Source organism: Macaca nemestrina, chromosome 17 (genome assembly GCF_043159975.1).
Source record: "Macaca nemestrina isolate mMacNem1 chromosome 17, mMacNem.hap1, whole genome shotgun sequence".
Classification (NCBI taxonomy): Eukaryota; Metazoa; Chordata; class Mammalia; order Primates; family Cercopithecidae; genus Macaca; species Macaca nemestrina.
In genome coordinates, this window is record NC_092141.1 from 6902635 (window position 1) to 7129142 (window position 226508).

The 226508-nt window shown below is 42.5% G+C and overlaps 4 protein-coding genes, 3 long non-coding RNA genes and 2 pseudogenes across 32 annotated transcripts; 5 read left to right on the plus strand and 4 right to left on the minus strand.

Annotated features, from left to right (window-relative positions):
- The first annotated feature begins 1481 nt into the window (after window positions 1-1481).
- Window positions 1482-1971, plus strand: LOC139359405 (large ribosomal subunit protein uL23 pseudogene; annotated as a pseudogene).
- A 5067-nt stretch (window positions 1972-7038) lies between these two features.
- On the plus strand, window positions 7039-26447 carry LOC105472910 (XIAP associated factor 1). 5 transcript variants are annotated; one of them, XM_011726510.2, is made up of 7 exons: window positions 7060-7543; window positions 9854-9989; window positions 10741-10797; window positions 11289-11484; window positions 13023-13108; window positions 20999-21340; window positions 24060-26447. In XM_011726510.2, exons 1-7 carry the CDS (start codon window positions 7512-7514, stop codon window positions 24114-24116), a joined length of 906 nt encoding a protein of 301 aa, XP_011724812.2. In that variant the 5' UTR covers window positions 7060-7511; the 3' UTR covers window positions 24117-26447. The 5 variants fall into 5 exon arrangements, with proteins under 5 accessions (XP_024645955.2, XP_024645954.2, XP_011724820.2 ...); XM_024790187.2 differs by lacking the exon at window positions 24060-26447 and having other exon boundaries at window positions 7039-7543; window positions 21079-21221; XM_011726518.3 differs by lacking the exon at window positions 10741-10797 and having other exon boundaries at window positions 7053-7543.
- Window positions 12904-27958, minus strand: LOC105472905 (uncharacterized). 4 transcript variants are annotated; one of them, XR_011615346.1, is made up of 6 exons: window positions 27827-27932; window positions 27482-27622; window positions 26708-26809; window positions 19597-19660; window positions 19034-19165; window positions 12904-13040 (listed from the first exon to the last, which is right to left on the minus strand). It is a non-coding gene; the product is annotated as an uncharacterized lncRNA (long non-coding RNA). The 4 variants fall into 4 exon arrangements; XR_011615345.1 differs by lacking the exon at window positions 26708-26809; XR_011615344.1 differs by lacking the exons at window positions 19597-19660; window positions 26708-26809.
- A 28-nt stretch (window positions 27959-27986) lies between these two features.
- LOC105472899 (F-box protein 39) lies at window positions 27987-44799 on the plus strand. 2 transcript variants are annotated; one of them, XM_011726483.2, is made up of 4 exons: window positions 27987-28141; window positions 37037-38139; window positions 43938-44114; window positions 44442-44799. In XM_011726483.2, the coding sequence occupies exons 2-4, from the start codon at window positions 37117-37119 to the stop codon at window positions 44568-44570; spliced, it is 1329 nt and encodes a 442-aa protein (XP_011724785.2). In that variant the 5' UTR covers window positions 27987-28141; window positions 37037-37116; the 3' UTR covers window positions 44571-44799. The 2 variants fall into 2 exon arrangements, with proteins under 2 accessions (XP_011724785.2, XP_070938340.1); XM_071082239.1 differs by having other exon boundaries at window positions 28011-28141; window positions 37007-38139.
- Window positions 44800-57319: 12520 nt separating this feature from the next.
- On the minus strand, window positions 57320-83163 carry LOC105472919 (tektin 1). 2 transcript variants are annotated; one of them, XM_011726525.2, is made up of 8 exons: window positions 83041-83163; window positions 81568-81791; window positions 70605-70770; window positions 67274-67402; window positions 66596-66739; window positions 64275-64497; window positions 58094-58290; window positions 57320-57573 (listed from the first exon to the last, which is right to left on the minus strand). In XM_011726525.2, exons 2-8 carry the CDS (start codon window positions 81755-81757, stop codon window positions 57366-57368), a joined length of 1257 nt encoding a protein of 418 aa, XP_011724827.2. In that variant the 5' UTR covers window positions 81758-81791; window positions 83041-83163; the 3' UTR covers window positions 57320-57365. The 2 variants fall into 2 exon arrangements, with proteins under 2 accessions (XP_011724827.2, XP_011724837.2); XM_011726535.3 differs by having other exon boundaries at window positions 81568-81727; window positions 83041-83132.
- LOC105473037 (polyunsaturated fatty acid (12S)/(13S)-lipoxygenase, epidermal-type-like) lies at window positions 63592-148775 on the plus strand. 17 transcript variants are annotated; one of them, XM_071082246.1, is made up of 20 exons: window positions 83194-83280; window positions 100767-100832; window positions 105833-105965; window positions 106300-106523; window positions 107330-107496; window positions 126958-127103; window positions 140566-140625; window positions 142848-143049; window positions 143249-143330; window positions 143421-143543; window positions 143633-143736; window positions 143877-144037; window positions 144775-144918; window positions 145013-145222; window positions 146602-146688; window positions 146927-147096; window positions 147206-147328; window positions 147692-147857; window positions 147960-148127; window positions 148235-148775. In XM_071082246.1, the coding sequence occupies exons 7-20, from the start codon at window positions 140608-140610 to the stop codon at window positions 148412-148414; spliced, it is 1938 nt and encodes a 645-aa protein (XP_070938347.1). In that variant the 5' UTR covers window positions 83194-83280; window positions 100767-100832; window positions 105833-105965; window positions 106300-106523; window positions 107330-107496; window positions 126958-127103; window positions 140566-140607; the 3' UTR covers window positions 148415-148775. The 17 variants fall into 17 exon arrangements, with proteins under 17 accessions (XP_070938350.1, XP_070938353.1, XP_070938348.1 ...); XM_071082242.1 differs by lacking the exon at window positions 83194-83280 and adding an exon at window positions 90863-90975; XM_071082250.1 differs by lacking the exon at window positions 83194-83280 and adding an exon at window positions 90863-90975 and having other exon boundaries at window positions 105833-105887.
- LOC139359433 (uncharacterized) lies at window positions 142964-222930 on the minus strand. Its single transcript, XR_011615350.1, has 5 exons — window positions 219042-222930; window positions 217030-217139; window positions 214034-216078; window positions 143402-144403; window positions 142964-143086 (listed from the first exon to the last, which is right to left on the minus strand). It is a non-coding gene; the product is annotated as an uncharacterized lncRNA (long non-coding RNA).
- Window positions 183860-189121, minus strand: LOC105474420 (transcription factor Spi-C pseudogene; annotated as a pseudogene).
- LOC139359434 (uncharacterized) lies at window positions 197649-214389 on the plus strand. The gene is made up of 3 exons (XR_011615351.1): window positions 197649-197706; window positions 213936-214150; window positions 214306-214389. It is a non-coding gene; the product is annotated as an uncharacterized lncRNA (long non-coding RNA).
- Window positions 222931-226508: the final 3578 nt, after the last annotated feature.

Here is a 226508-nt window from a genome sequence, read left to right on the forward strand (position 1 = left end):
AGCTGAACCAGAAAGTCCCTGGACTCAGAACACCGGGTACTGTGCAGGGCTGGATGCAAACATGGAGGTTAGGTGAAAGTCTACATATTGAACAGTGAGGTCTGCAGCTCCTCATCCCCATGCATTTCTCAGGTTTATATTAACCAGGCAAGCATTTGTAAGATCCTTCTCTGAATGGCCCAAGAGAATAGACCTGCAGATACTGACATCTGGGGGTCAGTTAGATGAGTGAAGGAAGTCAAGTACCCAATCCTCTATAATAAGCTACGGTTTCACCATATTGGCCAGGCTGGTCTCGAACTCCTGACCCTGTGATCCACCTGCCTTGGCCTCCCAAAGTGCTGGGATTGCAGGCGTGAGCCACTGTGCCTGGCCAATAAATTGTATATTGATCTTGGAAAGAAACAAAAAAAGCCCAAACTGAGATTTGAGAATCAAAGTTTGCCTTTGCATCCAGGCAGTTAACTGCCTGCAACAAACAAAAAAAATCTCAATGGTTTCAGAGAGAGCTAAAAGAAACCAGCATCTATACAACATAATATTTACAATGTCTAGAATTCAATCCCAAATTACTTGACAAGCAAAGAAACAGATAAATGTGATCCCTTATCAAGAGAAAATACAATCAAAAGCCCAATCCAAGATGACCCATATGTTGTAATTATTAAATAAGGATTTTAAAGCATCTATTGTAACCATGCATAATGATGTAAAGAAAAATATATATTTGTAATAAATAAACAAATGGAAAATCTCAGCAGATAAATAAAAACTGCAAATAAACCAGGTGGAAGTTCTAAAATTGATTAAAATATCTAAAATTAAAAATTAACAGCAGCAGATAGAAGATAACAGAAGAGTCAGTGAATTTGAAGATAGATCAACAGAAATTATCTAATCTGAAGAAAAAAATTAAAATAGAAGAGATCCTCAACATCAAAATCTCTGAGATACTTTTAATGAGTCCCAGAGAAAGAGACAAAGAATGGGGCAGAAAAAAATCTTGCAAAACAATAGCTGAAATTTCCCCCAATTTGGTGAAAGACATTAATTTACAGGCACAAGAAATTCAGCAAACCCCAATCAGGATAAAGATGAAGAAAACTATGCGTAGACAAATCGTTATCAAACTGCTGACAACCAAAGACAAAAAGAAAACCTGATACCTTTCAGAGAAAAATGACAGATTACATACAGGGAATGACAACTCAAATGACCATGTACTTCTCACCAGATACTATGGAAGCCAAATAATTATGCTTGATGCATCCCCAAGCATAAACTAAAAGGCAATTCGAAAAAATATTCAAAGAATTCAAAAGGCGGCAAGAAAGGAGGAACGCGGGAACAAAAAATCAAGGGGTATACAGGAAAAATGACAATAATGTTGCAGACCTAAATTCAACTGTATCAACAATTATATTAAATGCTAATATACTAAGCACTCCAATTAAAATATGGAATTGGACCCTGTTCACAAGATGACGCCAAAAGCCAAGAAGGAAGCTCCTGCCCCTCCTAAAGCTGAAGCCAAAGCAAAGGCTTTAAAGGCCAAGGAAGCAGTGTTGAAAGGTGTCCACGGCCACATAAAAAAGAAGATCCACCAAAAAATCAAGATCCACCCACCTTCTGGCAGCCCAAGACACTGTAACTCTGGAGGCAGCCCAGATAGTCTCAGGAGAGTGCCCCCAGGAGAAACAAGCTTGACCACTATGCTGTCATCAAGTTTCTGCTGACCACTGAGTCTGCCATGAAGGAGACAGAAGACAACAACACACTTATGTTCATCGTGGATGTTAAAACCAACAAACGCCAGATCAAACAGGCTGTGAAGAAGCTCTGTGACATGGATGTGGCCACGGTCAACACCCTGATCAGCCTGTTGGAGAGAAGAAGGCATATGTTCAACTGCCTCCTGATTATGGTGCTTTGGATGTTGCCAACAAAATTGTGTTGAGTCCAGTTGGCTAAATCTAAATATATGTATGTCTTTTTCACCATAAAAAAATATGGAATTGGAAGTAGCTCCCCAACTTACTGCTTGCTGAGGAAAAGGCATAGATCATCCATTCCCATTGCTTCCATACTCATTTGATATGTATCTACCCAAAAGTAATATGCTGTTTCACTCCCCTGTACTCTGCCTTCTGCCTCAAATGCCCTTCCTATCTCACACCATCCTCACCCCCAGCATTCAACACACACACACACACACACACAAACACACACACACTCCCTCATGTCTTGCCTTTCCATGAAAGTGATATGATCTGACCACTCCACTTACTGCAATAAAAATAGATCATATTTACGCATGGGTGAAATTATATCTTGCTATGCAAGCTCACTAAGAGCTGAGACTTCATTTTGTTTGTGATTGTAGCCCCTGAGCTAGGTGTATTTAGCTATTATGTCTAGGTGTATTAGGCTATTTAGCTATCAAAAACATTAATCAGTAATCAAAATTAAGTAGTGAATATGGTAGGCTGTTCCCCACTAATAAAATTTATAATAACAAACTTAAAGAGTAATTCAAGCCAGACTATGTCCTCTGCTTTATAAAATAATATCCTGCCAACTTGGCATGACATAGTATTTTTTTTCCTGACAAATACTCACATATTTGCTCAAACAAATTAATATTCTTCCTTTGATTCACTTTTTTTTGGAGGAAATAAGTTCACATGTCAATGTAAAAGCTGATCCTTACAACCTCTCCTCCAAATGAATTTTTATATCTTCATGATAACAAGATAATTAAGGAACAATAAACTTTTCTTTAACTTTGTCTTTTTTTTTTTTTTTTAGACCTAACCCTGGCCTTCCAAATGGAGCCCTCGTTACTGAGATAGAAAAACAATGATATGCTGCTAAATATTTAACAACCAGATCTTGGGGATGGGGAGATACTCTGATTTGCAGCATTTGCCCGTTTCCATGGTTTAAATACTCTCATTATTGCCAATTTTAAGATATCGACATGATCTTACAAATGGAACATTAAGAAGAGCTGCACAAGTCGGGCGCAGTGGCTCATGCCTGTAATCCCAGCACTTTGGGAGGCCGAGGCGGAAGGATCATGAGGTCAGGAGTTCAAGACCAGCCTTGCCAAGATGGTGAAACCTCATTTCTACTAAAAATACAAAAATTAGCCTGGTGTGGTGGTGGGCACCTGTAATCCTAGCTACTCGGGAGGCTGAGGCAGAGAATTGCTTGAACTCGGGAGGCAGAGGTTGCAGTGAGCCGAGATGGCACCACTGCACTCCAGCCTGGGTGACAGAGCGAGACTCCATCTCAAAAAAAAAAAGAAGAAGAAGAAATGGACACAATATCTCGGAGCCAGTGTGAATCATTGTAAGAAAGACTACGTGATGTCAAGGTCAGGGTAGGAAGAAATACTTGTAAGTTTCCATTTTTAAAAATTAAAACACTAGTTATTCTCTAAAATGAGAGTCTGAGTGATTGTTCATTACCACAACTTAACCATATGAGTAAGTTCACCCCAAATTCTGAATGAAAAGACTCTGAGTCTCTAAACTTTTTCTCTTTCACGTCCCCCACTCCACCATAAAAAGCAACAACAAAAAATTGACATATATGGTCATTTGTCCTGAGTTCCATGAGATTTGCTGCAACCAAGGTGACTATACCATGATCAAGATATTAAAAAATTGGTTGCATGCAGTGGCACATTTCCGTAATCTCAGGACCTTGGAAGGCCGAGGTGGGAGGATCACTTGAGGCCAGGAGTTCAAGACCAGCCTGGGTAACATAGTGGGACCCCGTTTCTATATTTTTTTTTAAGTTAGCTGGGTATGGTAGCGTGTGCCTGCAGTCTGTGTGAAGGCAGAGGGATTGCTTGAACCTGGGAGTTCGAGGCTGCAGTGAGCTATGATCACTACTGCACTCCAGCCTGAGTGACAGAGACGGACTTTATCTCTTTACCATATATATATAATCTGGGAAAAGGAGAAGGCTCATAACACTGACCCTCGTAAACGTCAGGGAAGAGACCTGGACATCTGGGCTGTGATTGCTGATTGGATGGGAATGGGTTGGTGGCAAAAGTGGGTGAGATGTTTTAACCCGGGGCGGGGCACAGGGGAAATGTGAATGTGTGAAAAGAGATTTCTCACAGAAAGAAAGGAAGAGAAAAGTACTGGTCACTCCCCACAGAGAATGCCATGGAGTTGCTGTTTCTTGCCCATGAGTTTAATGACAAGCTTCCTTCCCCTTCACATGCCAACTAAGCAGCAGCCAGCAGGCCATTCCCCGTCTTTGCTGCCCAACCAAGCGTACAGTCTTCCCCAAACACAGTCACAGATATTCACAGGCTTGAATGCCATCCAGAGACTAGTCATTTGATGCAATTGCCTGTGGTCTGACAAACAAACTCCCACCCACACACGTTTTGCTTGAGGAGTCTGAAATCTACACATCTCCCGGGACTCGGGGCCCACTCTGACCACAGGATTCTTCTAAAGACACCACCGACAGAAGTGTGTGCAATTGCACCATATAATTTTTGTCTGGGAAGTGAAATGTCTCTGTTGTTACATCATCTTCCTTAGCGTAGTGATCCCTCAAAAGAAGAAAGCCGAAATAAGATCCCTTCTCAAAGTCAACTATTAAAACAATCCTTTTTAAATATTCTCTCCTGTCTTCCATATTGTACAAGTAGAGCTCTCACACAATTTCTCTTCTGATCTTCAAAACGATTCATGGAGGGGTGTATTATTCCTGTGTCCTAGTCCAGCCAGGACTTCCTGCTCCCCCTTTCCCCCATTCCTGCAAAGGTGACATGGCCAGCCGGGCCAATTCACGTCTGAGAGACCAGCTTCCTGTGACAACCTTCGCCCGCCTCCCCTGACCCATGGGCCCTGACACAATGAGACCGCCGGAAACTCCCAACAACGGCCAAGCGGGTAGCCACAGTGTCCTGGAAAGGAATTCTAAGCCCACAACAGAGCATTTCTCATCTAGTTTTTTGTTTTTTTTTTTTTTTAATGGGATTGGGGTTGGCAACCAGCCAAAGACGGGTGGCAGAATGATGAAATCATGCAAGTCCACGGCACCGATTGATGTTGTAGTGGAAATGGGGACAGGCTTTTGTGCTAACCAGAATGTTCCTCATACACTGTCTGATTAATAATAGTGATGGCCCAGGAACAGCCATGGTAGTCAAAGAGAAACATTGCTTTATCTGTAATATTCTATTTTTTTTAAAGAGCATATATTCATATATTCGTTATGTAATATAAGTTATCTTGAGAAATGAAAAGAAAATGGCCATTGCTGCCGCTTGCAGAGCCCTCAGACTCGGGGCTGTTGTGTGAGTGGGGGAAGATTTCTAACTCCTGCTTAATTATCTCAAAACACCCGATCCATTCCGGTCAGTCAGCATTTGACTGCCTGCTACTGCAAAGCCCAGTACTGCACTGCCTAATAAGCGCAAAGCCCACAGGTCCCTCCAGGAAGGCAGGGGTGGTTGGTCAGAAAGAGCTGGCTCTCAAATCGCCCATGCCTGGGACTGGATGGGGAGGAGTTGAGACAACAGACACACAGCCAACTAACCATAACCAGAGACGAAGGAGGTAGGTTCTAGATCAGTGTTGCCATAGGAGTTGGTCCTGAAGAACTGCTGGGATTTTGATGGGGAAGGGAAGGGGTGGTGTGGGTGGGACAGTCTGCAGGAGGAAACATCTTGGAAGAAAATTAGGATGTAGATGAAAAGCAACCTATGGTCACTTCTAATTCCACCCCCATACCCTGGCCACACCTTCCATTCCTCTAAGATGTCCAATCTATACACCCCTGCCACCACCCCTATCCCATCTCAGCAGGAGACAATGTGTGAAAAGAAAGCTCTTCGTTTTTATTTCTTTTTTCCTTCCTTCCTTCCTTCCTTCCTTCCTTCCTTCCTTCCTTCCTTCCTTCCTCCCTCCCTCCCTCCCTCCCTCTTTCTTTCTTTTGACAGAGTCTCGTTCTGTTGTGCAGGCTGGAGTGCAGTAGTGCAATCTCGGCTCACTGCAACCTCCACTTCCTGGGTTCAAGCGATTCTCCTGCCTCAGCCTCCTGAGTAGCTGGGGTTATAGGCACACACTACCACACCCGGCTAATTTTTGTATTTTTAGTAGAGACGGGGTTTCACCATGTTGGTCAGGCTGGTCTCCTGACCTCGCGATCCACCCACCTCAGCCTCCCAAAGTGCTGGGATTATAGGCATGAGTCACTGCGCCCGACCTGCTTATTTTTCATTCTTAATATTCACAGACTGCCCAGAGACAGACAGGAATGGGCAGTGAGGGTCAGAACGATTAAGGAGCTTGCCTAGCCAGTGAGGAAGGGAACAAGATAAGATGCAAACCTCAGTCTCTGACTCTTGGTTAAGTGCTCCCTACCCCAACCAGCTGTCAAATGAGGTGGACGGGGTCTTGATTAGGTACATAGACACCTGAATAAGATCAACCTGGTGTGAATCCCAGCTCTGATGTTGAGTGATTGACCTAGTCTCTCTCTGCCTCCATTTTCTCTTTTTTTCTTTTCATTTTTCTTTTTTGAGGCAGAGTCTCACTCTGTCACTGCCTCTGTTTTCCACAGGAAAATGGAATCAACCATGCTTACCTGAGGGATTAAAACGAAGACAATGCCTACCTAATGCTTAGAATGGTGCCTGGAACCTAGACGATGCCGAAGCAGTCCTTCATGCTTCCCTCCTATCGCTGTGATCATCAGTACCACCACGCACTGCTTCTCATTTAGTGCCTGAGTTTTAGAGCCTGCCTGGAAGCTGGAGCCCTGCCTGGACATTTCCCTTAATTTTGTTACCCTCCTCAGAGAGGCGGCACCCACCCCACTGGCAGACTCCTCGGGAATTCTCTGGGCCTGCTTGTCATCACTCCAGACGTTGTTTAGAGTCCTTCTGTAAGCACAGCTGTTTCTAGTATCTGCAAAAACTCTAAGGGCCCCGGGGAGGATACACACCAGACTGGGTCTGGGCTCACACTACCCTGCATCCCCAGAGCCTCCCTGGACGCTGTTTGCGAAGTCCTCACCGCCTCAAGACCAGGAGCCATTTTTAGGGAACAGCATTCAAGCTCAACACGGCAAGTTCCCTCTTTCCTGCAGAGGGAGGAGCAGAAGGGAGCCGGAGATGGGGGAGAAGGGTGGGAGGTGGATGGTTTGGAAAAGGGATGGAGACCCAGACAGAGCGAAGCCAGTCAGCCAGGGTAAGCGAACAAGCTGCTGCCCAGGAGAAGCCTGGCCTCAGGCTCCCTGTGATAGCAGCAAAGAATGACCGCAGAGAGCGGCAGCAGGTGCTGGCCATGCTGTAGAGGGGCTTCCTGGGAGGGTCCAGCCACAGGAATCAACGGGGAATCCTGAGCCGAGAATTCTGAGGGTAGGATCTCCTCCCTCCCTGAAGCTGTGGGCTGGGCCGTCGGAAGACTTTCAGTTTTGTTTCCTTGCCTGCAAGAAACGAAACTCAACTGAAAGACTCCAGAGAGCAGAACATGGAAGGAGACTTCTCGGTGTGCAAGAACTGGTAAGAAAGCGCTTTCTCCAGCAGCAGACCCCGGCTGGTGAGGGAGAAACGCCGAGGAGATAGGGCTGTTTCTGAAGGGAGGAGAAAGTAGTTCCGGCATAAAAACACTTAGGAGGACAAGCAGCTGGAGACCGTGGGCCCCGAGGGTAGGAGGGTCTAAACGTGATAATCTCTGGGCGAGGGTGGACAGCATTACCTCCACTTCACTGCAGCCCCTTCCCCCCAAATTTTAGGCTTCCTGGGACTGTTCTGAAGACAAATAGCCCGGCCAGTGGTCCCAGCTGGGCTACTCATACTTGTGAGACCTTGGGTCCTAATCTGGGGTTCTGATACTCTGACCTTCACACCAGTCTGTGAAAGAAAGGGTCCCACGGAGATTCTCCAGGACTACTCTCACCCTCCTTGAAAGGGAGCCGTGGGGCAGAGCAGGGAGGACAGAGCAGGGGGCTGGGACCACACCTCTAACGGGGCGGGGCGGGGGCGGGGGCGGAATCTGACCCGTGGAAAAGCCCCATTCTCAGAGCTCCCTACCTGTGGCAGGGACTTGAGTGGGACCCTCCCCGGAGAGCTTTGCTCCAGCCAGACCCTTCAACTACTCTGGTTTCTCAACCAGCCTAGGAGGAGCAGGGGGAGAAGGGACCAGGCCAGGCAGAGGAGAGAGAACAGAGGAAGGCAAAATGCTGCCGCCTGTGTGCCCGCTGCCTGGGCAGAGCAGAAGCAAAGAGCTTGTTCACATCAAGAGGAGTGAGGCTTTGACAGTCCCTCTCGGGGCACGCCCCATGTGCCAGGGACATGGGCATGCAACTGTTCTCGTCCTCTGGGCCTTTATGGCTACCGCAGTTTATCTGTAGGTCAGATATACTTCTATAAGGCTGTTTTTAAAATGAAACATTTCACTTTAAATAATGTAAATAATTAAATTATTTCAATTTCAACAATTCGAGAGAAGTGCCAACTTCTCTTGAATCTTTTTTCTTGTTTTCTGGTGCCCCTCTTTGGTCCACAGTGTTAGGAACGCAGCCCTGCTAGGGCAGCCTTGGTCCCCATTTCCCTTCTCCCGAACTGCCACGAGCAAGAGTTGATGGAAGTGAAAAGGGTCATTTATTTCTTTCTTCGTTTTTTTTTGTTTTTTTTTTTAAGATGGAGTTTCGCTTCCTTTTGCCCCGGCTGTAGTGCAATGGTGCGATCTCAGCTCACTGCAACCTCCATTTCCCGGGTTCAAGTGATTCTCCTGCCTCAGCCTCCCGAGTAGCTGGAATTACAGGCGTGCGCCACCACGTCCGGCTAATTTTGTATTTTTTTAGTAGAGATGAGGTTTCACCATGTTGGCCAGGCTGGTCTCTAACTCCTGACCTCAGGTGATCCACCCGCCTCGGTTTCCCAAAGTGCTGGGATTACAGGCGTGAGCCACCACACTTGGCTAATTTTGTATTTTTAGTAGAGATGGGATTTCTCCATGTTGGTCAGGCTGGTCTTGGATTCCCAACCTCAGGTGATCCACCCGCCTTGGCCTCCCAAAGTGCTGGGATTACAGGCGTGAGCCACGGCGCCCAGCCGAAAGGGGGCGCTTCTTGGTGAAGAGGATGGTTGGAGAAAAACGCCCTGCCCAGGAAGTGGGAGGCTCAGAACCCTTCCTGCATTGTGGTCTCTGGGAAGAACCTCGGAGTCTCTGTGAGTTAGCGCAGGTGAACCTGGAGGCAGGAGAGACGGGAAGCTCTCGCTTTGGAGATTCTGGAAGTTGACATGGCCCTGGCAGGAAGCATGAGCCTAGCAGGGCTGTGTTCCTAACACTGTGGACCAAACAGGGGCACCAGAAAATAAGAAAAAAAGATTCAAGAGAATTTGGCACTTCTCTCGAATTGTTTAAATTGAAATAATTTCATTGTTTACATTATTTAAAGTGAAATGTTTCATTTTAAAAACAGCCTTATAGAGGTATAATTGACCTACAAATAAACTGCACATTTTAAAGGGTAATAATTGGTAAGTGTTGGCCTATGTTATACACATCCATAAAACACCATCACCCCCAAACCTCCCCCGTGCCCCTTGGTAATTCCTCCCTCCTGCTCCTTCCCATGCCCCGCCCCAGCAATGTAATAGCTCTGCAGAACGTCCTTATTCTTATTCGATGCTGCCCCACTGTTCTGGTTTTGGACCCACACAGGGAGTGTGGGGCAGGAGGTCATCATCATCACATGTTCAGTGCTTAAGGCCTCTGGAGATCTAGCCCTGGGTATGAAATACAGCTCCATGTTTTATAATTTGAAAATAAGTCTGCTTTCCCATCCCCCCACCTTGACCCTGTAGCAAAAGACACGTAGCCTCTGCCCACTTCGCCCTCCATGAGGCTCACTGCCTGCGGTTCCTGGTCTTGTGCCCGGAGTGTGAGGAGCCTGTCTCCAGGAAAAACATGGAGGAGCACTGCAAGGTTGAGCACCAGCAGGTGAGGAAGTGGCAAGGATGGGGTCTGGGAATCGGGGCAAGGGTGCAGTCCTGCCTGCAGGAGAGATGGGGTCTGAGAGTCGGGGGACGAGGGCCCAGTCCTCCCTGCAGGTGAGATGGGGTCCGGGAGTCAAGGTGAGTGTTCAGTCCTCCCTGCAGGAGAGATGGGGTCTGGGAGTTGGAGCGAGGGCTGGGGACTTAAGGCAAGGGTCCAGTCCCCCAGGCAGAGACTCACTTGAGGGTCATGGGAAGTCATTCAGCCCCTCCACACGAAGCCCCGTGGAAAGGAAATGTTAATCCTGCCTTTTCATGCTAATCTGAGTCTACCTCCAGTTTTCCCATTTCCAATCCTTTCCCTATAGGCTTATGGATCTGGCACAGGCAAGAGGTTCTGGTTTCAGGAAAGGTTGGCTGTTCTCTTGAGATCTCTAAAGAGAGGACGTGAAAAAGGAAGGCCCTGGAAGGCAGTCAGGTTGAGCTTCATTTCCCGCCTTTCCATGTCCATTCCTCCTGGGGCCCCTGATCTGTCTCTCTGGAGATACTCAAGCTCAGGCAGCCATTGCAACTCAGACTGGTCTGACAAACCACTTCTTGAACACTGGGCTGGGTGCTAGAGAGAGACTGAGGTAGGCACACCGGATCCCTGCCCTGTAGGAGTTCACAGACCGAAACCCAGAACTGTGAGCCAAAGTGGATGTGGGGCAGGCCCTGGGTGCTGGGTGGACCCACATCTGGTGTGTGTGTGTGTTTAGGTTGGGTGTACGATGTGTCAGCAGAGTATGCAGAAGTCCTCGCTGGAGTTTCATGAGGTAAGAGCCCCATGTGGTCCATGAGTCCAACAGAGCTCAGATCTCCCGAGGGCAGTCCCCCACTCTGGCCCTTCTCATCTGCTTTCTCGTATTGGCCGCAATTCCCTAGGGAGATGGGCACAAGTCCTTGATCTGCCTACAGTCAAAGAGGCCAGTGATCGTCCAGGTGCAGTGACTCGTGCCTATAATCCCAACACTTTGGGAGGCCGAGGTGGGCAGATCACGAGGTCAGGAGTTCAAGGCCAGCCTGACCAACATGGTGAAACCTCGTCTCTACTAACAATACAAAAATTAGCTGGGCATGGTGGCGCATGCCTGTAGTCCCACCCACTCAGGAGGCTGAGGCAGGAGAATCGCTTGAACCCGGGAGGCAGAGGTTGCAGTGAGCCAAGATCAAGCCACTGCTCTCCAGACTGGGTGACACAGTGAGACTCTGTCTCAAAAAAAAAAAAAAAGGCCAGTGATCATGCCCTTCCTGCTCCCTCCCACAGGCCAATGAGTGCCAGGAGCGCCCTGTTGAGTGTAAGTTCTGCGAACTGGACATGCAACTCAGCAAGCTGGAGCTCCACGAGTCCTTCTGCGGCAGCCGGACAGAGCTCTGCCCAGGCTGTGGCCAGTTCATCATGCGCCGAATGCTCGCGCAGCACACAGATGTCTGTCGGAGTGAACAGGCCCAGCTCAAGAAAGGTGAGCACACGACTGGGGTGGAAGAGAGACGTTCCAAGGGCCAGAGCCTTTCCTGGATGGGATGCAAGGAAAGGAAGCTCTCAACAGGACGGATGACAGTGTATTTGCTGTATAGATCTCAATTCATCTGACTATTCTAATTCTAAACCATGCCTCAGGGTGGCCTTCCTGTGTATCTGCTGTGGTCTTCAAATGACTGGTCCAGGGAGACCAGGAGGCCGGGGCTAGAGCCTGGCTGCCACAGAGTTGAGTAAAGAGGCCACGGAGAAGCTGGGCGGGGTGGCTCATGCCTGTAATCGCAGCACTTTGGGAGGCCGAGGCGGGCAGATCACCTGAGGTCGGGAGTTTGAGATCACCTTGACCAACATGGAGAAACCCTGTCTCTACTAAAAATACAAAATTAGCCAGACGTGGTAGCGGGCGCCCATAGTCCCAGCTACTTGGGAGACTGAGGCAGGAGAATTGCTTGGACCCAGGAGGCGGAGGTTGCAGTGAGCCGAGATCACACCATTGCACTCCAGCCTGGGCAACAAGAGCAAAACTCTGTCTCAAAAAAAAAAAAAAAAAAGAAAAGAAAAGAAAAGAGAGACCATGGGGAATCCTAGGAAACAGGGGGCTTTCTTTAAGTGCCTCCAGCACAATCCTAGCCTGGCAGAGATCCATTGCATCCTTTTATAGATGAGAAACCTACACACAGAATAAAGCAGGGGCTTGCTAGAGGCAGAAATAAGACTGGACTCCCACATTTCCTGGCACCGAATCTAAGGCTTTTTCCATTATCAGCAATGGCCAGAAGGGAGCTAGCGAGAGCTCCTGGCCTGGGGGCCTATGTATTGGCTCCCTGGTACCATTTTATGTTCACTTGACTCACTCACCTCTTTATGAGGGTATATTTACTGTCACACAACCATCAGTGTGATAGATCCTTTGGTGCATTTGCTGGTTGTTTTGGTAACATGGGAGAGAGTCTAAAACTCCCCAGTCCATAACCCTCTCCTGATAAACAATCAATCCAAGGGCAAAACTGGCCAATGCAAACCTGAAAAGTGTGAGAGTCATGTCCATTTCCTTCATCCCAGCATGGCTGGACTTCAACAGAATCAAACACAATCTTCACAACTTCAGTGCAACACAACACAACACAACACAGCTTCAACACCATCAACAAAGATGTGTTCAACCAACACCTGGTCTGATCACAGAGGCTGGAAACTGGTGGAATGAAAGAGCAGTCAGGTTGGAGTGGGTTGGCATCCGCAGCTACAGCTTCATTCATCGCCTCAGAAACCAGTCCTGCTCCAGGAAAATGTCTATCCATTAGGGTTGCTGCTGCCCTGAGTGCACATCTGCGGCCGTAAAGGAAATGATGTGGATGACTCGGCCACGAGTTGTGTGGTCAAGGATGCCGGCAGCGCAGAAAAGTCGAGGCCAGGCAGGCCCGGGGGTCAGTTCACGCTCATGAGTACAGGCCATGTAGGCAGGTGTGGGAGAGCTGGGCTAGCCATTGACAAGGTGGTGTTGTTTCTCTGCTTATTCAGGCGAAAGAATTTCAGCTCCTGAAAGGGAAATCTACTGTCATTATTGCAACCAAATGAGTCCAGAAAATAAGTATTTCCACCATATGGTGAGTAGCAGTTAGTAATGTTCTGGTGGTGCCAATAGTTCATCCACATTCTGAAAAGTATCACAGGAAAGGCAGACTCTGGGCCCAATTTTACATAGCACGAGTATTAAAGGGTCCTATATTTATTTTTTGCTTTGTTCAAAAAGATATTTTAGTGACTCGTTTAGGCTAATAAAGCACACACAATTGGTCTTCATTTGTGCCCAGCCCTTCAAAGGGGCCTCCCTTACCACTCTCAACACCCCCCGATCACCTCTGACCATCTCCAACCTTCACGGCCTGGACATTGCAATTTGGTCCTCAATAGGGCCTGTCCTACTGCTTTCTGTCCCATGTGGGAGTCTTCTCTGTCAGACTGTGAGTTTCCTACAAAACTGAATGACTTTTTCCATTTTCCTGATTTCAGGGCTTGGTGCAAAAAGAGGACTTTGTAGAGATGCAGTTATGTGATTGACTGACTGACTGATTTTGCCTGGGAACACTCACAGGCTCTTCCCTCCATAGCCCTAAGTGCCTTTTAGTGCACTGCTGTGCCAAGTTGCTCCCTTCTTTTGCACAGAATGAAGCATTTCCCCTTTGGGAAACTTACCAAGACTTCTCTCCAAAGAACTCTTCTCCTTGGGCAGAAAGTTGTTTACCTTTCTGAACACTTCAGTTCCTAAAACTACAGAATATCAAAACTAAACAAACCACAGAGATGATCCAGCTTTTTGCTCTTTTTTGTTTGTTTTTGCTGTTGTGGTAAACCACATATGATGTAAAATTTGCCATCGCTGTAGAGACATTTGGTACGTTCACAGTGTTGTGCAATCTGGTTCTAGAATATTTTCATCATTCCAAAAAGAAATCCTGTACCCATTACCAGATACCATCCATTCCCTCATCTTCCCAGTTCCTGGCAACCACTAGTCTGCTTTCTATCTTTATGGATTAGTCTATTCTGGACATTTCACATCAATGGAGTCATATACTATGTGGTCATATATAACCATCTTCTTTCACTTAGCATAATATTTTCAAGGTTTACCCGTGTTGTAGTTGTGGTGTGTATTAGCACTTTATTCCTTTTAATGGCCCTTTTTTTTTTTTTTTTTTTTTTCTGAGACAGGGTCTCACTCTGTCGCCCAGGCTGGAGTGCAGTGGCTATATATATATATATATATATATATATATATATATATATATATATATTTTTTTTTTTTTTTTTTTAGTAGAGACGGGGTTTTACCATGTTGGCCAGGCTGGTCTCAAACTCCTGACCTCAGGTGATCCGCCTTCCTCGGCTTCCCAATGTTAATGGCCTTTTTCATCCCACATTTTGTTTCTCTACTTGTTGATAAAATTTGGATTGTTTTCACCTTTCAGCTCTTTGCTTTTTGAAGTGCAGTCTGTGGACCAGCTGCATCAGCATCACCTGGGATCCTGTTAGAAATGTAGACTCTCAGGCCCTCCCCCTAGAAATGCTCAATCAGAATATGCAGGGTCACATGATTTCCCAGGCATGTCAAGTCTGAGATGCGCTGCCCCAGCCACGGGATTCTCAGCCTTGGCTGAACATGGAAATCACCTACTGACTTGTTTTCCTTAGTACTGATGTTTATTCGATGCTACAAGTGGTCCATGTCTTCTATTTGAATGAGAAAATACTTGGTGAGCACCCAAACAAGAGTAAAGCTGACTACTGCCCTTCAAATGTTCAGCCTGGCAACCAAGGCCCCTACCTACATACTTATTTGAAGGCTGCCGGGAGGTGGGGAGCTCCAGTACACATGGAACTGGATTTGTGCTCAGAAACTCTGAATTTTAGTTCTGCTCTGCCCCTTACTGGCTGTGTAACCTCTCTGAGCTTCTTTCTTCTTTGGAGGAAAATGGGGATAATGGTTTATCTCCTCGTTCAGGAAAAGAAGACATCCATGACCAGCCAACACCAGATCTATCTCCTTTGCAGCATCCACACTCACTCACTTTGCCTTCCCACCTCTTAACCATAGAGGAACTTGCTTTGTGCCCATCTAAAGCCTATCTCCTCCTACTGGTATACTATATCCTCTCTTTCTGCCTACACAAGGTCACACAAGGTTTTCGCTACACTGCTCCAGCAATTCTCCCCTCTCTGTCCTGCAACAGGGCTAGGACGTCCTAACATTTCTTACAGTAAGTTTTTAAAGGGGTACCACTACTGAGTATGTATATGTCAGTGGTGAATCTTTGGCCTTGCACGAAAATAATTTTCTTTTTTAATTTTTGAAAATTAAGGATTGAAATCATGTAGACTAGGTGGTTTGTGGTTTTCAGTCTTTAACTTTTTATTAACATGACCTAAAACCAGAAAAACACGTAATACTTCTGATCCCATTTCCTACAAGCTACTATCTTGCTTCTCTGTTGCCCTCCTCAGAAAAACATTTGAACTAGTTGTCTATAGTCACTGCCTCCATGTTTTCTTCTCCCATTCTTATTCCCACTCCAGTCTTGCCCTCCAGTGTAACCAAATCTACTCTTGTCAAAATCAATGACCTCTGCATTGCTAAATCCAATGCTCAGTTCTCAGTTCTCAATTTATGGGGACCATTTACTGCTCATCACTCCCTCTTCCTTAACGTACTTTCTCGGCTTCCAGGGTACCATACTATTATGGTTTTCAATGACCTCGGTGGTCTCTCATTCTCTACCTCCCCAACCTCTTAATTTTGAGGGGCCCTGGGGCTTAGTCTCTGGTCTCTTCTCTACCTATATTCACTGCCTTATTTCATTCTACCTCCTGATTTTTAAAAATGCCATATGTAGTCAGACACTTCCAAATTTATAGCTCAGTCTAGGCTTTTCTCCCCAAACTCTAGATTTGTATATTACTATTTACTGCATCTTCACTTGAATGCTTTATAGACATCTTAAATGTAACACATCTGAAATGGAATCCTCTCTGCCACAGCTTGGCCCATCTCAGTTAATGGCAACTCTATCCTTCCAGTCGTTCAGGCCAAAATCTCAGTTTCACTCTCGATTTCTCTTTCCCTCCATGTTGCTGATATGAACCATCATCTTCTCTAGCCCAGACGCTGCAGCAGTCTCCTAAACAGTCTTCCTACTTCTCACCTTGCCCCCTGCAGTCTATTCTCATCACAGTGGTCAACGTGATCCCTGAAAAATACAAGTCAGATTGTTTGGCTCCTCTGTTCAGATATCTGCACTGATTCTTGCCCCATTTTATGCAAACTCAAAACTACAGTGACTTTAGAGATCTATGTCATCTTTGCCTCCCTTCCTATCTCATCACCTCTTTGATCTCACGTACTACTCCTGTTCAGCTTACTGGCCTCCTGATCGTTTCTTGAGCATACCATGCCTTAGAGCTTTTTCACTGGCTACTGCCTCTGGCTGGAAGCTACCTCTTCACCTTCCCCACCTTATTGCAGGAGCTAACTCTCTCACTTCTCTCAAGTGTTTACCCAGATGGCACCTGCTCAAGGAGATGTACCACAACAACCTATTTAAAACTGCAACCCCCTCTCCATCACATATTTACTACCCCCTTACCTTCTTCTATTATTTTTTTTCCATAGCATTTGCCAACTTCTAACATATTATCTAATTTACTTACTTATGATGGCCCTTGTTAATTATCTCCCACCACCTCAGTAAAACTATAAGCCCCACTGCTCCCCTTCATGCTAACTACTCCCCACACACAAATACTCTACTTTCACTTTTAGCTGTTTCTTCCAGTAATCACCTTCATATGTCTAAAGAACCTTCTTACATTTTTTCCAATTTTAGATATTACCTGTTGACTCATAAGGATTTAGTAATATAGATTTCACTTTTTTATACCACCCATCCCACACACATACCTCCAAAGTTCTTCATTTCATCCTTTCAATTTATTGATTTCACTCATTCTGGTTAAATAAATATTCAATATTACATTAGTATAACCACATAAACATTATAAATGGTTTTCCACATGAACTGTGATTATGTGTGCTTTCTCCTACAACTTTTTGTTTTCCCTGGACTTAATAATTGCTTCAGTTTTTCATTTGCTTCACTTTCTAGGTACTTATCATTAAATCATCCCTAATATTCTCTAGCAGATATGAAAATTCCCCTGAGTACAACTAAACACATCAGATAGTCTATCCATTTCATTTTGGGAGCATGTGATTCTCCAGGCTTGATGATTAGCTCTTGGTCTGGAATTTCTTCCACTCTCTCCACGGTTGGAGTTCTGATTCCCAAATCTCAGGTCTCATCTTTCTCTTTCTTAGGTTACTCCTTGTTTGATAGAACATATCCTAAATAGTTTCTTGAGAAAGAAAGCATGAGAGGCAAATTTTTAAGACCTTATATGTCTGAAAATGATAGCTCGAGTGGCTATAGAATCTATTGACCATCTTAATTAAAAAAAAAATTTATTACAATTCTGATTTGGCCACTACACATTGTATACATGTACAGAAGATCATTCTGTATTCTGTAAGCATGTATCATTATTACTTGTCCAGTAAAAATAAAAGAAATAAAGTTAATTACAAAAAAATTCAAACAAATATGAAAGTAGAAAGTTAATACAATAAACGTTCATGTATTCACTCCCAGATACAACAGTTGTTGTTCTAAACAAAGTTAATAAAAATAAATCTACTCTTAGATACATTACAGATAAAAGGCAAAGGTAAAGAAGAAGATTACAAGCAAAGGAATGGCAATTAGGCTGAAAGAAAATATATCAACAGCAATAATAGAAGTGGGTATGCAGTGGAATAATCTTCAAAGTGCTAAGAGAAAATAGCTGTTAACATGTGGAAATCAAAAGTTTTCCAGACTTGAACTATTCTGTTTTCTTTTTTCTAAAGTATGTTAAAGCAAATCCAAGATATCCTGTTATTTCACCATCATTCTTTCATATCTCAAAAATACAGTCATTTTCTTAATCACGATGCCTTTATCACTCTCAATGACATTAACAATAATTTTTCCCCAATTGTTTTGAGGCCTTGCATTTACCACTCTTGTTCATTACTACTGCTGGTGCTGCTGCTGCTTGCTTCTCCCTTGTCTTCTATTGGATTGAGCAAGATTTCTTTATTCTCTTTCTTCTTTTCTACTGATTCAGCAATTTTACATTCTGTTTCTATCATTTCAGTAGTTATCCTTAACATTTTAATATGAATACTTAATAAAGTCTAAAATTAGTCATTAGCTCTACTCTCCTTACAAACAGTATATAAATTTGAGAACATGTTAATGCTCATCCTCTACTCCTATCTTACATGAAAATGCTGCCAGAATTTTGTTTCATTTTGCTTTCATACTACCCCTCTTTAGTGATTATTGTTGTTATTTATGTAACTCATGCCTGTTTAGATATACTCACAGGTTTTTTGTTTTTGCTTTTTTTCTTTCCTTTTTTGAGACAGAGTCTCACTCTGTTGCCTGGACTGGAGTGCAGTGGCATGATCCTGGCTCACTGCAACCTTCGCCTCCAGGGTTCAAGCAGTACTCCTGCCTCAGCCGCTTGAGTAACTGATACTACAGGGGTGTGCCACCATGTCTGGCTAATTTTTGTATTTTTAGTACATATGGGGTTTTTCCATGTTGGCCAAGCTGGTCTCAAACTCCTGATCTCATGTAATCTGCCCACTTCGGCCTCCCAAAGTGCTAGGATTACAGGCACGAGCCACTGTGTCCGGCTGGATATACTCGCAAGTTTACCTTTCTCTTTGCTCACATTCTTTCTTGGATCCTAAGCTTTCCTTCTGGGTAAGATTTCTGTCTTCCTGAAACACATCTCAGCAGTTTCTTCACCAAGAACCTTGAGTAGTAAATCTTCAGTTGCCTGAAAATCTGCTTTTTGTTTTTTGCATTCATGAATGATAGTTTAGCTGAATATCAAATTCTAGATTAACAGCTATTTTCTCTTACCATTTTGTAGATTATTTCACTGCTGTCCCACTTCTGTTATTGCTGTTGATGTATTTTCTTTCAGCCTAATTGCCATTCCTTTGTATGTAATCTTTTTATTTGGTTGATTTCAAGATCCTCTTTGCCTTTTACCTGTAATGTATTTAAGAGTAGATTTATTTTTATTAATTCCGTTCAGAACAATGTACTCAAATGTGTTTGTTTTCTCCTGCTCAGGATTTCTCTTTCCTTGATATAAAGATTTATATCACTAATCACGTCTGAAAATTCTCATCTATTATCTCTTTGAATTCCCAACGTTCCCCAACTCTCCCACATTCTCTCAACTCTCCTTCTGGAACATAACACATGTGTATTAAACATTCTCATTCTAGCTTCATGTCTCTCTTTTTTTCATGTAATCTTTCCCCTTTTAATAGCCTTATGTCTCTTAACCTTTCATATTTTCTCTATTTCTATCTCCTGTATTCTGGGTAATTTCTTCAAATTATCTCCAAGTTCATTCATTCTTTCTTGGCCAAATCTAATCTGCTGTTTTTAGCCCATCCATTTAGATTCAATACCTGCATTTTTCATGTCTAGAAGTTCAGTTTATCTTTCTTTCAAATTTGCCTATTTTTGTTCTCACTACAAAAAAAAAGATAGGTATGTGAAGTAATGGATATGTTAATTAACTTGACTTAATCATCCCACAATATATACATATATTAAAATATCACATGAATATATAAAGTTATTATTTGTTAATTACAAATTAGAAAATTTCTAATTTGCCTATTCTGTTTTTCATGAGATGTTATTCTTTTCCCAGAGTTAACCATTTTTTATTAATTTATTTTACAGTCTCTATCCTATAGTTGCATAACCTGAACTTCTTGGAGGCTAATCTTACTACTTTTGTGTCTGTGATTCTTACTCAAGGTGGATTGCTTCCCTGTGTGTTTGTAATTTTGGATTGTGAGTTTTTATGTGGCGGGACTCTACCTATGAGGATCCTCTATGACCTATTTTGAGGCTCTTGTCCCTCCAGAGGAATTTTGTGATTGCTTCTGCCAGACATCTCAATGTTTGTGTTAATTCTTCTGCTCAGGGATTCCCAGACCATGAGGCTAAAGTAAATCCTAATGCCAAACACAGGAATGGCATGGACCTGTGATTTTGAGTTTTCAGGGGCATGAGTTTTCTTCTCCACACTCAAATACCGGCCCAAGAAAGAAAGGCTTCCTTGCCACTTTCCTTTTCTCATTAGGTGATACTTTTCCTCTTACCCACCACAATTTACCCTTTAAAGCTTCCAGTTTTATGCAGGGTCAATAGAGTCTTACTTCCAATTCCCCTCCTGTGTGAATGGGATTTCCTCTCATCCAAGCCCCTAGTTACAAAATTGACCCCGCGTCTCCCATAACCAGTGTCAACTCCTGTGCTTAACCAGTCCATTTGTGCTGCTATAACAGGACACCACAGACAGGGTAATAATAAAGAACAGATAATTATTTCTAACAGCTCTGAAGGCTGGGAAGTTCAAGATCAAGGCACCTACCATTTGGTGTCTGGTGAGGGCCTTCTTGCTGCCTCCTAGCATGGTAGAAGGCAAAAGAGTAGAAGGCTGGAGCCAAATGCTTCATGAAGCCTCATTTATAAGGACCCTAATCCCATTAACAAGGGAGGAGCCTTCATGATCTAATCACCCCTAAAGGCCCCACCTCTTAATACCATCACGTTGGCAACACCTGAATTTTGGAGGAGACACATTCAAACCATAGCAACCAGTCAGACCTTCATTCCTGGAATGCAAAATTTTCTTTCTTTCCCGCAAAGCCAGCTATTAAATTGAATGTCTGTCACATTTTATACAGCATATAACAGTGTTTACAGTGGGAATTTTTGTGTTATCTAGTCTACTGTATTTTCTGACCATTAAAGCTGAAGTCGTTTTAAAATTTGATATATTATTCACAATTGCAGGGTAAATGTTGTCCGGACTCAGAGTTTAAGAAATGCTTTCCTGTTGGAAAGCCAAAAATTCTTCCTTCATCTCTTCCAAGTCAAGCTGCTGAAAATCAAACCTCCACGATGAAGAAAGATGTTCGTCCGAAGACAATTAGTATAAACAGATTTCCTCCTCATTCTGAAAGTTCATCAAAGAAAGCACCAAGAGGCAACAACAAAACCTTGGATCCACTTTTGATGTCAGCGCCCAAACCCAGGACCAGCTCCCCTAGAGGAGATAGAACAGCCTATGACATTCTAAGGAGATGTTCTCAGTGTGGCATCCTGCTTCCCCTGCCGATCCTAAATCAACATCAGGTACTCAGCCTCTGTTTTCTGCTTACCGTGCTGTACACCATCTGCACAGTGTCTCTAAAAAATCCAACACCTGAAAGCCACAACAAATGTTGTGATTGAAAAGGCTCTTTTCTCTGACTCCTGCTTCTCTGGGTGCCCAAATGCACTCTCTCGTAGCACTTACCACCTGGTTTATTTGCATCACCTCTGAGAAACTGAGTCACCTTTGACTCAAGCCAGGTCTTTGAAGGTGAAGCCAGGTCCCTCATCTCTGTGTCTTTAGCTTCTAGGCCAGGGATTGACATACAGCAAGTGCCCCAAAACGGTTGAGTAAATGAATAAAGCAGTGGATACCCAGTCTATCTCTCTCATGGTGTAGACATGCCAGTGAGGCCCAGAGATGAGATGTCTTGGTCAAGATCCTAAGCCAGTCGGTGGCTTACCTCCAGCAGATCAAGGTTTGCTTCAAGAAGATCAGGGTTTGTAGGCATCTCCCTGAATATCCTGATTTTTACATCCTAGGTTATTTTCTTTTTTTGAGATGGAGTCTCGCTCTGTCGCCCAGGCTGGAGTGCAGTGGTGTGATCTCGGCTCACTGCAAGCTCCGCCTCCCGGGTTCACGCCATTCTCCTGCCTCAGCCTCCCAAGTAGCTGGGACTACAGGTGCCCACCACCTTGCCTGGCTAGTTTTTTGTATTTTTTAGTAGAGACGGGGTTTCACCGTGTTAGCCAGGATGGTCTCGATCTCCTGACCTCGTGATCCGCCTGTCTCGGCCTCCCAAAGTGCTGGGATTACAGGCTTGAGCCACCGCGCCCCGCCTGTCCTAGGTTATTTTCTAGTAATAATAACAATTGACATTAGACGTTGTTAACCATGGTGTGCCAGTTACAATGCAGAGCTCTTTATAATCTTCATCATAAACAATAGGCATGTATTTCATCCCCATTTTAGTGATAAGGTAAAGTAGCTCCCCAAGGGCTATACAATTAGAGGGTGGCAGGATCCAGCCTGAGTCGCCATGTATATAGCTCCAAAGTTTATGCTCTTAAGCTCCAGACTAAATGCCTCACTTTAAAAAAATTATTTTTTTTCAAAATACAAAAGTACTAGATTTTGTTGGAGCTAGTTAACATAATATCATATAAAGAAGTATAAAAGCAAAGCTAACCCTACTTCTCCAACCCCGTACCCTGAGATACCAATTTGGACAGTCTTATGGGCATCTTTTCAAAGCTCTTTGTGTATACAAACCTAAACAAGGTTTTACTCGTTTCTTTTCCTGCACATACTATCTTACTATACCTATTACTCTGCCACTTGCCTTTTTCACCGCCGGGCGCGGTGGCTCAAGCCTGTAATCCCAGCACTTTGGGAGGCCGAGACGGGCGGATCACGAGGTCAGGAGTTCGAGACCATCCTGGCTAACACGGTGAAACCCTGTCTCTACTAAATAATACAAAAAACTAGCCGGGCGAGGTGGCGGGCGCCTGTAGTCCCAGCTACTCAGGAGGCTGAGGCAGGAGAATGGCGTAAAAACCCGGGAGGCGGAGCTTGCAGTGAGCTGAGATCTGGCCACTGCACTCCACCCTGGGCGACACAGCGGGACTCCGTCTCAAAAAAATAAATAAATTAAAAAAAAAAAAAAAAGTATATGATGCATGCTCCTTACAAAAGACTTAGTAGGCCAAAACCTTTTTTTTTAACTTCCTTATGCATCTATGTATGCACATAAGCATATAATTTTACAAAAATGCGTTGATTTCATATTTGCTGGGGGTGTTACTAGTGCCTTTTTTCCTGGCCTCCCACAATTTGGTATATTTCCTTTCACAATTTTCTCCATCCTTATATAACAGAGTTGCCAGATTTGGCAAATAAAAATACAGGACAGTCAGTCAAATTTGAATTTCAGAGAAACAAAGAATTGCTTTTAGTATAAGTATGTTCCATGCAATGATTGTTTTGCTGAAATTAAAATTTAACTGGGGCACCCTGTATTTTATTTAGCAATTTCTTACATGACCACATACAAACATACACATTTGGAGTCCTGTTATATACATTTTTTTTTACTTTTTTTTTCTTTTTTTTTTTTTTTTTTTTTTTTTTTGAGACAGAGCCTTGCTCTGTCCACCCAGGCTGGAATGCAGTGATAGGATCTTGGCTCACTGCAATCTCTGCCTCCCAGGTTCAAGCGATTCTCCTGCCTTAGCCTCCTGAGTAGCTGGGATTACAGGCATCTGTCACCAAGCCCAGCTAATTTTGCATTTCAGTAGAGACGGGATTTCACCATGTTGTCCAAGCTGGTCTTGAACTCCTGATCTCAGGTGATCTACCCACTTCGGCCTCCCAAAGTGCTGGAATTACAGGCGTGAGCCACCACGCCTGGCCAACATTTCTTTACATCCTAATGTAAATTCAGCAATACCCAAGGAAATCCCTACAAGCCAAACAATATGGCTTATTTTTATTTTTATTAATGGCTGCCTAGGATTCCATGGTGTGAGTGTTCTCCCATCTGTCCCTCCACCCAGTGATAGCAACAGGCCCCTGTTAAACTTTGTTGCAAGCCTCCTGTACTCCTGGCTCAGTGGGCTCCTGACCATTTCTGTGCCATTACACTCCAGTCTTTGGGCAGGGCTCATGCTCTGTAACAAGGGACAGCAATATCCAGAGATATTCTAGGAGCTAGCACTTCCTACTTTAACCATATCAAACTTTTTTATATCTATTTCTTAGGAGAAATGCCGGTGGTTAGCTTCATCGAAAGGAAAACAAGTGAGAAATTTCAGCTAGATTTGGAAAAGAAAAGGTACTACAAATTCAAAAGATTTCACTTTTAATACTAGCTCTCCTGCCTGCTTGCTGGGGTGGTCTTGTGAAACGTGATGGGTTTTATTCGTTGGGCTTTAAAAGAAAAGGTTTGGCAGAACTAAAAACAAAACCCACATATCATCTCAATAGATACAGAAAAGGCTTTTGATAAAATTCAGCTTGACTTCATGTTAAAAACCCTCAACAAACCAGGCGTTGAAGGAACATACCTCAAAATAATAAGAGCCACCTATAACAAAACCACAGCCAACATCATACTGAATGAGCAAAAGCTGGAAGCATTACCCTTGAGAACTAGAACAAGGCACTTCAGTCCTGTTCAACATAGTACTGGAAGTCCTTGCCAGAGCAATCAGGCAAGAGAAAGAAATAAAAGGCAACCATATAGGAAGAGAGGAAGTCGAAGCATCTCGGTCTGCAAATGATATGATTCCATACCTAGAAAACCCCATGGTCTTGGCCCAAAAGCTCCTAGATCTGATAAACAACTTCAGCTAACTTTCAGGAGACAAAATCAATGTACAAAAATCAGTAGCATTTTTATACACCAACAACATCCAAGCTGAGAGCCAAATCAAGAACGCAATCCCATTCACAATTGCCACAAAAAGAATAAAATACCTAGGAATACAGCTAACTAGGGATATGAAACATCTCTACAACAAAAATTACAAAACACTGCTGAAAGAAATCAGAGATGACACAAATGGAAAAACATTCCATGCTCATGGATAGGAAGAATCAATATTGTTAGAATGGCCATACTACTCAAAGCAATTTATAGATTCAATGCTATTTCTAACAAACTACCAATAACATTCTTCACAGAATCAGAAAAAAAAAAAAATGCTTTAAAATTTATTTGGAACCAGAAAAGCACCCAAAAAGCCAAAGCAATCCTAAGCAAAAAGAACAAAGCTGGAGGCATCATATTACCCAACTTCAAACTATACTACAGGGCTACAGTAATCAAAACTGCATGGTACTGGTACAAAAGCAGACACACAGGTCAATGGAAGAGAATAGAGAGCCCAGAAATAAAGCTACAAACCTACAATCATCTAATCTTTGACAAAGTAGAGAAAAATAAGCAATGGGGAAAGAACTCCCCATTCAATAAGTGGTACTGGGATAACTACCTAGCCATATGCAGAAGATTGAAACTGAACCCCTTCCTTACACCAGGTGCAAAAATCAAGATGGATTAAAGACTTAAACGTAAAACCCCAAACTATAAAAACTCTGGAAGATAACCTAGGCAATACCATTCTGGACATAGGAATGGACAAAGATTTCGTGACAAAGATCCCAAAAGCAATTGTAACAAAAGCAAAAATTGACAAATGGGACATGGTTAAACTAAAGGGCTCTGCACAGCAAAAGAAACTAGCAACAGAGTAAACAGACAACCTATAGAATGGGAAAAAATATTTGCAAACTCTGCATCTGACAAAGGTCTAATATCCAGAATCTATAAGGAACTTAAATAAGCTAACAAGCAAAAAACAAACAACACAATTAAAAAGTGGAAAAAGGACATGAATAGACACTTTTCAAAAGAAGACATACGCGTGGCTAACAAGCATATGAAAAAATGTTCAACATCACTTCTCATTAGAGAAATGCAAATCAAAACCACAACAAGATACTATCTCACATCAGTCAGAATAGCTATTATTAAAAAGTCAAAAAGTAACAGATGTTGGTGAGGTTGCAAACAAAGGGGAACGCTTATACACTGCTGGTAGGAATGTAAAATTAGTTCAGCCATTGTGGAAAGCAGTTTGACAATATCTCAAATAACTTAAATAAGAACTACCATTGACTCAGCCATTCCGTTATTGGTTATATACCCAAAGGAATCTAAAGCATTCTGTCATAAAGACATATATACACAAATGTTCACGGCAGCACTATTCACAATAGCAAAGTCATAGAATCAAACTAAATGCCCATCAGTGGTAGAATGGATAAAGAAAATGTGGCAGCCAGGTGCGGTGGCTCACGCCTATAATCCCAGCACTTTGGGAGGCCGAGGCGGTGGATCACCTGAGGTCAGGAGTTTGAGCCCAGCCTGGCCAACATGGTGAAATCCCGTCTCTGCTAAAAATACAAAACTTAGCTGGGCGTGGTGGCAAGCGCCTGTAATCCCAGCTACTTGGGAGGCCTAGGCAGGAGAATCGCTTGAACCTGGAAGGTGGTGGTTGCAGTGAGCAGAGATCGTGCCACTGCACTCCAGCCTGGGCAACTAAGCGAGACTCTGCCTCAAAAAAAAAAAAAAAGAAAACAAAATGTGGCACATATACACCATGGAATACTATGCAGTCATAAAAAAGAATGGGATCATGTCCTGTGCAGCAACAGGAATGGAGCTGGAAACCATTATCCTAAATGAACTCATTCAGAAACAGAAAACCAAATACCACATGTTCTCACTTATAAGTAGAAGCTAAACATTGAGTACACGTGGATACAAAGAAGGGAACCACAGACACTGGAGCCTACCTGAGGTTGGAGCATGGAAGGAGGGTGAGGATCGAAAAACTACCTACCTGGTACTATGCTTTTTATCTGAATGATGAAATAATCTGTACAACAAACCCTCGTGACATGCAGTTTACCTGTATAACAAGCCTGTACATGTGCCCCCGAACCTTAAAAAAATAAGTTAAAAGAAAAATGTTTGGACTATTTTCCTTCTTTCGAACAAAGACAATGGTTTGCCCAAGGACTACAAATAAACAAGGGGAAAAAAGAAAGGTTCCAGTTTTGTCTGAAAGTTCTGATTAAACCTCTGGGGCCTGCAGCCTGGAGAACCTGGAGAACTCTACACCCACAGAACCCGGCTTTGTCCCCAAAGAATAAAAACACCTTTCTAAAAGCTGCTTTTCCACCTTTCTTTGGGTTCTGCCCTGGTTTTCTAGGGCCAGGGATGGCAACACCCGGGACCCCAGGAAGAGGGCAGTGCTCAGGGAAAGGGGAGCACGAGGTGTTGAGGGAGGGAGAAAGAAACGAGGCTGGGACAGTGGGTAAGGGCCAGGTGAAGTGGAGAGGGGCGGCTTCGAAGGCTTCAGGCAGGGAGAGTGGCTGGGGGAAGCCTAGCGATGCAACCTATCCAGCCGCAAACGGCACACTCCCACCTTTCTGCCTGGGCTTTGAGGAGACCCAGTTAGGGCACCCGCCTCTGCTAGGGGAGGAAAATAGGTGGGTAGGACGTCTTTAGATTTCCCTCCCTGGTTGGCACCTGTGTGATATGGTGGACCAACCCTGGGTTCGAATCCCACCTCCCCACTTTCAACACGTTCTCATTGGGAAACTTTATTCACCTTCCAACACCTCCGTCTCCGTATTTGCGAAATGGATGTGTCTGTATTCCTATCTTCCTTGACGGGACGGTGGGAGCAGTTCTCTAGCTTTGTCTTGCCCAGGTAAGTCTGGTGCTTAAGGCTTTCCTTTGGGAGCCTTGTCTAAAGGGAGGAAAGTGGACCCAAGGGCTGAGCACGCTGCGGCGGCTTCGATTAAAAAAAAAAAAAAAAAAAAAAAAAAAAAAAAAAAACCCGGGGCTGGGTCAGAATGGGAAAGGCAGCGAACTGAACGGGCTTGAGCCCCAAGTTTGGGGCTGAACGTCTTCCCTGCGTGCAGAAGGAAGGGCAGGAGCATGCCATCCTCACCTGGAGCGCCGGCCGAGTCTCCCGCCTCCCAGCGCCTGGCCAGGGCCCCGTCTGGCCCTCTGCATGTGGGATCCACTGACCTGGCAACTGTAGGTTTGGGACTGAGACCTGGGGGCAGGAACAGAGTCTTGCAGGTGGCGGCGCGTCACAAAGGCGGCCCGAGCTTGGCATTTAGCCTGGGCCAGAGCAAGGTGCAGACCCCGGGCGCCCACGGAGTTGGCGTCGGAGCAGCAGCTGCGCGGGCGGAGCAGGCAGGCGTGCTCGCAGTCCCCGCAGCCCAAACTGGGCGCAGCCCGAGCAGGGCTCACCGAACGGGTAACGGGCGAGCGTGGGCGGGAGCAGGCTGGGGTGGCGGTGGGATGCCCCGAGGCCGGCGTAGGGGAGGCGAGCTGCTCTCATCACCTCCTCTGGGAAGCGTCTTTGGCTGCAGGAGTTGCCGGGCCACCTCTCCTCCCGTGGTGGGTAGGATATCTGTAGATTTCCCTCCCCGATTGGCAGCTGTGTGATATGGTGGAACAACCCTGTGTTCGAATCCCATCTCCCCACTTACTACACGTTCTCCCTGGGAAACTTTATTCACCTTCCAACACCTCCGTTTCCGTATTTGTGAAATGGATGTGTTTGTATTCCTACCTTCCTTGACGGGACATTGCAGAAGTACCTGAGCACCCACTTTCTTATTAATGGCAGCCAGCTCTTGTGCAGCGTTTACTATGGGGTAGGCACTGTTCCTGGTGCTTTCCAGGTATCAGCTCATTTAATCCTCCCAACACTAGGAGAAAGGCACTATTACTACCCCATTTACAGAGGTGAGGACTGAGACACAGAGAAATGGACTTGCCTAAGGTCATCCGACTGCAATGGGCATAGCTAGGATCCAACCCACTAAGCTACACTGCCTCTGATGGGGTCTGGGGGGATAAGGGGAGGCTCCCAGGCCTTAAATAGGACTTCGAGTCTCCTTGCAGCAACTCTTCCAGACAAACATATTCTTCTAACCCCACCCTACAGCACCAGCGTCTGATGATTTTTCTCACCTACGACCTTGCTGGCCAAAAGGTTTCATGGAGCTTTTATGTATTTATTTATTTATTTTATTATACTTTAAGTTCTGGGATACACGTGCAGAACGTGCAGGTTTGGTACAAAGGTATACATGTGCCATGGTGGTTTGCTGCAACCATCAACCCGTCATCTAGGTTTTAAGCCCCGCATGCATTAGGTATTTGTCCTAATGCTCTCCCTCCCCTTCCCCCCACCCCCCAACAGGCCCCAGTGTGTGATGTTCCCCTCCCTGTGTCCATGTGTTCTCATTGTTCAACTCCCACTTATGAGTGAGAACATGTGGTGTTCGGTTTTCTGTTCCTGCCTTAGTTTGCTGAGAATGATGGCTTCCAGCTTCATCCATGTCCCTGCAAAGGACATGAACTCATTCTTTTTTATGGCTGCATAGTATTCCATGGTGTATGTGTGCCACATTTTCTTAATCCTGTTGATCATTGATGGGCATTTGAGTTGGTTCCAAGTCTTCGCTTCGTGGAGCTTTTAAATTGGTTTATCTCTTCTGCAGCACCTTTTAGGAGCTTTGCTTGGTGGAGTGCTGTGGAGGCCCCTAGCCTTGGGCAGTTTACAAGTGGTTGAAGAGACCTATTTCTTCATTTGTTAAATGTTTAAGTAACTTCTTAAAAGCAGAAGGAGGACGTCAAGGGGTGTGTGGGTCCCTTGGGAGAAAAGGCAAGGACATAGATTATAGGTCAGACACTTTCCAGACTTCCCCACCTCTTCCTTCAACAGTTACCAAATCGTGTCTTCTAAAGAACTCGCAAACACATCCCCATTCCCACCACAATGCCGGGACTCTGCTCTTGACCACCCTTCCTCTACCCACCCTCCCCCTAGAGTGTCCTTTCCACACCTCAGAACTCACCATGTGGCTTCCAGACATGTGACCCATCAACCTTCAAAGGGCTCTCCATGACCTCAGCTGGGGTTTTCCACCCCGTTCTGCTGTTACAGCTCTTGAATGTAAACACAACTGTCCACAATGTAGCTAGATACTGGAAGGGGACAGGCCATGTCAGGATTCCAAAATCTTGGGGAAATGGGAATTGGGAATCTCTGGCCTCTAGGACATAATCTTTATCCCTTCACTCAGGACCCCTTGATCCAGCACCTCCCACTGCTCCCACGTGATCCAGTTCCTCCATTTCCAGCCCACGTAACAAGTGCCAGATGACCAAACCATTTTTAGTTCCCTGAACGGGAACATGTCACATACATTCACAGTTCTTTTTTTTTTTTTTTTTTTTTTTTGAGACGGAGTTTCACTCTTGTTGCCCAGGCTGGAGTGCAATGGCGCCATCTCAGCTCACAGCAACCTCTGCTTCCTCAGCTCAAGCGATTCTCCTGCCTCAGCCTCCCAAGTAGCTAGGATTACAGGCATGCACCACCATGCCCGGCTAATTTTGTATTTTTTTTTAAATTTATTTATTATTATTGTACTTTAAGTTGTAGGGTACATGTGCATAACGTGCAGGTTTGTTACATATGTATACTTGTGCCATGTTGGTGTGCTGCACCCATCAACTCATCATTTACATCAGGTATAACTCCCAATGCAATCCCTCCCCCCTCCCCCCTCCCCATGATAGGCCCCTGTGTGTGATGTTCCCCTTCCTGAGTCCAAGTGATCTCATTGTTCAGTTCCCACTTATGAGTGAGAACATGTGGTGTTTGGTTTTCTGTTCTTGTGATAGTTTGCTAAGAATGATGGTTTCCAGCTGCATCCATGTCCCTACAAAGGACGCAAACTCATCCTTTTTGATGGCTGCATAGTATTCCATGGTGTATATGTGCCACATTTTCTTAATCCAATCTGTCACTGATGGACATTTGGGTTGATTCCAAGTCTTTGCTATTGTGAATAGTGCTGCAATAAACATACGTGTGCATGTGTCTTTATAGCAGCATAATTTATAATCCTTTGGGTATATACCCAGTAATGGGATGGCTGGGTCATATGGTACATCTAGTTCTAGATCCTTGAGGAATCGCCATACTGTTTTCCATAATGGTTGAACTAGTTTACAATCCCACCAACAGTGTAAAAGTGTTCCTATTTCTCCACATCCTCTCCAGCACCTGTTGTTTCCTGACTTTTTAATGATCGCCATTCTAACTGGTGTGAGATGGTATCTCATTGTGGTTTTGATTTGCATTTCTCTGATGGCCAGTGATGATGAGCATTTTTTCATGTGTCTGTTGGCTGTATGAATGTCTTCTTTTGAGAAATGTCTGTTCATATCCTTTGCCCACTTTTTGATGGGGTTGTTTGTTTTTTTCTTGTAAATTTGTTTGAGTTCTTTGTAGGTTCTGGATATTAGCCCTTTGTCAGATGAGTAGATTGCAAAAATTTTCTCCCATTCTGTAGGTTGCCTGTTCACTCTGATGGTAGTTTCTTTTGCTGTGCAGAAGCTCTTTAATTTAATGAGATCCCATTTGTCAATTTTGGCTTTTGCTGCCGTTGCTTTTGGTGTTTTAGACATGAAGTCTTTGCCCATGCCTATGTCCTGAATGGTACTACCTAGGTTTTCCTCTAGGATTTTTATGGTATTAGGTCTAACATTTAAGTCTCTAATCCATCTTGAATTAATTTTCGTATAAGGAGTAAGGAAAGGATCCAGTTTCAGCTTTCTACTTATGGCTAGCCAATTTTCCCAGCACCATTTATTAAATAGGGAATCCTTTCCCCATTTCTTGTTTCTCTCAGGTTTGTCAAAGATCAGATGGCTGTAGATGTGTGGTGTTATTTCTGAGGACTCTGTTCTGTTCCATTGGTCTATATCTCTGTTTTGGTACCAGTACCATGCTGTTTTGGTTACTGTAGCCTTGTAGTATAGTTTGAAGTCAGGTAGCGTGATGCCTCCAGCTTTGTTCTTTTGACTTAGGATTGTCTTGGAGATGCGGGCTCTTTTTTGGTTCCATATGAACTTTAAAGCAGTTTTTTCCAGTTCTATGAAGAAACTCATTGGTAGCTTGATGGGGATGGCATTGAATCTATAAATTACCTTGGGCAGTATGGCCATTTTCACGATATTGATTCTTCCTATCCATGAGCATGGTATGTTCTTCCATTTGTTTGTGTCCTCTTTTATTTCACTGAGCAGTGGTTTGTAGTTCTCCTTGAAGAGGTCCTTTACATCCCTTGTAAGTTGGATTCCTAGGTATTTGATTCTCTTTGAAGCAATTGTGAATGGAAGTTCATTCCTGATTTGGCTCTCTGTTTGTCTGTTACTGGTGTATAAGAATGCTTGTGATTTTTGCACATTAATTTTGTATCCTGAGACTTTGCTGAAGTTGCTTATCAGCTTAAGGAGATTTTGGGCTGAGACAATGGGGTTTTCTAAATATACAATCATGTCATCTGCAAAGAGGGACAGTTTGACTTCTTCTTTTCCTAACTGAATACCCTTGATTTCTTTCTCTTGCCTAATTGCCCTAGCCAGAACTTCCAACACTATGTTGAATAGGAGTGGTGAGAGAGGGCATCCCTGTCTTGTGCCAGTTTTCAAAGGGAATTTTTCCAGTTTTTGCCAATTCAGTATGATATTGGCTGTCGGTTTGTCATAAATAGCTGTTATTATTTTGAGGTACGTTCCATCAATACCGAATTTATTGAGCATTTTTAGCATGAAGGGCTGTTGAATTTTGTCAAAAGCCTTTTCTGCACCTATTGAGATAATCATGTGGTTCTTGTCTTTGGTTCTGTTTATATGCTGGATTATGTTTATTGATTTGCGAATGTTGAACCAGCCTTGCATCCCAGGGATGAAGCCCACTTGATCATGGTGGATAAGCTTTTTGATGTGTTGCTGAATCCGGTTTGCCAGTATTTTATTGAGGATTTTTGCATTGATGTTCATCAGGGATATTGGTCTAAAATTCTCTTTTTTTGTTGTGTCTCTGCCAGGCTTTGGTATCAGGATGATGTTGGCCTCATAAAATGAGTTAGGGAGGATTCCCTCTTTTTCTATTGATTGGAATAGTTTCAGAAGGAATGGTACCAACTCCTCCTTGTACCTCTGGTAGAATTCAGCTGTGAATCCATCTGGTCCTGGACTTTTTTTGGTTGGTAGGCTATTAATTATTGCCTCAATTTCAGAGCCTGCTATTGGTCTATTCAGGGATTCAACTTCTTCCTGGTTTAGTCTTGGAAGAGTGTAAGTGTCCAGGAAATTATCCATTTCTTCTAGATTTTCCAGTTTATTTGCGTAGAGGTGTTTATAGTATTCTCTGATGGTAGTTTGTATTTCTGTGGGGTCGGTGGTGATATCCCCTTTGTCATTTTTAATTGCGTCGATTTGATTCTTCTCTCTTTTCTTCTTTATTAGTCTTGCTAGTGGTCTGTCAATTTTGTTGATCTTTTCAAAAAACCAACTCCTGGATTCATTGATTTTTTGGAGAGTTTTTTGTGTCTCTATCTCCTTCAGTTCTGCTCTGATCTTAGTTATTTCTAGCCTTCTGCTAGCTTTTGAATGTGTTTGCTCTTGCTTCTCTAGTTCTTTTAATTGTGATGTTAGAGTGTCAATTTTAGATCTTTCCTGCTTTCTCTTGTGGGCATTTAGTGCTATAAATTTCCCTCTACACACTGCTTTAAATGTGTCCCAGAGATTCTGGTATGTTGTATCTTTTTTCTCATTGGTTTCAAAGAACATCTTTATTTCTGCCTTCATTTCGTTATGTACCCAGTAGTCATTCAGGAGCAGGTTGTTCAGTTTCCATGTAGTTGAGCGGTTTTGATTGAGTTTCTTAGTCCTGAGTTCTAGTTTGATTGCACTGTGGTCTGAGAGACAGTTTGTTATAATTTCTGTTCTTGTACATTTGCTGAAGAGTGCTTTACTTCCAATTACGTGGTCGATTTTGGAGTAAGTACGATGTGGTGCTGAGAAGAATGTATATTCTGTTGATTTGGGGTGGAGAGTTCTATAGATGTCTATTAGGTCTGCTTGCTGCAGAGATGAGTTCAATTCCTGGATATCCTTGTTAACTTTCTGTCTCGTTGATCTGTCTAATGTTGACAGTGGAGTGTTGAAGTCTCCCATTATTATTGTATGGGAGTCTAAGTCTCTTTGTAAGTCTCTAAGGACTTGCTTTATGAATCTGGGTGCTCCTGTATTGGGTGCATATATATTTAGGATAGTTAGCTCTTCCTGTTGAATTGATCCCTTTACCATTATGTAATGGCCTTCTTTGTCTCTTTTGATCTTTGATGGTTTAAAGTCTGTTTTATCAGAGACTAGTATTGCAACCCCCGCTTTTTTTTGTTCTCCATTTGCTTGGTAAATCTTCCTCCATCCCTTTATTTTGAGCCTATGTATGTCTCTGCGTGTGAGATGGGTCTCCTGAATACCGCAGACTGATGGGTCTTGACTCTTTATCCAGTTTGCCAGTCTGTGTCTTTTCATTGGAGCATTTAGTCCATTTACATTTAAGGTTAAGATTGTTATGTGTGAACTTGATCCTGCCATTATGATATTAACTGGTTATTTTGCTCACTAGTTGATGCAGTTTCTTCCTAGCCTCGATGGTCTTTACATTTTGGCATGTTTTTGCAATGGCTGGTACCGGTTGTTCCTTTCCATGTTTAGTGCTTCCTTCAGGGTCTCTTGTAAGGCAGGCCTAGTGGTGACAAAATCTCTAAGCATTTGCTTATCTGTAAAGGATTTTATTTCTCCTTCACTTATGAAACTTAGTTTGGCTGGATATGAAATTCTGGGTTGAAAATTCTTTTCTTTAAGAATGTTGAATATTGGCCCCCACTCTCTTCTGCCTTGGAGAGTTTCTGCCGAGAGATCTGCTGTTAGTCTGATGGGCTTCCCTTTGTGGGTAACCCGACCTTTATCTCTGGCTGCCCTTAAGATTTTTTCCTTCATTTCAACTTTGGTGAATCTGGCAATTATGTGTCTTGGAGTTGCTCTTCTCGAGGAGTATCTTTGTGGCGTTCTCTGTATTTCCTGGATTTGAATGTTGGCCTGCCCTACTAGGTTGGGGAAGTTCTCCTGGATGATATCCTGAAGAGTGTTTTCCAACTTGGTTCCATTTTCCCCCTCACTTTCAGGCACCCCAATCAGACGTAGATTTGGTCTTTTTACATAATCCCATACTTCTTGCAGGCTTTGTTCATTTCTTTTTGTTCTTTTTTCTTTTGGTTTCTCTTCTCGCTTCATTTCATTCATTTGATCCTCAATCGCAGATACTCTTTCTTCCAGTTGATCGAGTCGGTTACTGAAGCTTGTGCATTTGTCACGTATTTCTCGTGTCATGGTTTTCATCTCTTTCATTTCGTTTATGACCTTCTCTGCATTAATTACTCTAGCCATCAATTCTTCCACTTTTTTTTCAAGATTTTTAGTTTCTTTGTGCTGGGTACGTAATTCCTCCTTTAGCTCTGAGAAATTTGATGGACTGAAGCCTTCTTCTCTCATCTCGTCAAAGTCATTCTCCGTCCAGCTTTGATCTGTTGCTGGCGATGAGCTGCGCTCCTTTGCCGGGGGAGATGCGCTCTTATTTTTTGAATTTCCAGCTTTTCTGCCCTGCTTTTTCCCCATCTTTGTGGTTTTATCTGCCTCTGGTCTTTGATGATGGTGATGTACTGATGGGGTTTTGGTGTAGGTGTCCTTCCTGTTTGATAGTTTTCCTTCTAACAGTCAGGACCCTCAGCTGTAGGTCTGTTGGAGATTGCTTGAGGTCCACTCCAGACCCTGTTTGCCTGGGTATCAACAGCAGAGGCAGCAGAAGATAGAATATTTCTGAACAGCGAGTGTACCTGTCTGATTCTTGCTTTGGAAGCTTCCTCTCAGGGGTGTACTCCACCCTGTGAGGTGTGGGGTGTCAGACTGCCCCTAGTGGGGGATGTCTCCCAGTTAGGCTACTCAGGGGTCAGGGACCCACTTGAGCAGGGAGTCTGTCCCTTCTCAGATCTCAACCTCCGTGTTGGGAGATCCACTGCTCTCTTCAAAGCTGTCAGACAGAGTCGTTTGCGTCTGCAGAGGTTTCGGCTGTGTTTGTTATTGCCCTGTCCCCAGAGGTGGAGTCTACAGAGACAGGCAGGTTTCCTTGAGCTGCTGTGAGCTCCACCCAGTTCGAGCTTCCCAGCAGCTTTGTTTACCTACTTAAGCCTCAGCAATGGCGGGCGCCCCTCCCCCAGCCTCGCTGCTGCCTTGCCGGTAGATCACAGACTGCTGTGCTAGCAATGAGGGAGGCTCCGTGGGTGTGGGACCCTCCCGGCCAGGTGTGGGATATGATCTCCTGGTGTGCCTGTTTGCTTAAAGCGCAGTATTGGGGTGGGAGTTACCCGATTTTCCAGGTGTTGTGTGTCTCAGTTCCCCTGGCTAGGAAAAGGGATTCCCTTCCCCCTTGCGCTTCCCAGGTGAGGCAATGCCTCGCCCTGCTTCAGCTCTCGCTGGTCGGGCTGCAGCAGCTGACCAGCACCGATCGTCCGGCACTCCCCAGTGAGATGAACCCAGTACCTCAGTTGAAAATGCAGAAATCACCGGTCTTCTGTGTCGCTCGCGCTGGGAGTTGGAGACTGGAGCTGTTCCTATTCGGCCATCTTGCTCCGCCCTCTCCTAATTTTGTATTTTTTTAGTAGAGACAGGGTTTCTCCATGTTGGTCAGGCTGGTCTCGAACTCCCGACCTCAGGTGATCCGCCCGCCTCGGCCTCCCAAAGTGCTGGGATTACAGGCATGAGCCACCACGCCCGGCTCACAGTTCTGTGGCTTTGCACGTGTTGTTCCCTCTGCCCAGAATGCATCAGTTCCTCCACCACTACCACTAGGCCCACCTGATCTGCCTCACAAATCCTACTCACCCTTCAAAACCCATCTCAGGCGTCACCTCCTCTGAGCAGCCCTCTCTACTTCCAAACACTGTATTTAGCCAAACAGAGTAAGTCACCCTCCATGTGTGCTACCCCGCACTAGAGTCTGCCTGAACCTTCCCACTCTCTCACAGGGTTATAATTGAGTACTGGTCTGTATCCCTGGATAGACTGTGAAATCCTTGCAGGTGTGGACTGTATCATGAATGTATCATTGAACCACCCACACCTAGCACAGTGCCTAATGCACTTGGGACCACAGGGAAAGCTGGTTCATTTGAGTTTCGTCTCTGTTTGACAGGTAATGGCTCTTCTTTTTTACTCCCCACAGAAAGCAAGTGATTGCTTTCCTTTCCTCATTTGTGGAAGCCCTGCCTAACATACAGCTGCACTCTACATCCCAGTTCCTGGATGGACGAAGAAAGTGAACTGATCCAGCCCCAAGACCAGAGCTGCTGGGCCGCTCTGCCCGATGTGTGTCTGTGCCGTGTTTTCTGGTGGCTAGGAGACAGGGACAGGTCCAGGGCTGCTCTTGTCTGCAGAAAGTGGAACCAGATGATGTATTCTGCTGACCTCTGGCGGTACAGGACCATCACCTTCAGCGGGAGACCTTCCAGGGTACATGCATCTGAAGTTGAGTCAGCTCTTTGGTATGTTAAGAAGTTTGGTCGTTATCTGGAGCGCCTGGAGGTCAAATTCCTGAATCCTTACAATGCTGTCTTGACCAAGAAGTTCCAGGTCACCATGCGGGGCCTCCTGTCTTGTCTGAGTAAGAGCAACAACCGTCTGAAATCTCTTTCCATCCAACACCTGGAGCTGGACCGCCTGGTGTGGAGGAACAGCATCAGGAGCTCATTCATCAGGAGCTTGAGCTTCTTCTTAAAGAAGATGGGCAAACACCTGGATTACCTCAACCTAAAAGGGGCCAGGCTGACCGTGGAGCAAGGCTGCCACATTCTCGACTCCCTCAGCCACCTGAGGAACGAGAATGTGATCTCGGAACTCAACATCGAGGACTACTTCAGTCATCATCTTGCTGTCTACAGCAGCCCCCAGTTCAAAACGACCATGTCCACATTCCACAATCTTGTGTCCCTGAACCTCAATTACAACTGTATCTCCGACGAGCTGCTTGAGAATTTGTGTGAGAACGCCAGCACCCTCTGGACCATAAACATCAAATGCCACGTTCATGACCCCCACGGACAGGTCATCTGGGGTATGTCCTGGGCCAAGCTGGCCAGGCAGGCCACCAATCTGAAGGTGAACTTCTACTTTGAACGGATCATGAAGTACGAACGCTTGGCCCGAATCCTCTTGCAGGAGATCCCAGTCAGGAGCATCAGTCTGAGAAGCTGCTATTTCAGTGACCCAGACTGGTCCATGAGACCCACTCTGATAGATCTCCTGCCCACCTTCCGGCACACTCTGCAGGTAGGTAGGACTTGTGAGGAGTGACTGCTGTTTAGGTGACTGGCTTCCCCAGAAGAAAGCCCACTGCTGCCTGCTCTTGGCTGGGCTCCCAAATGTTCACTCAATCTCAAATTGAAGTTCTAGCAAATATCACCAACTAAGCCTTCTCCCCTCCTCCCAAGACCACAGTAGGCAACAAAAGCTGCTACTCACTTCCTACATGTGGTAGACACAAGGAATTATCTGGTTAGCTGTCAGCCAGGGAAAGCCCCTAAATCCCCACTCAGAGCTATGAAGCCTGAGCCAGGAGGTACCCTGCAGGTGAAGAGCAGCTGGGCTGCCTCTTCCTACCTTTCTGTTACCAGGTCACAGAAGCATGCAGGAGACCCTGTGACTCCTATGGTCAGATCTCAGTTGGGGGATCTGTCTGGTTATAGCAGTGCCAGTGCCTGGTAACTGGGGAGATAGAATGGGGAGGACCAGTCCAGACAAAAAGTCAAATTTGATTTACACAACTGAAGAACTCAGAGTTTCGGGCTGTTCCCTAATCTAGCAGCTTTCTCATCTGTAAGATCAGGATCATTTTGTCTTTCCAAGGACCTCACAGTGGTTGTGACAATTGATATTAACAGGTTTATGTATCTCTGCAAACATGGATGGACTGCAAGGTGCTAGTACCTCATTAGGGATCCATATAACCCTAAGGTGGGGTACGGCAGACATCGTCATGGTGCTTGTATGCTGCAGAAGAACTTGAGGTTCAGCGACCAGCCCACAGTCATCCAGCCAGTCCGCTGCAGGGCTGGGACAAGCACCTTGTATACTCCAAGTACACTGCCTCCAAATTCCAAGTTTTGCAAACTTGGATGAGATCACCATCATTCTCAAATCTCTTCCTCTAAGAACTACATGTCCAATGTCCCTTATCTAAAAAGCCACCAAATTCCATTAACACCAGACCTGTCCTACAAGAAATGCTAAAGGGAGTTCTTCAATCTGAAAGAAAAGGGCATTGATGAGCAATAAGAAATCATCTGAAGGTACAAGATGTATACTTACTATTACTTACTGGTAATAGTAAGTACGCAGAAAAACACAGAATATTGTAACACCGGAATTGCGGTGAGTCAACTACTCATATCTTAAGTAGAAAGACAAACATATAAGCTGATCAAAAATAATAACAACAACAACTTTTCAAGACATTGACGGTACAATAAGATACAAATAGAAACAACAAAAAGTTAAACTGTAGGGAGACAAAGTTAAAGTAAAAAGTTTTTATTCGTTTATTTATGCAATCAGTGTTAAGTTGTCATCAGTTTAAAATAATGAGTTATAAGATATTGTTTGCAAGCCTCATGGTAATCTCAAATCTAAAAACATACAACAGATAAATAAAATAAAAAGCAAGAAATTAAACATAACTCCAGAGAAAATCACCTTCCCTAAAAGGAACACAGGAAGGAAGAAAAGAAGGAAGAGAAGACCACAAAACAACCAGAAAACAAATAACAAAATGGCCAGAGTAAGTTCCTACTTAATACTAACATTGAATATAAATGGACTAAACCCTCTAATCAAAAGATGTAGGTGGCTGAACAGATTAAAAAGAAAGACTCAGTTATCTGCTGCCTACAAGTAACATATTTCACCTATAAAGACACACGTAGATTGAAAATAAAGAGATAGAAAATGATATATAATGCCAACGGAAACCAAAAAAGAGCAGCAGTAGCTATGCTTATATCAGACAAAATAGTTTTCAATACAAAATCTATAAAAAGAGACAAAGAAAGTCATTATATAATGACAAAAGAGTCAATTCAGCAAGAGGATATAACAATTGTAAATATATATATGCACTCAACACTGGAGCACCCAGACATATAAAGCAAATATTATTAGGGCTAAAGAGAGAGATAGACCCTGATATAATAACAGCTGGAGACTTCAACACCCCCCTTTCAGTATTGGGTAGATCTTCAAGACAGAAAATCAACAAAGAAACAGCAGACTTAATCTGCATTAGGAACAAAAAGGGCCTAAAGGATATTTACAGAAAATTTTATCCAATGGCTGAAGAATACACATTCTTCTCCTTAGCACATCATTCACAAGGATAGGCCACACGTTAGGTCACAAAAAAGTCTTAAAACATTCAAAAAATTGAAATTATAACAAGCATCTTCTCTGACCACAACAGAATAAAACTAGAAATTAATAACAAGAAAAATTTTGGAAATTATATGAACACATGGAAATTAAACAATATGCTCCTGAATAACCAGTGGTTCATGAAGAGATTAAGAAGGAAATTGAAATATTTTTGAAACAAACAATAATAGAGACACAACATACCAAAACCTATAGGATACAGTGAGCAATACCTAAGAGGGAAGTTTATAGCTATAAGCGCCTACATCAAAAAAGAAGAAAAACTTCAAATAAACATTCTAATGATACACTTTAAAGGACTAAACAAACGAAGAGCAAACCCAATCCCAAAATTGGTAGAAGAAACAATAAAGATTGGAGCAGGAATGAGTGCAAGTGAAACCAATAATGCAAAAGATCAAGGAAATAAAGTTTTTGAAAAGATAAACAAAATTGACAAATCATTAGCCAAAATAAGAAAAAAATGAGAGAAGACCCAAATAAATAAAATCAGAGATGAAAAAGGAGACATTACAACCAATACTGGAGAAATACAAAGGATAATTAGAGCCTATAGGGAGCAACTATATGCCAATAAATTGGAAAACCTAGAAGACATGAATAAATTCCTAGACACTTACAACCTACCAAGATTGAACCATGAAGAAATCCAGAACCTTAACAGACCATTGACAAGTAACAAGATAGAAGCTGTAATAAAAAGTCCCAAAGCAAAGAAAAGCCCTTGACCTGATGGCTGTACTGCTGACTTTTATCAAATATTTAAAGAAGAACTAATACCAATCCTATTCAAACTACTCCAAAAACATAGAAGCAGAGGGAATACTTTTAAACTCATTCTACAAAGCTGGTATTACCCTGATACCAAAGCCAGATAAGGACACATCAAACACAAGAAAACTATAGGTGAATATTCCTAATGAACATTGATGGAAAATTTCTCAACAAATTACTAGCAAACCAAATTTGACAACACATTACAAAGATCATTCATCCTCACCAAGTGGGATTTATCACAGGGATGCAAGAATGGTTCAAAATATGCAAACAAATCAATGTGATACCTCATAACAACAGAATTAAGAACAAAAAACATATGATTATTTTAATCAATGCTGTAAAAGCATTTGATAAAATTCAACATCCCTTCATGATTAAAACTCTCAAAAAACTGGGTGTAGAAGGAACATACCTCAATACAATAAAAGCCATATATGACAGACCCACAGCTAGTATCATATTGAATAGGGAGAAACTGAAAGCCTTTTCTTTAAGATCCGGAACAAATTAAGGATGCCACTGTTACCACTGCCATTCAACATAGTACTGGAAGTCCTAGCTAGAGCAATCAGATGAGAGAAATAAAAGGCATCCAAATAGAAAACAAAGTCAAATAATTTTTGTGTGAAGATGTTATATTATATTTGGAAAAACCTAAAGACTCCACCAAAAAAAAACCTATCAGCTAAAAAAATTCAGTAAAGTTGCAAGATACAAAATCAACATACAAAAATCAGTAGCATTTCTATACGCCGACAGTGAACAATCTGAAAAATAAATCAAGAAAGTAATCCTGTTTACAATAGCTACAAATAAAATTAAATACCTAGGAGTTAACCAAAGGAATGAAAGATCTCTACAATGAAAACTATAAAATATTGATGCAAGAAATTGAAGAGGACACAAAAAATGGAAAGATATTCTATGTTCATGAGTTGGAAGAATCAATATTGTCAAAATGTTTACACTACCCAAAGCCATCTACAGATTCAGTGCAATCCTATCAAAATACCAATGACGTTCTTCACAGAAATAGAACAGAGAATCTTAAATTTATACATATATGGAACCACAAAAGATGCAGAATAGCCAAAGCTGTCCTGACCAAAAAGAACAAAACTGTAGAAACCACATTACCTGACTTCAAATTATACTGCAGAGGTATAGTCACTAAAACAGCATGAGACTAGCATAAAAACAGATTTTGAGCTCCTTATATATTCTGGTTATTTATTAATCCCATAAAGACCAACAGAACAGAATAGAGAACCCAGAAACAAATTCATTCATCTATAGTGAACTCATGTTTGACAAAGGTGTCAAAAACATACATTGGGAAAAGGACAATCTCTTCAGTAAATGGTGCTAGGAAAACTGGATATCCATATGCAGAAGAATGAAACTAGACCACTATCTCTTGCCGTATATGAAAATCAAATCAAAATGGACTGAAGACTTCAATCTAAGACCTCAAGCTATGAAACTACTACAAGAAAACGTTGCGGAAACTCTCCAGGACATTGGACTGGGCAAAGATCTCTTGAGTAATACCCCACAAGCACAGGCAACCAAAGCAAACATAGACAGATGGGATCACATCAAGTTAAAAGGTTTCTGCACAACGAAGGAAACAATCAACAAAGTGAAGAGACAACCCACAGGAAGAATGGGAGAAAATATTTGCAAGCTACCCATCTCACAAGGGATTAATAAACAACCAGAATATATAGAGCTCAAACAACTCGATAGGAAAAAAAAATAGTAATCCAATTAAAAATGGGCAAAAGACCTGAACAGGTATTTCTCAAAAGAAGACATATAAATGGCAAAATAGATATATTAAAAGGTGCTCGACATCACTGATCATCAGAGAAATGCAAATCAAAACCACAGTGAGATATTATCTTACCCCAGTTAAAACGATTTTTATTCAAAAGACAGGCAATAGCAAATGCCGGAAAGGATGTGGAGAAAAGAAAATTCTCATATACAGTTGGTGGGAATTTAAAGTAGTACAGCCACTGTAGAGAACAGTTTGGAGGTTCCTCAAAAAACTAAAAATAGAGCTTACATACGATCCAGCAATCCCACTGCTAGGTATATACCCCAAAGAAAGAAAGTCAATATATCAAAGAGATGTCTGCACTCTCATGTTTATTGCAGCACTGTTCACAATAGCCAACATTTGGAAGCAACCTAAGTGTCCATCAATGGATAAAGAAAATGTGGTACATACACACAATGGAGTACTATTCAGTCACAAAAAAGCATGAGATTCTCTCGTTTACAATAACATAGATGCAACTGAGGTCGTTATGTTAAGTGAAATACGTCAGGCACCGAAGGACAAACTTTGCATGTTCTCACTTATTTGTGGAAGCTAAAAATTAAAACAATTTAACTCATGGAGATGGAGAGTAAAAGGATGGTTACTAGAGGCAGGGAAGGGTAGTAGGGGGTGGAGAGGGAAGTGGGGATGGTTAATGGGTACAAAAAAACTTAGAAAGAACAAACAAGATCTAGTATTTGATAGCACGACAGGGTGTCTATAGTCAAGCATCATTTAATTGTACATTTTTAAATAACTAAAAGAGTATAATTGGATTGTTTGTAACACAAAGGATAAATGCTCTATTTACCCCATTGTGATTATTACACATTGTATGCCTACATCAAAATATCCCATATACCCCGTAAATATATATACCTATGTACCACAAAAATTAAAAATTAAAATTAAAAGCCCCCAAACCATCATAGCTATCAGGCCCAGAGCCAGGTCGTGGAACTGGGTTACAGGGCAACCCAGCCAGTCTCAGCGTCTCTGCCCACACACATCTTCCCTTTTGGTGCTTTTCCAGAAATTAACTTTTGAATTCAACAACAACCACGAGTCACTCGACGAGGAGCTGCACCTCCTCATCGTATCCTGCAGGAAGTTGTTTTACTTCAAAATCTGGGCTTTCCTTGATGTTAGGTTTGTGGAGCGGATCCTGAAGAGTCAGAAAGAACGGCAGTGTGCCCTGCGCACGCTCAAGGTAAGCGGTCCCCAGGCTGGTTCCACGGGGTGGAGTGGGGGCATCCGGGAATGGTACTTCCGCTCTGGAATGAAGGGCAGAGATAAGGCAATGAACAGAATCATCTGTTCATTGGAAATCAGCAGTTTCACAGAAGGGAATTTGGAGCTCTTTTTTCTAGCAGTTGGGTTTGGTCTTTTCCTGATTCTGCCAACATATTTTCCTGATTCAACAACTGTATGTGTAGATCATTTAAGTTGTTGTCAAGCCCTGAAAAGTGTAGTGACAATGTGTGTGTGTGTGTGTGTGTACATGCTCATATGTGGATGTATTTCTCTGTTGACACAGGTGAGAATTTATACAAACAGATATGAGACGAATGAAGAGGACAGGACCCTGCGGGAAATTTACAGGAAGTATAGAAAGCTGATCGACTCAGAGCTTAGCTATTTCGTCATCGCTTACCCTATGATGTAATGAACGCTCTACAGATGAAGAAAGCTAGGAGCACTTTGAACTTGAAAATCATTTCTCTTAGAACTACACTCGGGCATGGCCAGCCCTTTTGCTCCTCTCTCTTCCCCTCCTCTCATTTTTTTTTTTTTTTTTGGTCAGTTCAATACCAAGACGAGCAGCCCAGCAAAGGCTGAGACTGCTGATGACCTGAAGGCTCCAGGTGGCTTTAAAGTGCTATGTTTACCAACTATCCAGGTGTAATTTCTCTTTTTGTCAGTTTTGCTTTTTGACACCCTCACTCATCCACAGAGCTAAAAACCCAAAGCCACTCAGAGTAGCTTCCTTTTTTTTTTTTTTTTTTTTTTTTGAGATGTGTTGATGAAAAGAAACTGTGTAAAATATTTTTAGAGATTTATTCTGAGCCAAATATTTTTAGAGATTTACTCTGAGCCAAATATGAGTGACCATGGCCTGTGACACAGCCCTCAGGAGGTCCTGAGAACATGTGCCCATGGTGATTGGGGTACAGCTTGGTTTTATATATTTTAGGAGGCATGAGACATCAATCAAATAGATTTAAGAAATACATTGGTTTGATTCAGAAAGGCGGGGCAACAAAGCAGGGCCTTCCAGGCTGTAGGTAAATTTAAACATTTTCTGGTTGACAATTGGTTGAGTTTATCTGAAGACCTGGGATCAACAGAAAGGAAATGTCTGGGTTAAGATAAAGGATTGTGGAGACGAAGTTTTACTGCGCAAAAGAAGCTCTCAGACAGCTGACTTCAGAGAGAGCGAGTTGTAAAATGTTTCTTACTGGACTTAAAATGGTCCCTGGCTCTTAGTTGATTATCTCCTGGAACTGGAAAGGAAGGAAGGAAAACAAAGAGGAAAGGAGATTCTCTGTAGAATGTGGATTTTTCCCACAAGAGACTTTGCAGGGCAATTTCAAGATATGACAAGGAAATATATTTTGGGATAAAACATTTTGATTTTCTTCCTTGTTATGCCATAGTCAGATTGGAAAGTCACTATATACAGGGTTAAATAAAACCCATCTGACTAGAATTTATGGATTGTAGGGCATGACTCCTCCTCAGACCCCTTCAATAGGAATTTGGGCAAGATTTAAAAAAAAAATAAGAGCTTAGTCCTCAGACGGAGTCTCGCTCTGTTGCCCAGGCTAGAGTGCAGTGGTGCAATCTCAGCTCACTGCAACTTCTGCCTCTCAGGTTCAAGCAATTCTCCTGCCTCAGCCTCCAAGTAGCTGGGACTACAGGCATGTGCCACCATGCCCAGATAATTTTCATATTTTTTGTAGAGATGGATTTCACCACATTAGCCAGGCTGGTCTCCAACTCCTGGCCTCAAATGATCCACCTGCCTCAGCCTCCCAAAGTGCTAGGATTACAAGCGTGAGCCACCACACCTGGTCCCAGAGTAGCTTCTTACTAGAGGACCCTGACTCCTGCTGACCTGTGCACCTGAAAAGGTGTGTGTAACCATGGAGCAAATCAAATCACGTTTTCTACTGACTGACATTATCAGTTTCTAAATCCTTTGTATCTGCTGACCTTCATGTGGGAACCTCCTGACATTGACATTGTCTGGGCCCGATCTCAGATGCATAGAAATAGACTGCCCTTGGATGAAGCAGGAAAAGCCCCACTTTTAGGAGGAGTCTGCTCAGAGCTGGAACTCCCTCCCACAGAAGGAACCCAGCCCCTGACTTAATGGCATTATGGACTTGAATCTCCTGCCTCTATTTTTGCTATGTCTCCTCCATTTTTCCACAAATATGCTGGGACTGGGTCTGTGATGTTGAACATAGACATAAATGGCCAAGTTTGATGGCCCCAAACCTGGCGTTTGGAGCCAGGTGTCTGGGGTTGAGTACTGGCCTGCCATGCACTTGTCTTGTGCCTTTGGGTAAGAATTTAACCTCCCTGAGTTTCAGCTTCTCTGTGTGTAAATGAAGAAAAAAAAATAATTACATGCATTGCAACATACACACCTGGCCTGTGGACGCTTTTATCTTGTTTAGTATATGAAGGAACAGGTTCTAAGGAAGTTAATTTACCCCGAGGCATACAGCCAATTTGTGGCAGAACTAATAACAAAGTCTCCAGATTTAGAACCCAAGACTCTTTCTTCCACCTAAACAACAGAATGCGAAGAACCCATTCCCTCTCCCTTCCTCCGCCCAGCTTATCTCAGACAGATATTAAAGTGGTCACTGGTTGAGTGTTTACATGCTAGATATAAATTCACCTAGTTTCATTTAATCCTCACACAGCTCTAGAAAGTGGAGACTACTGTTATCCCTCTTTTAGAGGGATCCTGAAGGGTTGCCAAGTCTAACCTGCCCCGTCACGCATTTAGGAAGTGCTGGAAGGGAGTGTCAAGCCCAACCCAATTCCAGAGCTCTGCTCTTAATTCCTACATATTATCCCCCACAGCAAGAGGATCTGGGGTCTGTTGTACCGTAATTCTACTAAGTGAAGAGCACGGTTGGAAGAGAGGATCAATGATAATAATAAATTCCTGAGCCCATGCCATAGACATTGTATTACTTCTGGTCCTTTGAGGGTTTTGTGCATGCGATGGCATAGAGTTCTTTTTTTCAATAGATACAAATTAATAAAATCCCAGAACACTTTTAACAAGTGACATTTCAGATTTTGTTTGTCTTGCCTCTTGTGTGCTGTGCCCATACAGTTGCTTAGCTGAGGTTTTCGAAAGTGAGAAGTGTTGGTGACATTGTCAGACAAAGGATTTGCAACTGTCATAGACTCACCATCCACCACATGGCACTCACAGGTGGCATTTATTCACAGACCTCAAGGACTCCAAAATACTGAGGATTTTCCATGGTATCCAGAGATGATGAGGGAACAAAGGTCTGTACCAGCTTGAGCAACAGGCACCCGTCAGTACGGCTTGTTACTGACATGTTAATCTCCATGGCAACATAAAGCTATTCTTTCCTTAAATTTAACCATCCCAACAAATTTGAGAAATGCTAACTCCCTCCAATAAGGACTTTCTGAACCTAATTGAGATCATCCTTTTAAATGCCATTTATGATATGAGGCAGGCAACGGGAAGTATTTTATAAGTAACTTGTCTTCTTTAAGGATTTTAAGGAATATATGCCAGGGACTGACAGCCACAACTCACATAAGCCTCAAAACAAGCTATCCTGTGCTCCATAATGACTTTATTATGCAATTGGTATAAAGGAAAACCAGAAAAAAGAAAAAAAAGCTGGCTCAGGCTTTTTAGGTATTAATGAGACTTCAGTGTTTGGAATACAAGTAGGTTGATAGCATTCTGCTAATTCCATTTCTGGGCTAGACTAGATACTTTTCAAAGTCTCCATTCACAGCTGTAAGGTTTATGCCTTCAAGACACATATTTTTTAGGGCTGTAGGCCAAATTGAAAGAAGCCAACCTGCTATTTTATAATGTGGACTGTAGGCTTGCCTGTAGCAAACAGGGAGATGTTTCACTATTTCTTCTCTGTCCTATCAGCTTTTCTCAGCCCTTGAGGCAGTTGTACGTATCAGCAGATGGCAGAGGTTAGTCAATTTCTTTTCAAAGTCCAGCCAAAGATAAGCATCTTTAAGCCTCTATCACACCACTGCACTCCAGCCTGAGCAACAGAGCAAGACCCCATCTCTAATACAAATAGACAATAGGTAAAACAAACATAAGCCTCTACACTTCTTGACTTCTTCCTCCAATACTCTTTTGGAATTGCTTTTGGCAAAATGTCATTGGTGGCTGCCTAATTGCCACATCTAGAGGATGCTTTTCCTTTCTTAGCTGACTCTCTGGAGCCTTTGACCTGCTGACCCAGTGCCTCAAAAAGTGGCACCCGAGGCCGGGTGCAGTGGCTCACGCCTACAATCCCAGGATGCTGGGAGGCCGAGGCAGGCAGATCATAAGGTCAGGAGATCGAGACCATCCTGGCTAACACGGTGAAACCCCGTCTCTACTAAAAATACAAAAAATTAGCCGGGCGTGGTGGCGGGAGCCTGTAGTCCCAGCTACTCGGGAGGCTGAGGCAGGAGAATGGGGTGAACCCAGGAGGCAGAGTTTGCAGTGAGCCGAGATCGCGCCACTGCACTCCAGCCTGGACGACAGAGCGAGACTCCGTCTTAAAAAAAAAAAAAGTGGCAGCCATAACACCCATGCTCTCCTGGCTTCCTCCAGCCCCTGGGATGTTTCGCCCAACCTGAGAGTGTTGATGTTTCTCAAGACTCAGCCCCTCGGCGGCTTCTACCACCACCTGTCTGCAGATGTCTCCCAGCCCTCTTGCTACAGCCAGACCTCTCTCCACCCACGGGCTCCTCATACTCAGAGAGAGAGCTTGCCCCCTTGGCTCTCCCGCCCTCACCCTTAATTTATTTTATTTTATTTTATTTTATTTTATTTTATTTTATTTTTAGACAAGAGTCTCACTCTATCGCCCAGGCTGGAGTGCAGTGGCACTATCTCAGCTCACTGCAACCTCTGCCTCCCTGCTTCAAGCGATTCTCTTGCCTCAGCCTCCTGAGTAGCTGAGATCATAGGCACTTGCCACTACATCCGGCTAATTTTTGTGTTTTTAGTAGAGACAGGGGTTTCACCATGTTGGCCAGGCTGGTCTCGAACTCCTGACCTCAAGTGATCCACCCACTTCAGCCTCCCAAAGTGCTAGGATTACAGGCGTGAGCCACCGTGCCCGGCCTTCACCCTCGTTTTAGAAGCCCTCCTCCTCCTACGTTCCCTCTCAGCAATCCATTCACCCTGCCACTCAAGCCAGAAACCTGGGAGCCACCCTACATCCCTCCCTGTCCCTCGCCCTGTATAACAAATCAGTCTCCAAGCCACTTAGCCCCCAGACATTTCTGGACTCTGTCCCTTCTTCACTATTTCTATATTCCTGTCTTAACTCAGTCTCTCTTATGTCTACCTGGATTGCTGGGCCTCCTGCATTGCCTTCAGGCCTCCAGTTCCAATCTCTGCCCAGCCTCCAGCCCTCAGCCCCATCTACACTTGCCTAAAAGCACCCTGCTCTTTCAAGCAGCGGTTTCTTCCTTCCCGTCTTCCTGGAATGTGCTTCCTACCTTTCTCCTTGACTGCTGAATTTCTGCTCATGTTCCATAGCAGGTGTCACCAGTTGGTAATGGCTGTTTCAGACAGGCTCATCAGCGTCCTTCCTGTCTCAGTTTAGGCGACTTCTCTTCCAGGAAGCTGTTCCTGATCCCTAAGGCCGTTCTCACAGCTATCATGGTTATTGTCGCTTCGCCTCCCTCCCTACTCTGCCTGCTACATGATAGGTGCTCAATAAATGCGGGAGATATTATTTTGAAATTTGTACTTTTCTCTAGTCCCAGCTACTCAGGAGGCTGAGGCAGGAGGATCACCTGAGCCTGGGGAGGTCGAGGCTGCAGCGAGCCCTGATCACGCTGCTGTCCTCCAGATTGGGTGACAGAGCAAGATTCTGTCTCAAAAAAAAAAAAAAGAAAAGAAAAGAAAAGAAGTTTGTACTTTTTATTTTTATTTTTTTCTTTTTTTGAGACAGAGTTTCACTCTGTCACCCAGGCTAGAGTGCAGTGGCGTGATCTCGGCTCACTGCAACCTCTGCCTCCTGGGTTCAAGCGATTCTCTTGCCTCAGCCTAGCGAGTAGCTGGGATTACAGGAGCCGCCACCACGCCTGGCTAATTTTTGTAATTTTAGTAGAAACAGGGTTTCACCATGCTGTCCAGGCTGGTCTCAAACTCCTCACATCAGGTGATCCACCCGCCTCGGCCTCCCGAAGTGCTGGGATTGCAGGCATGAGCCACCGTGCCTGGACAAATTTGTACTTTTTAAAGCTCTGGTACTACTTTTCAATATTTACTGTTAGTTCACAGATGCTTTTTCTCAAAATATTGGAAACTGACTCATTTAAGAAGAAACTAGGTACCATTAGTGGGAACCCACTACATCAGGCACTATACATACCATAACTCATTTTATCTTCACAACAACCTGGCAAGAAGAATGGTCTTCATCTGATTTACAGACCAAAAAATGAAGATCAGAGAAGTTAAGTAACTTCCCTGAAGCCTCACAGCCACTTTGTGCAGAGCAGGAATTCCAATCTCACCCACTCCTTTCGCTGCCCCACACCCCACACCTAGGGCTGTTACAGAGGCAGTATCCTGGCAAGATGTTGACTCAGGCTTTTTAGGAAATGGTGATTTGGAACTTGACAATGATCTTTCAAAAACTTCAGTCTTAAATTAGGCAGTTACCTGCTGACCTGATACATAGAAACCCCTGCCTAGAAAGGCACCCTTGGGATGTATCTACACTTGTTAAGAGGAAGAAATTTCCCTGACATGCATTGGTCAATTGGAAACCACAAGAATCTCACTAGCCTCCTCTATCCCAGAGCCTGATGGCAAAGTGCTGCAGCAGAAAAGGGCTATGTGGATCACAAGGACAGCGTAGGCCTCATGACTCTGAGATAACAGAACAGAGGCACAGAGAGGCTAAGCAACTTACCCAAGGTCACACAGTAAGAGAAAGAGTGAGCCAGGATTTGAACCTTGGTCTATCTGACATAAAGGCCAGCATCCCATCTATAAAATGGAGCTAGTAATCATACCAGCTTCTTCAGGTTTTTGTAAAGATTTGATGAGAAAATATACAAGAAGTCACTTTATGAACCGTGGATCACAGCCGAGTGTGACAGGTCATCGCTGTTGTTGTCCATCAGTCAATTATCTGGGATGGCCTGAGGTTGTGTCACACCTACATAAGCCACGGAAAAATCGACTCATGGAAAAATCAGGACTGGGCATGAATGAATGAGAAACTACGTTTAAATGGAGCCCAGACTGAACGGGAGCCAAAGTTGGATTCTAATACCATCGGGGTGGTTACCTATGGCAGAAACAGCCCAAGCAAATATGTGACCAAATGCTCACATCACACCTAAATGTTTAAGTTGGTCTCTCATTTTGAACATTAATCTGTTTTCAGGGGATGATCCAGGGAGAAGAATAAATCAAGCCATTACTGTGGTATTTGGACCAGCGGCCACATGCCATTGAGATGCTGAGAACAAGGATGCAGGTTTACTTTTCATGCTCTTAGGAATGTAAGTCTAGGATCTGGACCCACTCTGAGGAATCCTTCCTCTCCACTCCCACTGGCTATTGGGAATCTTAGGAGCCAGTAAGCCAGGAATTTGACTGTTTGTACTTTCCTCTTATTTGTTACAATGGATTAAGGTACCAGATTGGTCTGTAACACCCTATGGTTTCTAACTGGCTTTCATTTAACATTGACACCATTAATGCCACCATGCAAGAATGAACTGTTTACTTGCCTGAGAAATTACATATGGGATTTAAAACTTTCTCTAATATTCATTTTTTCAACTGATGATCTCTCAGGAGTTTTTTCTGGTGGTGTTTGAGACAGTGACTGATGTCGGCATTTTCCCAGGATGTGCAGGCCCCCAAGTTTAAAGCCCAGTTGACCCTGTGTGCCAGATCTTCAAACAAGAAGGACCAGTGATGTAAGAAGTTCTCCAAATCACACCACTAGCTTTGGAAAATTAGCTGAGAAAAAATTTTATGTAGAGAAAAAAAGACTTGGAAAATTGTCTTCTGAATTAAACATATTAGTCTTCTTCAGGTAGCAGCAAATAGAACAATTGATTGTGACCAAGTCCTTGTCTTTCCTTTTCTTTCTTTCTTTCTTTCTTTCTTTCTTTCTTTCTTTCTTTCTTTCTTTCTTTCTTTCTTTCTTTCTTTCTTTCTTTCTTTCTTTCTTTCTTTTGTTTTGCTCTTTGTCACTCAGGCTGGAATGCAGTGGTGTGATCTCGGCTCACTGCAACCTCTGCCTCCTGAGTTCAAGCGATTCTCCTGTCTCAGCCTCCCGAGTAGCTGGGATTACAGGCACCCGCCACCACGCCTGGATAATTTTTGTATGTTTTCTTATTTAGTAGAGACGGAGTTTCACCATGTTGACCAGGCTGGTCTCGAACTCCTGACCTTGGGTGATCTATCCCCCACCCCCCACCATGGCCTCCCAAAGTGCTGGGATTACAGACGTTAGCCACCACACCAGGCCTCCAAGTACCTTTCTTATGGACTAAGTTCATTCCCAATATTTTAGCAGTGGCCTTAGGTAGACTGTATATGATGATTCTCCTAAATAAGGTTATTCTCTTTCTGTTAAATGTGGTTTTCCTTGATTTATGGATGCATCTGGAACTATTATTTTGGCAGGTTTTACAAGGCCTCAGAATCAGTTTGGATGCAGGAACTGTGTTTGACGTTTATGTCGAAGTTCTCATGATAGCCTGGAAAATGTGAAGCCTCTTTTGCAAGAGTGGAAATGGTTGCCTTTAAGCCAGATTTAAACACTGTTAGCTCGTTGTGAAAAACACAAGTGCCAGTGATTAACAAAGCATGTTTACCTAATTTACTTCAGATCTGGTCTCAGTTAAAGGTTAGCTCATCCTTATCAGGTGACCACAGAAACTAGCTCCCAGTAGCAGAGTGACCTTTGGAAGCTCGAATTCTAGTCAATGGACTTAAAGTGAGACCATGGGAGCCAGTTCTTCACTTCATTAAGCAGAGTTGAAAGACTGTCTTCTTTCCAGCTCCCTGTTTTCTTTCCTTGGGCTATTTTCTGTAAGTCAGACTTGGTTTGCCTCAATACTACACATGCCCTGTAAAAATAAATTAGCTACACGAGACTGTTGACTGTATGGCCACCAGCCCTGCCCTGGTGGGCAAATGACTCTAGGGAGTGTCCTTTGCAACACTAGTATCTGAGGTGCAGCCCTCCATTCCTCGTGTTTTTCATCCACTCCCCCTTTCCTTTCTCTCCCCCCAACATAGGACTCTTTGCACAAGATACCAGTGGGTTAGCCAGCAGGCCTAGGCAGCTGCGAGGATAGGTCTCTCTTTTGCCTGGGGGGAAGGAGATACCAGCTTGACTCATGATCAGATACTTTATTTCCTATGACAGGCAGCTCAGAATCCAGCATCAGTGTTCCTATTAATTTCTTGTTAGTTTTGCAGCTTTGGGTGTCTGAACTTGTTGACAGCAGGCTGTACGAACATTTGTTGGAAACCTCAAGAATCTCACTAGCCTCCTCTATCCCAGAGCCTGGGATGACAAAGTGCTACACCAGAAAAGGGCTATGTGGATCACAAGAACAGTGTAGTCCTCATAACTCTGAGATAACAGAACAGAGGCACAGAGAGGCTAAGCAACTTACCCAAGGTCACACAGTAAGAGAAAGAGTGAGCCAGGATTTGAACCTTGGTCTATCTGACATAAAGGCCAGCATCCCATCTATAAAATGGAGCTAGTAATCATACCAGCCTCTTCAGGTTTTTGTAAAGATTTGGTGAGAAAATATACGAGAAGTCACTTTATGAACCATAGATCACAGCCGAGTGTGACAGGTCATCGCTATTGTTGTCCATCAGTCAATTATCTGGGATGGCCTGAGGTTGTGTCACACCTACATAAGCCATGGAAAAATTGACTCATGGAAAAATCAGGACTGGGCATGAATGAATGAGAAACTACGCTTAAACAGAGCCCAGACTGAACGGGAACCAAAGGTGAGTTCTAATACCATTACTCACTACTGTTACCCAAATATGATCCTGCTCCCCTGGGAGGGCGGCTCTGACCTTGTCACTCCCAACCCTGGCACCCCCAGGGCATGCTAGAGTGGCGGTGGAGGGCGAAGATGACAAGACATGGGGTCTCTGGGTTAGGGTGAGTGGCAGGCAACAGAATCCACAGAACAGAGAAATACCTAGATTGGGTACCCTGGGAGAAAAACAAGCGTCTGGAGATTTTCCCAGCGTGCCAAGTCCCGTGCCACCGGGAGAATTCCCACTTATCACTGCCAAATGAACCACAGGACAGACAGAAGCTTTGCTCTGTGTTTCTTTTAATTATGTGGATGACAGACACGTTCGACTTTGGTTCTATCTTAAGAAAATTCAAGTTTAAATGACTCCCAATTTAAGCGATGGTATTTTAAAATAAATTTTGCATTATCTAAGAAGAAAGCTGTATTTTATCTTAAAAAGATATCTGGCTTCGATGGGTCAGAGCAGTATGGAACAGGGTGGCCTTCATCAGTAGCTACGAAGGCTTTTGCAACTGTGGGCTAATTGCAGGTGTCCTTCATGAAACACAGCCTAAGACCAGATTTCATTTGTGAAACACGTCGATACCCAGTAAGACCTAGGAAGTGCATGAGCAGGTTTACCAGCAAAACATTGTTTTCTTGAAATCTTAGATGTTGCTGCATTTTGTGTCTACATGTTGAGAAATGGCCTCAACCGTAATCAAAATTGCATTTCCCTTAAAATCAGCGTATTCCAGACACTGTTGAGAGTCTTCCATACGTTATCTCGCTCATCTAGGCTTTATTAGTCTTGTTTACAGATTAGGCAACTGAAGCTCGGGGAAGTTGAGTAACTTGGCGGGGATCACACCACAGGCAGACCGTAGAACTCATTCACCAGCTGATCTGAGTCACATCTCCCTGCAAAGCCTGAGATCTCAATCCACCACTGAGGCTGGCTGCCTCTGAGAGCAGTATTCAAAGAAAGGATTTAGCCCAGTGTCTTCACATCCTCTGGGACACACCTCATAACCCTGCTAAGTTAGCAGAAACTCTGAGGTCTGCCCAGTGAGCTGTGAAGGCCTATTTGGACTCTTCCAAGCCAGAGCAGAAGAGCACCCAGAGGCTTCCCAGTGAGCAGAGAGGGGCCTCCCTCCTTGATTGGGGCTTGGGAAGGGCTGCATATTTGCTGAGCACTCTGAGAGGAGATGTTCAGCACTGGAGTGGCATAGATCAGAATTAAGCCAGCGCTTTTGGCCTCAAAGGGGATTTCTCCATCCCAGATTGGGAACATCCCTTTCTGATGGCAAAGAGTCTCTGGACCAAGGAACACCTAGATTGCAAAGCTCCCAGGTATTAGGCCCACACTCTGCATTATCATTTTGCCCTACGACAGCCAGATTCAGGCAACAGCAAGGATTAGGAACAGTTCCGGACCATATAGTCCATTCCTTACTTTACAGGTGGCTCTGAGGAAGGAGAGAAACTTGCCTGGCAGTGTTGGAACTAGAAGCTAGGTCTCCTGAGCTCCACACCATCAGGTGTCCAAAAGCATCAGGGAACCAACTGTTAGCAGAGTGTAGCAGCGGCTTCACACATGGGAGGGTGCTGAGATGGTAAGCCTCGTGCTTGGAAGGTGTTCCTTCAATGTTAGCGGAATAAGAAATGAATGCACAGTCTCCCACAGCCAAGGTCTTCCTTTGACAGTAACCCACATCGATCTCCGACCTGCTGCAACTCAGCAGAAGGCAGCCTCCCATAAGTAGAACTCTTTTTGGACAAGAAACAGTAAGTATATAAAACAGTCTTGCTGAAAACTTGTAAAGAGGTACGTAACCATTAAAATAATTATAAAGACAATTTAGCAGCATGAACAAAGGCTTGCAATAATTAGCAGTGAAGGAAAAAAACAATCATGAAATTGAGTTTATGCCGTAAGTACAATTGTGCAGAAATTATGCTGGTAAAGGGTTGGACTGCTCACAATGGCTCACATTCATTACACACTTACTGCCCCATGATACAGGCTCAGTATGAAGCCCTTTAGGGAAGTGATTTCATTCAACGCCCCCATAGCCTATGAGTAGGGACTATTGGAGGTCCCGTACTGCAGACGGCGAACTCCAGAACCTCCAGTCTTACCCATTGACTTGAACCCATGGCATGAATGGAATTTTTTTCTTTTTCTTTATGTTGTTTGAGTATTTAAAAGAAAACAAAAAACCTCTCACAATATTACTAATGGTCTGGAAATCTCCACCAAACTCACACTCTGAGGATATTTACATTCAGGAAAAGAAGATACGTAAATATCTTACCGCGTGGTGGCGCTAAAGGACGCACTCTACTGGTACCCGGAAAAGCTCGAGCCTGGAGCCCGGGAATGTTTGCCTCCTCTTTTCCAAGCGGGCAATTCTGAGACTGCAGTTCCTGGGGTGGGCACACAGGCTGTGTACCCCCATCAGCTGCCTCTCCCACGCCTGCCACCCACAACTGACACGCGTGTCCACAGGTGCCCCTTAGAGCTCTCCTCCAGCCTGTGATATCCCCACCCTATGACCCCATAACCCCAGACAACAGCAACCTGGCTCACCCACTCTGCATTCCCTGCCCCCAGATCGAATTTTACTCCGGAGAAAGACCCAGAGAGGTGCCTACAGGCTCAAGACGACTCCCGATGGGGGCTGCTGCTCTTCACCTAGGTTTTGTAGGACTTGAATAAGCTTCCTATGGACCAGCCAGAGGGGTCTAAGTCAGCCATCACCACATTGTTTTCTAGAGAAAAGAAATTTTGAGAGCCAAGAGAAAGGTTAGCATCCCATCTCATGAGCAAGAGGGGCATGGTCTACATAGGTGATCCAGCCCAACTACTTTATTGAATTGAATCTGAACTGAAATATCTTGAAACCCTGTCCTGGGGCCCCAAGTCCTGTGATATTGTAAGAGTGGCCTGTGCTAAAACATGGATTTTAATTGTTAGGCAACCACCACACCAGCAGCATAGGAAAAGAAACTCGTCCCAAAATCAGCCCCCTGAGCGGGCTTGGAATGCCAGTCAAGAGGTTGCAGCAGGCTGGCTAGAGGCTCCGCCAGCCTGAAATGAGAGCTCGGTACGACTGTAACTACTGTTTACGATGTGGTTTAATGAGAATTGGAACTAGCCCTACTATTAGCAGACAGCATCAGGGCGGAGGCCCCCGGCCCAGACCCCTTGGTCTTCCCCGTCCCGAAGTGAGATGGACTTCCTCATCTGCATACACAGCACTTCATCAATATAGATGGTGTTCTCTTTGACCTGGATCTCCTCCTGCAGGGCAAGCTGTCTGCGATGCAGCCCTTTCAGCTCAGACTGAGCTTGGGCTAAAGTTTCCTTTAATCTGGGAGAAAAGGAAGAACAGAAGAGAATCATTTCTCTCTATGCATTGCTTTTTCAAGGGAAAGAATGTTCCCCAGTGTTCAGTGCAGGAGCCAAATTGACATGTGCTCTTCCCCTTCCTCTCTCCTCATGAAGACAGAGATCTCATTAATTTTAGAATAAAATGCATACTGAAAAGGCCCTGGAAAAAAAAAAAAAAAAGAGAGAGAGAGATTTCAAATTGGTGGCCACAGGCCAGATTCATGACGTTGACACCTTATGAAATGCTGATGTTTAAAACTGCAGATTTGACCTAAACATCTGGATTTGGGCTTCTGTAGAATCATTCAGTATTGGGATCCATTTTTCCCACGTCAACAATTTTGGCGGGAGGTGGTGGAGACTGCCCTGTAGCGGGGATTCCTCAAACATCACAGAGCAGGCTGGCTTCATTCAGCCCGCTGGTCACTACCTAGCCTCTACTTGAAATCCAGGTTGGGACTAAGACCCTAAGGCCCTCTGCCCATTGGCTGCTAACCTACCTTGCAATGTTGTGGGTGATCTCTTGAACCTCCTTCATTAGCCTGTACTGTGCGACATCACGACACAGCTCCACGTTCGGCCGGTGTGTCCTGGTCTCCAAGCGCGTATGAGCCACCTTGGCTGGCCCTTCTTGGTCAAGGATGGCTTTTTCGAGAGCTGTAATATTTTTCTCCTGGGAAGCAATCTCTTCCATGACCTTACAAAAAGGATTAGAGTAGGTGAGGCCAAGCTGTGCTCCTCAAAACTCAACAGCTGACAGCAGATGCGTTGTGATCATGTAAGTTAGGAAGAGGGAACCTTGAATTTCTTCTTAAGTAGCATGCCAGAGTAAGTCTGATCTCTCTTCCCTAAAGCAGTGATTGCTAGTGGGCAAGGTCACTCACCCAGACTTAGAACCTTATGGACTCAAGGGGCAGGACAGGCCATTGTCACCTCATCTACCCACAGAAGAATGCCCTCAGCAAAGTCCTGGCTGGCGTGGGGATGTCACTGCTGCTCAAAGCTGCCTGCTCGCCTTGGTACAGGGTACCTTTGTATCGTGAGCAGAAAGCTGCCTATTTCCTTACACTCCTATCCTGCTAGCATCAGCTCTGTCCTCTGGAAGCCTGGGGAAAGAAGGAGCAGTTCGGTCTGAGTATGGTTGTTATTTTTGTGAGTGACTTTATGCACAGAAAAAGACTACTTTTAGGCCGGGCGCAGTGGCTCACACCTGTAATCCCAGCACTTTGGGAGGCCGAGGCAGGCGGATCACGAGGTCAGGAGTTCGACACCAGCCTGGCCAACACGGTGAAACCCCATCTCTACTAAAAATATAAAAATTAGCTGGGCGTGATGGCACACACCTGTAATCCCAGCTACTCAGGAGGCTGAGGCAGGAGAATTGCTTGAACTCGGGAAGTGGAGGTTGCAGTGAGCCGAGATCGCGCCACTGCACTCCAGCCTGGGGGACAGAGTGAGACTCCATCTCAGAAAAGAAAAGAAAAAGACTACTTTTAAGTTACTTGGTTTTAACAAAATTAATATTTAACTGGTTTAAAATGTATTTCTTCATGAAGCATTTTTTTAAAAGCTTGTACATCTACTTTTGCAATATACACAAAAGTAGATAGATTAGGGTAGATAGACTAAAGAACCTCGTGTATCCATCATCAGTTTGAGCAATGAGCAGTATGTGGCCAATCGTGCTTCATCTATACTGCTGTCCATCAGCTTCGTTATTTTAAAACTAATCCCAGATATTATCTCCTTTTAAATATTTCACTTAAATATTTGAGTGTGTATTTCTAAGCATAAGGATCCTTTTTTTCTTTTGACATAACCACAATACCTTTATCACACTGAAAAAAGAGACAAAAGACTTATTCTTTAATATTATAATAATATTTAGTGATGAAATTTCACCAATTGTTTCATATATTTTGGTAGAGTTGGTTTGTCCAAATTATATTCCAATGAGGTCCAGAAATTGCACTTGACTTTCTTAAGCTTCTTTTTAAACACTTCTTAAGCTTTTCATAAGTCCAGTTCTATTTATTTTTAAATTTAGCAGATATTAGCAATTACTTTAAGCTGATTTTGACTAATAATTGCTCCCACTTCAAACTTACTTAAAGTCCTTTGAATATTTATTTAAAGCAGCATTTATAAATTTGATATATAACTTTTTAAAAGATTTGAATTATCTTAACAAATAAGACCTCTAGAGTTCTTAAATAGATTTGTCAATCTAACAAATTAGTAAAAAACGATGATGCTTTAAATTCTCTTAAACATTCTAATGCTGTCTTCAAATTTAAATTTTCAACTAAAATCATAAGGTTAAAACAATTATTATATATTTTAAAGAAATTTTTAAGAAACAGTCCAAATCTCTTAAATTTTATAAATACCTTAACCATCCAAAATACACAGATAACAATACACTTACAATAAAACTACTGCTGCTACGAGTGAGATCAAGAATCAGCAAACAATGCCTACGAACTAAATCCAGTCTGCAATCTGTTTTTGTACAGACTGAAATAAGAATTTATTTAAGTAATAGTCTTCATTTTTTTTAGAGCCATTTTAGGTTTAAAGAAAAATTGAGCAGAAAGTAGAGTTCCCATATGCTTTCTCCCCTCTACCTAGGTTTTCCTTATTATTAGCATCTTCCATTAGTGTGGTACATTTGTTATTAATACAATTGATGAGCCAACATTGATATATTATTATTAACTAATGTCCACAGTTTACATTAGGGTTCACTCTTTGTGTTGTACATTCTATGGGTTTTGTTTGTTTGTTTTGTTTTGTTTTGTTTTTTGAGACGGAGTCTCACACTGTCGCCCAGGCTAGATAGCAATGGCATGATCTCAGCTCACTGCAACCTCTGCCTCCTGGGTTCAAGCAATTCTCCTGCCTCAACCTCCCAAATAGCTGGGATTACAGGCATGCCCCACCACACCTGGCTAATTTTTGTATTTTTAGTAGAGACAGGGTTTTGCCATGTTGGCCAGGCTGGTCTTGAACCTCTGGCCTCAGGTGATCCACCAGCCTCAGCCTCCTAAAGTGCTGGGATTACAGGCATGAGCCACCGCACCCACCCGATTCTACGGGTTTTGACAGATGTATAACTACATGTATCTACCTTTACGATATCATACAGAATATGTTTTGCTGCCCTAAAACCCCCCGGGCTGCTCCCATTGATCCTTCCTTCCTTCCTCCACCCACCCAAACCCTGACAACTGCTGATCTTTTTCATCTCCATAGTTTTGTCTTTTCCAGAATGTCATATAGTTGGAATCATGATTCATATCCTACAGTATGAGTTTCAGATTGGCTTCTTTCACTTAGCAATATGCATTTAAAGTTCCTCTCTGTCTTTTCATGGCTTGATAGCTCACGCCTTTTAGTGCTGAATGATATTTCATTGTCTGGATGTACCACGGTTTATCCATCCATTCACCTATCTTAGCTGCTTGCAAATTTTGGCAATCATGAATAAAGCTGCTGTAGACATTCATATGCAGGTTTTTGTATGAATATAAGTTTTCAGCCCATCTGGGTAAATACCAAGAAAGGAGATCGCTGAATCCTAAGAGTATATGTTTAACCTTGTCAGAAACTGCCACATTCTCTTCCAAAGGGACTGTACCATTTTGCATTCTCATCAGTAATGAATGAGAGTTCCTGTCGCTCCACGTCCTCAACAGCATTTGGGGTTGTCAGTGTTTTGGATTTTCTGTAGGCTCAGAGGTGGTGCTTTAATTTGCAATTCCCTAATGACATAGGATGTTGAGCATCTTTTCGTATGCTTACTTGCCCTCTGTATATCTGTACTGGTGAGGTGTCTGTTTAGATCTTTTGTTCAGTTTTAGTTGGTCTGTTTTCCTATTGTTGAATTTTAAGAGTTCTTTGTATATTTTGGATAATAATCCTTTATCAGATACGTGTTTTGCAAATATTTTCTCCCAGTGAGTGGTTTGTGTTTTCATTGTCTTAAGCGTTTTTAAATGTTTAAATGGCTGGGGAGAAAAACAAAAGCAGAATATTGTCATGTGAAAATTACATAAAATTAATTTTTAATGCCCATCAATAAAGCTGTATTGAAACACAGCCATGCTTATTCATTTATTTATTATTGCTTCTGAACTGCCATGGCAGAGTTAAGTCATGGTGACACACTGTATGTGATGTTCTCATGGCTTTGCACTGTTGCCCAGAGCACTATAAATCACAGTGACATGTTTATAACTTGACAGTTTTCCAACCGTGTATCACCATACAGTGATATCTTATTTTATTTTATTTTTATGTATTTTTTTTTTTTTGAGACGGAGTTTCGCTCTTGTTGCCTAGGCTGGAGCGCAGTAGCGCAATCTCAGCTCACTGCGACCTCCGTCTCCTGGGTTCAAGTGATTCTCCTGCCTCAGCCTCCCGAGTAGCTGGGATTACAGGCGCCCACCAACATGCCCGGCTAATTTTTTGTATTTTTAGTAGAGACGGGGTTTCACCCTGTTGCCCAGACTGGTCGTGAACTCCTGACCTCTCAGGTGATCCACCCACCTCGGCCTCCCAAAGTGCTGGGATTACAGGCGTAAGCCACCACGCCCGGCCATGACATCTTATTTTATTGTTTTATTACCAGTGTGTCTTTGTTTCTGCTCCTTAGCCTCTTCTCTTCCTCTCTTCTCAGTGCTCTCCCCTCCTCGCTCCTCTCCTATCTCAGATCCGTCTTTCAAGGCCTATACTAAGTTCTTATTCCACCAGGAAGCCTCTGCAGTATTCCTTGGCTAACATCATCATCATCAATCAACTAATTTTTATTATTTATATGTATGATATTATATGTTAATCATATATGCGAATTGTGTGTGTGTGTGTGAAATGTATACATGCCAGGCACTGTTCTAAATATTTCATATGAGTTGTCTAACTTAACCCTGGCTGGAGAAAACTAGTTTCTTCCCATTTTATCAAGGAGGAAACTAAAGAACAGGGGGCTGGCCGGGTGCGGTGGCTCATGCCTGTAATCCCAGCACTTTGGGAGGCCCAGGTGGGTGGATCACGAGGTCAGGAGATCAAGACCATCCTGGCTAACATGGTGAAACCCCGTCCCTACTAAAAATACAAAAAATTAGCCGGGCGAGGTGACGGACACCATAGTCCCAGCTACTCGGGAGGCTGAGGCAGGAGAATGGTGTGAACCCGGGAGGCGGAGCTTGCAGTGAGCCAAGATCTGGCCACTGCACTCCAGCCTGGGCGACAGAGCGAGACCGTCTAAAAAAAAAAAAAAAAAGAAAAAGAAAAAAAGAAAAAAAGAAGAGCAGGGGGCTTCAGGGTCTCCCTAAGGTCCCATGGCAAGTGTTGAAGCCACAATTCAAACTCAAGATGTCTGGCTCTGACATCTACCAATTTCCACTAGGCTAGTCTACCTCTCCGTTTGCTGAATATTGCAGTTTCACCCTCGATGATATTCTGGTTTCTCCTGCACATCACAGAAATAAATCTTGTCCGCAGCTGGGCTCTGAGTTCCGGGAGGGGGTGTTCAGGATGTGGCAACAGGACAGGGATTCAGGGCCTGAGAAGGCCTGGGCTCCACTCCCACGCTGCCGCCTTGGGGCCCTTCCCCTCTCTGTTTCAGCTGCACCAGCAGTAAAGTGTAGGGTGGACTGCCAGTGACCTGCTGAAATGGGTAGCTTGAAGTCCACCAGTGTGGGAGTATTTGTACTACAGATATCGACAAATTCTACAGGAAGGACCCTAATCCGTAGAATTTGCCGACATGTGTAGTACAAATGCTCCCACATTGTATTTGCAGTACAAATACTAACCCCTCTGATATGGTTTGGCTCTGTGTCGCCACCCAAATCTCATCTTGAATTGTAATCCCCACATGTTGAGGGAGGAATCTGGTGGGAGGTGATTGGATCCTGGGGGCAGCTTCCCCCATGCTGTTCTCATGACAGTGAGGGAGTTCTCACGAGATCTGATGATTTTAAAAGTGGCAGTTTTCCCTGCACTCTTTCCGTCTCCTGCCGCCTCGTGAAGAAAGTGCTTGCTTCTCCGTCACCGTCTGCCATGACTGTAAGTTTCCTGAGGCCTCCCCAGCCATGCGGAACTGTGAGTCAATTAAACCTCTTTCCTATATAAATTACCCAGTCTTGGGGAGCTCTTTCCAGTGGTGTGAAAGTGGACTAAAACACCCTCTAAGAGACAGTTTACCAGCACAACACTGGATAACCAGGAGGAACGACTGGCTAGAGTCCTAAAGCTACAACCAGGTTTGGAGAAACTGACTTCATTGACTCCTGTAGCTTCAGAGCCCTAAAGGACACGTGAGAGCATGTCGTCCATTTCTATATTTCACATATGGAGGAATGGCAACTGGAGTGGGAAGACAGCCAGGCACAAAGCTGCAGCCAGCCCCTAAGCCTCAGGGTTCTGTCCTCTGCATTTGTGTTCTCTGCAGCAGTGAGTGAAAATGGAGGCCCAGAGTGGGGCAAAGTCCCACTCCAGTCCCCAAAAATGCAAAGCCTGCCGCTAAGCTGGAGAGATAGGAATGACCTCTACCCACGAGTTAACCCAATATCCCAAGCCCAGAATTCTAGCGGTCAGGCCCAGGGGGCATTCTTGTTTTCCATGGTGAAACCTCCTGAATCTGCTCTTCTTCCATGCTCCCTCAAGGGACCTCACCTTGGCCAAATGAACAGCCAGCTTGTCCCTGGCATCCTTGGTATCCTTCAGCCCATTCTTGAATGCCGTGTCTACCACATCACACTGCTTGCGCAGATCATTGGCTGTCTGGGACAGGATTCGATCCACCAGGGCTTTCAGCGTCAGAGAGTTGTTCCGCTGCTTGTCAGCCTTCTCCACATTGGTGCTGGAGAAGTCCAACCAGTCTTCCAGACTCACGGAGCTGAAACAGACCCCACACTTTCATTCACAGCATATTTGGGGTGGGGAAGGGGCTTGGGGAAGAGGGATGAGCTACACCTACCTCTCATCAGAAGCACTTAGAACGTTTCACTATCTCTAGGCAGAGCAAATAGTGGTCTGTCAGTATCAATAGCTGTCCCTTTGGGCAACCTCCCTACTCTGGCATTGGGCTGGCACCTTATAGACATTATCTCATTTAATCCTAATGATGGCCAAGTGAGCTAACTTTTCTAATCCCCATTTTACAGATGAGGGGAACTGAGCTCAGAAAAATGAAGTAACTTGGGTGAGATCGCTCAGCTAGAGATAATTTGAGCATCAAAATAAATACTAATGTAACAGATTATAATACACTGAAAAAAACAGAAACCATCCATCTATACAGATTGAAATAAACAAGTGAATAAATTACTAGTTTGAAGAGGAACTGTCTTCTGGAACGACACTTCACAATAATGTTAATTGGAAGAAACCAGACACACACACACACACACAACCCTAGCATATAATGCTGTTTAATGAAAAGCAGGCAAAACCACCCTATTAGAAGTCAGGAACATTATTACCTTCAGGATGGAGGGAGGAACTATTGATTGGAAGAGGATAGGATGATAGGGATGGTGATAATGTTTTCTTTCTTGACCTGGTGGTGATATGAGGCTTGTTCAGTTTGTGATTAGAGGCAGCCTCTGAGATGGCCCTTAGTGATCCCCCCTCCTGGTGTTCATGCCTTTGTGTAATCCCCTCGCCTTGAATATGGTATGAATTTATTGACTTGCCTCTCACAAATAGAAGGTTGTCACTTCTGGGATTAGGATATAAAAAGACTGTGGCTTCTGTCATCGGTTTTCTCTCTCTCTCTCTCTCTCTCTTTCTCTCTCTCTCTCTCTCTCTCTCTGATCACTCATTATGGGAGAAACCAGTTGCCATGTCATGAGACATCCCCATGGTGAAATTCACAAGGCAAGGAATCAAGGCCCACCATCACCCACAATCAGGTCAGAATTGGACCCCATCTGGGTCAAGCCTTCAGATGGACTGCAACCCTAGCAGCTGGCTTGACTACAACCTCAGAAGACATTGAGCCTGGGCCTGGCTTCCCCACCCACAGGAACCATGAAATAATACATGTTTATAGTCTTAAGCTGCAAAGTTTTGGGATAATTTATTATACAGCAAAAGATAACTAACACAACGAGAATGCTTCAAACTTGTGCACTTTTCTATATGTATGTTTTATTTCAAAAAGAAGGTTTTAAAAATTAGAGTGAGTTAGGCTGTGATATAATGTTAACTGAAAAATGCAAATTAGATGTCACAGAAAAGGTACATAGTATAATCTCATTTTTATAAACTAAACAAAGTTTACCGTATGTGTATGAGTGCATATGTACATATGTTTGTATGAACATGCAGCTAACACCAGTTATCTCAGTGGATGTAAAAATGGAAAGGGAAGGCCGGGCGCGGTGGCTCACGCCTGTAATCCCAGCACTTTGGGAGGCTGAGGTGGGCAGATCACGAGGTCAGGAGATCGAGACTATCCTGGCTAACACAGTGAAACTCCATCTCTACTAAAAAATACAAAAAATTAGCCGGGCATGGTGGCGGGCACCTGTAGTCCCACCTACTCGGGAGGCTGAGGCAGGAGAATGGCATGAACCCAGGAGGCGGAGCTTGCAGCGAGCCGAGATCGCGCCACTGCACTCCAGCCTGGGAGACAGAGCGAGACTTCATCTCAAAAAAAAAGAAAAGAAAAAAAAAATGGAAAGGAGAAAAATTCACTTGCTCTTTATACATTTTTAGATTCTTTTACTTGTTAAGATGTATAGATAAAGGAATAAATTGTTTTAGTCTTTAAAGGTTTAAAGGTTTTATCTCAGACTTTCTTAGTGGGCCTAACCTGGAGGATCGGGAGCCTCTGGGCCCAATGTCAAGGTCACCATTCAACACCGCCTTTCCCCAAGCCCACCACCTCCAAGCTCTCAGCCAGCTGCAAGGACGAGTCACTAGGTCTTGCCTGTCTGAGAAGCACTGGGACATCACCAGCAGGGAGGAAGACGGCAAGGCTCACTCACTTTGGCTCAATCCTCACGGCGTTCTCAGAATATCTGATGTTTGGTGAGTTGTTGTTGAGCGAGAAGCAGATATCATCTATGGTCAGGGCCACAAACTTGTCCTTCAAATCCTTCTCAAGATTGTACTTGGCAGAGCGGTTCATCCTGAAGGGAGAAAGTAAACTGGGTTTCTGCCTCTGGAGTGCCCAGGTGGCACCCACAGGTCCTTGGGGAGGTCCTGGAAAGTGAAGCTGCAGCTAGGTCTGATGCAGGATGATGGTACTGCCCCACCCCAACTCCCATCACCCCAACACTCACTCATACACCATTTGATGCCCGGTGACAAATCAACATGACCAAACGTGGACTTAGAGATCCCCCTTCTACTGTGGCACTTTCCACTGTCACCACTGCAGCCTCCTGTGTGTGAGGGGTCAGCCTCGCCAGTGGGCTCCAGCGCCCTCCAGTTTATAACCAGGGTGAAATCCAGCTCCAGCCCCACCCTTACCAGAGGGCGGCTGCCATGTATGAGGGATGTGGCCAGCTCTTACCCTGAGTGCTGGGGCGATCTGGGGACACAAAGTGGGAGTGGGAGTGTTGAACCCCTTTCTGTCTGTGCCATGAAGCCCAGCTTTTGTGGACACTGCCTCTTCTCAAAATTCCCAGTGGAGATGTGGAGGGCAGGCCGAAGAGTCATACCGAATCTGCTCGGAAGCCTCCTCCAAGGTGCGGGCCAGCAGAGCCATAATGCCCCGGATGATCTCAGCCTCCTTTATCAGCTCATGCTCCACTGTGTCGTGCACCAGGTCAATGCCAACGCGCTTCTCCCTGGCAGGGGGAAAGGCAGCCAGTCAGCCAACACGTGCAACACGAGGTGACTCAACACTGGCTAATGTCTGCACACTCAGAACTACCTGAACAACTGATTTGAGTGTCACCCGATCCATCTGATGAGGCAGTGGGTGACAGGTATTCGTTGGTATCTATGTGACTTCAAAATATCCAAACACAAGGAAGAAAAATTGATTGATGACTGGTCACTTGGTCTGAAACATGCCAAATGGACTTTTTCCTCTCTTTTTCTTTTCTTTGCATTTTTAAAAATTATACTTTAAGTTCTAGGGTACGTGTGCACAACGTGCAGGTTTGTTACATATGTATGCATGTGCCATGTTGGTGTGCTGCACCCATTAACTCATCATTTACATGAGGTATATCTCCTAATGCTATCCCTCCCCCCTCCCCCCACTCCATGACAGGCCCCATTGTGTGATGTTCCCCGCCCTGTGTCCAAGTGTTCTCATTGTTTAGTTCCCACCTATGAGTGAGAACATGCAGTGTTTGGTTTTCTGTCCTTGTGATAGTTTGCTCAGAATGATGGTTTCCAGCTGCATCCATGTTCCTGCAAAGGACATGAACTCATCCTTTTTTATGGCTGCATAGTATTCCATGGTGTATATGTGCCACATTTTCTTTATCCAGTCTATCATTGATGGACATTTGGGTTGGTTCCAAGTCTTTGCTATTGTGAATAGTGCTGCAATAAACAAACGTGTGCATATGTCTTTATAGTAGAATGATTTATAATCCTTTGGGCATTTACCTAGTAATGGGACTGCTGGGTCAAATGGTAATTCTAGTTCTAGATCCCTGAGGAATCGCCACACTGTCTTCCACAATGGTTGAACTCATTTACACTCCCACCAACTGTGTAAAAGTGTTCGTATTTCTCCATATCCTCTCCAGCATCTGTTGTTTCCTGACTTTTTAATGATTGCCATTCTAACCAGCATGAGATGATATCTCATTGTGATTTTGATTTGCAACCAAATGGATCTTTTTTCCCAAGAAGAAGAAAGTTTAAAATAATAATAATAAATTCAAAGACCTGTTTCCTTCCTTGATCCTCATTCAATGTTTAGACAAACAATTGAATATAGAAAGATGTTTTAGGGTGGGCACAGTGGCTCACACCTGTAATCCCAGCACTTTGAGAGGCTGAGGCAGGTGGATCACCTGAGGTCGGGAGTTCGAGACCAGCCTGACCAACATGGAGAAACCCTGAATCCACTACAAATACAAAATTAGCCGTGAGTGGTGGTGCATGCCTGTTATCCCAACTACTCAGGAGGCTGAGGCAGGAGAATCACTTGAACCCAGGAGGTGGAGGTTTCAGTGAGCCGAGATTGCGCCATTGCACTCCAGCCTGGGCAACAAGAGCGAAACTCTGTCTCAAAAAAAAAAGACATTTTATAGTAATAATAACTATTAATAGTAATAACACCAATAGTAATATTGCCTCCGCCAGTGAGCATTTACTCTGTGACAGGCATTGTGCTAAGCTTTTTATATATAAACATTCTTTCTTAGCCCTTTCAGGTACTGATGGGGAAACTGAGTTTCAGAGAGATTAAGTGACCTACCCAGTGTCACGGAACTGTGTATCACTTGTGCTTCTAGTCATGATGCCGTCCTCCTCCCAAACTGACCCTGCTGCACGACGTTTTGCTCTTTTTCAACCTTGGAAAGGAGGTTCCCCTTCTCACTAGTTGCGTGCCCTTAGCCACTATGTAACCTACCTGTGCCTTGGTTTCCTTTTCTATAAAATAGGGATCATTATTAGTACTTCATAGGATTGTGGCACAGTACGAATTAGCTGTAAAAGCATAAGCTACAGTACCTGGCACATAGTATATGCTCAGTAAACCTAGCAGCCTCTATGTTATCATTATCTTTAGGCTTAGACTTGGGCCAACTGGGTGTTGAGCTCTTTGATGAGCTGCTATTTCTCTTTGCTGCATAGACTTTCTAAATCTGGCTGGGGAGACTGCTGTCTGGTTCCTGCAAAGGGTCCTAGTTAAGCTTACGGAAGGAACAGGGCTTTCCAGGAAGACAGCGGCATGGTGCATTTGAGAAACTGCAAGGAGCTCCCCACACCTAAGCACATCCTGCTATTGGGGACGAGATACGGACCCAGAGAGGTCACTGGGGGCTCTATCGTGATGAACCTTGGTTTGCTAAGCTAAGAAGCTTAAAATTTATCTTGACATCATTGGGGTTTGAAGGATTCTAAGCATGGCGGTGACCTGAAAAAAATCTGCATTTGGAAAAGTTCACTGAACAGCCGGCGTGGAGGGTGCACTAGATTATAGGGGACTATGCTAACAGCATGAAGACGTGTTAGGACACTCCAGCTAGGGCTGCGGCAGGACCCAGGTCCGGAAACCAGCATCACCCCAGAGTAGAAAGGATCATTCTACTCACTGGATTTAGAGGAGGGAAACACTAATTAAAAGCACCTTCATATAGTGCTGTCTGGATTACAAAGTGCTTCCGTGTGGCTCAGCATGGGAGAGACATACTGTCCCCCGGGAGCTGTACTGCCTGTTCTCACCTTCTTCCTTGGCAACAGAACCCCTGGAATTTTAGCTGAGCACCTGGCTGCCCAAAGTAAAGCCAATCATTTCGCAGCTTCTGTTGGTGTGGCCATGTGATTAAGTTCTAGTCAACAGGATGCAAATAGAAATGATGAATGTCAGACCCCACTTACTCCTACTTGCTGGAATGTAGACACAATGGCTGGAGCTCCAGCTGCCATCTTAAACCATGAGGTAACATTAAGAGTGAAAGCCATGTGCAGTAGAACAACAAGATAGACAAAGCCTGGAACCCTAAAACTGTGGCCCACCACTCCAACCCTGGACTGACTATCTCTAGACTCTAAATGTAAGAGAGAAAGAAATCGTTTTCTTGAAATTCAATGTCATTTTAGAGTTTTCTGCTACCCACAGCCAAACCTAGTCCTAACATATATTTGAGTTGAGTTACTCAAGAGCAGAGTTGAGGCATGAACTAAGTCCAGTGCCCCTTGCCCTGTCCAGCACCAGGGGCATGCCGGGATAACTTCAGGCTCTAAAAGAACACCTGCTCAGTTGCCATTTCTAACTCACGATCGCGCACAGCCAGCATTTACTACCCAGCATCTCATTTGTCACAACACGTGAATCATTTGAAGGATCTTCGCTCCTACCTGTATGCCAGGCACGTCTCAGTAATGTGCAAAGGCTCTTTCAAGCACTCCAGGGCTTTTTCCAATCTGATCTTATATAGGAGTAGATCATCGGTTACATTCACAAGCTGCTCAAGTTTGTCATCTAACTCCTTCTTCCAGAACCGGACTTCCTCGAGTCTCTGTTCTGAAGCACACAGGGAAGTTACACCAGGGTTAATCTATCCCAAGGTAGCTAACATTTGAATTAGCAACTTGAGGACTGTTGTAAAACTACCTGTGATATGCTCTTTTCCTCTTAGCACTGTGCTGCTTGGGGCATCTTTTCATCTTTCTAAATGTTTATTTGCAGGAAGGAAAGGAAGATATATTTTCTTACAGTCCACATCAAATGTGTCATTCTACGCTCACTAGTTCTTTGGTGCCTACTGTTTTTAATAACTTTTAATTTTATCAAAGATATAAATGTGTGTTGTTTGAAAAGTCAAATAGTATCACAAAGAGTTGAAACTCTCTGACCTGTCCCCACCCATGCCCACCTTCTGGGGGCAGCCACTTTAAACACGCTTATCACTTCTTCTGACATTTGCTTATACTGCTATTCACTCATGATCAGTTTTGATATTATATGTTGATTTCCTAGGATGAAAGATAATGATTTGCTCTTAACCAACTCACACGACATACTTCCATCTCCCAATATAGTTGTATCACCATTTTGTTAAACAATACATAAGTAAACTTATTGTTTATTTACATTTTATAAATATGTAAATGTTATTTATACCTGAGCCCTATCATACACTGTGATACATTTCTTTTCTTATAAAATTTGCTGTTTTGGGGAGGGGTTAAAATGGCATTTTTGCTTCACTTTCTTTTTTAAATGATAATTAAAGGCAGATTTATTAGGCACTATAAGTAAAAAATGACTATACTAGGAAAACTATATGTTATATATATTTAACTGATAATGAGTAGTTCGGCATTTGGATCTTAAAAGTCATAATGTACTGCTTGTATTGTAGTGTCAGTTTCCACTTCCATAAACTGACCCTGTTTTTTAAAAAAAATGTTATTGTATATATTTGAGGTTTACAACATGACGTTATGAGATAGCAAAATGGGTAGCATAGTGGTTGCTTCACTTTCTTTATATTATTAACTTTTTCTCAATATGCCTTTAATATATTCCAACCCATCAAGTAAGCTATCAGTTTTCTTTCTTCCTTGGAGACGTCTCTCCTAGAGCATCTTCTCCTGCTGCAATCTTCTGCTGGATTGGTTCCTCTCTAGTTTGCTGTGTAGCTATCATCCTATGACTTTGCTTCCAGGAATCCCCTTCCTTCTTCTTGTGTTGCTGTCCCGTTTCCTGGATTGTTTTCTTCCTCTTCCTTGATTTACTCTCTCAGTATGCTAACGCATATCCTTCAGTAACTTCCTAAGAAATGGATGCACATGAGGTAAAGTTTTTGAAAACCTGCAAGTCTGCAAATGTCTTTATTCTACCCTCACCATTTCATTCTATTTGGCTGTGCCCTGAGTTACAGTTCGTAACTCTTTTTTATTTAGAATTGTGACTGTGTCCCTCTATTTCCTTCTAATTTCCGGAGTTTCTGTTGAGAAGTCTGATGCCATTGTGATTCCTGATTCTTTGTATGTGACCTGTTTTTTGCACTCTGAAAAATTTTAGTCATCTTTCCATTTTCCTAGTGTCCTGAAATTTCACACTGGTGTCAAACTTATTTAATTGTTGTGCCACATGCCAGACATACCCTTTGATATGGTTTGGCTCTGCGTCTGCACCCAAATCTCATCTCGAGCTGTAATCCCCACCTGTTGAGGGAGGGACCGGGTGGGAGGTAAATGAATCATTGGGGCAGTTTCCCCCATGCTGTTCTCCTGATAGTGAGTGAGCTCTCCTGAGATCTGATAGTTTTATAAGGGTCTCTTCCCCTTTCACTTTCTCTTCTCTCTCCTGCCACCATGTGAAGAAGGTCCTTGTTTTCTCTTCCCCTTCCACCATGATTGTAAGTTTCCTGAGGTCTCCCTAGCCATGTGGAACTGTGGGTCAATTAAACTTCTTTCCTTTATAAATTACCCAGTCTCCCGGTATTTCTTTATAGCAGCGTGAAAATGGAGTGATACAGAGAATTGGTACTGGAAGTGAGGCACTGCTATAAAGATAACCTGGAAATGTGGTAGTGACTTTGGAGCTGGGTAACAGGCAGAGGTTGGAACAGTGTGGAGAGCTCAGAAGAAGACAGAAAGTTGTGGGAAAGTCTGGAACTTCCTAGAGACTTGTTGAATGGTTTTAATCAAAATGTTGACAGTGATATGGAAAATGAAGTCCGGTTCAGGTAGTCTCAGATGGAGATGAGGAACTTATTGGGAACTGGAGCAAAGTTCACTCTTCTTATGCTTTAACAAAGAGACTGGCAGCATTTTGCCCCTGCCCTAGAGATCTGTGGAACTTTGAATTTGAGAGAGATAATCTGAAATTGGAACTTTAAAAGGGAAGCAGAGCATAAAGGTTTAAATAATTTGCAGCCTGATCATGTGGTAGAAAAGAAAAACCCATTTTGAGGGGAGGAATTGAAGCCAGCTGCAGAAATTTGCATAAGTAACAAGAAGCTGAATGCTAATTGCCAAGACAGTGGGCAAAATGTCTCCAGGGCATGTCAGAGATCTTCACAGCAGCCCTTCTCATCACAGACCCAGAGGCCTAGGAGAAAAAAATGGTTTCCTGGGCCAGGCCTAGGACCCTGCTTCCTCATCTTCTTCTTTTTAGATACAGGATCTCACTCCATCACCCAGGCTGGAGTCAGTGGTGCAATCATAGCTCACTGTAACTTTGAATTCCTGGGCTCAAGAGATCCTCCCACCTCAGCCTCCTGGGTAGCTGAGACTACAGGTACACACCACCACACCCACCTAGTTTTCTTATTTTTGTGGAGGCAAAGGTCTCTCTATGTTGCCAAGGCTGATCGGAAACTCCTGGTCTCAATTGATCTTCCCATCTTGGCTTCCCAAAGTGCTGGGATTCCAGGTATGAGCCACCATATCTTCTCCATTTTCTCTATGTACTCTTTCTGAAACTCCTATTAGTTATTAAGCCTCCCAGATTGAGCCTCTAATTTTCTTGTCTTTTCCTTGCTGTTTTTTTGTTGTTGTTGTTGTCCTTTTTTCCCACTTTCTGGAGATTCTCAACACTTCTTTTGATTTCTAAGATTTTCCTGCTCTTATATTCTTAATTTCTAAGAACGCTTGTTCTCCAAATGTTATCTGTTTTAAAGACTCCTCTGCACATCCCAAGGACGCAATCTCTTCTCTAAATTCTTGATGGATTTGATAGTATATTTCTTCTTTTTCTCTATGCACTGTCTGTCTGCTGAGTTTCTGTGTCTTTTATTATTTGTTTTGGTGTCTGCCATGTTAGGGGCTTTCCTCGATTATTTGGTGATCATCTGATTTAGACCGAGATGCTAAAGTGCTACCTGGAAATGCTGTCTACAGGGACAGTGCTTGTCAACCAGAATGGTTTACTGTACAGAGTGATCAGGTGAGACCCTGGCAACTTGCTGGAGAATCCTCAAATGTTAATATCTACAGATCTTTCCTTTTGGGCCGGTTACTTTCTACTTTCTCTGCAGAGAAGTCCTCCAGTCTCCTTCCTGAGGGTAGAAACCTGGCTACCAGTGTCCTAGGAACCAGCTGGAAGAATTACTATGTAGACATAGGAATGAATGAATCACTAAGTAGACGTTCATTGAACCCTTTAACCTTTAACCTTCTACTGGAGTGAGGGAGAGCCGGAGTGAAGAGGAAGTTCTTTTTAAAGACTTTCAACCAATCTTGTTTCTGGTTCTATCCTGACCCTTCAGCTTCAGAAGTAACTGGACGCATCCAGTTTTGAGCACTGCAAGATTTCTGTAGCACGAATCAACTGGCTTCTTATTGTTCTCTACCCACCCTGACTTTCTGCAGTCCCTAGGTCTGTTACCAGTTGACCTTTGCTTTCTAAAATCTTGATTTCATCGTTTGTTTACTGTTGCTTCCTCTTTAACTCTGTGTGTGTGTGCGCGTGTGTGTGTGTGTCTCAATCTCTCTCATGCTTGGGGCATAGCTTTATTATTATTTGTTAGCTTTACTGTTATTAATTCTTTACTGCTATTTTGTTGCAATTCTAAAAGGAAGAGAAGACAAATGCATGTGCTCAATCCACCACATAGATTGGCGTCCTCCCATTGACACCTTGTAACTGATTTTCACCTCCACTGTGTACCCTCCACTACTCTACTGGACATCTCTTATCTCAACGGTCACCAATCTTCAAGTCACCAGTCCAAATTTATTTTGGCTCAGCTCTCAGCCTCTTTGACATTAGACAACCACTGATACAATAGAAGACTTCCTTGCCTGTGAAACCTCATCTTTTGGCTTTCATAACCTTGGTTTCATCTTTTTGTTCTTCCACCTGAACTTCTGTTCCTCAGCTCTTCTCTTGGTCCTCTTCAACTCATGTGCCTTTTTCTTCTCTTTCAATACATTCTTTGGGTAATTTAATCTACACTTATGGCTCCCCTTACCCATCTTTATGTGATTACTTCCAGATTTCTAGCGTTACCTCTTAAATTCTAACAGGCTACCCACTGAACTGAACCTTCCAAATTCAAGGTCTTCCTCAGGCTTGGCCCTGCCTCATCTCCCTCTCATCTTCATCATGCTGCTCTTCCTCACATACTCTATACATCAACTTGGACCTCTCTACTCATTCCCCATAAATGTCACACTCATCCTGCCTTTATTATTTTGTCCAAGCTATCTCCTTGACTTCTGTTGTTAAAATTCATTCATAAATCCAACATACATATTATCCAGCACCTTTTCTCTCCATCTTTACTGTCATTGCCTTCGTCTAGGCCAGCAACTTAAAATAATTTTAGTTACTTGTCTTTTTACTTGTGTTTTGTCTCTCTTGCATAGTAGAATGTATCAGTCTTTTTCAATTTTATACTCCTAAGCATCTAGCACAGGGTCAGACCTATTTGAAGGATGAATGAATGAATGAATGAGCTCTGGTCCCATTAACCAGGATAGGGAACTACAGAAGCAGAAGCAAGTTTTGAAGGACAGTCATGAGTTCATCTTGGGATATACTTATTTTGAGGTGCCTGAAGGAATCTAGGTGGCAATATATAGCAAGTAGTTCTCTATTTCCCCAAAAAGTTCTCATGAGAAATTAGAGTTGAAGATTTCTATTTGCAAACCAATAACACAAAGAAATTAGTGATAAAATTTCTAATGAGGTCATCAAGAGAGATTGCATAGAGGGAAGAGAAGAAAAAGCTTAGAAGACCAAGAACAAAACACTAAAGAACACCAATAGGAAATGAATGGAGAAAGAAGCATCAACAACAGAGAAGAGGAATAAATGGCCAGAGAGAAAGGAAGTGAATCAGGAAAAATTTGTGCCATAGAATTCTAAAAGTAACTGGACGCATCCTGTTTTGAGCATCCAGTATTGTAGAGAGGTCAAGTTGGATGAACACTAAGTGAGTGTTAGATTGGGAAATTGAGTAGTCATTGGATGTGACCAGTTGGAAGTGATTTGCCCTCTCCTCCAATCTGAAGGTGCTTTATTGGTGCCACTTATGGGATGAATCACACCGTATCCTGGGTATCCTGTACTGGACTCATCTCTACTTTCAGACTGCAAGCTCCCCAAGGGCAAGCACCAGTCTGGTGTATCTGTATCATCAGCACCAGCACAGGTACTTGCAAGTTATTTTTAACTTTTTACTGAAATATCAAAAACCTATAGAGGAGTACACATATTATAAAATCATAAAATTCAATGCATTTTCATAGTGAACACACACGTATAACACAGACCCAACTCAAGAAACAGAATATAACTGGCATCCTAGGAGGTCTCTCATGACCCCTTCCAGTTCCTATCATGCCACACACCAAGGTAGACTTCTAACAGTATAGATTAACTTTTCCCTTTTATTTGGTTTGCTTTATTTTACATAAATAGAATAATACAGCACGTACTCATCTGTGTGTCATTTATTTCACTCAACATCTTACTAAGTTTGTAAGAGTCATCTGTAGTGTTGTGTATAGCTGTAGACCACTCATTCTCTTTACTGTAAAGTGTAGCAGATTTATCCATCCTACTGTTGATGAGCATGTGGGTAGTTTTAGTTTGGGGCCATTACAAATGGCACTCCTTTGGCCATTGCAGCATATATATTTGGTAAACATATATTCCTGTATGATAAAACTCTAAAGGTAGAATAACCAGGTGAAAAGTAGGCATATCTTCAACTATAGTCAATACTGCCAAAGCTTTCCAAAGTGATTATAGCAATTTATATTTCCACCAGCAGAGTGTGACAGTACCAGTTGTTCCACATCCTCTTCCCTCTCCTTTCTTCTTGTTCTCTTCCTTCTTTTTAATTGTAGCCATTCCATGGCTGTATAATGGCATCTCAACTTGATTTTAATTTGTATGTCCCTGATGACTCATAAAACTAGAGCACTTCTTCACATGTTCATCGGCTGTTTGAATGTCCTCACTTGTAAGGCGTCTGTTAAGGTTTTGTCCATTTGTTTATTGAGTTATCTGTCTTTTTCTTTTGTATTCTTAAAAGTTCTTTATATATTCTGGATATGGATTTGTCAGATACATATATTGCAAATATCTTCTCGTACTCTTTAGATTGCTGTTTAGCCTTTTGATGAGGTGTTTTTGTTAAACAAAAGTTCTTCATTTTAATATAGTTCAATTTATTATTTTTCTTTTCTATGAATGGCTCTTTTCAGTCCTGCTTAAGAATAAGAAATCGACCGGGCGCGGTGGCTCACGCCTGTAATCCCAGCACTTTGGGAGGCCGAGGCGGGCGGATCACAAGGTCAGGAGATCGAGACCACGGTGAAACCCCGTCTCTACTAAAAATACAAAAAAATTAGCCGGGCGCGGTTGTGGGCGCCTGTAGTCCCAGCTACTCAGGAGGCTGAGGCAGGAGAATGGCGTGAACCCGGGAGGCGGAGCTTGCAGTGAGCCGAGATCCCGCCACTGCACTCCAGCCTGGGCGACGGAGCAAGACTCCGTCTCAAAAAAAAAAAAAAAAAAAGAATAAGAAATCTTTGCCTTCTCCAAGTCATAAAGATCATAAAGATATTCTCCCCTAAGTGATGACTGTTTCACCTTTCCCGTTTAGATATGCACTCCACTTAGATTTGCAGATAGATAGATAGATGATAGATAGATAGATAGATAGATAGATAGATAGATAGATAGATAGATAGATAGAAAGAAAATACGAGGTAGGGGTTGGAATATCTTTTTTTTTTTTTTTGAGATGGAGTCTCGCTCTGTCGCCCAGGCTGGAGTGCAGTGGCGCGATCTCGGTTCACTGCAACCTCCGCCTCCCAGGTTCACGCCATTCTCCTGCCTCAGCCTCCAGAGTAGCTGGGACTACAGGCGCCTGCCACCACGCCCGGCTAATTTTTTGTATTTTTAGTAGAGACGGGGTTTCACCGTGTTAGCCAGGATGGTCTCGATCTCCTGACCTCGTGATCCTCCCGCCTTGGCCTCCCAAAGCGCTGGGATTACAGGCATGAGCCACTGCGCCCAGCCAGAATGTCATTGTTTTATATGAATATCTAATTGGCCAATTAGAAAAGGCTCTCCTTTTCCCATTACACTGTAGTGTTGCTTTGTCATACTCAGATGAATGTGTGTGGGTTTGTTTGTGGACTCTGTCATGTTTCATTGGTCAACAGGTCTCTCCCCACTTATACTTTGCTGTCTCAGTTGCCATAGCTTTGTCACAGCTCTCAGTACCTATGGTAGAAGTCTTCCAACTGTGTTCTTCTTTAAGATAGTTGTGCCTATTTTTTTATTTTCTTTCTTTTGAGATGGCTTCTTGCTCTTGTCGGCCAGGCTGGAGTGCAGTGGCACGATCTTGGCTCACTGCAACCTCCGCCTGCCTGCCGGGTTCAAGCGATTCTCCTGCCTCAGCCTCCTGAGTAGCTGGGATTACAGGTGCACGCCACCATGCCCAGCTACTTCTTTTATACTTTTAGTAGAGACAGGGTTTCGCCATGTTGGTCAGGCTGGTCTCAAACTCCTGACCTCAGGTGATCCACCTGCCTCAGCCCCCCAAAGTGCTGGGATTACAGGCATGAGCCACTGCACCCAGCCTAGTTCCTATTCTTGATGCTTTGCATTTCCATATGAATTTTAGAAGCAGTTTGCCAATTTCACCATAAAACCTGCTGAGATTTGCATTAGCACTGCATTGAATCTATAGATTAATTTTTGAAGGGAATCAACACTTTTAAATACTAGGCTTTCCAATTCATTAACTCATAAATCCCTGCATTTACTAAGAGTTTCTTTAATTTCTTGCAAAAGTGATTTTTCAGTGCAAAACACTTGCACATCTTTTGCTAGATTCATTCCTATGTATTTGATTTTTTAATGCCTAATGGCTAATTTTTAAAATGATTCAATGAATCAATGAAGGTTCACTTTTTCCCATATATACTGAAACACAGTATTGTAAAAATGAATAATGCCTTCTCTTTTTTCTTTTGAGACAGAGTCTCGCTCTGTCACCCAGGCTGGAGTGCAGTGGCGCAATCTTGGCTCACTGCAACCTCCATCTCCTGGGTTCAAACGATTCTCCTGCCTCAGCCTCCTGAGTAGCTGGGACTACAGATGCGTGCCACCACACCCGATACATTTTTTGTATTTTTAGTAGAGACAGGGTTTCACTGTGTTAGCCAGGATGGGCTCGATCTCCTGACCTCGTGATCTGCCCACCTCATCCTCCCAAAGTGCTGGAATTATAGGCCTGAGCCACCACACCCAGGTGCCTTCTCATTTTTAACACCTATCTATTTGCACAATTATTTAGAACAGGCCTATCTGCAGGGTGGTATCAATGTAAGGGTCAACCTATAAGGAGAGCCTAACATCTAACACTGCTGACCTGAATGAAAGTTTAGTTTATTGGAAATTAGAAACTACAGTCCTCAGACCAGGTTTGATCCACAAATGTGTTTGTACAGCTGGCCCAGTGTTATAAATAAATTAAATCAGTTACCAACATTGAAAACGTGAATAAATTCCAGCTTTCCAGATTTTCTTGAAAAAAAAAAAAAATCCAACAATTAGGCAACACTGGGCCCATGTTCTTTCTTGGAAGAAATGGGTTGAAATCGAGTAGTACCTTCCTCCTTAGATGGGGCACATGTTCTCCAGGTCCCCACAGTCTCTACTAAACCCTAATGCCTTACACCCAACCCCTATGCTACCTGCTTGGTCCCTGTAGATAGTTGAGTTGGTGACCCCTGGTTAATCCCTTTTTGGCATTTATGAGATATTGGTTGTTTGTTTTGTTTTATGTTTATTTTTGTTTTGATTATTTAAGGACACTATCTTTTGTTTTAATGTGCTTTCCTGAGATCTTTGCTAAAGAACATTACCTTTTAAATACTGTGTTAGGCCAGGTACAGTGGCTCGCGCCTGTAATCCCAGCACTTTGGGAGGCCGAGGCAGGTGGATCACCTGAGGTCAGGAGTTCAAGACCAGCCTGGCCAACATGGTGAAACTCCATCTGTACTGAAAATACAAAAATTAGCCAGGTGTGATGGCGTATGTCTGTAATCCCAGCTACTCGGGAGGCTGAGGCAGGAGAAGCTCTTGAACCTGGAAGGCAGAGATTGCAGTGAGCTGAGATTGTGCCACTGTACTCTGGCCTGGGTGATGCAGCGAGACTCTGTCTCAAGAAATTTAAATAAATATAAATAAGTACTGTTTTAAGTAAGGAATTGTCAAGAGGAAATGACTCTTCTTTTAAGACTCAAGTAAATGTTCTTCTCTAGAAAAACTTTTCCAGTGTTTCATGTCTACTCCACCCCTGTCTTTGTTCCCCCACCCCAGCACCTATCTGGTTATACAATTGTCCCTTGGTATCCTCGGAGGATTTGTTCCAGAGTCCCTGACAGATACCAAAATCCATGGATGCTCAAGTCTTTTATACAAAATGGTGTAGTGTTTGCATTTAACCTATGCACATCCTCCCATGTACTTTCCTTTTCTCTTTTCCTTCTTTCTTCCTTCTTTCTTTTTCTTTCTTTCTTTCTTTCTTTCTTTCTTTCTTTCTCTCTCTCTCTCTCTCTCTCTCTCTCTCTCTCCCTCCATCCCTCCCTCCCTTCCTTCCTTCCTTCCTTCCTTCCTTCCTTTCTTCCTTTCTTTCTCTCTTTCTCTCTTTCTTTCTTCTTTTCTTTTTCTATTTTTTTTAAGAAACAGGGTCTTGCTGTATCACCCAGGGTGGGCTCTAACTGCTGGACTCACGCGATCCTACTGCCTCAGCCCTCCAAGTAGCTAGGACTCCCAGCAGCTGCTACCACACCCAGCCAGTATACTTTAAATCATCTCCAGCTTACTTATAATACCTAATACAATGCAAACACTATGTAAATAGTTGTTGAACTGTATTGTTTCTATATGTATTTTTAATTGTTGTATTGTTATCTTTTATTGGTTTTTTTCCTAAGTATTTTGGACCTACAATTGGCTGAACCCATGGATACGAAGTGCTGACTGTATTCTGATGATTAATTTTTTTGTCTTTATCCTCTTCAAGCTAAAAGCCCCTACAAAGCAGAGATTCTGATCATTCCCTGTGATATGCCTCATGTGTAGTATATAGATGCCCATAGATGCTCAATAACTGTGCATCAAATCAACAAATAAATGAATGATGGGTGGCTGAAAATCAGACTGGGTTACCTTGTGTCTATCTTAGGGCAGTGAACTTAAACATAGAATCTGGGGAATACACTCGATTTTCTCTAATACTCAAGAATAATACGTTGCCACACCTGAACATGACACTATAGCTAAGCTCATCAGCCTCATCCTAGCATGTTCGCGAATATGCCAAGCATGTTTTCTTACCTAGTTTCTTGTTCACATCACTTTGAGATTTTCTTGTAGTCTTTCCAATTTCATCCACAAGCCTCTGGCTTTCTGCGACCAGGCGTTCCGATCGGGACCTTTGGGCATCTGCTCTGTGGTACTGGTTTTTGTTAGCTATGTGCCACTCTGAGGGCAGGAACTTGGGCGGAGGTTGTAATAGTTTAGCCATTTGAGGTTTCCAAAGTCCGGATCAGAGGTAGACTCTTTTAGATTAAATGAAAGCAATTTGTCCTTTTTATGTCAATTTTTATTAAAGCATGACATACATATGGAAAGTTGAATAAATCATGATCTGTACACAAAATGAATCCACCTGTGTAGCTGGCACCCAAACCAAGAAACAAGCATTACCAGCATCTCTAACCTCTTCCCAGTAACTCCACCTCAAGCCCCTCAGGGTAACCAGTATCCTGACTTTTAACACTACAAATTCGTTTTGCTGTTTTTGAATTTAACATAAATGGAATCATACTGTGTGTATTATTTTGTATCTGACTGCTTTAGCTCAACATTAGAATTGCGAGGTCGTGGAGTAATGTTCTGCCAAACAGATGAACCCAGACATGTTTTCTAGGAGAAGAAGAGGAAGAAGAAGAGGAAGAGGAAGAGGAAGAGGAAGAAGAAGAAGCAGAAGAAGAAGAAGAAGAAGAAGAAGAAGAAGAAGAAGAAGAAGAAGAAGAAGAAGAAGAAGAAGAAGAAGAAGAGGAGGAGGAGGAGGAAGAGTAGGAGGAGAAAGAGGAGGAGGAGGAGAAGGAGGAGGAGGAGAAAGAGAAGGAGGAGGAGAAAGAGAAGGAGGAGGAGGAGAAGGAGGAAGAGGAGGAGGAGGAAGAAGAAGAAGAGGAAGAGGAAGAAGAAGAAGAAATGTGACGTGTAAACTGACAACTGGGTATCGAACCTGTTCAACACGTAAAAGAATCTAAAAACTTCCAGGACAAAGGAAAGGAGAGGACAGGAAGGGGAACAACACAGGGGAAGCCAGCTGGCAGAAGCTGTCGGCAATGGAAACACTAAAATTACCCACTTCATCTCCATACAACTCTGATGGACCGTGAGAACTGTCTTCCTCAGATAGGGCTGAAATCTGCCCCCAATTCCAACTCTACCTCAAAGTCTGAGCCGCTGCTTTTAGGGGCCTCTGGATCTCTGAAGCCTTCACATATGTAAGGATGAAACTAGAGTCAGATCTTGACCAGGCTGAGAACCGCAGCCCACCCAGCCCCCTCAGACAACATGGAGTTTCTCCATTTCTTCCTAGTCCAGTCCCTTTTATGACTTCTACCAAATTTATCTGAGTGTGGAGCCCAGCATTTAACCCAAGACTCCTGGATAAGTCTGAGTAGTCCCCAGAGAGGTGGGGACCTAAATTAGGGCTCATCCCCACGCCATGAGGATTTGGTTAGGCGGGGAGGGTTGCGGGTGGGGGTCGGTGGGGTAGGGTCAAGGTTTACTTACCTCAGCGCCACACAGAACCACTTCGCAAGCTCGGGATGGGAGCCTCCTTACCCTAAATGGAGCTTCCAGCTCTTGCAGAACAGAGAGGTAAACATCGCGGTCTCCATGACAACAAGTGACGCGTTGCCAGGGCAAAGAGGGCGGGTTCCGCCCCGAGCAGCCTTGCCTCAGTGGCTTGGCGCAGGCGCAAATTCTGCGGACTCCAGAGCCAGAGACCCGGGAGTGTGGCGTGTGAGAAGGGTAAGGCCAGATGCTCCGGCCACCTCAACCTACCGCGAAGACGCGGGTCACCAAGCAGAATACAGCAGCCAAAGCCCCGAGCTGGGAGTCAGGAGACCTGCGTCCAGTCCGGGCCCTCCCGCAGGCCGAATCATCTCGGGTCGCGCTGTACCCCGGGTCTCGGACTCCCCGGGTATACAGTGGGGTTGGGCTGGGTGATGCCTCCAGGCCCTCGCAGTGGCAGGTGAAATTGAGGGTTAAAAATCAGGAAAGCAAGTTGATGGATTATGTAAGCTCCAATGAGTTTCCTCCAGCGTTTGTATAGGTCTGTTACCACCACTGGCTTATTTCTGCGTGGGACGCCCGATAGGGCACTCCCTGAGGGTAGGTGTGAGTAGGACGCCTTCAGACAAACACTCCAGAAGTCACTCTACATCCACTAGGAGATGGAAAATATGGGAGAAAAATTAAATCAGAGGGGATAGGTCCAGAAGATTTAATATTTGTCAAGTAGGACTTCCAGAAGGAAAGAAAAAAAAATGGCAAAACAATTATGAAGGTGAGAGACATAACCTGAGCTGAAGACTCAAGTCTTTAGATTAATGACCCAAGGCCGGGCGCGGTGTCTCACGCCTGTAATCCCAGTACTTTGGGAGGCCCAGGAGGGCGGATCACGAGGTCAGGAGATAGAGACCATCCTGGAAAACATGATGAAACCCTGTCTCTAATTTAAAAAATACAAAAAATTAGCCAGGCATGGTGGTGGGCAGCTGTAGTCCCAGCTACTTGGGAGGCTGAGGCAGGAGAATAGCGTGAACCTGGAAGGCGGAGCTTGCAGTGAGCTGAGATTGCGCCATTGCACCTCCAGCCTGGGCGGCAGAGCCAGAAAAAAAAAAAAAAAAAAAGATTAACGACCCACCTGAAATTAACACACACACGCCCACTCCTTACTTATAGTCCTCCCTGTGGATTATACATATAATCCATATAGTGATTAGCTCCAGGATCCCTCTCAGATACCACAATCTGCAGATTCTCAAGTCTCTTATATAAAGTGCTGTAGTATTTGTATATAACCTATGCATATCCCTAGATAGACATACTTTACATCATCTCTAGATTGCTGCAATACCAAATACAATGTCTAATACAATACTTAATACACTGCCTAATGCAATACATAATACAATACCTAAACCAATGCCTAATACCTAATACAATACCTAATAGAATGCCTACTACCTAATACAGTACCTAATACAATATCTAATACAATGTCTAATACAATACTCAATGCAATATCTAATACATTATACAACATCTAATACCTAATATAATACCTAATACAATGCCTAATACAATGTCTAATACAATACTTAATACAATGCCTAACAATGCCTACTCGTCACTTCATTCGCATGGATTCAACACAGCACTCAGAGCGCAACAAATTCAAGTTTTGCTTTTTGGAACTTTGTGGAATTTTTTTCCTGAATATTTTTGATTTGCGTGTGATTGCATCCAAGGATGTAGAATCCACGGATATGAAGGGCCAACTTTATATTTATACCTATTCTGGTGGAATTTCTTAATTCAAAGAACAGGGAGAAAAAGAAAGAATAGGTATCAAGCGTTTCATCTCTAACACAGGTTGCTAGAAATGATGGTTGCTAGAAATGATGCTAGAATAATGCCTTCAAAATTCTATAGAAAATTATTTCCAATCTGGGATTCTACAACCAGTCAAAGCATTTCATGTATGAGAGCAAAATGAGGACTTCTTTGGACATGCCAGTACTCAAAACGGTGAGCTGTACATTCTTTATGGAAAAAAAAAATAGAGCAAAAGTGAAAAATCCAGAAAGAAGAAGACATTGGATATTTGGATATAAGACATAGTGGAATCGACCCAACTGTGTGCTGAAAACAAGGCTCAGTATAATAGTTGTAGAACTAAAAAGCAATCAGTCCAAATTACAACTAAAAGTCCAAAGAAGTTTTGAAGAACATCTTTAAGAGGAGTTTTACAAACTATGATTCATAACCCAGAAGTATAACCACGTGGGGAGTTGAAATTATGTCTCTTCTGATCGATAAAAAGTAGATAAACGATGTCAGGCTCCATGCTGCATGCCTGAAGTGCCGTCACTTGGGATGCCTGGGAGGGATGGCTTGAGCTCAGGAGTTTGAGACTGCAGTGAGCTCTGATCACACCACTGTACTCCAACTTGGGTGACACAGATCCCTGTCTATTAAAATATTTTTTAATTTTTATGAGTTAAAAAATACACAAATACAAATTCTGAGAAAAGTTAAAAGCTGCACAAGGGCCGGGCATGGTGGCTCACACCTGTCATCTTGGCACTTTCGGAGGCCAAGGCGGGAGGATTGCTTGAGCTCAGAAGTTCAAGACCGGATTGGGCAACATGGTAAGACCCTGTCTCTAAAAACCTAAAAATAAATAAAAAATAAAAACCTGCAGAAGAAAGTTATAAGTATGAACATTAAATTTTGATGTCATTTTCAGAATAGTATATGAAATACAAGAGATGGTGCCAAAAGTCACCATGCCCTTCATGATCATCCCAGCTGAACTCATTCATTCTCTGAACTCATTCATTCTCTGAACTCATTCATTCTCTGAACTCATTCATCGATTTGTTCCACAAAGATTTGTTGACCACTCTCTGAACTCGTTCTCTGAAATCACTCATTCATTAATTTGTCCACATACCTATTGAACATCTATGAAGTATCAAGACCTGTGCTAGACACTAAGGATAGATGAAGATAAAACACAGTCTCTGCCTTCTGTGGAGATTACAGATGCACAGCTGTTGACACAGCTGTTCGATTCTACATCTAGGGATTTATCCTACAGATACATCTGCACATGTGCAAAATGATGTAACTGTGTGGAAAAAGTTATTCATTGCAAAGTTGTTCTTAGTAGGAAAAAATTTAAATATCCCAAATGTCCACCAAGAGGAGACTGGTTAAATACATTATGAAACAGTCATAGAGTATTTTTTACTGTAAAATATATAATTAGAAATCTTTTTTACATCTCTTTGATATGGCGTGACCAACAAGATATATTAAATGAAAAAAGCAAGGTTCCAAGGAATCATACATATAATATTTTACCATTGTGATGATAGAAAATGGTAGAATGTAATTGTTTGTGTACCCATAGAATTTCTCCAGACAGATACATAAGAAACTGGTAACACTGGTTGCTGGAAAGAGATCTGGATGGCCGGGATGTGGAGGGGAAAGGAGACTTTACTGAATAATCTTCTGCCTTTTGAGAGTTGTACAATACATTATCTCTTTTAAAAGAATATAAAAATGCAGAAACTCTATAATAAATGATTTAAGTAAACAAATGACACAAATAGGGCAGCTGCTAAAAGAGCAGGAGGTGTGAGAGCATTGAGACAGAGCTAACTAGTCATTTTGAAACCAGAAGAATTCGGAGGGAAATGAACAGAGGCAGTATGTCTAGGAGACGACACACTTAGCCAGGGGCCTGAAGACTGGCTTCCAGCTCAGATCTCACCACGGATGAGCCTCAGGTTTCCCATCCATGATAAATCTGTCATGCTCTCCTGAGCATTTTATGGATGCAAAAGTGCTACCCAAACGTCAGATCTTATTCACTTCCCAAACATCAGATCTTACTCACTTCTTGTTTAACTTTCATACAGTGGCCACTATGACCCTTGACCTCTGTTTTGCTAGCACTGCCAGTGGTATTGGAATCCATGTCAACTTCCTCACTGAACTGCACCTGGATAAGGGGGAAAAAATTCCCTCATATGAGGGTATTGGTAAGATGTGAATTGTTTTCCATCTTCAGTTTCACTGTGGAACAGTGAGTTCATTGATAACAGTGAGTTCATTGATAAGAACCAGCCTTTTATTCTCGCTACGCCTTATAATAAGTATCAATATCACAGGCCATTGTATGAATCAATATCACAGGCCAGTGTCCTGGGTCTGTAGCAGGGACTGAGTCCCCTGTTACATGATGCTATCCCCAAATTAGCAGTTAACAAACATGATAACTTAAAAGCTTTTCATTGGAATTTTAACCTACCAAATAACTGTGGTGTGCTTTTAAGAGGCCCTTAGGAGAATAAGAGGATATAAAGCATGAGCTTCCCCTTTGAAATAACAGATTTTCACTGTCAGTAAGGACGAAGAGATGTTCTCCACCATCTTTCTTTCAGATGGTCACAGCCAATCAACAAGGAAGAAAAAAATGGGAAAGATTCAAAGGACGCTGATCAATTACAGGACTGTATGGCACACACCAGGATGTCCCAGCACAGTTCACAAATGAGGCCCCATTCAGGGTCCCCATCTCTCGTTTCTAGAATGTGGTTTTTCTCTGTAATTGACACCACAGTACAAAATAAATCAAAATCCTGAGGCTAGAAACATGATAGTCAAGAATATGTGAACAGGTATTTATTTATTTCTACGAGTCTTCACGAAATGTTCAAGTAGCATGCTTGTGGTATAGAATTAAATTGTGAAATGCTTCCTGTTTCTCAAAGGATCACCATCGCCACCATTTATCAAGCACATATTATGTGCCAGGCACTGTGCTCAATACTTTGGAGATCTTATCCCGTTTAATCTACACACAGCCCTTTAGGGAAGCTATGATTAATGACCCAATTTTTTAGAAGAGAGGAGGCACAAAGAAGTTACTTATAGCTACTAAATGGGAGAACAGGGATTTTAATTACCTGACCCCAGAGTCTGTAATGTTAACCACTATTCCCATTGTCTGGGCACCGCATTGACTCAGATGCTCCTAAGAGACAGGTTAGTCCTTTTCAAGATAGTGCATAATGATCTTTTCAATGTGTAACATTGGAGGCGGGACTAGACCTTTCTGAAGTCTGGTTCCTATTTGCCTTCTGGAGTTTGAGCAAAGTGGCTATTTCCTGCCCTTCATCATACGCTGTATGGCTCTCCTTAAAGAAAAACCAGCTATGTACGTGATCCTTTGAGCGCCCCATCTGCGTCCACAGACTCTCCTGTAAGCTTCTGCTCACCCAGTCCTGAGCCAGAAGTCTTGTTACCAGGCTGTCTCCTACGTCTGGAAGTCTGGGCTCTTGATCACAGCAGGATCTTGACTGTGCTTTGGCAGTTTGAATTTGAGGACGATGAGCAGTCCCTCATCTCCAAAATTACTGGAGTAACTTTTATGAAACTCTTTTGTTTTAAGGGTTTAGGGTTTTTGCTTTGGAGACACTCAGGGAATATGTATCTACTGCATCAGGCTTAGAAGGCTTGCTTTTGGCTGCTTTCTAGGCAACCAAACCAAACGTTGAACATATTCAGGGTTTTACCACGTATTCCAAAAACAAGACCAAATATAATCAAAAGTAAGCAAGAAAGAAATGATGAGACGGCTTTAGAATGACACCTGCATGCACAATGTTATTCATTTCAGCATTGCTGATAATAGTAGAAGACTAGAAGCAACTTACATGCCCATCAGTAGGTGTCTTGCTAAACAAATTATGGTACATCCTTACCACTGGAAACTATGATGCTACAAAAGAATGAGGAAGAACCCTTTTGTAACCAAATGAAATGACCTCCAAAGGAAAATTTTCAGTGAAAAACAATAAAGAATCAGTGTGATCCTCCTGCCTCGGCCTCCTGAGTAGCTGAAGCAGAAAAGTTGATATTATCTATTTTGTCCTCAAAAATATTTCTAAAAATAAGAGGGGAGGAAGAAAACACATATACATATTTGCTTGTGAATGCATAAATATCTCTGGAAGGATACACAAGAAACTGGTGACCTTGGCTGACTCTGAAGCAAACTAGGTAGCCAGGGACAATGGTAGAAGGAGACTTTTCACTGAATACCTTTTTGTGTCTTTTACACTTTGAACCATATACATGTATTTACTACTTTTGCAAAAATAGTAATTGAATTTTATTTATATTACTATTATTAAAATTAGTTCTAGACCAGTATTGATAAGTAGGAGCAAGATAGAAAATCTTACAACAAATAAGACAAAGGGCTAGAATATTTCAGTTACAATGATGGTCTGTGAACCGGTAAGGACTAGCCAGTTAAAAGAGTAGCTACATTTGGTCATTTGCTTTAGAGAAAGCCGAAATCAAATCTCTGCTTTGGTTAAAGCCATTACATAATCTGCGTTTGGATTAATTACAGTTCCTAACCATTGTTTCTTCTTGTAATGAGGCCCCAGAAGTCATTCAGGCACAATAATGAATAGAAATTTTGTAGTTTTCCTTAATAATGGTAGTTGAGTGCGTGTATATCAGAAAGTGTTTGCATTATTTATACATCATTGAACCAGTCCCTTTTTAAGCTCCGCTCTCTACGTCGCACAGTGCTAGGTGCTTCAGGGTGGGTAGCACGGGGTCAGCCTCTGGTGTCAGACCCAAGTTCAAGTCCAGTTCAGGCTTATACTACTTGCAGGATTTGTTTCCCTTGTTTTTTGCTTGTTGGTCTGTTTGTTTGGGGGTTGTTTAGCTTAGTTTCTTTTTCTTTTCTTTTCTTTTTTTTTTTTGCCAGGATCTTGCTCTGTTTTTGCCCAGGCTGAATGCAGTGGCAGCAATCGTGGCTTACTGCAGCCTCCAACTCCTGAGCTCAAGTGATCTTCCCACCTCTGCCTCTTGGGTAGCTGGGACCACAGGCACATGCCACCACATCTCGCTAATTTTTTAATTTTTTGTAGTGACAGTGTTCTACTATGTTGCTCAGCCTGGTCTTGAACTCCTGGGTTCAAGCGATCCTCCTGCCTTGGCCTCCCAAAGTGCTGGGATTACATGCGTGAGCCGCCTCACCTAGCTTGCGTATTTTTAATTGGGAATTTTTGGCTCTCTCTCCAGTTCCTCATTATGTAAGGTACATAACTTGCAGAGCATGACCTCAGGCAACTTTCTAGTTGCCTGAACTTTCTAATAGCAACAACTAGGACACAAGAACACTTTTGCCACCTGTCCTACTGTTGCTAGAATAATGTTGGCCCTTGAGTTCATATACAAAGAGAAAGCAATTTTCTCCTGGCCACTCATTGGAGCAGAAAAAGCATCCCCGCCCCTCTGCATTAGGAGAAAACACATTTTCTATGCATGAAAGAAAAGGAAGCAGAACTTCTGCTAAAATGATGCCCAGGAAAATCATTTCTTTTAAAATTATTCTATCTTGTATTAGTCAATAAGGAAGTGTATAATATATAATCAATATATATTATATTCACTGAAAATTGCTGTAAAGATGGTGCTAGGCCAATACTGAGAAGAGTGCCTTTAACAAAATAGGCACTCAGTAATCTTTTTTAAAATTCATAAGCAAAAAATAAAAAATAAAAATATGTGGTTAAACTGGATTGTATTTCCCATACAAATACCAGAAGCTTCCAAGAAAAGTATATTTTGATAACTTTTTTTCTTGAAGGGCATTTTTTTCATATAAAGTTTGTATTGAAAAAACTTTTACAAAGAACAATTCTGTGCTATGGCAGAGTATGTCTGCCCATCGCAGTTGTCTTTGTTCTTTATGATGAAATTATCAAACACATGAATGAGATCTGAAGGTCCAGTTTCCAAAAAAGGAAGATGGTCATGGATGCTGGTGTAAGCCTTCTAGAAAATGTTCAGGCCTTTAGAAAAATTTGAACAACTGCCTGATCCCTTGAGTTGTGAAAGGTATTTTAAAATTAGTATTACATAGCAAAAATTATGTGTTAATTATTGTTAATAGTCTTCAGTGTTCATTGTGGACTTACTAATTGCATAAATCATGACTATTCCTTAATGTTTTATTTAAAAGTAGAGTTTAGGATGCTAAACATATGCTTATTGTTTGCAAATGCCTATGCGCTGGGATTTATGTAAGCCAAGCAGTCTGATTGGGCCAAACCCTGGGAAATGTAAATATATTTATTTTTATTTTACTATTTGGCACAGCCTGTGTCTCCCGATAATTATAATAATGTCTGCTATTGAATCTTGGCAGACACCATCCAGTGTTTCTCAGAACACAGGCAGCCCTCCTACACTCTGCATCAGAACCCCGCCCGCAGGGGATGCTTGTTAACGGATGGATTCGCAGGACCCGCCGCAAACCTGCTGAATCAGAACTTAAGTTTAAAAGACGCTGCACCTTCACGGGTGCTTGCTCTGTCCTGCCAGTGGGCTCCCCTTTGGTTTCGCGTTTCCACAAGAAACAGGACATAGATCTAAAATTGTCTTTGCACAGGGACTGGTTTCCTTTGCTGATCTAATACAGAATAGCTGTTTGTACTGTGAAATTGCGAGTGCGTTGAGCAGATCCTTTGTATTGTAGGAGAAGAAATTTAGTGCCTCATTGCTCACCATCACCACTGGCCCTGGCAGCTCAATGGATAAACCAGCTTGGATTTCACCTCGAGGATTAACATTGCAACATTGCATAGGCACATAAAGCCACCTGAAAGTCAAGACGAGGCAGGGAAAACCCTGCCTGGAACCCTGGGATCTTTGTGTGGTTGGTTTCTTGTCTTTTGCCATTTGTCAGGCACAGTAACTGTGGTTGCTGAAGTTGGGAGTAACTTTTCAAGAGTTGAACCAACTGCAAGAACCTCTCCTAGAGAAGGGCCTGAAGGCTGCTGACCCACGTCCTGCTCCTCTGCCGAAAAACTCCACACCTGGCATTAGAGAGGAGGAAACCTTTACCCCATACTCTCTTATGATTCAGTCCTGGGGACATTCAAATTAAGCTGATAAAACAGATTAACAAGAGAAAAACAATACAATTTTAACTGATGTTAATATTTTTATGTGCACAGGAGCTTCACAAAAAGAAGTGAAAACTCAAATAAGTGGTTAGATGTGAGAAAGTATATACCGTTTTCACAAAGGGCGATAAATTATGGATAAGTGACTGGACAAAGGAAAGAATGTTTGGGCTTCTGGGGTAATAAATTGTGAGAAATTGCTTAGGAATATATTGGAGAAAATAATGGAAGATAAAAATTCTCTCTGTAAGGTTGGTTTATGCAGATTCTTCTCGATGCAACTCCCGTCACCGGTGATAAGAGTCACTTTCCTTCTTCCGGGTACAGGGGGGCATCTTCCTCAAAGCAAAATTTAGGTCCTGCATTTAGGCAGATAAGGGTGGGCGGAGAACTTTTACTACATCTGTTGTTTCTTCATTGCCTACAGCTCGAAATGTCTTTCTTCCCAGGTAGCGTATTTTGGGGGTGGCATGTTCTGATCCTCTTTAGGATCATCGGCGCCTCCAGCTGGGGTGAGGCTGGACGGGGACTGGCACAAAGGAGGCTTTCAGGCAGTTTCCTTGAGTTTTAACCGCAACCCCCGCAGAACAATTGGCCTGTGGCCTGTGGCCTGCTCTCCCCACTGTGCCTCAATTGCTGTGGACTAATTTATGAGTCGCCTCTGAACCCAGAGGAAGCTCGAGGAGCAGGATTGACATACCCGCTGGGTAGAATCGCTGTAGGAAGATAGAATCGGTGAACATCAAGCCTCCAAGTTCAAACAACTGAAAATGAAAGAATAATTCATTTTTAAAAGAGTTTTGTGAAATATGTGGATAAAGCATACTTTCCAATGAACCTAATACTATGAATGATAAATTATAAATGGGAGTCCTATTTCAAATCTAAGCAAGGATTTTAAGTCAAGGAAATCAATGTGTTCCACAAGAGGGCAGTATAATAACTCGTTTATAAAACTAGGCTTGGAAGAGCCAAGGAAGTTTGGTGATCAGTTTTTAAATTTGTGATAAGAACTGCTTTGAACAAAAACAAAAATCAAATACCATTTTTGCCATAAAGGGCTTTTCTATATGACATGAAAACTACTCAAGAAGATTGGGGTTTTTTTAAGTCTGAATGACATACTTTTGAAAACGTAAGCTCCTGGACTTGGAATTCTACAGAATTGCTTTCATTAGCTGCTGTGTTGCTCGGCTGCTATGTGATCTAGTAGAAGCTACATACAAAATCAAGGAAATCACATTTCCTCACCTCAAGTTGTGCCTGGAGCTACAAAGTTTGCAGGAGAGTTTAAATTGGGAAAGATAGTAATCTTTATAGCTAGCTTTATTTGAACTCTGAGTACCAGGCTGGGAGCGTTACATGGATTATTTCTTTCAGCCCCATGGTAGCTCTATGAGTTAGGAACTATTATTATCTTCATTTGACAGATGAGGAAACCAGGCCCATAGAGGACTGAGGGCTTGCCTGTGGGACACGGCTCATGCAGAGTTGGGATTCAAATCGGGCAGATCAAATCTAGATCCCAAGTTTGAGCTATTTCTAGGCAATTAGTGGCAAAAACAGAACTAGAACCCATATATCTTTGTTACAAATTAAAGAGTGACTTTACTGTTGAAAAAGATGTGTATGGGCAGGACTGAGTAGAAGAAACCTTTGGAAGAGGGCTGATGGGCCAGACACAAAGAGACTGTGTTTGCAAAAAGACAGGTTCATGCCAAGAAACAAGAATATTCCTGTCTGAGCTGGGATCCCAGTTATGCCGATTATGCAGTGTCAGAGTGGCCAAGACCAGAGGGATTTCCCCACTGCCATCGCAAACTCCAAAGAGCTCTGAGATCCACAGGCTGGTGGGGTTCCCAGGAGAAGCCTGCAGAAGGTTCTTCCTCCTTCAGGGCAGAGAAGAGGACGGACAGAAGTTCCCCTAAATCCCCAGAGCCCTTAGTCAAGTTCATCCTGAAACTATCAGAATCATCATCACTGCTATCCCTTGAGAACTCAAATGCCAGGCCCCGTGCTAAGCATTTTACTTGTATTAGCTCATTTAATTCTCATAGCAACTCAGTGAGGTGGGTCCTATGTTCACCATCTGGGAATTTCATGGGCTGGACCCTATCGCAGGAGTTTCATCATGTAAGGCATGCATACATATATGCATGAGAAAGTATGTCTTGTACAAAAATTGGTTTTCCTAAACCCTCCCTCATCTTTGAGCAATGCAGCCGATTTTGTTTTTAAAATGCAGCCCCACTTCTGAGTAAGCATGGCAGATTGCTCGCTTCTCCCTTCCAAAACTCCACTGAAATGGCAATCAAGGAATCAAGAATATATCAACTCATAAGGGGATAAAATGAGGGAAGAGACGAACATGGATGAGAGAGTCCCACAAATATCTGGAAGAGGGAGAGGAGCAGGAGCTGACTTGGCAGAGCTGGAGATCACTACCTGGCTCCCTGCAGATGAGGAAACTAACAAGAAGAAAGGGGGTGGTTTTGTAGAAGTCTAGGTGCTGAGGACGGGGAGATCCAAATCTACAGAAGGTGGGCATGAGGCATGGGACTAAAAACAGGGTGGGGTAAGTGGCCTGTATAGGGGGAAGATGGACTTCCTTCCTCCTCCTACAGCAGGCGCACCCCAGCTCTCTCCACCCACCCATTGCACACCTCCCCACCCTCACTGCCAGCAGGAGGTTTGACACGTTCTCTCTGGATAACCGAATGGCTCCGGAGAAAAGACCTCCAAATTCTGACATCTTGGAGTCCTGTCCCAATTTAAAAGCCAGTTTGCTGCCCAACGACCTTGTTGTAAGTCCTTCTGTGGATAAGCCTCACCTACTCCCTCAGAGTTCCCATTCATCTTTTCAGTGAGTCACACTTAGACAGGAACAGGCAGCCCAGGATCACCAAACGTTTAAAGATAGCCTCCAACTTGGAAGAAAGAGATCCAAACAAATGGGAAAAAGGAACTTGGAGAAAGCGGAAATGATGGAAGATGTAGAAAAAAATGTGAAAATAAAAATTTGATAAGCAATTTCTTCAGAAAAATAAAATAAGGGTGATATCCATTCATCAAGAGTTAGATTTTTTTTTAATAAACTTTAAGTTCTGGGGTACATGTGCAAAATGTGCAGATTTGTTACATAGGTATACACGTGCCATTGTTGTTTGCTGCACCCATCAACCCATCATCTACATTAGGTATTTCTCCTAATGCTATCCCTCCCCTTGCTCCCCACCCTCAACAGGCCCTGGTCTATGATATTCCCCTCCCTGTGTCCATGTGTTCTTATTGTTCAACTCCCACTTATGAGTGAGAACATGCGATGTTTGGTTTTCTGTTCCTGTGTTAGTTTGCTAAGAATGATGGTTCCCAGCCTCATCCATGTCTCTGCAAAGAACATGAACTCATCCTTTTTTATGGCTGCATACTATGCCATGGTGTATATGTGCCACATTTTCTTTATCCAGTCTATCATTGATGGGCATTTAGGTGGGTCCACGTCTTTGCTATTGTGAATAGTGCTGCAATAAACATACGTGTGCATGTGTCTTTATAGTAGAATGATTTATAATCCTTTGGGTATATACCCAGTAATGGGATTGCTGGGTCAAATGGTATTTTTGGATCTAGATCCTTGAGGAATCATCACACTGTCTTCCACAATGGTTTAACTAATTTACACTCCCACCAACAGTGTAAAAGTATTCCTATTTCTCCACATCCTCTCCAGCATCTGTTGTTTCCTGGCTTTTTAATGATCGCCATTCTAACTGGCGTGAGATGGTTTCTCATTGTGGTTTTGACTTGCATTTCTCTAACGACCAGTGATGATGAGCTTTTTTTCTTGTGTCTCTTGGCTGCATAAATGTCTTCTTTTGAGAAGTGTCTGTTCATATCCTTCTCCCACTTTTTGATGGGGTTGTTTTTTTCTTATAAATTTGTTTAAGTTCCTTGTACATTCTGGATATTAGCCCTTTGTCGGATGGATAGATTGCAAAAAGTTTCTCCCATTCTATAGGTTGCCTGTTCATTCTGATGATAGTTTCTTTTGCTGAGCAGAAGCTCTTTAGTTTAATTAGATCCCATTTGTCAATTTTGGCTTCTGTTGCCATTGTTTTTGGTGTTTTAGTCATGAAGTCTTTGCCCATGCCTATGTCCTGAATGGTATTGCCTAGGTTTTCTTCTAGGGTTTCTATGGTTTTAGGTCTTACGTTAAAGTCTTTAATCCATCTTGAGTTAATTTTTGTATAACGTGTAAGGAAGCTGTCCAGTTTCAGTTTTCCGCATATAGCTAGCCAGTTTTCCCAATACCATTTATTAAATAGGGAATCCTTTCCCCATTGCTTGTTTTTGTCAGGCTTGTCAAAGATCAGATGGTTGTAGATGTGTGGTGTTATTTCTGAGGCCTCTGTTCTGTTCCATTGGTCTATATATCTGTTTTGGTATCAGTACTATGGTGTTTTGGTTACTGTAACCTTGTAGTATAGTTTGAAGTCAGGTAGCATGATGCCTCCAGCTTTGTTCTTTTTGCTTAGGATTGTCTTGGCTATGTGGGGTCTTTTTTGGTTCCATATGAAATTAAAAGTATTTTCTAATTCTGTGAAGAAAGTCAGTGGTAGCTTGATGGGGATAGCATTGAATCTATAAGCTACTTTGGGCAGTATGGCCATTTTCACGATATTGATTCTTCCTATCCATGAGCATGGTATGTTCTTCCATTTGTTTGTGTTCTCTCTTATTTCATTGAGCAGTGGTTTGTAGTTCTCCTTGAAGAGGTCCTTCACATCCCTTGTAAGTTGTATTCCTAGGTATCTTATTCCCTTTGTAGCAATTGTGAATGGGAGCACTCATGATTTGGCTCTCTGTTTTTCTATTATTGGTGAATAGGAATGCTTGTGATTTTTGCACATTGATTTTGTATCCTGAGACTTTGCTGAAGTTGCTTATCAGCTTAAGGAGATTTTGGGCTGAGACGGTGGGGTTTTCTAAATATAAAATCATGTCATCTGCAAACAGAGACAATTCGACTTCCTCTTTTCCTATTTGAATACCCTTTATTTCTTTCTCTTGCCTGATTGCCCTGGCCAGAACTTCCAATACTATGTTGAATAGGAGTGGTGAGAGAGGGCATCCTTGTCTTGTGCCAGGTTTTGCTCATTCGGTATGATATTAGCTGTGAGTTTGTCATAAATAGTTACTATTATTTTGAGATACATTCCATCAATACCTAGTTTATTGAGAGTTTTTAGCATGAAGGGGTGTTGAATTTTGTCGAAGGCCTTTTCTGCATCTATTGAGATAATCAAGTGGTTTTTGTCATTGGTTCTCTTTATGTGATGGATTACATTTATTGATTTGCATATGTTGAACCAGCCTTGCATCATAAGGATGAATCTGACTTGATTGTGGTGGATACGCTTTTTGATGTGCTGCTGGATTTTGCTTGCCAGTATTTTACTGAGGATTTTCAAATCGATGTTCATCAGGGATATTGGTCTGAAATTCTCTTTTTTTGTTGTGTCTCTGCCAGGCTTTGGTATCAGGATGATGCTGTCCTTATAAAATGGGTTAGGGAGGATTCCCTCTTTTTCTATTGATTGGAATAATTTCGGAAGGAATTATACCAGCTCCTCTTTGTACATCTGGTAGAATTTGGCTGTGAATCTGTCTGGTCCTGGACATTTTTTGGCTGGTAGGCTATTAATTACTGCCTCAATTTCAGAACTTGTTATTGGTCTATTCAGGGACTCGACTTCTTCCTGGTTTAGACTTGGCTGAGTGTATGTGTCCAGGAATTTATCCATTTCTTCTGGATCTTCTAGTTTATTTGCATAGAAGTGTTTATAATGTTCTCTGATGGTAGTTTGTATTTCTGTGGGATCATTGGTGATATTCCCTTTATCATTTTTTATTGCATCTATTTGATTCTTCTCTCTTTTCTTCTTTATTAGTCTGGCTAGCAGTCTATGTGTTTTGTTGATCTTTTCAAAAAACCAGGTCCTGGATTCATTAATCTTTTGAAGGGCTTTTTGTGTCTCTATCTCCTTCAGTTCTGCTCTGATCTTAGTTATTTCTTGTCTTCTGCTAGCTTTCGAATTTGTTTGCCTTGCTTCTCTAGTTCTTTTCATTGTGATGTTAGGATGTCAATTTTAGATCTTTCCTGCTTTCTCTTGTGGGCATTTAGTGCTATAAATTTCCCTCTAAACACTGCTTTAGCTGTGTCCCAGAGATTCTGGTAAGTTGTGTCTTTGTTCTCATTGGTTTCAAAGAACTTATTTATTTCTGCCTTAATTTCATATTTACCCAGTAGTCATTCGGGGCAGGTTGTTCAGTTTCCATGTAGTTGTGTGGTTTTGAGTGAGTTTCTTAATCCTAAATTCTAGTTTGATTGCACTGTGGTCTAAGAGACTGTTTGTTATGATGTCCATTCTTTTGCATTTGCTGAAGAATGTTTTACTTCCAATTATGTGGTCAATTTTAGAATAAGTGCAATGTGATGCTGAGAAGAATGTATATTCTGTTGATTTGGGGTGAAGAATTCTGTAGATATCTATTAGGTCTGCTTGGTCCAGCGGTGAGTTCAAGTCGTGAACATCCTTGTTAATTTTCTGTCTTGTTGATCCGTCTAATATTAACAGGGGGGTGTTAAAGTCTCCCACTACTGTGTGGGAGTCTAAGTCTCTTTGTACGTCTCTAAGAACTTGCTTTATGAGTCTGGGTGCTCCTGTATTGGGTTCATATATATTGAGGATAGTTAGCTCTTCTTGTTGCATTGATCCCCTTACCATTATGTAATGGCCTTCTTTGTCTCTTTTGATCTTTGTTGGTTTAAAGTCTGTTTTATTGGAGACTAGGATTGCAACCCCTGCTTTTTTTTTTTTTTCTTTCCATTTGCTTGGTAGATCTTCCTCCATCCCTTTATTTTGAGCCTATGTGTGTCTTTGCATGTGAGATGGGTCTCCTGAATACAGCACACTGATGGGTCTTGACTCTTTATCCAATTTGCCAGTCTATGTCTTTTAATTGGGGCATTTAGCCCATTTACATTTAAGATTAATATTGTTATGTGCAAGTTTGATCCTGTCATTGTGATGCTAGCTGGTTATTTTGCCTGTTAGTTGATGCAATTTCTTCATAGTGTTGATGGTCTTTACAATTTGGTATGTTTTTGCAGTGGCTGGTACTGGGTTGTTCCTTTCCATGTTTAGTGCTTCCTTCGGGAGCTCTTGTAAGGCAGGCCTGGTGGTGACATAATCTCTCAGCATTTGCTTGTCTGTAAAGGATTTTATTTCTCCTTCACTTATGAAACTTAGTTTGGCTGGATATGAAATTCTGGGTTGAAAATTCTTCTCTTTAAGAATGTTGAATATTGGTCCCCACTCTCTTCTGACTTGTAGGGATTCTCCAGACAGATCTGCTGTTAGTCTGATGGGCTTCCCTTTGTGGGTAACCCGACCTTTCTCTCTGGCTGCCCTTAACATTATTTCCTTCATTTCAAACTTGGTGAATCTGACAATTATGTGTCTTGGGGTTGCTCTTCTTGAGAAGTATCTTTGTGGTGTTCTCTGTATTTCCTGAATTTGAATGTTGGCCTGTCTTACTAGGTTGGGGAAGTTCTCCTGGAGTGTTTTCCAACTTGATTCTATTCTCCCTGTCACTTTCAGGTACACCAATCAAACGTAAGTTTGGTCTTTTCACAAGTCCCATATTTCTTGGAGTCTTTGTTCATTACTTTTCACTCTTTTTTCTCTAATCTTGTCTTCATACTTTATTTCATTAAGTTGATCTTCAATCTCTGATATCCTTTCTTCTGCTTGATCGATTTGGCTATTGATACTTGTGTATGCTTCACGAAGTTCTCATGCTGTGTTTTTCAGCTCCATCAGGTCATTTATGTTCTTCTCTAAACTGGTTATTCTAGTTAGCAATTCGTCTAACCTTTTTTCAAGGTTCTTAGCTTCCTTGCATTGGGTTAGAACATGCTCCTTTAGCTTGGAAGAGTTTGTTATTACCCACCTTCTGAAGGCTACTTCTGTCAATTCATCAAACTCATTCTCCATCCAGTTTTGTTCCCTTGCTGGTAAGGAGTTGTGATCCTTTGGAGGAGAAGAGGCATTCTGGTTTTTGTGATTTTCACCCTTTTTGCACTGGTTTCTCCCCATCTTCATGGATTGATCTACCTTTGGTCTTTGATGTTGGTGACCTTCAGATGGGGTTTTGGTGTGGACATTCTTTTTGTTGATGTTGATACTATTCCTTTCTGTTTGTTTTCCTTCTAACAGTCAGGCCCTTCTTCTACAGGTGTGCTGGAGTTTGCTGGAGGTCCACTCCAGACCCTGTTTGCCTGGGTATCATCAGCAGAGGCTTCAGAACAGTAAAGATTGCTGCCTGCTCCTTCCTCTGGAAGCTTAGTCCCAGAGGGGCACATGCCAGATGCCAGCCAGAGCTCTCTTATATGAGGTGTCTGTCAACCCCTCCTGGGAGATGTCTCCCAGTCAGGAGGCATGGGGGTCAGGGACCCACTTGAGGAGGCAATCTGTCCCTTAGCAGAGCTCTAGTGCTCTGCTGGGAGATCCACTGGTCTCTTCAGAGCTGGCAGGCAGGAACATTTAAGTCTGCTAAAGCTGTGCCCACAGCTGCCCCTTCCCCCAGGTGCTCTGTCCCAGGGAGATGGGAGTTTTGTCTATAAGCCCCTGACTGAGGCTGCTGCCTTTCTTTCAGAGATGCCCTGCCCAGAGAGGAGGAAGCTAGAGAGGCAGTCTGGCTACAGCAGCTTTGTTGCACTTGGTGAGCTCCGCCCAGTCCGAACTTCCAGGTGACTTTGTTCACACTGTGAGGGGAAAACCATCTACTCAAGCCTCAGTAATGGCAGATGCCCCTCCCGCCACCAAGCTCGAGCATCTCAGGTCGACTTCAGACTGCTGTGCTGGCAGCAAGAGTTTCAAGCCAGTGGATCTTAGCTTTCTGGTCTCCATGGGGGTGGGACCCGCTGAGCAAGACCACCTTGGCTCTCTTGCTTCAGTCCCCTTTCCAGGGGAGTGAACAGTTCTGTCTCACTGGGGTTCCAGGTGCCACTGGGGTACCAAAAAAAAAACTCCTGTAGCTAACTCTGTGTCTGCCCAAATGGCCACACAGTTTTATGCCTGAAACCCAGGGCCCTTGTGGTGTAGGCACCTGAGGGAATCTCCTGGTCTGCTGGTTGCAAAAACCGTGGGAAAAGCATAGTATCTGGGCTGAATAGTACCGTCCCTCATGGCACAGTCCCATGGCTTCCCTTGGCTATGGGAGGGAGTTCCTGACTCCTTGCATTTCGCAGGTGAGGCAATGCCCCACCCTGCTTCTGCTTGCCCTCTGTGGGCTGCACCCACTGTCTAACCAGTCCCAATGACATGAACCGGGTACCTCAGTTGGAAATGCAAAAATCACCCATCTTCCTCATTGGTCTCGCTGGGAGCCACAGGCCAGAGCTGTTCCTGTTAGGTTATCTTGCCGAGTTCCCCCTGCATTTTCTTGAATTATACCTTTTAGTATTTTTTCTGATCCTTTGCTTTGGTTTTTGTTCATCTTTCCATTGTGCTTTTATTTTGTGTAATGATATAATTTTGCCCTTTATTGTCTCTCTTCTTCTCTTTTTCTTTTCTTTTTTTTTTTTTTTTTTTTTTTTTTTTTTTTTTTTTTTTTTGAGACAGAGTCTTGCTCTGTCCCCCAGGCTGGAGTGCAGTGGTGCAATCTCGGCTCACCACAAGCTCCACCTCCCGGGTTCACGCCATTCTCCTGCCTCAGCCTCCCAAGTAGCTGGGACTACAGGTGCCCGCCACCATGCCCAGCTAATTTTTTGTATCGTTAGTAGAGATGGGGTTTCGTTGTATTAGCCAAGATGGTCTTGATCTCCTGACCTCATGATCTGCCCAGCCTCAGCTGGGATTACAGACGTGAGCCACCGCGCCTGGCCATCTTTTTTCTTATAGTAACTTTGTATGGGATTTGACTTCACTACTTTTCTATTGCCATTTTTATGTGCATTTTGTTTTCCATGTTAATAAAAAGAAGCTTGTTCAGATAACACATCTAACTTCTTGGATTCCCATCCATTTTTGTTCTTGTAATGTTCAAAAACACGATGGCCTGCTTTCTGAGATTTCCTGGCTTTGTTTCCCCGCCCTGTGCTTTTCTGGATCTTTTCTTTCATTTATTTCAGTTGAGTTTTTCCAAGGGTTTCTCTGAACTGTTCTGCTGCATCCTGGAAGAGAATCCTGGCTGCCCAGTTTCAAGAGTTCCCTTAGGTCCTTAGGTCTTATCACGGGGCCTGGCACTACTTGCTATTAGAGTGGTGATAGGCTTTGGATCTGTGTCCCCTCTGAATCTCATGTCAAACTGTAATCCCCACTGGTGGGAGGTGACTGGATCGTTGGGGAGATTTCTCATGAATGGTTTAGCACCATCTCCTTGGTGCTGTTCTTGTGCTAGTGGATGACTTCCCCTGACATCTGGTTGTTTAAAAGTATGTGATGCTGTTCTAGTCTGTTCTTGCATTGCTATAAAGAAATACCTGAGACTGGGTAATTTACAAAGAAAAAAGGTTTAATTGGCTCATGGTTCCACAGGCTGAACAGGAAGTATGATGCTGGCATCTACTTGGCTTCTGGGAGGCCTCAGGAAACAAAATCATAATGGAAGGTGGAGCGAGAGCCGGCACTTCACATGGCTGGAGCCAGAGGAAGAGAGAGAGAGGGGAGAAGTGCCACACACTTTAAAGCAACCAGATCTCATGAGAACTCTATCATAAGAACAGTACCAAGGGATAGTGCTAAACCATTCATGAAGGGTCCACCCCGATGATCCAATCGCCTCCAACCAGGTCCCATTTCCAACATTTGGAAATTACAATTTGACACAAGATCTAGGTGGGGACACAGATCCAAACCGTATCAGGCACCTTCTCCCTCTCTCCCTTGCTCCTGCCTTCAGGATGTGATGTGCCCGCTCCCCCTTTGCCTTTTTCCATGATTGGAAGCTTCCTGAGGCCTTCCCAGAGGCAGAAGTCACTATGTTTCCTGTACAGCCTGTAGAACCATGAGCCAATTAAACCTTTTCTTGTAAATGAGCCGGTCTCAGGTATTTCTTTACAGCAGTGCAAGAATGGCCTAAAACAAGTGGGCATGATCCCTCCTAGTTCCAGCTGTTGTTCCCAAATTGGCCTACTACAATTTTACCATTTTCAGGTTTGTCATATGTCCTGTTGTTTTCTTCCATGTTCTCTTGCACAGGTGAGATGTGGATAACACATAGGTCTTATGGCTATTGGTGGTTTGTCCCGTTTTGGAGTTTGCAGGGATTACTTGTCTGGCTTTTTGTAAAAGTGATTCATGGGTATTTGATTTTGCTACCTAGTTGTTCTGTCTGTGTTTATGCGGATATCCAGGAAGATCCAAATTCTGTGCTGCCTCCACTGAAACTATCTTCCCAGGAATGTATTACTTTTTATCATTAAAAAGGAGGTATAGGAAGATTAATCTACGCACTGAATTTGGAAAGGTGTTGTTTGTTTGTTTGTTTGTTTGTTTGTTTTTAGGTTGCAGTGATGGCAGGGAGCCAATGTTGATTTCTGATATAGGAGGATAATGATCAGAGCAGGTCATTTAAAGATTAACTTGGCAGAAGTTTGAAGATTTAAGAAAGGTAGTGGAGTGAGAAGGCTAATTCTGACACTACATCAGCAATCCAAATAGGAGATGATAACGAGGGAAAGGTAAGTGGGAAGGGCAAGGAAAAGACAGCTGTGGGGAATTCAATAAACGCTGAATCAGTGGCTTGGTGGTGAGGGAAGGGTGAAGAAGAGTTAGAAAAATCAGAATTGACTGAAAATTTGTAGGATGAACGTCTAGGGGAATAACATTACCCAAAACACCAGTGTAGATGAGGATAATGATATGGTGACAGTAATAATGAGGGGTTAGAGGGAGAGCAATGACTAATTTTTTTTTTTTTTAAACTTGCATTTGACTACCTGGAGGTACCTCAAGATAAAGATGTTGTGTATGCATGTGCAGGGCTCAGGGAAATGTCCATGCTAGACACACAGATTTGAGAATCATCTGCAGGGTATACTCCAGGAAAGATAGAACAAATGGCACTAAATATCCACAGAAAACTTAGAAACACTATTCCTGAAACGAAGATTGCCTTTGAGCATTGAAAATGTTCACGGTGTTTCAAGTTAACAATTAGTAAAGGACCAAGAGCAAGAACTATCCTCAGGAAAATACTGGCTATAAAAAGAAAGAACTGAAGCTCTACGTGTACAGGTGGTGCTTGTGAACTTTTCCGAGTAGTCTGCTGGTGATTATTGGGGCATCCCCAGATGTTGATATTTGGAGATATTTTCTCTAGGACCATTCAGAATTTTTTTTTAATAGATGCTTCTTCCAATTGCCTGAATTCAGAACAACACCTGGCTCCTGATGTTCTAGGGGCAGGCAGTGGGAAAAAGGATGGAGCTTCACTGTTCATTTTGCAGACTTTGACGTTATGCCCATTTTACCTTATCCCCCAATCCAACGGATCTCTGTACCTAATGCTGTAAGTTCAGATCCTCTTCATTTCATTTCTCCAGAGAATAAAACTCTAGGGTCTTGACAAAGGTGAATGTTCTGTGCAAGGTGGGGTATGTGGGTTGGGCATTGTTCCATATAGAGACTTTTAGCCCGTCCTGGCATTTCTCACTTTCATGTATTCTAGGAAACGGGTAACTACAAGGCTTGGATCTTTGAGGGGTTCACTGAGAGCTCTTTGGCTTGGTACTTACTGGTATTCCCCCTCAACGCATTTTAGGGTATAGCTTCTACTATGTAAAGCTGGAATCCATTTCTCCATCTGCGCTAGTCTGTTTTGTATTACTATTAATATAAAGGAACACCTGAGGCTGGGTAATTTATAAAGAAAGGAGGGGCTGGGTGCAGTGGTTCACACCTGTAATTCCAGCACTTTGGGAGGCTGAGGCAGGCAGATCACGAGGTCAAGAGATCAAGACCATTCTGGCCCACATGGTGAAACCCATCTCTACTAAAAATACAAAAATTAGCTGGGCATAGTGGCACGCACCTGTAGCCCCAGCTACTCGGTAGGCTGAGGCAGGAGAATCACCTGAACCCGGGAGGCGGAGATTGCAGTAAGCCAAGATTACACCACTGCACTCCAGCCTGGCTACCGAGCAAGACTCCGTCTCAAAAAAAAAGAAAAAAAGAAGAGAGGTTTGAGGTTTGTTTGGCTCATGATTCTGCAGACTGTACAAGAAGCATGTCACTAGCATCTATGTCTGGTAGGGGACCCAGGGAGGTTCCACTCATGTTGAAGGGTGAAGGGGGAGCAGGCGTGTCACACGGTGAGAAAGTGAGCAAGAGAGATGCCAGGCCCTTTTAAACAACCAGCCCAGCTCTCACGTGAATAGGACAAGAACTCACCACTTACCAAGGGGAAGGCACCAAACCATGGATGAGGGATTTGTCCTCATTACCCAAACACTTCCCACCGGGCCTCACCTTGAACATTGGGGATCAAATTTTAACACGGTATTTGGTGGGGACAAACCATATCACCGGCTGCTTTTAATACTTAAAAAAATATTTTGAGAGAAAGGTAGTGGAGTGAGAAGTTTAAAGGCCCCTGTCTTTAGTCTTCACAAAATTTTTCATCATGAGAAAAATACTGACTCAACTCTGGCTAGTCAAATGCAAGTTTACAAAAAAAAAAAAAATTAAAAAAAAAATATATATATATATCTCTTTCAGACCCTCTGAAAGAAGCAGACTGCTCCTGCAGGACCCGGGAGACACCCCAAATACTGTGAGTGCCCCAACTGCGGAAGTGAGAAAGGGAGACCCTCCTTTCCGGAACACACCCTCCCCTCTGGAGAAGCTGAAGGTCTGTTTCCGGGAGATGCTCCCGACTTCACCTGGAGCTGAGTCAAGTTAGCTGGGCCAAGCGAAATACAGGGGCGGAGGAGGCAGCAGGGAGGCCCTGGGAGCTCGCTGAATCCCCAAGTAGCCTGTTCCTGCCTAGAACCACTGGGATCCATCAGGAGGGAGGCCAGAGGAGCAAGGGGTAAAACCCTACCCAGGAGAAGGACTTCCCTAGCTGAACTTTGTAACAATTTGAGTGGTGCGAGAAGCCTCCTGGCCAGAACCTGGGGAAGGACGCCCATCTGGCTTGCAGACTTCACAGGTGGGGGAAGAACTAAAGCCCTTTTGTTTCACAGGTGGGAGGCAGAAAGCCTCGGACAAGTTTTCAAACCCGCCCTTTGCCTGGAAACAGACTTGGAGGTGTTGGCGGGACACGGTGGGAGTGAGACCAGCCCTTCGGTTTGTGTGAGATCTGGGTGAGGCCTGTGACTGCTGGCCTTCGCCTGCTTCTCTGACAACCTGCATGACTCAGCAGAGGCAGCCATAGTCCTCCTAGAGGGCCCCGGTTTAATATCTCCAGGTGAAGTAGATTTTTATTATAAGTAACTCCTGTACTTTTTAAGTTGTGAGACATGCATCCAAGGTCGAATTCTGAAATAATGTCTGAATTAACTTCACTGGAGTCTTCTGTTACCCACGTAGAGTAGGGAATTCTCCTAGTTGTGCTAGTGATTATTTTTTGGTAGTGGGGTGCTGGTGTAGTCTAGCAAGGAAAGGCTAGAGAGCAATTAAGACCAAGGGAAATACCTTGGGCCATGGAAGGCTGAGTTCTCTGAAGGTTTTTAAAATATAAATATGTATTTTTACCATAGAGATGTGGTCTCACTATGTTGCCCAGGCTGGTCTCAAGTGATCCTCCTGCCTTAGCCTCCCAAAGTTCTGGGATTACAGGAATGAGCCACCACACCTGGCCTCGCCTCTGAATTTTCAAAATTTTAGTTTCAATTGTCTATTTGCTTGTTCAGTCATTCTGCATGACTGGATATGGTGAGGATCATGTAATTTGGGGAACAGAGGAAGAACTCTTGGATTTTTTTGGATGACTTTACTGGTGTGAAGAGTTCCCTGGTCACTTGACAGGGCAAGTAGAATTCTTCAAGAAGGGAAAATTTGTTCTAACAGAACCAACAGTAGTAGCTGTGGGCTTCTTACATGGGAAAGCTTCTAGTCAATAAGTGAACATAAAAACAATGGCCAGGGCATATTAATAACACGGACTTAGGAAGCTGAATAAAATATCATTGCCAACGGAGAAAGAGTCCTGCTGGAGGTGGCCCTTTTCCTTGCTCTACCTTTATAACTTGTCCAGGATTCTATTTTTGGCAGATATCCCAAGTAAAGAGTGAAGTTTCCCCCACAAATGATGATGAAGGAGTTGAGTCCGTATTCTTCTCATGATGAAAAATTTTGTGAAGACTGAACGTCAGGTCAGGGACCAAGGAGAGACCAAGTAGCCTTCTTAGTGTCTTCAAAGCCTATCTTTGGACTTTTCGGTGGGTAAAACATCCACCTTGTTTTCAGTTAGCCTTTTCATCTTCAGGGGCCTTTAACTGAGATATTTTAATGTCCTCAAATAGAGGATAAATTGGCAAACTGAGTAGGTTTAATATCTGGTCTGATTACACTGGGACTGGGACAGGTTTATAAACTGCTACTTAGCATATTTGTCAGCTGAGCTTCCGCTTGTCTTAGGGGTCTTATTGCCCATATAAGCTTCTGGGTTTTTTTGTTTTTTTTGTTTGAGACGGAGTCTTGCTCTGTCACCCAGGCTGGAGTGCAGTGGCGTGATCTCGCTCACTGCAAGCTCCGCCTCCCAGGTTCACGCCATTCTCCTGCCTCAGCCTCCCGAGTAGCTGGGACTACAGGCGCCCACCACCTCGCCCGGCTAGATTTTGGATTTTTTTAGTAGAGACGGAGTTTCATCGTGTTAGCCAGGATGGTCTCCATCTCCTGACCTCGTGATCCGCCCGTCTTGGCCTCCCAAAGTGCTGGGATTACAGGCTTGAGCCACCGCACCCGACCATAAGCTTCTATCTTGAGTATGGCCAGCTCTTGTAATAATAAGGTCTCTAGAAGGTTATCCACATTTCCCATTTTTAACTAGTGTTCCAGCTGTAGTCACAAATTCCCTGACTTTCCACAACATGTCAAAGTCATGTGATACCCTAAAAACATATCTATTATCTGTGTTGATGTTAACTCTTTGATTCTCAGCTGAAGTGTAGGTTCTTGTGAGCGCCACAAATTATTCTATCTGATCTAATTTGCACTGGGTAAAGCCTCATATATTATGGGACTGTGGATATATGCAATGGCATATCCAGCCTGGAAACCTCTTTCTGAGGTCAGAGGCATGAACTATCAACAAAGAAAACGATATCTGGATCTATAAGAGGTACTTCAGCAAGATCAGGACAGGGAAAGGTTAGAGCTTAGGTGGCTGAAATACAGTCATGGTGGTTGTACTTCAGTTGGGAGAGAAATGGTAACAAGGTTAAGATTTTGGTTATGGTGAATAGTAATGTGAGAAGGAACAAACAAAAGGATCTCATAAGAGGTAAGGTTAGAGGTTGAAAAATGTTGAGGGTTTGCAGTCAGGACAAAGATGTGAACCACTTGGGCACAGAAGCGTGTGAAGTGTGACCTAGCACAAAATCAACTGTGGCTTGAATCAAATTTGCTGTTGCTATGACAACTCGGAAGCAAGGAAGGCTTGAGCCATAGGGCCTAGCATGAAGGTAAAATATCCAATGGGCCTCGGGCTCCTTTTGTATTTCTGAGACAGGACATCCAAAGTATGTTCTTCTCTCTCATGAATGAATAGGGAGAAGGGCAAGGAGTAGTTTGGAAGTCCCAAGCTGGTGGAAGAGGAAAGGGGTTTTTTTAAAAGGATCCAATACTGTGATAGTGGCTAATTCTCCTTATAGGGGTTCAGACAAGGAATCCACATTCTACAACAGCCAACCAGTCTCAGAAAGTCCAGGAGTTGTCTCATTGTTTTAGATAAAGTATAATTAGGGATGCTCTTGATACATCTGGAGACAAAGATTTTCCCTTACAGGCGATGTCATGTTTTAGGAAGTGAAACTAAAAATAGCAAAACTAAGGATAGTGAAATTATATTTTGTCTTTTGAAAATGATGTCCCTTTTAAGTCAGATCTTCCAAAAGGTACTGAGTATCTGCCAATAAATTATCAAATGTACTGGAGCAAAGAAGGAGGACATCTACATATTGCATGATGATGCAATTACAAGGGAAAACCAAATCCTTTAAATTTGCATTTTTAAAAATCTTAAACATTTATTTTAGGTTCGGGGTACATATGCAGGTTTGTTACATAGGTAAATTTTGTGTCATAGAGGTTTGGTGTACAGATTATTTTGTCACCCAGGTGATAAGCAGGTTTCTTCATAGGTGGTTTGTTTTGATCCCCACTCTCCCCCCACCCTCCACCCTCAAGTAGGCCCCATTGTCTATCGTTCCCTTCTTTGTGTCCAGTTATAAGTGAGAACATGTGGTCTTTAGTTTTCTGTTCCTGCATTAATTCGCTTAAGATAATGGCCTCCAGTCCCATCCATGTTGCTGCAAAGGACATCATCTTTTTTTAAGGGCTATGTAGTATTCCATGATGTATATGGACCACATTTTCTTTATCCAGTCTACCATGGATGGGCATTTAGGTTGATTCCATGTCTTTGCTATTGCGAATAGTTCTATGATGAAATTAAGTGTCCACGTGTCTTTAGGGCAGAACAATTTATGTTCCTTTGGGTATATACCCAATAATGGGATTGCTGGACCAAATGATAGTTCTGTTTTAAGTACTTTGAGAAAATGCCAAACTGTTTTCCATAGTGGCTGAACTAATTTACACTTGCACCAGCAGTATATAAGCATTTCCTTTTCTGTACGACTTCTCCAGTGTCTATTACTTTTGTCGTTTTATTAATAGCCATTCTAACTGGTATGAGATGGTATCTCAGTGTGGTTTTGATTTGCATTTGTCTGATGATTAGTGATGTTGAACATTTTTTTCATATGCTTTTTGGCCCTATGTATGTCTTCTTTTGAAAAGTGTCTGCTCACGTCCTTTGTCCCAATTTTTAATGGGGTTGTTTGTTTTTTGCTTGTTAATTTGTTTAAGTTCCTTATAGATTCTGGATATTAGACTTTTGCCAGATGCATAGTTTGCAAATATTTTCTCACATTGTGTTGGCTATATGTTTACTCTGTGAATAGGTTTTTTGTTTTGGTTTTTTTGTTTTGTTTTGTTTTTTGCCTTATAGAAGCTCTTTGTTTTAATTAGGTCACTTTCTCAATTTTTGTTTTTGTTGCAGTTGCTTTTGTTTTCTTCATCATGGACTCTCTCCCAGGTCGTATGCCCAGAATGGTATTTTTTAGGTTATTTTCCAGGATTTTTATGGTTTTAGGTTTTACATTGAAGTCTTTAATCCATCTTGAGTTGATTTTTGTATATGATGAAATGAAGGAGCCCAGTTTCAATCTTTGGCATATGGCTAGCCAGTTATATTAGCATCATTTATTGAATATGGGCTCCTTTCCTCATTGCTTGTTTTTGTTGACTTTCTCAAAGATCAGATGGTGCCAGTGTGTGACTTTATTTCTGGGCTCTCTATTCTGTTCCATTGGTCTGCGTATCTGTTTTTTTGCCAGTATCATGTTGTTTTGATTATTGTAGACCCATTGTATAGTTTGAAATTAAGTAGTATGATGTCTTCAGCTTTGTACTTTATTTTTTAAATTATACTTTAAGTTCTAGGGTACATGTGCACAACATGCAGGTTTGTTCCATATGTATACATGTTCCATGTTGGTGTGCTGCACCCGTTAACTCATCATTTACATTAGGTATATCTCCTAATGCTATCCCTCCCCCCTCCCCCTACCCCATAACAGGCCCCAGTGTGCGATGTTCCCACCCTGTGTCCAGGTGTTCTCATTGTTCAGTTCCCACCTATGAGTGAGAACATGTGGTGTTTGGTTTTCTGTCCTTGCAATAGTTTCCTCATAATGATGGTTTCTAGCTTCATCCATGTCCCTACAAAGGACATGAACTTTTTTATGCCTGCATAGTATTCCATAGTGTATATGTGCCACATTTTCTTAATCCAGTATATCATTGATGGACATTTGGGTTGGTTCCAAGTCTTTGCTATTGTGAATAGTGCCACAGTAAACATACGTGCGCGTGTGTCTTTATGGCAGTATGATTTATAATCCTTTGGGTATATGCCCAGTAATGGGATTGCTAGGTCAGATGGTATTTCTAGTTCTAGATCCTTGAGGAATTGCCACACTGTCTTCCACAATGGTTGAACTAGTTTACGGTCCCACCAACAGTGTAAAAACATTCCTATTTCTCCACATCCTCTCCATCACCTGTTGTTTCCCAGCTTTTTAATGATCGCCATTCTAGCTGATGTGAGATGGTATTTCATTGTGGTTTTGATTTACATTTCTCTGATGACCAGTGATGATGAGCATTTTTTCATGTGTCTGCATAAATGTCTTCTTTTGAGAAGTGTCTGTTCATATCCTTTGCCCACTTTTTGATGGGGTTGTTTGATTTTTTCTTGTAAATTTCTTTAAGTTCTTTGTAGATTCTGGATATTAGCCCTTTGGCAGATGGGTAGATTGTAAAAATTTTCTCCCATTCTGTAGGTTGCCTGTTCACTCTGATGGTAGTTTCTTTTGCTGGGCGGAAGCTCTTTAGTTAAATTAGATCCCATTTGTCAATTTTGGCTTTTGTTGCCATTGCTTTTGTTATTTTAGTCATGAAGTCCTTGCCCATGCCTATGGCCTGAATGGTATTGCCTAGGTTTTCTTCTAGGGTTTTAATGGTTTTAGGTCTAACGGTTAAGTCTTTAATCCATCTTGAATTAATTTTTGTATAAGGTGTAAGGAAGGGATCCAGTTTCAGCTTTCTACATACGACTAGCCAGTTTTCCTAGCACCATTTATTAAACAGGGAATCCTTTCCCCATTTCTTGTTTCTGTCAGATTTGTCAAAGATCAGATGGTTGTAAATGCATGCTATTATTTCCGAGGGCTCTATTCTGTTCCATTGGTCTATATCTGTTTTGGTACCAGTACTATGCTATTTTGGTTACTGTAGCCTTGTAGTATAGTTTGAAGTCAGGTAGCATGATGCCTCCAGCTTTGTTCTTTTGACTTAGGATTGTCTTGGCGATGCAGGCTCTTTTTGGTTCCATATGAACCTTAAAGTAGTTTTTTCCAATTATGTGAAAAAAGTCATTGGTGGCTTGATGGGGATGGCATTGAATCTATAAATTACCTTGGGCAGTATGGCCATTTTCACAATATTTATTCTTCTTATCCATGAGCATAGAATGTTCTTCCATTTGTTTGTGTCCTCTTTTATTTCGTTGAGCGTGATTTGTAGTTCTCCTTGAATAGGTCCTTTACATCCCTTGTAAGTTGGATTCCTAGGTATTTTATTCTCTTTGAAGCAATTGTGAATGGGAGTTCACTTATGATTTGGCTCTCTGTTATTGGTGTATAGGAATGCTTGTGATTTTTGCACATTGATTTTGTATCCTGAGATGTTGCTGAAGTTGCTTATCAGCTTAAGCAGATTTTGGACTGAGATGATGGGGTTTTCTAAAGACACAATCATGTCATCTGCAAACAGGGACAATTTGACTTCCTCTTTTCCTAATTGAATACCCTTTATTTCTTTCTCTTGCCTGATTACCCTGGCCAGAACTTCCAACACTATGTTAAATAGGAGTGGTGAGAGAGAGCATCCCTGTCTTGTGCCAGTTTTCAAAGGGTGTGCTTCCAGTTTTTGCCCATTCAGTATGATATTGGCTGTGAGTTTGTCATAAATAGTTCTTATTATTTTGAGATGCATCCCATCAATACCTAGTTTATTGGGAGTTTTTTTTTTAGCATGAAAGGCTGTTGAATTTTGTTGAAGGCCTTTTCTGCATCTATTGAGATAATCATGTGGTTTTTGTCTTTGGTTCTGTTTATATGATGGATTACATTTATTGATTTGCATATGTTGAACCAGCCTTGCATCCCAGGGACGAAGTCAACTTGATTGTGGTGGATAAGCTTTTTGATGTGCTGCTGAATTTGGTTTGCCAGTATTTTACTGAGGATTTTTTGCATCAATGTTCATCAGGGATGTTGGTCTAAAATTCTCTTTTTTTGTTGTGTCTCTGCCAGGCTTTGGTATCAGGATGACGTTGGCCTCATAAAATGAATTAGGGAGGATTCCCTCTTTTTCTATTGATTGGAATAGTTTCAGAAGGAATGGTACCAGCTCCTCTTTGCACCTCTGGTAGAATTTGGCTGTGAATCTGTCTGGTCCTGGACTTTTTTTGGTTGGTAGGCTATTAATTATTGCCTCAATTTCAGAACCTGTTATTGGTCTATTCAGGGATTCAACTTCTTCCTGGTTTAGTCTTGGGAGGGTATATGTGTCCAGGAATTTATCCATTTTTTCTAGATTTTCTAGTTTATTTGCATAGAGGTGTTTAAAGTATTCACTGATGGTAGTTTGTATTTCTGTGGGATCGGCAGTGATATCCCCTTTATCATTTTTTATTGCATCTATTTGATTCTTCTCTCTTTTATTCTTTATTACTATGGCTAGCGGTCTATCAATTTTGTTGATGTTTTCAAAAAACCAGCTCCTGGATTCACTGATTTTTTTGAAGGGCTTTTTGTGTCTCTATCTCCTTCAGTTCTGCTCTGATCTTAGTTATTTCTTTCCTTCTGCTAGCTTTTGAATGTGTTTGCTCTTGCTTCTCTAGTTCTTTTACTTGTGATGTTAGGGTGTCAATTTTAGATATTTCCTGCTTTCTCCTGTGGCCATTTAGTGCTATAAATTTCCCTCTACACACTGCTTTAAATGTGTCCCAGAGATTCTGGTATATTGTGTCTTTGTTCTCATTGGTTTCAAAGAACATCTTTATTTCTGCCTTCATTTCGTTATATACCTAGCAATCATTCAGGAGCTAGTTGTTCAGTTTCCATGTAGTTGAGCGGTTTTGAGTGAGTGTCTTAATCCTGAGTTCTAGTTTGATTGCACTGTGGTCTGAGAGACAGTTTGTTATAATTTCTGTTCTTTTACATTTGCTGAGGAGTGCTTTACTTCCAACTATGTGGTCAGTTTTGGAATAAGGGCGATGTGGTCTTGAGAAGAATGTATATTCTGTTGATTTGGGGTGGAGAGTTCTGTAGATGTCTATTAGGTCTGCTTGGTGCAGAGCTGAGTTCAATTCCTGGATATCCTTGTTAACTTCTGTCTCATTGATCTGTCTAATGTTGACAGTGGGATGTTGTTAAAGTCTCCCAGTATTCTTGTGTGGGAGTCTAAGTCTCTTTGTAGGTCTCTAAGGACTTGCTTTATGAATCTAGGTGCTCCTGTATTGGGTGCATATATATTTAGGATAGTTAGCTCTTCTTGTTGAATTGATCCCTTTACCATTATGTAATGGCCTTCTTTGTCTCTTTGGATCCTAGTTGGTTTAAAGTCTGTTTTATAAGAGACTAGGATTGCAACTCCTGCTTTTTTTTTTGTTTTGTTTTCCATTAGCTTGGTAGATCTTCCTCCATCCCTTTATTTTGAGTCTATATGTATCTCTGCTTGTGAAATGGGTCTCCTGAATACAGCACACTGTTGGGTCTTGACTCTTTATCCCAGTCTGTGTCTGTTAATTGGAGCATTTAGCCCATTTACGTTTAAGGTTAATATTGTTATATGTGACTTTGATCCTGTCATTATGATGTTAGCTGGTTATTTTGCTCGCTAGTTGATGCAGTTTCTTCCTAGCATTGATGGTCTTTACAATTTGGCATGTTTTTGCAGTGGCTGGTATTAGTTGTTCGTTTCCATGTTTAGTATGTTTAGTACTTCCTTCAGGAGCTCTTGTAAGGCAGGCCTGGTGGTGACAAAATTCCTCAGCATTTGTTTGTCTGTAAAGGATTTTATTTCTCCTTCACTTAGGAAGCTTAGTTTGGCTGGACATGAAATTCTGGGTTGAAAATTCTTTTCTTTAAGAATGTTGAATATTGGCCTCCACTCTCTTCTGGCTTGTAGAGTTTCTGCTGAGAGATCTGCTGTTAGTCTGATGGGCTTCCCTTTTTGGGTAACCCGACCTTTCTCTCTGGCTGCCCTTAACATTTTTTCCTTCATTTCACCTTTGGTGAATCTGACAATTATATGCCTTGGAGTTGCCCTTCTTGAGGAGTATCTTTGTGGTGTTCTCTGTATTTCCTGAATTTGAATGTTGGCCTGCCTTGCTAGGTTGGGGAAGTTCTCCTGGATAATATCCTGAAGAGTGTTTTCCAACTTGGTTCCATTCTCCCCATCACTTTCAGGTATACCAATCAGACGTAGATTTGGTCTTTTCACATAGTCCCATATTTCTTGGAGACTTTGTTCATTTCTTTTTACTCTTTTTTCTCTAAACTTCTTGCTTCATTTCATTCATTTGATCTTCAATCACTGATACCCTTTCTTCCACTTGATCAAATCAGCTACTGAAGCTTGTGCATGCATCATGTAGTTCTTGTACCATGGTTTTCAGCTCCATCAGGTCATTTGAGGACTTCTCTACACTGTTTATTCTAGTTAGCCATTCGTCTAATCTTTTCTCAAGGTTTTTAGCTTCTTTGGAATGGGTTCAAACATCCTCCTTTAGCTTGGAGAAGTTTGTTATTACCGATCATCTGAAACCTTCTTCTCTCGACTCGTCAAAGTCATTCTCCATCCAGCTTTGTTCCGTTGCTGGTGAGAAGCTGTGTTCCTTTGCAGGGAAAGAGGCACTCTGATTTTTAGAATTTTCAGCTTTTCTGCTCTGGTTTCTCCCCATCTTTGTGGCTTTATCTACCTTTGGTCTTTGATGATGGGGACGTACAGATGGGGTTTTGGTGTGGATGTCCTTTCTGTTTGTTAGTTTTCCTTCTAACAGTCAGGACCCTCAGCTGCTGGTTTGTTGGCATTTGCTGGAGGTCCACTCCAGACCCTGTTTGCCTGGATATCACCAGTGGAGGCTGCAGAACAGCAAATATTGCAGAATGGCAGATGCTGCTGACTGATCCTTCCTCTGGAAGCTTCATCTCAGAGGGGCACCTGGCTGTATGAGGTGTCAGTCAGCCCCTACTGGGAGGTGTCTCCCAGTTAGGCTACTCAGGGATCAGGCACCCACTTGAGGAGGCAGTCTGTCCGTTCTCAGATCTCAAACTCCATGCTGGGAGAGCCACTACTCTCTTCAAAGGTGTCAGACTGGGACGTTTAAGTCTGCAGAAGTTTCTGCTGCCTTTTGTTCAGCTATGCCCTGCCCCCAGAGGTGGAGTCTACAGAGGCAGGCAGGCCTCCTTGAGCTGCGGTGGGCTCCACCCAGTTTGAGCTTCCCAGCCGCTTTACCTACTCAAGCGTCAGCAATGGCAGACGCCCCTCCCTCAGCCTCACTGCCACCTTGCAGCTCGATCTCAGACTGCTGTGCTAGCAGTGAGCAAGACTTCGTGGGCGTGGGACCCTCCGAGCCAGGCACAGGATATAATCTCCTGGTGTGCCATTTGCTAAGGCCATTGGAAAAGCATAGTATTAGGGTCCCGGGAGTGTCCCGATTTTCCAGGTACCATCTGTCACAGCTTCCCTTTGCTAGGAAAGGGAATTCTCTGACCCCTTGCGCTCCCTGGGTGAGGCGATGCCCCACCCTGCTCCATGGGCTGCTCCCACTGTCTTACAAGCCCCAGCGAGATGAACCCAGTACCTCAGTTGGAAATGCAGAAATCACCCATCTTCTATGTCGCTCACGCTGGGAGCTGCAGACTGGAGCTGTTCCTATTTGGCCATCTTGGAACCTCCTCCACTTTGTACTTTATGATTAGGATTACTCTGGCTATTCAGGCTATTTTTTGGTTTCCTATGAATTTTAGAATAGTTTTTTGTAATTCTATGAAAAATGTCATTGGTTGTTTGATAGGAATAGCATTAAATCTGTAAACTGCTTTGGAGAATATGGTCATTTTAGCAACATTGATTTTTCCTATCCATGAGCATGGAATGTTTTTCCATTTGTTTGTGTCATCTTGGATTTCTTTCAGTAGTGTTTGTAATTCTCATTGTAGAGATCTTTCACTGCCCTGGTTAAGTATATTCCTATGAATTTATTTTTGTGTGAGGCTATTGTGAATGGGATTGCATTCTTGATTTGACTCTCAGCTTGGATGTTGTTGGTGTATAAAAATGCTTCTGATTTTCATACATTGATTTTGTATTCTGAAACTTTGCTAAAGTTGTTTATCCGATCTAGGAGCCCTGGGCAGAGACTATGGGGTTTTCTAAGTATAAAATCACATTATCTGCAAACAGGGATAGTTTGATTTCCTGCCTTCTAATTTGAATGTGTTTTATTTTTTTCTATGGCCTGATTGCCCTGACTAGGACTTCCGGAAGCATGTTGAATAAGAGTGATGACAGAGGGCATCCTTGTCTTTTTCTGGTTTTCAAAAGGAATGCTTCCAACTTTTGCGCATTCAGTATGATGTTGGCTGTAGGTTTGCATAGGTGGCTCTTATTATTTTGTGTTATGTTCCTTCAGTGCCTAGTTGGTTGAGGTTTTTAACATGAAGTGATGTTGAATTTTATTGAAAGCCTTAGATAATCATGTGGTTTTTGTCTTTAGTTCTGTTTATGTGACGAATCACATTTATTGATTTGCATATATTGAATCAACCTTGCATCTCATGAATAAAGCCTACTTGATTGTGGTGGGTTAGCTTTTTGATGTGATGATGAATTCGGATTGCCAGTAATCTGTTGAAAATTTTTGGATCTATATTCATCAAGGATGTTGGTCTGAAGTTTTCTTTCTTTGTGTGTCTCTGCCAGGTTTTTGTTTTTGTTTTTGTTTTTCAAAACAGAATCTCGCTCTGTCACTCAGGCTGGACTACAGTGGCGCAATCTCAGCTCTCTGCAAACTCCGCCTCCCGGGTTCACACCATTCTCCTGCCTCAGCCTCCCGAGTAGCTGGGACTACAGGCACCTGCCACCATGCCCAGCTAATTTTTTGTATTTTTTTTTTTTTTTAGTACAGACAGGGTTTCACCGTGTTCTTGATCTCCTGACCTCATGATCCACCTGCCTCGGCCTCCCAGAGTGCTGGGATTACAGGCATGAGCCACCAAGCCCTGCTGTCTCTGCCAGGTTTTGGTATCAGAATTAGTCTGCCTTCAAACAATAAGTGAGGGAGGAGTCCCTCCCTCTCAGCTTTTTGGAATTGTTTCAGTAGGTACTAGATCTTTACTTTAGACATCTGGTAGAATTTAGTTGTGAATCCATCTGGTCCTGGGCTTTTCCTGGTAGGTAGGGAATTTTTTTTTTTTTTTTTTTTTTTACTGATTCAATTTTGGGACCAGGATTTCAATTTCTTACTGGTTCAATCTTGGGAGGTTGTATGTTTCTAGGAACTTTATCCATTTCTTGTAGGTTTCTTAGTTTGTGTGCACTGGTGCTCATAATCATTTCTGAGGGGTTTTTTCCCCCTTTTTATTTCTTTGGAGTCAGTGGTAAAGTGATTTCTGACATTTCTGATTGTGTGTCCTTAGATCTCTCTTCTTTATTAGTCTAGCTAGTGGTCTACCAATCTTATTTATTTTTTCAAGGAAACAATTTACGATTTTGTTGATCTTTTGTATGGTTTCCCAAGTCTCAATTCAGTCCATCTCTGATTTTGGTTATTTCTCATCTTCTGCTAGCTTTGGAGTTGGTTTCCTCTTGCTTTTCTAATTCCTCTAGGTGTGATATTAGGGTGTCAATTTGAGATCTTTCTAACTTTTTGATGTGAGGATTCGACTTTCTGCTTAATACTGCTTTGGGTATGTTTCAGAGATTCTGATATGTTTTTTGTTTTTATTAGTTTCAAAGAATTTCTTGATACCTGCCTTAATTTCCTTGTTTACCCAGAAGTCATTCAGGAGCAGGTTGTTTAATTTCCATATAATTGTATGGTTTTGTGCAATCTTCTAGTATTGATTCTATTTTTATTGCCCTGTGGTCTGGGAGTGTGATTGGTCTATTCAGTTTTTCTGAATTTGCTGAAAATCATTTTTATGGCCGATTATGTAGCCAATTTTAGAGTGTGTGCCATGTACAGATAAGAAGCATGCATATTCTGTTGTTTCGGGGTGGAGAGTTCTGGAGATGTTGTTAGGTCCATTTGGTTAAGTGTTGAGTTCAGGTCCCGAATATCATTCTTAGTTTTCCGCCTCAATAATCTGTCTAACACTATCAGCAGAGGGATCAAAGTCTTCCTCTATTATTGTGTGGTTTTCTAAGTCTCTTTGTAGCTCTCTAAGACTCGTTTCATGAATCTAGGTATTCCTATGTTGGGTGCATACATATTTAGGATAGTTAATTCTTCTCGTTAAATTAAATCTTTTACCTTCTTTGTCATTTTTGACTGTTGGTTTAAAGTCTATTTTCTCTGAAATTAGAATAGCAACCCCTGCCTTTTTTGTTTTACATTTGCTTGGTAGATTTTTCTCCATCCCTTGACTTTGAACCTATGGGTGTCATTGCATGCGAGATGGGTCTCTTGAAGACAGCATATAGTTGGGTTTGGTTTTTTAACTCGCTACTCTGTGTCTTTTAAGTGGGGCATTTTGCACCTTTATATTCAAGGTTAATTGATATGTGCAGGTTTGATACTGTTATTGTGATATTAGCTGGTTATCATGCAGACTTGATTGTGTAGTTGCTTTATGGTGTCAGTGGTCTATGTACTTAATGTATTTTTTTGTGGTGGCTGGCAACAGTTTTTGCTTCCATAGTTAGCACTCCCTTAAGGACCTCTTGTAAGGCAGGTCTGGCGGTAATGAATTCCCTTGGCATTTGCTTGTCTGAAAAGGATCTTATTTCTCCTTTGCTTACAAAGCTTAGTTTGGCTGGATATGAAATTTATTGGTTGGAATGTCTTTTCCTTAAGCATGCTGTGAATATAGGCCCCCAGTGCCTTCTGGCTTGTAGGGTTTCTGCTGGAAGGACTGCCGTTAAGCTGATGTGGTTCCCTTTGTAGGTGACTTGCTCCTTCTCTCTAGCTGCCTTTAATATTTTTTATTTCATGTCGACCTTGAAAAATTTGATGACTATGTGTCTTGGGGATGGTTGTCCTATACAGTTTCTCACAGGGGTTCTCTGTATTTCCTGAATTTGAATGTCAGTCTCTCTACCATGGTTGGGGAAATTTTCATGGACAATACCCTCAAATATGTTTACCAAATCTCTCTCTTTCAGGGACACCAATAAGTCATATATTTTGTCTCTTTACATAACCCTATATTGCTCAGAGGTTTTAAAATTTTTTTTATTTAATAAAATAGAGATGGGGGTGTCTCGCTATGTTGCCTAGGCTGGCCTCGAACTCCTGGGCTCAGGTGATCCTCCTGCCTTGGACTCCCAATGTGCTGGGATTACAGGCATGCGCCACCATGCCCAGCCTTCTTGGAGATTGTGTTTATCTTTTTTATTTTATTTTTTTTATTTTTGTCTGACTGAGTTGATTCAGACAACTTGTCTTTAAGCTCTGAGATTCTTTTCTCCACTTGGTTTATTCTGCCGTAAATACTTGAAATTGAATCATGCAATTCTTATACAGAGTTTTTGGCTTTCTCAGCTCATTTTGATTCTTTTTTTAAATGGCTATTTCATCTTTCATCTCTTGTATCATTTTATTGGATTCCTTAAATTCAATTGATTGGGTTTTTTGTTTGGTGGTGGTAGTAGTGGTAGTGGTGGTTGTTTTTGGAGACAGAGTCTTGCTGTGTCACCCAGGCTGGAGTGCAGTGTTACAATCTCAGCTCACTGCAAACTCCGCCTCCCAAGTTCAGGTAATTCTCTGCCTCAGCCTCCCAAGTAGCTAGGATTACAGGCACCTGCCACCATGCCTGGCGCGCGCGCGTGTGTGTGTATGTGTGTGTGTGTGTGTGTGTGTTTTAGTAGAGACAGGGTTTCACCATCTTGGCCAGGCTGGTCTTGTGACCTTGTGATCCACCCACCTCGGCCTCCCAAAGTGCTGGGATTACAGGCGTGAGCCACCGTGCCAGGCTTGATTGGGTTTTGACTTTCTCATGAATCTCAATGATCTTCATTCCTATCCAGATTCTGAATTCTGTGTCTTTGATTTCAGTCATTTCAGCCAAGTTAAGAACCACTGCCAAAGAACTAGTGTGGTCATTTGAAGGTGAGACGACATTGTGGCTTTTTGAGTTGCCAAAGTTCTTGAGCTAGTTCTTTCTCATTTGTGTGGGCTGATGTTCCTTTGATCTTTGAAGTTGCTTTCCTTTGCATGGAGTTTTTTGATTTTTTATTCTTTGATGCCTTGAGGGTTTGACTGTGGTACACCATGGGTTCAGTCAACTGTCTTGTTTAAAATATTTCAGGGAGCCAAGGCTCAGTTCATCACTCCTGGTCTGCATGTGCTAACTCTGGGGGGCTAGTACTGGGTCCTAGCTTTGTTCTGTGGCCCCTCGAGGTTAGAAACTTGCTGCAATAAGGGGGGCTGAGGTGTTCCTGGCTCAGCGGCCACAACACTCTGCCGGTAGGGTGCTGGCCAAAGTGCTTTGTTGTGGCAGTGGCAGTGGGATCCATGCTCGCATGTGTTTGCCAGCAGCCACAGCAGCACAGTAGGGTGCCTGCACATCAGCAATGGCAGGGCACCAGTGGGGGTGGGATGGCAGCATCCGTGCATGCACTGGCGCTGGTGGTGATGACATGGTGGGATATGCATGCGTCAGTGTGAACCGGGCACTAGTTGGGGCGGGGTGGTGGTGTCTGTACGCATGCTTGTGCTGATGGTGATGGAGTAGCAGTGTGTCCACACGTGTGCTAGCGGGGGAGGGGAGGGGAGATCTGCCCGCACTCATACTGACAAAGCTGTGAGCGTTGGCTGTGGGTGAGTCTGTGCTGGCAAAGTGGTGAGAGGAGGCTGCAGTGGGGAGAGGCTGTAAAGTGGTTGATTGCACAACAGTGGAGACTGGCCTGCTGGAACCAGAGTTAGGCATGGTGAGCTGGTGAAGGAGTTATTATGACGGCCCTTGGAAGCACCCTGGTTTGGCATCTGAGGCTGTGCTGCAAGCAGATGCGGCAAGGCTGGAGCCCCAGGAGAGGCTGGTAAACAGGCACACACTCAGATCAAACTGGTCCCATGTCATGGGCAAGACCTCTCTTCTCTGTCCAGGTCTGGCAGCCACCAAAGGCTAAAGCCACCTAGAGGAGCTTTTTTCCAGCTTCAGTTCAGGGTCTGCATCTTTCCTCTGTCCACTCTCAATGCCTTCCCTCTGAAGATCTGCTAGGAGTATGGCAGTCTTCCCTGTGGTCTGGTGTCTCAGTGGGAGGTGCTCTTCCTGGCTGCATCTAGTCAGCCATCATGGCTTCTCTCTAAATTTGCAGTTAATGTCTGGGGAAAAAAAGGCTGCTAATCCATGAGGCATAATAGTCCAAGTGTACTGCTAATTTCACCAGGTGTGAAAATAAATTTAAAAGCTGTTGGACCCCCAAAGAATACTTTTAAGCCTTGATAGAGATGTGACTGTGATCTGAGTTATGCATGGTCACAACTTCTGTTCTCATATTATAATAGGCTAACTCATTTTCTTATCTTTCTTGATCTGTTCAATGACTAGAGAGAATTAAATGATGGCGGGGACAAAAGCTTTCTGCCTTCTTAATTAATGACGGTTGTTGTAGATTAATTCCCCCTTTATTGTCCTGATTTGCTTAGACAAGATGACAGAAAACCTATGATTATTGCAGCCTTTGCAAAAAAAAAAAGTGTTACATGTATCCTTACTCATAAGAAACACTGCATGTAAATAATCAAATTGCTGTAACTACGTGCCAACCCTACATGAATAATGCAATCCTGCTAAAAACTGCTCTGTCTCTGCCTATGTAAACGAAATCTTAACTTCCGTACTTCGGATGGCTGACTCTATTCCTTTGGAGTTGGGGTTTCTGGGTGAACCATCCTCACATTCTGTGTGTGAATGAACTCTCTTTAAACTAGGCTCTGACTCTTTTAATTATTTTAGGTTGGCATTTGATAACCTGCAGATGGGACCTGAAGCAAGCCTTCTGCAATCTTCACTGCTTTGCTGACATTTGGCGCTTTGGTATAGCACAAGTGGCTTTCGCTTCTTTGACTTCATTGGAGCTGGAGAGGGTCTCTGGCCTGGCTTCTCTCAGATTTCGAATCTCTCTGGTTTTGGCTGAGATGCAGACTCTGTTGAAGCGTCCTGATTCCACAGTCAACAAAAGTGAAACTGAAGCGCTACTTTTAAAAGTAGGAGTTTCATTTATTATTTCCCTAGAGATTCTGTGGCTTTCAGATTTGTAATTTCACATTCCTTTCAGGATAAGATTTTGTTTCATTTGCAAAAATTTTCAGCCTTTTATCTTGTTCAAATTTGGTGAAGGAGTGTTTCTCTTTGAAAAGAGGAAGCAAATCTTTGTGGCTTAAAATAAATTTGTGGTTTTATATTTTCTAGGTTCTGAAGCATGGTTCAGTTGACATAGCTAAACTCTTCTTGAGTGACCACATTTCCATTTCCACGGTCTTTGGTCACTTAACAAGAGAACTCAAATTATGGACAATCATCCCTCCAAAATCAAGTCTTTCTCCTTAAGGAGAGATCCACCTTTAGAAACTCCAGCTGAACTCATGTATAAAACTTAGGGTACCGCTTCTTGTCATTATTTAGAAAATGGTTGCACATAACTTGTGAAAAACTAAAATTGCAATGGCCAAAGTGGGATGCTTCAGCTAATTTACCTGTGTGCTCAGTTAGAAAAAGCTGGTTCTAGGACAAAACAGAATATTTAGGAGAGTTATTTTCAATGGTATTTAAAGCATTCAAAAGAGATTTATTCTCCTCTTTACAAAAGGAGAATAAAAAGTTATCTAGAACAATTTCCAAATGTTAAAAGACAGCTGAAATTTCTCCTCCTCCTCCCTCAGCTCCTCCTTCTATTTATCCTTTATTACCTGGTCTACTTTACCTAGAACTACCTCCTCTTTCTCCTCCCGCTGCTTCTACTGCTCTGGCTCCATCTCTGGAACAGCCAGTGTCTGGTAGAGATTAACCTGCCCTAGTTTATCAGTCATGGTCAAAGGCAGAACTTAAAGGTATAATTAAGGAATTTCCTGATCCTCACTAGGACCCTTGGAGTCCTAGTTTTCTGGTTTTGCCAGAAAATCGCAATTAAATATTTGAGCTTATGACCCTGGCTCTATTTTAAGATGAATAAAAGTTATTTTAAATGGAGAACACAAGATCTTATTAACAGACTGGAATCACCTTATCTGTAAATCCCACCTTACTACAAGGTCCCATTCCTTGAAGTAAACAAACAATTCAATCTGTAGGTGAAACAAATACTCCAAGAGACTTAGAATTATTTAATACCTACATTTCTTTCTCCTCAAAAGAGGAAAATGTATTTAGAATTAGATGATAAAACTGAGTTACTAGACATACTTTTGTCAAAATCTAATCCAATTGCAATCCGTATTGACATAGAAGACACTAAATTATTGAGTAGTAAAAAATTATACAATCTGCTAAAGGTAGTGCCTAATCAATCATGGTTAAAGTCTTCCAGTGATTTTGGGAAATTTATCTCGCCTACCCCAATCAAAGTTCAATAGATTCATCAAAACCCCTTCCAAAACTTAAACAATAGCCTCTAAGAACTGAAGCCCCAAAGGGTATAAAGCCTATAGTTTCAGATTATTTATTTATTTATTTATTTATTTAATTTTTTTGAAGCGGAGTCTCACTCTGTTGCCCAGGCTGGAGTGCAGTAGCACAATCTCAGCTCACTGCAAGCTCCGCCTCCTGGGTTCACGCCATTCTCCTGCCTCAGCCTCCCGAGTAGCTGGGACTACAGGCTCCCGCCACCATGCCCGGCTAATTTTTTGTACTTTTAGTAGAGACGGGGTTTCACCATGTTAGCCAGGATGATCTCCATTGATCTCCATCTCCTGACCTCGTGATCCGCCCGCCTGGGCCTCCCAAAGTACTGGGATTACAGGCGTGAGCCACCGCGCCCGGCCTCAGATTATTTAAAAATAGGACTTGATTATTCCCTATAACAGCCAATGTAACACTCCAGTCCTTCCTGAAGGAGAGCAAATGGTAGAGGGTGGAGGTTTGTACAGAATCTGAGAGCAATTAAAAACATAGTCACTCTTTGACACCCAGGAGGGCCAAACTTCCATCTGTTGTTGACTGACATCCCAACTGAAGCAGAGTTCTTTTCTTTTTACTTTGAGACAGGGTCTTACTCTGTCGCCCAGGCTGGAGTGCAATGTGATTACAGCTCACTGCAGCCTCAATCTCCTGGGATCAAGCAATTCTCCCACCTCAGCCTCCTGTATAGCTGGAACTACAGGTGCGCACAACAACACTTGGCTACCTTTTGTATATTTTGTAGAGATGGGGTTTTCCCCCTTGTTACCCAGGCTGGTCTGGAACTCCCGGGCTCAAGCCATCCACCTGCCTCGGCTTCCCAAATTGCTGGGACTATAGGCATGAGCCACTGCACCCGGCTGAAGCTGTTCTTTACCGTAATAGACGTATGTAGTACATTCTTTAGGATTCCCACAGATAAAAAAGAATCCATTTCTCTTCACCTTCACTTGGGAAGGCAGACAATACATGTGAACAGTCATGCCTCAGGGATGAACTGAGAGCCCAGCTTACTTTTCACGAATATTAAAAGCAGATCTCCCAGATATTGACTTCTTGAAAATTCCTTTTAATAAAATACACAGGCAATTTACTCCTCTGCTCAGAGGAGAAGCAAGTATTTCTTAAAAATGGGATTCACTTGTTACAACAATTAGCCTTAAAGGGACACAAAGCTTCTAAGGAAAAACACCAATCCTGTCAAAAACAAGTGAAGTGCTTAGGCCACCTAATATGTAAGGAAGGACTTTCTATTAGTCCATACAGACTGAAAGGAATTTTAGCTCTTCTGCCACGAAGAACCAAGAAACAGCTGCGAGAGTTTTGGGGGCTGGCGAGACATTTAAAAACTTGGATCCCAAACTTTTCTTTAAAAGCCTGCCCCTTGGCCAGGTGCAGTGGCTCAGACATGAGGCCTGTAATCCCAGCACTTTGGGAGGCCGAGGCAGGTGGATCACCTGAGGTCAGGAGTTCGAGACCAGCCTGGCCAACATGGTGAAACCCTGTCTCTACTAAAGATAAAAAAATTAGCCGGGAGTGGTGGCGGGTGCCTGTAATCCCAGCTACTCAGGAGGCTGGGGCAGGAGAATCGCTTGAACCCAGGAGGCAGAGGTTGCAGTGAGCCGAGGTTGCACCAGTGCACTCAGCCTGGGCAAAAAGAGTAAGACTCCACGTAAATAAATAGATAAAAACCTGGCCTTTACATGCTTCTTTAAAACAGAACATTCCAGACCCTCTTGATTGGACAGAAGAAAATCAAGTAATGTCAGCAATGATCAAAAATGACTTTGCTAATGCCCAAGCTTTGGTGCATCCAGATTATAACCTTCTGTTTTCAGTATTTGTACATGAAAGAGATGGAAACATTTTAAGGATCCTAACTAAAAAACATGGAGCCCAAAAGAGACCTGTGGGGTATTATAGCCAACAGTTAGACTCTGTAATAAGAGGATTTCCATCTTGCATGAGAGCTGTAACAGCCCCTGCTTTGTTAGTTGAAGCAACTGACGAAATTCTCATGGTGACAGCCCTTAGTGGTTTTGTTCCTCATTCTGTGAAAGCATTTGCTAAATTCGCGTCATACTCAACATTATTCAGTTAGTAGACTAGTTTCATATGAAGTTTTACTTCTTTCAGCTTCTCATATCAACATCTCTAGATGTAATAACCTAAATCCTGCAACTCTTCTGTCTCCATTTCCAGAGAAAACACTGCATAACCCTAAGTGATGACTGATCAACTTCTTTCTCCCACAACTGACCTCTGAGAGACCCCCCTTACTACTGCTGATGGTGTTTGGTTTACAGATAGATCTTACCTAAAGGATAAATCTGGGACTTACTGCTCAGGTTATACAATAGTATCTTTAACTGGGAAAGAAAGAAAGAAAGGGAAGGGAAGAAGGGAAGAAAGAAAAGGAAGGAAGGGAGGGGGAGGGGAGAGAGGGGGAGGGGAAGGGAGGAGGAGGGAGGGGAGGGGGAGGAAGGAGGAGTGGGGAGGAGGGGAGGGGGGGAGGAGGGAAGGGGAGGGGGAGGGAGGAGAGGAAGAAGGGGAAGAAGAGGAGGAGGAGGAAGAGGAGGAAGAGGGGAGGGAGTTTTAACCTTCTAGGCACCACCTGAGCTCAACAAGCAGAATTAATTACATTAGTCAGGACTTGTCAATTGGCAAGAGGAATAACTGCTAATATTCATATAGAGAGTAGATATGCTTTAGAGTAGCTCATGATTTTGAAGCACTATGGAAACACAGGATTTTTAACTTCTTCTGCTCAGTCCTTAAAAAGTGGGCACCTCATTTCATAATTGTTGAAAGCTATATTATTACCATAGTCACTGGTTATAATTAAAATTCCAGGCCATTTCAAATCAGATATCCCAGAAAGCAAAGAAAATTAGCTAGCTGATAAGGTAGCAAAAAGTGTGGCACTAAACAAAAGCATTCTATATTAACTCTTAAAGAAACACCTGAATTTGATATAAAATTAGCTCAAAATCAGAATACAAAGTCACACTTTGTGCTTGAATAAACTCCCTTTAAATTAGATTCTGATTCTTTTGATTATTTTGGGTTGATGCAGGTGAAGGCAAATAGATGTTGTGATTCAGGGCAGAGGAATTTACTGGAGAAAGTGGAAACATGAGTCAACGGTCAGGTAATTGGTGTCAGGGAGTATTGAAATGAGGATGGTTTTAGGGTTAGAAACTAAAGGGAATCCAGGCTTCATTAGTTTATTTATGGCTTGCAGGTATTAGACTAATTAATATTCTTCCCATTAAGCTTTTGAATAGGCTTTATTTATTTATTTATTTATCTATTTGAGATGGAGTTTCGCTCTGTCACCCACGCTGGAATGCAGTAGCGTGATCTTGGCTCACGCAACCTCCACCTCCTGGATTCAAGAGATTCTCCTGCCTCAGCCTCCCGAGTAGCTGGGATTACAGGCGTGCACCACCATGCCCTGCTAATTTTTGTATTTTTAGTAGAGATGGGGTTTCACCATGTTGGCCAGGCTGGTCTCGATCTCTTGACCTCATGATCTGCCCACCTTGGCCTCCCAAAGTGCTGGAATTACAGGTGTGAGCCACCACACCTGGCCAATAGGCTTTATTTTTTAGAACAGCATTTGATTTACAGAAAAATTGAGTATATAGTACAGAGAATTCCCACATGTCCCTGTTCCTCTTTACACAGTTTCCCCTATTATTAGCATCTTGCTTTAGTGTTATTACAGTTCACATACTTTACATTGTTAAATATAGTCTATTTAAAGACTATAGTTTATATTAGTTCACTCTCAGTATTGTATGGTTCTAAGGGTTTTGACAAACTTATAATGATTTCTCCATTACACGTTCATGCAGAATAGTTTTACTTCCTAAACACCCTCTGTGTTCTACCTATTCATTCCTCTCCAGCTCTCTCCAAGCCTCTGCCAACTGCTGCTCTTTTTACTGTCTCTCTAGTTTTGTCTTGTCTAGAATGCCATCTAGTGTGAAGTTCCTCCATGTCTTATTTTCTTAAACTCAGTGGCAGGAAGCTCCATGTCTTTTAATTGTGTGATAGCTCATTTTAAAAATTGCTGATCCATCAAATGACTGTACCACAGTTTATTCACTCACCTATTGAAGGACATCTTGGTTGCTTCCAGTTGTTGACAATGTTGAATAAAACCGCTATAAACATTTATGTGCAGGTTTTTGTGCTGAAATAAGTAGTTAAATATCTAGGAGTACAACTGCTGGATCAGATGGTAAAGCTGTATATTTAGTGTGTAGGAAACTTCCCAAGTTTTCCAAAGCGGCTCTGCCATTGTACATTCCTACCAGCAGTAAATGAAAGTTCCTGTTGCTCTTCATCCTTGTCAGCATTTGGCATTGTCAGTGATATCTCGTTGTAGTTTATTTATTTAATCTTTGGTGTTTGAGACAGGGTCTTGCTCTGTTGCTCAGGCTGGAGTGTAGTGGCACAATCATGGCTCACTGCAGCTTCCACCTCTTGAGCTCAAGCAATCCTCCTGCCTCAACCTCCAGAGTAGCTGGGCCTACAGGCACATGCCAACATACATGAGTAATTTTTAAATTTGTTTTGTAGAGATTGGGTCTTGTTGCCCAGGCTTGTCTTGAACTCCTGGTCTCGAGTAATCCTCCCACCTCAGCCTCCCACAGTGTTGTGATTACAGGCATGAGCCACTGCACTTGGCCTCATTTTCTTTAGCAGTGTCTAACCTTAGGTGTTGTACAAGGAAAACAAAGGCATTACAGGAAATGAAAACTCACTGTAGTTTTCATTTGCGATTTCCTGATGGCAGATGACTTGAGCATCTTTTCCCATACTCATTTGCCATATGTCTACCTTCTTTCACGAGATATCTGTTCAGCTCTTTTGCACACTTTTAAGTTTTCTTAATTGTGACAAAATATACATAAGATGTACCATCCTAATCATTTTTAAGTGTACAGCTCAGTAGTGTTAAGTACATTCACATCGTTGGCAGTCATTCTCCAGAACTCTTCATCTTGCAAAACCAAAACTACACCCATGAAACAGCTCCCTATTCTGCACCTTGCCCTCCTCCCCCTAGTTCCCAGCAACCACCATTTGTTACGGGAAAGAGCCAGAACAGTATAGAAGCAAGTTCCCCCATACTGGGAAGGAGCCAAGACACCAAAGAATGATTTAGAGAAGTTCAGTTTGAGGAGTAGATGAGTTTACTGGGACTTACCTGCAGGTACTCCTGGGCAGCAGCAGGGAGCAGGACAACTCTGGAGGTCTGCTCTGCCACCTGTCTGCTTTTCATTTATCTATTTATTTTTACTTTCAAATAATTTTGTATTAATTTTTGTGGGTGCATAGTAGATGTATACCTACTCGTACACCTCATAGCAGGTGTATGGAGTACATGAGATGTTTTGATACCAGCATGCAATGCATAATAAACACATCATGGAAAATGAGGTACTCATCCCCTCAAGCATTTATTCTTTGTGTTATAAACCATCCAATTATGCTCTTCGTTATTTTAAATTCATTTAAATATACATTAATGTGTAATTATTATTGACTATAGTCACCTTTCTAAGCTGCTTTTAGGCTAATTTTCTGGCTCTTCGCCTACTGTGTGTGTGCGATGGGACTGTTTTCCTTGGTGTGCTCTCAGATACACTGGGATGTTTCGATTCTCAGGAACACCTGCTCCTTGAGTGGGCCATTGACTCATTGCCTAGCTTTCAGCGTTCAGGCAGCAGACATAGCCTTAAGTAATCTGGTGGGTGACTCATCACACTACACTCAGCCATTTCATTTTCTTTAGCAGTGTCTAACCTTAGGTGTTGTACAAGGAAAACAAAGGCATTACAGGAACTGCAAATAGGGATGAGGAACCTTTTGTCAAGGAATCCTTGAATAGTAAACGGATCTGAGACTTTCACTTGCTTCAGATTTTGAAGGAAACTGGGGTAGTTCATGGAGGGGGTATCCTGGGGTCTATTTCTACTTTAAGGGCCCTGTTTCCCCAATATGTCTGTTGATCCTGTAACCAAAGAAACTGATGGATGTGAGTGAGCATGTTCTGACTGAGGGATGTCAAGGGCTTGGGGAATTATGAGGGGAGCAAGGAAACTGGGGTGATCTGTCAGAGTTTTTGGAGGATAAAGGCCAGTGGGAAGGAGTTCCAGGACTTCAGGAATTAGTACTTTGGATAAACAAAAATATTAACATTCCAAATAGAAAGTAAATCCTGCTAATAGGTTAACAGGGATTGTGAAATTTAACAAAAAACTGTGTTGGGCATGATGGAATCCAAGAGACACCAAAAGGGGCTTAGAAAGAGGCAAATCATCCACTCCCACTACTGAGGCATTATGGCAAGGAATTGTGAGGGTTAAGGGTAGAGTAGGTGGTTCTAGTATCTATTAGAAAGGTCATAGGGTGCCCATTGACTGGGATTATTATTTCACCCCGTGTGTTCAAGGGTATGTGGGGGCACACAAGAGCAGATTGCTCAAAGGGGAGTCACTGGGATGCTGACATTTTTCTTTTTGGACCTTGAGATATAAATCTCCAGGTCCTCCAGGCTACTCTAAGTTGTAGGGACGTCAACGTGACTTCAAGGCCTTGGGGTGATTTCCCATGAGTTGTTTCAGTTGAAGATCCATGAGTTTGCATGGATCAGTTGTTCAGATTACTCAGATGCCTGTACATCTTTTTGGTTTGTGCTAAAACACGGATCTTAAAGAGAGGGGCATTTTGGCAGCAGTACCTTTGACCAGTTACTTAAGTGGAATTTCATTCTCTCTTGGCTTCTTTCACAGAGGATGTATGAAAGCACGAAACTCAAAGAGAGAAACAGAAAGTGTGTCAAAAGCAGATCACCCCTCTGCTTTACTCTTATCTTCTAGGTCCACAAATAGGTGTAACTTGAATTAGAACAGGTGGAGAGGAGCAAATAATTAATATGATGTAATCAGTATGAATAAACTCTCTCAGTTTAGTATAGAGCTCATTAACAAAACTGGTAAAACAGATGCCATCTAGAGTTAAACCTGGGTAATCCTTCCAGTTATTTTCTAAGTGGTATTTATAGACAGACTAATTCATCTCTTTGTTGTCGGTACTCTTACGTCTTTGATGAGTTGACTTTAGTTGTGAAGGCTGTGGAACTACAATCTGAAAGCTTTTCTCTGATTTCTCCATCTGTGATAGGCCCCAGGTGTTTTGAGATTTAACTGTAGGTCTTCATTAATTTTGGTCTTCTCAAACCCTAAGGAGGCATCTCTGGGTCCTATAAGAAGTTAGAATAATTAGTAAAGATCTTGAAGCTCTAGAGAAGATGCCCCTAAGACTAACTTGTGTAGAAAATTTCTCCCTTCATGGCTGGGCGCGGTGGCTCATGCTTGTAATCCCAGCACTTTGGGAGGCCGAGGTGGGTGGATCACTTGAGGTCAGGAGTTTGAGACTAGCCTGGCCAACCTGGTGAAACCCTGTCTCTACTAAAAATACAAAAATTAGCCTGGCGTGGTGGTGTGCGCCTGAAATCCCAGCTACTTGGGAGTTTGAGGCACGAGAATTGCTTGAACCCGGGAGGCGGAGGTTGCAGTGAGCTGAGATCATGCCACAGCACTCCAACCTGGGCAACAGAGCAAAACTCCATCTCCAAAAAAAAAAGGAAAGAGTATCCCTTCATTATATGTAGTTTCATTTTCAAAACTACAGTTTCAAGAGGCCACAACATGACAACCATTATAATTGATGATCTCGAGGTGGTCCATTTTGTGCACTGGTCTTCTTCAGCTTTAGTTACAAGCTCGGCTTCCTCTCTTAAGTCTTGAGGTATCCTTGTATGTCATGATGATATCTGTCATTTGTTGAATGCTTATTAGATTTTATAGACTGTGTTAAGAGCAAGTTTGCACAGTAACCTTTTTAATCGTTGAGTATCTCTATGATGTAGGTATCAGTATTTTGATTTTATTGATGAGAACATAGAGGCTGAGGCTGTATCCTCAGTAATGTGTCATGGGTCACACAGCAAGTTAGGGGCATGGCTAGAATGTGACTGAAGTGTGTTCACCTCAAAACCCTATGGCCTTAAGTACTACACCAGTCTTCCTCTATTATCCCACACTCTGAAGTGCTTCCCATGAGGTAGTCTCAAACCCTTAAGTCCAACTCAAAGAAAATGACCTTATCTGAAGATAGTTTAATACTGTTTTGATTTAGAGGATTTTCCTACTGCCTAAAGGCTTTGCAGTGGTGAGAATGGGATGGGAATTCCCAAAGTAACCTGGACAAGTTTAATATTAATTTTTGTGGGTACATAGTGGATATATATACTTATGAGTTACATGAGATATTTCAATAAAGCATGCAATGCATAATAATCACATCAGAATGGAGTATCCGTCTTTGCTAAAGGATAAAGCATTTATCCTTTGTGTTACAAAAAATCATGGTGGCGGGTGCCTGTAGTCCCAGCTACTCAGGAGGCTGAGGCAGGAGAACAGCATGAACCCAGGAGGCAGAGCTTGCAGTGAGCCGAGATTGTGCCACTGCACTCCAGCCTGGGTGACAGAATGAGACTCTGTCTCAAAAAAATAAAAATAAAATTTAAAAATCCAGTTATACTCTTGTAGTTATTTTAAAATGTGTAATTAAATTATTTTTTACTATAGTCACCCTGTTGTGCTAGCAAATAAGTCTTACTCATTCTTTCTAATTTTTTTGTAACCATTAACCATCTCCATTCCCCACGCCCTACCCACTCCCCCACTGCATTACGCTTCCCAGCCTCTGGTAAGTATCCTTCTACTCTCTGTGTTTGTGACTTCAATTGTTTTCATTGTTAGCTCCCACAAATAAGTGAGAGCATTTAAAATTTGTCTGTCTGTGCCTGGCTCATTTCACTTAACATAATGACCTCCAGTTCCATCCATTGCAAATGACAGAATCTTATTTTTTTGTGGCTGAATAGTACTCCATTGTGTATATGTACTATATTTTCTTTATTGATTCAGCTGTTGATGGACATTTAGATTGCTTCGAAGTCTTGACTATCGTGAACAGCACTGCAAGAAACATGAGAGTGCAGCTATATCTTCGATATTCTGATTTCCTTTCTTTTGGGTATATACGTAGCAATGGGATTGCTGAATCATATGGTAGCTCTATTGTTAGTGTTCTGATGAACCTCCATGGTGGTTGTATTAATTTACAGTCCTACCAACAGTGTACAAGGGTTCCCTTTTCTCCACATCCTCACAAGCATTTGTTATTGCCTGTCTTTTGGATATAAGCCATTTTTAACTGGGGTAAGATGGTATCTCATTGTAGTTTTGATTTGCATTTCTCTGATGATCAGTGATGTCAAACAGGATGTCTTCTTTCAAGAAATGTCTATTCAGATCTTTTGTCTGTTTTAATCAGATTATTAGATTATTTTCCTAGAGAGTTGTTTATATATTCTGGTTATGAAACCCTTGTCAAATGGGTAGTTTGCAAATATTTTCACCCATTATGTGGATTGTCTCTTCACTTTGTTGATTGTATCCTTTGCTGTGCAAAAGTTTTTTTTTTAACTTGTTGTGATCTCATTTGTTGATTTTTGCTTTGGTTGCCTGTGCTTGTGGGATATTACTCAAGAAATTTTTGCCCAGACCAATATCCTGGAGATTTTCCCCAATATCTTCTTGTAGTAGTATCATAGTTTGAGAACATAGATTTAAACCTTTAGACTTAAGTCTTTAATCCATTTTATTTGATTTTTGTATGTGGCAAGAGATAGGGGTGTAGTTTCATTCTTCTGCATATGGATATCCAGTTTTCCCCGCACCATTTATTGAAGAGACTGTCCTTTCCCTGATGTATGTTCTTGACATCTTTCTCAAAAATGAGTTCACTGTAGATGTATGGATTTATTTATTTAGTTCTCTATTATGTTCCACTGGTCTACATGTCTGTTTTTATAACTGTACTATGCTGTTTTGGTTACTATAACTCTGTGGTATAATTTGACGTACGATAATGTGATTCCTCCAGTTTTGTTCTTTTTGCTCAGGATAGCTTTGGCTATTCTGGGTAGGGTGTGTGCGTGTGTGTGTGTGGTCCCATATAAACTTTAGGATTTTTTTTCTATTTCTGTGAAGAATGTCATTGATATTTTTATAGGGATTGCATTGTATCTGTAGATTACTTTGGGCAGTATGGATATTTAACAATATTGATTCTTCCAATCTATAAACATGGAATATCTTTCCATTTTTGTGTGTCCTCTTCAATTACTTGCATCAATGTTTTATAGTTTCTATTGTAGAGATATTTCACTTCTTTAGTTAATTCCTAGGTATTTTATTTGTAGCTGTTATAAATATGATTACTTTCTTGATTTCTTTTTCAGACTGTTCACTGTTGGCATGTAGAAATCCTACTGATTTTTGTATGTTGATTCTGTATCCTACAATTTTACTAAATTTGTTTATCAGTTTTAATAGTTCTTTGGTGGAGTCTTTAGGTTTTTCCAAATATAAGATCATACTATCTACAAATAAGGATAATTTGACTTCTTCCTTTCCAATTTGGATGCCCTTTATTTCTTTTCCTTGTCTGATTGCTCTAGCTAGGACTTCCAGTACTATGCTGAATAACAGTGATGAAAGTGGACATATTTGATCCTTGAGCATTCTTACTGAAAAAGAAAGAAAAAAATAAAAAACAAAGTGGGCTTCCTTGTCTTGTTCCATATCTTAGAGGAAAGGATTTCAGTTTTTCCCCATTCAGTGTGATACTAGCCATGAGTCTGTTGTATATAGATTTTATTATATTGAGGTTTGTTCCTTCTATATCTTGTTTATTGAGGGTTTATACCATGAAGAGGTGTTAAATTTTATCAATTGCTTTTTTAGCATCAATTGAAATAATATGTCTTTGGTCCTTCATTCTGTTATATCACATTGATTGATTTGCATATGTTAAACCATCCTTGCATCCAAGGATAAATCTCACTTGGTCATGATGAATGATCTTTTTAATGTGTTGTTGAATTTGGTTTGCTAATATTTGTTGATAATTTTTGCATCAATATTCATCAGTGATATTGGCCTGTAGTTTTCTTTTTTGGTGTGTCTTTTTCTGCTTTTGGTATCAGGGTAAATCTGGCCTCATATAATGAGTTTGCAAGTACTCCCTCCTCCTATTTTTTTTTGGTAATAGAGTAGGATTGGTATTAGTTCTTCTCTAAATGTTTGGTAGAATTCAGCAGTGAAGCCATTGGGTCCTGGGTTTTTCTTTGCTGGGAAAATTTTTATGTTTTTATTAATAGCTTCTATCTCGTAACTTGTTATTAGTCTGTTCAGGTTTTAGATTTCTTCCTGGTTCAATCTTGGTAGGTTGTACATATGTAGGAATTTATCCATTTCTTCTAGATTTTCCAATTTATTGGCATATAGTTGCTCATAATAGCCACTAATGATCTTTTGAATTTCTGTGGCATTGGTTCTAATGTCTCATTTTTCATATCTTACTTATTTGGCTCCTCTCTCTTTTTTTTCTTAGTCTGTCTAAAGGTTTGTCAATTTGTTTATCTTTTCAAAGACCAACTTTTTTTTCATTGATCTTTTGTGCTGTTTTCTTTATTTCAAAATCTTTAATTCTGGTCTGATTTTTATTATTTTCTTCTACTAATTTTGGGTTTGGTTTGCTCTTGCTTTTCTAGTTCTTTAAGATGCATTGTTAGGTTATTTGAGGGTTTTTTTTTTCTTTTTTGATGTAGATGCTTATAGTTATAAACTTCCCTCTTAGTACTTCTTTTGTTATATCCCATAGGTTTTGGAATGTTGTGTTTCCATTATCATTTGTTTCAGAAAACTTTTCAATTCCCCCTTAACCTCTTTATTGACCCACTGGTCATTCAGGAGCATATTGTTTAATTTCCATGTATTTGTATAGTTTCTAAAATTTCTCCTTTTATTGATTTCTACTTTTATTTCATTGTAGTCAGAGAAGATGCTTGATATTATTTCAGTTTTTTGAATGTTTTCAGACTTGCTTTGTGACCTAACATATGATCTATCCTTGAGAATAATTCGTGTGCTGAGAAAAATAATGTGTATTCTGCAACTGTTGGATGAAATGCTCTGTAAATATTTATGAGGTCCATTTGGTCTATAGTGTAGATTAAGTGTGATATTTCTTTATTGATTCTCTGTCCGGAAGATCTCTCCAGTGCCAAAAGTGGGATGTTGGAGTCTCCAACTATTATTGGCATGTCTCTTTAGCTCTGGTAATATTTCCTTTATATATCTGGGTATTCCAGTGTTGGATGCATATACATTTGTAATTGTTATCCTCTTGCTGAGTTGATCCCCTTATTATATAATGACCTTTGTCTCTTCTTATAGTTTTTGTCTTGAAATCTATTTGATATAAGTGTAGCTACTTCTGCTCCTTTTTAGTTTCCATTGGTATGGAATATCTTTTTGCATCCTTTGATTTTTAGTCTGTGTGTGTCTTCATAAATGAAGTGTGTTTCTTCTAAGTGATAGATCACTGGATCTTGTTTTATGTCTTTTGATTGGAGAGTTTAGTACATTTACATCCAATGTTATTACTGATAAGTAATATTCCGGCCATTTTATTATTTCTGATTGTTTTGTGGTCTTCTCTTCATTTTTTCTTCTTCCTTTTAGTAAAGGTGATTTTATCTGGTGGTATGATTTAATTTATTGCCTTTTACTTTTGTGTCTGTTTGTTGTATGTTTGTGATTTGGGGTACAATGAGATTTTCAAACACTATTTTATAAGCCATTATCTTAAGCTGATAACAACTTAACAGTGCTTGCATAAACTAACAAGCAAAAAGAAAACTAATAATAACTCTATGACTTAACTTCGTCCCCCACATTTTAACTTTTTGTTGGTTCTATTTATATCTTAATGTACTGTGTATGCCTTGAAAATTTGTTTTAGTTATTATTTTCAATTGGTTCATCTTTTGGTCTATTTAGTATAAGAGTAGTTTACAAGGCTGGGCATGGTGGCTCACGCCTGTAATCCCAGCACTTTGGGAAGCCGAGGTGGGTGGATGATGAGGTCAAGAGATCGAGACTATCCTGGCCAACATGGTGAAACCTCGTCTCTACTAAAAATACAAAAATTAGCTGGGCGTGGTGGCGCACACCTGTAGTCCCAGCTACTCAGGAGGCTGAGGCAAGAGAATCGCTTGAACCCAGGGGAAAAAAAAAAAAAAAGAATAGTAGTTTACAAATCACGGTTACAGTGTTTTAATATTCTGTGTTTGTCTGTGTGCTTACTATTACCAATGAGTTTTGGACCTTCAGATGATTTCTTATTGCTCATTAATGTCCTTTTATTTCAAATTGAAGAACTAGATCTCGTTAGCATTTCTTGTAGAACAGGTCTTGTGTTGATGAAATCATTCAGCTTTTGTCTGTCTGGGGAAGTCTTTATTTCTTCTTCACATTTGAAGGGTACTTTCACGTTATCTATTATTCTAGAGTAAATGTTTTCTTTTCCTTCAGCACTTTAAATATGTCATGCCACTCTCTCCTGGCCTGTAAGGTTTCCATTGAAAAGTCTGCTGTGAGACCTATTGGGGCTCCATTTTATGTTGTTTGTTTCTTTTCTCTTGCTGTTAGAATCCTTTCTTTATGCTTGACCATTGGTAGTTTGATTATTAAAAGCCTTGAGGCAGTTTTCTTTGGGTTAAATCTGCTTAGTGTTGTATAACCTTCTTGTATTAGGATTTTGATATCTTTCTCTAGGTTTGGGAAGTTTACTGTTATTATCCCTTTAAACTTTTTATTCCTATCTCTTTCTCTACCTCCTCTTTAAGGCCAAAAACTCTTAGATTTGCCCCTTTGGGGCTATTTTCTAGATCTCATAGATGTGCTTCATTCTTTTTATTATTTTTTCTTTTGTCTCTTCTGATTGTGTATTTTCATTTTTTATTTCTTTAATTTTATTTTTTATTCGACTATTTTCAAATAGTCTATCCTCAAGCTAATTCTTTCTTCTGCTTAGTCTATTCTTCTGTTAAGAGATTCTGATGCATTCTTCAGTGTATCAGTTATATTTTTCACCTTCAGAATTTCTGCTTGATTCTTTTGAATTATTTCAATCTCTTTGTTAAATGTATGATAGGATTCTGAATTCCTTCTCTGTGTTATCTTGTTGAGTTTCCTCAACATAGCTAGTTTGTCTCTTTAAATCTATTTTCTATCTTTATGCACTCTTCTTTCTTCCCTGGAAGGATAATATTATGGGCTTTCATACCCTCCGGCTCATTACCTCTCTCTGTCCTCTTTCCTTTGGGCCCAGGGATGGCGCCAACTACACTGCTGCCAGCCTCAGGCTCCTGCACTATCTATCCCTTTTTGGTTCTGTCACACTCTATCCACCATAAGTTGTTCCTTTGTAAATAAACCCTCCTCTAATTATTCTAATTTAATTGTGCCAACTGTTTTATATTGAGTCCTTGACTGATACAGGAAAACTGGTAGAATATGAATCTCCTAGTCCATCACTGAAGTGTAGAATACTGAAATAAAGTTATTATGGAAGAGTTCTGAGATGTTAGCAGTATACAGCATTGCACTTCCAGTCTTCTTCCGTTATGGAGAAGAGGGGGCTGTTTGGCATATATTTTCTGAATTTGGGAGCATATTTTAATATAGCAACTCATGTCTGCTACTGTTTGAATGAAGAAATTTCACTGAGCATTTTTTAATGAGACACTGGTCAAGAGTGCCAAGCCTGAAATAATCATAATGTATTGTGCCTTAGAAGAAGATAGAGGCATTTTCAACTCATTTTACTTCTCTGCAGCCCTTAAAGGGTAAACAAGAGGGTGTCAGGGATTCCTGTGGCCCCACATGCAGGGTCATGAAGACTAGTAGAAGGGCAGAAACCATCAGACTGCAGTTGTTCCAGGCTAAACAAGGGAACATCCAACCTGAAAAATGACATTGGGATAGTGTCCTGATGAAACACGGATTCCATTCTAGAAGGAGTTCTTTTGGTAGCAAAGATAGGCATGAAGCTGAACATTGCTTCAAGAAAACCAAACATTGCTTATAAGAACCATCATGTTCACCCAGGTAGCCAGTAGCAGATGGCAGAGATACCTTTGACCACTTATTTAAGTGGTTTCTTCATTCTCTTTGCTTCCTTCATAGGGGATGTATGAGAATACGAAACTCAGAAAAAAAGGGAAAGTCCATTAAAGAAAGATAATCCCTCTCCTTTACTGTAAGCCTCTAGGTTCAAAAACAGGTTTAGCTTGAGTTAGAACAGGTGGAGAGGAACACAGTTTAGGAAAGGAGGCTGGAGGCAAGGAGATGAGCCTAGAATGGACTTTAAGATGGAAGTTATAAAATAAGCAATCTTGAATATTGAAACAAGATTATACTATTAAACAAGAATGATTGGAAAAATGTGGACTCGGCCAAGAAACTGTTAGCAAACCACTAAGGAGAAAGGAAGAGTTACTAGAAAAGGAACACAGGTACATGTTTATATTTCAACTCTTGAGACTCATTGCTACTTGGTTTCATAATTTCTTTCTATGCATCTGTAACTTGAATTCACTTCTGACAGGATATTTTTGTCTTATATATGGTAGTTAATTGTTCTAGAAACCTACTTCAAGCTAACTTAAGCAACAAAGGGGGATTTATTGGAAAGCTGCTTGGGTATCTCACAGAACCCAAGGAAGATAATTGAACTGGATTTCCACAGGACCTGGAAAATCCTCAGAAACTCAAGTGCTTTCTTTCTTCTCTTTCCAGTCATGACCTTCAGGAAGGGGAGAGCGGCTCATGGGCTGAGTGGATAAACCACAAAATGGGTAATATACTGTCGGTGAGTTTTCAGTGACAAATGAAGTCTAAGCTGTGATTGCACTGGTTGGTGACTGAAACTTAAAATGGGACTTAGAGGTTAAGTGGAGGGAATATGTTGCCAAAATGTTAGAAGGATCTTCTTCAAAGAGAAGTTGAGGCTCTAGAGGATAATGGTAGGGCACAGAGTGGAGGTGAAGCTTGTCAGGGGTGGGGGTCAGTGGGGAGGATAGGAGAGTTCCTAATTTTGAGGAGGAAGGATAGAGGGTTTTATTGGTGAATGACGTGAGTAAGTGTCATGACCAGTCGCGTTCTCAGGATTCTTGAGTATTGGGAGATGTGGCTGCAGTGGACAGGGCAGTGTCAGAGACACTAGATTTTATGATCGAAGCTTTTAAATTACCTACCCATAACCAACTTATCAGGAGACTGACACTGTCCATCTCCTCCAAAAAATAAAACTGACATGTCTACAGCATGCCAAATTCATACAGCCAGTAGGCTAATTTCTGACATGCCTGGTACTTTGATATCCACCAGTTGAGCTTTCTGTTTATCAAGAATAGTTGTGTAAACTTCCAAAACTGTTTATGGATGGGCACGGTGGCTCACGCCTGTAATCCCAGCACTTTGGGAGGCCAATGTGGGCGGATCGTTTGAGGGCAGGAGTTTGAGACCAGCCTGGCCAACATGGTGAAACCCTGTCTCTACTAAAAATACAAAAAAAACCAAAAAAAAATTAGCCAGGCATGATGGCAGGCACCTGTCATCCCAGCTACTGGGGAGGCTGAGGCAGGAGAATTACTTGAACCCGGGAGGTGGAGGTTGCAGTGAGCCGAGATCATGCCACTGCCCTCCAGCCTGGAAGACAATAAAGGGCCAACGTGTTTTGGTTATTTTATGACTACATAAACAATAATCTTTTAAAAAAAGGTTTTGCGAAAACTGTAAAGATCTAAATAGAGTCTGCATTTAGTATTTTTCCCCGCAAGAACCTTTAGGTTCTAGCTGCTTTAAATGTCAACTCATCTGGATGTGGCTTATGCTAGAAAGACCTAGAAGAGCTCTTATTATGGATCCCCATTCAATGAAGACACGTTGGCCCTTTATTAAAAATTCATGAATGGCTCGACATTTATGATTTCAGTTTAAAACAAAATGTTAAGGTACATATCTGTATACTTTTTCACTTTAGCCAACTATTTTCAGTCTTTCAACATGAGGAGATGGAAGGGCTGTTCAAGCCCTTTTTTTTTTAGGCAATAGCACAGGAGGTCCAGGAGAGAGGCGAGCCGCGGGTGAGCAGGAGTGTCAACTTTCCACTGAAAAATACCCCTGCACTTCAGGCCATTCCACTTCTGTTATCTCCAAAGCTGTGGCAATCGTATTTATATATTCACCAAAACTGGGTGGGCCCTAGTGTTTAGCTGTCATCGTCTGTAGGCTGGTGTGTTCGGCTCATGGCAGAGTGTGAACCTGGCATCGGGAAGTGTTTGTCGAGTGAATAAGGGTGGGGCTGTACTTTCCAGAGCCGTTGGGAGAAACTGGATAAAGAGACCCTAGCCTGGCGGCCAGTCTCAATGTTCCTCCCAGTGGGGGAGGAATCTGTGGGTGGGAGGTGGGGAGCCTGAAACCCAAATATAACAGGCAGTCTGGACTGGGCGTGGTTCCCTGGGAGCTGGGTCTCAGATCCTCGTAGAGCTGACTTCTCCCCGGATCCCCGGGCAAGATGGGCAAGTACACGGTCCGTGTAGCCACTGGGAATTTGTTCCTGGCAGGCTCTCCCAACCTGGTGCAGCTGTGGCTGGTGGGTGAGCACGGGGAGGCAGACCTAGGGAAGCACCTGCGACCGGTGTGGGGAAAGGTGAGAGCTGGGGCCCCGGGACTCTGAGGTGTCACTGGGGGCTGGGGCCAGTCGGAGGGTGCTGGAGAAACCCCGGAAGCCAGGTAGAGGCTGAGGTCGGGTGCACTTGGTGTGCCTGATAGGAAAAGGAAAAGCAAGAGGAACAGGAGAAATGAGAGGCAATTTCCTGCTTGAGCAGAGACCACGAGATGCCCGCTGGGGTGTGCATGGCAGGTCGTGGGGGAAGCTGGCGCCCCACAGTACCAGCTGCTCCTCACCTCCACCTCTCCCCGGGTATGCTCCAGTGGGGAAACAGAGCCAGGATTCTCTGAAGGTTCACCGACCCCGCCACCCTCCCTGAAGACCCCAACCCTGCCACTGAGCTGTGTCCTGTTGCACAGGTGGAGGAGTTTGAGATCGACGTCCCCCTGCACCTGGGGCGCCTCCTGATGGTGAAGCTGCGCAAGCACAACCGGCTGTTGAGTGTCGACTGGTTCTGCAAGTGGATCTCAGTGCAGGGCCCGGGAACCCAAGGCGAGGTTTTTTTCCCCTGCTACCGCTGGGTGCAGGGCCACGGGATTATCTGCCTGCCCGAGGGCACTGGTGAGCTCGGTGGAGAAGGGGCACAGCCCCCGGCAGGCTGGAGGAAGAAGCGGGTTGGGGGAGGCTACTGTAAAAGAGGGAAAGATGAGGGAGACGGGAAGAAGTGAAGGAGGATGGAGCAGAGGAGGGTGGCTGATGGAGAGACGCGAGCGCAGGGGGGTGACCAGGGAGGCTGTGTGCTCTTGTCCCCCTCCCCCAGCCCGGACCCTGAGTGATGACCCCCAGAACCTGTTTAAGAAGTACCGGGAACAGGAGCTCGAAGAAAGAAGGAAGGTGTACCGGTGAGCCCCAGAAAGTCTTTGATCCCCGTAGCAGATCCCAAGAAACCCGCTGCCCACCCCCTTACGCCTACCTCCGTGTTCTTCCTTCAGGTGGGGCTCCTGGAAAGATGGGTTAATCCTGCCTATAGCAGGGAATAGACAACCAGACCTTCCCAGGGACGAGCGATTCCTCGAGGATAAGGATTTAGACTTTAGTGTCTCCCTAGCAAAAGCGTGAGTGACAGCTAGAGGCTGGGGACTTGCTTCCCAGGGCGCAAGGTGGGATCCTTCGTTGATCATCTTGTACTCCATTCTTTCCACAGGTTGAAGGACATGGCCATTAAGGGGACACTGGATTTCATAAATTGTGTGAAAAGGCTGGAAGATTTCAAAAAAATATTCCCACGTGGAAAGACTGCCCTGGCTGGTCAGTTTCCACAACCTCCCAAAACCAATCTACAGATTTCCAGCCCAGGGAATTTGAAAAAGGAGGGGGATAGAGGATGGAAGAGTAATAGGTCAGCGGGATTAGGAGCTCACAGGCTGCTCCCCAATTGATGTTCCTAGAGCGGGTTCATGATTCTTGGAAGAATGATGCCCTCTTTGGGTACCAGTTTCTCAATGGTGCAAACCCCATGCTCCTGAGGCGTTCTTCAAGGCTCCCCGCCCGCCTGGTGCTGCCTCCAGGGATGGAAGACTTGAAGACCCAGCTGGAGAAAGAACTCCAGGTGCTGCCATTATCCCCACCTCCCTTCTCTTTGCCTCCTTCTCCTCCTTCATCTGCACTTAAGGCTTCTCAGCTTTGGCACTAACATTCTGCGCCACATAATTCTCTGTTGGGGGGGGGCTTTCCTGTGGATCGTAGTGTATTTAGTAGCATCCTTGGCCTCATCCCCCCGGTTGTGACAACCACAAATGTCTCTAGATATTGCTGAATGTCCTGGGGTTGGGGAGTGGGGAGAGGAGGAATCGCCCCTGATTGAGAACATTGATCTACAACATCTCCTCCTGTATCTTCTTTTCTCTTCCGTCTCTACTTTCCTCTCTTCCTTCTTCACTGAACATATATCAGCCTTAGGGAAGAGCTCAAGCTCCTGGAAAGAAATAGCAAGAAAAACTAAACAAAGCCTTGGAGAGCTAAAAGCTGAATTTATTTTGGGGGGAGGTGGGTAGATAAAGGAAATATTTTTGCTACCTTGGCTAAAGCTGGCAGAAGAAGGGTTATGTGAAGAGTGCAATGGCCTTATGTGGTGGAAAACCAGAAACTTCACTGCAGGGAGCTCCAAGTCTGAAGGAAGACATCAGTCATGAAAACTTTTGTGTTTTTTGGTTCTAGGGAAAGTGATTGGTGTTTAAAGTAAAATAGACTTGGATGGGTAGAGGAAGGATCCACCCTGGAAAATGAGAGAAGGGCTCCAGAAAACGACTCCAACCCTATTTTCTATTCCTGCCTCTGGCCCTGCAGGCTGGATCTCTGTTTGAAGTGGATTTCTCCTTGCTGGATGGAGTCAAGCCTAATGTCATCATTTTTAAGCCGCAATATGTGGCCGCCCCTTTGGTCATGCTGAAGCTTCAGCCTGATGGAAGACTCTTGCCCATGGTCATCCAGGTAAGAGGGCCCAGGTGTTTTTCTACCAGACACTGATCTCCTTTAGGGACTTAGATACACAAGTCCTCAGCTCCCATTCTCTCTCCTGCTCTAGCTCCAGCCACCTCGATACGGATGTCCCCCACCTCTGCTCTTTCTGCCCTCGGATCCCCCCATGGCCTGGCTCCTGGCCAAGACCTGGGTCCGGAGCTCTGATTTCCAGCTGCACCAGTTACAGTCACATCTGCTGAGGGGACACTTGATTGCTGAGGTTATTGCTGTGGCTACAATGAGAAGCTTGCCTAGCCTCCATCCTATTTACAAGGTACTTCAGCATCTCTGTCATTCTGTATTTGACTGTCCTTCATATTTCAGACTCCTACATGGAGTCTCACCTTGTACATTTCAGTCTAGCAGCAATCAATTTATATGTGGAGACACAAACACACATACGCAGTACTATGGAAACACCCAGGCACACACTTACTATGACGTGGGGGGAAAAGTATGAATAGGTTTTGCAAAGGAGTTGAAATTTGGGCTGAGGTGGTTTCCAGGTGGGCAAGTGAGGGATGGAACATTATAGCCAGAAAGATCAATAGAGGCACGGAAAGAAAGGAACATGGATAATGGGTGAGATTAAAGTGTAGGGCATGAGTTGGGGTGAAAAGAAGAGGTGGGAGGAGATGAGTAGAAGCCATGTTACTTAGTGGGGAGAAGAATCAAGTTATTTTCTGACTATGTGAGGCTTCCAATGCCTATAAAGACCCATTTGCACATGTCAGGAGGGCAACTGGATATGTGAGTCTGGAGTTCCTAGAAGAGGTGTAGGTTACAGATACAGATTTTAGAGTCATTAGAAAACGAAAGTATTTAAAGTCATTGTACTGGATCAAGTTCTCTAGGGTTTGTAGAGACACTAGAGAATTTGATCCAGATCTAACTCTAGGGTGATCCAACATTTACAAATTGAGAGGAGGGAGCAGAGTGAGAAAAGAAAATGAGAGAAGGAACCTCATTGAGGTAGGAAGAAAACCAAAAAGTACAATGCATGGCATCCAGGAGAAGAAAGTGTTTCAAGAGGGACGCGTGATTATCTGTCTCAAATGCTGCTGAGAGATCAAGAAAGTTACAGAGAAGTGACATTTGGGTTTCTCAATATGGAAGTCGTTGGTTAATAAATGGACATGCGCTATCTCAGGAAAGTGGAAGAAGCCTGATTCATGGGGGGAGAGCAGCAAATGTGAGGTAAGTAAGCAAAGACAACACTGGGTGAAGATTTGCTGTGAAAGGGAAAGCAAGAAACAAGGTGATGGCAAGACAAGGATGTGGGGGTCAAGCACAGGTTTTCTTTAGGGTATCCAATATTGCACATGTTTGTATGACAGAGAGAAGGAATATCATTATAGGAGGGTGAAGGTCTGGGTGAAGGCAAAAAGGGATGGGCTTATCTGTGGGTACCTGCCAGGATATGAGACTGTGGAAATAAGTAAGCTAAAACTTTCACCATGGGAAGCTCTGAGAAGACACTTTCCCATCTCTATATTCCCAAATGTTACCCTGACCCCATCCAATTTAATGAGAAGGCTGTTTCATAAAGACCCATCCTCTCCCTTCTTTTCTGTCACTTCAACATCCTCTTCCCTCATGGATGCTGGGACCTCTCTTATTTGACCGTGTCCCATTTCTTTCTTCCATAATCAGCTCCTGATCCCCCACTTCCGCTACACCATGGCGATCAACACCCTGGCCCGTAGTCGTCTTGTCTCTGAAGGGGGAATTTTTGACCTGGTACGGAAATGGATGAGTGAAGGGGAGGTGGGTTCAATATTGGAAGAATCCTAGGGGTTGTTTCCCTTTCCCACTCCTCCCCCAAGCTCTCCTTCCTCCATGGAAGGCCTCTCCCAAACCTGCCTCATGCCTGAATAGCTTCCTGCTTAAAAGGGCTAGAGTAGGACCACAGGCCTAGAGTCTCCTGATGCTCGTCTTCCTCCCTCCGCAACTTGGCATGGCTATGGGTTATCCTCAGGTGGTGAGCACTGGTAGTGGGGGCCACGTGGACATTCTTCAGAGAGCCACAGCTTGTTTGACCTATCGTTCCCTCTGTCCTCCTGATGACCTGGCTGACCGTGGACTCCTGGGTGTGAAATCTTCTCTTTATGGCCAAGATGCCATCAGGCTGTGGGGAATCATCAGCCGGTAGGTGAAGGTGGCAGAGAGAGGCAGTGAATGGAGGGGCGGGGGACTGTAGGTCCAGAAGGTCCTGCATCGGCCCCTGAGACTGAGTATCTTCTTCCCTGGGGAGCAGGTACGTGGAGGGGATGGTTGGGCTTTTCTACAAGAGCGACCAAGCCGTGAAGGATGATCTAGAGCTGCAGGCCTGGTGCAGAGAGATGACTGAGACTGGACTGCAGATGGCCCAAGACCGGGGGTGAGACAGGGATCCCTCCCTACTGACCCCTGTCAACACCCACTCCTCTGCAAACAATCTGCTTCTTCTCACATCATGAGACACCCCGCCTGCCCGAGGAACCTGAGAATTCTCCAGGGTGTGTCCAGAAATGCTAACGAGCACTCCTGATCTCCCCAGCCCTCTTCCCACACAGTGTTCTCTCTCCTCATGCACTGAGAGCTTCCTTTGGAACCAGTTACAAATCTTCTCTTAGGCATTTTCCCTCACTCTTCCCTCCCCTCTCGCCATAGCGCATTAACCTTGGAGCACACACAAGGGTGGGAGTCCTAGGGTGTGCAGGCCAGGACCACAGAAAAATAACTTTTCTGTATCTCCACATAGCTCTCCCTGCCTGAGATCTGTTTCGTGTTCTGGTTTCAAGGTCTCCGATTCTCCTCATTTCACCAGGTTCCCCATCTCCTTAGAGTCCCGGGCTCAGCTCTGCCACTTTGTCACCATGTGCATCTTCACATGCACGGGTCAGCATGCTTCTAACCACCTGGGTCAGGTAACCTATGTGATCATCCCCCAAGGGCTCCTGGGATGGAGAAGTGGGGGATCAAATGCCCAAGTCATCAGCCTAGGTTTCTGTGGGCTCCCCTCCCTGCAGCTGGACTGGTACTCCTGGATCCCTAATGGCCCATGCACCATGCGGAAGCCCCCACCCATCTCCAAGGATGTGACAGAGAAGGACATAGTGGACTCACTGCCCAATCTCCACCAGGCACATATGCAAAAGACCGTCACAGACTTCCTTGGCAGACGTCAGCCTGTCATGGTGAGAAGCAAATGCCCGGGTCCTGGGAAGGAGGTAGCTCAAAGGAGGGGAAGTATTCTGGGTTGAGAGCCCCAAGGGGCTGAGCCACCTTGTTTTCCACCTCTCAGGTGGCCCTGGGGCAGCATGAGGAGAAATATTTCTCTGGCCCTGAGCCCCAAGCTGTGCTGAGACAATTCCGGGAGGAGCTGGCTGCCATGGACAAGGAGATTGAGGTCCGGAATGCAGTCCTGGACCTGCCCTATGAATACCTTCGACCCAGCATGGTAGAGAACAGCGTGACCATCTGAGAGGGCTTGCCCGCCTCTGCTCCAAAGCTCCACCATCCCTGAGTGCCTTTTAGTATTCCGTCCTCTTCACATCCTCTGGTGAACAAATTGTCCCCAAAGCTTTGTGGTCAGGGTACCCAGAGCTGCCCACCACACAACTATGGGGAATACACGGTGATGGTCCCCACTGCATTTGGAAGCGGCATCCCCCAAAGCTGCCCCACCTTAAATGTCCATCCAGTCCTGCACTTCCTCACCCCTGATCCCTGGCACACCTCCTCATTGCCAAAGGACCTGGCTTAGATACAAGTAAAAATATACGATTAAATAACAAAACTGATTATGGTGGTGGAAGGTGGGAGGGGAGACCTTGCTCTGTTTCCTGCCCCTTTACTCAGATTCCAAAGGAAGAAAGAAAATTTTTCCAGCAATCTGCTTTTTTCCAAGGGTATGTTGGAACCTCTCTGTCAGGCCTCTGAGCCCAAGCCAAGCCATCGCATCCCCTGTGACTTGCACATATATATTTGCCCAGATGGCCTGAAGTAACTAAAGAATCACAAAAGAAATGAAAATGCCCTGCCTTAACTGATGACTTTACCTTGTGAAATTCCTTTTTCTGGCTCATCCTGGCTCAGAAAGCTCCCCCACTGAGCACCGTGTGACCCCCACTCCTGCCCACCAGAGAACAACCCCCCCCCTTTGACTATAATTTTCCTTTACCTACCCAAATTCTATAAAACGGCCCCACCCTTATCTCCCTTTACTCTCTTTTTGGACTCAGCCCGCCTGCACCCAGGTGATTAAAAAGCTTTATTGCTCACACAAAGCCTGTTTGGTGGTCTCTTCACACGGACACGCATGACACTCTCTAAGTTAAATGACAAATGTTCTGGATGACCGAGCCCACTGGGGCTCAGAAACCTGGCTCTTGACAAGGGTTTTTGGCTTGAGGCCTCTGCGAATCCCCAACAAGCTGTCCCTTAGGTTACCTGCAGCAACGCCTCCGGTGCGACTCCCAGCACAGCCCTCCTGGCACGGTCCCTCCCCGGCTGCATCCCAGTCTTCCTCTCAGTCCTGTCCCAGGACTCTTGATAAACCCTCTTCTCATCAAGCTCTATCCTACCATCCTTAAAACATACCATGGATCCCAGAGTCCTAGATATTGGAGATAAACGGATAAAGAAGGAACTAGTAGGCCAGGCTCTATGTTAGAAATTTTAAATATATCATATCAATTTATCGCACCAGGCGCAGTGGCTCATGCCTGTAATCCCAGCACTTTGGGAGACCCAGGCAGGTAGATCATCTGAGGTCGGGAGTTCGAGACCAGCCTGACCGACATGGCGAAACCCCTTCTCTACTAAAAATACAAAATTAGCCGGGCATGGTGGCGGGTGCCTGTAATCCCAAATCCCAGTTACTTGGGAGGCTGAGGCAGGAGAATCACTTGAACCCGGGAGGCGGAGGTTACAGTGAGCCGAGATCGCGCCACTGCACTCCAGCCTAGACAATAAAGAGTGAAACTCGGTCTCAAAAAAAAAAAAAAAAAATTTATCCTCACAACTTCTCTGTGAGGTTGGTATCACTATCACCATCTTATAACAGGAAAATGAAGGTTGGCGAGGTAAGGGCAGAAGTGACCTGGCACCAAAATGCAGCAGAATCAGATTCCATTCGCTAGAAGGAAGCAAAGCCCAGGATTGTGGTCATAGCAATAACAGTTAAAAGACTGATTATAAAATCTAGAGGCCAATGAAAGCTTTGGATGGATCTGATGTAATGGGGGGAAAAAAGGAGAAAGATTCTTTGAGTCTTTTAAAGAATCTTACACATTCAAATTACTTATATGCCATATATTTTAAAAAGGAACATAGACAATATGGTAGAACATAGTTAATATGGTAGAAATAGACATAGACATGTGTGAGCCATCCAAATTCACCTACTGATGCCCTCAACCTTCTAATGTCCCGTCCTGTTCTATGTATTGCTTCCATCCATCATATGGCTCTTTTCAGTAGATGACAAAAGAATTTTAAGATAGCCACAGACCATAGACTCACAGAATCTTTGACTTGGTTGCTAGAAGTTTTTGTGGTTGCATGGAATGGTAGCAAGGAGACTCAGAAGAGAGGGAGGGGATGAGGAAGAGGCAGAGGTCACGCTGAGATTTTCAGTTTCGGCATGATTGGCGAGAAATACAAAGATTCAGAAGGAAGGTTGTTTTAAGTTTGATGTAATAGCGGGGTCCTTCTGGGAAGAAATTAAACAGGTAATTGGAGAGGCTGAACTGAAAAAAGAAAGGAGGTGAGTTCTACAGTTTGGATGATATTATGAACAAGGGAAAAAGAAGAGTCAGGGGCCAAGGACACCTTGAGATATACTCAAGAGTTAGGGATATAAAAGAGAACATGAGGCCAGGCACAGTGGCTCATGCCTGTAATCCCAGCACTTTGGGAAGCCAAGGTAGGTGGATCACCTGAGGTCAGGAGTTCAAGACCAGCCTGACCAACAAGGTGAAACCCATCTCTACCAAAAATTAGCTGGGCAGGGTGGCATGAGCCTCTAGTCCAAGCTACTCAGGAGGCTGAGAGGAGAATTGCTTGAACCTAGGAGTCAGAGGTTGCAGTGAGCTGAGATCGCACCACTGCACTCCAGCCTGGGTGATGGAGCGAAACTTGTCTCAAAAAAAAAAAAAAAAAAACATGAAGCCAGGAAGTGAGAATGAATGATCCTAGTTTGAAAAGTAAGAGGAGGAGCTGGATGACGCAGGTCACAGAAGCCAAGAAAAAAGAGAAGTTCAAGGCTAGAGGGGACAGGAAATTAGGTCTTCCCACACCCCCTGTCATCACTCCCTATGACTGAGTTAACTCTTTTTTTTTTTTTTTTTTTTGAGATGGAGTTTCACTCCTGTTGTCCAGGCTGGAGTGCAGTGGCGTGATCTCAGCTTACCGCAACCTCTGCCTCCCAGGTTCAAGCGATTCTCCTGCCTTAGCCTCCCGAGTAGCCAGGATTACAGACATATGCCACCACCCACAGCTAATTTTTGTGTTTTTAGTAGGGATGAGGTTTCATCATATTGGTCAGGCTGTTCTCAAACTCCTGACCTCAGGCGATCCACCTGTCTCAAAGCCTCCCACAGTGCTGGGATTACGAGTGTGAGCCACCACGCCCAGCAGCTCTCCCATTTTCTAGGTGTGTCACCTCCCATTTTCCTCCCCAGTCTGCTCCCCATCCTCCCATGTTTCCTCAGCAAGTGTCCTCATGTCTTCTGCACAGCACAGTCATATCCTCAGTCCAGCTTGCAGATTCTCCCACCTCATCTCTCAAGAGTGTCTGATATAACGACTCTTTTACTGAGGTCATCTGTTCAGGCACCTGTGCCTATGAGAGGCTTACTGTGATCTCTGAATCTTTGTTTGTGGTAATCCTACCTGGACTGCTCACCTCTAGATTTCTTATGAGATCACCTCTCATTTCTACAACAGGCGCAAATTGCCTTAAAGCTCAGTGTCCTGGCTTTGATCGATCCTTCGCTCCCTAGTCTGCCTGCACTCATGAAGGGTCACGCTATTAAAAAACTCCACGTGGTGCCATGTATGTTGTATTCCATGTGGAAGGTGCCCTCTGGAGTCTGCCAGAGACAATGAATAAACATTAGCTGTCAGAGACAATGAATAATCTTGGAAGTGTTGAAAGAAAATACCGGCCAGACTAAAGACTTTCTACAAATCAGTGAGAAGAAATAGGCAGCTCAATTAAAAAATGGACAAAAGGCCGAGCACGGTGGCTCACGCCTATAATCCCAGCACTTTGGGAGGCCGAAGCAGGCAGATCATGAGGTCAGGAGATCAATATAGCAACTGTATGTAAAAAATGATATTGAAAGTATCCTGAGTTCTGGAGTTGCACCGATTCTATTAGGCTGAGAACCCCAGTTTCAAGTTCATCTCTTCATTTTTCTCTCATCCCATTTCACAGCAGCTTAACAGCAGGTCCTTTGTGTTCGTTTCTGGCCCATAGAGGGATCTTTATTCAAAATCATGGGGTTGTCTCTAAATTTCTGCTAAGCTAATGAATGGTGTTAGTATGTTCTCTTCTCTCCAGGGCAGAGGCAGAGATTTTTTTTTTTTTTTTTTTTGATTAGCCAAAAGCAACATTACACAATAAATCACGTATCATTTTAAAAGAAGAGTTAACTATTATAACGAAAAGATAAAATGCCATGGCGTTCAGGCAATGGTGGATTAAAAGTGCTTCGCACCTATCAGTTCTGTAAAACCTAGCTTAAGTCTGTTGGTCTAACTTTTTAACTAGACTTACCTTCCTTTAGAAAATATTTGATGTGCAGAGAGCTAGATTGAGGGTCTAGCAGTCACAGATCACCTTAATCCAATCAGGAACTAAGATTATTTGATGCTGGGTTTTAATCACTTTAAGGCCTGAATTTCCACCCCACCTGTACCACTAGGGTGCAGCTCTTTGAGGTCCTAACCCAAAGTGGGTGAGAAAGAGAGAGATACAGGGATGGCCGAGAGTCCTTCAAAGACATCATCGCCACAGATTAAAGAGAAATCTTAAATGTAGAGAAAAATCTCATTACTTTCACATGGGCATCAATAATACAGATAGCATTCTCAAATGAAACATTAGCTGCCAGAGACAATGAATAATCTTGTAAGTACTGAAAGAAAATACCGGCCAGACTAAAGACTTTCTACAAATCAATAAGAAGAAATAGGCAGCTCAATTTAAAAATGGACAAAAGGCTGGGCACGGTGGCTCACGCCTATAATCCCAGCACTTTGGGAGGCCGAGGCAGGCAGATCATGAGGTCAGGAGATCGAGACCATCCTGGCCAACATGGTGAAACCCCGTCTCTACTAAAAATAATAATACAAAAATCAGCCAGGGGTGGTGGCACACGCCTGTAGTCCCAGCTGCTCGGGAGGCTGAGGCAGGAGAATCACTTGAACCCGGGAGGTAGAGGTTGCAGTGAGCTGAGATCGCGCCACTGGACTCCAGCCTGGTGACACAGCAAGACTCCATCTCAAAAAAGAAAAGGAAAAATGGACTAAAGACTTGAACATGGCCGGGCGCGGTGGCTCACGCCTGTAATCCCTGCACTTTGGGAGGCCGAGGCGGGTGGATCACGAGGTCAGGAGATCGAGACCATCCTGGCTAACACGGTGAAACCCCGTCTCTACTAAAATACAAAAAATTAGCCGGGCGTGGTGGCGGGCGCCTGTAGTCCCAGCTACTCGGGAGGCTGAGGCAGGAGAATGGCGTGAACCTGGGAGGCGGAGCTTGCAGTGAGCCGAGATGGTGCCACTGCACTCCAGCCTGGGCGACAGAGTGAAGACTCCGCCTCAAAAAAAAAAAAAAAAAAAAAAAAAGACTTGAACATACTTTTCTCATGGGGACATCCAAATCTCAGCAAATATGTGGAAAGGATTATATTTGATGATTCTATTTTGTCAGTTTAATATCACATCAACTTTTAAAGTATCTGGAGGAGTTGCCCCCATTTTGGTTAAGTCCGATGGCCGCATGGCTCAATTCATTGGTTGCATCTCTAGCTTTGGTTACTGCTCTGGAGAATTGCCTGATTCCATACTGCATGAAGTTTTAAGAGATTTGAATAGCCAGAGAAATCTCCAAACCTAACAAAAGGGTCCTATATTATATAAATCTTACAGAAATCCCCAAGGCCTCTCATCACATCTCCAGATCTTCATCTGTGTCTCTCTTATACGTGACCAAAGAGGCTGTCCTTGACTAACTCTGGGTCACTGGGATGCCCGTTTTCCCCCTCCCACCTTATTATTTGGATACTTTACCAGAATGGGTAGGAAGTCTGCTGGTCAGATATAGATCATAGTCATCACAGTCAACAGCAGTCTATGTGGATTCTTGGTAGCATTTGACACAGCCACTTTCACTTTGCTTAAATACTTTTATCTCTTACTCTCTCTGACACCACAGTCTCCTGGTTGTCCACTTTCCTCAATGGCTCTCTGCCATGCCAGTACCCATTCCAGGGAGTCCCTGGTTTCCAGTCGTCCTGATTTTCACTCACAAGCTACCATTCAAATTTAAACAAATAGGCCGGAAACTCCGTCTCTAGGCTTTTGGGAAGGGCCCATAGGGCAATGACTGGGTTTCTCAATTGATTAGAAGGTACATTGTTAAGGTAACAGCTGTGGTAACAAATCAGCCCAAATGAATAATGGTTCAAAGATAATAGACATTCTCTTTCTTCTCACTCCTGACAAATTTAAAACAATGGTTCCTGATTGGTGTGTAGTTCTCCTTCACTAATTTAGGGACTCAGGCTCCATCATGTGGCTCTGCATATTTAACATGTGGCCACCATGCTTGAGAACATCGAGGTAGCAAAATAAGAGAACATAAAAGATGACATGTATGTTGTTTTTACGGGACACACACACAGCAATCAGAATCCCTGGCAGGAAACAGTTGGCATAATCAAAGTCAGTGTTTGTAAATCTCTTATATTTTCTCTACCATAAAAATTCCTATTGCTATTTGATGCATTGATATTATTGTTATATTTTTATTGTGAATTATTCCCTCTAGTCTTCAAAAGGCTTGGCATGGAGGCTTACGCCTGTGCTCCCAGCACTTTGGAGGCCGAGGCGGGCAGATCACAAGGTCAAGAGATCGAGACCATCCTGGCCAACATGGTGAAACCCCGCCTCTACTAAAAATAAGAATACAAAAATTAGCTGGGCATGGTGGCCCGTGCCTGTAGTCCCAGCTACTCGGGAGGCTGAGCAGGATAATCACTTTGAACCCGAGAGGCAGAGGTTGCAGTGAGCCGAGATCGTGCCACTGCACTCCAGTCTGGGCAACAGAGTGAGATTCCATCTAAAAAAAAAAGAAGAAGAAGAAAAAAAAAAGTATCCTTGCTTTCTGCTCTGAATTCTATAATTTTTTTTTTTTTTTTTTTTTTTTTTTGAGATGGAGTCTTGCTCTGTCACCAGACTGGAGTGCAGTGGCGTGATCTCGGCTCACTGCAACCTCCGCCTCCCAGGTTCAAGTAATTCTCCTGCCTCAGCCTCCCGAGTAGCTAGGTCTATAGGCACACATGACCACGCCCAGCTAATTTTTGTTTTTAGTAGAGACAGGTTTTCACCATGTTGGCCAGGATGGTCTCGATCTCTTGACCTCGTGATCTGCCTGCTTTGGCCTCCCAAATTGCTGGGATTACAGGTATGAGCCATGGTGCCCGGCCTATAATATCTAATTTTAAGATTATGAATGCTTTTGTTTTCATTTGTCTGTTACACATTTACCCATCCTTTTATTTTCAACTTCCAGAATCAGTTTATTTTAAATGTACCTTTTGTGTAGAGAGTTGGGTTTTTCTTTGTAATCTAATATAAAAGTATTTTTCTTGTAATACATGCTATGTTCATTTACATCATTTACATCTATTGATATATTTTTTAGTTTTTCATGTGATTTTTTTAGATTTATAAATTATAATATTTTACTCTGTGGTTTCTTATTGCAGTTAGACTGTTCAAGCAGGTTTATGATTTTGATCTAGCAATAATCTTTATAATTTATTTGGTACAAAGACCTTAATCTCATTTAAAATACCTATTTCTTAGTATGAGCAATGATGAAATTGGCTTGTAGATATTTCCTCCCTCTCATCACCAAATTTTTGTTGATATCTTTTTAAAATTTATTCTTAAATGTATGTATACTTCCACTACTTGAATTGTCATCATTAAACAGGCAATAGTTGTGTATTAGAGTTCTCCAGAGAGACCCAATAGGATAGAGAGATATACACATACACATACACATACATATACATATACGAGGGGGTTTATTATGGGAATTGGCTTATGTGATTATGGAGGCTGAGAAGTCCCACAACAGGCCATTGGTGAACTAGAGACCCTAGGATGCTGGTAGTATGGCTCAATCCAAGTCTGAAGGCCTCAGGACCAGGGAAGCTGATTGTGTAATTCTTGGTCTGAGGCCACGGTCCTGAGAACCTGCGAAGCTGCTGGTGTAAGTCCTGGAATCCAGGCTGGGAGACCTGGAGTTCTGGTGTCTAAGGGAGCAGATGAGTGTATCCCAGCTCTAGGACACATGTCTGCCCTTGTCTTGGTTTATCATAAGTATTTTTAACTCATATGGAACTGTTTGGATACATGTTTTATTTGCTCCCTAGGAATATATTTCTGGTGAGCTTTTTGTTGTTTTTTGTTTGGTTGGTTGGTTTTTTGAGACACAGTTTCACTCTGTTGCCCAGGCTGCAGTACAGTGGTGCGATCTGGGCTCACTGCAACCTCCACCTCCTGGGTTCAGGCGATTCTTGTGCCTCAGCCTCCCAAGTAGCTGGGATTACAGGCACATGCTACCACACCCAGCTAATTTTTGTATTTTTAGTAGAGACAGGGTCTCTCCTTGTTGACCAGGATGGCCTCGATCTCCTGACCTCGTGATCCGCCCATCTTGGCCTCCCAAAGTGCTAGGATTACAGGCATGAGCCACCGCGCCCGGCGGAGATTTCTTTTTATGTAGGTGATTTTTGTGTTCTCACATGTGTCTTCTGAATGGAGGCAGGTAGAGAGAAACAAGAACCACTAACTAGTTAGGAATTTAACTTGCCGACACATAATTGATACAGCCTTAACTACTATAAAACACCTGTTGACTATATGGTCAGGTCTATAACTTTCTAGGGTAGGCACAGACCAATCATATATGAAATAATAAACATAATAATGTATTTCTTAAAAGGTCTTTTACATTTACTTTCATTTCAACCATTTCTAAAGATTTTTATTTCTTTGTGGAGATCTAAGTTATTGTCTGGTGTCATAATGTTTTTCCCTGAGGAACTTATTTTAGCAGTAGTTGTAGTACAACTTTGTTGGTAATGAAGTTTCTTAGTTATTGTTTGTCGGAAAAAGTTTTAATTTACTCTGAATTTTTTTTTCCTTTATTTTTTGAAACAGGGTCTTGCTTTGTCATCCAGGCTGGAGTGCAGTGGTGCAATCGTGGCTCACTGTCCCAGATGAGAAGTTTGAAATGGATCTCATGGGGCTAAAAATCAAGGTGTCAGCAGACCTTTATTGCTGCTGAAGTCTCTGGGGGAGAATTTGTTCCTTGCCTTTTCTCCCTTCTAGAGTCCACCTGCATTTCTTGGCCCATGGCCACATCTCCCTGACTTCTGCTTCTGTCTTCATATCTCCTTTTCTGACTCTCCTGCTTCCTTCTTTTCCTTAAAATGATCCTTATATTATTGGATTCACTCGGATAACATAGCCTCATCTCCCCATGGCAAGGTTGTTAATCATACGTGCAAAGTCCCTTCAACATGTAAGAAAACATATTCATAAATGCTGGAAACATTCATAAATGTTGGGGATTAGGACATGGACATTTTCTACCTACCGCAGTATCCATCAACTCTGAAAGTGTCCCTGTGCCCTTTTAGAGCCCCTTCCTATAGTTCCTTCCTCCCTACATTCTACACCCATGTCCCTGGGCAACCACTATCTACTTTTTGTCACTATAAATGAGTTTGCATTTCCTCAAATTTTATATAAATTGAATTATAAAATATGCAGGGTTTTTATTTGGTTTTCACTCAGCAAAATGATTTTGAGATTTATCTTTGTTGTGGCCTGTGTCCACAGTTTGCTATTCTTTTCTGTTGAGTAGTGTTCCACTACATGTATATACTGCAACTTAAGAAAAATCTGCCACTTGCTGATGGACATTTGAGTTCTTTACAGTTTTTGACTCTTGTAATAGTCGAATATTGACATATATAAAGTATAATACAGCTGCTATGGACATTTGTGAACAAGTCTTTGTATTGGCATATGATTTTCTTTCTCTTGGGTAAATATCTATAAGGGAAATATTTCACTTGGGGATGACTGGTTCACACAGTATATGTATGCTTAACTTTCGTAGAAACTGCCAAACTGTTTCCCAAAGTGTCTGTATCTGTTTACGTTCCTACTAGAGTTCCAGTTACTCCACATCCTCACCAACAGTTGGTTTTATGGTTAGTATTTTTAATTTTTAGCCTTTTAATAGTTATACAGGCCGGGCGCAGTGGCTCATGCCTGTAATCCCAGCACTTTGGGAGGCCGAGGTGAGTGGATCACAAGGTCAGGGGTTTGAGACCAGCTTGTCCAAATGGTGAAACCCCGTCTCTACTAAAAATACAAAAATTAGCCAGGCATTATAGCACACACCTATAACGCCTATAACCCCAGCTACTCACTGATTGCTCCTGTATCTGGTGCATATATATTTAAGGTAGGCATTCTTGTTGAATTAAATCCTTTGACATTATGTAATGCCCTTCTTTGTCTTTTTTAATCTTTGTTGGTTTAAAGTCTGTTCTGTCTGAAATTGGCATTGCCTATAACCCCAGCTACTCAGGAGGCTGAGGCAGGAGAATCACTCGAACCTGGGAGGCAGAGGTTGCAGTGAGCAAAGATCACACCACTGCACTCCAGTCTGGGCAACAGAGCGAGACTCCCATCTCAAAAAAAAAAAAAAAAAAAAAAATGGTATACAATGATATTGCATTATGGTTTTAATTTGCATTTGCTTAATGTCTGATGATGAATAGCTTTTCATATGCTTATTAGTCATCCAGATATCTCCTTTCATGAAATGTTTGTTCAAATATTTTCCCCAGTTTTTTTGTTTGTTTTGTTTTGCTTTTTTAGTCAGGGTCTTGCTCTGTCACCAGGGCTAGAGTCCAATGGAGTGATTTTCTATCTAATTGCAGACTCCAACTCCTAGTCTCAGGTGATCCTCTCACCTCAGCCTCCTGAGTAGGTGAGATTAGAGGTGTGTACCACCATATCTGGCTAATTAAAACAAATTTTTTTTTGGAGATTCAGGGTCTCGCTACATTGCCCAGGCTGGACTCAAACTCCTGGGTGCAAGTGATCCTTCCACCTCATCTGCCTCCCAAAATGCTGGGATTACAGACATAAGCCACTACACCTGGCCTAATTTTGCCTAGTTTTAATTACATCATTTGTGTTCTTATTGAGCTTTGAAAATTCTTTATATATTCTGGATACAATTAATTTATCAGATATGATTGCAAATATTTTCTTCCAGTCTGTAGCTTGTCTTTTCATTAACAGTGTGTTTCAAAAAGCTTTAATTTTGTGAAGTCCAATGCTTCCATGTTTTTTCTTTTTATGAGTCATGCTTTGGTGTCATATCTAACAACTCTTTGCCTAACTGATTGCTCCTGTATCTGGTGCATATATATTTAAGGTAGGCATTCTTGTTGAATTAAATCCTTTACCATTATGTAATGCCCTTCTTTGTCTTTTTTAATCTTTGTTGCTTTAAAGTCTGTTTTGTCTGAAATTAGGATTGCAACCCCTGCTTTTTTCTGTTTTCCATTTGCTTGGTCGATTTTTTCTTCCTCTGTTTTGAGCCTGTGGGTGTCATTTCATGTGGGCTGGGTCCCTTGAAGACAGCATACCATTGGTTCTTGCTCCTTTATCCAGCTAGCCACCCTGTGCCTTTTAATTGGGGCATTTAACACGTTTATATTCAAGGTTAGTATTGATATGTGTGGATGTGATTCTGTCCTTATGTTGTTAGCTGGTTATTATGCAGGCTTATTTGTGTGATTGCTTTATAGTGTCACTGGTCTGTGTACTTACATGTGTTTTTGCAGTTGTTAGTAATGATTCATTTTTAGTGCTTCTGTGAGGAACTCTTGTAAGTCAGTTCTGGCGGTAATGAATTCCCTCAGCATTTGCTTATTTGAAAATGATCTTATTTCTACTTTGCTTATGTAGCTTGGATTGGCCAGATAAGAAATTCTTGATTGGAATTTCTTTTCTTTAACTATGTCGAATATAGGTCCCCAATCTCTTCTGGATTGCAGGGTTTCTGCTGAGAGGCCAGCTGTTAGTCCAGTGGGCTTCCCTTTGTAGATGACCTGTCCTTTTTTTTTTTTTTTTGCAAGTAAAGGCCTGAAAATTTATTTTAATTGATGAAAACAAAAAACCCACAGATCCAAGAAGGTCAGTGGATCCTAAACAGAAAAAAATATTTTTAAAAAAAGCACAAGAGGGTATATCATAATCAAATTTTCTGAACACATATGATAAGGAGACATTTTAAAATGCGGTCAAGGCAGGGCACGGTGGCTCAAGCCTGTAATCCCAGCACTTTGGGAGGCCGAGGCGGGTGGATCATGAGGTCAGGAGATCGAGACCATCCTGGCTAACATGGTGAAACCCCGTCTCTACTAAAAATACAAAAAACTAGCAGGGCGTGGTGGCGGGCGCCTGTAGTCCCAGCTACTTGGGAGGCTGAGGCGGGAGAATGGCGTGAACCCGGGAGGCGGAGCTTGCAGTGAGCCGAGATCACGCCACTGCACTCCAGCCTGGGAGACACAGCGAGACTCCGTCTCAAAAAAAAAAATAAAATAAAATAAAATAAAATAAAATAAAATGCGGTCAGAGAGAAAAGACATTTTGTACAGAGAAACAAAAAAAGAATGAACAAAGCCTGCAAGAAGTATGGGATTATGTAAAAAGACCAAATCTACGTCTGACTGGGGTGCCTGAAAGTGAGGGGGAAAATGGAACCAAGTTGGAAAACACTCTTCAGGATATCATCCGGGAGAACTTCCCCAACCTAGTAGCACAGGCCAACATTCAAATTCAGGAAATACAGAGAATGCCACAAAGATACTCCTCAAGAAGAGCAACTCCAAGACACACAATTGCCAGATTCACCAAAGTTGAAATGAAGGAAAAAATCTTAAGGGCAGCCAGAGAGAAAGGTCGGATCGCCCACAAAGGGAAGCCCATCAGACTGAAAGCAGATCTCTCGGCAGAAACTCTACAAGCCAGAAGAGAGTGGGAGCCAATATTCAACATTCTTAAAGAAAAGAATTTTAAACCCAGAATTTCATATCCGACCTGTCCTTTTTCTGTAGCTACCTTTAACATCTTTTCTTTCATTTTAACCTTGGAGAATCTGATGATTATGTGTCTTGGGTGATGATATTCTTGTGAAGTATTTTGTGGGGGTTCTCTGCGTTTTCTGAATTTAAAAGTTGGCCTCTTTAGTTAGGTTGGGGAAGTTCTCGTGGATGATACCCTGAAATGTATTTTCCAAGTTGCTTCCATTCTCTCCATCTCTTTCAGGGATACCAATAACTCATATATTTGGTCTCTTTACATAACCCCATATTTCCTGAAGATTTTGTTTATTCCTTTACACTCTTTTTTCTTTATTCTTGCCTGCCTTATTTCAGAAAGCCAGTCTTCAAGCTCTGAGATTCTTTCCTGAACTTGGTCTTGCATTGTGATTGCATTATGAAATTCTTATAGTGTGCTTTTCAGCTCTATCAGGTTATTTATGTTCTTTTCTATACTGGCTATTTAGTCTGTCCACTCTATCATTTTATGATGATTCATGGCTTCCTTAGACTGAGTTTCAATCTTCTTCTGAATCTCAATGATCTTCATTCCTATTTATATTCTGAATTCTATTTCCATCATTTCAGCCATCTCCTCCAGCAAAGGTTCTTAACTGAGATAAGTAGTGCAGTTGTTTGGAGGAAAGAAAGCACTCTCGCTTTTTAAGCTGTCAGAGTTTTTGTGCTTGTTCTATCTCATCTTTGTGGGCTGATGTTTCTTCAGTCTTTGAAGTTGCTGTCCTTTGGACGAGGTTTTTTAAAATTTAGTCCTTTTTGATGACCTTGGGTGTTTGATTGTGGCATAAGGTGGTTTCAGTCAACTGGCTTCATTTCTGGAAGATTTTAGGGAGCTGTCTCATCTCAGCATTCCTGGACTGAGTGCTCTAACCCTGAGGAACTGGTATCAGGCCCAAGCTTTGTTCTCTGGCTCAAAGTTAGGAACCTACTGTGCTGGAGGGACCAAGGTGCTCCTGGACCACTGGTCACATTACTCCAATGGGTGGTACCAGCCAAAGCACTTCATAGGGCAGTGGCCACTGGATTAGTTTTCATTTGCACATACCAGCAGCAACAGCAGTGGCACCATGGTAAGGTGAATGCTCATGGGCTGCAGCAGGATGCTAGTGGTGCTGGGGTACCAGCCTCCATGCTGGCATTCACAGCAGCAAAAGAGGTAGCATGACTTGGGCGGTGCAAGGGTCTTCCGCCAGTGACCATGTGTATGTTTGTGGTGGTGGTGGTGGTGGTGGTGGTGGTGTTGGGAGCAGGACTGTGTGTGCAGCTCTGTGTGTGCTCACATGAAAGGAGGTGGCTGCTCAGGGAAGGGTGAGATTCACTGTTCTCTATGCCTAGTTTTGTGCCAGTTGCGGTTTTGGCACAGGGCCAGGGCATTGTTGGTAGCAGAGCTGGTGTGTTCCATGCCCACCAACACTGACAAGTATGGCAAGGGACAGGAGAATGGGGTGTACTCGTGCCAGCAACAGTGTCATGGCAGGGTGTGCATACATGTGCACTGGTGGGGAAGGGAAGGCAAAGTTTGCTTGCAAACACATGCAGTGGCAAAGCAATATGGGTGGCCACAGGTGAGTGTATACAGAGAAAGCTGCATGGGGGAGGCTATAGTTAAGGCAGGGCAAGGGAAGCCTGGTGCGTATCTGTGAAGGTTGCTCTGCTGGATCCATATAGTGGTCAGGCATGGTCCACCAGCACAGGAGCTATGATGTGGGCCCCCAAGGAGGTATCTGGGAGCTGCACTGCAGGCAGGTGCAGCCAGGCTGGGGCTCTGTGAGATGCCAGCAGACCAAGGGATGCTCAGGTCAAACTGGTCCTGTCTCATGGGCAAGACCACCCTGCAGAGTTCAGGTCTGACTGTGCCGCTAGGGCTAAAGTGTCCTATGGGAGCAAGTCAAGCCTAGGGACATGGGTGTTCCTGGCTGTACTCCAGTACAGACACTGTTGCACCAAACTCTCTGGGCTCTGCACCAGCTGGATTTCTGCCCCTACCCCTTCTCTAGACATCTCTTCCTGCCAACTCAAGTATCTCTGGTGGTTGAGAGCTCTCTTCTTGTTGGGATTCTAGAGGCCCATGGTGAGAGTGGGCTGCTCCTTGCCTGTTAAACTCACCCCTTCCACAGGAATCAGTGGGGGCCAGAATGAGTCCTGGCGTGCAGTATCCCTGCTCAGCTTCCTCCCCTTCAGCTCAGCCTCTGTGTCTTCCCTCTGTCCACTCTCAATGCCTTCCCTCAGAGGATGTGCTAGGAATGCATCAGTCCTCCTGATGTCTTGGTCCCTCATTGGGAGATGTTTCTACTGGCTGCATCTAGTAGGCCATCTTGGAGCAGCAATTTGCATGTTAAAGCTCAGACAGTTTGTTTGAATGCACACAGAAAATAAAAAAGAATGAAAAGGAATTAAAAACACCTACTGGATCTAGGGAAAAGCCTCAAAAGAGCATATATAAGAGTCACTGGAATTTGAGAGGGAGTTGGGAGATAGCAAGGTGTAGAAAGTTATTCAAAGAAATAATAGCAGAAAACTTTCTAAACCTAGAGAAAGATATAAATATACAGGTACAGGAAGGTCAGATATCACCAAATAGATTCAAATCCAAATAAGACCACCCCAAAGCATACAATAATCACACTCTCAAGGGTCAAGAACAAAGAAAGGGCCGGGTGCGGTGGCTCACACCTGTAATCCCAGCACTTTGGGAGGCCAAGGCGGGCAGATCACAAGGTCAGGAGTTCGGGACCAACCTGACCAACATGGTGAAACCCCATCTTTACTAAAAATACAAAAAAAGTTAGCTGGGCATGGTGGCACATGCCTGTAATCTCAACTACTCAGGAGGCTGAGGCAGAAGAATTGCTTGAACCCAGGAGGTGGAAGTTGCAGTGAGCCGAGATAGTGCCACTGCACTCCAGCCTGGGCAACAGAGCAAGACTCCGTCTCAAAAAAACAAAAACAAAAACAAAAACAAACAAAAAATGAAAAACAAAGAAAGGATCCTGAAAGCAACAAGAGAAAAGAAGAAAATAACATGTAAAGGAGCTGTGATTTGTCTGGCAACAGACTTTTCAGCAGAAGCCATACAGGCCAAGAGGAAGTGGGAAACATACTCAAAATGCAAAGAAAAAAACTTTTTTCTTTTTTTTCAGACAGACTCTCACTTTGTCACCCAGGCTGGAGTGCAGTAGCACAATCATGGCTCACTGTGGCCTCAATTTTCCTGAAGCTCAAGTGCTCCTCCCACTTCAGCCTCTCGAGTAGGTGGGACTATAGGTATGAGCCACCAAGCCTGGTTAATTTTCAAATTTTTGTAGAGACAAGGTCTCCCAACATTGCCCAAGCTAGTCTTGAACTCCTGAGCTTAAGTTTTCCTCCTGCCTTGGCCTTCCAAAGTGCTGGGATTACAGGCATGAGCCACCACAACTGGCTGGAAAAAAAACTTTCAGTCATGAATACTATATCCAAAAAACTATCCATGAAACATGAAGGAGATAGACTTTCCCAAATGAAAACTGACAAGGTGTGATCATCACCAGCTCTATCCTATAAGAAACGCTAGAGGGAGCTCTTCACTCTGAAAGAAAAGGATCCTAATATGTAACAAGAAAACATCTAAATGTTTAAAACTCACTGGTAAAAGTAAGTACATAGACAAATAGACAAATACTCTAATACTGTAATAGTGATGTGCAAGCTACTCATGTCTCTAGTTTGAAAATTAAAAGGAAAATCAAAAATTTTGATTTTTGATTGTAATAACCACAGTAATTTGTTAAGAGATAGGCATTATAAAAAATGTGAGTTGAGACAATGAAAAGTCAAAATGTAAGGAGATGGAGTTAAAGTATAAAGTTTTCTTCAGTTTTTCTCCTTTTCTTTGTGATTAAAGTTAATTTTCATCTTAAATGACAACTGGTTAAGTTTAAAATAATTTGTTATATCTATAAGATGTTTTCTGTAAGCCTCACAATAGCCACAAAGCAAACACCTATAATAGATACACTAAAAATAAAAAGCAAGGAAATTAAAACATACTACCAGAGAAAATCACTTACACACAAAGGTAGACAGTAAAAAAGAAAGTAAGGGAGAGAGGAGTTGCAAAATGACCAGAAAACAACTAACGTAATGTCAATAGTAAGTTCTTACCTATCAATAATAACATTAAAGTAAATTGACTAAATTCTCCAAATTAAAGACAGAGTGGCTGAATGGATTAAAATAAAACAAGATGCAACTATAGTTTGCCTACAAGAAAGTCACTTCCTAAAGACTCACACAGGCTGAAACTAAAGGAAAAACATATTCTATGCAAATGGAAACCAAAAAGGAGTAAGAGAAGTTATACTTAGATAAAAATAAACTTCAAGTCAAAAACTGTAAAAAAGACACAAAGAAGGTGGATTAGGCCGTTTCTGCATTGCTACAGAGAAATACTTGAGGCTGGATAATTTATAAAGAAAAGAGGATTAACTGATACACAATTCTGCAGGCTTCACATAAAACCCCACAGACTGGTATATCCCAAGCAGAAAAAAATGAACATAAATCCATAACTAGACACATCAGAGTGAAACTTCAGAACACCATAGATAAAAAGACAATCTGGAATATAGGCAAAAAGCAAGGAAGGATCACCTACAAAGGAACCAGAATTAGCACAACAACAAAAGTCTCAACAACAATGGAAGCCAGAAAATAACAGAATCAGGTCTTTGGTATATTGAGAAAAATTACTGGTCAACCAAGAAATGTACAGTCAGCAGAACTCTAAGAAAAAAATGGTTTCCATCTTTTTTTAATGAGAAAATTTACTTCTAAAGACCTGCCTTACAAAAACTTTTGGTAATGTGCTCAGAAAGAAAAGGAAAAATAATACTATAAAAGTTATCTGAGATGCCAAGAACATGGTAATATGTAAAGAAACCAAAAGCAACAGTGTCAGGTTAAAATAAGCATGATTTATAATTTGTAGTATTTTTTTTAAAGGCAGATGTGCTGGTTCCTCTCTGCCACTGAATGCAACAATGAAGACCTGGGCAAAATGCATGAAGCAGCAGTATCAGGTGGGCTGGAGTAAAAGAGCAGAAAGAAAACTAGTTGTCACCTTACTATATTTTCCCTGCAGTAACTCCTAGACTGACTTCAAGGCAGCCTAAAACCCAGAGGTGCAAGTCAGCATGGACAGATAAAGCTTTAGGGAAAGCCCTCAGTTCTGGCCTAAGGAGTGATAAAGGGGTCTCCTGGAAATGACAACAGCAGCGGGACGGATAAGCACGTGCAATCTGAAGAAGGGGAATCTTCCTCTCCAATCAGAAGAACTGTGGTCCCAAGAGCGTGGGGAAAACCTCCGTGGCTTTTTTTCCTCTCTCTTTTCTCTTACCACTTGACCCCGGATGAGGGCACAGATGCAAGAAGTGTACAGCAAGGTAGGGTACATGAAGCCCTAAATTTCTGGCTGAACGACCAAAAAGGAAAATGCCAGGAAACTAAAAAGCACTGAGGAGATCACAGAGAGAGAGAGAGGAGCTCAGGAAGGAAACCCCAAAATATTGTTTATAAGCTCAGGGGCTGATTCCTAAACTGCAGAGAGAGAGATCAGATCACAGACCGGACTACCAAAGACGGAGAGCTGAACTCAGAGGTCGGGTCCCATCGAGGTTCCTAACTGGGTGGCACATGCATGGGCTAGATCCAAATAGCATTGTAAGGGCCTGGAAAACAGAGCTCGACTAGCAAACACCTCAGAAGACTGATTCAAACTTGTGGGCGGAACTCAACCAGGTCAAAGCTTGAGAAAAATACCAGCATTCTCCACAGGACATAAACAAGATTGTCTCATAACATAGTATTCAAAACATTAGGATACAATCCAAAATTGCTCATCATAAGAAGACAGGAAAATCTCAGTTCACATGGGAAGAGACATAGATGACTATGAAGAGAAGTGATAAAATATTCCAAATCGGGGCAAACACTGTTGAAAAGGTAGAAAATCTCAGGAACTAAATAGAAAATATAAAGAACCACCAAATGAACATTCTAGAACTGAAAAATGCAATACGGTTTTTTAACTCTTTTTGTCAAGGTGGCAGATTTAGAGGCATTGCTAGCACGCCTCTCCCACGTGGAAGGACAAAGTATTCACGTTGTGAACTTTTTTCAAGAAGCGATGGTCATTGAACAGGAACACCCGAGGAACCTTTGAAGGACGCAGGAGGCTGCAGTCTACACTGGAATCAGGCGAAGGACTGTGAGTCCCAGAGTGTGAGAGGGGAAGAGTTTGCCTCTGGGGTGCACACCCCCACCAGGGACTTTGAAAATACAGGACACGGGGAAAGGGCCCTAACCCCACCTAGCAAAGGAACCAACTTGGGGAGGGTGGTGCAATCTAAATATAAAAATAGGAGCGGTGGCAGAAAACACTTGTGTACATTCCCAGATCCCAGCACAGGAGGGCAGCCGTCCCTTACTGTTCTCACAGGGGACCCCGTGGAGGACTGGCAAAAAGTTTAGACGGCGGTCGCGGGTTAAAAGCAGCTCCCAATGGGGTTTCACGATATATATAACCTTGGGTGGGGATCAACTCCCTTGGCCAGTGGGGGAGAGTGACGAGTGGGCTGCGAGAGTGAAGAGTGGGCTGCGAGAGCAGTGGGCCGTGAGTGCACAAGCCGCGGGTGCAGGAGCCTCAGATGCCGGCTTTGCAGGACAGGGAAGGGTGTGGCGTGAAAGCCACAATGGCAATTTCCCGTGGGGAAAGCTTATAACTGTGGCAAGTTCCAATTACAGACTGATTGGAATTCAGCTCGCCGCTGCCAGTGGAAGCTGTGGTAATACATTTGCCTCACTAAGTGCATGGGAAATGTGGGGCTTACCGCTCCCTGCTGCTCCCCACTCTGCACAAACTCTTCTGCGCAGCAGAGGCAGAAGAGCATCAACCCAGTGGCCTGAGACCTGCTCCATCCCCCAACATTCACAGGAACTGCTGCCTGCCCCACACACGGAGAATCAGAGCACAAACCTGACCGACCCGGCCCCCAGCTAGCTTTGTCCTGCCGCCTGCTCTGGTAGCTTAACACAAAGCACAGAATCTCTTGAGAGCTACCTGGCCCCACCCATTGCCTGTGAAACCAGAGTATTCCTCCACGCCGCCGCTGCCACCACCACCACCTCCCGCCGCCACCACACACACACACACACACACCCTCCTGGCAACATAAGGCAAGCAAAAATCCCACTGTTACTACTGCAGCTGGTGTTCATTTGCAAGCACCACCTCCCCGTTGGAGGTCAACCAGCACAGTCCATCACAGCATCTGCTGGTAGAATAACACTGCATCCAGGAAAGAAGAGACTATATGATCTCAGCTCTCACCACTGCCTGCACCACTCCAGCTAACCAGGAGGTCCTGAGTCCACATGACCAGCTCATTTCTACTCTAACTAGCATTCAAGAAAGCTAACATACTACGGCTACCAATAACCAAGGAATTTCAGAGTCCACATCACCCCTGCTACCCCCATTAGAGCTGCTGTTGTTACCCACTTCTGGGAAACTTGAAATTGGGTCACATCACCAGATCCCTTGCAGGCATTCCCTAACACCAGCCTAGAGGGTGGCAACGTCACGGGGCAGCTAGACTCAGAGGAGCAACAACATTCACAGTAGCGTGGCTCACAGGGACTCCCACTCATAGGGAAAGGGGGAGTGCACCCCATCAAGAGAACACGTGTGGGACCAAAGAATCTGGATGGCAGGCCTTGAGCGTCAGATCCTTCCGCTGATGGAAAGCTTCCTTGAGCAGAGGCACAGTTGAAGTGCTGGGCTCAGCAGGGTAAGTCTTCAGCTCTATCGCAACAGTCAGACATCTTTGGTGCACGGGAAGGATCTTGGAGAAGAGGAAGTCTTTCCCCCCTTGTTCGCCACCATATGCACAGCTGGGACTTCTCCCACAGGAGCGCGACATGGGTGCAACCATAGACGGCCATTCTGGAACACATCAAGGTGACTACATCCCCACAAGAGGAGCACCCTCCAGGTTCAGGCTGGCACAAGAAACAGTCACAATGCCTCTCTATTGGAAACACCAACAATCCTACAGATGAAGAGAGGTGCCTGTCTGATCTGAATAGCCAGAACACTGGGACCGGAGCATATCTAAGAGGTGGAAAATGTTCCTGCTGACCTTGCAGGGGAGCTAAGGTGGCTCCAACCCTTCTGCCTGATAAGACCTCCCTGTGACTGACTCACTGAGGGCTCCTCCAGCCACCTCTGTCAAGCCTGGGACTTCATTTATCCACTTGCTTTAGCCACAACCGATCCCTACTCAGGGACACCTCCCCTACTGGCCTGAAACCTGAATCATCAAGCCAGTAAATAAAATACTGGAGGGAAAAAAATAAATAAATAAAAGTAAATTAAAAATAAATAAATACTGGAGGAAACCTGAACCATCAAGTCAGTAAATAAAATACTGGAGGAAAATTAAAAAATGAGATGAGAGAAGGAGATAAGCTTTAAGAAACCTCTACCATTCCAACCCCCTAGGAGATAATGGAATGGAAAACCAAAAACTGTATGTTCTCACTTATAAGTGAGAATACGCAAAGGTGTACAGAGTGATATCATGGACTTTAGAGATTCAGAAGGGAAAGGGTGGGAAGGGGACCAAGGGAACAAAATCTATGCATTAGGTACAATGTATACTATTCAGGTGATGAGTGCACCAAAATCTCAGAATTCACCACTATATAATTCATCCATGTAACCAAAAACCACTTGTACCCCATTAATAAATAAAATAAATTTTAAAAATAAAAAATAAAGTTTTAACTCACTGAGCTTGCAGCAGAATGGAGACAGCAAAGGAAATAGTGAATTTGAAGATAGCTCAATAGAAACTATGCAATTTGAATGTCATCAAGAAAAAACTGTTTATAAGTAAGTAGAGTCTCAAGGACATGAAGGACAATACCAAAAGGTTTAACATTCATGTCATCGGAGTCAAAGAAAGATAAGAGAGTGTGGTGCAGAAAAAATAAAACAATGGCTTCCAATTTTTCAAATTTAATAAAAGACATAACTTATAGCTTCAAAAATCTCAACAAATCACCAACAGGATAAAACGAACAAATCCTCATCCAGATAATCTCAAGCAAACTAATGAAAAACTAAAGTCAAGGAAAAAAATCTTGAAAGCAAGCAGAGAAAAGCAACGTATTTCTTATAGAGAAACTATAATTCAAATGAGTGCAGGGTTCTCATCAAAAACAATGGAGGCCAGAAGATACATCTGACAAAGGACTAATATCCAGAATCTACAACTCAAACAAATTAGCAAGAAAAAAACAATCTCACCAAAAAGTGGGCTGAGGACATGAATAGACAATAATTCTCAAGATACACAAAATGCCAACATATGAAAAATGCTCAACATCACTAATCAGGAAAACACAAATCAAAACCACAATGCGATACCACCTTACTCCTGCAAGAATGGCCATAATCAAAAAAATCAAATAATAGATGTTGGCATGGATGTGGTGAACACTGTTGGTGGGAATGTAAACTAGTACAACCACTGTGGAAAACAGTGTGGAGATTCATAAAGAACTAAAAGTAGGACTACCATTCGATCCAGCAATCCCATTACTGGGCATCTATGCAGAGGAAAAGAAGTCATTATACAAAAAAGGTACTTGCACACGCTTGTTTATAGAAACAAAACTCATGATTGCAAAAATGTGCAACCAACCAAAATGCCCATCAATTGACAAGTGGATAAAGAAACTGTGATACACACATACACATACATACAATGGAATACTACTCAGCCATAAAAGGAATGAATGGCAGCAACCTGGATGTAATTGGAGACTATTATTTTAAGTGAAGTAACTCGGGAACGGAAAACCAAACATCCTAAGTTCTCACTCATAAGTGGGAGCTAAGCTATGAAGATGCAGAGGCATAAGAATGATACAATGGAATTTAGGGACTCAGGGGGAAAGGGTGGGAAGAGGGTGAGGGATAAAATAATACAAATTGGGTGCAGTGTTTACTGCTTGGGTGATGGATGCACCAAAATCTCATAAATCACCACTGAAGAACTTATTCATGTAACCAAACACCACCTGTTCCCCAATAACCTATGGAAATAAAATTTTTTTAAAAAAGAAAGTAGAATATTTTTAAAGTGCTGAAAGAAAAGATCTATCAACTCAGAATTCTACATTCAGAAAAAAATATCTTTGAGAAATGAAGGTGAAATGACATTCTCAGATGAAAAGAAAAAAAAAACTAAGATAATCAATTTCCAGCATATATAATCTAAAAGAATTGCTTAAGAAAGTTTTTCAGACAGAAGGGAAGTGATGTGAGAAGGAAACCTGGGACACCGGGAATCAAGCGAGAACAACAGAAACGTTAAATATCTGGGTAAACATAACAGACTATCCCTCTTCTAATGAGTTCTTTAAAATATATTTGATGGTTGGAAGCAAATATTTTAACATGACTAATAGGTTTTTAATATACATAGACGTGATTAATGGGCTGACCGTCTGAGTTCATCTGCTCTCAGCCAAAAATCCACGGCTTCTCCCTCAGCTCAGCATGTCTCTTCTCTACCATGAAGTTCTATGTAACTTCTGTTCCCCATGGCTATCTTGGCCCCTCTGGCTTCTCTCCATCTTTGTTCCTATTGCTAACTGCCTGATTCTCTCTGTATTTTCCAAATCAACACACACACCCCCCATAGTGAAAAACTGATTCTGCCCTTTTGTTTGGGGAGTGGTCCCATCCAAGTACACCTCTGACTGGGGATGAGGCAGATTTCCTTCTAAGGGGATGGCAGGCATTATGATCGCCACGTGGAATTCAGATGCATTAAACATTTTGTCATTCTGAGAACCATGCCATACATTTGTACCCCCTCTAAGCCTTGATATGGTCTATTCCTTCTTCCTAGAATTTCTTTTCCTCTTTGCCTAGAAAACTTGTACATATCCTTAAAAATCCAACACAAGGGCTAAGTCACTCCTTCTTTCTCTTCAGTCCCCATCGCCCTTACACCCAACCTCTATTCAAGTATTTAATATGCTCTTTGGACACTGGTTGTCTATACATTTGTCTCCCCTACCAGACAGCTTGCTCACAAAAGGAGGGATCAGGAGATTCTCATTACTATATTCCCATTACCCATTAACCGTTATATTCATTCATGTCTTGTCATCCATTCAACAAATATTAATTGAATGGCCACTGTGTGTCAACCTCTGTATGAGGCACTGGAATGCAAACGTGAACAAGTCAGAGTCCCTGCCCCCTCAGAGATTAGCGTGGACCACACTGGGTCTGGCACATAGCACACAGTGAATATCCAGTAAGTTATTTTAAGTTGGATTGTACTTGCTTATAGTTCTCTACCAAGGATCCCTTTGACCTTTCTTAGACATGAGAGCTTTCACAGATACAAAGGAGTGGAAAGCTAAGTGGGCCCTGATTCCCAAAAGCACCTCAGCCTTGGTTGTTAAAAACTAAGCAACTCTTGTAGTCCTTATGTGTCCCACATCTCAGCAAATACACACACAAACACACATCATATACCTAGTTGCCCCAGCCAAGAACCAGGGAGTAACAATGACCAATCTTTCCTTCTCTTCTGCTCTCTCACACAGTCTACTCTTTCTCTCCCTTCCTGTCGTCACCAATTACACAATGGAGTCCTGACCATTCCACTTCCTTAGCAAGTCTTCCACCCTGCTCATCTCCATTCCTGCTTCCTCTACTTGCTGCAGGCCTTTATTATCTCTCCCCAGCACATCAAAGACGTCTCCTCATGGGTCTCCTGTTTTCTGTGCAACCACATCACTTATCTCTTCCTGACCCCACATTCGTGAATTTCCCTGAAATTTCATCAGCTCCCTGCAACTCTTGCTGTCTGTTTGCCCAGAATGCCCACCCCCTCCCCAACTGTCCTTTATTCCCATCAACCTGGTAGATATCTACTCAGATTTATACTCAGCTCAAGTTGCCTCCCTGAGAAGCCTTTTTTATGTCCTCCAGGTGAACCTATCCCTCCCTGCTTTGTGCCCCCATAATACCCCACACACAGGATTCTTTCTCCATTGTAACACTGTTGCATTTCTTTTATGTCTTTGTTTCCCCCCCAACTAGACTAGGAACTCCTTGAGGGAAAACAAAATCTCTATGTTCTCAACGCCTGGTGCATAATATATGCTCAATAAATACTTTTCTGAATGAATCCAGTAAACAAAATACTTCCCTGTCTTTGGCCTTTTGTGAAACAAGCAGCTAGGCCTTCCAGGAGGGGCTTCTTTGAGCCTCTATAAGAGTCAAATTAATTCACTGGGTTGTCTGCCTTGGTAGATCTGAGGACGCCAACTCTACCTAATTTTCCCTAGCCTGAGGCCCAACTGGTTCTCACCCAACAACCTCATGACCACATCCAGATGGTCCCTCTAACCCGAGCACTGCCAATGACATGTAGGACAGTCTCACACAATCTCATACTCCTCTCTCTTCTGCAATCTTAATCCCCAAACCCAATTTTGCCTCTCCTTTAACCCTTTGTCCCCACCACAGTTTTATCCTTCATCCATTCCTATAACATCTCCCTTGTTTATTCCCCAAACTTTCTCTTCTTGCCTTCAAACCTTCAACCTATGCATAAGCATAATCGTTGCACATAAAAGCTACTGAGGCTAGGCATGGTGGCTCATGCCTGTCATCCTAGCATTTTGGGAGGACAAGGCAGGAGGAGTGCTTGAGGCCAGAAGTTCAAGACCAGCTTGGGCAACATAGCCAAACCCCTATCTCTAAGAAAAGTAAAAAAAAAAAAAAAAAAAAAAAAAAAAAGTTAGCCAGGTGTGGTGGCCTGCACCTGTAGTCCTAGCTACATGGGAGACTGAGGCCGGAGGATCGCTTGAGCCAAGGAACATAAACATAAAGCTGTGGTGAGCTACGATCGTGCCACTGCACTCCAGCCTAGGTGACGGAGAGATACCCTGTCTCTAAATATATAAATAATTTTTTCAAAAAGTTATGGAACATCTATGGTGTCCAGATCCTGTGCCGGGCACTGAAGGTAAATAGAGAAATAGGTATAGTCTGTGCACAGGGAAACTCAGGGAGGCAAAGAGATAATATGTAAATACCAATCCAGTCTATCAATAAGCACTGGCCTCAGGTTTTGAAAGGGTCAATTCCATGGACAGTGGAGGTGGTCAAAAAGTGCTGCTTCTTTTTAATTTGTGTGTGTGTGTGTGTGTGTGTGCGTGTGTGTGGAGATGGGGTCCCACGATGTTGCCCAGGCTGGTCTCAACTCCAGGGCTCAAGCAATCCTCCCACCTCAGACTCCCAAAGTGCTGGGATTACAAGTATGAGCCACCATGCCCAGCTAAAAAAAAATGCTTCTTGAAAGAGGCAGGGCTTGACTGGGATTTGAGCTGGGAAAAAAGTTCTTGAACAAGTTCAAAAAAAAAAAAAAGGAGATCAAAATTTCAGATTGAAGTTAGTGGCTCAAGGAAAGACCCAGGAGTCAGCAAATATGAAGTGTTTTAAGGGACCAGTAACTAAATGATTTGGGCTGGAGTGGAACACGGGTGTGGGAAAAGCATGGAGGTGAGTCTGGGAAGACAGTTTGGTGCTAGACGGTGGGAGGTATAATTACCAGGATTAGAAATTGGGACAGTGGCAGGTAAGCAAGAACGTGAGGAATTCTGTGTTCAGGAGGAAGACAGGATTAACTTGTAAATAGCATTTTATAAAGGTTCACGTGGCAGCTGTAAGGAGACAGGCTGGAGTGGGGACAGATTCATGGCAGGAAGTCTGTCATGATCTAGGTGGTAAAAATAGAATGAAACAATGGGACGGAGGAGAAAGATATTACAGGAGAAGAACCAGTTAGAGCTGGATGTTAATGAGAAAAGTCAAGGATAAGGGCAATGTTTTGAGCCCATGACTTTGGGTACACATAAATGCCAGCGATAAAAAATGGAAAGCTTAAAACAGGAAACTAAGACAAATGACTGACTTTGGTTATCGACAAATCTTTATGAGCAGTGGTGGGTATGAGATAAAGGAAGAGATGTCCAGCAAGTCATGGCAAATCCAGACTTGCAACTTTTGAGAGAATTCAGATATTCAAGAGGAGATCAGGGAGCCATCTGCACAGAAGAGGAGACCTGCAAGAGCAAAGGATGTGCAGGGAAGAGCAGGACTGAGCCTTGAGATCCACCTTCTTTTCAGGAGGAGGAAGGGGGCCGGGCGTGGTGGCTCATGCCTGTAATCCCAGCACTTTGGGAGGCCGAGGCAGATGGATCATCTGAGGTCGGGAGTTTGAGACCAGCCTGGCCAACATGGTAAAATCCCATCTCTACTAAAAATACAAAAATTAGCCAGGTGTGGTGGCGCGCACCTGTGGTCCCAGCTAGTCGGGAGGCTGAGGCATAAGAGTCGCTTGAACCTGGGAGGCGGAGGTTGCAGTGAGCCGAGATCATACCACTGCACTCCAGCCTGGGCGACAGAGTGAGGCTTTATCTCCATTTAAAAAAAAAAAAAAAAAGCCAGGGCGCAGTGGCTCAAGCCTGTAATCCCAGCACTTTGGGAGGCCGAGACGGGCAGATCACAAGGTCAGGAGATCAAGACCATCCTGGCTAACACGGTGAAACCCCGTCTCTACTAAAAAATACAAAAAAACTAGCCGGGCGAGGTGGCGGGCGTCTGTAGTCCCAGCTACTCGGGAGGCTGAGGCAGGAGAATGGCGTGAACCCAGGACGCGGCGCTTGCAGTGAGCCAAGATCGCGCCACTGCACTCCAGCCCCGGTGACAGAGCGAGGAAAAAAAAAAAAAAAAGCAAAAAAACAAAAAACAGTGGTGAAAAGGAGCTGAGCATATTCCCTTCTATTGTCCATGAATTTTTACAATTAGTAGGCATTATTTTAATAATTAGCCCCACTGCCACTCCAGCCAAAAAGCAGTGGTGACAAGTCACTTTGCTCTCCCACATCTCTGTATCTCTCTCTCCAGCCATCCCTCTTAGCTCCTTCTCAGCCAGCGCCCCATCTCTCCTCCAGCATACCCCTAATCTTCCCACTCCAGGCTTTAAACTCTCTGCCATAGTTTCCTCCAAGTGTTGGTCAGCTACTCTTTGTAGGGGAGAAGAGTAAACTGTCCCAGGGGCCAACATAAAAAGAGAGCTTGGTTCTGCCTCTAATGTTTTGTTTATGGTGGTTCCCATAATACCTGTTACTTTCCCTCCAGCTGTTGTTTCCAGTTTTTTGTTTGTTTGTTTTGAGACAGAGTCTTGCTCTGTCACCAGGCTGGAGTGCAGTAGTGTGATCTCAGCTCACTGCAACCTCCGCCTCCCGGGTTCAAGCGATTCTTCTGCCTCAGCCTCCCAAGTAGCTGAGACTACAGGCGCATGCTACCGCGTCCATTTAATTTTTGTATTTTTAGTAGAGACAGGGTTTCACCACGTTGGCCAGGCTGGTCTCAAACTCCTGACCTCATGATCCGCCCACCTTGGTCTCCCAAAGTGCTGGGATTACAGGCGTGAGAAACTGTGCCTCGCCTTGTTTCCACCTTTAATGACACCTTGTTTAGGAAAACCTCCAAGATCATAACTGTGTGGCTTTGATTGAAGTTTTGCTCCGACCCTCTGCATCTTGACATTTACTAGGCAAAATATAACAAACCTATAGTGTTATCTTCCCTCTGTATGGTACAAGGTGGCTTATAATGCATTCTCACTTGCATTATTTTATCTGAGCTTCTCCTGGGAGGTACGTATGACAGCTGTTTTTCCCATTGAACAAAGAAACTAAGGCTCAGATAAGCTGCAGGCTGCAGAGCTTGCAAATGGTAGAACAGGAACTGGAACCTAGAATTTCCAGTTCCCAGTTCAGTGCTTTTTGTACAATGTCTCATGTGTTTATACAGTTACTTCTTCAACATCGTCACGTCTTCTTTTGGATATGCACCTTCCTCTTCTTCTCAAATTATAAATAAGAATGAAATGACCTTATCTCAAGATCAGCACATCTGATCCAGCACCATTTGGCTGAAAGATTTATCTTCAGTGTCACCCTCATTTTTATTATAACTTTAGGCCCCCCTTTAGTTCTCATAATTCACACACACACACACACACACACACACACACCCCATATGCAATTGCCAGATCCTACTCCTTGTTCCTGTTGCAGTATCTCTTCAAATCACTCCTCCTCCCTTCTCACTACCAAATCCTCCTCGCCTTTCCTGGGTTATCACATTTCTGAGAGCAAGATAAAAAATTTTCTCAGATATGGGCCGGGCGCGGTGGCTCACGCCTGTAATCCCAGCACTTTGGGAGGCCGAGGCGGGCGGATCACAAGGTCAGGAGATCGAGACCACGGTGAAACCCCGTCTCTACTAAAAATACAAAAAATTAGCCGGGCGCGGTTGTGGGCGCCTGTAGTCCCAGCTACTCGGGAGGCTGAGGCAGGAGAATAGCGTGAACCCGGGAGGCGGAGCTTGCAGTGAGCCGAGATCGCGCCACTGTACTCCAGCCTGGGCGACAGAGCGAGACTCCGTCTCAAAAAAAAAAAAAAAAAAAAAAAAATTTCTCAGATATGTATAATAGAAAAAAATTACAAAGAAAATAACGTATAAAAAGCTGAATGTTTGGTAACTACTGTGGAACTTGCCTTTCTGGCATTAAAAAACAAAAAGCAAAAAAAAAAAAAAAAAGTTGGGAAAATATGTGAAACAACTGTTTTCAAAGAGAAAACAGATAGTGCTGGACTATGAACAAATAAGACGAATGCTATATTGCGCAGGCAGGGTTCTGCCTGGGGCAAATCCTCGATTACAGAACCAGAAGACTCTCACATAGAACACTGAACTGAGAAAACAGAGATCAGAGTGCGGAGAGGTTGAGGCAGAATTTAGGGGGAAAAATACCAGACAGGAGGAAGCTACAAGGAGAAAGAGCTCCAGAAATCTGCATAGAGGTCCCCTGAGTGTTTGGCTGAATAGCAATCTGATAAAGGGTAGATTCCATTAGGCTAGGCAAACACCTGCCAGAGAACAATTACTTGAAATCTGTAGGTCAAAACATGTTGAGCTCACACAGGGCTAGAAATTCTTCCAGTTCCCGCCGGTCAGAGTGGAGAGACCTCATTAAATATACGTGGCATTCAGGAAAGACCCAGGAGGGTTACCCTTAGGAGAGGGGCTAACCTGGCCATGGGTACAGGTCACTCTAGCTCTATCCTTTAGAATGCTTTAAAAACAAACCTCAAAAAGATAAAGGGATCTGCAAGTAAATCAATTATCTAACAGAACAAAGCCCACCACTCTTTAAAGAAATACAACAAAATCAAGCACTCGACAACATTAAATTTACAATATCTGGCATCCAATCAAAAATTACTAGCTATGCAAAGAAGAAAGTGTGGTCCATAATCCAAATAAAATGTATTCAATAGAAACAAACCAGATATAACAAAAATGATGCAACTGTCAGACAAGGCCTTTAAGATGACTATTATAAATATGCTCAAAGATTTAAAGTAAAATATGCAGATAGAAAGGAGAGAATGAAAAATATAAAAATAACCAAATGGAACTTGTAGAGATGATCAATACGATATCTGAAATAAACATTTCACCAGATGCAATTAACAGCAGATAAAATACTATTTAAGGTCAATGAACTTGAAGACATACCAATAGGAATTATCCAAAAGGAAGCATAAAGATAAAGAGGTAAATATTTAATGTATAAAAGTTAAAACTTTCTGAAATATAATAAATATGAAAAGACAAAAACAGACTTGGAAAACTATGTACAATATATATATGTACCTTGTCTGTATTATATAAGGAACACTTTAAAGTTGGTAAGAAAGTTCTTGAGATCCCAAAGACTAATGTATGCAAAAGTAAGTACAGGCCATTCACCTGGGATGAAATAATATCAGAAAATAAATGCAGAGGAGAACGTTTCAGCTCACAAATGATCACATAAACGCAGACAAAAATATCACCAAGGTGCTAATTTATAGCTATTACATTTATGAAAATTTAAAACATTCTAAACCTTATACCATCTGCCAGGATATTTTCTAAAAGAATAAAATAATTAAATGTAAAAAACGAAACCATAAAAGCCTTTCCAACTATGACTCAAAATCTAAAAGTCATAAAAGCAAAGATCGATAAGATAAATGATGAACTGGGAATAAATATTTGGCATTCATATTACAAAAGGCTAATCTCTCTAATATTTAAAGAGATATTATAAAATCTCTGAAATATAAAAATAACCAAATGGAACTTCTAGAGATGATAAATACAATATCTGAAATAAACATGTCACTAGACACAATTAATAACAGTTGAAAAAGAGATCATTAGCCCAGAAAAATGGTGAAAGACATGCAAAGAGAGATCACAGAAAAGGAGCTAAAAATGGCTTTGATACACTTGAAAAGAGATTCAGCCTCACTCATAATAAGAGAAAAACAAATTAAAAGATACCAAAGTACCATTTTTCACCAGATTGGCAAAAATCCAATAACAACAATGGTAATAAAAGTAATGAACACCCTCTTGCTATATGCCATTCACTGTTCTATGTGGTTTGGACATATTAACTCACATGCTTAATAACACATTGATGTGTAGAAGATAATGGGGAAATCACCCTCTCATGTTATGAGTGGGTATGTTAGTTAGACATAGCCCACTACAGGCGGGTGATTTCGTGATATCTAACAAGATTGTGAATGTATACATCCTTCAATCCAGCAGTAATGTTTGTGAGAATTCATTATCCATACACTTGCATGCAGGCAAAATAATGTGTAGAAGATTAATCATTGCCTTGCTGTTTGCTTTTAGTAAAAGACAGGAAAAATAATTGTCTATCAGTAGATACATATGTCTATCAGTACATTCATACAATGGAGGATTTTGCAGCTCTCAAAAGAATGAGGAAGTTCTCTTGTGCTAATATAGAAAGGTTTCCAGATACAAACAAAAAAGATAAAATTAGTAAGTGTGTTTAGTATGCTCTTTTGCATGCATTCATTTTTCTGGTTTATTCATAAAGAAACTCTACAAGATATTTAAGAACCAAATACTGTGATCTCCAAGAAAGAGGTGTGTGGGAACTAGAAAGACGGGGACAGAAAGACCACTTTTCATTGTATACCTTTTTATTTATTCTAAAAACCGAAATAAAACTAGTGTATAAGTTCTTGGAGACATTATATATTAGAACAATATTATGGAGAACAATTTGTCCTCCTCTAGAAACATAAAAATATTCATGACCTTTTTCTCATTAATTCCTCTTCTAGAAATTTCCTCTCCAGAAATAATCTAATCAAAGAGGGAATGTGCAAAATGATTTTTAACTGTGTTACTAGTAAATGTAAAATTTGGAGTGGCTGAATTAATCATTGTAATCCACCAAATGGAATAAACAATTGAAACACATAGTTAGAAAAACCAGGTAGCAACTCCCAACACCCAGATCTTGGTTTGTAAATATCATTCTCCAAAGAAATCAGGGCTCTTTGAGAAAATGGCTAACTCTAGGGGCTGGGGCAGGAAAAGTACAAGATGAGCCTGGAGCATCTCATGGTGCCAGAAATAAGAAAGTGCTAAAAAAAATAATATCATCATAAAAGGATGGGGGCATGTTGCAGGGACATGTGGCTTCTGTGCATGACACAGAAGCCAACCAGAAAGTTACCAATGGCCAAAGCTAGCACAATTTGGGCAACAAAATAAATATTGCAGTATTGGATTGTAATCCAAAATATAAAGCATACATACCCATATAAATAAAAGATTCCATAAATAATTAAATGGGGAGAAGAAACGAAAGTTCCTTACAGAATTCCAAGTCATGTATGAAGATACTACCTCCCCCAGGAGGAGGAGCTCATTTTCCCCGCCCCTTTTGAAGGTGGACTGTACTTTGTGACTCACTTCCCAAAACAGAGGAGGTGGAGGGACGAACAGTAGAGAAACCTGGCCAGTACCACCTTAAACAATTGATCCAGGCTCACATTGCCAGCAATGCCACATGGATATCCTGTGCCACTCATACGATGGGATGAGACAGGCATGTCGCCTTTGTCGTATTCTTTCTAGCAACACATAACCCCACATTAATCATGAGAAAAATATGAGATAAACCCAATTTGAAGGACACTCTTGAAAGTGCCTGATCAGTACTCCCCAAAGCTGTCAAGGTCATGAAAAATAAAGAACTGCGAAACTATCACGGAGACGAAGGAGACATGACAGCTACATGCCCTGTGGTGTCCTGGCCTGGATCCTGAAATTTAAAAAGGATATTTGTGGAAAATCTGGCAAAATCCAAATAAATTCCAGAGTTTAGTTAATGGTAAAGTACCATTTAGGTCAGGCACAGTGGCTCATGCCTGTAATCCGAGCACTTTGGGAGGCCGACATGGGTAGATCACTTGTGCCCTGGATCAACGAACTTGATTTGAGACCAGCCTGGGCAACAGAGTGAGACCTTGTCTCTACCACAAAAAAAAAAAAAAAAAAAAAATACAGCTGGGTGCAGTGGCTCACATGTGCAATCGCAGCACTTCAGGAGGCTGAGGTGGGTGGATCACCTGAGGCCAGGAGTTTGAGACCAACCTGGCCAACATGGTGAAACCCGGTCTCTACTAAAAATACAAAAATTAGTCAGGTGTGGTGGCGCATACCTGTAGTCCCCGTTACTTGGGAGGCTGAGGCAGGAGAATCAGTTGAGCCTGGCAGGTGGAGGCTGCAGTGATCAGGGAGTGCTGCTGGTGCCACTGCACTCCAGCCTGGGAAACAGAGTGAGACTCTGTCTCAAAAAACCAAACCAAAACAAAAATACAAACGTCAGCAAGGTGTGATGCATGCCTACAGTCCTGGCCACTCAGGAGGCTGAAGTGGGAGGATCGCTTGAGCCTGGGAGGTGGAGGCTGCAGTGAGCCAAAATTGTGCCACTGCACTCCAGCCTGGGTGACAGAGTGAGACCCTGTCTCAAAAATAAAACTAGTAACATACCAAGAGTGGTTTCTTAGTTATGACAATTGACCACAGTCATGTGAGATGAGAACATCAGGAGAAGCAAACAAAAACTCTCTGTTCTGTCTTCATTAATTCTCTGTAAATCTAAAATTATTCCAAAATAAAAAGTGTATTAAGAAAATACGGCCGGGCGCAGTGGCTCAAGCCTGTAAATCCCAGCACTTTGGGAGGCCGAGACGGGCGAATCACAAGGTCAGGAGTTCGAAACCATCCTGGCTAACACGGTGAAACCCCGTCTCTACTAAAAAATACAAAAAACTAGCCGGGCGAGGTGGCGGGCGCCTGTAGTCCCGGCTACTCGGGAGGCTGAGGCAGGAGAATGGCGTAAAAACCCGGGAGGCAGAGCTTGCAGTGAGCTGAGATCCGGCCACTGCACTCCAGCCTGGGCGACACAGCGAGACTCCGTCTCAAAAAAAAAAAAAAAAAAAGAAAATACATTAGCCTGTAATCCCAGCACTTTGGGAGGCCGAGACGGGTGGATCACGAGGTCAGGAGATCAAGACCATCCTGGCTAACATGGTGAAACCCCGTCTCTACTAAAAAATACAAAAAACTAGCCGGGCGAGGTGGCGGGCGCCTGTAGTCCCAGCTACTCGGGAGGCTGAGGCAGGAGAATGGCGTAAACCCGGGCGGCGGAGCTTGCAGTGAGCTGAGATCTGGCCACTGCACTCCAGCCCGGGTGACAGAGCGAGACTCTCTCTCAGAAAAAAAAAAGAAAAAGAAAAGAAAATACATTAGCAACATGGAAAATGCTTATGATTCAATATTAAATGAAAAGGATGACAGATACCTGCTCAGCGTAAAAAAGAAGACAAATGGGGAGAGAAGGAGGAAGTGAGAGTTGGCTCCCTCCTGCCTGTCCCACCTCATCTCAACTCCCTGACTCCAGTCTTGCTGATGCAGCCGCCCAAAGGAGTATCTGCCACTTTATTTCCTGCCAGTTCAAATCCCATCCCATCAGCTGTCATTAAGAAACCCTTAATGACACAGGTTTACAGGGGTGATGGCTCACACCTGTAATCCCAGCACTTTGGGAGGCCGAGGTGGGTGGATCACCTGAGGAGTTCGAGAGTAGCCTGGCCAATATGATGAAACCCCATCTCTTCTAAAAATACAAAAATCAGCCAGGTGTGGTGGCAGGCGCCTGTAATCCCAGCTACTCAAGAGGGTGAGGCAAGAGAATCAATTGAGCCCCGGAGGCAGAAGTTGCAGTGAGCCAAGATCAATCCATTGTACTCCAGCCTGGGTGACAGAGCAAGACTCTGTCTGCAAAAAAAAAAAAAAAAGAGAGAGAATGAGAAGGAATAAAAAGGATGAAAAGGAAGGCAGAGTACTGATGACATCTGATCCAGCCAATCCTGTTGACCTCAGACTTAGCTCTATGAGCCAATAAATCCCCTTCCTACTTTATTTTTGAAATTGTAAATTGATAATTTATAATTATATAAATCTATGGGATACAAAGTGATGTTACAATTTATGAATAATTAAATCAAGGTGGTTAACATATCCATTACCTCAAATACTTAACATTTTTGTGGTGAGAACATTAGAAATTTACTCTCTTGGCAATTTTGAAATGTACAATACTCTATTATTAACTATATTCACCATGCTGTGCAACAGAACTCAAAAGTATTTTTAAAATCCTCCTGTCTGACTAAAATCTGATGCCCTTTGAACACCATCTCCTCATTCCCCACAACCCCCAGCCTCTGTAACCACCATTCTGCCTTCTGCTTCCATGGGTTTGTTTTAGATTCCACATATATGTGAGAACCTGCAGTACTTGCCTTCCTGAACCTGACTTAATTCACTTAGCATAATATTCTCCAATTCCATCTATGTTGTCACAAATGTCAGAATATCTTTCTTTTCTGTTGTTGTTCTTGTTTTGTTTTTTTGAGACTGAGTCTCACTCTGTCACCCAGGCTGGAGTGCAGTGGCATGAGCTCGGCTCACTGCAAACGGGGAGAGAAGGTTCAAGCGATTCTCCTGCCTCAGCCTCCTGAGTAGCTGGGATTACAGGCACCCACTACCGTGCCCGGCTAATTTTTTGTATTTTTAGTAGAGATGGGGTTTCACCATGTTGGCCAGGCTGGTCTTGAACTCCTGACCTCAAGTGATCCATCCACCTCAGCCTCCTAAAGTGCCAGGATTACAGGTCCTGTAATGCCCGGCCGAGAATGTCTTTCTTCTTTAAGGCTTAATAGTATTCCATTATGTAAGTAGGCAACATTGTCTCTATCCACTCATTTGTTGATGCACAGTTAATTCTGTAACTTGCTATTGTGAATGGTGCTGCAATTAACATGGGGTATAGACATCCCTTCAACAAAATGATTTTAAACCTTTTTGGTAAATACCCGAAAGTGGGATTTCAAGATCATATGGCAATTTTATGTTTAGTTTTTTGAAGAACCTCCATACTGTTTTCCATATTGACCTTGCTAATTTACATTCCCACCAACATTGTACAAGGGTTCCCTTTTCTCCACATTCTTGACAACATTTATCTTTCATATTTTTGATAAAAGCCATTCTGAGCAGTGTGAGATGATGTCTCATTATGGCTTTAATTTGCATTTCCCTAATGATTAGCAATATTGAGTATTTTTCATTATATCTATTGGCCATTTATATGTATTCTTTTGAGAAATGTCTTTATCCTTGGAATGCAAGGGGGGTTCAACATATGCAAGTCAATAAATCATATGCCACATTAACAGAATAAATGACAAAAATCATATGATCATCTCATCAGAAGCAGAAAAAAATTTGACAAAATTCAACATCCCTTAATCATAAAAACAATCACCAAATTAGGTATAGAAGAAAGGTATCTCAACAATAAAAGCTATCCAGAGATGCTCACAGCTAACAGTGACTCAGCAGTGAATAACTGAAAGCCTTTCCCCCCAAGATTTGGAACAAGACAAGGATGCCCACTCTCGCCACTTCCACTCAACATGGAATTGGAAGTCCTAGACAAAGCAATTAAGCAAGAAAAAGAAAAAGTAAAATAGTGAAGGCCTTTTATTAAAAGAAATAAATGGAATTTTTACTGTTTGCCAACATGATCTTATATATGGAAAATCCTGTCCAAAAAACTGTTAAAACTAATAAATACAATAAAGTTGCAGGATACAAAATCAACACACAAAAATCAGTAGCATTTCTATACACCAACAACAAACTATCCAAAAAGAAATCAAGAAATCACACTCACAAAAGCTACAAAAAATAAAATAAAATAAAATACCCAGGAACAGATTTAACCAGGAGACAAAAGACTTATACAATGAAAACTGTAAGATGTTGATGAAATAAGCTGAATAAGACACAAGTAAATGGAAAGATATTTCAAGTTCATGGTTCAGAAGAACTAATATTACTAAAATATCTATACTACCCAAAGTGATCTACAAATTCAATGCAATGCGTATGAAAATCCCAACATCACTTTTCATAGAAATTTTTTAAAAATCCAAAACTTCATATGGGGCTGGACGTGGTGGCTTACACCTATAATCTCAGCACTTTGGGAGGCCGAGGTGAGAGGATCACCTGAGGTCAGGAGTTCAAGACCAGCCTAGCCAACATGGTAAAACCCCATCTCTGCTAAAAACACAAAAATCAGCCAGGCATGGTGGTGCTCACCTGTAATCCCAGCTACTTGGGAGGCTGAGGGACGAGAATCATTTGAAGCTGGGAGGCAGAGGTTGCAGTGAGCCCTGATCACACCACTTGCACTCCAGTTTGGGCCACAGAGTGAGACTCCGTCTCAAAAAACAAAATAAAACAAAAATTCATATGGATCCACAAAAACCTCAAACAACAAAGGCAATCATGAACAAAAAGGACAAAGCTGGAGGTATCACACCACTGGATTTCAAAGTATACTACAAAGCTATAACAATCAAAACAACATGGTATGGGGGGGGAAAAAAAGACACATTGACCAATGGAGTGGAATAGAGAGCCTGGAAATTAACCTACTACTGTACAGTCAATTGATTTTCAACAGAGGTACCAGAATATGCAATAGGAAAAGGACAGTCTCTTCAATAAATAGCATTGGGAAAACTAAATTTCCACCTGCAGAAGAATAAAATTGGACACTGATCTCACACCATATACGGAACTAAAAATCAACTTAAAATGAATTAAACATTCAAATGTAATACCAGAAACTCTAAACTTACTGGAAGAAAACACGGGGAGGAAAAACTACATGACACTCTCTGGGCAACGATTATTTGGATGTGACCCCAAAATCACAGGCAACAAAAGCAAAAATAGACAAATGGGACTATATCAAACCAAAAAGCTTCTGCATAGCCAGTGAAACAACCAACAGCATGCAGAAACAACTCAGATTGGGAGAAAACAGCTGCAAAACATACATCTGACAAGGGATTAATATCCAAAATACAGAAGGAGCTCAAATAACTCAATATTAAGAAAACAAGAAACCCAATTAGAAAATGAGTAAGGGACCTGAATAGACATTTCCACTAAAGTTTTTAAGACATAAACATACTTTGGCATAAACACTGTATTATATGCAATTACTTTTTGTAAAATAATTTTTGTAAAGCCATCAGCTATATATCCAAACGATTTTTCACCTGAGGTGTAAGACAGGAAAATGTTTAAATCAATACGTAAATCAAATCATCTGCACTGGCATTGTTAACCTAGAAGCAAGTGGCTGCATAGAGAATAGTAAGAGCAAGGATATTTAGTCCATACTTTCAAATGGGGCTCGATGATTTGAAACAATAAAGTTGTTCACTGGCAGAATTTCCCACCAAGTCTGTATAAATTATGTGCTATTTGATAAAAGATAGCCGCAATGAAGCTAATTTTTTTATCTTCAGTATTTGCTTTTAAGAGAAAAATCCCGAAGCTTGTAGGGATTTCTAATGCCAACAAAGATGATGAAATGGGAGAGTATATTTAGCAATCACAGTGACTAAGCTCATGGTAACTGGCATATGTATAATTTTAGTCTGCATTCCAATTATTTAAACTGTGATGTTCTTGATCAGTTGAACATACTGTGAGTAGACGATCTCTTTCTCCGAGAAACAAGATGGAGAGATCTTCAGAGAATGGCCCCACTGAAGCTCACTGGTAAATGAGCTTTCTCCAGATTTTGCTGATTTCCTGAGTTTTTCCGTAATTCCTCCGTGCCCTGGCCATTTTCTGATCATGGCCTTCCCGTTGCCCTTATTCCTCAAAGTTTGGCAAATTTTTCTTCGTTTTTTGATACAAACTGGAAACTGCCTTTGGTTTTATCTACTTACTGAACACAGATGCCATCTTGGGATTATACTGAGATTTGTGAAGTTATTCAAACAGAGCATCTTCCTGCCTTGTCCTCCCTCTTGCTGGAAAACAGCAGACTGTACCACCTGGCTTTCGGTTATGTTCCACAAAGATCAATGAATAGTTCCTTCAAAATAGAAGTCTGCAGCATTATTTATTAAAGTTCTCCAATTATAAATAGATTCCTCTGTAAGCAACACTCCACAGCAGTTGGAATCTCCTCGGACATGGGGACAATCACTGATGAAAACCAGGTAAGTGCAGCCATAAAAAAGGATGAGTTCATGTCCTTTGTAGGGACATGGATGCAGCTGGAAACCATCATTCTCAGCAAACTATCGCAAGAACAGAAAACCAAACACTGCATGTTCTCACTCATAGGTGGAAATTGAACAATGAGAACACTTGGACACAGGAAGGGGAACATCACACACCGGGGCCTATTGTGGGGAGGAGGGATGGGGAGGGATAGCATTAGGAGATATACCTAATGTAAATGACGAGTTAATGGGTGCAGCACACCAACATGGCACATGTATACATATGTAACAAACCTGCATGTTGTGCACATGTACCCTAGAAATTAAAGTATAATTAAAAAAAAAAAAAAAGAAAGAAAAGCAGGTACGTTTTGAAGATCTCCAGTTGAATGTTGCCTCAGTACCTCAAAAGCATCTTCAAATGCTTGACCCAGCTTGTCTCGTTCAACACAAGTTAATGCTTCACTAATAAACTGATGATTCCGTCCATCAGCGCCCAATCTAGCATGTACTTGTAGAAGTGGTAAGAGTCTTCCCCTCCTTTGAAACACCCACCTGCACCCCCCATCACCCACTTTAATTTTGTTAAAGCAGTTTTGAGTTGGGTTTCTGTCATCTGCTACTGAAAAGTTCCTGAGTAATTTATACCTGAGAATGAGATAATTTAAGTAACAGGCCCTAACATATGAAAATAGCTGAGATAATGTGGGGTGCAAAACAGAGAGGAGATAATTATTCCCATTCCTAAATAATTATTTGAAAATTTTTGTTATACAGTAGAAATGCAACTCGCTATCTGATGGTTTGTTAAATCTTTGGACACAGCCCCAAGAAAAATAGCAAGATATTGAACATTACTTGTGGCCTCAAATAATATTTTATGAGAAAAGCAGAAGTTCAGTCCAAGCTATACTACCTAAAAGCAGAGAGGGAATAATGAAACTTCATTTTTTAGAAAAATCTTTATACCTATACCTTGCAATCCTTGAGGACTGGGAGTCAGAATTTATAAAGGCCAGATTCTGCATCCTAAGCTAAAATGTGTGAAGACAAAAACAAAGAAATAAAGAAATACCATACTAAAATATTGGGAAAGAAATTGAAAAGGACACAACAAAATGAAAAGATATTCTAGGTTCATGAACTGAACTACTTAATACTGGTAAAATCATAATACTACTCAAAGCAATTTACAGATTAAATGCAATCCAATTACATTCTCTACAGAAATAGAAAAAAAAATCTTAAAATGTATATGGAACCACAAAAGACCCCAAATAACCAAGGCAATCCTGAGCAAAAGGAACAAAGCTGGAGGCATTACACTACCTGACTTCAAGTTTTACTACAAAGCTATAGTAACCAAATCAGTATGACACTGGCATAAAAACAGAACAGACCAATGGGACAGAATAGAGAATGCACATGTACATCCACACATTTACAGCCAGCTCATCTTCAACAAAGGCACCAAGAACATATAATGGGGGAAAGGATAGACTTTTCAATAAATGGTGCCAAGAAAACTAGATAACTATACGCAAAAGAATGAAACTAGATCCTTCTCTCTTACCATATACAAAAATCAAATCAAGATTGATTAAAGATTAAATCTAAGACCTCACACCATGAAACTACTAGAAGAAAACATTGAGGAATCACTCCAGGACATTGGTCTAGGTGAAGATTTTTTTATGTCAGATCTCAAAAGCATAGGCAAACAAAGTAAAAATAGACAAATGGGATTATATCAAGCTAAAAACTTCTGCATAGCAAAGGAAATAATCAACAAAGTGAAAAGAAACCCCACAGAATGGCAGAAAATATTTGAAAACCAACCACCTGAGAAGCTGTTAATAACCAGACTGTATAGGGAGCTCAAACAACTCAATACCAAAGGAAAAAAAAAAAAATCCAATTTAAAAATGGGCAAAAGATCTGAGTAGACATTTCTCAAAAGAAGCCATACAAATGGCCAACAGGCGTATAAAAAATGTTCAACATCACAAATTATCAGAGAAATGCAAATCAAAACCACAATGAGATACCATCTTGCCCCAGTTAAAATGGCTTTTATCAAGAAGACAGGGCCGGGCGCGGTGGCTCAAGCCTGTAATCCCAGCACTTTGGGAGGCCGAGACGGGCGGATCACGAGGTCAGGAGATTGAGACCATCCTGGCTAACACGGTGAAACCCCGTCTCTACTAAAAAATACAAAAACTAGCCGGGCGAGGTGGCGGCCGCCTGTAGTCCCAACTACTCGGGAGGCTGAGGCAGGAGAATGGCGTGAACCCGGGAGGCGGAGCTTGCAGTGAGCTGAGATCCGGCCATTGCACTCCAGCCTGGGCAGCAGAGCGAGACTCCGTCTCAAAAAAAAAAAAAAAGACAATAACAGAGGCTGGTGAGGATGTGGAAGAAAGGGAATCCTTGTACGCTGTTGGTGGGAATGTAAATTAGTGCAGCTACTACAGAGAACAGTTTGGAGGTTCCTCAAAAAACTAAAACTTGAACTACAGTATGATCCAGCAATCCCACTCCTGGGTATATCTCCAAAGAAAGGAAATGAATATATCAAAGAGCTATCTGCACGCCCATGTTTATCGCAGCACTATTCACAATAGCCAAAATATGGAATTAATCTAAGTGCCCATCAACAAATGAATGGCTAAAGAACACGTGGTATATATACACAATGGAATATTATTCATCTGTAAAAAGGAGTAAAATCCTGTCATTTGCAGCAACACAAATAGAACTAGAAGTCATTATGTTAAGTGAAATAAGCCAAGCACAGAGAGACAAATACCACGTGTTCTCACTCATGTGGGAGCTAAGAAAAGTGGATCTCATGAAGGTAGAGAGTAGATTGGTGGTTACCAGAAGCCAGCAAGGGTAGCAGAAGTAGGGGATTCAAAGAAGTTGATAAATGGATACAAATGTAAGTTGATAGAAGAAATAAGCTCCAGTGTTCAATAGATGTGTAGGGTGACTATAGTTTACAAAAAGATACTGTACACTTCAAAATAGAAGAGAAAAATGCAAACATTTTTAGGATAAAGACAAATATTTAAGGTGATGGATATCCCAAGTACACTGACGTGATGTATACAAATTGTATGAACATATTAAGTTATCGTGTGTACCCTGAAACTACGTAACTTATCCATCAATTTTTTAAATTGTTGAAAAAATGATAAATGAATAAATAAAATATTGGGTCTTGGATGAGCCAGAAAATTTGGGAAGTCTGATTCTCTCTCAAATATCATATTCTAGGTATTTTTTCCCAGACAAAAGCATCATACCCCTTATAAAAATGCATCCAGTAGGTTATAATCTTGGGGGAAATGCCACATTATATAGCTTCATTTTTTCGCTCTTGTCGCCCAGGCTGGAATGTGATGGCGTGATCTCGGCTCACTGCAACCTCCGCCTCCCAGATTCAAGCAATTCTCCTGTCTCAGCCTCCCAAGTAGCTAGGATTACAGGCATGAGCCAACACACCCAGCTAATTTTTTTGTATTTTTAGTAGAGATGGGGGTTCTCCATGTTCGTCAGGCTGGTCTCGAACTCCCGACCTCAGGTGATACACCCCCTCAGCCTCCCAAAGTGCTGGGATTACAGGCATGAGCCACGGCGCCTGGCTCCCCTTCAAGTCTTTCACATTGTCCAAATCTGACAGCAAAGAGAAAGCACGATTTTGGGAGATGGGGAAAAGCCAGAATAGATTATTGGCAAGAAATAGAAACCACAAGATGAGGATCAAGAGTCAAGGGCCAGGTTTAGACAAGATCTCTAGATGTGGTTATTATGCCATAGAATCATCAAATTCATGTCAACTGAGGTTTTAAATACTGCCTAAAAACGCCAAGCCCGGAAATAGGTGTAATTCTTCAGTCCTTCAGTAAATACCCAGGCTATTAAAGTAGGTCATTCCCAGAAATGAAATCCTCCTCGCACCTCTCTTAGAGGTGGCCATGGTGGACACAAAACATAGATATTTATCTTTGGAAGAAGGAGGTAGATCTTTTTTTGAAAATATATATAAAGTATAGTTGTATTTGGAGAAGCAGAGGCATTTTTGAAACTATATGTACAATTAGAATGGTATGTGAATATATACACAACCAAAGATACAAAGTGTAAAATGGGGTTAAAAAATCTACTATTATTCACTATTCTCATTCTCAACTACCTTCTCAGATCTAAACTCTACTTTTCTGTGGAGAACCCCTTCCCTGTGGTGAGGACAGGGCCAACACTGACTTGTCACCATGACAACATTAGTGGGTACATGACCTAGACTCAGCAAATTATGCCACCCATAACATCGGCTACCATGATCATTTAAGACCCAGACATGAAATCTAAAGTAGGTTCTCCATGGACATTTTCTGAAAGGTATTAGAGAGTGGGCGTAATGGCTCACACCTGCAATTCCAACATTTTGAGAGGCTGAGGTGGGAGGATTGCTTGAGCCCAGGAGATCGAGACCAGACTGGGCAACATAGGGAGACCTCGTTTCTATGAAAAATTTAAAAATTAGCTGGAGGCCAAGGCGAGCGGATCACAAGGTCAGGAGATCGAGACCATCCTGGCTAAGACGGTGAAACCCCATCTCTACTAAAAATACAAAAAATTAGCCAGGCTTGGTGGTTGGTGCCTATAGTCCCAGCTACTCGGGAGGCTGAGGCAGGAGAATCGTGTGAACCCGGGAGGCGGAGCTTACAGTGAGCTGAGATCTCGACACTGCACTCCAGCCTGGGTGACAGAGTGAGACTCTGTCTTTAAAAAAAAAAAAAAAAAAAAAAAAAAAAAAAATAGCTAGGCATGGTGATGCACACCTGCAGTCCCAGCTACTCAGGAGGCTGAGGTGGGAGGATCGCTTGAGCCTGGGTGGTCAAGGCTGTGGTGAGCTGTGATTGCACCACTATACTCCAGCCTGGGCAGCAGAGCAAGACTCTGTCTCTAAATAAATAAATATAAAAGTAATTTTTTATTATACTTTAAGTTCTGGGATACATGTGGAGAACATGCAGGTTTGTTACATAGGTATACATGTCCCATGGTGGTTTGCTGCATCCATCAACCCGTCATCTACAATAGATATTTCTCCTAATGCTATTCCTTTAAAATGAAAGGTATTAGGAAGATTTCTTTCCACTGTCGGTCAGGAGATGAGATGGATGTGGTGCTACTGAAGGTCACCTTGCCACTCTGCAGTAAAAGAAATCTCTGCAACTAATTTGAGGGAATCACAGCTGACAGATGTAAAGAGGACACAGAGCCCTCCTCACATTGTTAGAATTCCTGGAACTAAACAAATCACTCCTTTTACCTTCCAGCTATGTAAGCCTCCTCCTCAAAAAAAAAAAAAAAAAAAAAAATCATTTTTTGTTTAAGTTGGTGTTCGGTTTTCTGCAATTTAAAGCTTTAAAAATCCAACTCAGCAATAATAAAACACAACCCAATTTAAAAAGGGACAAAAGACTTCAACAGACATTTCTCTGAAGATATATAAATGGCCAAAAAACACACAAAAAGATGTTCACTGCCATTAGTTATTAGAGAAAGGCAAGTCAAAAGCACAATGAGATACCATTTTACACCCACGAGGATAGCCATTTCTTAAAAATAGAGAATAAATGTTGGTAAGGATGTGGAGAAATTGGAACCTTCATACATTGCTGGCGGGGATGAAAAATGGTACAACCACTGTGGAAAACAGTTTGGTGATTCTTCAATAAATTAAACACAGAATTACCATACGACCTAGTAATTCCACTCCTAAATATGTACCCAAGAGAACTGAAACCAGGTGTTCAAATAAAAACATTTCCATTTGTTTACAAAATGTTATACACCAATGAACACAGCAGCTCTATTCACAATACCCAAAAGGTTAAAACAATCTAACTGTCCACCAACAGATGAATAAACAAAATGTGTTTTGATATCATAAAGTTAAATGTTATTCACCCATAAAAAGGAATGAATGAAAAATACAACATGGATGACCCTCAAAAACATTATGCTAAGCTGGCCGGGTGTGGCGGCTTACACCTGTAATCCCAGCACCTTGGGAGGCCGAGGCAGGCAGATCATGAGGTCAGGAGTTCGAGACCAGCCTGACCAACATGGTGGAACCCCGTCTTTACTAAAAATACAAAAATTACCTGGGCATGGTGGCATGCACCTGTAGTCCCAGCTACTCGGGAGGCTGAGGCAGGAGAATAGCTCGAACCCAGGAGGCGGAGGTTGCAGTGAACTGAGATCGCGCCACTGTGCTCCAGCCCTGGGAGACAGAGTGAGGCTCTGTCTCAAAAACAAACAAACAAAATTATGCTAAGTAAAAGAAGCCAGACACCAAAGACCACATACTGAATGATTCCATTTATACGAAATGTCCAGAATAGGCAAATCCAGAGAGATAGAAAGCAGATTAGTGGTTGCCAAGTACTGAGAAGAGAGAGAAATGGAGAGTGACTGCTTAGTTAGCACTTCTGTTTAAGGTGATTTTTTAAAGTTCTGTACCTAGAGGTAATGGCTGTATAACATGGGTGAACAGGCTTAATGCCACTGAATTGTACACTTTAAAATGGTTAAAACTTCACCATAATTTTAAAAACATAAAAGGACCTAATTTAAGCTCCCTCTGCACCATGTAGTCAGGAACTAGGACTTAGAGCTGGCATAGAGTGGAAATTTGTCAAATAAAAATAGCTATCATTTCGGATTCTTAATGAGTCACCAACTGTCCTAAGTATTATTTTACATATTGTAATGAATGCTTTGTGAAACAAAAGCTTTTGTGGTTGTTCCTGATTATAAATTTTATCTTTTTTTAACTTTTATTTTAGGTTCAGGGGTACACATGCAAGTTTGTTGTATAGGCAAACTGAGTATCATGGGGTTTTGGTGTACAAACTTTTATCACCCAGCTGATAAGCATAGTACCCAACAGGTAGTTTTTGATCCTCAGCCTCCTCCTACTCTCCACCCTCACAAAGGCCTCAATGTCTACTGTTCCCTTCTTTGTGTCCATGTGTACTCAACGTTTAGGTCCTACTTCTAAGTGAGAACATGCAGTATTTGGCTTCCTGTTCCTGCATTAGTTCACTTAGGATAATGGCCCCCAGCTCCTTCCATGTTGCTGCAAAGAACATGATCTTGTTTTTTATGGATGCAGAGTATTCCAGGATGTATATGTGCCACATTTTCTCTATCCAGTGTATCGATGATGGGCATTTTAGGTTGATTCTGTGTCTTTGCTATTGTGAGTAGTGCTACATATGAGTACCTGTGTCTTTATGGTAGAGCAATTTATTTTCGTTTGGGTATTGATACGGTTTGGCTGTGTCCCCACCCAAATCTCATCTTGAATTGTAGCTCCCTTATATAATCCCCATGTGTCATGGGAGGAGCCCAGTGAGATGTAATAATCATAGGGTCAGGTTTTTCCCAAGCTGTTCTCATGATAGTGAGTAAGTCTCACAAGATCTGGTTTTAGAAAGGGCAGTTCCCCTGTACACACTCTCTTGCTTGCCACCATGTAAGATGTGCCTTTGCTCCTCCTTCACCTTCCGCCATGATTGTGAGGCCTCCCAGGCCATGTGGAACTATGAGTCCACTAAACCTCTTTTTCTTTATAAATTACTCAGTCTTGGGTATGTCCTTATAGCAGCATGAGAATGGACTCTTGCAGGTATATACCCAATGAGATTACTGGGTTAAATGGGTAGTTCTGTTTTTAAGTTCTTTGAGAGGCTCCACACTGCTTTCCACAGTGGCTGAACTAATTTACATTTCCACCAGCAGTGAATAAGCATTCCCTTTCCTCTGCAATCTCACCAGCATCTGTTATTTTTCAACTTTTTAATAGCCATTCTGACTGGTGTGAGATGGTATCTCATTGTGGTTTTGATTTGCATTTCTCTAATGATTAATATTGGGCATTTTTATGTTTGTTGGCCACATGTATGTCTTCCAAAAGCTTTTTTTCATAATGAAATTAAGCTTTTAGATTTGCTAGCCATTTGTTTTTAAGAAGAGAGCTTTTAAAGTACCTCAGAGTAGCCTTTAATTTGGGGAGGAATACAGTTTGGTCACTTACACAAAAGCAAGAACCCACCTATTGTTCTAGAGAAAATAGCAGGATTTTCTTTTGTGGGGGTTTGGAGGGGTAGGGAAGATTAACAGGGAGTAAAAGTTTAAATGTTGGTAGAAAAAAGTAGGTGGTACCCCCTTGCCTCCTAAAACAAGGACCTTCAAGAAGGAACAGAATAAGGATCCGAGTGATTTCCCTTTGATTTTGTAACTTACTGACATATTTCTAATAAATTGGAATATCTCCAACTGAAGTAAGCTGGCCCTCAGATAACCCCAGAGAAATCTTAAGAGGGCCAGAGGTCTGGAATACGCGATCTGGAGTCAACACGAGGGCCAGATTAACATAGAGGAGAACTTAGTCTGTATCGCATGCTTAACACCAGCCCTGACCAAGCACTTGAACTCTGAGCCCGCCTAGGTGAAAATGACTGCTTATATATGTGACCTGAAGGGATTTGAACACTTCTATGGGTTGACGCCTGACTGGAAGTAATGTTGGAGAGAAGAGGTATCACACCCTGAGAATTGCTGACCTCGAAGTTGAGGTGATTCCTGAAACAGGGCCAACCTTTAAATAAGCTTCTCACCTTTCTATTTTCACCAACATCTCCAGGAAGTGATGAAGACAAAAACACCAGGGGAGGACAGGGCATTTAGAGGACGAATCAGCCTTTCTCGTTTCTTCCCTCACAGTCAGTATTAATAAAGACGAATTCCTTTAGACTATCACAAGAAGACACTGCAGAGGAAAGATGAAGCTTCTTGCAATTAAGTGGTCACGGTCATTATAATTTGAGCATGAAAAGACTGGATGAAGAGAGATGTGGCCAGAGTTCTAGTTCTTGTTTTGGATGACTAGATGGTATCAGATTAACCCCTCTGCCAAAATTATTTATAAACTCTGGGCAAAATATAACAAACAAGTCTTTGAAAGAGACTGGGGATAAACCTAAGCAGGCAGAAACTGAGCAGGGAACAGACAGTCCTCAAAATGAAGGAAGCACGTGAGATGAGCCTCACATTTACTAAGATGTTTCTCCTGAGGGACTTCCCAGCTTGCTGCTACACACAGCGGAAGATATCTCAAACAGAAAGCAGCAATGTTAGGGGATGTAGAGCCAGAGAATGGAGTTTGGGGCTTCCAGAGAAGCTGAAAATTGAGGAGGAAATTCCCAGAAAACGGGGACCTATGGAGGCAAAACCCAAAATGTGCTTGCAAATCCCCTTCAAATCCTCAGCTGACTCCTAACCTTCATGTGCACAGGAGAGAATCTAAGGGATACAGCAAAAAAACCAGCAGCTCGGAGGCAGCTGAGCATATTTTAGCAGCTTCCTACTCTTAAAGGCATCTGAGAAATCCTGTGGCCAGCCAGGTCCAGTTCTGTTCTGCCCATGAGCAGTAAATCAGTCACAGTGACACAGGTTTTGCAAAAGAGAAGATTTATTTGCAGAGCTGCCAAGTAAGGATGTAGGAGAACAGCTCTCAAATCTGCCTCCCCCAAAGGTAAGGCTTACAGATATTTCTGGATTAGGGAAATGCGATGGTCTAAGGGTTGGGGAAGGTGATTGGCAGCAGGGAAAAATGAAGTCACCGGTCTGTTCTGTGCAAGCAGAGCCGGAGTTCCTGGCATTTCACAGGACACACGTACAGAAAATGGCACCATTAGCATGATCTGAAAGTAGGATTTTTGGCACTTTGACATCAAAAGGCCACCTCTTGGGCACTTGAACAGGCCCAGCTGATGCGCTGGTGGTCTCAACCAGTTTGAACTGAATGGTAGCTAGCCTAAGTTTCTAAAAGACAAGAGAAGTGACCATTACCATGGTGACCTACGAATGTTATCTATAAAGTAGCCAGAGGAGGTTACGTTTTAGTGTTCAGAGGGGAGGCCTTCAGCTACCACCACCATCAGCTTCATGAGAAAGAGAGAACAAACTAAAAGCAAGCAATCAAAAGCAAGCAGGGCAGGCCAACCTGATCAAATGAGTCCCTGGGTTCCAATCCCTTATCTTTTGCATTTGTGTACTGAAATATTTATCTAGGAAATGAGGTGATGGCCTCCATTAGCTTCAAATCAATTATGAAGAGTAAAGGAGTAAAGAGGAAACAAGATTGGCCATGTGTTGATAATTATCAAAGCTGAATCATGAGCAAACAGGTCTTTATGCTGTTTATTCACCTCCTCATATAAATAGTCCTTAAAAATCAGATTGCTTACAGAATAGCAATGGTTGGACTTAAGAGTTAACTTCTCAGGTGTCTCAAAACATCTATGGAAAGCAGAACAGTGAAATGACACCTTCTAGGAATTGTACACATGTGTGAGGACATAATGTCTTTGTTTTGTCCCCAGAAATTCCTCAATAATGGAAATTCTAAATTATATATATATTACATATATATAATTATATATTATATATTTATATATAATTTATATATATTTTTTGGAGACAGTTTCACTCTGTTGCTCAGGCTGGAGTGCAATAAGTTTATAAAAACGGTTGAAGATAACGATGAAAAATATTGTGTATAAAAATTTAGAATTAAAAGCAGACTCAAAGAAGTACCTGTACACCAATGTTCAGAGGTATCGTTCACAATAGCCAAAAGGTGGAAACCAGTCGAGTGTTTGTGGATGGATAAATGGATACACCAAATGTGATATATACAGAGAGTGGAATATTAAGCCATAAAAAGGAATGGAATTATGATACATCCTAAAACATGGATGAACCTTGAAAACATGTTAAGTGAAATAAACCAGACACAAAAGGATAAATGCTGTGTGATTCCACTTATATAAAGTACCTAGAATGAGTGAATTGTTAGAAATAGGAAGTGGATTAGAGATTCTCAGGGGCTGAGGAAAGAGGAGAATGGGAAGTTACTGTTTAACAGGTATAGAGTTTGAGATGAAGTTCTGGAAACGGACAGTAGTACTGTTGCACAATAATATGTACATAATGCAACTGAATTGAACACTTAAAATTATTAAAATGGTAAATTTTATATTATGTATATTTTACCACAAAAAGTATATATCCACATATATAAACCACATATATATACAGATATAAACACACACACTATATATCTAGTAAATAGTTTTTCTTCTATCAATTGCAGAAACAAGAAAGTGAAGGCAGTAGTATATCTAGGGAAAGTGGTTCACTTCATATTGATTAAATGTTCAATTCATCAGGAAGATATGAGTTTAAATTTGTATGACCCTTATAATCTCAAAACATATGAAATAAATACTGAACTACATGGGGAAGCAGACAAGACCACAATCCTAGCAGGAAATTTAATACACCTTCCTGAATAATTGATGGAACAAGTAGATGAAAAATCAGTAAGAACATAGATTTGAACACAATTAATAGACGTGATCAAGAGGACATTTATAGAACACAGCACCCAACACCGTGTGCCACACATTCTTTTCAGGAACACACAGGACCTTTACAAAGTGAATCATGCTGGACAATAAAGTAAGTCTCAAAGTTAGGATATTGCAATCAGGCAAGACATGCTATGGGTAGTATGAGCAAACAAGCCAGACCTCAATAGAAATGACCTGTTTTGAAGATGGCATGATATTAACACAGGGATTGACAAGTAGAACAATCGGAACAGAAGAATGAGAGCCCCAAAACAGGCATATATGGACACTTCATTTTCAACAGAGGTGGTGTCACCAGCTGAGGGTAGTTGTCCAGGTTCTTGGCGTTTTGAACAAAGAACTGGACAAAATGGACAAAGCAAGGCAGCAAAAGCATAGATTTGTTTTAAACAAAAGTACACTCCACAGGGCGGGGAGTGGGCTCATGCAAGCCGCTCAAGAGCCTTGGTTACAGAATTTTCTGGGGTTTCAATTCCCTCTAGGAGTTTCCCATTGGCCCCCGACCAGTCTTATTGGTTGCAGGAGGTGGCCAATCAGAGGTACTTTCATTTTTCAACTGCCAGGCAGAAAAAGGAGGGGCAGCCACTGTCGCACAGAAAAAGGGGGGGTTGAAGAGTAGCCTCTGATATCCAGTGAGCATGAATGGGCCTTAAGTTTCCTGCCTCCAGACCCTATTCTCCTGCCTCATTTCCCCCTGAGAGACATGATCCCCGTAAGTCTTTATGTGAGGCAGAGGGACTGATGGTCTTTCTGTAACTGCTTCACACTGACTTGACTGACAGTCTCTACCCATTGGGAATCACAGAACTCTCACCGTGCTCTGTCTAGTGGAGACAGGGTAGTTTCTTGACGACCAGGGGTGGTGAATTCATTTGGAACTGGCTGGAACCCTTACTGCACGATCATCTCCAGGCAAGAGGAAATGAATTTGGTTAAAAGATTTCATGGGAACTTCAGGAGATGGATACCTCTGCTGTCAGGAATGTGTGTTATAGAAATGAATTAAAATATTCTACTTAATTACTAGGAAGTGATTCCAGCTGTTTGAAAGAAGGCAATTAATCTGCAAAAAGATACAAAAACATGGCTACTATTATCCAGCCTACAGTAACTATGCAACAAAAACACCAAGGAAAGCTGGTAGGCATTTACCTTTTGGCTGTCTTCTAAACAGGTACTTCAGGGCTGCCACAGGTTCACAGGTGTAGTGGCTGATGGGAACTTCAGGTTCCAGGTGCGGGGCTTCAGGTATCACAGACTTGATCCTTGAAAGGTGTATCCAACTATCTAATCCTAGTACTTTGACTGCAGAAGGCGTGGCCAGTATCACGGAAAACGGTGCCTTCCATTTGGGTTGTAATTGCTGAGCAGGTGACCCCTCCTTCCATGCTTTAACAAGCACCTTATCACCTGGCCTGATTTGGGGTTGCTGGTTAGTGCCCAGTATGGCAAGCCTTTGAGTTCCAAACTTCCGTAAAACCTGCTGACATTGTCCTAGGTTAACTAGGTATTTTACTAAACCAGCTGTTTCTGAATCAGTAATTAGATCATTAGTTAAGAAAAGCCTTCTGTAATCCCAGCACTTTGGGAGGCCGAGGCGGGCAGATCACCTGAGGTTAGGGGTTCAAAACCAGCCTGACCAACATGGAGAAACCCCCATCTCTACTAAAAATACAAAATTAGCCAGGCGTGATGGTGCATGCCTGTAATCCCAGCTACTTGGGAGGCTGAGGCAGGCGAATCGCTTGAACCCAGAAGGCAGAGGTTGCAGTGAGCCGAGATCGAGGCATTGTACTCCAGCCTGGGTAACAAGAGCGAAACTCCATCTCCAAAAAAAAAAAAAAACTAATAGCCTTCATATAACATGTCATATGGGCTTATATTAATTTTTGCTCTAGGAGTATTACAGATTTTTAAGAGAGCTAGGGGCAGAAAGCTGAGCTAAGCTTCTGATGTTTCCTGATCAAGCTTAGCTAACAATTGTTTCGGAGTCTGGTTAGCCCTTTCTACTTCCCCAGAGGATTGAGGCCTCCATGCTGAATGTAAATAGTATTTGATTCTGAGAGCCTTAGCAACCCCTTGAGTTATTTGGGAGATAAAGTATGGGCCATTATCACTTTGGAGACTCTGAAGTAACCCAGACTGGGGGATTCTTTCTTTTAAGAGAACCTTATAACCACAGTAGCCTTCTCTGATCTGGTAGGGTAAGCTTCAACCCAGCCAGTAAAGATATCTATTAGCACTAACAAAAACGTATCTCCTCTGCCAGCTGACATGTGTGTGAAGTCTGATTACCCGTCTTTTCCTGGTTATGTTCTATCAGCGTCCTCTAATAGAACTCCCCTCTGGACTGGTCTGTTAGAGGAGGCATTTTGTGTCCTGGGCTGTTCCGTGCACACACTGAGCAGGTTTGACAGACATGCTTAACCACAGAAGCTCAGTGAGGCCCAGTGAAGAGCCTGTTAACCATGGCCAGGGTGGCTTCTCCCCCCATATGGAAAGAGTCATGCAGGGTTTTTATGATTCTCCATCAGGCTGCTTGAGGGAGATGTGAGTTTGATACCATATACCACCAGGATCCTTGTTTTTGTCCCCCTTGCTCCTTTATTAACTATTCTTCCTGTGGTGTGTATTCAGGCGCCACTGGGGAATCACAGAAAAGTAGAGCCGGAATCTGTTGGGATTGCACCCGGAGAACTACGGCTTTCGCTTCTCTATCAGCTTTTCTGTTTCCTTGTGCTCTAAGGGTTAAGTCCCTTTGATGCCCTCTACAATGAATGACAGCTACAGCCTTTGGCAGGTGTATGGCTTCCAAAAGCTGCAGAATTTCAGGCCTCTGCTTTATAGGGGAGTGTTTGCTGGTTAGCAGCGCCCTTCCTTTCCAGATTGTAGCATGAGTATGGCAAGGGTTACCTTGCCCCGTGGAACCTCCCTTACTTCATCATTTACTGCCTTAGTTATTCCCTTTCTCATTCCTCCAAGGAGAGCCTCAAGAAATTTAGCCCCATTGTTCATTCTCACGGGAGCATTATAGTCCCAATTAGGATCACTTGTGGGAACTGTGTCTGGGCCCAGGTGATTGCCCTGAGGGTTTTGGGCAAATAAATCGTCTGCTTCCCGGTGGGCGGCCTCAAAAGATTCATTCCTTTTCAAAGGGGGTGCAGGAGGTTGCTAGAATGAACTGAACATTTCTCAGTGAGAGATAAAGGCTAGGGTCAAAGTCTGGAATCCATCTGCTAATTTCCTGGGATTCTCAGAAGAGCTTCCTAGCTTTCCCTGACGTTGTTGTGTATCAGTTACAGAGAAGGGGGCCTGCACTAGGACTGGCCCCTGGGCTGCTACTTCCTGAAGGGGTAGCGGGGCTGGAGGGAGAGGGGAATATGGTGTTCCCCTCCGAGTGTGTGAGGCGGACCTACTAGGGTGTTCAGTGTTTGGGTTTTGGCCTCAGGAGCACTTGGCAAGGAGCTACATGGGGGCGGTTATGTTCACCCTGAAAGGTTCACCTTATGAAAGGGGGTCGTCTATAATATCTAGTCCTGCCTTTGGACTTTCTTTGCGGGAATGATTAGGTTTTGGCGTGGGGCCGTGAAGGCCCGTACATATGGTATTTCTGACCATTTGCCGTGCCAGAAAACAGCTGCTGAAAGACTGAAAAAGAGAAGGACTCAGGTCCGTCACCCAAACCGGGTGGTGGTGATCAGGCGCTTCCACGTGGAAACCTTTCAGTTTCCCTGGAGAGTGGCCCCAACCAGAAACCTGCGGTTGCCTCCGTGCCTAGGCGCTGTCCACCGAGGGTCCCGAGTTGGAGAGGAAAAGAGAGAAAAAGAGGAAAAAGAGAAAAATAAATACCAAACGTTGGGCTTACCTCCTGGCTGGTTCACCAAAATATGTTACCGGTTGAGGGTGGTTGGCCAGGTTCTTGGCGTTTTGAACAAAGCAATTGGACAAAACACACAAAGCGAGGCAGCGAAAGCAGAGATTTACTCCAACAGATGAGAGCAGGCTCAAATAAGCAGCTCCAAAGCCTGTTACTGAATTTTCTGAGGTTTAAATACCCTCTGGAGGGCTCCCATTGGCCCCCGACCAGTCTGATTGGTTGCAGGAGGAGACCAATCAGAGGTACTTTCATTTTTCAACTGCCTCGCAGGAAAAAGGAGGGGTTGAAAAGGGATGAATTGGGCTTGGGTTCCGAACCTAAGCCCACTTCAACCCCTCCTTTCCCTCATAAGCAGCATGAATCAGCCTTCGGTTCCCTGCCTCCAGACGCTATTCTCCTGCCTCAGTGGTAGTGTAGATCAGGCGAGGAAGTAGAAATTCTGATAGACAGTGCTGGGACGGGAAGTGTCCATATGGAAAAGAATGGAACTTGACATCATACATAAATAAATTACAAGTAGATGAAAGGTCTAAACATAAAAGGCAAAACTAAGCAATGCATATAGAAGTGTCAAACTACAAACGTTTGCAAGGAAGTGATTGTCACACGTTTGGAGAGTGGTTACTAACAGGAAGAGGAAGAGGTTTATTGCAGTTAGGGGATGGAGTCGGGAGAGGGACTCTGTCCATAGTCTAACTCTTGGACTGGGTTGTAGCTATCTGGGTACTTTTTAATTTGCTTTATTTTTTAAATTGTATATAAATATGGTGGCCTTTTGTATATTTTATACAGTCCATACTAAAAATGGTTAAGAAAAAAAATCATGACATATTTATTTAAAGATAACCATCACCATAAGTTAAATCATTGAGTAACTTAAAGCTCACAAGTAATATTTAAGAATACCCAGAAACTTCTTGTCCTCCTAGAAAATAAAAATAGTCAAAAAGAACAAGAGCCCTCAAAAGTGTTAGTCCAAACTGCACCGTTTTGTAAGTCCCCCACCATTTCACAGACCTTGGTCAAAGTGGAACATTCCACAGGGGTTCAGGCTGTGAGAAACAGCCTGCCTCTTATCCTATTCTGCTAGGAGAAAATGCAAGGAACACCACACTCCACCAGAACAAGGGCCAAACCGCCTGATCAAAGGAACATCTGATCAATATCCTGTCAGGCAGCAAGCCTGGGCTGCCCAGGCCCCTCCCACCCACACCTGTAAGTACCCCAGCCTGTAAGCAGCAGTGGGCACTGACATTAAGCTGGTCCCCCACCTCTATAAGTTTGTCCTGGACATAAATGCTTGCATTTGCTGTTGAGCCATTCTCTCTTTCTCTCTCTCTCCCTCTCTCTCTCTGTTTTCTTTTCTTTTTTTTTTTTTTTTTTTGAGATGGAGTTTCACTCTTGTTGCCCAGGCTGGAGTGCAATGGTGCGATCTCAGCTCACCGCAACCTCCATCTCCTGGGTTCAAGCGATTCTCCCGCCTCAGCCTCCTGAGTAGCTGGGATTACAGGCATGTGCCACCACGGCCAGCTAATTATGTATTTTTAGTAGAAATGGAGTTTCTCCATGTTGGTCAGGCTGGTCTCGAACTCCCCATCTCAGGTGATCTGCCCGCCTTGGCCTCCCAAAGTGCTGGGATTACAGACTTGAGCCACTGTGCCCGGCCTGTGTGTCTTTCTTTAACCCTCGCCTCCATTCAAAACCTAACAAAAAGCACAGGCAACAAAATTAAAAATAGACAAATGGGATTACATCAAACCAAAAGGACACAACTGACCAGCATTAACATTAAAACAGAGATCTTAAGACTGACAAAACAGACTCTTTGTAGCAACAAGATAATAAATTTCAACCTGACTCTAGTATAGCCTCATATGCCAGATAGTAGACCCTGAAAGAAATCAAAGGATTTCACCCCAAAATAGATTTCTTTGACATACTTTGAAATGGCCTTGCAAAGCTGTCTTTTGTGGGGAAAATCTACATTCTGTAGAGCATCCCCTCCCCTTTCCAGGTCTTTTCCTGATCCAGGAGAGATGAACTAAGAGTCTGGCACCTTTTTAGCTCTGGTAAGAGACATGTACCACCTACACTCTCTCAAGTCTGCTGCCTGGAGACTTCATCTGCATAACAAGAACTGGTGCAAGACAGGAAAGCCCCCAAATTGAGGCTAAGCCCTGAAGGGGTCTTGGCTTCACCCAGCAAAGAATTCAAGAGTGAGCTGCTGCTGTTAAATAGCAGCTTTCATTGAAGCAGCAGTGTACCAGCAGCAGCAGAGGTCCTCCTCCTTGCAGACCAGGGTTACCCCATAGGCAGTGTGCCCAGAGTAGCAGCTCAGAGGCAGGTCTGCACTCATACCCACTTCTAATTATATGCAAATTAAGGGGGTTATGCAGAATTTTCTAGAATGAGGGTGAGAGCTAATTATATGCAAATTAAGGGGGTTATGCAGAAATTTCTAGAATGAGGGTGAGAGCTTCCCAGTTGTCAGGTCATTGCCATGGAAAGGGGCAGTAACCTCCAGGTGTTGCCATGGCAATGGTCAACTGACATGGCACACTGGTGTATGTGTCTTATAAGGAAGTGCTTCTGCCCCACCCCACCTGCCCCGCACCCCGACCTGTTTTTAGCTAGTCTTCAACTGGTCTGGTGTCCTAGCCCCACCTCTAGAGTCAAGTCCTGCCTCCCACCTCAGAATCTTGGTCTCCACAACCCCTTATCTTAACCCAGACAATTCCTTTCTATTGATTCCAGGTCCTTAGATAATAACAACTTGGCTGGGTGCAGTGGCTCACGCCTGTAATCCCAGCACTTTGGGAGGCTGAGGTGGGTGGACACCTGAAGTCAGGAGTTCAAGACCAACCTGGCCAACATGGTGAAACCTCGTCTCTACTAAAAGTACAAAAATTAGCCGGGCGTGGTGGTGCACACCTATAACCCCAACTACTCAGGAGGCTGCAGCAGGAGAATCACTTGAACCGGGGAGGTGGAGGTGGCAGTATGCCCAGATCGTGCCATTGCACTCCACCCTGGGTGACAAAGGGAGGCTCTGTCTCAAAAATATAAAAATAAAAAAGATAACGTAACTCTTTCAACCAATTTCCAGTCAGAAAATCTTTCAATCCACGTATGACCTGGAAGCTGGTGCCCTGAGTTGTCCCACCTTTTCAGGCTGAATTGACGCCCGTCTGACACGTATTGATTGGTATCTGTGAACTTCTGTCCCCCTAAAATATATAAAATCAAGCTGTGCCCCGAGCACCTCGGGCACATGTTCACAGGACCTCCTGGGGCTGTGTTGTAGGCCTTGGTCACTCATTTGGCTCAGAATAAACCTTTTTAAATATGTTACAGTTAGTTCTTGTTAACAGCCTCCTGTCACTTTCCCTTGAGAAGACGCGCTTTTGGAGAATACTCCCAGTGCCCGCCTTTCTTGTGCCAACTAAGAAAACTCCTATTCATCATAACCTGCATTCTCCTGGAGAATCGCTTGTTACTCACCAGGCAAACAAACCCTGGTTTTCCAGGTAACAGTCGGTCCTCTGTATCCACAGATTCCACCTCTGCCATTACAGAGGGCTAAGTGTATGTAAAACCTGTCATTTAGAGCCATTTAGTGATTTAAAGAAAATATCTCACTCATGGATTTGGTGGGTACTGATACGCACTTGGCTATAAGCTATTGATGTATCCACAAGCTCATTGGAACAGAAACCCAACTATTACAACAGACCCCGAAATTTTGTGAGCGCTCAAAAATTTCTGCTCGAAAAATAGATTCTCACTTTCTGCTTAATTTTTCTGTAAATCTAAAATTTCTCTAAAGTCTATTAATTTAAAACCTATATACTCTGGCAATGGGTAATACTGTCTTTAAGAAAAACTGGTAGTCAGTGGTTCCTTGTTAAGCAGTTACAAAATTTAACTTATAGCATTTCTGACTTTGATTCTAAGAAGCAAAACTAAACTAGATGTGTTTTGCTTTAGAAAGAATGTAAGGGCCGGGCGCAGTGGCTCAAGCCTGTAATTCCAGCACTTTGGGAGGCCGAGACGGGCGGATCACGAGGTCAGGAGATCGAGACCATCCTGGCCGACACGGTGAAACCCCGTCTCTACTAAAAAATACAAAAAACTAGCCAGGCGAGGTGGCGGGCGCCTGTAGTCCCAGCTACTTGGGAGGCTGAGGCAGGAGAATGGCGTGAACCCGGGAGGCGGAGCTTGCAGTGAGCTGAGATCTGGCCACTGCACTCCAGCCTGGGTGGCAGAGCGAGACTCCATCTCAAAAAAAAAAAAAAAAAAAAAAAAAAAAAAAATACAAAAAAAAACTAGCCGGGGGAGGTGGCGGGCGCCTGTAGTCCCAGCTACTCGGGAGGCTGAGGCAGGAGAATGGCGGGAACCCGGGAGGCGGAGCTTGCAGTGAGCTGAGATCGCGCCACTGCACTCCAACCTGGGTGACAGAGCGAGACTCCGTCTCAAAAAAAAAAAAAATAAAAAAAAATAAAACCAACCACCTCTGCTCAGCTCATCAAAGCACTCATTCTATTTTGTACGATGAGGTGTTACCTTATTCTAGAATGGCAAATAAAAACCAGTTAAGGTCTCTAAATTTGTTGTAATTTTGTCTTTTGTTTTTTGATGGGGGTTAGCCACTTTTGTGTCCTCTGATAATATTTTATTGTGTACAACATGTACACCTGTACACCATTCTCCTTCATTTGTTTACAGATATGGCAATTTTTTCTTCATGTCAAAAATATCTACGTCTATTGTAAAAAAAAAAAAAAATTAAGTAATTTGGATGAACCGAAAAGAAGAAAAATAATATAAAAACTATACAAAATTCTACCACCTTGAGATGTTTCTTTTTTGTATATTTCCTTTTGTATAACCAGGAAGGAGGCCTACACTGCTTATTTCTCCTTATAAAGGAATTTCCCCTCGTATAACTCCTGTTGCTAATGCTGCCTTATTTTGTACCACGTGGCCCCATTCCACGAGTCACGCAAATCACACTGATGATGAAAACCTACCTATATTAGTCAAGGTTTAGTCAAGAAAACAGACACCACCCTAGACTTTTCAAACCAAATAAAGAGGAACGTTAATAAGGAAATCGGTTACACAGGAAATGGAAAAGCTGAGAAGCCAAACACAGGATGGGGTGATGAGGCAACTGAGAGGTCGGCAGCAGCCAAAAGCAACTGCCACGCTGGAACTAAAGGGTCAACGGGAGAAGTCAGTTTCATCAGAGCACAGAAGCTGAGGCCAAACAAAAAGAGCCAGAACTAAGGAGAGGGTATTTCCCCCATGGGAGCTGGAACCACAGAGCGAGTGTTTGTTTGGGAGGAATTGGAGACACACAAGAAAAGCTGTCACAGAAAACAGAGAAATAGGGGGCGATATCATAGCCTTTCCTCTCCTCCCACCCTCCAGTCATCTGCTATCATCTTTCTGTGGTCAAACTTACCCAGAAGACTTCAGGCAAAGGAAATGATGGGAGGTGGGGTGGGATGGGAGTAAGCACAGGCAGCTGGCCAACAATTGTCTAAGAGTAGCCCCTGAATTGACTGGCCACACATCACCTATGGCATAGTCTTGCCAAAAATGTTTAAGCTGAATCTAATCATGAGGAAATAATCAGGCAAATCCATATGGAAAGACATTGTACAAAACAACCAGCCTAGACTCTCCAAAACGTCAACGTCCTAAAAGACAAAAGAGGACAGAGAACTTATCTAAATTAAAGAACATAAGGGAGGCTCATGCCTGTAATCCCAACACTTTGGGAGGCAGAGGCGGGAGGATCACTTGAGCCCAGGAGTTCGAGACCAGCCTGGGCAACATAGTGAGACCCCATCTCTACATACAAAAAAGAATCAAAAAATAAGGCGGGAGGATCACTTGAACCCAGGAGGTCAAGGCTGCAATGAGCCATGATCAAGCCACTGCATTTCTACCTGGGAAAGGGAGGGAGATCCTCCTGTCTTTCAGAAAAACAAAACATTATGGAGACATGGCAACTAATTTTGATGTGTGATCATAGATTAAATATTGGATCAAAAAAGAATGGCATATAAAAGGCATTATGGGCCGGGCGCGGTGGCTCAAGCCTGTAATCCCAGCACTTTGGGAGGCCGAGGCGGGCGGATCACAAGGTCAGGAGATCGAGACCACAGTGAAACCCCGTCTCTACTAAAAATACAAAAAATTAGCCGGGCGCGGTGGCGGGCGCCTGTAGTCCCAGCTACTCAGGAGGCTGAGGCAGGAGAATGGCGGGAACCCGGGAGGCAGAGCTTGTAGTGAGCCGAGATCGCGCCACTGCACTCCAGCCTGGGCAACAGCGTGAGACTCCGTCTCAAAAAAAAAAAAAAAAAAAAAAAAAAAAGGCATTATGGGGCAATTGTGGAAATATGAATATAGTTAGTACACTAGATAGTTGTATATACATGTTAAATTTCTTGAGTGTGGTAATTTGGTTGTGGTTATGTAAGAGAATGCCCCTGTTCTCAGCAGATACATGCTAAAGTATTTAAAGGTAAAATGTCATGATGTCTTCAACTAACTCCATATATATATATATATATATATAAGCATGGAGAAAGAATGTGTGATCAAACAAATGTGGCCAATGTTAAAATTGGTGAATCTAAGTGAAGCATCAATAGGCATTCATGGTACTGTTCTTGCAACTATCCCAAAGGTTTTTTTTTTTTTTTTTTTTTTTTTTTTTTTTTGAGACAGAGTCTCACTCTGTTGCCCAGGCTGGAGTGCAGTGGCACAATCTCGGCTCACTGCAACCTCCGCCCCCCGGGTTTAAGTGATTCTCCTGTCTCAGCCTCCTGAGTAGCTGGGATTACAGGCGCCTGCCACCACACCCAGCTAATTTTTATATTTTTAGTAGAGACGGGGTTTTACCATCTTGGCCAGGCTGGTTTGAACTCCTCACCTCGTGATCCACCCACTTCGGCCTCCCAAAGTGTTGGGATTACAGGCATGAGCCACTGTGCCCGGCCCCAAAGGCTTTTCAAAATAAAAACACAGGAAAAAAAAAAATAGGATGGCCTTTGACCTCTGACCACTGACACAAGGTAAGGAGATGAATTCACCAAACTGTTCTTAGGAATTTAAACCTAAACACAGAAAAAGAATTTGCTACTTAGCAATAAAATTGGAGGTGACAGAAAAACATGTAGAGTTCAGCTATAGCAAACTAAAATTATGTACACACCAAAATTATGAGATGGAAAAAAAGATACGGCAAGTTGTTTACAGAAATAGCTGCCACAAATGCTCCTCATCTAGTAAGCACTTCTCCCATCATGAGGTGAAATCTATGTCTCCCTGCGTTCTAGACTGGCCTTGTGACTTACTTGGACCAACAGAATGCAGAGGTGACATGGTGCCAGTTCTTGACCACCAAGAGGCTTGACATCTTGCATTCTCCTTCTCTTGGAGCCCTGAGCCACTGTATAAAGAAGACTAACTGCCCAGGAAACAACAGATGCTGGAGAGGATGTGGAGAAATAGGAACACTCTTACACTGTTGGTGGGAGTGTAAATTAGTTAAATCATTGTGGAAGACAGTGTGGCGATTCCTTAAGGATCTAGAACCAGAAATACCATTTGACCCAGCAATTCCTTTACTGAGTATATACCCAAATGATTATACATCATTCTACTATAAAGACACATGCACACGTATGTTTATTGTGGCACTATTCACAATAGTAATGACTTGGAACCAACTCAAATGTCCATCAGTGATAGACTGGATAAAGAAAATGTGGCACATATACACCATGGAATACTATGCAGCCATAAAAAAGGATGAGTTCATGTCCTTTGCAGAGACACGAATGAGGCTGGAAACCATCATTCTCAGCAAACTAACACAGGAACAGAAAACCAAACACTGCATGTTCTCACTCATAAGCGGGAGCTGAACAATGAGAACACATGGACACAGGGAGAGGAACATCACACACCGGGGCCTGTTGGGGGGTGGGGGGCTAAGGGAGGGATAGCATTAGGAGAAATACCTAATGTAGGTGATGGGTTGATGGGTGCAGCAAACCACCATGGCATGTGTATATCTATGTAACGAAACTGCATGTTCTGCACATGTACCCCACAACTTAAATAAAAGAAGAAGAGGAAGAGGAGGAAGAGGAAGAAGAAGGAGGAGGAGGAAAAGAAGAAGAAGAAGAGGAAGGGGAAGGGGAAGGGGAAGCGGGGGAGGAGGAGGAGGAGGAGGAGACTGACTGCCTGCTGGAGAGACTGGTCTGGCCAGTCCTTTGCTGTTGCAGACACCTGTGCTGAGCCACACATGTGAGTGAAGCCACCCAGACCCTCCAGCCCCAGGCAGGGTGGCCCAGCCAACACCACATGGAGCAGAACCAAGCCGTTCCTGTCAATCCCTTCCCAAAGTTCAGCATTGTACGCCAACAAATAAGTAGTGGTTGTTCTTTTAAGACAATACATTTTGGGGAGATGCGTTATACAGACAATTCCCAACCCACAAGGGTTCAACTTGGTATTTTTCAACTTTAGGAAGGTGCAAAAGCGATACACGTTCAGCAGCAACTGTACCTCAAGTACCCATACAACCGTTCTGTTTCTCACTTTCAGCATCATATTCAATAAATTACATGAGAGAGTCAACACTTTATTATAAAATGGGTTGTGCGTTAGATAATTTGGCCAACTGTAGGCTAATGTAAGTGCTCTGAGTACATTTAAGGTAGGCGAGGCTAAGCTACTTTAGCCTAGGTTAGGTGTATTACATGCATTTTTCACTTAACGATATTTTTGACTTACAATGGGTTTATCAGGACACAGCCCCATCATAAACACAGGAGCGTCTGTATAGCTAATGGGGAACAGAGCAGACAGACACACAGAGATGCCTGCAGGAAATGCTAAGTTTTACTATTCCAGTTCCTTCCTTGCGTAGGCTCAAAACAACTCCTACCCTTTCTGAGTCAAACTGAGCAAGTCTCTGTTGCTTACAGTGAAAAAAGAGCCAGAGAAAAAAATGCATCTTCCTGGCTGCTCTGCCTATGGAGTAGCCATTCTTTTATTCCTTTACTTTCTTTTTTTTTTTTTTTTTTTTTGAGGCGGAGTCTCGCTCTGTCTCCCGGGCTGGAGTGCAGTGGCCGGATCTCAGCTCACTGCAAGCTCCGCCTCCCGGGTTCACGCCATTCTCCTGCCTCAGCCTCCCGAGTAGCTGGGACTACAGGCGCCCGCCACCTCGCCCGGCTAGTTTTTTGTATTTTTAGTAGAGACGGGGTTTCACTGTGTTACCCAGGATGGTCTCGATCTCCTGACCTCGTGATCCGCCCGTCTCGGCCTCCCAAAGTGCTGGGATTACAGGCTTGAGCCACCGCGCCCGGCTCCTTTACTTTCTTAATACACTTGCTTTCACTTGAAAATAATAAAATGTAGGGCGCGGCGCCGTGGCTCACGCCTGTCATCTCAGCACTTTGGGAAGCCAAAGCAGGCGGTTCACGAGGTCAAGAGCTGGAGACCATTCTGGCCAACATGGTGAAACCCCGTCTCTACTAAAAATACAAAAATTGGCTGGGCGTGGTGTTGCACATCTGTAGTCCCAGCTTCTCGGGAGGCTGAGGCAAGAGAATCGCTTGAACCCGGGAGGCGGAGGTTGCAGTGACCCGAAATTGTGCCACTGCACTCCAGCCTGGTGACAGAGCGAGGCTCCATCTCCAAAATAAATAAAATAGGCCGGGCGCGGTGGCCCATGCCTGTAATCCCAACACTTTGGGAGGTCGAGGCGGGCGGATCACGAGGTCAAGAAACGGAGACCATTCTGGCTAACATGGTGAAACTCCGTCTCTACTAAAAATACAAAAAGTAGCTGGGCCTGGTGGCGCGCGCCTGTAATCCTAGCTACTCAGGAGGCTGAGGCAGGAGAATTGCCTGAACCCTGGAGGCGGAGGTTGCAGTGAGCCAAGATCGCGCCACTGCTCTCCAGCCTAGGCAACAGAGCAAGACTCCGTCACAAAAAAATAGATTAAATAAATAAATAAATAGTCCCTTCTTATCCTTTCTCTTTGCAGGTATTTTTGTTATCCAAAGATTCTGAATAAATATCTCTTATTTCTACTTGTTTCATTGACTTCCCCTTTTATTGAGTAACAACACCTGATTTTTAAAATGGTTTGTTGTAAAATGCATCATACAAACAGAAGGATGGATAAAATTTTAAAAGTAATGGCAAATTAAAAGTAATGGCAAAAGCCACAATTACTTTTGCACCAACCTAATATTATAATAATAAGGTAAATAATCATCCACCCAGTTTAAGATATAAAACATAACCAGTCCTTTAGAAACCTCTGCTTAGCCCTCCCCAACTGTGGTCTCTTCTCCACCCACAGTGATAACCACGATGATGACTTAATGTTAATCATTCTCCTATTTCCTTTACAGTTTTCCACCAATATATACATCCCTAAACAGCATGACTCAGTTTTGAAAAACTGAACAGCAAGCAGCAATCTAGAAGAATAAGGAAAGCGTGATGTTACCACTGTTTGAGGAAGGCTCAGGAGAAGATAAACTGAACAGCCTCTCGGTCATTGTCTGGCTTCAGCTTCCCTAAGCATTTATAAGAGCCTTTTATGGGAAAATCATTGAGTCAGATGGTGAGTAACACTGGGAGTCACTGGGCTTAGCACAGGTGAGACATACGGTAGCACTGGAGAATGGGCCGGGTTTTAGATGTTTGACCAGGATATAGTCAGAAGGAGATGGCTGTTCTGTATATTCTGCTCATCACGACTTCCCGTCCACTTCCCAGAAGAGGTCAAGGCAGAACATTTCTAGACAACACCCACAGCAGATCAAGTATCAGAGCATTGGAGGAATGAGCAGGAACTTTATCAGCATGTGGTCAAAATAAGGTAAGTACAGAGGAAAAATCTGGGCCAGACTCTGGGTATTGAGTCCTTGATTTAAAAGTTAGCGTGATGGCAGTGGGGACGGTGGTGATGGAAGCCCTCAGTGTGTCTCTCCTTGGAGTCCTGGTGTCCCGCTTCTTCAGGCTGGACGTGTTTCCTTCTGCACCTAGTTCATAACTGTCATTCTGGACTCTCCCGTCACCCTTACCCTAGAGTCCCTTCACCACTCTCCTGTGTTAGATTCCGTTGTGCCCCATGTGTTCCTTCTTGGCTTGTCCTCTCATTCAAGAAGCACAGCCTCCAGTAGCCCCTTAAGAAAGAATGCATGTGAAGTAAATCTTGCATATCTGAAACTGCCCATATTTTCCACTCATATTTGGTTGATAATTTAGCTGGGTACAGAATTCTAGGCTGGGAATAGTTTTTCTTAAGAATTTTGAAAAGCACTGCTCTGGTGTCTCTTGCCTCTACCATTGTTTATGGAAGCCGGCAAAACCAAAGCTGATTCCCGATCCTTTATATTTGATCTTCATATGTACCCTCTCCCTTGCTCTCTAAGCTTTTACAATCTCTTGGACTCTGTGTTCTGAAATTCCATGATAATGTGTCTCGACAGGTCATTTTTCATCCATTTCTCTGGGCACTTGAAGAACTCTTTCAATCTGGAAACTCATGTCCTTCATGAGTTTTGAGTAAACTTTTCTGTATGGTTTTATTGATGACTGCCTCTCCTACATGTTCTTTTTCTCTCTTGAACACATATTATTCAGATATTGAACACGCCAGTCTTAATCTCTAATCTTCTTTATCTTTGCTTTCCTATTTTTCATCTCTGTGTCTTCTTGGGCGATTTCCTCAAGTTTATCTTCCAACTCTTCTGTTACATTTTTCAGGTCCACTCTTTGCTTTAATTTTTAAGGGCCCTTTTTTCTTCTCTTAAAATGTATCGACTGGGCGCAGTGGCTCAAGCCTGTAATCCCAGCACTTTGGGAGGCCGAGACGGGCGGATCACGAGGTCAGGACATCAAGACCATCCTGGCTAACACGGTGAAACCCCGTCTCTACTAAAAAATACAAAAAACTAGCCGGGTGTGGTGGCGGGTGCCTGTAGTCCCAGCTACTCGGGAGGCTGAGGCAGGAGAATGGCCTGAACCCGGGAGGCGGAGCTTGCAGTGAGCTGAGATCCGGCCACTGCACTCCAGCCTAGGTGACAGAGCGAGACTCCATCTCAAAAAAAAAAAAAAAAAAGTATCATGATCTTATTCTGCTCTTATAACACGGGTATAATCTATTCTGTACCTTTCCAAGTATATGAATAGTAGACTTTTAAAGTTTTTATATCCTTGTTTATTCTATGGGGTTGTTTTGTTTTTCTTTACTTTTGTTTTGGGCTTTATAGTCAAGGTCTGAAGCAGCATCTGATTCTTCTTTGAAGAACTGCTACCTCCCATATTCTCAATCCATGTGAGTGAATTGCATCATTTGCTAATTCTTTCAACTTAAATAAGAAACTTGTGATCCCCCTACACTTCAGCTCTGAAAAACTCTCCTACTCTGTTTCAGGGGAGGTAAATTCAGATTTTAGTTCTGGCCTCTCTCCCATTGCAATAGCTTTGAATAAAGACTCCCTTGCCTACTTGATTTTATCCTGTGCAATTTTTGCGTTGACATCTCTATGCAAAAAAAAGAAAGAAAGAAACTTGCTTTAGTTTGGATGTTTGTCCCCTTCAAATCCCATGTTGAAATTTGATACCTAATGTTGAAGGTGGGGCCCAATGGGAGGTATTCGGGTTATGGGGGTGGGTCCCTCATCAGCAAATTAGTGTCTTCCCTCAAGGGTAAGTTCTTCTTCTATTCATTACCAGGAGAACTGATTGTTAAAAAGAGCCTGGCATCGCCTCCACACCTTGCTTCCTCTCTCGCCATGTGATCTCCGCACATGCTGGCTTCCCTTCACCTTCCACCATTAGTAGAAGCAGCCTGAGGCTCTCACCTGATGCAGATGCCAGTGCCATGCTTCTTGTAAAGCCTACAGAACCATGAGCCAAATCGGCCTCTTTTCTTTAGAAACTACCCAGCCTCAGGTATGCCTTTATAGCAACACTAAATGGACTAAGCCAATAATTAACCTGCCTGACCTTCAGTTTCTTCATCCATACAATGAGGGTGGATATGGCATCTGTTTCAGTAGGACTGCCAAGAGAATTTAGTGAAATAATACAGAGGATACAGATTATGTGTTCTTTTCTGGCTTAGGAAGGTTAAATTGCTTAAAGTTACACATCAAATCCTGGGACTTAGACTCATAATCTGACACATAGTCAATACCAATCAATTTCAGCTATCATTATTATGACATAGTTCAAATGGGACTCACACCTCCTCTCAGTTAAAGAGAGGAGTACATGAGCCAGACCTGGCCAATGAGATTCAGCCCTAGGATTTTTGCTAGAATGATTTGAAAGGAAATTCTCTTGTCCTGTTAGATTATTAAATTGGTAAAGCATAATCCCAGAGCTGCCGGTAGCTCTCTTTAACTATGCTTTTAGAGAGTCTATCTGAAAGTAAAGCCAAACCAAGAGATGGAAACAGATTACTGAGGATGAGGCTGGATGCAGTCTTACCTGAAGACATTTTGACACTGGACTTTCCAGTATTATGAATCAATATCTTCCTTTTCTTTCTCTTAAGCCATTTTTAGTTAAGTTTTCATTACTTGCAATAGAAAGAATCCCTTGTAATACAAAAAAAACAGTTTTGAAACTATGTATTTCACTGACTATAACATTATCATATATTCATGTTATTAAAACTATTCTTCAACATTATTTTGTGTCTGGTATTTTATTTTATGAAGTCCATATTAGTGGACAGATACATTGTTATTAATTTTCAATATTATAAATAACACTGAAATGAATATCCTCATAGCCAAATTTTTGTGAATATCATGATTGCTTCCTGAAAATAAATTCCTAGAGGTGGAACTTCTGGGTTAAAAGTTGCATGAAATATTAAGAGTTTTGTTATATATAGTAAAACTGACCCCTTGAAAGGTGATACCAATTTTTGGTTTCACACCAGAAACATATAAGAATGCCTATTTTCTCCATCCATTGCCTATAGTTGGTAGTATTTCTCTTAAAATCTCCACCAAGTTAGTAACCTATGCACAAAAATGGTACCTCACTTTACTTCATATTTATTTATTGAGTTATCTACCGTGCATAGATTTTTCATTAATTTGTGCTAGATTCAATTTGTTACTATTTTATTTAGGAATCCTGCATCTATATTCTGAAATTGGTTCTTCTGGTACTCTAAGTGCTCAGGCTTTTTTCTGGTTTTATACAATAAATTTTAAACATAGAGGTTTGAAGATGGAAAAGCTGGGTTCGAGTCTGAATTCCACAATACGATGCGGAACCTTGGGTGATTTAATTTTCCTAACCCTGAAGAAGAGTAACGCAGTGGAAAGTGAGCCATTAAACCCCCGCAGAACCTGGAAAGGCTCAGCCCTGGGAGGTTCAGGGTGGAAAGGTAAGCCCCAGAGCCAAAATCAAGGGGGTGCTTAACAGCGTGTCACAGAGGATCAACCGCCAAATCCCCTCCTACCCCACACATGCAGGTGAAAAAACTGTTGTGTATACTGACTGTGGTCGTGGTTACATGAATCTATACATGTGTTAAAATGTGTAGAACTGTATACCAAAAAGCTAATTTTACTATATGATAATTTTTAAAAATTTTTTAAGAGGCATAAAAAAAAAAGAATACCAAAGGAAGGCTAGGGAGGTGTTAGATTTTAATAGAGACAAGAGACATGTCAATCAAATACAATACGTGACCCTGGATTTGAACCTGGATTCAAGGCACCTGATTTTATTTATTTATTTATTTATTTATTTATTTATTTATTTACTGATATAGAGTTGCTCTGTCACCCAGGATGGAGTGCAATGGTGCACTCTCTGTACACTGCAACCTCTGCCTCCCAGGTTCAAGCAATTCTCCTGCCTCAGCCTCCCGAGTATCTGGGACTACAGGTGCACGCCACCACGTCCGGCTAATTTTTGTATTTTTAGTAGAGATGGGGTTTCACCATGCTGATCAGGCTGGATGCGAACTCCTGGCTCTCAAGTGATCTGCCCGCCTGAGCCTCCCAAAGGGCTGGGATCACAGGCGTGAGCCACCACACTTGGCCCAAAGTAACTAATTTTAAAAAGACATTTTTAAACACTAGTGAAAATATAAATGCATACTATTAAATGATATCATGGTATTATATATTATGATACGATAAATGATATGGTAGTTATGTATGAAGGCTATGTATTTTTAAAGTCCTTATCAATTAAAGACACATACTAAAATATTCAAAGGTGAAATGACATGATGTCTGGGATTTGCTTAAAAATACTCCAGAATATATGTATATATATATATATATATATATATAGTAAATACATGGAGTATAACACAATAAGAGTGAGATTTTTTTCTCTTTATTCACTGCTGTGTCTTCAGTTTCTACAAGTTTGGGGGTATGTGGTAGACACTTAACAAATATTAGTTGAATGAATTAGTTGAATGAATTCATCTTATTGCCTGTCTCACAAACTGTGACTGTACATACCTTTACTGATATCTCTATCTCTTAGCTCAACTATCACTCCTGACTTCTCCCATGTACAGTACTGCAAATGCTCATTGATGAATCCATGTCTAAAATCCTGCTCAGATAAAAGGAAAAGCCTTTGCTGGTAAAGTTCAATAAGCAGAGTCATCACAAGTTTTCCATTTTCTTTCATAGTTTTCACTGTACATATGAGCCCATGATAATCTGGCCCCTGATCAACTTTGCGATTACACACTCCCACTGTCCCCTTCCGTGAAACCTACATCCAAGTCCCACAAAAAACTTACTGTCCGTCACAAGCACCTTGATATATTAAATTTCTGTGCCTTTGTACCTGGAGTTCCCTCTGCTTAGGATGCTCTTTTCTCTTTATACATCTAGTAGTGAGTTCTGTTCATTCTTCAAAATTCAGTCCAGGAGTGAAATCAGTAACAGGGCAGAACAGGATGTTCCAGCTCTCATCCCCCCATAGAAACACCAGTTAAGGCAGGCAGTGACAGATAAGAATCATTATGTGGGAGGCCTGGAGTCTGGCTGAGGTTCCAGCACCCCACTGGAGCAAATCAACCCAAGAGTGGAAGCATCGAAAAGGGTAAGAAATGCAGTTCCACTTTACCTGCATCAGCTCTCCGCCAAGGAGGCACAGCTTGTGCTGAGAGAAGCTCCTTTGGCCTTCAATCGCTCCACAGGGGAAGGTAAAAGTATAGTGAACACCTGGCTTACCTAGACTTGAAGAACATTGCCCAGGAGGCTCACTTCTGTCTCCCTGCCCAGAATGCAGATGATCAGCATGACTGATCATCTAGGAACAGGGAGAAGGGAATGGAGTGCACAGCAACCAGCATATGGTTTCAACAACCAACCACAGATTCTGCCAACTAGCTCACAGACTCCAGCAGGAGACCTGCCCACAAATCCCACCAGATGACTCACCCGAGTATCCTCCACCCAATGAGTCTACACAACCTGCATGCCCCACCCCACCATGTATGGGGTCCAACACACCACTGTGCATGACCCACATTAACTGCTGCTGAGAGAACATGAACATTTACAACAGGCATGGATCTTAGCAGCTGGTTCAACTATGCTGGACTTGTGGGAAAACATCAGGCAAACTAATATACATATCGTAGAAATCCCAAAAGGACCAGAGAAAGAGAAATGGAAGGAAAGCTTATTTTAAAATATAATGACAGAAAACTTTCCAAATCTGTAAAGAAAAAAAAAAAAAAAAAAACCCAGATCCATTAAGCCCAAAGAACTCCATATACATTGAAAATAAAGAGGTCTTCACCAAGATGCATTATAATCAAATAGTCAAAAATCAAAGACAAAGAGATAACTTTTTTCCTTTTGTTTTATTTATTTTTTATCTCCTCAAATTCCTTTTACCAGAGAATTTTTAAAGCAGCAAAAGAAAAACAACTCAACACATACAAAGAAATCTCCATAAGACTATTAGTGGGTGGGTTTCTCACCAAAAACCCTGCAGACCAAGATAGAGTGGAATGATATACTCAAAGTGTTGAAAGAAAAAAAACTGCCAACCAAAAACATACCCAGCAAAGCCATCCTTCAAAAAGGAAAGAAAGACAAAGACCTTCCCAGACAAACCAAAACTGAGGAAGTTCATCACCCCAGACTTGCCTTACAAGAAATATGAAAGGGAGACCTTCAAGTTCAAATGAAAGGAACATGTATCAGCAACATGAAAACATATACTCACTGATAAAGGTAAGTATAGTCAAACTCACAATTCTCTAATACCATGATGATGGTATATAGTTTGATACACAATATAAAAAGCCGTAAATTGTGATATAAATAATAAAAATGTGAGGGGAGAAGTAAAAGTGTATAGTCTTTGTATGTAATAAAAATTAAGTTGTTATCAGTTTAAAATAGACTATTATAACTATAAGATGTTTTATGTAAGCCTCATGGTAATCACAAAATAAAAAATCCTATAGTAGATACGCAAAAGATTAAAAAAAAAAAAAAAAGAATCAAAGCATACCACCACAAACAATAATAAAGCCACAAAGGAAGACAACAAGAGAGGAAGAAAGGAACTACAATTAACAAAATAGCAATAGTAAGTCCTTACCTATCAATTATTTAATGTATATAGACTAAATTCTCTCATCAAGAGGCATAGAGTGGATAAATGGAATTTATTTATTTATTTATCTATTTATTTTTTTTGAGATGGAGTCTCGCTCTCTCACCCAGGCTAGAGTGCAGTGACCTGATCTTGGCTCACTGCAACCTCTGCCTCCGGGGTTCATGCCATTCTCCCGCCTCAGCCTCCTGAGTAGCTGGGATTACATGCACCCACCACCATGTCCAGCTAATTTTTGTATTTTTAGTAGAGATGGGGTTTCACCATCTTGGCCAGGCTGGTCTTGAACTCCTGACCTTATGATCCACCTGCCTCGGCCTCCCAAAGTGCTGGGATTACAGGTGCGAGCCACCGCACCTGGCCGATAAATGGATTTTCAAAAATAAGACCCAACTATATGCTGTCTACAAGAGACTCACTTTTGATCTAAGGACACAAATAGCCCAAAAGTGAATGGATGAAAAACATATCCCATAAAAATGATAACCAAAAGAGAGCAAAGGTGGCTATACTTACATGAGACAAAATAGACTTCAAGTCAAAAACTGTCATAAGAGACAAAGAAGGTCATTATATATACTAACAAAAGGGTCAATTCATCAGGAAGACATAAAACAGCAATACATAGTAGAAGAAATCAATACCCCCATTCAACAATGGATGGATCATCCAGACAGAAAATAAATAAGGAAACAGTGGAATTAAACACTAGATACCAAATAGATCCAATGAACATATATGTGACATTCTATCCAACAGAAGCAAAATACACATTCTTAAGTCCACATGGAACATTCTCCAGGATAGATCACATGTTAAATAACAAAATAAGTCTTAACGAATTTATGAAGATTGAAATCATATGAAATACCTTTTCCAATCACAATGAAATGAAACTAGAAATAATAGGAGGAAAATTGGAAAACTCACAAATATGCAGAAATTAAGCAACACACTCCTGAAAAACCAATGGGTCAAAGAAGAAATTTAAAGAAAAGACAAAAATATCTTGTGACAAACAAAACCAAAAAAAAAAAAAAAAAAAAAAAAAAAACCAAAATGGGATGTATGGGATGCAACAAAAGCAGTTATTGCAGGAAGTTCACAGCAACAAGTGATTACATTAATAAAAGAAAAGATCTCACATAAATAACCTAAAGTTACACCCCAAAGAAATATAAAAATAAGAGCAAAGCCCAAAGTTAGCAAAAGGAATAATAAAATTTAGACCAGAAATAAATTGAGACTAGAAAAACAATAAAAAGAAATCAATGAAACAAAGAGTTGGGTTTTTGAAAAACACAAAATTGACAAACCTTTAACTAAACTAAGAAAGAGATGAGATGTAAATAAAATTATAACTGAAGGATGAGTCATTCCAACTGATATGATGAAAATACAAAGGATCATAAGAGGTTACTGTGACCAATTATACACCAACAAATTGGGTAGCATGAAAAAATGGATAAATTCAGCCGGGCGTGGTGGCTTACGCCTGTAATCCCAGCACTTTGGGAGGCCAAGGTGGGCAGATCACGAGGTCAGGAGATCAAGACCATCCTGGCTAACACGGTAAAACTCCGTCTCTACTAAAAATACAAAAACAAAAATTAGCCAGGCACGGTGGCAGGTGCCTGTAGTCCCAGCTATTCGGGAGGCTGAGGCGGGAGAATGGCGTGAACCCAGGAGGCGTAGCTTGCGGTGAGCTGAGATTGCACCACTGCACTCCAGCCTGGGTGACAGAGCGACTTCATCTCAAAAAAAAAAAAAAAAAGAGGATAAATTCTCAGAACTTACAACCTACAAAAACTAAGTCAGGAGAAATACAAAATCTAAACAGAGTACTAACAAAGACTAGATGGCTTCACTGGTGAATTCTACAAACCTTTAAAGAAGAATTAATGCCAATCCTTCTCAATTTTTTCCAAAAATTAAAGAGGAGGGAACACTTCTAAACTCTTTCTACAAGACCAGCATTACCCTGATCCCAAAGCCAGATAAGAACACTACAAGAAAAGAAAAATACAAGACAATATCCCTGATAAACACAAATGCAAAAATCCTCAATAAAATACTAGCAAACAAAATTAAACAACACATTAAAAGAATAATACACTATGATCAAGTTAGATTTATTCCTGGAATGTGAAAATGGTTCAAAATACACAAATCAATAAATGTGATTCATTACATTAACAGAATGAAGGGTAAAAATGATCATCTTAATAGATGCAGAAAAGTATCTGACAAAACTTAAAATCTTTTCATGATAAAATCTCTCAACAAATTAGGTACTGAACAATGTAACACAACATAATAAGGCCATACATGACAAGCCCACAGCTAGCATCATACTCAACAGTGAAAGTCAAAAGTTTGCCTCTAAGACCGGGAACAAGACAAGGATATCCATTCTCACCACTTCTATTCAACATAGTACTAGAAGTCCTAGCCAGAGCAATTAGGCAAGAAAAAGAATGAAATGGCATCCAAATAGAAAAGGAAGAAGTTAAATGGTCTCATTTGCTAACATGATCTTATATGTAGAAAACCCTAAAGATTCCACCAAAGAAACTGCTAAAACTAATAAATGAATTCAGTAAAGTTGCAGGATACAAAAATCAACCTACAAATATCAGTAGCATTTCTATACCCTGACAATGAACTATCCAAAAGAGAAATTAAGATAACAATTCCATCTGCAATAATATCAAGAAGAATCAAATACTTAGGAATAAATTTAAATAAGGAGGTGAAAGACGTGTACACTGAAAACTATAAAACATTAATGAAATACATTGGAAAGTCACAAATAATTGGAAAGATATCTGCAGGACAGTTTTTGGGGGGAGGGAGTCTTGCACTGACTTAGTTCTTCCCCGTTTATTGCTTGTAGTTCCTAAGAATAACTATAAAATGTGCTGGGAATTTGTCATCATGAGATAAGGAGTTGGCCAGAATAGCCCAGGCTCTATTCCAGTCCACCCTAGAAATAAGATGCCCTTCAATGATTTAGCCCAGTATGTCATATATCCCAGGGTATTAAAAAAAAGCCAGCCAGGTGCGGTGGCTCACACCTGTAATCCCAGCACTTTGGGAGGCCAGGAGTTCGAGACCAGCCTGGGCAACAGGGAAAAACCCCATCTTTACTAAAAATACAAAAATTAACCAGGCCTGATGGCACACTCCTGTAGTCCCAGCTATACAGGAGGCTGAGGCAGGAGAATCTCTTGAACCCAGGATGCCGAGGTTGCCGTGAGCCAAGATCGTGCCACTGCACTCCAGTCTGGGCAACACAGTGAGACCCTGTCTCAAAAAAAAAAAAAAAAGCCAGGCCGGGCGCAGTGGCTCAAGCCTGTAATCCCAGCACTTTGGGAGGCCGAGACGGGCGGATCACGAGGTCAGGAGATCGAGACCATCCTGGCTGACACGGTGAAACCCCGTCTCTACTAAAAAATACAAAAAACTAGCCGGGCAAGGTGGCGGGCGCCTGTAGTCCCAGCTACTCGGGAGGCTGAGGCAGGAGAATGGCGTGAACCCGGGAGGCGGAGCTTGCAGTGAGCTGAGATCCGGCCACTGCACTCCAGCCTGGGCGGTAGAGTGAGACTCCGTCTCAAAAAAAAAAAAAAAAAAAAAAAAAAGCCAGGGTAGGCTGCTTTTCTTGAGAAGGTCCCTCAGCTGCAATGCAGGTGGAGCATGCACATGTGACATTCCATCCACCACAAGCAGCTTTCCAGAGACTCGGGGAATGCTTGCAGTGAACACTGGGCTTCTGTTGTCCCTTGCTGCCTATCTGTAGGTAACAAATCCACTATATTTAATTTGTTGCATATGAGTGTGTTCAGTCTTGCTGGACTCAGGGAAGTTAGTAATCAGTGAACAGTAAACCTATTCCACAAAATTCCATGTCCATGAGTAGGAAAAATCAATATTGTCAAAATGTATCTACTACCCAAAGCGATCTAAAGATTCGCTGCAACCCCTTTCAAAATTCCAATGGCATTTTTCACTGAAATAGAAGAAAAAAAAAATCCTAAAACTTGTATTGAGCTACAAAAGACCTCTAATATCTAAAGAAATTGTGAGCAAAAACAAAAGAGCTGAACACAAACATTAAAAAAAGAAACTAGACCTCATTTATACCATACACAAAAGTCAACTCAAAATAGATTAAAGACTTAAATGTAAGACCTGAAATCATAAAAATGTTAGAAGAAAACATACAGGAAAGCTCTATGACATTGGTTTTGACAATAATTTGAGGGGTCCATCAAAATCCATATCCATTTTCGGACATGGTACCAAAAGCACAAGCAACAAAAGCAAAAAATAAATAAGATTATATCAAACTAAAAAGTTTCTACACAGCAAAGAAAACAATCAACAAAATGAAAAGGCAACCATAGAATGGGAGAAAACGTTTGCATACCATGTATCTGATAAGGGGTTAATATTCCAAATGTATAAGGAACTCATACAACTCAACAGCAAAAAAAAAAAAAACAAACCTGATTTTAAAGTAGGCAAAATACCTGAACAAACATTTTTCCAAAGGAGACATACAAATGTCCAACAGGTATATAAAAGGGTGCTGAACATCAGTCATCATCAAGGAAATGCAAATCAAAATCACAATGAGACCTAATCTCACACCTGTTAGCATGAGTATTATCAAAAATTCAAAAATAACAAGTGTCAGCTGGGCGCGGAGGCTCACGCCTGTAATCCTAGTACTTTGGGAGACCGAGACGGGCGGATCACGAGGTCAGGAGATCAAGACCATCCTGGCTAATGTGGTGAAACCCCGTTTCTACTAAAAATACCAAAAAAAAAATTAGCCAGGCGTGGTGGCGGGCGCCTGTAGTCCCAGCTACTCGGGAAGCTAAGGCAGGAGAATGACGTGAACCCGGGAGGCGGAGCTTGCAGTGAGCCGAGATCACGCCACTGCACTCCAGCCTGGGCGATAGAGCAAGACTCCGTTTCAAAAAATAAAATAAAATAAAATAAATAACAAGTGTCGGTGAGGATGTGGAGAAAAGGGAACTTTTATACATTGTTGGTGGAAATATATATCGGTACAACTCATGGAAAATAGTGTGGTGGTTCCTCAAAAAATTAAAAATAGAAATACCATATGATTCAGCAACTCACTTCTGGGTATATATCTGAAGGAAACCAATCAGTATCTCTGGATATGTGCATTCCACGATCACTGCAGCATTCTCTGCAATATTCAAGGTGTGAAAACAAATGTCCATTGATGGATGAATAGACAACAAAATTGTGGCATATATATATACACACACATATATATATGATGGGATATTATTCAGCATTTT

What these genes read in the sequence shown, in the direction of transcription:
- LOC105472910 (XM_011726510.2), top strand. Translation starts at nt 7,512, where the DNA reads ATGGAAGGAGACTTCTCGGTGTGCAAGAACTG. An exon ending in CCTCGCTGGAGTTTCATGAG is followed by an intron (nt 10,798 to 11,288) that starts GTAAGAGCCCCA and finishes TCCCTCCCACAG; the next exon opens with GCCAATGAGTGCCAGGAGCG. An exon ending in ATAAGTATTTCCACCATATG is followed by an intron (nt 13,109 to 20,998) that starts GTGAGTAGCAGT and finishes TCACAATTGCAG; the next exon opens with GGTAAATGTTGTCCGGACTC.
- LOC105472899 (XM_011726483.2), top strand. Translation starts at nt 37,117, where the DNA reads ATGGACGAAGAAAGTGAACTGATCCAGCCCCAAGACCAGAGCTGCTGG. An exon ending in CCTTCCGGCACACTCTGCAG is followed by an intron (nt 38,140 to 43,937) that starts GTAGGTAGGACT and finishes GTGCTTTTCCAG; the next exon opens with AAATTAACTTTTGAATTCAA. An exon ending in GTGCCCTGCGCACGCTCAAG is followed by an intron (nt 44,115 to 44,441) that starts GTAAGCGGTCCC and finishes CTGTTGACACAG; the next exon opens with GTGAGAATTTATACAAACAG.
- LOC105472919 (XM_011726525.2), bottom strand. Translation starts at nt 81,757, where the DNA reads ATGGCTAAACTATTACAACCTCCGCCCAAGTTCCTGCCCTCAGAGTGG. An exon ending in TGATGTGAACAAGAAACTAG is followed by an intron (nt 70,771 to 81,567) that starts GTAAGAAAACAT and finishes TGTGTGCTTCAG; the next exon opens with AACAGAGACTCGAGGAAGTC. An exon ending in ATCACCCACAACATTGCAAG is followed by an intron (nt 57,574 to 58,093) that starts GTAGGTTAGCAG and finishes CTTTTCTCCCAG; the next exon opens with ATTAAAGGAAACTTTAGCCC.
- LOC105473037 (XM_024790216.2), top strand. Translation starts at nt 142,333, where the DNA reads ATGGGCAAGTACACGGTCCGTGTAGCCACTGGGAATTTGTTCCTGGCA. An exon ending in GCCTCCATCCTATTTACAAG is followed by an intron (nt 145,223 to 146,601) that starts GTACTTCAGCAT and finishes TTCCATAATCAG; the next exon opens with CTCCTGATCCCCCACTTCCG. An exon ending in GCAGACGTCAGCCTGTCATG is followed by an intron (nt 148,128 to 148,234) that starts GTGAGAAGCAAA and finishes TCCACCTCTCAG; the next exon opens with GTGGCCCTGGGGCAGCATGA.